Raw genomic sequence first — 288,358 nt, forward strand, 5'->3', positions numbered from 1 at the left:
GCATAAACTCCTATTAAAAGTATCTTTCTCCCCTCCAATAAAAATTCAATGGCAATATATCTTCCTTGATTATCCACCTCAATTAATGTTGCAGATAAATTACTCTTTATATAAACAACTAGTCCATTCTTCTTTTCTGTAGCAGATGCAACAAAATGTATTCCCAATTTTGAATTTATCAAATATTTCTGGTCTAATGTTCTAATATGTGTTTCTTGTAAACATACAATGTCATTTTTAAATTGCTTAAAATAATGAAATATCTTTCTTCTCTTTTGTGGTGAGTTTAATCCATTAACATTCCAAGATAAAAGTCTAATTGCCATTATCAGCGATCGGAAACTTTTGAAGCACCAGCCGCAAATCATATCTTTCTTTGGGCCTTGCTCCTCCCACTGTTTCCATCTTGGTAGTAGCAGATTGAGCCTGTTGAGCCTTTTCTTCTTGTTCCTTGCGTTTGACAGCTGCTCTTGTCATCCTTGGCCCTTTTGGAATCTCTGATCCCATCTTAGACACATCCAACACTTGTAAAAGGTCTTTTTCCATTACTATCACTTCTTTTTCTTTAATTTCGCCTTCCTTTCTCCTACCATCTGGAGATGGTGGACTTCCAGCTTTGAGCACATAAGCATAAAACTCTTGTGCTTTACTGACTGTATTAAGACGATGTGCTTTCCCTTCATAGTAAACTATTATACCAGTTGGGATGTCCCATCTGTACTCAATCTGACGTTTTTTAAGTTCGTTCACCAAAAAAGCAAATTCCTTTCCACCTCTCAACATTTTGGGGGGAATTTCCTTTAGTATTCCCTCCCAGGGGGAGGGCCTTGTCTGTGGCGGCACCAGCCCTATGGAACGAGTTACCTCCGGGGTTACGCCAATTCCCCGACCTCCGGGCCTTCAAGCGTGAACTAAAGACTTTATTATTTCACCGAGCGGGACTAGCCTAAGAATGTATTTTAGCGAAATTTTAATGGGTTTTTAATCGGTCTTCGACCGTTTTAGTGATTCAGCCACTAAATATTTGTTTTTAAATTGTTTTTAAATAGTGTTTATTTATTATATTTATATCATAGTGTTATGTGTATTTTAATATTGGCTGTACACTGCCCTGAGTCCTTCGGGAGATGGTGCAGTATAAAAATGTAATTATAAATAAATAAATAAATAAAAAGTATTAAAATATCTTGGCCAGCTGCTTGAATCTTGTCTCCTTTAAAAGAAGCTTGTAAAATCTCATTTCTCACTGTTCTAGTAGTAAAATAAATGACAATGTCTCTCGGAAGATTTCTTTGTCTTGCTATCCAGGAATTCACACGATAAATTTTGTCAATATAAAAAGCCACCTCTATGGACAAACTACATTTTTGTAGCGGTTTCTGAAGTTGGCTACATAGCCAGTTTTGTTTCTTCGCTAGAGGGATTTTTTTTTTTTGGATTGGAGCTTTTTTATTGATATTTATTGATACCGGGAGGTGCTCCTTCTTCTGCAGTTTGTCTGGGCATGGAGCCAGGACTGGGGCCAGGAGGCATACATTCCTCCGTGTTCGGGAGCAGATAAGAAGGCCCCGGCTGCTCTGAGGGCGGGCAAGACACAACACTATCCCTCACCGCAGGGCCCTTCCCCCGGGGCTGATGATTGGGATGCGGTCGGGCCGGGTTCTGCTCGTGGAAGGCCCGCACCAGGTCCGGGGCGTGGACGTCGGAGGCGTTGACCCAGGTGAACTCGGTCCCGTACCCTTACCACGCAACCAGGTATTGGAAGCGCCCCTTCAGCCAGCGGGAGTCACGTATGCTGTGCACCTCGTACTCCTCCACCCTGTCCTCGTCAACAGCGACGGGTGGCGCCGGGCGCCGGAGGGGAGACAGCGGGGCCTCAGGGACCAGCAAGGACCGGTGGAAGACAGGATGGATCCGCATGGAACGTGGCAGGGTCAGTCGGTAGGCCACCAGATTGATGACCGCCTCGACGGGGAATGGACCGATGAACCGGTGGTCCAGTTTCTTCGCCGGCCGGTCGGACGGGAGATGCTTTGTGGAGAGCCACACGCGGTCTCCAACCACCAGTGGGGGTGTTGCCCGTCGGGAACGATCGGCGACCCGCTTGTAGTCCTCCTTCGCCCGATTCAGCTGCCGACGCACCATCTGCTGGACCGTGTACAACTCGGAGAGAAAGGACTGTGTCTCGGGAACCGGGGAGTCCGGGGGCGCCAGAGGGAAGAGCCGCGGATGGTACCCTAAGTTGGCCTGGAACGGGGTGGTCTGGGTGGAGGTGTGTTGGGAGTTGTTGAATGCAAACTCCGCCAGGGACAGGTAATCGGCCCAGTTGTCCTGCTGTTGGTTCATGAAGCACCGGAGGTACTGTTCCAGGATGCCGATGACCTTCTCCGTCCCGCCGTCGGTCTCCGGATGGTGCGCCGACGACAGGCACACCTGCACCTCCAATGCGGCCATCAGGCTCTTCCAAAAGCGAGCCATGAACTGCACCCCACGGTCCGACACCACCCTGTCCGGCAGACCGTGGAGGTGGAAGACGTGCTGCAAGAAGAGACGGGCCGTCTTGGTGGCGGTGGGCAGCCCGCGGCACGGGATGAAGTGTGCCATCTTGGTGAGCATGTCCACCACCACCAGCACCGTGGTGAACCCCGAGGACGGCGGCAGGTCCGTCAGGAAGTCCATGGAAATCGCCCCCCAGGGTCTGTCAGGAGTCGGCAAGGGCTGGAGGAGACCGGGAGGGGCCCCCGTGGCGGCCTTGGCTTGCCGGCACGGCACGCAGGACGTCACATAGGCATGGACATCATGCCGCACCCGGGGCCACCAGAAGGTCCGTGTTACCAGGTTGAGAGTCTTGAAAAACCCGAAATGGCCCGCGGCAGGGTTGTCGTGGCACTGGGTCAGGACGAGGGACCGGAGCGGCCCCGTGGGCACATACAACCGCCCCCGGAACTTGAGTACGTCGTCTTCCAATGTCCACAGAGACGTGGGGCCCGCCTCTGCTCGCCGCTGCTGAGACCAGGCATCTTGACGCTGCGCCTCTCGCACCCGGGCCCGTAAGTCTACCGGTTCCCGGGCGGCGGCCAAGGCTTCCGCCGGCAGTACGGTTCGTGGAGGAAGACCAGGATGTCGTTCCGGTAGATCACCACGAACCAATCCAACATGTCCCGGAACACATCGTTCATAAAATGTTGGAAGATGGCGGGGGTGTTGGTCAGCCCGAACGGCATGACCGTGTACTCATAGTGTCCGTACCGGGTGCCGAACGCCGTCTTCCACTCGTCCCCTTCACGCATCCGCACCAGGTTGTAGGCCCCCCAGAGGTCGAGCTTGGTAAAGATGGAGGCCTCCCGCAGCCGGTCCATCAGCTCCGGGATGAGTGGCAGGGGGTAGCGATTCCGCACCGTGATGGCGTTCAGCCGGCGGTAGTCGCAACACAGGCGCAAATCCCCCGTCTTCTTTTTTACGAAGAGGACCGGGGCCGACAGAGGGGACTTGGAAGGCCGGATGAACCCTCGGGCCAGATTTTTGTCCAGAAAGTCCCTGAGGGCAGCCAACTCGGGCTCGGACATGGAATACAGGCGTCCCGTTGGCAGCGGGGCGCCGGGTTGCAGGTCCACGGGTCAGTCGTAGGACCGGTGCGGGGGTAAGCGGTCCGCCTCCTTTTTGCTGAAGACGTCAGCGAAGTCCTGCAGCTCAGGGGGCACGGTGACGGCCGGGGTGAAGACGTCCTGGCCGGCGCAGGTGTGATGGAAGTGGTCGACACACTGCAGGCTGGGGAACGAGATGGTGTTCTGCGACCAGGCCACCTGAGGGTCGTGCGTCCGCAGCCAGGCCAGTCCGAGGATCACTGGGAATGGAGGTCCGCCGTCACGTAGAAGCGAATCGCCTCCTCGTGGTCCCCGATGGCGAGGCGCAAGGGCTGCGTGGCGAAGTTAATGGGTCCGGCCACCAGCTCCCTCCCGTCGATGGTCTCGACGCTCATCGGAGGGTCTACCGGAACCAAGGGGACACCAAAATTGTCCACGAAGGCCCGGTCCATAAAGTTCGTGGTGGCCCCCGAATCCACCAGCGCGTGCGCCGGGATCTCTTCCGGCTGGTCACCTACCCACACCCGGGTGTCCAAAATCAGGTGCCGAGGGGGCCCGGGGTCCACGTCGGCCATGTCTGGCGGGGGCTTGGTCCGTGCCCGGCCTAGGGTTTCCCCTGGGCCGGGCCTGCCCCGTTTCCCGACTGGCCAGGCCGGGATTCTGGGACGGGCATACGTGCTCCGCCGCGCTTCCTGGGGCATGCGGCGGCGAAATGGCCGGGCTCCCCACAGTACAAGCACAGCCCCCCTTGGCGCCTCCGGCTCTGCTCCTGGGCCGTCAGGCGAGGCCTGGCCGCTCCTAACTCCATGGGCTCCTCGGCGGCGGCCACGAAGCGCGGGGTGGCCCGGGACGGGGTCGGCACGGGTCGAGGGAGGGCGACGGTCTTTGACGGTTGCTGGCGGCGACAGGACGGGCGTTGCTGGAGACGGGTGTCGAGGCGCAGGCAGAGGGGCACCAGGTCAACGAGGGTCCGCGGCGCCTCCACCCGAGCCAGCTCGTCCTGGAGCTCTTCCGAAAGGCCCCTCTTGAACGCGTCCGCTAGTGCCGTGTCGTTCCAGTCCGAATCATGGCACAGGAACCGGAATTCCGCGATGTACTCCCGGAGGGGGCGGGGCCCTTGTTGGATCTCTCCGAGGCGCCAGGCAGCCGTCTGGGCCCGCACAAGGTCTTCATACATCAGGCGCAGTTGCCCCCAGAACCCCTGGTAGTCCGCCAGCAAGGGGCTGTCCCTGAGCACCAAGGGCGTGGCCCACTGCGCAGCCTGGCCAGACAACAGGTTCATCACGAAGGCCACCCTGGCCCGGTCATCTGGAAAGTCCCCCGGCTGCATTGCCATGTAGGTCTGGCACTGGGCCATGAAGGCCGGGAACATCTCCATCCGTCCTGAGAACTTCTCCGGCACCGGTACCGGGCTGTGGCGCTGAGGAGGAGGAGGAGGAGGAGGTTGGACTGCTGGGCCAGTTGAGCAGTCAGCTGGGCGACTTGCTGTTGCAGTTGCTGGTTATCTGCTTGTAGCTGCTGCACAATCAGTGCCAGCTGTTGCTGATCCATCTTGTAGATGTGTGAGGAGTCAGGCAAGATGTTGTGTCCCACTCCTCCACTGACCGCCGGGTCAGGGAAATGCGAATCAGGCTTGCCTCTGCAGCTCTGCCCAAAGTCCTAGCAAAGTCCTCAGAGCAGGCAGGAGACCAGTAAGTGACTTCAGCAAGATAAGTTCGACTTTTGCCTGACTCAGAGACTGCCAGAAAGCAGATCCTTTATATAGGCCATGGGGTGTGGCTCCATGACTCAGCACTCATTAAGGCCTGCCCCTCCCTTCCTTCTGTTGCCTCCGCCTATCCAATCTTCTGATGCGAGGGTCACTCCAATCAGCTGTTGGTAATAAACCCTCCTCAGGCTCACATGCTGTGGAGGAGGGGGAGGGGTCTAGCTGCTCCGTTTGTCTGGGCATGGAGTCAGGGCTGGGGCCGGGAGGTGCTCCTTCTTCTGCAGTTTGTCTGGGCATGGAGCCAGGACTGGGGCCGGGAGGCATACATTCCTCCGTGTTCGGGAGCAGATAAGAAGGCCCCGGCTGCTCTGAGGGCGGGCAAGACACAACAGATATGGGTAATTTGTTTTTTCTGATTTTGGTGGTGGTTTGTGGTACGTATAGTTTAATCACTCTATTGATTTCAAGTAAGAAAACTCTATAGTGGTCTTCAGCAGTGATATAGGTTGAGAATAGGTTTGGCAAGTCAAGAGATGGGAGGTCAGTGTTTATAAGGTCATAGTTGGCTTTTTTGAAATTGTAGTTAGAAATACATTATGAAGATTTTTGTAAGGGCGTATATTGAGACAAAAGTCTATCATGCTGTGGTCACTGTTGGAAAAGGGTTCTTTTATTTGTAGTCCATAAATTGAGTTTGTGTTGTTGCAGAAGATGAGGTCAAGGCAGTTGTTTAGTCTTGTATTGTTAGTTACTAGTTGATCAAGACCTAGATTTGTAACAGCATTGTACGGGGTAGTATGGATGGGTTCAGTTGTACATTCGTTTGTTATCCAGTTAATAAGAGGTAGACTGAGGTCGCCCAGGAAGATGGAAGGATTTGGGCAAGAGGTAGCTTAGAAAGCAAGTGTTAGTAAGATTATTACAGCTATTGTACCAATTCCAACTTTACTTATTACAAACTGGCTGTTGAAAAAAGGAGTGGGAAATTGCTGCTCACAGTTCTTTTTACTTTCAACAATCACACTGTATTTCAAATGGCAACTCATGCTTTCCAGAAATACAAAACTCTTGAACCTTTGACAAATGGCTATTCAACACAGCTGCTAACATTTTATTGCAATAAAATGCCTCAATTGCAGCTGGTGTTGATGAGCCATCTGGAAGTACCATTGACAGCACAAATAAATAAAATGTAGTTGTTCAGAAGTTTTATTTTATGTTTCCCCAAAGAGATTTAAGTAAACTCTACTTTTAATTTAAAAGCATCTGGAGCTATTTCTCACAAACAATTTAACAAAGCTGCTAGCTGCTGTGGGAAAATACAAATTAAAATAAACCACAAATTGGTTGTAGAACCCAGTCTGTAGAAAGTTGAGCCAAGGTATATGGCTGTATCTTTGTAAAGCTTTTCTTCTTTTCTGATCTGTGGAGGTCAAGAAGTGTAAGTAGAACAGTCTGATCACCAAATAGAACAACAATAAATGAAGCTTAAGGGGTCACTGGATATCAGCAAAGGATCAAATTTTTCTATCTCTACTGCTATTTCTTGGTGACTAACAAATATAAGTAAGGCTGTCTGGCATTCCCATTGATCATGCAAACTAGAATGCTTAAATTCCTCTAGGAATCTACACATAGGTCTTGGAGCAGAGTTTGGGGTTTCTGAATATTCCTCCCTCCCGCCAAGGCTGCAGCTTTGTTTCCAGGGCAGATGCCATTTCTGTATTTATGACCCTATTAGAACTGCTTGCCATCTATATCATATTAAGAAATATTTCATTTTTATAAGAGATTCCATAGTTTTTGTCACATTATTTGCCACAATATTCTCAAAGCCTTTACAAAACTGTTTATCAAAAATTCCCTTTTAACTCAGTTTTTACTGTTTATTTATTTTTTTAATAAAGCAAAAGGATGCCTAGCCAAAGCAGTAACACCAGGAAATTAGAAACCTTCTGTTTGTGCAAGTCATCACCAGAACATATGAAAGTGTTCTGACCCAGCTCACCAAATATGACCAACCCTCTGTAGTTGAAGCAATGATTCCTTTATTAGCGCCAGCAGCCCCCCGGCAAAAAATTTCTCTCTCACAGCAGACTAACAAGTCTGTCCTGCAGGGAGATGAATAGTTGTCTACCATATCTATTCATCTCCGCCCCCTTCCTTTTATCCCCAGAGGGGCTTCGCTAGCAGCCGTGGCTCTTCCATCCCAAGGATTGGCCCACAGATTTCCACTGCTCTCCTCTGCCTTCTGCGCATCCACGCATCAGGCATTGGACCCAGCTGTTCCTTTTCTTCCTCATCAGCCACCTCCAGACCCGGGGGCTGTTGACTCTCCATCTGAGGACTGACGGATGGTCCAGGCTCCACCTCTGTCACTCTCTCTGACAGCTCCATTCCTTCTTCCCCCTTGGAGCTCTCAGGTTGCCTTGATGCTGACCCTGAATTCCATGCCACCTTCTTATCTGATTCAGCTGCTGGAGGGGCCGGTGGCCAATGGGCCACAACAGAAAGAGAAAATGCATAATTGTATACTCTGCAAAATTATGAAACTACTGTATTTTTCACCATTTCAAATCAAGTTGGATGAGGGGTGTCAAACCTGATTTCATTGAGGGTCATATCAGGGTTGTGGTTGACCTTGGGGGGGACTAGGGGGGGTGGCAGGCATGACCGGGTGGTTGCAGCGGATTGGGTGGGCATGGCTAGAGTGGGCATGGCCAGCTCAAAGTCACTCACATCAGGGGCACCTGTGGTGGTGGGGCTGTGGGGGAGGGAAATCCAGCTGAGGAAGGCGAGATCAGGGCAAGTGCCAAACCCTTGTCCCCCAGAGGAGCCTTGCTGTCCATGTCAAGTCACGTGAAGCTCTCCCAGAACGTGATGCAGGGTGCCTGGAGTCCTGGACAGCGGAGGGCAAGTGCCCAGCTTGATCCTCGAGCTCCCAGGGCACCAGCAACCCACAGTTCCATCCACAGCCCAGCCCCGCTTCCCTGAGGGGGTGCCCAGCTGCACTTACCTCCTTGACACTGCTGCTACTGGCCAGGTTGCTCATGGTGTGTGCAGGAGTGCAAGGTGTGTGGGTCAGAGGGAGGCCCACACCTTCTCCTTGTGAAGAGACCTGGCTCTGTAACCAAAGCATCCTCAGCTATAGAATGGGAGACCACCAGGAGAGAAGGGGAGAAGGGGATGGTGAAAGGGCAGCAGGGCTGCTAGTGGCCAAGTGCTAAGGGAGGACTTCCCTCAGACCCTCCCTTACTCTCATAATCTTCCTTTCCTTTTTCCCTTTTCTTCTTTTTCCTTCCTTCATTCTCATGTCTTCTTCCTTCCCCTTTCCTTCTTTTTCCTTCTTTGCTCCCTTCCCCTTTTTCCTTCTTTGCCTCACTCACTGATTTGGCTTCGCAGCCTGCAAGGCTTCCCTTTCACCGGGACCTTCCCTGCCCCAATGTGGGAAAGCCATGGCCACTGGTGGCATGGCCATCGGTGCTGCACTGTCTCCACTTGGCCTGCAGGACTGTCCTGGAAACAGCAATAGACTGGCTTTGGTGCCTTGGCCCGGAACAGGGTGGCCAGGCACTATCTGATGGTGGCTATCCGGGATCAAACACATCAGTCTTAGACCTGCAGGGCTGCCCTGGAGCCAGCAAGGGGCCACTCCAGCCCTGTCCCCTGGGTGCGTGCACAGAAGGTGGCGAGCACTGGCTCCTGCATGAAAGGGAAGTGCTCAAATCATAGTCACCCTGGTGGGCAAGACGATCCCCAAGACGGTCCTACAGGAGGAAGCGAGTGCATGTGTGCATGCACCCTGGGAGGGGGTGGGGGTGGCCTCTTGCTGGCTCCTGGCAGCCCCGCAGATCTAAGGTGATCGTGTTCCAGCCCAGATGGCCACCAAATTGTAGAACAGCACCCAACCAGTCTGGACCAGGCTGAGGTGCTGCAGGCTGGTCTTTTGCTGTTTCCAGGGTGATCCTGCAGGCCACATCTAACCACATCGCAGGCTGGATCTGGCCCATGGGACTTTTAATCCGAGTTAGACTATAGCAATGACTTTTAAACTACTTCAAACTATCTTGTGAATTACATTTGAAAAACTAAATATATTGTACAATATATTTGAAAAAGAACACAGAAGTAGCAGTGTACGAGGTATAGGTAGGACACAGAATGGCTCATGATGGTCCAACTGTATGGTATAGATGACCTCTACTCTTACAGCTTTTAGAAAACTGGCTTAATTGCAGCTGTTCCAGCAATGTTTGGCCTTTTGGAGTTACAGAATTTCCTTCCCCTCAACATTTTTTTAAAGCACCTCCAGCTTGTAAATCATTTGTTCCTAAGAATCATGATGTGCTCTTCTAGTAGTTCAAGGTGAATTACTGGGGAAAGATTTATTAATATGATTAAAGCAATATATTAAAAATGAACTGCAAAGGTGATGGTAATGGAGATATGACTGAGAAGGTTAGCATTAAGAAAGGTACAAGACAAGGATGCCCCTTGTCTCCTCTATTATTTGTATTCACATTGGAAGTATTAAATAGAAATATCAGACAAGACACAGAGATAAAAGGCATGGAAATAAAAAAGGAAAAGTATAAACTACAGGCATTTGCACACAATTTAGTTTTTATCTTGGAAGATCCACAAGAAACAGGGCCTAAACTAATAAAAAAATAGAAGAATATGGTGAAGTGGCAGGTCTGAAAATATATAAAGAGAAAACTAAGATTTTAATGAAAAATCTTATAGATAAACAGAAAAAAAGAGTTAATGAAGAGAATAGATATTTAGATTACTAAGAAAGTAAAATACTTAGGGATACAGCTGACAGCAAGATGTATAACGATTAAGGCAGATAATTATTATAAACTGTTGCAACAAATTAAAACAGATATGGAAAACTCTGCAACTATCGTTGATAGGAAGAATAGCTACAATCAAAATGAATATATTGTCGAGATTATTGTACTTATTTCAAACAATTCTGATAAAATTGAAAAAAAATACTTTGAGGAACTTAACAAAACAATATTAAAATATATCTGGCAAGGGAAAAAAAGCAAGAATTAGCTTGAAAATGTTGCAGGATTCAAGAAGTAGAGGAGGTTTTGGATTACTAAATCAGGAATTGTATTACCAGGCCACAGTATGAATGGTAGAATGGATTGTATTGAGGCATACAGGATTATTGACTTTGGAAGGACATGACTTGCAATTGGGTTGGCATGCTTTATTGTGGTATGGGAAAAATAAGATACATGGTTACTTTCAAAGACATTATATAAGAAATGCATTAATGTTAGTATGGGAGAAAATTAAAGAGCAACATTATTTGAGGATATCAGTTTGGCTCTCAACAATCGAAGTATTGATTCACCCAAATGTTATTAACATGGGAAATATCATTAGATATAAAGATATTTTGAATGAAAAGGGGAAACTCAAAGCTAAACATGAACTGAGTGATCAAGGGATCAATATGGCATGGTATTCACAAGTGCAGATACATTCTAGGTATGAGAAAGATGCTAAATTATATGGTTTCTATAAAGAATTAACAGAATTAGATAAGATATTAACAGGAACAAAATATATATTGATAAAGAAAGTGTACAGTTACATATTTGGCATAAAACTGGAAGATAAACAAGTGAAGGAGACAATGATAGCATGGGCAAAAATTTTTGATCATACAATAGAATTAGATAAATGGCAGAATCTGTGGGACAGGAATTACAAATTAACAATGTCAACTGCATATAAAGAAAATCTGTATAAGATGTTTTATAGATGGCTCTTTACACTGGCAAGGTTGGCAAAAATGTTTAAAGATAAGTCAGCCAAATGTTGGAAGTGCCACCAGATACCTGGGTCTTATTATCATATGCGGTGGACATGTGTAGAAGCAAAAAAATACTGGACAAAAATACATACATGGCTGGAAAAGATGATAAAACAGCACATTGATTTAAAACCAGAAATATTTTTGTTGGGGATTTTACCTGAAACTTATAGTAAAGAGAACACATATTTAATTATCCATGTATTAACTGCAACTAGAATCGTATTTGCACAAAATTGGAAAAGTGAAGAGATCCTGTCAGGTATGCCTCCTTTCAAAACTCAAGAAAGAAAAAACCCCAACTCCATTGTTTGCAGAGAAAGGTATTGTTTACTGAGAATGAACTGATTGCAACGAAAGTAAACCAAGCTCTGAACAATAGGTGTGGTTTACACATACAAGTTCCCACATTAATCCCTCCTCCCCCCAAAGGTCAGGCAGTCTTGTCCAATCCACTGTTTCCTCAGGTGCCACGTGAGGATCATCTCCAAATGGTTTCATCTCTCTGGTATGCACGGACCATTAGCTGTGAGTGTTATCAGCTTGCTTTCTAGACTTTGAATACATTATATTAATCTCTAGCAAATTAAGTTTCGTTTCTGCCTAAACTCCCCCACTCTCCCTCCATTTCATGACAGCTGAAGCAGCTAGCCCTTAATCAAGGATACATTACCCCTTCCCAATGCCTAGCACTAAAAGACAGCAATAAAACAATTAACTAACAGTAGTAAAACAATAAAGGTAGCATGTGGAGGCTGACATTCAGCCCTCCTGTAGAAAGGACATTAGTCCTAGAAAAGAAAACATAGATTAATCAAGGTTTATCAGGATATTTGTCATAGAACAGTGCCAGTTGTTTAGGGGCCCTCACATCCTCCTTATTCACCCATTCAGCTTGGGACAATGGAAAATGTTTCCAAGCTACCAGGTATTGCACTTTACCCCTGTGCTTTCTAGAATCTAGAATCTCTTTAACTTCGAAATGTTGTTCCCTTTCAATGAGAATTGGCACGGGAGGACTAGTAACTATCGATCGGAGAAGGGATGTATGTTCAGGTTTCAATAAGCTAACATGGAATACAGGGTGAATCCTTTGCAAGGCTTTTGGTAATTCTAATTGTATGGTGACTGGATTTATCACCCGCACAATGGGGAAAGGGCCAACATATTTAGGACCAAGTTTCTTCGATTTTTGAGTCGTTTGCAAGTATTTGGTAGACAGAAAGACTTTATCTCCCACTTGGAAATTCTTTGCCGGAACTCTTTTCTTATCTGCCTGCTTCCTATATGCTTCATCTAAAGCCTTGTGAGTTACCACCCAGGTGCTTTGTACCTGTTGAATCCAATCAACCAGTAATGGAATAGATGGTTTCTCTCCAGGCAGCTCCGGGATTGGTACAAAGTCTTGCCCGGAAGCCACTTTGAAAGGAGTGACTCTAGTTCTGTTATGAATAGAATTATTATAGGCTACCTCTGCAAAAAGTAGCAGGTCCACCCAGTTATCTTGCTGATAATTTATGTAACACCTCAGATATTATTCCAGAACCAAATTGGATCTCTCACAAACCCCATTAGTTTGAGGATGATGGACTGATCTTAATCCCTGGGCAGAGCCTAATAATTGCAGAAACTCCTTCCAGAATTGGGAAGTGAACTGGATCCCTTGGTCCGAGAGTATATGTTCAGGGACCCCATGTAGTCTATAGATGTGTTGGACAAACAGTTTAGCTAATGTTTTAGCCAAAGGAATTTTAGAACATGGAATGAAATGCACTTGTTTGGAGAATAAATCAGTAAACACCCAAGTAACTACTCTCGGGTAATTCCACTATGAAGTCCATAGGTATTTCTCTCCATGGGGCTCCAGGGTGGGTGATAGTTTGCAACAGTTCCGGGGGTTTTCCTGGTGGACTCTGAGCTGCTGCACATACGGGACAACTCGCTATGTAAGACTCAATGTCCTTCTTCAGGCCTGGCCACCGGAACTGTCATTTCAATAGATGTAGGGTTTTCACAAATCCAAAATGTCCAGCCACTTTGGCATCATGGCAACGCTGCAATATGGTTCCCCTTAAACTAGCAGGGACATATAGTTTAGCCCCCACCCAGGCCAGACCATTGCGAACAGTACATTCATTTGAATGGGCTAGAAACTAGGCATCCCTTTTTAGTGCCTCCTTCAACAGCTCAGTCAGGTCATCCCGCAAGGATGCATCAGTCTTTACCTGGCCTCAGATAACCGCTGGGGCTGCAAGCTGTTGCGCCGGGACAATAGGACGAATCACATCCATGCAGGCACTATTATATTGGGGTAAGCGTGAAAGAGCATCCGCCAAGAAATTCTTTCCTCCCAGAATATAATGCACGGAGAAGTTAAATCGGTTAAAGTTTTGGGCCCACTGGGCTTGTTTTGGTGACAGCTTCCTGGGCGTTTTCAAGGCTTCTAGATTCTTGTGATCAGTCCATACCTCAAACAGGTGTTTAACTCCTTCCAGAAACTGTCTCCATGTTAGAAGAGCCCAGCAAACAGCAAACGCCTCCTTCTCCCATATAGCCCACTGTTCTGTTTCCCTCTCCCAATACTCCCAACAAAGAGTCAGTCAAAGGCCTCCTTTTCAAATTTATTTACATAACTGGCTGGATTAGGCTGGATTCCTCTGGCACAGAGGTGTTCTGGCCACGTCTACCCACGCGCCTGCCAAGTCTCTGGAGATAACTAGGAAATTATAGATAAGGCCAGAGTTACTTACGAAAATATTCTTTCCTCCATAGAAACAGTTTGTCTGTGCAAATTCACTGCTTTGTCCAAGACAAAAAGCCAGGAAGTTCCGCCTCCTGCTTTATAGCCCCTATGACTCATCATTTTTTGACTTTGTCCCAACGCCTCCTCTGCTGTGTGCACCGGTCACGTCTGCACAGTCTTGCATCAAGCCAAGATTGTTCTTGGGGCATTGCCAAATCAGAAGAAGGCCCGGGGGAATCAGGCCTTACCGGCCCTTCCTCCTCCTCCTGGGTGGGTGCCAGGGAGGGAGAGGGCCAAGGGGAAGCAGGCCTTACCAGTTCCTCCTCACTTTCTGAATCATCGTCCTCCAGGAGTCCAAGTCCGAAAACCTGGGTCACAACACTATCTCTCAACGCAGGGCTCTTCCCCTGGGGCTGACGGTCAGGATGCAGTCAGGCTGGGTTCTGCTCATGGAAGGCCTGCACCAGGTCAGGGCATGAACGTCGGAGGCATCTACCCAGGAGAAATCAGTCCCGTATCCCTTCCACGCAATCAAATATTGGAAGCAACCCTTCAGCCAGTGGGAGTCTCATACGCTGTGGACCTCGTATTCCTCCGATCCATCCTCGGCGACAGTGATGGGCGCCGTTGGGCACCGAAGGTGACTCAGTGTGGCCTCAGGGACCAGAAGGGACTGGTGAAAGACGGGGTGGATCCGCATGGATCATGGCAGGGTCAGTCGGTAGGCTACCGGGTTGATGACTGCCTCGACGTGGAACGGGCCGATGAATTGGTAGTCCAACTTCTTTACCGGGCGGTCAGATGGGAGGTGTTTGGTGGAGAGCCACACCCGGTCTCCGACTGCCAGCGGGGGCATCACCTGTCGGGAGCAGTCGGTGGACTGTTTGTAGTCCTCCTTCACCCAATCCAGCTGCCGACGTACCAACTGTTGGACTGCATGCAATTCCGTCAGGAAGGTCTGCGTTTCAGGAACAGGAGAGTCCGGTGGTGCCAGAGGGAAGAGCCATGGATGGTACCCCACATTGGCAAAGAACGGGGTCATCTGAGTAGAGGTGTGCTGAGAGTTGTTAAAAGCAAACTCCGCCAGGGACAGGTAATCGGCCCAGTTGTCCTGCTGCTGGTTGACGACGCAATGGAGATACTGTTCCAGGATACCAATGAACTTCTCTGTACCCCCGTCGGTCTCCGGATGGTGCGATGATGACAGACACACCTGCACCTCCAATGCGGCCATCAGGCTCTTCCAGAAGCGAGCTGTGAACTGAACTCCGCGGTCCAAAACCACCCTGTCCGGTAGACCGTGGAGGCGGAAGATGTGCTGCAGGAAGAGACGGGCCGTTTTGGCGGCTGTGGGTTGTGGGCTTGGATGAAGTGTGCCATCTTGGTGAGCATGTCCACCACCACCAGCACCGTGGTGAACCCAGAGGACGGCGGCAAGTCTGTCAGGAAGTCCATGGAGATCGCCCCCCAGGGTCTGTCGGGTGTCGGCAAGGGCTGGAGGAGCCCGGGAGGGGCCCCTGTGGTGGCCTTGGCTTGCCAGCACGGTACGCAGGATGTCACGTACACATGTACATCATGCCGCACTCGGGGCCACCAAAAAGTCCGTGTCACCAGGTGGAGGTCTTGAAGAACCCAAAATGTCCTGCTGCAGGGTTGTCGTGGCACTGGATCATGACGAGGGCTCGGGGTGGTCCTGTGGGCATGTATAATCGCCCCCAAAACTTGAGTAAGTCCTTCTCCAAGGTCCAAGGAGACGCGGGGCCCACCTCCACTCTCCTTTGCTGCGACCAGGCGTCCTGGCGCTGCGCCTCTCGCACCTGGGCCCGCAAGTCCACTGGTTCCCGTACTGCGGCCAAGGCTTCTGCCGGCAGCACCGTCTGTGGAAGAAGGGGGTCCTTGGTGCAGAGGTACTCTGGCTTGCGGGACAGGGCGTCCGCCCTCCTGTTGTGACCGCTGGGAATGTAGGTCACGCGGAAGTTGAACCGGGCAAAAAACAATGACCACCGGATCTGCCACTGGTTCAACTTCCGAGCTGTGGTGAGGTGCTCGAGATTCCGATGGTCCGTTCGGACCTCCACCTGATGTCGGGCCCCCTCCAGATGGTGTCGCCAAGCCTCGAATGCAGCCTTGATAGCCAGTAACTCTTTTTCCCAGATGGTGTAGTTGCGCTCGGAAGGATTGAGTTTCCGGGAGTAATAAGCGCAGGGAAAAAGTGTGCCGCCATTCGTGGGAGCCTGTAGCAGCACTGCTCCCAGAGCCACATTGGACGTGTCCGTCTCCACCACAAAAGGCTGGAGCGGGTTGGGATGCCTCAGGATGGGTTCCGTGACGAAGGCTTTCTTGAGGGCTGTGAATGCTTCTTGCTGCGGGGGACCCCACCGGAACGCGACCTTCTTCCTGAGGAGCTGGGTAAGTGGAGCCATCAGTGTGGCGAAGCCCGGGATGAAGGTCCAGTAGTAGTTGGTGAAGCCCAGCAGGCGCTGAACATCCTTCACCCGACGAGGGGCTTCCCAGCTACACAAAGCCTCTACTTTGCATGGGTCCATGGCTATGCCCTCGGGCGAGATGATATGCCCGAGGAATTCTATGGAAGTCCGGAAGAAGACGCATTTCTCCAGCTTTGCATTGAGTTGTTGCTCCCGCAAGCATTGCAGAACCAGACCGACCAGTTCCTCCTCACTTTCTGAATCATCGTCCTCCAGGAGTCCGAGTCTGGGAACCTGGGTCACAACACCCACCTTCTTTCAGTATCCGTTAGTTTCCGAGAGGTATACGCACAAGGTTGTAGCTTCCCTTCGGCATTTGCTTGGAGCAGGACTGCCCCCACCGCAACATCACTGGCATCTGCCTGAACCACAAACGGGGCATCCATGTCTGGATGCTTAAGGACCGGTTCAGCAGCAAACAGTTGTTTCAGATTCTCAAACGCAGCTTGACATTCCATCAACCATTTTAGCGGCTGGGACGGTCTAAGCTTCATATCCCCTTTTATTTTCAAGAGCTTTGTGATTGGTAGGGCAATCTTTGCAAATGAAGGAATGAACTGGCTATAAAAATTGGCAAACCCAAAAAACTCTGAGGCTGTCTGTGAGTGCGCGGAGGTGCTCATTCCAATACCACCCGGACCTTCCAGGGACCCAGCTCCAGTCCCTCTGGAGAGATACGGTATCCCAAATAGCCAATTTTGGTTTGATGAAATTCGCATTTAAACAATTTTGCATATAGCTCCGCAGCCAATAGTTTTTTGAGAACTGCTCTTACTAGTTTTATGTGTTCATCCATGGTCTCTGTGTAAATGAGAATATCATCGAGATAAACCAGAAGCCCTTTGAACAGGTACTCATGGAGAACTTCATTTATCATCTGCATGAACACTGCAGGCACTTCTTGTAGTCCGAACGGGAGCACTTGGAATTGGAAACACCCTAGGGGCCAGATGAAAGCAGTCTTCCACTCGTCTCTTTCCTTAATGCACACTCTATAGTAAGCCTCTTGCACGTCTAGTTTGGTGAAAAACTTTCCTTTTGACAAACATGTCCTTCATAAGTGGCATAGGGTAAACGTTCTCTAGCGTTGTTCTGTTTCCCTCCCCCAATACTCCCAACAAAGAGTCAGTCAAAGACCTTCTTTTCTAATTTATTTACATAGATAAATGATCTGGCCATGTCTACCCATGGGCCTGCCAAGTCTCTGGAGATAACTAGGAAATTATAGATAAGGCCAGAGTTACTCACGAATATATTCTTCCCTCCATTGATACAGTTTGCCCACGCAAATTCATTGCTTTGTCCAAGACAAAAAGCCAGGAAGTTCTACCTACTGCTTTTATAGCTTCTGCAGATGTCACTGCATGACTCATCATTCATTAGCTTTGTCCCAACGCCTCCTCTGCTGCATGCGCCGGTCACGTCTGCGCAGTTGCATCAACTGCTTGCATCAAGCCAAAAGCCAAGTTTGCATCAAGCCAAAACTGTTCTTGGGGCGTTGCCAAATCAGAAGAAGGCCCGGGAGAATCAGGCCTTGCTGGCCCCTCCTCCCCCCTTTGGGTGGGTGCCAGGGAGGGAGAGAGCCCAGGAGAAGCAGGCCTTGCAGGTCTTCTCCCTCACTTTCTGAATCATCCGAGTCCAGGAGTCTGAGGCCAGGAACCTGGGTTACAACAAGCGTTGAGGTTTCTATAGTCAACCACCAGGTGGAAAGACCCATCTTTCTTCTCTCTGAACATCACCGGAGCAGCTACTTGTTGCCTAGCTGGTTGAATAAACCCTCAATTCAAGTTTTTATCAATAAAGCTCCATAGCTCCTCCAATTATCTAGGCGTCATGGGGTAGGATTTTAGTTTAGGAAGCTTTATTCCCGGAATAATTTCAATGCTACAGTCTGTAGGCCTATGAAGGGGCAACACGTCAGAGGCCTTTTCACTAAATACCTCCCGAAGGTCCCAGTATTCCTTGGGAATTCTTTACTCACCATCCAAGTGTTCTATCACTGTTGCCATTACTTTGTTTGGCGCGATTCCTTCTCTTTTGGAAGCTCCCTTCTCTGCCCTGTGTGGGTTGGAGCAAAACCACAATACACCCATTCTCCAGTTTATTCACAGGTTCCAATTCCAGAGCCAGGGCAATCCCAACAAGACAGGTTGGTCCTGCTTCCAGTGACGTCACTGCTCCTGTTGGGTGCTCTAACAGGGCGCTCCGCGTTAGAAGATCGTAAAAGCCGGCGAAACAGCAGAAATCAGCTGTTCCCCGGCCTCAGCATACCTCCTGGGCGAAAAGGGGTTTGCAAAGCAGCGGGGGAGTGGTAGATCTTCCCAGGGGCTTTGCTCTGAAAAGCGAAATTCCTGGGTTTGAGGTCCCGCCGAGCCCCGCTGTCCTCCGACTTCAAACGCGCTCCTGCTTTCTCAGGAAAAGGGAGTAAGGGATCACTTCTGCTCAAAAGGACTTTTCAAATGGACTGACTTCTTAAGTAGACAGGGAGAATCACAAGCGTTCGATCTTTGAAGTAGAGACAGCACGCAAGTATCTTTACTTTCCCCCCTTTGAAATTGGAAACCCTTCTTTGTCTCTGCTTGACTCTTTAAAATGGCGTCTGAAAGTGAAAGTGTGAAGTTCTTAGGCTAACAAAGTAGCACTATTTGTGGATTGTTACAAACGGAGCTCTCCTATACTGAAGGGGGCAAAGAAAAGCTTTTAAGTTTAAATTCTTGACTTTATTGAAGATTGAAATGGCTGCTAAGCCATCAAAACCCTCTGGAAGGAGGGGATCTGAAGCAAATCTTGAGGATATACTTAAAGAACAATTAAAACTCTTTGCAGAGAGGAAAAAGGAGATGATGGAAAAACTTAATGGAGAAATAAGGGAGAATAATGAAAAAATAAGAGAAGATATTATGCTGGCTTTTCAATGCTTATCTAAAAGAGTTGAGGGAATGGAAGAAGAGATGCAACAGATTTCTCAATCAAATAAGCACTTAGAAGATAAAATGGAAGGTATTCAGACAAAAGTGGATGAAAACAAAGATCAGGTTGTGATATTGCAATATAAGCTTATGGAAGGAGCTCTTAGAATTTGTGGTTTGCAGGAACAGAGAGGAGAGGACCTAAGAAAAATCATATCAGAAGCACTGGCTGAATTTATTGAAGTGGAACCCCAAGAGGTAGTTTATCAAATTGATAACATATATAGAGTTAATTCTTGCATCGCAAGACAGAGAAAGCTACCTCAGGACATTGTGGTTTATTTTGTGAAAAGAACTATGAGAAATCAGATCTTGCAAGTTGCATATCAGAAAACTTTGAAAATTGGAGAACAGGAGTTGAAGGTCCTGAAAGAGATTCCTTCCAAGAAGTTAACAGACAGGAAGGATTTTGGTTTTTTTTACACAAGAACTTAAAAAACACCAGATTCAATTTAGATGGGAGGTGCCAGTTGGTCTGACAGTATTTTATCAAGGAAGGAGATACCGAATTGACACTGTGTTAAAGGCAAAGGATTTTCTCTCTACAGTCTTGAAAGTTGAAATAGAAGTGATAGAAAAACTTCAAGAGATTCAAGAGGGCGTGGTGACCCAAGAGGCCTCATTGCTGCCAGCACCAGAGGAGCCACAAGAGCAAAGGGTGACAAGAGGAGCTCTTAAGTGTAAAGAAGAGCAACAGCTTCAAAGTAAAAGTCAGGACCCCAGAATGGAAGCTGTGGGAGGAGCTAGATGGAAGATACTGGAGGAGGATCTTCTGTTGTCTGCTTCAAAGCTTCAGGAGGCCAGTAATGGCAAATAGAATTTTGTCATGGAATGTTAATGGCTTGAATTCAGCTCTGAAAAGAAGGAAAATATTTCACTATCTGAAACAATTTAAAAATGATGTGATTTGCCTGCAAGAGACACATATCAAATTATCAGATTAAAAATACTTAATAAACTCAAAATTAGGTAAACATTTTGTTGCATCAGCTTTGGATAAAAAGAAAAATGGTATAGTTGTATATATCAGGAAGGATATACCAGCTAAGTTAATTGAGGCAGATACTCAAGGAAGATTTATTGCTATTAAACTGGTGATAGATGCAAAAACAGACATTACTGATAGGAATTTATGCACCTAAACAGCAACAAGAAAATTTTTATAAAATGTTACATGAGAGGTTGACCCTCTGGGATTATAGTTCGTTTATTTTATTAGGAGACTGGAATGGAGTAATTGATACAAGAAATGATAAGAGAACCTCTTCTAAGAAGATACCTATACATGCAAAACTACCAAAATCTTTTTTTGAAATGATGGAAGACTTTGAGTTTAGAGATATATGGAGGTTGCGGAATCCAGATGAGAGAGTTTTACTTTTTTTCCCGATAGGCATCAAACCTTTTCACGTATTGATTTTATCTTAATTTCTAATGACTTGCCTTCTAGGGTGAAGAAAATGAAGATATTTCCGAGGTGTTTAACTGACCATAGCCCAGTTTGGATGGAATTACTACAAGGAAAAAAAGGTGGTAGAACATGGAGGCTAAATGAAAATTTGTTTAGATATGAGGATAATGTAAATCAATGTAAGAAACAGATGAAGGAATTTTTTGATTTTAATATGAACAAGGGGACACCGATAGGAACTGTGTGGGAGGCGAGTAAAGCTTTTATTAGAGGGATATTGATATATTTGGACAATAGGCAGAGGAATAATAAACAAAGGCAGCTTAGGTACTTGGAAGAAGAAATTCAAAAGAAACAACAATTATTAATACAAAACCCACAAGACCAGAAATTCAAAAAGGCTATAAGGATATTACAGAGTCAATTTAATATGTTAATGGCAGACCAGGTGGCAACAAATATACATTATGCTAAACATAATACCTTTTGTAATGCAAATAAACCTGGGAGGTGGCTGGCATATAACTTAAGGAAAAAAATAGAAAGCACGTATCATAGAAAAAATAGAATATAAAGGTAAAGAGATATATCAACAGGACAAAATTAAAAAGGCCTTCTCAGAATTTTATACTACTTTATATGCGAAAGATAAAATACTGAATAGGGACATTTATGATTATTTGAAAGATTACAGGCTTAATACTCTAACATTAGAACAAAGGGAAGAGTTGAATCGGCCAATAGCTACTGGAGAAATAGTGGAGGCAATTAAATAATTAAAAATGGGAAAAAAACCCGGTACAGATGGACTTACAGCAAGTTATTATAAAAAGTTACAGGATGAAATACTAGGCCCACTTAAAGAATTATTTATTCAGATACAATTAGGAGGGGGAATACCCCCATTGTGGAAAACATCCTTTATTTCATTGATACCAAAAGAGGAACAAGATTTCTCTAAACCCGGGAATTGTAGGCCGATCTCACTTTTAAATAATGATTATAAGATTTTTGTTAAAATAATAGCAAACAGATTAATGTTAGTTTTGCAACAAAGAATTCATACTGATCAATCTGGATTTATAAAAGGGAGGCAGATGAGGAATAATGTTAGACAGATTATTAATATATTGGAATATTTGGAAAAGAAGAATACTTCAGCAGCACTTATTTTTTTGGGATGCGGAGAAGGCCTTTGATTGATTGCATTGGGATTTTTTATTTAAATTAATAGAGAAAATGCAATTTGGGGACTGCTTTGTTAGAATAATTAAGACGATTTATGGAGAGCAAACAGCTCAGATTATAATAAATGGTAGTTTGACAGACGTTATTAAGATTGCAAAAGGAACAAGACAGGGATGTCCTTTATCACCACTATTGTTTGTTTTAACTCTGGAACCATTATTGGATAAAATACAAGAGTTAAAGAAGATAGAGGGAATTAAAATTAGACAATATGAGTATAAAGTTAGAGCTTTTGCAGATGACTTAGTGGTTACTTTAACAAATCCTATAAATTCAAGTATATCTTTGTTGGAAACAATTGATAAATACGGAAAGGTATCAGGATTTAAAATAAATCAGAATAAAACAAAAGTGATAATCAAAAATATGTCTAAACAACAGAAACAAAAATTAGAGGAAATAACAGTATTTGAGGTGGTAAAAAAGGTTAAATACTTAGGGGTTTATATTAGCTCATTGAACAGGAAACTGTATAAGAATAATTATGAGTTGCTATGGCAAAAAGTTCAGAAAGACATGAATGCTTGGGAAAAACTGCAACTATTTTATTGGGGAGGATAGCGGCTATTAAAATGAATGTGTTACCTAGATTTTTGTTTCTGTTCCAGATGATACCAATAATCAAGAAAGATAAATTTGGAGGAATGGCAGATTGGGATTAATAAATTTATATGGCAAGGTAAAAAGGCGAGGGTTAAAATGAAAATAATTCAGGACTCACGGGAAAGAGGAGGCCTAAAAATGCCTAATTTTAAACTATATTATGAAGCAGTAGCCCTTTCAGTAATAAGTGACTGGTTTAATTTAATGGAGGAAAGAATTTTGAATATAGAAGGTTATGACATTATATGGATGGCATGCATATTTATTTTATAAAAGTTACAGGATGAAATACTAGGCCCACTTAAAGAATTATTTAATCAGATACAATTAGAGGGGAATACCCCCATTGTGGAAAACATCCTTTATTTCATTGATACCAAAAGAGGAACAAGATTTCTCTAAACCCGGGAATTGTAGGCCGATCTCACTTTTAAATAATGATTATAAGATTTTTGTTAAAATAATAGCAAACAGATTAATGTTAGTTTTGCAACAAAGAATTCATACTGATCAATCTGGATTTATAAAAGGGAGGCAGATGAGGAATAATGTTAGACAGATTATTAATATATTGGAATATTTGGAAAAGAAGAATACTTCAGCAGCACTTATTTTTTTGGGATGCGGAGAAGGCCTTTGATTGATTGCATTGGGATTTTTTATTTAAATTAATAGAGAAAATGCAATTTGGGGACTGCTTTGTTAGAATAATTAAGACGATTTATGGAGAGCAAACAGCTCAGATTATAATAAATGGTAGTTTGACAGACGTTATTAAGATTGCAAAAGGAACAAGACAGGGATGTCCTTTATCACCACTATTGTTTGTTTTAACTCTGGAACCATTATTGGATAAAATACAAGAGTTAAAGAAGATAGAGGGAATTAAAATTAGACAATATGAGTATAAAGTTAGAGCTTTTGCAGACGACTTAGTGGTTACTTTAACAAATCCTATAAATTGAAGTATATCTTTGTTGGAAACAATTGATAAATACGGAAAGGTATCAGGATTTAAAATAAATCAGAATAAAACAAAAGTGATAATCAAAAATATGTCTAAACAACAGAAACAAAAATTAGAGGAAATAACAGTATTTGAGGTGGTAAAAAAGGTTAAATACTTAGGGGTTTATATTAGCTCATTGAACAGGAAACTGTATAAGAATAATTATGAGTTGCTATGGCAAAAAGTTCAGAAAGACATGAATGCTTGGGAAAAACTGCAACTATTTTATTGGGGAGGATAGCGGCTATTAAAATGAATGTGTTACCTAGATTTTTGTTTCTGTTCCAGATGATACCAATAATCAAGAAAGATAAATTTGGAGGAATGGCAGATTGGGATTAATAAATTTATATGGCAAGGTAAAAAGGCGAGGGTTAAAATGAAAATAATTCAGGACTCACGGGAAAGAGGAGGCCTAAAAATGCCTAATTTTAAACTATATTATGAAGCAGTAGCCCTTTCAGTAATAAGTGACTGGTTTAATTTAATGGAGGAAAGAATTTTGAATATAGAAGGTTATGACATTATATGGATGGCATGCATATTTATTTTATAAAAAGTTACAGGATGAAATACTAGGCCCACTTAAAGAATTATTTAATCAGATACAATTAGGAGGGGGAATACCCCGTCGTGGAAAACATCCTTTATTTCATTGATACCAAAAGAGGAACAAGATTTCTCTAAACCCGGGAATTGTAGGCCGATCTCACTTTTAAATAATGATTATAAGATTTTTGTTAAAATAATAGCAAACAGATTAATGTTAGTTTTGCAACAAAGAATTCATACTGATCAATCTGGATTTATAAAAGGGAGGCAGATGAGGAATAATGTTAGACAGATTATTAATATATTGGAATATTTGGAAAGAAGAATACTTCAGCAGCACTTATTTTTTTGGGATGCGGAGAAGGCCTTTGATTGATTGCATTGGGATTTTTTATTTAAATTAATAGAGAAAATGCAATTTGGGGACTGCTTTGTTAGAATAATTAAGACGATTTATGGAGAGCAAACAGCTCAGATTATAATAAATGGTAGTTTGACAGACGTTATTAAGATTGCAAAAGGAACAAGACAGGGATGTCCTTTATCACCACTATTGTTTGTTTTAACTCTGGAACCATTATTGGATAAAATACAATAGTTAAAGAAGATAGAGGGAATTAAAATTAGACAATATGAGTATAAAGTTAGAGCTTTTGCAGACGACTTAGTGGTTACTTTAACAAATCCTATAAATTGAAGTATATCTTTGTTGGAAACAATTGATAAATACGGAAAGGTATCAGGATTTAAAATAAATCAGAATAAAACAAAAGTGATAATCAAAAATATGTCTAAACAACAGAAACAAAAATTAGAGGAAATAACAGTATTTGAGGTGGTAAAAAAGGTTAAATACTTAGGGGTTTATATTAGCTCATTGAACAGGAAACTGTATAAGAATAATTATGAGTTGCTATGGCAAAAAGTTCAGAAAGACATGAATGCTTGGGAAAAACTGCAACTATTTTATTGGGGAGGATAGCGGCTATTAAAATGAATGTGTTACCTAGATTTTTGTTTCTGTTCCAGATGATACCAATAATCAAGAAAGATAAATTTGGAGGAATGGCAGATTGGGATTAATAAATTTATATGGCAAGGTAAAAAGGCGAGGGTTAAAATGAAAATAATTCAGGACTCACGGGAAAGAGGAGGCCTAAAAATGCCTAATTTTAAACTATATTATGAAGCAGTAGCCCTTTCAGTAATAAGTGACTGGTTTAATTTAATGGAGGAAAGAATTTTGAATATAGAAGGTTATGACATTATATGGATGGCATGCATATTTATTTTATAAAAAAAAGTGGATAGGGCTTTTAAGAATCATGTGTTCAGAAGTGCTCTTTGCGTGTCTGGAAAGAATATTCCTACAAACTAACTATAAGATTCCTATATGGGCAAGCCCCAGACATGCAATAGAGAATATAAATATAGAACAGAAATAGGAAATGATTACTTATAAAGAACTTTTGTATGCTGAAAGAGGTAGCTTGAAATTAAAATCTTTACAGGTATTAAATGAAGAAGGGAGGAAATATACTTGGTTTCAATATGGGCAACTAAGTGCCAGATGGAAAGAAGATCAAAATATTGGTATAATGCAAAGGGAGGAAAATTTAATAAAGCAAATTAGAAATCAGACCCAGGAGCATACCTTGATGAACGTATCTTTTCTTTTATGTACACTGAGAGCATATGCACCAAGACAAATTCCTTGTGTGTCCAATCACACTTGGCCAATAAAAAATTCTATTCTATTCTATTCTATTCTATAAATACAAATATAAAAAGTGGAAAGAGGGGCAAATAACTAAGGCAGAATATCAGCAAATAGCCCGAGCCTGTAAAGATGAAGTGAGGAAAGCTAAGGCTCACAATGAACAAAGGCTAGCGACAAAAGTAAAAAATAACAAAAAAAGCTTCTTCCAACATGTTAAAAACAAGAAAAAAGTCAAGGAAACAATTGGCCCATTGCTGGGAGAAAGTGGCAAGAAGATGACAAACAACAGGGAGAAAGCAGATCTACTTAACTCATATTTTGCATCTGTCTTTACACAAAAGGAAAAAACAATCCAACCTATCAAAAACAGCACTACAAAAAACAGATTAGAAACGCAAGTTAAAATAGGGAAGAAAATGGTAAGTGAACACCTGTCTACCCTAGACGAGTTCAAATCACCAGGACCGGAGGGATTACACCCCAAGGTTCTGAAGGAACTGGCAGACGTGATCTCAGAACCACTGAACTATATCTTTCAAAGATCCTGGAGCACAGGGGAGCTGCCAGAGGACTGGAAAAGAGCTGATGTAGTTCCCATCTTCAAAAAAGGAAAAAAAACAGATCCAGGAAACTACAGACCTATCAGTCTGACCTCAATACCGGGGAAGATTCTGGAAAAGATAATCAAGCAACGAATCACCGAACACCTAGAAGCAAACAAAGTAATAACCAAAAGCCAACACGGGTTTGTCAAAACAGATCATGCCAGACTAATCTTATCGCATTCTTTGACAAAATGACAAAATTAGTAGACCAGAGGAATGCTGTTGATATAATTTACTTGGACTTCAGTAAAGCATTTGATAAAGTAGACCATAACCTACTACTAGATAAAGTAGAAAATGTGGGTTAGACAGCACCACCACCAGATGGATTCGTAACTGGCTGACCAACCGACTCAACGTGTAGTCCTCAATGGAACTACATCCACATGGAGGAAGTATGCAGTGGAGTACCCCAAGGCTCTGTTTTAGGCCCAGTACTCTTCAACATCTTCATCAATGACTTGGACGAGGGATAGATGGGGAACTCATCAAATTTGCAGATGACACCAAGCTGGCAGGAATAGCTAACACTCCAGAAGATAGGCTCAAGTTACAGAAAGATCTTGACAGACTTGAACATTGGGCGCTATCTAACAAAATGAAATTCAACAGTGAAAAAAGTAAGGTTCTACATTTAGGCCAAAAACAAAATGCACCAGTACCGTATATGTGGTACCTTGCTCAATAGTAGTACCTGTGAGAGGGATCTTGGAGTCCTAGTGGATAACCATCTAGATATGAGCCAGCAGTGCAGCAGCTGTTAAAAAGCCAACACAGTTCTGGGCTGCATAAACAGAGGATAGAATCAAGATCACGTGAAGTGCTAGTACCACTTTATAATGCCTTGGTAAGGCCACACTTGGAATATTGCATCCAGTTTTGGTCGCCACGATGTAAAAAAGATGTTGAGACTCTAGAAAGAGTGCAGAGAAGAGCAACAAAGATGATTAGGGGACTGGAGGATAAAACATATGAAGAACGGTTGCAGGAACTGGGCATGTCTAGTTTAACAAAAGAAGGACTAGGGAGACATGATAGCTGTGTTCCAATATCTCAGGGGCTGCCACAAAGAAGAGGGAGTCGGGCTGTTCTCCAAAGCACCTGAGGGTAGAACAAGAAGCAATGGGTGGAAACTGATCAAAGAAAGAAGCAACTTAGAACTAAGGAGAAATTTCCTGACAGTTAGAACAATTAATAAGTGGAACGACTTGCCTTCAGAAGTTGTGAATGCTCCAACACTGGAAATTTTTAAGAAAATGTTGGATAACCATCTGACTGAGATGGTGTAGGGTTTCCTGCCTGGGCAGGGGGTTGGACTAGAAGGCCTCCAAGGTCCCTTCCAACTCTGATGTTATATGTTATATGTTATATGTTATATATGTTATATATAAAGAGATTGTACAATGTGTTGCTTGAAATAGATTCGGAAAAGGATTTGGTAAAGGACTGTATGATAAAATGGGCACAGAATATTCAGGAACCAATAATGTTGGCAACATGGGAGAAAATCTGGGTTAGAAATGTTAAGTTTACACAAGCACAGAATCTAAGGGAAAAGTTTTATAAGATGTTTTATAGATGGCATTTAGATCCCAAAAAATTATCATGTATATATCCTGATATCCAAGCGAAATGTTAGAGATGTGAGTGTGATGATGCTACATATTGTCATATTTGGTGGACTTGCAAGAAAATTAAGGCCTTTTGGATAAGAATTTGGTGGATTATTCAAAATGTCTTGAAGAAGAAGATAAAGTTCCTGCCGCAATTTTTCCTTTTGGGAATTATAATGGATTGTACAGTGACTGAGACTAGATTGATCTGGAACTTAATAACAGCAGCAAGGCTGCTGATTGGACAATATTGGAAGAAAAAAGAATTACCTACAATAGAAGAATGGATATTGAAAGTTACTAACTTGGCATCTAACTGAGATGGCAAAAATCTCAGCCTTTTTGAAAGATAATACGCTGGAAAGATATTTAATTGAATGGAAAAAATGGATTATTTACAAAACAGATATCAGATTAAGAGATATCAGATTGACTTTGAATAATTAGGATGTATTATTTTAGAATGTAATGGGGGAGGTTAGGAAATGAAAAGACTCGGATGAGGCTAATTGGATTAGAAGGGAAAATCTTACTCTGTATTTGGTCTATGTATACCTTGTGATTGACCCGGGAAGCCGGGGTAGTGGTGGTGGTGAAGGGAGGGGGGAAGGGGGTTGTGGGGGGGGGGGGAAGGGGGAAAATGTTTTTGTTTTTTAAAAACTTTTTCAATAAAAAGAAAAAAGAAAAACAGGTTGGTCCATCCCCGGTGTCATGATGAAATTCAAGGTCTCTCGGTGATCTCCCATAATCATCTCTATTGATTCAGTTACAAAACGGGCTGGGCCTCCCCCTGCTACCGACCCTTCTAACTGGGAAAAGGCTATGGGCCTACTTAGAATTTTTAGTCTGAGTCCCATTTTCTCCAAGACCTCGGGGCTGATGACACACCTGGTACACCCTGAGTCCAAAAAAGCTAGCATCTCCCCATGGGCCCCGGTAGAAGGGACATGTAATTTCACTGGGATGGTCAGGGGTCCCCCTTTCCAACTCACCAAGAGGTCTTCATCAGAATCGGTCCTGGATTTGCTATCATCGGAGCCAGTCGGAACTCCCAACTCCCCCTGGGCAGGAGCGACTTCGACAATGTCAGCTCCCTTCTTAGCGACCTCATGAGCCTTTGCGGGCGGCTTCACAACTCCTTTTCCACCACCAGGACTCACCTTTGATGCCAGCTTGGACACACAATTGGTTGCCTGATGGCCTTCTTTTCCACATCTGAAACATGCCGTGGACCTTTGCTTCAAGCTGGTGGTAACCCCAGTACCTATCGGAGCTCCCTTGTGGGGCAGGAGAGGGGTCTGCCTCCAAGTGCGACTGCCCGGGATGCGATCTCTGGCCAGGTTGATCTCCACCTCCACCGCCAGGACATACCAGCCTTGCAGGGTGTGGGAGGACTCACGCGCCTGGCAATTTGTATAAATCTCTTCATTCAAGTCATCTTGTAATTCTCCAACAAAGCAACTTCCGACCACCCTCTCATGTGAGGCACCAACAAAATCCTATTCTGCTACTGGCCTCCTCCCCTGCTGGATGGATTTCATCTGGATTCTCGCCAAAGGATCCTCAAATCTTGCTCTTAGGGCTGCCATAAACTGGTCATAATTTCTTAGCAATGGGGAGTCCTCATTGTGAAGGGTCACAAACTAATCTGATGCCACCCCTCTCAAAGCTCTGGTTACGCACCTCACATGAGCCACATCAGATAGAAAGTCCTCTCCCCAATCTTGCATGTGATTCCACACTTGAGCTAGGAAACATCCAAGTCCCTTTGAATCCCTACTATATTTTCCAGGAAGAGGGGGAATCTTGCCCTTTTTCTGTCTGTGTGGCAACGTCTGCCCAGAAGGGGGAGCATGGCCTCTACTGGATGCTAAGATCCCCGCGGTCTGGACTGCTTCTTCTCGGCCTCTAGCAGCTTCTTCAGTGTAAACAGCCTCTTCAGCAACCCCCAGGTCTCGCTCTTCTCCTCCCTTCCCAGAGAAACCCTGAGCAGATAATTCATACCTCTCACAAGCTCTTCGACTCTCAATGGCATCTTTTTTTTTAATTTGAATTTATATCCCGCCCTTCTCCGAAGACTCAGGGCGGCTTACATTGTGTTAAGCAATAGTCTTCATCCATTTGTATATTATATACAAAGTCAACTTTTATTGCCCCCAACAATCTGGGTACTCATTTTACCTACCTTATAAAGGATGGAAGGCTGAGTCAACCTTGGGCCTGGTGGGACTTGAACTTGCAGTAATTGCAAGCAGCTGTGTTAATAACAGACTGCTTAGTCTGTTGAGCCACCAGAGGCCCTTTATACAACCACACTATCTGTGCAATTTGAAGGTCTTCTTTCCTTTGTTCTTCCTGCCAGGCAAGGTGCCCTCCTTTACACCTGGTCATTGTAACTCCTAGAAGGGCCTCTCCTGGCTCTGGCAACCTTCCAACCCCCACGGACCACTTGGGTTTCTCCCTTTTTTCTTCAAGCTGCAATTTAATCAACCAATCTGAGGTCTCCCAGCTGGTCTGTTGGTCGTGAGATGAGGCTGCAGCCCCCATTTCTTCCAGGTCGCTTCCTGGGTCCGACATTCCTTTTTCTCAGCCCCCACAGTGTGTTTCCTGGATGGCTGATTGATGAACGAGAGCTTGCTTAATGTCAGGCGTGCCTCCTTTCAAAACTCAAGAAAGAAAAAACCCCCAACTCCATTGTTTGTAGAGAAAGGTATTGTTTACTGAGAATGAACTGATTGCAACGAAAGTAAAGCAAGCTCTGGACAATAGGTGTGGTTTACGCATACAAGTTCCCACATTAATCCCTCCTCCCCCCAAAGGACAGGCAGTCTTGTCCAATCCACTTTTTCTTCAGTTGCCACATGAGGATCATCTCCAGATGGTTTCATCTCTCTGGTATGCACGGACCATTAGCTGTGAGTGTTATCAGCCCTCTTTCTAGACTTTGAATACATTCTATTGATCTCTAGCAAATTAAGTTTCGTTTCTGCCTAAACTCCCTCCCTCCCTCCATTTCATGACAACCAAAGCAGCTAGCCCTTAATCAAGGATACAATACCCCTTCCCAATGCCTAGCACTAAAAGACAGCAATAAAACTATTAACTAACAGTAGTAAAACAATAAAGGTAGCATGTGGAGGTTGACAGATCCCTATTGATGAGAATGTGATTAGGAAAATATTAGAATGTGCAGAAATGAACAGATTAATGCTTGCAATTAAGGAGAAAGAACAAACTTTATGATATGGGAATCATTTTATCAATGGTTAGAGAATAAAAATGGAAGTTCAAAATAAAAGGAGATTAAAGAAAATAATAATAATAATATTATTTTAATTTGTATACCGCCCTTCTCCCGAAGGACTCAGAGATAGATAGATATGTTAAGATAGAGATGTAAACAATATAATAATTGTTATGATTATAAGGATTTTTATGCGTAGTATTATTATATTATTAGGAGATACATTAAGAGAGGGGAAATGAATAAGTTTACTATGTTGAATTGTTCAATATACTACAATTGTAAGATCAGAGAATTAATATCAATGTAATCAATGATATTGTAAATTTTGATGGTTATTGCACAGATATTTGTACCCAGACAACACACTGTTTAAGGGAAGATGGAATGTTTATATTTAAAAAAAATAAAAACTTTATTTAAAATAAGGTGGATTATTGTAATTGATAAAGACTCCAAATCTTTGGTATATGCAAATAATATTACAAAGATACAACATTCTGAGATATTTCTGGACTTGATTACATCCATAAATCATTTCATACTCCTGAAAACTACCAGACTATTTTCAGAATGTCTGAGCAGCATGGAGTAGATGAAGAATGGAACATTACAGAATCTTGAAATATATTCTGCCTCCAAAGAATGGGTTGCACATACCTACTAAAAGTTATTTAAGGCTGCAAGCTGAGTATCTTTTCCTTTTTGGATATTACAATTGAAATATTAATACTTCTTAGCATTATAAACAGGAACTGAGTTGAAGTAAGTGGAATACTAAAAGCAACATTATCCAAAACTTTGTGAATTATGCTTTTTCCAACTTTCCAAGATGATGTGAATTAATATTGACAGACTCCTTTAACTGCTCTGGCATTTGAGAAACTGTCGAAAGAAGAGTTCCCAATACCAGGAACCACAAATGCAAAAAATATATAATTTTTAAAAAATGACAGTATAAAAAAAGCCAATATGGTTCCACAATAAAGCATTGTGAATTTTGGAAACCACACACACATATATGAATTGAAAAGAGGGCATATCATCAAGAAAGGAATGAATAAGCAGCCTGGAATTGTAGAGAGGGTATTAGAAAATCAGTCTTCCCTGCAGAACATCCTCCAAGGAAATATGATTGGCCCCAAATATGTTTTCCAAGGCTCAGAAGACATCCTTGTGTTGATTGCCTTATGAGTTGTATTGTCTGTTGGAGCTTGTGAATTAGTTCCATTGAAATATATTGAATTGTATTTGTACTGATGATTTTTTGTTTTATTGTGGCTGCTAACTGTCTATTTTGTATTTTTGTTGAGTTATTGGTTAACTGCCCAGGGCCACTAGTTGGAGTTGGCCAGCCATATAAATTGAATGAATGAAACAAGTAAATAATAAATAAATTGGCCTTTTTGTTATAATCACATCATAATTTAATTACACTTTTAAAATATTTTAAACTAAAAAAGCATATTTTATACCATTATATTCTTTTAATTTTCTTAACTGAGCTAGTTTTTAATTAAAATGTTAGAAGTTTCACCTCAATCGCCTTAAGATTTATTTGATAATCTGATGAAGTTATGCACCATGACACGCTTTTAAGTGCTGGGATTCATAAATTATTGACATATACTTTGGGCAGATGCTCTCATACTCTCTGAAAATATTGTAAAAAAGCAAAGGTAGAATATCCTGCATAGGACTGAAATTGACAAGAGTAGCGAATGAATGCTTAACTAGATTGTTACCTAGTGTATAAATACAGATATTACTTTGATCTATGGTACTTGCTTGATTCCCAAGTAATATATTAACGATGCATTCAAAAAGTACAGTAGGTACAGTGTAGGTCCTGGATGAAACAGCAAATAGGAATAGAATTTATTCATGTATGTAAATACTACAATTTGGTATAAACATGTGGCGTAATAAGCCTGGATTCTGATATTGGGTATCCATGGTCTAACCTTACAGTTTGGTTTACTTAAAAATGACTTTAGTCTTTCCATTCTTCAACTAGAAAAAATGTGCATTGGAGTGTACTTCTGTAGATGTACACACAAACTTGTTTCAAAAATGTTATCCATTAAATAATCTAATGCATGCCTATTGTTAATTCCAGTGGAGTTCAGTTTCAGTGATCTACCAAAGAAAATATTAAGTTTGACTTTCAAATGTAAACTTTTTATTTTAAGGCCCAAAAAATATATTCAAGATTGTAATTCTTAAAGTTGATATTACATTATTTATCACAAGCTTCAGTAAAAAATTTCCAGAAGTGATGATTTTATTAGTATTTTATTTATGGGTTCCATCACAAGCATAATTGAGAACAAGACTAAAGACATTTTAAATCACATATATTTCTACAAGTGCAATATTGACAATTTTTCTATTTCACATTTTTAGTGTATCCATTTAATAATTCAAATTATATAGAAAAAAATCCATTCACAAAAAGTGAGCAGTTCCAACAATTAATTTAATTTTGTTTAATAGAAAAAGTGGTAGTATATTGTGCAAAATTCCAACTATAATTATAATCTTATCAACTGAATTTAATATCCTATATACTTTCATGAATCATATCTGAAGCTGCCAATCCCAATACACTATACAAAGCAAGAAACCTAAGCAGGGAGCATAATAAAACAAGCCAATTTTAAGTTTAACTTCAAGGTCTATAAAATAGAACTTTAAAAAATTATGTTTTCAGCCACAGTATAATGGTATAATTCTTATATAAGATATTGTGAACTAGTATGGCTATAAACCCAGCTTGCCAAAGTAATATCCGGAAAAGTATTCTTTCCTCTGAACTCTAAACTTATGGGGGTGGGGGGAGAGGAAACTCATTTACATTGTCAGAAGCAGGGAAAATGTTGGCTTGCCAAATATGGCCTTAAAATACATAAAGCCTTTCTAGAAGTACAGTTAGAGAACTGACATTTGGAAGCTTACATTCATTTATGGTGACATATACCAATAAATTGTGATACAAAAGAAAGAACAAGTAGTCTTAGATTCAGCTTATAAAAAAGCTGAAATACTGATTATCAAGACTAGTTTTAAGTTAAAATGTTCAACAATTGCATTTCAAATCAAGGCAAAAATCATTTTTACAATTATGAAAATCATTAATTTAACATTATTTGAATTTTCAATTCTTATTTCTTACTGATGACATATACATTCTATAAAAATGTAGGAAATGCGAGACCCAGAAACCATTTCACCATGCACATATTCTTTAGCTGCCAGTGTGTTTACATTACAATATTGCTACTTTCAATATGGTTACACACTGTATTTTGAATCAGGTGAGTTTGTTTTTAAAAAGATCAGATCAATTTTCTATTAACTTTTAATTATATATATTTTTATGAAGAAGCTATGTTAATCTCCACAGGCACTTTATCATTATACTAGAATAGTCTTGAACCATCTCCAAATAGTAGCAGCCTAGATTCACGGTATTTTCAACTCCATCTCATTCCAGTAGTGGGCAAAGCAAATCCTGAGCCCTATCATAGAGAAGTCTTAACTATGAAAAGAAGGATAGGTGGATGAAGATAAATTTCAAGGAACATGGAACTTTCTATGGGCTGTTTGACAAAATTTTACCAAATATTTCCTCAGTTTGAAAGAAAAGAGGGGATCAATCTGGGAGCCACAAATGTTTGATTTTGTTTTAATTCTTAATGAAAGTATGAATATTATAAAGTATTGTTTTGACATACATTAATATTAAATTTTGGGACTTATATAAGTTATTTTATTTTTTTAGATATCTAAAATATTATACCCAGAAATCATGATTGCCACTGCTTATAATGTATCCCACTGAGAAGCAAATTTTGGTCCAGACTTTTAAGTAAAATGAAAGATTGCAAATGTTCGTGGTTTTCAACTACAGCCCATAAATATTATAATTATTTACTAAAATAAGTGTTATCTGAACTTTTTAAGCTCATATTTAATCTTTATATCCATATACTTGGCAATTTGATTTATAGTACAGTATTTCAAATACGTAGCTTTCTTGCTATACATATGCAGTATTAGTTTAAATACTAATTTAAATTTTAAATAAGTTTTCTGAAGTCTAACAGTTTTACTTAGTAGCTTAGAATCCCTAATATAACCAATGATAAGTAATGCATATGAAAAGGAAGAATAAATAACTGTTCTTTCCTTGTTACAAAATGTATTATTGAATCTTCAATTCTCAGTGAGGTTATCTAATCAGTGGATAAGAAAGATGATTTTGGGAAGTATTGCTATAAGCAATTTCTAAAAAGAAATCACCACAACTTTATGTAAGTGTATAAAATGAAGTTCTTGAAGTGCACCTTTTGGTTTTTTTTAAAAAAAACGTTAACTTTTTTAATTTCATGTTTCATTTAAAAGTGGACAAAACAAGTGATGGCAGTTACAGAAGTTAACCAAGAGTTTTTTCCACTTTACTTTTAAAACAGATAAGTAGTAGCAACTATAATTTGCTCATTCCTGATTAAATCTTTTTCCTAAATAGTTATTTTGACAATGAAATGTGTCAAAATAATGTCATTAAAATTGTTAAGAAAGCACCACATTCTTTTGAGATGTTAAAGTCTCCTGAAATCCATTAAAATGCCTCATTTGAATTTACCTGAAAGGGAAAAAAAGAATCAGTAATCAAATAATTTTTGTTAAGAGGATGAATATAACACAATGCTTATAATATCTTCTGGGAAAATCATTAACTGAAACTAAATCACCTATCAAATTCTAACAGTACCAACCTGAGGCATAGATTATATTATCTAACCTATAAAAGCATGAAATTATATTGTAGAAAGCATATGCAATGGCAATTGCTTTATTGAGTGAGAACAGCATTAGAGGATTTTAAAGTGCTTCTCTAATTGCCTTTTTCCCCATTTCAGTTTAACAAGTTCTCTGTCTACTGGAATATGAACAGAAGAGGAAAAACTTTATAGATATATAAAGTTAAGTGCTGAAATGATTTTTTTTACTAAACAGAACAGCTTGCATCTCAACTCTATAAAGCAGCATTCATTCAAAAATGGTTTACAGCTTCACAAAACACCATTGCATGTGACTTAAAAGCAAAAAATTAAAAAAAAACTAGTTTTCTATCCAGAGACTATATCTATCCAGAAAATATATGTCTAAATATATCTGTCCAGAGAACGTATGTTCATTAAAGAACATTATGCCTGCTCTAAATATACAGTGCTTAAATGTTTGTGAATTCTTTTGAATTTTCAACATTTCTGCAGAAATACGACTTAAAATATGAACTTTATTCACAGAATTCTAAAAGTTGATAAAAAGAACCCAATGAAAACAAATGAATCAAATACACTGTACTTGATCGTTGTTTTATTGGGGAAAATTATCCAGAACTTAGGTCATATTTATATAAAAATACTGAAATTCAAAAGGTTTCACAAACTTTTGAGCACCACTGTATTTTCATATATGAACTGCGAAGGAGCATATGTAGTAGCAGTACTCAAGAAAGCTGCATACAAAACTGCTTTCAAAATTTAAGCAAGAGACATCAAGTCAGAAATTGCTTTTTTACAATAGTTTTTTAAAAAGAATATTAAAATTGAGTTATTTCAACGTCAAAATGTTATTTATGCATTCAGTCCAAAATAACATGGAATTATATTGCTTGCCTTGTGTAAGGAAGCTGGCCTTTGATAAGAATAAAATACTCTGAATTTCCTACTTTATAGTAGAAAGACTTCTATATTCAGCAGACCATCTCTGTGGCTCATAAAACATTTCTTTTTCTACATTCAAATGTTCTATTCAAAATGTAACTCAGTTGCACTCAGTCTTACTTTACTAAATCATGGTATGGTCTCATCAGAATTTTCCTGAAACCAAGAAGTCTAGTTCTGAATAAGAGTTTTCAGAAAACTCTGTCTTGAATATTATGCCACCTTGAATATTATGATGAAAAAGTGTAAAATAATAATGTAATTATATGCAAAAAGTGACTCCTGCTGTAAGTTACTGTAGAATCATATAGAGGCTTCCAGAGAAGCAGCTTGTAAAAGATTCTTATTGTGAGATTTTGGGGATGCAACATTTGAGGAGGAAGAGCATGACAGCAAGCTCAAACTAAGGAAGTATCTTACTGGTAAATTTTTATATAGAGACCTGCTTTGGAGCATATATAGTGTTTCACCCATTCCTTCCTTTTGTATACAGGTAATCCTGACTTTCAACAGTTCATTTAGTGACCATTCAAAGTTACATCATCACTGAAAAATGTGACTTATGACCGTTTTTCAGTTATGACCTATGCAGCATTCCCATGATCATGTGATCAAAACTCAGATCCTTGGCAACTGGTTCATACTTATGACCATTGCTTTGTCCCAAGGTCATGTAATCTCCTTTTGTGACCTTCTGACAAACAAAGTCAATGGGGAAGCCAGATTCACTTAACAACCATGTTGTCACTTATTAACTGCAGTGATTCACTTAACAACTGTAGCAAGAAAGGTTGTAAAATGAGACACAAGTTAATAACAATGTCTCAATAGAAATTTTGGGCTCAATTGTGGTCGTAAGTTGAGGACTACCTATATTCATTAAATAAGTACTATACTTTAGAAAATGAAAGGCGAAAAAAGATGTAATTTGATAAAATAAGCAAAGAAATATTAGGAAAGGAATAAAAAGTTAGGGGAAAAATATATTTTGGCAAAAACTGTAATTAAGAAAAATATATTTGAATAGTTTGAACTGTATAAGATAAGGTCACTACATTGTTATGAATTGTGTTTGTGTGGAGGGGGGGAAAACAAAAAATCAATAAAAACTTATACAAAAAATAATAATAAGCACTATACCCAGTGGTGGAATTCAAGTAATTTAACAAACGGTTCTCTGTCCTAATGATTTCTTTCAACAACCAGTTTGCCAAATTCCTCAGAAAGTTAACAACCGGTTCTTCCGAAGTGATGTGAACTGGCTGAATCCCACCACTGACTATACCTTACATGATAAGTATCTAGTATTTTTGGAGTTTAAACAAGTTTTTAAAATTCAGATTTAAATCTGAATTGTGCTAATTAATAAATATAGCATTTTATAATCCAGTTAAATTCTATTATATGCAAACATCTCATTATTTAAGTCTTTTACATAACTCTTTCTCCATCTTTGATTTGTCCTTCATATATGTGCATTTTACATGAATGATTTCTGCTTAAAAAGAAGAATCTGTAGATGACTGATCACATGAGCGAATCAATGTAATCAGACAAGTAACTATTTGTAAATTGTAAATAATTAAAAAGAACAAATTACCTATTGTTTAAGTTTATTAAAGAATGAAAATAAAATTCTCTTTTATATCTAACAATCCATTTGTATAGAGCTGGAGGAAAAAGTTCATTACTTCTGGTAAATATCACCTGAATAAATGCTTCTTGAAATTCCTCTGCCAATAGTATCTGTATTATCTGTCCATGTACAAGATTAATTTATATTTTCTGTATATGTTTTAAGCTATGAAGAGTTCTTTCATTTTGCTAAGCATAGTTTTCAATTGTGACCAAGTCAATTTAACTATTCACATTTCTCAACAGTTGAATAGGAAAAGGAACTCTGATGAAATATTAACATTTTTTAAAATAGAAAAATTATGAAACTTATTATTTTAAAATCCAAAATAAGCAATGTTTTAGAGAGGCTAATTTTGCTTTGCATTATGAGTTTTGTGATATTAAAGGAAACTAATTTGAAGGGATAACAATCAATTCAGATGTAAGATCTTACAATATATTTTTCTAATTTAGAAAATTTTAAAATTTATAGCTAAAATTTATAGATAAATTTTAAAATTTAGCTATAAAATCATAAATTCTGATTATTTTTTGCAAATATGTGGTTTTTTTCAGTAGTTTAAAATCTCAAAAAAGAAATAACTAGGATATATAGTTCAAGATTTATTCAGGCACTCTTCCCCACTTTTTAAAATTGTTTTGAAATAGTAGAAAAAAATAATGGCAGATTTTAAAATATTTTCTTGATTTCCTATATGAACTTTCAAATTAAAATGGTTAAGACCCAGTATCATTAAATATTCTTCATTTACAACAATACTAAACACTTTTTTCAAACAGAAAGTATTTAAATCATCTAGCAGTGATTATCTTGTAAAAACAAGACATTTCAAAATACAAACTAACCTGCGGTATACTTTGCTCCGATTAATATTAACAGGCTACTCATTATAAAAAAGCCCAAAGGCAGACTACAGAAGATACTAGTTTCACCTGATGTCATCCAGAAGAGAGGTTCCAGTCAAACAAATCAAGAGAGAGATACGTGTAAATTGCACTATTTAAGAATTACATGAAGAAAATTAGAAGAGAGAGAAATTCTGCAAAATGCTACAGATAGTTCAGCATGTAATAATTAGCAATAGGACAAACACTGATGCTTAGATATATTTCAGTCTTGCGTCCTATGTCAATACTTAAGATTATTTAGACAGAAACAATTCGCCACTAATAAAGTGGATAGTACAGAATTTCAAATAAAGCTGGTATTAAGCATTACAAATATTGCAAGGAGAAAGAATGCACCATCGAAGGTAGAAGAGTGAATTCATGTGTGTCCAATTATACACATACAAACTATCTCAAACTAGCTTTGTTTTTCAAAAACATTGGCTGTGTATGAAGTATCATGTAATATGGGCATTGCATATCTCTTAAGTCCAATCATGCATTGTGCCTGCTCCATCATACACTTTATACTATCAGCAAGTGAAATATACATGTACCAACTGTCTCCAGACTTGAATTGAAAGCATAAAATTGCTATTGTTAATTATTAATGAGCAAGTAGAGTACTAAAGCCATTTATGACAGTCATATCTAGAAAGCTCTATAGATTGCAAAGCTGCAATGTTATATCTTTTACCAAGGACCAAGGTTCACTGAATTTATTACCAGTCATTTCTGAGCAACTGTGTTTAGTGTTCTGCAGCAAGCAGCACAATACTTTTAAGTAGCAACAAGCATTTAAACTCCCCTCAGGAAAAAGTACTGCATCTAATTAAAAGGTTATCAAGTTTTTATATTTTAATTCTCTTTATAGTAATTTTGCAGAAATAGTAAATAAGGCTTCTGTCCTTTACATCTTTCTCATCCGACTTATAGTCATACTTGCTGAATTAAAAAAACTTATTTTTTCATAAACAGAACATTTTTAAGTTAAACATAAATTTTGTTTGAAATATAAAAATATAATTGCATTTCTTGTGCTCTTCATACAGAATATGTGATATTATTCACAAATTTGTTCCTGTCTGGATTGCATTTCTAGTTTTTGACCAAGTACAATGTTATTAAAGCTCTGATAAACCATTGCTAAGATAAGTATTAATTGTATTGTACTTTACTGATTATCATGTAATGTCTATGTAAAACTGATAAGACAATTATTATTGGCTGCTTTTTTATAATGGTGATACTCCATTATAAAAAATGGTGTTTTTACTTGACATTATATCATTACATGCAAAGGAGGAATTCCATTAGTTTCTTGAAACCAGTGAAGCTGTAATTTTGGTTCAGTCAACAACTCAACAAAATAATAATCAGGACTTATAAAACTAAACATTGTATATCATTGTCCTTTACTAACCTGCCCATATCTTTCCAACAACACAGAAACTACTGCTTTGTATAAGGAAAAATATTATTATGGACTTTTTGTTCTATTATTGGACTTTCTAACTTATATTGCTCAACCTACTGTTAAAAAACAAGAAATCCCCCCCCCTTTTTTTCCTTTCTGCAGTTATTAGAATTTTGTTTAAAAGCCATAACTGTCTAATAAGGTCTTGATTTGTTCTTCTATCCGAAACCAGAATCTATTGCCACATCCAAGAACCTTTGGTCTAATTGATGCATCCTCATCCGCCTGGCTGGAAGTGTTAATATTTTACAGTTATTTTCATTTTGTTTAATTACAGTGAATTTACATTTTAAATTTTCTGACTGTACTTAATTATACTGAAAAATAATCTTAATAAAATCAAATCTACAGAGCTACAGTTTAAGCATGCTTAGAAGGACAATAGTCTAACTGAATTTATTAGAATATATTTCTAAATAGAAATACTTAGGTTCTCACTGAAAGTCATAAAATAGCATTAATGAATTAAAATAAATATACTTGATATGAGTTCAGATATAGTCTTAATTGCACTTTAATAAAATGTAGCTACTGTGTTTCCCTGAAAATAAGACAGGGTCTTATTTTCTTTTGACCCCCCCAAATAAGGGCGTGGCCTTATTATCTGGGGGGTGGGGGTGTTTGTCTTATTATTTTGGGGTTGCAGGATGCAGTGAGCATGGGACTGGATGTCCTGTCGCTGACGTTGCCTCCCCTCCCTATTCTTCCTGCCGAGCGGCCCAACACATCTCACCCCACCCCAATGGCAACAGTTGCTTCCCTTCCCTGCCATCTCTTTATTGAGAGGGGTGGCAGGTGGGGTGGGGGAGAAGAGAGATGTGTGGAGCGAGATGTGGCTCCCTTTGCCATCTCTTCTCCCCCCTTTGCTGGGCATGACAGGGCTCCTGCCCCTCGCTTAGCCACCCACCCCCTTTAGGGATGCAATTTGGGGGTGGCAGGTAGGGCGGGTGAGAAGCGAAACGCGCATCTTACCTTTCCAGCGCCTTTGTGTTCACCGTTGTGTCCAGGGAAACACATTGTAAAAGAAAACCTCACGAGTTTGAGATGTTTGATTGAACTCGCGAGAAAGTTTTCTTTTACAGTGTGTTTCCCTGGACACAATGGTGTGGAAAGCGACGAAGCTTTAAAGGTAAGACCTACGTTCCACTTCTCGCCCACCCCACCTGCCAAATTGCATCCCTAAAGGAGCTGGGTGGCTAAGCAAAAGGCAGGAGCCCTGCCAAGCCCAGTGAGGTGGGGGGCAGAAGAGACGGCAAGGGAAACACCATCTCGCTCCACACGTCATGCTTCTCCCCGGCCCTATCTGCCATCCTTCTCAATAAAGAGACAGCAGGGAAGGGAAGCAGCCAGGCTGCTGTTGCCATTGGGGTGGGGTGGATGCGTTGGGCCACTTGGCCGGCACGAAGAACAGGGAGGGCAGGGCATGTTCCTCCCATCCCCACCTCTGGCCTCACCTCAACTCATTTTGGTTGCACGGCAAGCAACCAGAGGAAATGGTGGGACCGGCTGTGCATGCGTGTAAGTAGTTGGTGGGCAGGCTTATTTTGCAGGGGTGGCTTATATTATCACATGTGCTGAAAAGCCCGATTGGGCTTATTATCCGAACATGTCTTATTTTCGGGAAAACATGGTATCAAGGCAAATAAATTTTGTTACCTCGTTTTTTTCTATTTTTAGTATGTCAGCTGTTAATAATGAGGGATTGAATATTTATTTAGCTAGTTCATGTAGTACATAAAAAAATTTACATTCAGAATTAATTTTGATGGATAATAGCTTCCATGGATTAATGTAAAAATAAATAAATAAATGCTTCATTTTCATGTGAAAATGAAGCTTTATACAAACTGTATTTCAGTCGTTTGAAACAAAATGGAAATAGCTTTTTACTACAACTTTTGTCTGGAGGCACTTTCAAAATTTCAAAAATTCCTTAAGAATGCAAATTTTAAATGGACAGGATGCTGGGAAAGCTGAATGCGACCACATGTTTATTGAACCCGTGTCCCTCCTGGTTGGTGCTGGCCACACAGGAGGTTACACGAGGCTGACTCCAGGGAATTATCAACGCCTCTTTGATGGAGGGTGTCGTTCCTACCGCCCTGAAAGAGGCGGTGGTGAGACCCCTCCTCAAGAAGCCCTCCCTGGACCCAGCTGTTTTGGAGAACTACTGACCTGTCTCCAACCTTCGCTTTGTGGCGAAGGTTGTTGAGAGTGTGGTGGCACGACAGTTACCCCAGTACCTGGATAAAACTGTCTATCTAGACCCGTTCCAGTCCGGCTTCCAGCCTGGGTACAGCATGGAGACGGCTTTGGTCGCCTTGGTTGATGATCTCTGGAGGGCTCGGGACAGGGGTTATTCCTCTGTCCTGGTCCTTTTGGATCTCTCAGCGGCTTTTGATACCATCGACCATGGTATCCTGCTGCGATGGTTGGGGAGTTTAGGAGTGGGGGGCACCGTTTTTCGGTGGTTCTCCTCCTATCTCTCTGGCCGATCGCAGACGGTGTTGGCAGGGGGGCAGAGATCGACCGCAAGGCGCCTCATGTGTGGGGTGCCACAGGGTTCAGTTCTCTTGCCTCTCCTGTTCAACATCTATATGAAGCCGCTGGGTGAGATCATCCGTGGTTTTGGGGTGAGGTCCCAGCTGTACGCTGATGATACTCAGCTGTATATTTCCACCCCTAACCACCCCAACGAAGCTGTCGAAGTGTTGTCTCAGTGACTGGAGGCCGTGCGGTCTGGATGGGGAAGAACAGGCTTAAACTCAACCCCTCTAAGACTGAGTGGCTGTGGATGCCGGTATCCCGGTACAGTCAGCTGCAGCCGCTGCTGACTGTTGGGGGCGAGTCATTGGCCCCAGTGGAGAGGGTCCACAACTTAGGCATTCTCCTGGATGGACAGTTGTCCTTTGAAGAACATCTGACGACCATCTCCAGGAGAGCTTTTTATCAGGTACGCCTGATCTGCCAGTTGCGCTCCTTTCTAGACCGGGATTCCTTATGCACGGTCACTCATGCCCTCGTCACTTCTTGCCTGGACTACTGCAATGCTCTCTACATGGGGCTCCCCTTGAAGAGCACCCAGAATGCGGCTGCGCGGGTGATAGAGGGAGCTACTCGTGGCTCCCATATAACACCCCTCCTGCGCAAGCTGCACTGGCTGCCTGTGGTCTTCCAGGTGCAATTCAAGCTGTTGGTTACCACCTTTAAAGCACTCCATGGCTCAGGACCGAGTTATTTACGGGACCGCCTGCTGCCACCGTTTGCCTCCCATCGACCTGTGCGCTCCCATAGGGAGGGCCTCCTCAGGGTGCCGTCAGCCAAACAATGTCGGCTGGCGACCCCCTGGGGGAGAGCCTTCTCTGTGGGGGCACCTACCCTCTGGAATGAGCTTCCCCCAGGACTTCGACAGCTCCCTGACCTCCGGACCTTTCGCCGCGAGCTGAAGACATACTTATTCTTCCGTGCAGGACTGGCATAAAACTATTAGTAATTTTAATTGGGTTTTTATGGTTTTAATGTGTATTTTAATTAATGGGCCAAATTGAATAGGTTTTTTAAACGGGTTTTTTAACTGTATATTGTATGTTTTATTGTGTTTTACCTGGCTGGAAACCGCCCCGAGTCCTTCGGGAGAAGGGCAGTATAGAAATTAAATTATTCTATTCTATTCTATTCTATTCTATTCTATTCTATTCTATTCTATTCTATTCTATTCAGCATTCTTAAGCAAGACTGACATGTAATTGTTTTAAGCGCTTGATGTAATTTATAAAGCCTTTCAACTGTTTCTGTTTACTGGTTAGATCTATATTTTGTTTTCAGGCCAATCATTGTGATTGGCTTTGAAAAGGAGACTAAGGCCAGGATAAATCAAATCCATGTGACTATATGAATTTATATGTTTAGTATGATTAATTTATGTATTTACAAACTGTTTTGTAACTTTAAAATTAAATTAAATCTTAATTTAAAATTAAATTAAATCCTAGTTGCAGGATTTGAGTATATTACTAGCTGTACTCAAGACTTTAGAAATTTTCATACAACTCAGTAACAAGTTGTAAATGCCAGCAGAAATGCATTCCTCAAATAATTTGAGAGTATATTTCTATCTGGCTACTTATCTGCTTGTGCATCTCAACATAAATTATTCAAAAGTAAGTCTACACATTGTTCCATATTTTCAATTTCTAGGCACTTACTAAAACATGGTTGGATTATAACTAGTACCGCTATCAATACAAAATTCATTTTTTTCTATTTGCTACAATCTGTTTTGTATGGAAAAGCAATTTGACTTTTACAAGTAATGCATGAATGATAACTCACTGTTTCCTTGAGGTTCTGACATTTCCCACCCCATTGATTTCTTAACAGCTTTCTTCCATCTGGTATAACGATATTCACTTTCTGAAATCATAAGCAACATTTTTATCCAAAATTCAAACAATTATCTTTATTTAATGTACAAGCACTTTGTAATATATAGAAAAGTCTTCTAAAATGCATAGGAATTTCATTAACTGTCTGAAAACTTCAAAATTTAAATAAAAATAAGGAAAGTTTTAATCTCCCCCCCCCAATATAATTTTCCTAAGATAATTCACCATTCACAGAGGTAGCACAACTATCCTGACAGAACAAACTATGCTAATCTTATAACAATATGAATTAACTAGATTTTCATAGGCTGAGCAAGCTTAGATAGCAGAGATCAGATCTTAAAACCCTTCTTACCCTCTGGATTGATCTGTGGCTCAAAACGTTCACATGTTACTGCTGTGAAGTCATCAGGATGTAGGCTCCACACTCCCACCCCTTCTGCAGCTCCAGCTGCCATTGCTGCTCCAAGTGCTGTTGTTTCAGGCATGGATGGCTTTACTAAAAAAGACAGAAAAAAAGGTAGCATTTTTACTCAGTCCTCGATAGAACAAAATGTATATAGAGAAAATGTGAACATTTTAAGTATTAAAACAAGTATTGATTTTTTTCCACTTTCATACCCTTCTTTATTTTACTTTTCATTCAACTGACTGAAAAGTATTAATAGCTAATGAATTAAGGACAAATATGCTTTTACGAAGGATTATGTAATGAAAAACAGTTCGCTAACCAGCTTGAATATAGGGAACTACTGTAATAACCAATGCAAACTTATCTTAATTGCTATCACAAAGAAACATCACCCTATATATTCAAAATGAGCTGTAGATTATTCCTTTAAAGAAGTAATTTAAAAAAGACAGTATTCTTTGACAAAAAAAACCAAAATTAAAAACCTGACTATTTACATAGTCTGAGGCAATATTTTTCAAATTTTAATTGCCAAATGTTACATCCACCATTTATTTTATCCATTAAATACTGCTTTTGTTTTGTGAATCCATATATAGAAGACACCAAACCAAAACTGCATTACAGTGAAACTGCATCTGACATATTGACAGGTGTTCTTGCAGGTATATCTGTGTTTATATAGGAATCATTAAAAGTTTCGTATAATAATAATAATAATAATAATAATAATAATAATAATAATAATAATAATAATAATAATAATAATAATAATAATAATAATAATAATAATATTTTAATTGTATACCGCCCTTCTCCCGAAGGACTCAGGGCGGTTTACAGCCACAATAAAATACAAAAACAACACATACAATGCTAAAAACAACCATTAAAAAACTTATTCAATTGGCCCTATTTAAAATACAATATCAACCCTGTAAAATTTATAAAAATTTAAAACCCATAAAATCAATTAAAAATATTAAAAATTCAAGCCAGTCCAGCAAGACGAAATAAATAAGTTTTAAGTTCGCGGCGAAAGGTCCGGAGGTCAGGTAATTGTCGAAGTCCAGGGGGAAGTTCATTCCACAGGGTAGGAGCCCCCACAGAGAAGGCCCTCCCCCTGGGGGGCCGCCAGTCGACATTGCTTGGCTGATGGCACCCTAAGGAGTCCCTCTCTGTGAGAACGCACCAGTCGCTGGGATATAGAGGATGGCAGTAGACGGTCCCGTAAATATCCCGGTCCTAAGCCATGGAGCGCTTTGAATGTAGTCACCAATACCTTGAAGCGCACCCGGAAGACAACAGGCAGCCAGTACAGTCTGCGCAGGATGGGTGTTACATGGGAGCTCCAAACCGCTCCCTCAATCACCCGCGGAGCCGCATTCTGGACTAACTGGAGTCTCCGGGTGCTCTTCAAGGGGAGCCCCATGTAGAGAGCATTGCAATAGTCCAAGCGAGAGGTAACGACAGCATGAGTGACCGTGCATAGAGCATCCCGATCCAGGAAGGGACGCAACTTGCGGATCAGGCGAACCTGATAAAAAGCTCTCCTGGAGACAGTCATCAAATGGTCTTCAAAGGACAACCGCCCATCCAGGAGAACGCCCAAGTTGCGCACCCTTTCCATCGGGGCCAATGATTCGCCCCCAACAGACAGCCGCAACTGCAGCTGACTGTACCGGGGTGCCGGCATCCACAGCCACTCCGTCTTGGAGGGATTAAGCTTGAGCCTGTTTCTCCCCATCCAGACCCGTACGGCTTCCGGACACCGGGACAGTACTTCAATAGCTTCGTTGGGGTGGCCTGAGGTGGAAATGTACAGCTGCGTATCATCAGCGTACAGTTGTTACCTCACCCCAAAACCACTGATGATCTCGCCCAGCGGCTTCATATAGATGTTGAACATGAGAGGCGAGAGAATCGATCCCTGCGGCACCCCACACATGAGGCGCCTCGGGGTCGATCTCTGCCCCCCTGTCAACACCGTCTGTGTCCGGTCAGAGAGGTAGGAGGAGAACCACCGATAAACAGTGCCTCCCACTCCCAAACCCTCCAACCGGCACAGCAGGATACCATGGTCGATGGTATTGAAAGCCGCTGAGAGGTCTAATAGGACCAGGGCAGAGGAGTAACCCTTATCCCTGGCCCTCCAGAGATCATCCACCAACGCGACCAAAGCCGTCTCCATACTGTATCCGGGCCGAAAGCTGGACTGGAACGGGTCTAGATAGACAGTTTCATCCAGGTACTGGGGTAGTTGACGTGCCACTGCACTTTCTACAACCTTCACCGTAAAGCGAAGATTGGAGACTGGACAGTAATTTCCTAAAACAGCTGGGTCCAGGGAAGGCTTCTTGAGGAGAGGTCTCACCACTGCCTCTTTCAAGGCAGCAGGAAAGACCCCCTCCCGCAAAGAAGCATTTGTAATCCCCCGGAGCCAGCCTCGTGTCACCTCCTGCGTGGCCAGCACCAACCAGGAGGGGCACGGGTCCAGTAAACATGTGGTGGCATTCAACCTTCCCAGCAACCAGTCCATGTCCTCGGGAGTCACAGGGTCAAAACTATCCCAAACAGTCTCAACAAGACGAGTCTCGAAACTCTCGCCTGGATCTACCCAATTTTGATCCAATCCGTCCCGAAACTGAACGATTTTATCGTATAGATAACTGTTAAACTACTCGGCACGCCCTTGTAATGGGTCCTCCCGCCACTCCTGTTGAAGGAGAGAGCGGGTCACCCGAAACAGGGCGGCCGGGCGGTTATCTGCCGACGCAATGAGGGAGGAAACGTAAGAACGCTTCGCATCCCTCAATGCCACTAGGTAGGTCCTACTATAGGACCTAACTAGTGTCTGGTCAGCCTCAGAATGGCTGGATCTCCAGGCACTCTCTAGGTGTCTTCTCCGGCGTTTCATCTCCCACAGCTCCTCGGAGAACCAAGGAGCTGGTTGAGACCTGCGCCAGGTCAGAGGCTGCAAAGGCACGACACGGTCCAAAGCTCCAGCTGCGGCCTGTTCCCAGGCCGCGACTAGTTCTTCAGTCGTGCCACAGGCCAGATTTTCGGGAAACGGCCCAAGCTCCGTCAGAAACCTCTCTGGGTCCATCAGGTGCCTGGGACGGAACCAACGCATTGGTTCCGTCTCCCTGCGGTGGTGGGTAGCGGTCCGAAAGTATTTAGTTAACATTAAGTGCATATCTGGTCTTTCCTCGAAAGAATAAAGTGACGCAAAAGAGGTTTCCCTACTATTTTATTTTCATAACCCAAACTATCTTAATGGAATGGTAAGGATACGTGCTGCCCATTTACTTGTGCAATTCAGCAGATACTAGAACTTGGGTTTCTTAAATCATATTTCAAACTAATATAAACCCTACTCCATAAATAAGCCCTAGTGAATAAACCCTTCATATCGTCATCAGCCCAGGGGGGAGGCATGGCCAGCATTGGAGACAATAAGGGCGTGGGGTCCAACAGTGTCTGGCAGCAGCCACAGCCTGCATAGCGCAGTTGAGTTGATTACCTGTCCAAGCAGCAGGTGGAGGCAGAAGTGGGGAGGAAGGATGCACCATGTGGGCTGCAGGAAAGCTGAGAGTCGGTGGGCCGGAGCAAGCAGCTAGCCGTGGGAAACTTGTCTTCATATGGTGGCATCAGTAGCAGATGGAGACAAAGGGGCAGGGGGGAAGGCAGCCGATCCTGCTGCTCTCTGTGGGCCGCAGGCAAGCCAAGAGATGCAAAGACGAGCCATCCATGGTTGGCCCACTATCTCTCAGTTTGTCTTGGCCCATGCGGCATGTCCGGATTGCGTGCCTCCATATCTGTGCCTCTGCCTGTGTCTAATGCCAGTGTTGCCGTGGGAAGATGAGACTCCCATGGCCGGCCGTCTGCTGCTTGGACAGGTAATCAACTCACCTCTGCTGCACAGGCTGCGCAGCCCCAGAGTGTGCTGACCAAGAGCCCAGCGGGCTGCAGCTGCTGCCAGATGTCGGCTCCTGCACGTTCACCAACTTTTGTGCATGTGCTGGGGGAGGTGGGGCACCCAGTAGGGCTGATCATCCTGAAATCATGTTTCCCAAAAATAAATCCTAGTGCTTATTTTGAACCCAAAAGAATATAAGACTGGGTCTTATTTTCAGGGAAACATGGTATATGACATCCCTATATCTTTCCTTTCCTCCTATGACAGTATTGCTCAAATGCTGTTTCTTAAATTTTTAGGTTTTCTAGAACTCAGTCAGCAGTAAACTTCCTTACCCTTTAATCCCATTGCAGCATTTTTTAAAATATAAATTTTATTAAATTTTAACAATTAAACAATTTTCATTCAACTCTTGTGCATGACTGCAACCATTTACATATCATCCCATTGGTGTTCTCCTATACTCTATATAATTTTATTAAATTATATTACTAATTCTAATTTGAATTTCTAGTTCTTACTAATTCTACTATCTGTTATTTCTCAATTTTTGCTATTTTCGACCCAATTATACCACTTCTCCCATATTACATAAAAATCTGAATCCATCCGTCCTTTCAGTTCGTCGTTTTGTCCATCTCAGCGCAATCCAATATTTTTCTAATTATTAAATCTTCAGAGGGTGTATTTGAGCTTCTACAACATTGCGCAAATGCCAATCTTGCCGCTGTTGTCATACGTCAATTAATATATGGGTTTTTTTTTCATATTTTGTTTTCATCATTCCTAGAAGAAACAGCTCTGGTGTGTATTCTATCTGGAAGTCTGTTACTTCCTGTATCCAACTATGTATTTTCATCCAGTATTTTTTTGTTTCGGAGCATGACCACCATGTATGAAAGAAGGTACCTTGCTTTTGTCCACATTTCCAACAATTGGGGTTTAAATTTGGATATATTTTTGCCAATCTAGAAGGTGCCAAATACCAACGGTAAAACATTTTATATTGATTTTCTTTGTATTTTCCCGATCTGGTTAGTTTGTAATTTTTCTTCCAAATTGTTTCCCAATCCTCTAATTCAATATTGTGCCCAATATTTCTAGCCCAGGCTATCATAGCTCCTTTTACTATATCTTCTGCTCTGTCAAATTCTAATACATAATTATAAATTTTGGTTATTAATTTTTCATTCGGACCAGTCAATATTTTGTCTAATTGTTTGGTAGAATTTCAATACCGTATTCATCTTTATCTTTTATATATCTTGATTTTAATTGTAAGTAAGGCCACCAATCTATATTTATTCCCTGTTCTTCAAATTTTTGCCTATTTTTTAGATTCCCTTGGTTATCTAGAATTTCACTGTATTTTGCCATTTTACTTAGGTTCAGAGTATTGGGATGGATCATTGCTTCCATTGTCAAAACCCAATTAGGGATTTTCATATAATGTTTTTTCTTAATTTCTTGCCATGTTTGCTTTAGGGCTTCTCGTATTTTATGTTGTAAGAAATATGAATGAGATTTGTTCTCTCTGTCCATAGGAAGGCATGCCATCCTTTTTTTAAATCATGTCCTTCCAATATGAGTAATCTTTTATTTCTCAAATTGATCCATTCTTTAATCCAAACTAAGGTTGCTGTCTGATAATAAAGTCGCCAATCTGGGAGCCCTAAGCCCCCTCTGCTTCTACTGTCCTGAAGGTCTGCTACTTTTATTCTTGCTTTTTTCTTTGCCCATATAAATTTAGTTGTAATTTGGTTCAGTTCTGTGAAAAATGTCTTATCTAACTTTATGGGAATGGTTTGAAAAAAATGTAACAGTTACGGAAGAATATTCATTTTAATCATTGCAATCTGAACCAGTATGGATAGATTTAATGCTCCCCATCTTTCCAAATCAATTTTAATTTGTTGCATAAGCTTTATGTAATTGTCTTCTTTAATTGAAGAAGATCTCGTTGTTAGCCAAATTCCTAGATATTTAATTTTTCTCACATTCTATAATCCCAATTTTTCTTCTAACTCCCTTTCCTGTTGTGTTGTTACATTTTTAACTATCATTTTTGTTTTTGTCTTATTAATTTTAAGACCTGCTACCTCCCCACATTTTTCTATTTCCTGTATTTATATGGGTCCTGTTTCCTTTGGGTCTTCCAAAAAGGATACCACATCATCTGCAAACGCCATTAATTTATATTCTTCCATTCTAATTTTAGTTCCCCTAATCTCTGAATTTGCTTTAATCTTCATCAATTGCGACTCTAGCGTCAAAATGAAAAGCAGAGGTGACAGTGGGCATCCCTGGCAGCCTTCTTTCTTTATTTTGAATGTTTTTGTGATTTCTCCATTTATTATTATGCTTGCTTTTTGAGACGAACAAATTGCTTCAATCATTTGTTCAAATTTGCCGCCGAATTTCATTTCTCTAATTTGTCTAATCATATATTTCCAATTTAAATTGTCAAATGCTTTCTTCTCCCTTAGAAGGAGAAAGCCATTTTGGTCAGAGTGAATAATCTCATTCAGTATTCCTTTCATCCTCCCTGCTATGATAGCCATAAAGATCTTGTAATCTGCGTTTAAGAGTGAAATTGGCCTGTAATTTTGGATTTGATTTGGATCGGTACCTTCTTTCATAATCACTGTGATATATGCTTCTCTCCATGAAACAGGCATTTTTGCTTTCAGTAGAACCTCATTGTTGTTGTTAGTTGCAAAGTCGTGTCCGACCCATTGCGACCCCATGGATAATGTTGTACAGTTGTACCTCATTGTACAGTTCTAAAAAAATAGGTTCTAATAGTTCCCCATGTTTTTGTAAAATTTTCCTGGTAAACCATCTGATCCCGGGGTCTTATTATTATTTTGTCTTTGAATTGCTTCTTTTAACTCTGCCAATGGCGGCGGTGGCGGAGGCGGCGGAGGCGCCACCGCCACGGAGCGAGCCCGACTCCTCCTGCCCGAATCGCGCCGTGCGAGTGCTGATGGGGAGCTGCCGAGTCCGGCCTGAGCTTGGCAGCTGCTAGAGCACGAGCCCCGGGAGGCTGAGGAAGGAGCGGCGGCGGCGGGGTTGCAGCCCAGCCGGGCTCGCACAGCATGGGTAAGGCGGGAGAGGAAGGAGCCTTCGCTCCATTACTCCGATGGAATGACCTTTTCTTCTGGCCTTTGGGGTGGCTCTCGCGGCGGCGAGCTCGCGCGGTCGGGGAAACCCTCCCTCCCTCAGCCGAGAAGGACTGCACCGCCAGGGCTTCCCCGCGCCAATGCATAGCCTGGTGGGAGTTACTGCGGCTCACCCGGCTCCCGTCCCAACTGGTGGTGTCGGGGCAGCCGCTGCCGCTTTCTAGCAAAAAGGTCGCTCGCCCAAAACTCCTCGCCTTCTCCTGGGAAGGGCTGGATGGCTAGCCGGGAAGGGTTGAATAAGCCAACCTACCTCCCTCCCTCCCTCCTCTCCCCCGCAAGCGAAAGAGCGTTTTCCCGTTGGAAGAGAGAGAGAGAGAAAGGAGGGGCCGTTCCTCCTTCTTTCATTCTTTCTTCTCCTCCGTGCTTCAGAAGCTGGGCGTGTGTGCGCACCTGTGTGCCCTAGTCCCTTCTCTTGGCGGCGCTGGAAGAGAGAGAGAGAGAGAAAGGAGGGCCGTTCCTCCCTTCTTTCATTCTTTCTTCTCCTCCGTGCTTCAGAAGCTGGGCGTGTGTGTGCGCCTGTGTGCCCTAGTCCCTTCTCTTGGCGGCGCTGCCCCAAATGGTCGCCAAACGGCCACTCAACCGGCCGGGAAGGGGCCCGACGGAGGAGAAGGCTTTCCTGAAGGTCGATCCCGAGCTAGTAGTCACCGTGCTGGGCGACCTGGAGCAGCTGCTCTTCAGCCAGATGCTCGTGAGTCAGCCTGCCCTTCCTTCCCGTGGGGGTCTGCCTTGCTGGTGAAGGTTATTGGGGCTTTTGAGCAAGGGAGGAGGAACGCGAGCACCGCCTTTCGCTGGCATTCCGGGATTTCCTTTGTTTAGAGCTGGGAATCCTCCTTCCCCTTTGCACTCCCTCCTCCTCAGCCGAGAAGGACTGCACCGCCAGGGCTTCCCGCGCCAATGCATAGCCTGGTGGGAGTTACTGCGGCTCACCCGGCCCCGTCCCAACTGGTGGTGTCGGGCAGCCGCTGCCGCTTAGCAAAAAGGTCGCCGCCCAAAACTCCTCGCCTTCTCCTGGGAAGGGCTGGATGGCTAGCCGGGAAGGGTTGAATAAGCCAACCTACCTCCTCCCTCCTCCTCTCCCCGTTGGAAGAGAGAGAGAGAGAAAGGAGGGGCCGTTCCTTCCCTTCTTTCATTCTTTCTTCTCCCTCCGTGCTTCAGAAGCTGGGCGTGTGTGTGCGCACCTGTGTGCCCTAGTCCCCTTCTCTTCGGCGGCGCTGGGAGAGAGAGAGAGGGAGAAAGGAGGGGCCGTTCCCCCCCTTCTCTCATTCTTTCTTCTCCCTCCGTGCTTCAGGAGCCGGGCGTGTGTGTGCGCGCCTGTGTGCCCTAGTCCCCTCCCCTGCGCGGCCGCTGCCCCAAATGGCCGCCCCAAACCGCCCCTCAACCGGCCGGGAAGGGGGCCCCGACGGAGGAGAAGGCTTTCCTGAAGGTCGATCCCGAGCTAGTAGTCACCGTGCTGGGCGACCTGGAGCAGCTGCTCTTCAGCCAGATGCTCGTGAGTCAGCCTGCCCTTCCTTCCCGTGGGGGTCTGCCTTGCTGGTGAAGGTTATTGGGGCTTTTGAGCAAGGGAGGAGGAACGCGAGCACCGCCTTTCGCTGGCATTCCGGGATTTCCTTTGTTTAGAGCTGGGAATCCTCCTTCCCCTTTGCACTCCCTCCCTCCCTCTCTCTCTCTCTCTCTCACACACACACACACACAGACTTCTAAAGTCGATTGGCACAATGCTTAGCAAACACAGCAGTGGGTCAAGGGTGAAGGGCTAGGAACCTGGCAGGTGAAAGGTTGAGCGACAAGAAAGGCAAAGACCACAATTGTTTTAAGAAAGAAGCTTTAGCAGGAGGGGGATGGAGGGTGTTTTAAGTTTTGGCAAACAGCCAGGCCAACTGTATTGGAGAAGCTCCCACAACTGGCCTTAACATTTTAGCTGCTGTCTTTTTCCTCACACTTGGGTTTAATGATATTAGAGACCCTTATTGCCCTGCCAAAAAAAAACAAAAAAGAGCCACCCCAACGCCTATGAAAATTAACCTTCTCTGCCAAGAGACACTGTGCAGGGTATTTTCACTATTGGTGTGCATACAGGCTTAGATTTGTGCTGGGTTCTTAGTGCTTAGAGCACTGACCTTCAGAGGCACCCTGGTCCCTTGGAAGCTAAAGGAGGACTCATTTTCATGCTTGCAGTTGTATTGTCAATTTCTGTGAGACAATGTTGTTGAAGTAACTCACTCACTCATTCATTCATTCATTCATTCCTTGTGTGTCCAATCACACTTAGCCAATAAAAATTCTATTCTATTCTATTCTATTCATTCATTCATTCATTTTATTTTGTCAAATACATATTAAATAATTATATAAATATAAGCATGAATTGAATACATAAAAGGAATACAACTAAAGGGAACATTAGGACAGGGACGGTAGGCACGCTGGTGCTCTTATGCACGCCATACAGACCTCTTACGAATGGGGTGAGGTCTATACTAGATAGTTTTTGGTTAAGGCTTTGGGGATTTTAGGAAGAGACCAGAGTCAGGTAGCATATTCCAGGCATTAACTACTCTGTTACTGAAGTCACATTTTCTGCAATCTAGATTGGAGAGGTTCACTTTAAGTTTGAATCTATTGTGTTCTCGTGTATTGTTGTGGTTGAAGCTGAAGTAGTCATTGATAGGAAGTACATTGTAGCAGATAATTTTATGAGCTATGCTCAGGTCATACCAAAGGCGGCGTAGTTCTAAATTTTCTAAAGCTGGGAATCCTCCTTCCCCCTTTTGCACTTTTATTGTTTTTCGTTCAAATAAATATTCATGTTATTTTACTTGGCTCTATCTTTATTTTTTACATTGACCAGTAGCTGCCTCATTTCCCACCCTCGGCTTATACTCGAGTCAATAGTTTTTCCCAGTTTTTTGTGGTAAAATTAGGTGCCTCGGCTTATATTCGGATCGGCTTATACTCGAGTATATACGGTATGTTGTTTATTATTTATCTCAAGAAATAGGGTCAATTCCTGGTTAATCTTTTTTTTTCAATATACTTTATTGAACTTTTATTACCTTAAAAACATAAAAAACATAAACAATTATATCACTTAAAAGCTATTTGTAGTGTTTTTCTTATAACCATACTCCGTGCATTATTTACAAAAATTAAATTGTGTGTATTTACATTCTTGTTTTATCTTTTGCTTATACTTAATAATTAACTATTTTTAATCTGTCTCCGTTCTATCCATTTATACCACTTTTCCCATATATTATAGAATATCGATGCCTCTTTATCTTTTAAACTCAGTGTTAATTTACCCATTTCTGCACAGTTCATGACCTTTTGTATAACTAGTTTCTCTGTAGGTATACATGGCTGTTTCCAACACTGAGCGAAGGCCAACCTGGCGGCAGTTAATATGTGTAGTACTAGGTATTTTGTGCTCTTCACATTTTTTTTTTTGAAAATCCCCAATAGAAAGAGTTCTGGTTTTAATTCTATTTGTTCACTAGTAATTTCCTGTAGCCAATCTTTAATTTTAAGCCAATATTTATGAGACTCGGGACAAGACCACCACATATGGTAATATGTTCCCTCTTTATTTTTACATTTCCAGCATATGGGGCTCATTTTGGGATACATTTTCGCTAATCTTGAAGAGGGTAGGTGCCATCTGTAGAACATTTTATATGCATTTTCTTTGTATGCTGCTGATTTTGTAAGTTTGTGGTTTCTGTTCCATATGCTCTCCCTGTCTGATAGATTTATATTATGTCTAATATTTTGACCCCATGCAATCATGCATCCTTTCACTACTTCTTCCAGTTCTACTTCCAGCAGATATTTATAAATTTGGGTAATATTTTTTTTGTCTGGCCCTAGTAGAATTTTATCCAATTGTTGTGGTTTGGGATATATTCCATAATCTTTTATATCTTGTTTGTATCGGGTTTGTAACTGAAGATAAGCCCACCAGTCAACTCGTAGTCCTTGTTCTTGAAGGTCCTTTATTGTTTTTAATTTTTCATGCGTATCTAATAGGTCTTTGTATTTTAACATTTTGTTCAGATCTAAATTATTTGGGTGACTCATCGCTTCCATTGTGGATAGCCAAATTGGGATTTTTATATAATGTTTATTTTTAATTTTAATCCAATTATTTATTAGCGAATCTCTAATCAGGGGTCTATGGAAGTATTGTTGTTTCATGGGTCCTGTTTGCCACAGAAAAGCATGCCATCCTCTCTGTAGGTCATGACCTTCTATGGCTAATATTCTTCTATTCTTTAGATCAGGGGTGTCCAAACTACGGCCCGCGGGCCAACTGCGGCCCGCGGGTCAGTTTTTATTGGCCCGCAGCAAATTCTCGGTGGACAGTGGGGTGCGGCCCCCGTCCTGGCCCCCAAGGAAGCCGCCGCTCGCCCGGTTGCAGATGCGGGGAGGCTCCGCTGAGGCTACCCCTGCCCACCCGGGGCTGCGGGCCGGCCATTCAGCCACTGGGCTGTAGGGGGCGCCCGGGACGCCCACGGCTCCAGCCCGGCCCGCCAGACAGAGGAGGAGGCGGGCGGGCGGCAGAGCTTCCGGCGCTGCTCCAGGCGCCCTCGGCTCGCGGCGCCGCACAGGTAGGCTCTCCGGGCGGGTCGGCAGAGCAGGGCTGGACAGGCAGGGGAGCGGAGCGGAGGAGGATGGGAGGTTGAGCTGCTGAGTGGGCCCGCTGCCGGGGTTGCCGAGGTCCCGCGGAACGGGACGCTTCTGCTCCCGGAGAACCTCTGGGTGGGGCATACCAGGCATTCCCACCAACTGAGCTGCATCGCTGGGGAGGGGAGGCGGTGGCTGGAGAGGACAACCCGCCCGCCGCCCCACCCAGAGGTTCTCCGGGAGCAGAAGCGTCCCGTTCCGCGGGACCCTCGGCAGCCCGGCAGCGGGCCCACTCAGCAGCTCAACCTCCCATCCTCCTCCGCTCCGCTCCCCGCCCGTCCAGCCCTGCTCTGCCGACCCGCTCGAGAGCCTACCTGCGCGCCGTGAGCCGAGGCACCCGAGCAGCGCCGAAGCTCTGCCGCCCGCCCGCCTCCTCTGTCTGGTGGGCGGCGAAGTTGTCCCTCTCCAGCCACCGCCTCCCCTCCCCAGCGATGCAGCTCAGTTGGTGGGAATGCCTGGTAAGGCGCAGCTCAGTTGGGGCCTTGTCCGGGAAGCTGAGTGACCAAGGAGGCTCTGGGAGAGAGCCGAAGAGACCTACCCACCCACCCGCCCCAGCTGGGAAGATGGCAACGCCGCCGCCGCCCGGTTGCAGATGCGGGAGGCTCCGCTGAGGCTACCCCTGCCCACCCGGGCTGCGGGCGGCCATTCCGCCACTGGGCTGTAGGGGCGCCGGGGCGCCCGGCTCCAGCCCGGCCCACCAGACAGAGGAGGAGGCGGGCGGGCGGCAGAGCTCGGCGCTGCTCCAGGCGCCTCGGCTCGCGGCGCCGCACAGGTAGGCTCTCCGGGCGGGTCGGCAGAGCAGGGCTGGACAGGCAGGGAGGCGGGCGGAGGAGGATGGGAGGTTGAGCTGCTGAGTGGGCCCGCTGCGGGGCTGCCGAGGTCAGCGGGAGCAGCGCTTCTGCTCCCGGAGAACCTCTGGGTGGGGCATACCAGGCATTCCCACCAACTGAGCTGCATCGCTGGGGAGGGGAGGCGGTGGCTGGAGAGGACAACCCGCCCGCCGCCCCACCCAGAGGTTCTCCGGGAGCAGAAGCGTCCCGTTCCGCGGGACCCTCGGCAGCCCGGCAGCGGGCCCACTCAGCAGCTCAACCTCCCATCCTCCTCCGCTCCGCTCCCCGCCCGTCCAGCCCTGCTCTGCCGACCCGCCGGAGAGCCTACCTGCGGGCGCCAGCGCCTGAGCAGTGCCGAAGCTCTGCCGCCCGCCCGCCTCCTCCTCTGTCTGGTGTTGTCCCTCTCCAGCCACCGCCTCCCCTCCCCAGCGATGCAGCTCAGTTGGTGGGAATGCCTGGTAAGGCGCAGCTCAGTTGGGGCCTTGTCCGGGAAGCTGAGTGACCAAGGAGGCTCTGGGAGAGAGCCGAAGAGACCTACCCACCCACCCGCCCCAGCTGGGAAGATGGCAACGCCGCCGCCGCCCGGTTGCAGATGCGGGAGGCTCCGCTGGCGACCCCGCCCACCGGGGCTGCGGGCGGCCATTCCGCCACTGGGCTGTAGGGGCGCCGGGGCACGGCTCCAGCCCGGCCCACCAGACAGAGGAGGCGGGCGGGCGGCAGAGCTTCGGCGCTGCTCCGGGCGCCTCGGCTCGCGGCGCCGCGCAGGTAGGCTCTCCGGGCGGGTCGGCAGAGCAGGGCTGGACGGGCGGGGAGGCGGAGGCGGAGGAGGATGGGAGGGTGAGCTGCTGAGTGGGCCCGCTGCGGGGCTGCCGAGGTCCCGCGGAACGGGACGCTTCTGCTCCCCGGAGAACCTCTGGGTGGGGGGCGGCGAAGGCGGGTTGTCCCTCTCCAGCCACCGCCTCCCCCCCTCCCCCGGCGATGCAGCTCAGTTGGTGGGAATCCCTCGGCGCCTGGTGAGGGGGGGCGCAGCTCAGTTGGGGCCTTGTCCGGGAAGCTGAGTGACCAAGGAGGCTCTGGGAGAGAGCCGAAGAGACCTACCCACCCACCCCACCCCAGCGGTGTTGCCACATCTGGGAAGATGGCAACATCCTGGGATGCCGGGATGCCCAAGGGGATGAAGCCCTTCCTCATAAAGTCTTTTGGGCCCAAGGCAGCTTGGCGGCTGGTGGCCCTGTGCCCCATGGGGCATTGCCAGGGTCGTTCCTCCAATGGGCCAAAGCCTCCTGGCTGACCCACAAGGCCCTCGGAGGGGAGAACAGCCGGCCTTCCTAGCATAGCGCTGCCTCTTCCCAAAGGAAGTTTGTTTGTTTGTTTGCCTTTGAAGGTGTCTCTCACCCGCTTGGCTTGTTTCTGTTTCATTTTGTCTGCCTCTGAGAAGGACTGGCTGGCTGCAAAACTCTTGTGGCTTGAGGCTATTGTGCGCACTCTGTACATGGGCCCCAGCTGCCCTCGGAGCAGCTTCAAAGCCCTTTGGGGCTCTGCTCCCAAACCTGTGCCCAAACCGAGGGACCCTTGGGGCTTCTTTGCATGCTGCAGGATCTCCCAGTGTGACAGTTTTGCACCCTGCAGACTGATAGAAAGCAGCTGGGACTCCTGGCGGAAAAGAAGAAGACCGGCATCGAGAAACAGGTGAGGCGGCGAGGGCGAACAGCGTTGGTGGGGAAGTGTGCAGAATGTCTCAGACAAAACTATATCGCACTTTTGACCAGTCCTCACACTTATGACCGGTCATCATTTATGCCTGTTGCAGCATTTTGTGCATAGGGACTACTCAGAGGGCTGAAAAAGTTATTTTTGACCTGTCCTCACACTTTTGACTGGTCCTCACACCTACAACTATCTTTACATTTTGCACCCTATCTTGTAACCGTGGTGAAGAGAAGCAGTTGTGAAATGAGTGATATGGTTGTTAAAAATGCTGCAATGGGCATAAATGTGAGGATGGTCATAAGTGTGAGGACTGGTCAAAAATTACTTTTTTTAGCCCTCTGAGTAGTTTCTATGCCCATAGCCACATCCACTCAGTCACATGAGCAGTTAGCCACACCCACCAGTCACATGACCACCAAGCCACACCCCAAAATAAGCCACGCCCATCTCTCCCCCCCCCCGTGGCCCGGGCCTTTGCTTATTTTTCTGTATTTGGCCCTCACTCAAAAAAGTTTGGACACCCCTTCTTTAGATTGATCCAATCTTTTAACCAGATTAGTATTGCTGCACTATAATATAATTCCCAATTTGGCAATCCAAATCCTCCTCTGCTCTTCATATCTTGTAGAGATTTTATTTTTATTCTGGGTTTTTTCCCCTGCCAGATAAATTTGGTTATTATTTTATTAAGGTCATTAAAGAAGATCTTATCTAATTTAACTGGAATAGTCTGGAATAGATATAGGAATTTTGGTAGTATAGACATTTTTATGGCTGCTATTCTTCCTAATAGTGACAGCTGCATCTTCATCCATAGTTCTAAATCCTTTTTTGTTTGTTGTAATAATTTATTGTAGTTATTCTCCTTTATTGCTTTGGAATGCACTGTCAACCATATCCCTAAATATTTTATTTTTCTTGTTGTTTGGAGTCCAAGTGTTCTTTCCAATTCTATCATTTGTAATTCTGTTAAATTTTTCGGTGACAGTTTCGTTTTCTGTCTATTGATTTTCAGTCCTGCAACAGTTCCATATCTTTCTAATTCCTTAATTAGTGCTTGATCTCTCTCTAATGGTTCTTCAATAATAAATGCCAAATCGTCTGCAAATGCTTGCAGTTTATATTCTTCGTTTCTGGTTTTCAATCCTTTTATTTTTGGATTTTGTCTAATTCGTTCTAATAATACTTCTAGTGACAGTATAAAGAGCAGAGGAGATAAAGGACAACCTTGTCGAACTCCTTTCTCTATATTTAAAGTTTGGGTATTTTCTCCATTAATTATAATTTTTGCTTTTTGTATTGAATATATTGTCGTTATAATATTCTCAAATTTAGTTCCCAAATTCATACCATAAACTTGTTGAATCATAAATTACCAATTGAGATTGTCAAATTATTATTCTTAAATTATTTCTAATTTGTCTATTTGGGAGGAATCCATTTTGATCTGAGTGTATATAATTGTTCAACATTTTCTTTAGTCTATTGGCAATGATCGTGGCAAACATTTTATAATCTACGTTTAACAAAAAAATTGGTCTATAACAGGGGTGTCCAAACTTTTTTGAGTGAGGGCCAAATACAGAAAAATAAGGGGGGGGGGGGAAATGGGCGTGGCTTATTTTGGGGTGTGGCTTGGTGGTCATGTGACTGGTGGGTGTGGCTAACTGCTCATGTGACTGAGTGGATGTGGCTATGGGCATAGAAACTACTCAGAGGGCTAAAAAAAGTAATTTTGACCAGTCCTCACACTTATGACCATCCTCACATTTATGCCCATTGCAGCATTTTTAACAACCATATCACTCATTTCACAACTGCTTCTCTTCACCACGGTTACAAGATAGGGTGCAAAATGTAAAGATAGTTGTAGGTGTGAGGACCAGTCAAAAGTGTGAGGACAGGTCAAAAATAACTTTTTCAGCCCTCTGAGTAGTCCCTATGCACAAAATGCTGCAACAGGCATAAATGATGACCGGTCATAAGTGTGAGGACTGGTCAAAAGTGCGATATAGTTTTGTCTGAGACATTCTGCACACTTCCCCCACCAACGCTTGTTCGCCCCTCGCCTCACCTGTTTCTCGATGCGGTCTTCTTTTCCGCCAGAGAGTCCCAGCTGCTTTCTATCAGTCTGCAGGGTGCAAAACTGTCACACTGGGAGATCCTGCAGCATGCAAAGAAGCCCCAAGGGTCCCTCGGTTTGGGCACAGGTTTGGGAGCAGAGCCCCCAAAGGGCTTTGAAGCTGCTCGAGGCAGCTGGGGCCCATGTACAGAGTCGCAATAGCCTCAAGCCACAAGAGTTTTGCAGCCAGCCAGTCCTTCTCAGAGGCAGACAAAATGAAACAGAAACAAGCCAAGAGGGTGAGAGACACCTTCAAAGGCAACCAAACAAACAAACTTCCCTTTTGGGAAGAGGCAGCGCTGTGCTAGGAAGGCCGGCTGTTCTCCCCCTCCGAGGGGCTGGTGGGTCAGCCAGGAGGTTTTGCGCCATTGGAGGAACGACCTGGCAATGCCCCATGGGGCACAGGGGCCACCATTGAAAATGCCAGCCTTTTGATTGTTGGGCTCAACAGGTTCTCCATCGCGTTGGCAATCGCTTATCGCCAAACTGCTCCTCAAGTACCCCACACCAACACGCTTCCCTTCAGGCTTCGTGTATCCTTTTAGGATTGCTCCAGCACCAGAAAAGAGAGACAAAGAGCAGAGCTAGCTCCTCGAGCCTTTCTTTGCTCAAACCTCACCAGCCGGAAATCTGGTTAATCTTTTGTATGTATTCCTTCTCTTGTAATATCTGTGGGTTTAAAGTCAACCTTCTAATTTTCTTTTTTTGACCTTTCCATATTATTCTTAAGGGGTTATGAACTGCCCAAATGTTTGGGAGAATCTCTACATTTTCTACTTCTTTACTTAATTCTCTGTTTGTCCATATCATGTCTATTCTTGAGAAGGACTTATGCGGGTTGGAATAAAAAGTAATTTTTTTCTCTTTGGGATTTAACGTTCGCCACGCATCAATCAAGTTTAGTTCTTCCACCATATCAAAAAAGGTTTTCAGTAATACATTCCTTTTTCCCTTTTTCTTCTCACTAATATAATCCTTTTTGTATCTATTATCCTGTTATAATCCCCACTATGCATATATTTTTATAACCTGTTTCAATAATTTTTCCATGTGGTTTTTTGTAGAATTCCCTCTGGTTTATATTGGGAACATATATATTAACTAATAACATTTTAAATTCTCCTATTATTAATCCCAATAATAATACTCTTCCTTGGATCTTCATATATTCCACTTGTTTTTATTTCTTTTCTAACATATACCACAGCCCCTCTTTTTTTCTCTCTGCCAGTGTTGCATATAAATTCCCCAATTTATTATATTCCAAATATTTCTGGTCCTGTTTTTTAATATGCGCCTCTTGGAGGCATATGATATCTACATTCTGTTTCATTAATCTCTTAAGTATTTTTTCTTTTCACCTGGTCATTCAATCTGTTACGTTTATTGACAGTAATTTAGTTTCTTTCTCTATTGTCTGAATTGTCTGCTGGTCTCTGGTTTTGGTTTGCTCTTATAATTTTTTGTGATTTGGTAATGGCACCCTTTTTTCATTTTGATTTCCTTTCTTTATCTTAGCTCCTTTCTCCACATCTTCCCCCAGTTCTTGTCTCTGTTCTTCTAAGCTAGGCGTTTTCAATCTCTCTTTGCTGCTTGAATCTTCCTCCATCCCCATTAGTTGGTCGTATAGTTCTTGGGCTTTATCTAGATCATCGATTTTAATTTGTTTGTCCATCCATGTTACCGACATTCCCTCCAGAATGATCCATCAAAATAATATTTTCCTTCTGTTCAGTAAAGATGCTTAGAAGCAGTAATCCTTCCTTTGTTCTCGAATCCGCCTGGGGACTTGCTTCAATGTTATAATTTCTCTTTCATGGTACATCAAGTACAACAAGTTAATTTTCCAATAGTTATGTTCTTTTTTTTTCTTATATCTAAAGTTAGTTTGACCACTTTTATATTATTTTTAACTTTCTCAATATCTTTTCTCTTTACCTATCAATATTGTAGTGTTTGCTTCTTTCACATTTTGCTGATTCTAGGTTCTAAGTTTCAGTTCTTATTATTGTTATTATTGTTAGCTACCTACCCAAAAGCTTATAAACGTTTATAACTATAAGTCAATTATAAGAGAGTATAATACAATACAGTATAATTATTAATTACTTTAAACACATCTTCTATGGTCACCTGTCGAATTAATTTAGTTGGTTAAATTAACTTAAATATCCTATTTTCTAATAAATATTAATTATAAATAACTCTATGTTAAATATAATACCTTCAAAACAATCTAACTATCCTTAAATTACTATCTATATCAATATAGTATGCTTATAAATACGACTTTACCACAAAAATTACAATTACAATATTAGAACATCACTATCAGAAAATATCCTATTACTAGACTCTTGATCACAGACTATAGTGTAAAAATATAACAGTTTATTTGCTATTTCACTCAAAAGTCGCCCTCTATTTTAACTTTTAAAGTTTCCCAATGCTCTGTTATATCTGGATTTCTCAGTGTTAACAGTTTTTTTGCCATTCTTCTCTTTATTCTTTCACCGTCTTCTCATTAACCCTTTCAAACATCTCTAACTTTGTATCAGCTATTTGAGTCCGGGTCATTTCTGCTGTTCCACTTCTACTTTTTCGTTATATATTCCAGTTTCCCTCCACCAGACACTGTTCTCAGTTTGTTTATTCACAACTCCGTCAAATCTTCTACTCCTCCAGATTCTTTTCTCTCGTATTTTCCCTGGTCATTCGATCTCCTTCCGCCTTTGATCGTCTTTCACCAACCCTTTTTTTCCTTGTCAATTTTCAAAGTTGTGGTGCAACCAAAACAATCTGGAACTGAACACACTCAAAACCGTAGAAATGGTGGTATACTTTAGGAGAAACCCTTCCATACTTCCACCTCTCACAATATTAGACAACACAGTATCAACAGTAGAAACCTTTAAATTTCTAGGTTCTATCATATCACAAGATCTAAAATGGACAGCCAACATCAAAAACATCATTAAAAAAGGACAACAAAGAATGTTCTTTCTGCGCCAACTCAGTAAGCTCAAACTGCCCAAGGAGCTGCTGATTCAGTTCTAGAGGAATTATTGAGTCTGTCACTTGCACCTCTATAACTGTCTGGTTCGGTTCTGCAACCCAACAAGAAAAACACAGACTTCAGAGGATAATTAGAACTGCAGAAAAAATAATCGCTACCAACCTGCCTTCCATTGAGGACCTGTATAATGCACGAATCAAGAAGAGGGCCGTGAAAATATTTACAGACCCCTCGCATCCTGGATATAAACTGTTTCAACTCCTACCCTCAAAACGACGCTATAGAGCACTGCACACCAGAACAACTAGACACAAGAACAGTTTTTTCCCCGAAGGCCATCACTCTGCTAAACAAATAATTCCATCAACACTGTCAAACTATTTACTGAATCTGCACTACTATTAATCTTCTCATAGTTCCCATCACCAAGCTCTTTCCACTTATGACTGTATGACTGTAACTTGTTGCTGGCAATCCTTATGATTTATATTGATATACTGACCATCAATTGTGTTGTAAATGTTGTACCTTGATGAACGTATCTTTTCTTTTACGTACACTGAGAGCATATGCACCAAGACAAATTCCTTGTGTGTCCAATCACACTTGGCCAATAAAATTCTATTCTATTCTATTCTATTCTATTCTATTCTACCTCCGTTATCTTACATTAGCTCACTCTCACTCCCCCCGTTATGGTCAGCTTTCGGTCTTCCTTTCTATTTCACCTGATTCCTCTCTTAGCAATTACTTTCACTTAGTCATGGCTCGTCTCTTTAAGTCACCACTCGTTTCCTGCTGGAGCTCTCTTGTATTTTGCCAAATACTCTGTTTTTAGTCACTTTGACTAAACTGCTATGCATCTGGGAGTCTCTTGCCAGTAAAAATGGACACAATCTGCTGATTAAGTTTTCTCTTCCAATTCTATTGTGTGCTGTCACGGCCTCAGGTCAGCCATGTCAGAATGAGATGACAGACATATTTGTGTTGGGTTAAAGAGGGTTTCCCTCATTCCAGTGGGCGGTTGCACACCACCACTGACCCCGGGTTTCGTGTAGCTCCCCAAGCCTTCCACATGCCTTTGAGGGGTCCTCAAGCATGAAATAAACAGAGTCAAAGAACAGAGCTCATTCTTTTCCCTCTGTGTCACCCTGACAGCATCACCAGAAGTCCATTGCAGCATTTTTAAAGGAAGGTGCTAGCAGAGAATTGTCTTTCCATGACTACACTCTTAGTGACAGGAAGAGCAATATAAATCTTCCTTAAATAAACAAAACAAGGTGATGTTTTAATTTTTTTTATCCAAATAGAAATTATGAAATAATTATTCCTAAAAGAGGGTTCCTTTTATATGTAGTTACTGAATAAATATTTAACTAAATAACAATTACTCAAAATAAAGCAAGAAGACTAAATTGGCAAAAAGAAAACAAAAAATATGAACTGCAGTTTTCTTAGATCCTTTACAAAGAAGAATCTAAAAAGTCTACACTGGCAAGGTTGAAAATCTTGGTATATATGTAATTCCAGAAATATATTTTAATGTAAATAAATTGAAATAATTTTCTGAAAAGTCATAGTGGGCCTTATACATAGCAATCCAAAATAAAATGCAAGGAGACTTTTATCTTACCTACTGGAATACAAAGAATATCAGCTTGGAGTTGCATAAGGATCTTGTTGTTGGTCATTCCTCCATCAACTTGTAACTGACTAAGCGGTATCCCACAGTCTTTATTCATTGCATCCAATATCTAAAACAAACAATTTCTATTAATTTTTCCAATAAAAATGGAAATATTTTGTAAATTACATAGCAAAAAATAATTAGTTGAAATATTTGGCTTTGTGGCATTAAAAAAAATAAGTAAGAGCAAACAAAACATAAAGTAGGAGAAAAATTTAGTTGAAAGTTTTATTTTAGATTTTGAACAAATTTATCATAAGGTGAAATTAGCTACAATTTAAACACATTTAGACATGGCTGCCTATAGAAATAAAAACTACAGTAACTTAAAAAAACTAACTCAAAAATCCTAATAATACAGTATAATCTATACCTCCCGTGTTTGAAAGCATGACTTCTAGTGCAGCAAAGGCAATATGGTTTTTATTTGTAAACTGAGTAAGGCCACAGATAATTCTACAAAAGAAGACAAACAATACTATAATTAGGAATAAAAGTAGTGTTAAAATAAAATATACTGTCTCACTGTGATCATGCAAGTACCTGCCTAGTATATTGTATATTGGCAATATCTATAGCAGAGGTGTGTCGAAGATGACATATGTGTAGCCATTTTTTATTTTCTATTCTTTTCTTAGTTTTTAGTTTGCTAGTAAAGGCATTCAGACTCGCCACTCTAACTGTTGAAAGGGGGTAACAGAGATAAATGTTATGTCTAGATGGCATTCTTTCCTGTAGGCACAGAGAAGATGCCTGCAGCTGGAGGAAGGTGGAGTTTGGAGACAATGGCCTGATGGCCTGAGAATTGATTGGAGACTGTGACTCGGGGGAAAGCTTGACAGGGTGTCAAACTCGTGTCGTCACAGCAGCATCAAATGACGTATTGGGACTTTTTCCCCCTTCACTAAAGCGGGCGTGGCCAGCGCATGACGCATCTGGCCCAGGGGGCCGTGAGTTTGACAGCCCTGATCTATAGAATCCAAATAAGGATCAATAGTATGGCATTACATATGCCTAAGGATGGAGCTAAACCAAGCACACCAATGGAATGAGATGTTAAAATTGGATATAACCCGTCCCCCAGGTTTGGGCATTTAATTCTTGTTCATAACTGCTGCTGCTTCTGAGATAATTTGTACTGTGGCCTTGCCAAGGAAAGACAATTCTTTTGGGGAAAGAATCAGGGGTGAAATCTAAAAATTTTCCCTACCGGTTCTGTGGGCATGGCTTAATTGGTGGGCGTGGCTTGGTGGTCAGATGACTGGGTGGGCGTGGCCAATAACAATAAATAATAAAAATAATAAATAAGGTATACAAAACAATAAGAGGTACCAAAAACCATCTTTCACACTTTACACACACACACACACAATACAACACAACTGACTCACACACAATGTAAAAGCAGCTGCACTTCACCCAAAATGGCCCCTGCAACAAGCAGGAACCTCACACTTTCACACTTTACACACACACAACTCTCACACACACATACACACACACACACACAATGCCACATACAGCTTTGTGAGATTTTGTCTGTTTGTGTAGTTAAAGTGAAACACTACAGAAACACACCAAATCTCAGAAAGCTGCACAAATATTTTATTTTATTATTTATTATTATTTTTATTTATTTTTTTAGAACAGGGGTCTCCAACCTTAGTAACTTAGTTTGTGGACTTCAACTCCCAGAGTTCCTCATTCAGCAAAGCAGGAAGTCAAAGCAAGCTTTTTTTTTTCTTCAGTAGCTGAAGAAAGCATGGCGTTGCCAGCCCGAAAGAGCAGTAATTATAGGTAAGTGAGGAGGGGGAATTGGCTGGGCATGGGTGGGGGCTCTTGTAAGTGAGTTTAAAAGCCTGTGAGGATCAGGAAACTCCTCTGGGATCGTTTTAAACCTCGGGTTTTTTTCTTTTTTCTTTTTCCCTTCGGCTGAAGAGGGTTTTTTTAAAAAAAACTTTTAAAGGGTTTTGATGATCTCTGCTCAGTCCTGCGATCATCAGAGGGTTTTTTTTTTACTTTTAAAGGCATGTTTCGGCTGAAGAAAAACTTTTAAAAGTAAAAAAAAACAACCCTCTGCTGATGGTGCAGCTCAGCAGAGGCAGGGGGGGGGCGGGGCCAGAGATTTTCATAGTCAGGTTAGCACCCTTAATTCAAAAAAAAATAAAAATTCACTTTTTAACATTATTTTTGCCCTACTGTTTGTATTGTTTTGATAGATTTGCATTTGAACAATATATTGTAATCTGTAGTTTGGAACAAAGGTCAGCAGATGCATTCAAGAAAATAACTGCCATAAGGAGTTTTGCCATTCCTCAAATAAATGTGGACAAGAAGGTATTTTCGGAAATAAAAATGCCTTTGAAGCATCTTTATTTATGTCAGTTATGTCAGTTAAATAAATATTTTTTAAAGGAAAACTGGGCACAGGGCTGGGGAATATCAAATGAAGTGAATATAGATGTCAGCAATGATACTTTCCTTTGGCATAAAGCAGAATATACACTCAATCTTTCATAAGGATCTTCTTGTTGGTCATTCATAAGCACTGTTTTATTAGCAGAATACCAGAAAAATACTATTTAACATCAATCAGATAATATTTACCCTCTTGCACTGGGTTCCCAATATGGTGCGTATAATCCTGAAAATGCAGGAACAAAGTAGCAGCCATAAGATGTGCCTACTTCAGCAGCAAGTTTCTCTAAGATCAATACAAAATAGAAAACTTATCTTGGCAAAGAAATAGTCATTTGAAAGCTAAGAATTGCAAAACAAAATATAAGTAATTTCTAGAATAAATAAGACAGTTGAGTGCATTAATCTATATAACAAACACAGAGCCAGGAAGCAGAAGTATAAATTTTATATATGCTATAATCTTCAAATTGGTACTTTTTGGATATGCTGAACTACAATATATCTCCCAGAGATCATTTATATCCATAAATAAAAGCTTATAGTATGATTTGAATAGAAATAAATCCTACTGAGCTTTCTTTCTTTTTTTTTTGGAAAATGGGGTAGAATTGCAGTTTTAATTAATTATAATATTTGAAACTCTGTATGATTATTATTCCTACTCCTACTAGCAATATTCACCATTTAAATATTTCACTATTACATTTTCAGAAAAAATACAGAGTCCCTAAGCCTAAAAATTAGGTATCTAGGGTTAAAAGTGGCATAGACCTTGAGTACCCAAATAAAATTCTTATCTAAGTGAACATGTTTAAATGAAACACAGAACCCCTCTGAGTCCTTGTATTCTTACAGATTTAGAATAAATTAGAAAGTTATACTCACCTACTTCTTCTGAAGATTTTGCAATACCAAGATTGTCCCTCAACCAACGAACAACAGCTCCTGCAATAGCAACAGAGCCCTAAAACAAAAAGGCAGAGTAAAAATGTTTCATTTATTACTTCATGATTGTTCTTACTATATAGCATCCAAATATGTATAAAAATTGATGCATGCCTATTTATTTATTTTATTAAATGTATATGCTGCCCATGTCCTAGTCCAGGGGTCGGCAATCTTAAAACATTCAAAGAGCCACTTGGACCCATTTCCTACAGGAAAAAACCACACACACACACTGGGAGCCACAAAACCTGGGTGGGCGTGGCCAGCTCAATGTCACTCACTCCCACCCAGTCACATGACCACCTAGCCACGCCTACCCAGCCACAAAGCTATGTCTCTCTCCCCCCTCTCCCTATCTACCCTCTCTCTCCTCTGTGTCTCCCCTCTCTTTCCCTCCCTCACCCCCTCTCTGTGTATCACTCTGTGTTTCTCTATGTCTCTCTCTCTCTGTATGTGTGTGTGTGTGTGTGTGTGTCTCCCCCCTCCCTTCGGGCGACCGTCCTCTTCCTCCCTCCTGGCTGAGCTGAGAGGTGCACGCGAGGGAGATTCCAGCCTGAAGTAGCACGAAGCGAAGGCTGCCTTAGTGCACATGTGGCATGAAGGCAGGTACAGGGCAGCTTCGCTCCTGCACTCTCCGGCGACCTCCTTCCCCCTCCTCCTCTCAGGACGCCTGGGCCAGCTGTGGCTGAGCCAGGAGCATGCGTACGCATGGGGAGACCCTCCTTAAGCGAGGACCAAAGCTCAGAAAAGGTACCCATGGGTGGGCAGTGGCTCACTTAAGGAGGGTCTCTCTGTGTATGCGCACACCCCAGCTCACCCACAGCCAGCCAAGGGTTTACGAGGGGAGGAGGGGGGGGAGAGAAGTTGCCCTGTATCTACACATTTGTGCATAAGGCAGCCTTCGCTTCCTGCCGCTTTGAGCTGGAGTCCAAAAAAGAAATAAGAGGGGCGGGGTGAACCAGTGATGGGACAGGGAACCACAGAAGGGGGCCCAAAGAGCCACTTGTGGCTCCAGAGCTGCAGATTGCCAACCCCTGTCCTAGTCATATATTTTTTTGCAGTTCTTACAACTATTTTTAAAGCAGTCTTAAATACCTTTTAATTCACAATTAAAATTTCATGGAAACAATGGAAAGTCAGTCTAGTTCATATCCCTGTTTGACTTGCACACATGAAATGATCCTGAAATTACATGAAAGATTTGTACCCCTTCAAATACTGTATCTTCTCACTTAGTCCATATTTACTTTAGAGTCACATAAAATGATGCTGACATCAAAGATACTATAGCAACGTGAGTTATAGTGTTTACCTATAAATAAGTAGTGGCTGCTTGGCACCCAATGAAACTGAAATACCAAAATGCCTGCAATGAACAATTTGACTTACTTCTAAAGCATAACATACAGCCTTGTCTCTGCCCAACTTGTAAGCCACAGTGGTTAAGAGGCCATGCTCCGAGAGTGCAGGCTGAGAAAAACAGAAAAAGAAAATATTACTTATTACTTATTCTTGCTTTATAGGAAGAGTCACTGTATAATAGTCATATACAATTTTAAAACTGAAGTGGAAAGTTTAAAGTATTAATTACTTACCAATAAATATTTCATGGGGGAATTATGATAGCTAAATACATTTTTGACATCTTAATAAACAATAATTTTTCTGGTTATATTAATTACTTATCTCGAAATATAATTGGCTATTTCATCTGTTAAAGATAGCTATTGCCAAAATACTAAAATAATTATTTTTCAGTTGTCTTAAACACTGGCTAATGTATTAGATTTCTAATATGGGTATCACTTTAATGGTTTCATACTAATCCATTTCTCAAAAATATTATGAAGCTAAGCCTGAACCAGGAGTCCTATTGCAATATGATTCCAACTTACCTTTTGTGAGATGAATGGCTACATAAATTTGAAATAATTTAAAAATTATATAGAAGACATTAAAGACAAAGGAAACATACCTGAACTATGTTTTTTTTTTAAAATATACAATTAAGTCTATTGTGCACTAAGGTCTATTTATTTGAAAAACAGCAAATTGCTTCACTCATAGCACCAACCTTATGGCCTGTATTGCAGAGTAAGAAGCAGCCTGTTCCATACCTACAGTGGGGAAAAAAACAACAACAAGTTACTAAAGTACATCTGAAAAACAGAATGTAATTCTTCAGCTAAATTGCTGAAGAAGAACCTGCAGCAGATACATATAAAAAAAACTTGGAATAAAAAAATCACTCTAAAGCTATTCATGAATAGCAACAATCTAAATGTCCACATTTCCTATTCCTATACTCCCTATACAGGAGGGATTGTGCACAATTATTAGGCAAGTGAGTATTTTGACCATATCATTTTTATGCATTTTTATGTGGCCTAAGGAGATCAAAACCCTATATCAAGGTGTGCATAATTATCAGGCAGGTTTTTTTCCTCAAGCAAAATGGAGATTTAACAGATAAAAAAGAGATTTAACTGAACTCTGAAAAGTCAAAAAGTATAAAAAGTCTTTTAAAGGGATGTAGCACTCTTAAAATTGCTAAGATATTGGGGCATGATCACAGAACCATCAAACATTTTGTTGCAAATAGTCAACAGGGTCGCAAAAAATGTGTTGAGCAAAAAAAGATGCATATTAACTGGCAAAGTTTTGAGAAGAATCAAATATGAGACTACCAAGAACTCATTATCCTCCAGTGCTATCACATTCTAAAACTGCAACCTACCCGGAGTGCCCAGAAGTACAAGGTGTTCAGTGCTCAGAGACATGGCCAAAGTAAGGAAGATCACCACTGAACAAGACACATAACTTGAAATGGCAAGACTGGACCAACAGTGTAGTTTTAGTTGTTAAAAGACAGATGTCCAAATTTTACATGCCCAATAAATGGATCAGCATTTTTATTCCTATGGATATTTTATTAAAAATCCAAAATTTTGTTCCCCTGAAATTAACCCAACAGACAGGAAAAAAAAATAGCTTTATCACATATCTAAGAAGTACTGGATTGTTTTAAGTCAGCTAAAATTGTATTGAATTTCCTTTCTGTAATAAGTCTATAATATAATATTTTATATTAATCTTACGTATTCTTTGCTTGGCCATCCTTGAAGCACTTTTGTCCTACTAATGCAGCAGACTGATCTTTATTTTTATTTTATTATTTTATTAATTGAAATAAAAATAAGTCAAAAAAAGATTTTATTGGCAGCTATCTATGCACCGAATATCAAACAAGGGGAATTTTATGATAATGTACATAAAAAATTAATAAAATTGGAGAGCGAAAATCTGTGTCTATTGGGAGATTTTAATGCGGTCATAGATTCAAAACAAGATTCTCTTTTGGGGGGGAAAAATAAGAAAAAGAGGAAGATACTACCAGCTACTTTTTTTGACATCATGCAAGAGTTGAATATAAATAACATCTGGATAGAACGAAATCCACATAACAAACAGTATGCTTTTTATTCTAACCACATGTCCAGGATAAATATGATTTGGATGGATTCGGAATTAAGCAAAAATATAGAGGAGATAGAAATAGCATCTAATTCATGGGAAGATTGATTGATATCAAAGTGGAAACCAAAAACAAGGAGAAGATGGACAATGAATCAAAGGGTGATAAAAGAGAAAAAGTATACACAATAGATGGAAAAAGAACTTCTTTTTGAAGGAAAACTCAAATGAAGATACGACTTTGCAGAATCTTTGGGACACAACTAAGGCCTATATTAGAGGTCTAACAATAGCGTATGGGGTGAGTAGAAACAAAGAAAAAAGGAAACAGAAATTAGAATTACAAGAGAAATTGGAAGAATTAGAGTGTAAGATGCAAGATTCCCTAGATATGAAAATTAGAGAGGAAAAAGATTTGGTCAAACATAAAATAAATTTGCTTGCCCAGGAAGAAATGGCCCAAAAGCTGAAAGCAGCGAAACAGGTACATTTTGAACATGCCAATAAGCCAGAAAGATGGCTGGTGTATAAATTAAAAAAGGACAAAGAAAAAAGATTAATAACACATCTGCAGGACGAAGAGGGGAATATCCACCATTGAATGGACGAAAAAAAGAGAATAGCCCAAAATTATTTTGGAAAACTATATAGTCAGGAGAAAATAGAAGGGGAAGAAATAAAGAACTATTTAAGGGATAGAAATCTCTTGATAATAACAGAAGACATGAATGAGATGTTAAATAACAAAATTACGATGATGGAGATGAAGGTGGCTATTCAGAAGCAAAAAAATAACAAAACTCCAGGACCTGATGGTATCCTCTGAGTTCTACAAGAGATACAGGGACCTGTAGAAATGTTACTTTTGAACATATACAATGAAGCTTTAGGGCAATCCAAACTACAAAGACATGGATGGAGATGCTAATATCACTCATTTCACAACTGCTTCTCTTCACCACGGTTACAAGATAGGGTGCAAAATGTAAAGATAGTTGTAGGTGTGAGGACCAGTCAAAAGTGTGAGGACAGGTCAAAAATAACTTTTTCAGCCCTCTGAGTAGTCCCTATGCACAAAATGCTGCAACAGGCATAAATGATGACCGGTCATAAGTGTGAGGACTGGTCAAAAGTGCGATATAGTTTTTGTCTGGAGACATTCTGCACACTTCCCCCCACCAACGCTGTTCGGCCCCTCGCCGCCCTCACCTGTTTCTCGATGCCGGTCTTCTTTTCCGCCAGGGGAGTCCCAGCTGCTTTCTATCAGTCTGCAGGGTGCAAAACTGTCACACTGGGAGATCCTGCAGCATGCAAAGAAGCCCCCAAGGGTCCCTCGGTTTGGGCACAGGTTTGGGAGCAGAGCCCCCAAAGGGCTTTGAAGCTGCTCCGGGGCAGCTGGGGCCCATGTACAGAGTCGCAATAGCCTCAAGCCACAAGAGTTTTGCAGCCAGCCAGTCCTTCTCAGAGGCAGACAAAATGAAACAGAAACAAGCCAAGCGGGTGAGAGACACCTTCAAAGGCAAACAAACAAACAAACTTCCCTTTTGGGAAGAGGCAGCGCTGTGCTAGGAAGGCCGGCTGTTCTCCCCCTCCGAGGGCCTTGTGGGTCAGCCAGGAGGCTTTGGCCCATTGGAGGAACGACCCTGGCAATGCCCCATGGGGCACAGGGGCCACCAGCCGGCCAAGCTGCCTTGGGCCCAAAAGACTCTTTTGCAGGAAGGCTTCATCCCCTTGGGCATCCCGGCATCCCAGGATGTTGCCATCTTCCCCAGCTGTGGCAACACCGCGGGGTGGGTGGGGTGGTCTCTTCGGCTCTCTCCCAGAGCCTCCTTGGTCACTCAGCTTCCCGGCCAAGCCCCCAACTGAGCTGCCCCCCCCCTCACCAGGCGCCGAGGGATTCCCACCAACTGACCTGCATCGCCGGGGGAGGGGGGGAGGCGGTGGCTGGAGAGGGACAACCCACCTTCGCCGCCCCCCACCCAGAGGTTCTCCGGGGAGCAGAAGCGTCCGTTCCGCGGGATCTCGGCAGCCCCGGCAGCGGGCCCACTCAGCAGCTCACCCTCCCATCCTCCTCCGCTCCGCTCCCCGCCCGTCCAGCCCTGCTCTGCCGACCCGCCGGAGAGCCTACCTGCGCGTGCCGCGAGCCGAGGGCGCCGAGCAGCGCCGAAGCTCTGCCGCCCGCCCGCCTCCTCCTCTGTCTGGTGGGCGGGCTGGAGCCGTGGGCGTCCCTGGCGTCCCTACAGCCCAGTGGCGGAATGGCGGCCCGCAGCCCCGGGTGGGCGGGGTCGCCTCAGCGAGCCTCCCGCATCTGCAACCGGGCGGCGGCAGCGTTGCCATCTTCCCCAGCTGGGGCGGGTGGGTGGGTAGGTCTCTTCGGCTCTCTCCCAGAGCCTCCTTGGTCACTCAGCTTCCCGGACAAGGCCCCAACTGAGCTGCGCCTCACCAGGCATTCCCACCAACTGAGCTGCATCGCTGGGAGGCGGTGGCTGGAGAGGACAACCCACCGCCGCCCACCAGACAGAGGAGGAGGCGGGCGGGCGGCAGAGCTTCGCGCTGCTCGGGTGCCCTCGGCTCATGGCGCCGCAGCAGGTAGCTCTCCGAGCGGGTCGGCAGAGCAGGGCTGGACGGGCGGGGAGCGGAGCGGAGGAGGATGGGAGGTTGAGCTGCTGAGTGGGGCTGCGGGCTGCCGAGGTCCCGGCGGAACGGGACGCCTGCTCCCCGGAGAACCTCTGGGTGGGGCGGCGGCGTTGTCCTCTCCAGCCACCGCCCTCCCCAGCGATGCAGCTCAGTTGGTGGGAATGCCTGGTATGCCCCACCCAGAGGTTCTCCGGGAGCAGAAGCGTCCCTGCCGCGGGACCTCGGCAGCCCCGGCAGCGGGGCCCACTCAGCAGCTCAACCTCCCATCCTCCTCTGCTCGCTCCCTGCCCGTCCAGCCCTGCTCTGCCGACCCGCCCGGAGAGCCTACCTGTGCGGCGCCGCGAGCCGAGGGCGCCTGGAGCAGTGCCGGAAGCTCTGCCGCCCGCCCGCCTCCTCCTCTGTCTGGTGGGCCGGGCTGGAGCCGTGGGCGTCCCGGGCGCCCCCTACAGCCCAGTGGCTGAATGGCCGGCCCGCAGCCCCAGGTGGGCAGGGGTAGCCTCAGCGGAGCCTCCCCGCATCTGCAACTGGGCGAGCGGCGGCTTCCTTGGGGGCCAGGACGGGGGCCGCACCCCACTGTCCACCGAGAATTTGCTGCGGGCCAATAAAAACTGACCCGCGGGCCGCAGTTGGCCCGCGGGCCGTAGTTTGGACACCCCTGGTCTATAATTTTGTATCAGTCTGGCATCCGTATCCCACTTCAGGATTAGCGAAATTAATGCTTCTCTCCACGTATCCAGCGTTTTAGCTGATGTTAATACCTTGTTAAATAGATCAACCATTATTGGTCCTACTTGTTCTTCTATTGCCTTATAGAATTCTGATGGAAAGCCATCAGAGCCCGGTGTTTTATTATTTTTCTGGGATCTTGCTTGGTTTAATTCCATCATAGTTATGTCCTTAGCATTTCTTTCAGTTCGTCTTTTATTTCTCAGGTTCTTTTTTCTCTTAGATAGTCCCTAATCTGATCCTCATTTATTCTTTCTTTTTTATAGAGATCTTCAAAATATTTATGTGCAATCTCTTTTTTCTTTTCTATTGTATGTTGGTTTTCTCCATTTTCATCTTGTAATTGGTAAATGGTTCTTTCCTCTCTCTCTTTTTTGAGTTTATAAGATAGCCATCTTCCTGGTTTATTTGCTTGTTCAAAGTATACTTGTTTGGTTGCTTTCAAGTTTCTGACCAGTTCTTCCTGCTCAATTAAATTGAGTTTGTGTTTATGGAGAATTAATTGTTCTTGTAGTTCGGAGTTTTGTGGATTATTCCGTAAATTAGTCTCTAATTTTTTGTTCGTTTGGAATAGATCATTTTGTTGGGCATATTTTTCTTTATTCTTTTTTGCAACAAAAAATATTATAACTCCCCGTATCACAGCTTTCATAGTGTCCCATAGATTTTGAGTTGTTGTATATTATTATTTTCTTTAAAATAAAAATTTAATTCTTCCTTAATTTTCTTAATCAATTCCTCATCTTTCAATAATTGGGTATTTAGTATCCATCTTCTCCTTGTTTTTCCCCCTTCCAATTAATTCTGAGTGGGTTATGGTCTGCCCACAAATTTGATATTATTTCTGCTTCTATCACTTCTTCTGCTAGTTCTCCACTCATCCAGGCCATGTCAATGCGTGACCATGACTTATAGGGGTTCGTGAAAAACATGAATTGTCTCTTTTCTGGGTTTGGTGTTCTCCATATATTTATTAAATTTAATTCCTTAGTCATTTCTACAAATCTTTTGGGTAGTTCTCTTCCCCCCCCCACTTTCTTATTTCTTCCATTGTAGTCTTTTTGATAGTCTGGTATCACATTATAATCTCCTATGATGCAAATATTTTTCTTTTCTATTTCAATAATTTTTTCATATAGGGCTTTATAAAATTCATTTTGATTATCGTTGGGGGCATAAATTATCACTAATAGGATTTTTTAAAAATTTATCTGTATTTCTATTGCCAGAATTCTTCCTTTGGGGTCTTCAAATAATAACTTTGCCTCTATCTCTTCCTTAATGTAAACCACTATTCCTTTCTTTTTCTCCTGATCTGCAGAAGCTGTAAACAGCATCCCTAATTTGGGGCAATTTAAATATTTTTCATCAGTTTTTAGAATATGTGTTTCCTGTAGATGTATGATATCTACATTTTGTTTTATTAAGTTTGCCAAAATCCTTTTTCCTTTTATTGTTGAATTTAGTCCATCTATGTTGATAGATAAGAGTTTCACCTCTTTTTCCATAGCCCTAGTTATCTTTCGCTTTTTGTCTTCTAACTGCTCTTATTTCCCTTTCTGTTTGTTGTTGGTTGGTATTTATTACTTCTTGTTCTTTGTCTTTATTTTTTAGTTAGTCTTGTCTTTTTTGGCTGTTTAGATCTAGATCTTCTCTAATACTTTGGTCTTCTGACCCTGCCAGTTGTTCATAAAGTTCCTGTGCTTTTTCCAACGTATCTATTTTAATTGTCCTTTCCTCCCAAGTAACCAATATCCCTTCTGGGATCAGCCATCGGAACAAGATATCTCGTTTGTTCAACTGTTTGCCAAAAATTTATAATCTCTTCTCTGCTCTCTTACCCTTTTCATGATTTGTTTAAGAATCTGGATCTCTTTAACTTTGTATGTTATTACTTCTTTGGATATTCTGTATATTATATCTCAAACTTTCCTTCTTGTAAATCAAACGTGGAGTTCGATTGGGAGTTTGTGTCTTCTTGCTTAGTTCGTACTGACCCTGTAGACATTGTCCATTTCCTTTAACATTTCTTCCTTGTCTCTATCTAGCGCTTCGGCTAGGATTTCTACCATCACTATCTCCAAATCTTCTTCTTTTTCTTGTACTATATTTTGAAATCTTAGGGATGATGCAGCTTTCTCCATCTCAGTAAAGGTCAGGGAGTCTCCCATTTCTTTGCTCACTGTTTTTATTTGTTGGTCCATCTTTTCTAGTTCCTTCTCTGTTTGTTCGGTTCTTTTCTCTACTTCCTTTATTGTGTGCTCATTCTTCTCTAGTGCTTGTTGGATTGATCCTATTTTTTCATCAAGTTTTGATACATCTGATCTCATTTCCAATTTTAATTTCCCCATTTCCTCTTTCAATTCATTAATATCAGCTCTTGTTTCTAAATGGTTCTGTACCATTATTTCCTGGAGTTTTACCATAGATTCTTGTAATGTAAGTAGGGAAGTTTGGATACTGGAAGCAGTATTTTGTTCCTCAGCTTTCATCATTTTCTCTATTGTTTTTTGTGTTGTTGCAAAAGGTGTTGTTGCTGAGGGTGTTAGAGGTAGTGTGGTTTTCTTTCCTGCCTTAGTTAATGTGATGTTTGTAATAGTCATTTCTTCTAGTATCTCTTTCTGCTTTTTAAGAATATTGTGCACCTTGTCCCAAATTGGCATTAAACAACTTCAACTTCTTTACCTTAAAAATTAGCTATTAGTATAATCTGGCACTTGCTATAAATTTTTATGCTGTTATATTATTTATATAGATCTCAATGTTGACCACAATATTCAGAAATTCCAAGCTAGATATAGCAGTAGTTTACGGTTTAAGTTATGACTGTAAATCTTAATGAGTATTATATATAAATAATAATGTAATAATCAGAAAATCTGAGTTATATATAGATATATATACAGAGTATCTATAAAGTAAAAAAAGTAAAGAAAAAAAATAGATTTTTGGGTATCAATAAATAAGAATAAATTACCTAAAACTTTCAATCAATAAATATATAGCAATAGATATAATCATTTCCTTAATTAGGTTAATTAGCCTTATGGTGCATAAATTAATGAGTTAAGTAAATTAAATACTGATAGTTCAAAATTGCTTACACCAAACTCTATTGAAATTAATTGTACTTTAAATCTATAGTATATATAATGAAGTAATGATTTCCAACAAGCGTTCAAGTTGTTACATCCAGTAGAAAAAGAGAGAAAAAAATCAATTAGCAGATTCAGCAAACAAGAGTAAACAAAAATAAGTCACCAATTTCATCAATTTCTTATTAATGTATCAGTCTCTCAAAGGTTCCCATCAACTCAGTCTTCTTTATTATGCAGATAAGTTGCTGAGTAATGCTCTTAGCTGTGGACGCTCTTCACTTCCGTTACTCCAGCTGCTTATTAATAACTATCAATCTCTAGTAAAAAACAAAGTTCGCAGCCTCATAACTAGTGTTTAATTCTCAGCTTTTCAAAGTTCAGAGTTTAAAGTCTGGAATCTCATAGCCAGAAGATATCCCGGATCGCTATCTTCTCTTATTTTGTTCGTTAAAGTATCAAGCTATCAATCGTTCCCCAGTCACTTTCCGCTCGTTTTCACCTCTGCTTCTCGGGTTACAATCAATCAATCTTCCTAATGTGGTGCGAACTTTCTTTCTTTTAATCTTCTGTTACACAAATTCTTTTGCACTGATCTCTCCTTACTCCCCACCATGAGCTGTCATTCAATCTTGCTTCCCACTTTGCTGGCTATCAGGACTTCAGGGCCACCATTGAAAAATGCCAGCCTTTTGATTGTTGGGCTCAACAGGTTCTCTCCATCGCGTTGGCAATCGCTTATCGCCAAACTGCTCCTCAAGTACCCCACACCAACACGCTTCCCTTCAGGCTTCGTGTATCCTTTTAGGATTGCTCCAGCACCAGAAAAGAGAGACAAAGAGCAGAGCTAGCTCCTCGAGCCTTTCTTTGCTCAAACCTCACCAGCCGGAAATCTGGTTAATCTTTTGTATGTATTCCTTCTCTTGTAATATCTGTGGGTTTAAAGTCAACCTTCTAATTTTCTTTTTTTGACCTTTCCATATTATTCTTAAGGGGTTATGAACTGCCCAAATGTTTGGGAGAATCTCTACATTTTCTACTTCTTTACTTAATTCTCTGTTTGTCCATATCATGTCTATTCTTGAGAAGGACTTATGCGGGTTGGAATAAAAAGTAATTTTTTTCTCTTTGGGATTTAACGTTCGCCACGCATCAATCAAGTTTAGTTCTTCCACCATATCAAAAAAGGTTTTCAGTAATACATTCCTTTTTTCCCCTTTTTTCTTCTCATAATATAATCCTTTTTTGTATCTATTATCCTGTTATAATCCCCCACTATGCATATATTTTTATAACCTGTTTCAATAATTTTTCCCATGTGGTTTTTTTGTAGAATTCCCTCTGGTTTATATTGGGAACATATATATTAACTAATAACATTTTAAATTCTCCTATTATTAATCCCAATAATAATACTCTTCCCTTCGGATCTTCATATATTCCACTTGTTTTTATTTCTTTTCTAACATATACCACAGCCCCTCTTTTTTTCTCTCTGCCAGTGTTGCATATAAATTCCCCAATTTATTATATTCCAAATATTTCTGGTCCTGTTTTTTAATATGCGCCTCTTGGAGGCATATGATATCTACATTCTGTTTCATTAATCTCTTAAGTATTTTTTTTCTTTTCACCTGGTCATTCAATCTGTTTACGTTTATTGACAGTAATTTAGTTTCTTTCTCTATTGTCTGAATTGTCTGCTGGTCTCTGGTTTTGGTTTGCTCTTATAATTTTTTGTGATTTGGTAATGGCACCCTTTTTTCATTTTGATTTCCTTTCTTTATCTTAGCTCCTTTCTCCACATCTTCGTCCCCGGATTCTTGTCTCTGTTCTTCTAAGCTAGGCGTTTTCAATCTCTCTTTGCTGCTTGAATCTTCCTCCATCCCCATTAGTTGGTCGTATAGTTCTTGGGCTTTATCTAGATCATCGATTTTAATTTGTTTGTCCATCCATGTTACCGACATTCCCTCCAGAATGATCCATCAAAATAATATTTTCCTTCTGTTCAGTAAAGATGCTTAGAAGCGGTAATCCTTCCTTTGTTCTCGAATCCGCCTGGGGACTTGCTTCAATGTTATAATTTCTCTTTCATGGTACATCAAGTACAACAAGTTAATTTTCCAATAGTTATGTTCTTTTTTTTTCTTATATCTAAAGTTAGTTTGACCACTTTTATATTATTTTTAACTTTCTCAATATCTTTTCTCTTTACCTATCAATATTGTAGTGTTTGCTTCTTTCACATTTTGCTGATTCTAGGTTCTAAGTTTCAGTTCTTATTATTGTTATTATTGTTAGCTACCTACCCAAAAGCTTATAAACGTTTATAACTATAAGTCAATTATAAGAGAGTATAATACAATACAGTATAATTATTAATTACTTTAAACACATCTTCTATGGTCACCTGTCGAATTAATTTAGTTGGTTAAATTAACTTAAATATCCTATTTTCTAATAAATATTAATTATAAATAACTCTATGTTAAATATAATACCTTCAAAACAATCTAACTATCCTTAAATTACTATCTATATCAATATAGTATGCTTATAAATACGACTTTACCACAAAAATTACAATTACAATATTAGAACATCACTATCAGAAAATATCCTATTACTAGACTCTTGATCACAGACTATAGTGTAAAAATATAACAGTTTATTTGCTATTTCACTCAAAAGTCGCCCTCTATTTTAACTTTTAAAGTTTCCCAATGCTCTGTTATATCTGGATTTCTCAGTTTTTACAGTTTTTTTCCCATTCTTCTCTTTATTCTTTCACCGTCTTCTCATTAACCCTTTCAAACATCTCTAACTTTGTATCAGCTATTTGAGTCCAGGTCATTTCTGCTGTTCCACTTCTACTTTTTCGTTATATATTCCAGTTTCCCTCCACCAGACACTGTTCTCAGTTTGTTTATTCACAACTCCGTCAAATCTTCTACTCCTCCAGATTCTTTTCTCTCGTATTTTCCCTGGTCATTCGATCTCCTTCCGCCTTTGATCGTCTTTCACCAACCCTTTTTTTCCTTGTCAATTTTCAAAGTTGTGGTGCAACCAAAACAATCTGGAACTGAACACACTCAAAACCGTAGAAATGGTGGTATACTTTAGGAGAAACCCTTCCATACTTCCACCTCTCACAATATTAGACAACACAGTATCAACAGTAGAAACCTTTAAATTTCTAGGTTCTATCATATCACAAGATCTAAAATGGACAGCCAACATCAAAAACATCATTAAAAAAGGACAACAAAGAATGTTCTTTCTGCGCCAACTCAGTAAGCTCAAACTGCCCAAGGAGCTGCTGATTCAGTTCTAGAGGAATTATTGAGTCTGTCATTTGCACCTCTATAACTGTCTGGTTCGGTTCTGCAACCGAACAAGAAAAACACAGACTTCAGAGGATAATTAGAACTGCAGAAAAAATAATTGCTACCAACCTGCCTTCCATTGAGGACCTGTATACTGCACGAATCAAGAAGAGGGCCGTGAAAATATTTACAGACCCCTCGCATCCTGGATATAAACTGTTTCAACTCCTACCCTCAAAGCGCTATAGAGCACTGCACACCAGAACAACTAGACACAAGAACAGTTTTTCCCGAAGGCCATCACTCTGCTAAACAAATAATTCCATCAACACTGTCAAACTATTTACTGAATCTGCACTACTATTAATCTTCTCATAGTTCCCATCACCAAGCTCTTTCCACTTATGACTGTATGACTATAACTTGTTGCTGGCAATCCTTATGATTTATATTGATATATTGACCATCAATTGTGTTGTAAATGTTGTACCTTGATGAACGTATCTTTTCTTTTACGTACACTGAGAGCATATGCACCAAGACAAATTCCTTGTGTGTCCAATCACACTTGGCCAATAAAATTCTATTCTATTCTATTCTATTCTATTCTATTCTACCTCCGTTATCTTACATTAGCTCACTCTCACTCCCCCCGTTATGGTCAGCTTTCGGTCTTCCTTTCTATTTCACCTGATTCCTCTCTTAGCAATTACTTTCACTTAGTCATGGCTCGTCTCTTTAAGTCACCACTCGTTTCCTGCTGGAGCTCTCTTGTATTTTGCCAAATACTCTGTTTTTAGTCACTTTGACTAAACTGCTATGCATCTGGGAGTCTCTTGCCAGTAAAAATGGACACAATCTGCTGATTAAGTTTTCTCTTCCAATTCTATTGTGTGCTGTCACGGCCTCAGGTCAGCCATGTCAGAATGAGATGACAGACATATTTGTGTTGGGTTAAAGAGGGTTTCCCTCATTCCAGTGGGCGGTTGCACACCACTCACTGACCCCCGGGTTTCGTGTAGCTCTCCAAGCCTTCCACATGCCTTTGAGGGGTCCTCAAGCATGAAATAAACAGAGTCAAAGAACAGAGCTCATTCTTTTCCCTCTGTGTCACCCTGACAGCATCACCAGAAGTCCATTGCAGCATTTTTAAAGGAAGGTGCTAGCAGAGAATTGTCTTTCCATGCCCACACTCTTAGTGACAGGAAGAGCAATATAAATCTTCCTTAAATAAACAAAACAAGGTGATGTTTTAATTTTTTTTATCCAAATAGAAATTATGAAATAATTATTCCTAAAAGAGGGTTCCTTTTATATGTAGTTACTGAATAAATATTTAACTAAATAACAATTACTCAAAATAAAGCAAGAAGACTAAATTGGCAAAAAGAAAACAAAAAATATGAACTGCAGTTTTCTTAGATTCTTTACAAAGAAGAATCTAAAAAGTCTACACTGGCAAGGTTGAAAATCTTGGTATATATGTAATTCCAGAAATATATTTTAATGTAAATAAATTGAAATAATTTTCTGAAAAGTCATAGTGGGCCTTATACATAGCAATCCAAAATAAAATGCAAGGAGACTTTTATCTTACCTACTGGAATACAAAGAATATCAGCTTGGAGTTGCATAAGGATCTTGTTGTTGGTCATTCCTCCATCAACTTGTAACTGACTAAGCGGTATCCCACAGTCTTTATTCATTGCATCCAATATCTAAAACAAACAATTTCTATTAATTTTTCCAATAAAAATGGAAATATTTTGTAAATTACATAGCAAAAAATAATTAGTTGAAATATTTGGCTTTGTGGCATTAAAAAAAATAAGTAAGAGCAAACAAAACATAAAGTAGGAGAAAAATTTAGTTGAAAGTTTTATTTTAGATTTTGAACAAATTTATCATAAGGTGAAATTAGCTACAATTTAAACACATTTAGACATGGCTGCCTATAGAAATAAAAACTACAGTAACTTAAAAAAACTAACTCAAAAATCCTAATAATACAGTATAATCTATACCTCCCGTGTTTGAAAGCAGACGGCTTCTAGTGCAGCAAAGGCAATATGGTTTTTATTTGTAAACTGAGTAAGGCCACAGATAATTCTACAAAAGAAGACAAACAATACTATAATTAGGAATAAAAGTAGTGTTAAAATAAAATATACTGTCTCACTGTGATCATGCAAGTACCTGCCTAGTATATTGTATATTGGCAATATCTATAGCAGAGGTGTGTCGAAGATGACATATGTGTAGCCATTTTTTATTTTCTATTCTTTTCTTAGTTTTTAGTTTGCTAGTAAAGGCATTCAGACTCGCCACTCTAACTGTTGAAAGGGGGTAACAGAGATAAATGTTATGTCTAGATGGCATTCTTTCCTGTAGGCACAGAGAAGATGCCTGCAGCTGGAGGAAGGTGGAGTTTGGAGACAATGGCCTGATGGCCTGAGAATTGATTGGAGACTGTGACTCGGGGGAAAGCTTGACAGGGTGTCAAACTCGTGTCGTCACAGCAGCATCAAATGACGTATTGGGACTTTTTCCCCCTTCACTAAAGCGGGCGTGGCCAGCGCATGACGCATCTGGCCCAGGGGGCCGTGAGTTTGACAGCCCTGATCTATAGAATCCAAATAAGGATCAATAGTATGGCATTACATATGCCTAAGGATGGAGCTAAACCAAGCACACCAATGGAATGAGATGTTAAAATTGGATATAACCCGTCCCCCAGGTTTGGGCATTTAATTCTTGTTCATAACTGCTGCTGCTTCTGAGATAATTTGTACTGTGGCCTTGCCAAGGAAAGACAATTCTTTTGGGGAAAGAATCAGGGGTGAAATCTAAAAATTTTCCCTACCGGTTCTGTGGGCATGGCTTAATTGGTGGGCGTGGCTTGGTGGTCAGATGACTGGGTGGGCGTGGCCAATAACAATAAATAATAAAAATAATAAATAAGGTATACAAAACAATAAGAGGTACCAAAAACCAACTTTCACACTTTACACACACACACACAATACAACACAACTGACTCACACACAATGTAAAAATAGCTGCACTTCACCCAAAATGGCCCCTGCAACAAGCAGGAACCTCACTCTTTCACACTTTACACACACAACTCTCACACACACATACACACACACACACAATGCCACATACAGCTTTGTGAGATTTTGTCTGTTTGTGTAGTTAAAGTGAAACACTACAGAAACACACCAAATCTCAGAAAGCTGCACAAATATTTTATTTTATTATTTATTATTATTTTTATTTATTTTTTTAGAACAGGGGTCTCCAACCTTAGTAACTTAGTTTGTGGACTTCAACTCCCAGAGTTCCTCATTCAGCAAAGCAGGAAGTCAAAGCAAGCTTTTTTTTTTCTTCAGTAGCTGAAGAAAGCATGGCGTTTGCCAGCCCGAAAGGAGCAGTAATTATAGGTAAGTGACGAGGTGGAATTGGCTGGGCATGGGTGGGGGCTCTTGTAAGTGAGTTTAAAAGCCTGTGAGGATCAGGAAACTCCTCTGGGATCGTTTTAAACCTCGGGTTTTTTTCTTTTTTCTTTTTCCCTTCGGCTGAAGAGGGTTTTTTTAAAAAAAACTTTTAAAGGGTTTTGATGATCTCTGCTCAGTCCTGCGATCATCAGAGGGTTTTTTTTTTACTTTTAAAGGCATGTTTCGGCTGAAGAAAAACTTTTAAAAGTAAAAAAAACCAACCCTCTGCTGATGGTGCAGCTCAGCAGAGGCAGGGGGGGGGGCGGGGCCAGAGATTTTCATAGTCAGGTTAGCACCCTTAATTCAAAAAAAAATAAAAATTCACTTTTTAACATTATTTTTGCCCTACTGTTTGTATTGTTTTGATAGATTTGCATTTGAACAATATATTGTAATCTGTAGTTTGGAACAAAGGTCAGCAGATGCATTCAAGAAAATAACTGCCATAAGGAGTTTTGCCATTCCTCAAATAAATGTGGACAAGAAGGTATTTTCGGAAATAAAAATGCCTTTGAAGCATCTTTATTTATGTCAGTTATGTCAGTTAAATAAATATTTTTTAAAGGAAAACTGGGCACAGGGCTGGGGAATATCAAATGAAGTGAATATAGATGTCAGCAATGATACTTTCCTTTGGCATAAAGCAGAATATACACTCAATCTTTCATAAGGATCTTCTTGTTGGTCATTCATAAGCACTGTTTTATTAGCAGAATACCAGAAAAATACTATTTAACATCAATCAGATAATATTTACCCTCTTGCACTGGGTTCCCAATATGGTGCGTATAATCCTGAAAATGCAGGAACAAAGTAGCAGCCATAAGATGTGCCTACTTCAGCAGCAAGTTTCTCTAAGATCAATACAAAATAGAAAACTTATCTTGGCAAAGAAATAGTCATTTGAAAGCTAAGAATTGCAAAACAAAATATAAGTAATTTCTAGAATAAATAAGACAGTTGAGTGCATTAATCTATATAACAAACACAGAGCCAGGAAGCAGAAGTATAAATTTTATATATGCTATAATCTTCAAATTGGTACTTTTTGGATATGCTGAACTACAATATATCTCCCAGAGATCATTTATATCCATAAATAAAAGCTTATAGTATGATTTGAATAGAAATAAATCCTACTGAGCTTTCTTTCTTTTTTTTTTGGAAAATGGGGTAGAATTGCAGTTTTAATTAATTATAATATTTGAAACTCTGTATGATTATTATTCCTACTCCTACTAGCAATATTCACCATTTAAATATTTCACTATTACATTTTCAGAAAAAATACAGAGTCCCTAAGCCTAAAAATTAGGTATCTAGGGTTAAAAGTGGCATAGACCTTGAGTACCCAAATAAAATTCTTATCTAAGTGAACATGTTTAAATGAAACACAGAACCCCTCTGAGTCCTTGTATTCTTACAGATTTAGAATAAATTAGAAAGTTATACTCACCTACTTCTTCTGAAGATTTTGCAATACCAAGATTGTCCCTCAACCAACGAACAACAGCTCCTGCAATAGCAACAGAGCCCTAAAACAAAAAGGCAGAGTAAAAATGTTTCATTTATTACTTCATGATTGTTCTTACTATATAGCATCCAAATATGTATAAAAATTGATGCATGCCTATTTATTTATTTTATTAAATGTATATGCTGCCCATGTCCTAGTCCAGGGGTCGGCAATCTTAAAACATTCAAAGAGCCACTTGGACCCATTTCCTACAGGAAAAAACCACACACACACACTGGGAGCCACAAAACCTGGGTGGGCGTGGCCAGCTCAATGTCACTCACTCCCACCCAGTCACATGACCACCTAGCCACGCCTACCCAGCCACAAAGCTATGTCTCTCTCCCCCCTCTCCCTATCTACCCTCTCCTCTCCCTCTGTGTCTGTCCCCCTCTCTTTCCCTCTCTCACCCCCTCTCTGTGTATCACTCTGTATGTGTCTCTCTATGTCTCTCTCTCCCTGTGTGTGTGTGTGTGTGTGTGTGTGTCTCCCCCCTCCCTTCGGGCGACCGTCCTCTTCCTCCCCTCCCTGGCTGAGCTGAGAGAATTCGCACGCGCAGGGAGATTCCAGCCTGAAGTAGCACGAAGCGAAGGCTGCCTTAGTGCACATGTGGCATGAAGGCAGGTACAGGGCAGCTTCGCTCCTGCACTCTCCGGCGACCTCCTTCCCCCTCCTCCTCTCAGGACGCCTGGGCCAGCTGTGGCTGAGCCAGGAGCATGCGTACGCATGGGGAGACCCTCCTTAAGCGAGGACCAAAGCTCAGAAAAGGTACCCATGGAGTGGGCAGTGGCTCACTTAAGGAGGGTCTCTCTGTGTATGCGCACACTCCCAGCTCACCCACAGCCAGCCAAGGGATTACGAGAGGAGGAGGGGGGGGAGAGAAGTTGCCCTGTATCTACACATTTGTGCATAAGGCAGCCTTCGCTTCCTGCCGCTTTGAGCTGGAGTCCAAAAAAGAAATAAGAGGGGCGGGGTGAACCAGTGATGGGACAGGGAACCACAGAAGGGGGCCCAAAGAGCCACTTGTGGCTCCAGAGCTGCAGATTGCCAACCCCTGTCCTAGTCATATATTTTTTTGCAGTTCTTACAACTATTTTTAAAGCAGTCTTAAATACCTTTTAATTCACAATTAAAATTTCATGGAAACAATGGAAAGTCAGTCTAGTTCATATCCCTGTTTGACTTGCACACATGAAATGATCCTGAAATTACATGAAAGATTTGTACCCCTTCAAATACTGTATCTTCTCACTTAGTCCATATTTACTTTAGAGTCACATAAAATGATGCTGACATCAAAGATACTATAGCAACGTGAGTTATAGTGTTTACCTATAAATAAGTAGTGGCTGCTTGGCACCCAATGAAACTGAAATACCAAAATGCCTGCAATGAACAATTTGACTTACTTCTAAAGCATAACATACAGCCTTGTCTCTGCCCAACTTGTAAGCCACAGTGGTTAAGAGGCCATGCTCCGAGAGTGCAGGCTGAGAAAAACAGAAAAAGAAAATATTACTTATTACTTATTCTTGCTTTATAGGAAGAGTCACTGTATAATAGTCATATACAATTTTAAAACTGAAGTGGAAAGTTTAAAGTATTAATTACTTACCAATAAATATTTCATGGGGGAATTATGATAGCTAAATACATTTTTGACATCTTAATAAACAATAATTTTTCTGGTTATATTAATTACTTATCTCGAAATATAATTGGCTATTTCATCTGTTAAAGATAGCTATTGCCAAAATACTAAAATAATTATTTTTCAGTTGTCTTAAACACTGGCTAATGTATTAGATTTCTAATATGGGTATCACTTTAATGGTTTCATACTAATCCATTTCTCAAAAATATTATGAAGCTAAGCCTGAACCAGGAGTCCTATTGCAATATGATTCCAACTTACCTTTTGTGAGATGAATGGCTACATAAATTTGAAATAATTTAAAAATTATATAGAAGACATTAAAGACAAAGGAAACATACCTGAACTATGTTTTTTTTTTAAAATATACAATTAAGTCTATTGTGCACTAAGGTCTATTTATTTGAAAAACAGCAAATTGCTTCACTCATAGCACCAACCTTATGGCCTGTATTGCAGAGTAAGAAGCAGCCTGTTCCATACCTACAGTGGGGAAAAAAACAACAACAAGTTACTAAAGTACATCTGAAAAACAGAATGTAATTCTTCAGCTAAATTGCTGAAGAAGAACCTGCAGCAGATACATATAAAAAAAACTTGGAATAAAAAAATCACTCTAAAGCTATTCATGAATAGCAACAATCTAAATGTCCACATTTCCTATTCCTATACTCCCTATACAGGAGGGATTGTGCACAATTATTAGGCAAGTGAGTATTTTGACCATATCATTTTTATGCATTTTTATGTGGCCTAAGGAGATCAAAACCCTATATCAAGGTGTGCATAATTATCAGGCAGGTTTTTTTCCTCAAGCAAAATGGAGATTTAACAGATAAAAAAGAGATTTAACTGAACTCTGAAAAGTCAAAAAGTATAAAAAGTCTTTTAAAGGGATGTAGCACTCTTAAAATTGCTAAGATATTGGGGCATGATCACAGAACCATCAAACATTTTGTTGCAAATAGTCAACAGGGTCGCAAAAAATGTGTTGAGCAAAAAAAGATGCATATTAACTGGCAAAGTTTTGAGAAGAATCAAATATGAGACTACCAAGAACTCATTATCCTCCAGTGCTATCACATTCTAAAACTGCAACCTACCCGGAGTGCCCAGAAGTACAAGGTGTTCAGTGCTCAGAGACATGGCCAAAGTAAGGAAGATCACCACTGAACAAGACACATAACTTGAAATGGCAAGACTGGACCAACAGTGTAGTTTTAGTTGTTAAAAGACAGATGTCCAAATTTTACATGCCCAATAAATGGATCAGCATTTTTATTCCTATGGATATTTTATTAAAAATCCAAAATTTTGTTCCCCTGAAATTAACCCAACAGACAGGAAAAAAAAATAGCTTTATCACATATCTAAGAAGTACTGGATTGTTTTAAGTCAGCTAAAATTGTATTGAATTTCCTTTCTGTAATAAGTCTATAATATAATATTTTATATTAATCTTACGTATTCTTTGCTTGGCCATCCTTGAAGCACTTTTGTCCTACTAATGCAGCAGACTGATCTTTATTTTTATTTTATTATTTTATTAATTGAAATAAAAATAAGTCAAAAAAAGATTTTATTGGCAGCTATCTATGCACCGAATATCAAACAAGGGGAATTTTATGATAATGTACATAAAAAATTAATAAAATTGGAGAGCGAAAATCTGTGTCTATTGGGAGATTTTAATGCGGTCATAGATTCAAAACAAGATTCTCTTTTGGGGGGGAAAAATAAGAAAAAGAGGAAGATACTACCAGCTACTTTTTTTGACATCATGCAAGAGTTGAATATAAATAACATCTGGATAGAACGAAATCCACATAACAAACAGTATGCTTTTTATTCTAACCACATGTCCAGGATAAATATGATTTGGATGGATTCGGAATTAAGCAAAAATATAGAGGAGATAGAAATAGCATCTAATTCATGGGAAGATTGATTGATATCAAAGTGGAAACCAAAAACAAGGAGAAGATGGACAATGAATCAAAGGGTGATAAAAGAGAAAAGTATACACAATAGATGGAAAAAGAACTTCTTTTGAAGGAAAACTCAAATGAAGATACGACTTTGCAGAATCTTTGGGACACAACTAAGGCCTATATTAGAGGTCTAACAATAGCGTATGGGGTGAGTAGAAACAAAGAAAAAAGGAAACAGAAATTAGAATTACAAGAGAAATTGGAAGAATTAGAGTGTAAGATGCAAGATTCCCTAGATATGAAAATTAGAGAGGAAAAAGATTTGGTCAAACATAAAATAAATTTGCTTGCCCAGGAAGAAATGGCCCAAAAGCTGAAAGCAGCGAAACAGGTACATTTTGAACATGCCAATAAGCCAGAAAGATGGCTGGTGTATAAATTAAAAAAGGACAAAGAAAAAAGATTAATAACACATCTGCAGGACGAAGAGGGGAATATCCACCATTGAATGGACGAAAAAAAGAGAATAGCCCAAAATTATTTTGGAAAACTATATAGTCAGGAGAAAATAGAAGGGGAAGAAATAAAGAACTATTTAAGGGATAGAAATCTCTTGATAATAACAGAAGACATGAATGAGATGTTAAATAACAAAATTACGATGATGGAGATGAAGGTGGCTATTCAGAAGCAAAAAATATAGAGGAGATAGAAATAGCATCTAATTCATGGGAAGATTGATTGATATCAAAGTGGAAACCAAAAACAAGGAGAAGATGGACAATGAATCAAAGGGTGATAAAAGTGAAAAAGTATACACAATAGATGGAAAAAGAACTTCTTTTTGAAGGAAAACTCAAATGAAGATACGACTTTGCAGAATCTTTGGGACACAACTAAGGCCTATATTAGAGGTCTAACAATAGCGTATGGGGTGAGTAGAAACAAAGAAAAAAGGAAACAGAAATTAGAATTACAAGAGAAATTGGAAGAATTAGAGTGTAAGATGCAAGATTCCCTAGATATGAAAATTAGAGAGGAAAAAGATTTGGTCAAACATAAAATAAATTTGCTTGCCCAGGAAGAAATGGCCCAAAAGCTGAAAGCAGCGAAACAGGTACATTTTGAACATGCCAATAAGCCAGAAAGATGGCTGGTGTATAAATTAAAAAAGGACAAAGAAAAAAGATTAATAACACATCTGCAGGACGAAGAGGGGAATATCCACCATTGAATGGACGAAAAAAAGAGAATAGCCCAAAATTATTTTGGAAAACTATATAGTCAGGAGAAAATAGAAGGGGAAGAAATAAAGAACTATTTAAGGGATAGAAATCTCTTGATAATAACAGAAGACATGAATGAGATGTTAAATAACAAAATTACGATGATGGAGATGAAGGTGGCTATTCAGAAGCAAAAAAATAACAAAACTCCAGGACCTGATGATATCCCCTCTGAGTTCTACAAGGAGATACAGGGACCTGTAGAAATGTTACTTTTGAACATATACAATGAAGCTTTAGGGCAATCCAAACTACAAAGACATGGATGGAGATGCTAATATCACTCATCCCAAAAGATCCCACAAATACACAGCAAATCAAGAACTATAGGCCAATCTCGCTACTTAATGTGAACTATAAAATACTCATAACTATAATTGCTGAAAGAACAAAAAAATATTAAATGAAATTATTGATTCGGACCAGAATGGATTTTTGCCAAACAGACATATAAGAAACAATACAAGAACGATTATGAATTCATTAGAATACAATGAGGCTCACCCAGATAAGCAGCTGGCATTAATGTTTGTGGGTGCTCAAAAAGCATTTGATAATCTAAACTGGAATTTTCTTATTAATCAATTGGAAATTATGAATTTTGGAGAGAGATTTAAAAACATGATTAGAGCAATTTATTCAAAACAATTGGCTACAATAATAAAAAATGGGGAAACAATGGAGAGGATAAGTATAATTAAGGGAGTAACACAGGGATGTCCTTTGTCACCCCCTTATATATACTATCATTGGAAATATTATTAATATAAATTAGACAAAACCAAATGATAAAAGGGTTGAAAATTAAACAGGAAGAATATAAAGTTCAAGCTTTCGCAGACAATCTGGTTTTTTTTATAGAAGATCCTTTGGAGATGGGAACCATCTTGATTCATGAACTGGAAGAATTTTGTAAAGTGGCTGGATTTAAAATAAACAAGGAAAAAACTAAGATACTGACAGAAAATTGTACCAAAAGGCAAGATAAGGAATTGGAAGAGAAATTGGAGATTCAAATTGTTAAAAAGGTAAAATATCTGGGAATTTGGCTAACAGCGAAATGTTCTACACCAGGGGTGTCCAAACTACGGCCTGCGGGCCAACTGCGGCCCGCGGGTCAGTTTTTATTGGCCCGCAGCAAATTCTCGGTGGACAGTGGGGTGCGGCCCCCGTCCTGGCCCCCAAGGAAGCCGCCGCTCGCCCGGTTGCAGATGCGGGGAGGCTCCGCTGAGGCTACCCCTGCCCACCCGGGGCTGCGGGCCGGCCATTCAGCCACTGGGCTGTAGGCGCCAGGGCGCCACGGCTCCAGCCCGCCCACCAGACAGAGGAGGAGGCGGGCGGGCGGCAGAGCTTCCGGCGCTGCTCCAGGCGCCCCCGGCTCGCGGCGCCGCACAGGTAGGCTCTCCGGGTGGGTGGGCAGAGCAGGGCTGGACGGGCAGGGGAGCGGAGCGGAGGAGGATGGGAGGGTTGAGCTGCTGAGTGGGCCCCGCTGCCGGGCTGCCGAGGTCAGCGGGAGCAGGGCGCTTCTGCTCCCGGAGAACCTCTGGGTGGGGCATACCAGGCATTCCCACCAACTGAGCTGCATCGCTGGGGAGGGAGGCGGTGGCTGGAGAGGACAACCCGCCGCCGCCCGGTTGCAGATGCGGGAGGCTCCGCTGAGGCTACCCCTGCCCACCCGGGGCTGCGGGCCGCCATTCAGCCACTGGGCTGTAGGCGCCAGGGCGCCACGGCTCCAGCCCGCCCACCAGACAGAGGAGGAGGCGGGCGGGCGGCAGAGCTTCGGCGCTGCTCCAGGCGCCTCGGCTCGCGGCGCCGCACAGGTAGGCTCTCCGGGCGGGTCGGCAGAGCAGGGCTGGACGGGCGGGGAGCGGAGCGGAGGAGGATGGGAGGTTGAGCTGCTGAGTGGGCCCGCTGCCGGGCTGCCGAGGTCAGCGGGAGCAGGGCGCTTCTGCTCCCGGAGAACCTCTGGGTGGGGCATACCAGGCATTCCCACCAACTGAGCTGCATCGCTGGGGAGGAGGCGGTGGCTGGAGAGGACAACCCGCCGCGCCCCCACCCAGAGGTTCTCCGGGGCAAGCGTCCCGTTCCGCGGGATCTCGGCAGCCCGGCAGCGGGCCCACTCAGCAGCTCAACCTCCCATCCTCCTCCGCTCCGCTCCCCGCCCGTCCAGCCCTGCTCTGCCGACCCGCTGGAGAGTTTACCTGCGGGCGCCCGAGCCGAGGCGCCGAGCAGCGCCGAAGCTCTGCCGCCGCCCGCCTCCTCCTCTGTCTGGTGGGCGGCGGCGGGTTGTCCTCTCCAGCCACCGCCTCCCCTCCCCAGCGATGCAGCTCAGTTGGTGGGAATGCCTGGTAAGGCGCAGCTCAGTTGGGGCCTTGTCCGGGAAGCTGAGTGACCAAGGAGGCTCTGGGAGAGAGCCGAAGAGACCTACCCACCCACCCCGCCCCAGCTGGGAAGATGGCAACGCCGCCGCTCGCCCGGTTGCAGATGCGGGAGGCTCCGCTGGCGACCCCGCCCACCCGGGGCTGCGGGCGGCCATTCCGCCACTGGGCTGTAGGCGCCAGGGCGCCACGGCTCCAGCCCGCCCACCAGACAGAGGAGGAGGCGGGCGGCAGAGCTTCGGCGCTGCTCCGGGCGCCCTCGGCTCACGGCGCGCGCAGGTAGGCTCTCCGGGCGGGTCGGCAGAGCAGGGCTGGACGGGCGGGGAGCGGAGCGGAGGAGGATGGGAGGTGAGCTGCTGAGTGGGCCCGCTGCCGGGCTGCCGAGGTCAGCGGGAGCAGGGCGCTTCTGCTCCCGGAGAACCTCTGGGTGGGGGCGGCGGCGGGTTGTCCCTCTCCAGCCACCGCCTCCCCTCCCCAGCGATGCAGCTCAGTTGGTGGGAATCCTCGGCGCCTGGTGAGGCGCAGCTCAGTTGGGGCCTTGTCCGGGAAGCTGAGTGACCAAGGAGGCTCTGGGAGAGAGCCGAAGAGACCCACCCACCCACCCCAGCGGTGTTGCCACAGCTGGGAAGATGGCAACATCCTGGGATGCCGGGATGCCCAAGGGGATGAAGCCCTTCCTCAAAGAGTCTTTTGGGCCCAAGGCAGCTTGGCGGCTGGTGGCCCCTGTGCCCCATGGGGCATTGCCAGGTCGTTCCTCCAATGGGCCAAAGCCTCCTGGCTGACCCACAAGGCCCTCGGAGGGAGAACAGCCGGCCTTCCTAGCACAGCGCTGCCTCTTCCCAAAAGGGAAGTTTGTTTGTTTGTTTGCCTTTGAAGGTGTCTCTCACCCGCTTGGCTTGTTTCTGTTTCATTTTGTCTGCCTCTGAGAAGGACTGGCTGGCTGCAAAACTCTTGTGGCTTGAGGCTATTGTGCGCACTCTGTACATGGGCCCCAGCTGCCCCTCCGAGCAGCTTCAAAGCCCTTTGGGGGCTCTGCTCCCAAACCTGTGCCCAAACCGAGGGACCCTTGGGGGCTTCTTTGCATGCTGCAGGATCTCCCAGTGTGACAGTTTTGCACCCTGCAGACTGATAGAAAGCAGCTGGGACTCCCCTGGCGGAAAAGAAGAAGACCGGCATCGAGAAACAGGTGAGGGCGGCGAGGGGCCGAACAGCGTTGGTGGGGGGAAGTGTGCAGAATGTCTCCAGACAAAACTATATCGCACTTTTGACCAGTCCTCACACTTATGACCGGTCATCATTTATGCCTGTTGCAGCATTTTGTGCATAGGGACTACTCAGAGGGCTGAAAAAGTTATTTTTGACCTGTCCTCACACTTTTGACTGGTCCTCACACCTACAACTATCTTTACATTTTGCACCCTATCTTGTAACCGTGGTGAAGAGAAGCAGTTGTGAAATGAGTGATATGGTTGTTAAAAATGCTGCAATGGGCATAAATGTGAGGATGGTCATAAGTGTGAGGACTGGTCAAAAATTACTTTTTTTAGCCCTCTGAGTAGTTTCTATGCCCATAGCCACATCCACTCAGTCACATGAGCAGTTAGCCACACCCACCAGTCACATGACCACCAAGCCACACCCCAAAATAAGCCACGCCCATTCCCCCCCCCTCCGTGGCCCGGGCCTTTGCTTATTTTTCTGTATTTGGCCCTCACTCAAAAAAGTTTGGACACCCCTGTTCTACACTAAAAGAGAATAATTATGATAAGTTGGTACAACAAATACAAAAGATTTAGACCAGGGGTCTTCAACCTTGGTCCCTTTAAGACTTGTGGACTTCGATGACTTCCGGCTGGCTCTGCTGCATCGAAGACAGTCCCATGGATTGTCTGCCTCGGGATCTTGTTTAGAACCATTTGGACAGCGCAAATCAGCTGTCCGATGGTTTGAATTCCTTCCCCTCGGGAGGAGAGCAGCCAGGCGTGGGTAGAGATCCCTTAGAACCCCAGGAATAAAGCCTGAGGCTCGAAAGGTGACAGCTCCCCAGAAGCTTGACAAGCTCCGGACCCGAAGCGCTTCTGCTTAAGCAGAACAAGATGCCGCATCCACCTCTGTGCTTAATATTTGTTTCAAGATGATTCCAATGCAGACGGAGCGAAAACAGGAGTTCTGGCAACTGTAACTGCAAGTATCAAATTGTAATTTTGTTTCTACAAAGTTTTCTTCAGTATCAACGTAAGAAGAATAAAGATGGCGCTTTCACTGTAACAGGGCATGAAAGTGAAAGTTAACTGCTCGTTAAAGCTGTCATCGCTCTCAGGGTTTCTGCGCTGCTGGTGTTGTGTCCTCCCTTGCCTCCGTCCGAATTATGGCTTAATTAGCCAGCACTATCAGCTCTGGCAGCAGAATAGCCAGCATCTGCCAAGAGCCTCCATTATCTTCCACGACGCTGGTGAGTCACTCAGAAACAAACTTCAGCTCTTAATCAGTGGATTTGCCTGTTACAAAGAGACACAGCAGCTCTCGCTGTCTTTTATATCCTGTGGGGTGTGGCTCCATGACTCAGCACTTCCTGGGCCTGCCCCACCCTTATTTCTGTGGTTCCCTCCTCCACCTGGCCTGCTTCTGGCTTCTGGAGCTGAGCCAGGGAAGTCGGTGCTCCTGAGGTAAGTCCTGACGGCCCTTCCCCCTCACTGTCCAAGTCACTTTCTGGCAGCAGGCCCAGCTCAGGGGGCGCAGACACAACAGCTGGATTTATACTGACCTGGAACTTTAAAATTGCAAAGACATGCTAAATCCACCTACCGTGTGGTTAACTTTGGAATATATAAGTATCTTTAAAGAGATGGCTTCTAAGCAGTTAAAGCCTGGAGTTACTAAAAGTGGAGGAGGCTCTCCAGCTCATACACCTACCCCACAAGTAATAAATGTGGAAGCTCTACAGGAATCTCGCAAAGAATTTTTAAAAGATTCTGTAAGTCAAGCTTTTAAATTGCAAACTGCTGTTATAGAAGAAAAATTTAAAGAAATATCAGAGGAGATGATAATTCGTAATAAAGAAATAAGAGAAGACACAGTATCAGCATTCCAAGGTATGATAAATAAAATAACCCAGTTGGATGAAAGGGTGGAAGAAATTAATCAATCCAATTTACATTTGGAAAATAAAATGGAAGAGGTTCAAAATAAGGCGAAGAGGGCAGATGAAGAAGTGACTGTGTTACAATACAAGTTAATGGAATTTGCCCTGGGATCGAAAGAAGATAAACAACAGAATTTGGAAGAAATTTTTTCAGTGTTTTGCCACAATTGATTGGGGTGCAACCAGCAGAGATTTTATATCAAATTGACAAAATTTACCGTGTTAATTCGAGAGTTGCTAGACATAGGCAATTACCAAGAGACATTGTGATTTACTTTACAAACAGGAGGGTTAGGAACGAGATCCTACAAGCAGTTTACAAAGAAAAAATTCAAATAGCAGGACAAGAGTTACTAGTTCTATAAGAAATTCCTCCTAAAATGTTAAGAAACAGAAAAGAGTTTGCTTTCCTGGTGAATGAGCTTAGAAACCGACAGCTGCAATATAGATGGGAGGTTCCAACCGGAATATCATTGATTTATGCAGGAGTAAGATATTGCCTTAATACAGTCTGGAAGGCAAGAGATTTTTACACTAATGTTTTAAAGGCAGGAAGTCCACTGTCCCCAGATGCCAGGAGGAGAAGAGAAACAGAGATGGGAAAAAAGCCTAAGACTGAAGGACAGCAGTTACAATCACAAGTTGAAGTTGTAATTACCGAAGATTTACTGCAATCACTGGTTGTCTCTCAAATTACAGAATTAGAAAAAAAACAGGAGATGCAAAAGAGCAAAGATTGACCAGAGCAGCTACTAAATGTAAGGAACAAGAAAAAAAATGCAACAATCTCAAATAAAATCTCAAGAAACTACTAAAACAGAAGCTGTGGGAGGGGCTAGACTGAAGAGGAAGGATGATGAAGATTTTCAGTTGATGCTCCAAAAGCTTCAAGGTTGAACAGGAGGGCGAGAGGATCGACCCCTGCGGCACCCCACAAGTGAGGCGCCTCGGGGCCGACCTCTGCCCCGTCAACACCGACTGCGACGGTCGGAGAGATAGGAGGAGAACCACCGATAAACGGTGCCTCCCACTCCCAATCCCTCCAACCGGCGCAGCAGGATACCATGGTCGATGGTATCGAAAGCCGCTGAGAGGTCTACTAGGACCAGGGCATAGGAGCACCCCCTATCCCTGGCCTCCAGAGATCATCCACCAACGCGACCAAAGCCGTCTCCGTGCTGTAACCGGGCGAAAACCGGACTGGAACGGGTCTAGATAGACAGTTTCATCCAGGTGCAAGGAAATTGATATGCCACCATACTCTCTACAACCTTCGCCGGAAGGTTGAGACCGACGATAATTACCTAAAACTGCCGGGTCCAGGGAGGGCTTCTTAAGGAGGGCCTCACCACCGCCTCTTTCAAGGCAGGCGGGAAGACACCCTCCACCAAAGAAGCGGTCGTAATCGCCTGGAGCCAGCCTCGTGTCACCTCTCGAGTGGCCAGCACCAGCCAAGAGGGGCACGGGTCCAGTAAACACGTGGTGGCATTCAACCTACCCAACAACCTGTCCATGTCCTCGGGAGCCACAGGGTCAAACTCATCCCAAACAATGTCACCAAGACCGCCCTCGAGCATCTCACCCGCATCACCGCAATCTTGGTCCAGACCATCCCGAAGCTGAACGATTTTATCGTATAGATAACCGTTAAACTCCTCAGCACGTCCCTGCAACGGGTCGTCCCGCTCCCCCTGGTGTAGGAGGGAGCGAGTCACCCGAAACAGGGCGGCTGGGCGGTTATCTGCCGATGCAATGAGGAGGCGTAGCTCGCCTCGCTTCCCTCAATGCCACTAGGTAAGTCCTAGTATAGGACTTCACTAGTGTCCGATCAGCTTCCGAACGGCTAGACCTCCAGGAACTCTCTAGGCGTCTTCTCCGGCGTTTCATCCCTCTCAGCTCCTCGGAGAACCAAGGAGCCGGTTGGGACCTGCGCCGGGTCAGAGGCCGCAAAGGCACGACACGGTCTAAGGCCCCCGCCGCGGCCCGTTCCCAGGCCGCAACAAGTTCCTCAGCCGAGCCGTGAGCCAGACCCTCAGGAAATGGCCCAAGCTCCGTCCGGAACCCATCCGGGTCCATTAGGCGCCTGGGGCGGAACCAACGTATCGGCTCCGCCTCCCTGCGGTGGTGAATGGCGGTCAGAAAGTCCAGGCGAAGAGAGTGATCTGACCATGACAAAGGTTCAATGACTATTTCCTTTAAGTCCAGATCTCTCAACCACTGACTAGAGAAAAATCAAATCCAGAGTGCCACCCCAATGTGAGTAGGGCCATCAACTACTTGAGTCAGGTCCAAGGCCGTCATGGAAGCCATGAACTCCCGAGCTGCCGTCGATGACGAGCCGGAAGATGGCAGTTAAAGTCCCCATGACTAAAAGTCTGGGGTCTCAACTGCCACCCAGCCAGCATCTCCAGAAGCTCGGGCAGGGCGGCTGTCACGCAGCAAGGAGCCAGGTACGTGATCAGCAAACCCATCTGACACCTCGACCCCATCTCACAAGAGGATTCGCACCCGGCAATCTGAGGTACAGTGGTCTCCTCGGCTCTAGACTCTCTCTAATCACAACCGCCACCCCCCCACCCCTACCCTGGGCCCTCGGCTGATGGAACACACGGAAACCCGGTGGGCACATCTCAATAAGGGGCACGCCCCCTTCAGTGCCCAACCAGGTCTCCGTGATGCCCATAAGGTCCGCGGAACCCCCCTGTATAAGATCACAGACAAGGGGGGCTTTGTTCACCACGGACCGGGCATTGCACAACATCAACCGAAGGCCCGAGCTCTGAGGATCCTGACCATCCGGGGAACGGGAAAGTCCAAGGGGTCGGAGCGTGATCGCTTTCAGACATCGAGCACGCTCCCGGAACTTGATATGACCCCTCGCTTCCGCCATACCTGCCTCTCCCACTTACCGTGTCAATAGAACCACCCTCACAGATAGGAACACACCTCCCCTAACCTCCGAACCTGGTAGAGAAAACCGCGAGCATGTGCAGGAACTGGCCCCTACCCGACGGGTTACCCCATTACCCGCCCTTACCCTCCCACCCCTTAAAATTCCTCTCTAAAAACCCCACAGGCTCTTCTTTTCGCATGCCACCTCTGTGGGTCCCAAGACCCGTCATGAGGCCGGCCCTTGATAACGAGGAGGGCCATTCCTGCGAGGCGGGGGCACCTCGCAGGCGCAAGAGTTCACAAGCTGAGTAGCGCATAACAACTGAAGATAGACAGATAAAATATAAAATCGGCAATACAAAGGGTCCATCTCCGAGTGGCAAAAGTGTCATGATATGATGGTAATCCAAAATGAGGATGGGCTTCAGATGGAAAAACAAAGCAAAGAGGACAGTCTAGATGGCAGTCTGCCCAAGCCTCATCCAAACATCCTGGAACGGGGGTGGGGGTACATCGGTCGTGGCACATGTCCTCCTCTGTCCCCAAGCAAGTCTCACGCCTCCCCCCAATAGCCCAAATAGGGCCAGTCCCAGCCATAAAGATCTCAAATGGCAAGGGGGGAGGCATAGCTGGAATTACAGCAGTCACAAGATGGTTTCGCAGGGACAAATCAAAGATCAAAGATACCTCCGTCGCCTCCCCCAAAGTCCTCCAACATCTGCTTCCAAAAATGGCCAGAAAACTACCGTCCAGGGGGTTACCTCCATCTCCATCTCTAACACCCCCCTAGTAGATCCAACCATCCCGGAAGCCAGATCTCTCCGAAACTTCTCCTTCCAGGAGGCCAAGCCTGTCCAAATGGCTGAGCCTCCCCAGGAGGCCGGAGGATGTGAAGGGGCCAAGTTCGCAAACTGGCAACAGGGGAAAGGCCGGGAAAACTGGAAAAGCCGGAAAAACTCCAACATCGTGGAGGATGGAAAATCCAGGTCGTCCCAGATCGTGACCAAACCTCCCTGCTTGAGAGGAAGCCAACGGCCCGGCTAAAAATCCGGCAGAACTGGAACTCCAGGCTGAAACTCCAGGCCGAAAAGCCGACAGACTGACAAGCTGACTCATCGCCCCACCTCCTTAAGCCTGGAAAACATGGCCGCCGCAGTCCACCGCTCCGCCGTCCCAGCCTCGTTCTCGGCAACCGCGGGTATAAAAAGATCCGAAGACCTCTCCCGCGGCTGCCAGAGAGATGATGCACCGGGCTGGGAAAGGCAGGCAGCTAAGCAGGCGGTCCAGGCGTCGCCATCCTCGGAGAACCGCCCGATCGCCGAAGGTAAATCTTCAGCGCCGCGCCATCTTGCGCATGCGCAGAGCCCTTTATCACCATTATTGTTTATTTTAACATTAGAACCATTATTAAACAAAATACGAGGCTCAGATTATTTATTTATTTATTTAATCAAATTTTTATACCACCCTATTTCCCGAAGGACTCAGGGCGGTTTACAGCCCGATAAAATACAAATATCATACAAGGTAAAAACATTGATTAAAAAACTTATTTAAATAGGCCAAAATTTAAAATTACAATTAAAATATTAAAACCCCATTACCTAAAAATTAATAACTAACCCCAGTTAAAATTAAATAAAACTTTTAATCCAGTCCCGCTTGGATAAATAAATGCGTTTTCAGCTCACGGCGAAGATCAGGCACTTGGCGTAAACCAGGGGGAAGTTCATTCCAAAGCGTAGGAGCTCCAACAGAGAAGGCCCTACCCCTGGGGGCTGCCAGCCGACATTGTTTGGTGGACGGCACTCTGAGAAGACCTTCTCTGTGTGAGCGTACGGGTCGGTGGGAGGCATGAGGTAACAGCAGGCGGTCCCGTAAGTACCCGGGCCCTAAGCCATGGAGTGCTTTAAAGGTGATAACCAGAATCTTAAAGCGCACCCGAAAGACCACAGGAAGCCAGTGCAGACTGCGTAGTAGTGGTGTTATATAGGAGCAACGAGTGGCTCCCGTTACTACTCGCGCAGCTGCATTCTGGACTAGCTGCAGCCTCCGGGTGCACCTCAAGGGCAGCCCCATGTAGAGAGCATTGCAATAATCCAAACGATATGTGACCAGAGCGTGAGTGACCGTGCATAAGGCATCCCGGTCAAGGAAGGGGCGCAACTGGCGGACCAAGCGTACTTGGTAAAAGGCCCTCCTGGAGACGGCCGCCAGATGATCATCGAACGACAGCCGCCCATCCAGGAGGACACCCAAGTTGCGCACCCTTTCCATTGGGGCCAATAACTCGCCCCCAACAGTCAGCTGCGGTTGCAGCTGACTGTACCGGGGTGCCGGCATCCACAGCCACTCCGTCTTGGAGGGATTGAGCTTGAGTCTGTTTCTCCCCATCCAGACCCGTACGGCTTCCAAGCACCGGGACAGCACTTCGACAGCTTTGTTGGGGTGGTCCGGGGTGGAAAAGTACAGCTGAGTGTCATCAGCGTACAGATGGTAACTTACCCCGAAACCACTGATGACCTCACCCAGCGGCTTCATATAGATGTTGAACAGGAGAGGTGAGAGAATCGACACCTGAGGCACCCCACAAGTAAGGCGCCTCGCGGACGATCTCTGCCCCCCTGTCAACACCGTCTGCGACCGGTCGGAGAGATAGGAGGAGAACCACCGATAAACGGTGCCTCCCACTCCCAAACTCTCCAACCGGTGCAGCAAGATACCATGGTCGATGGTATCAAAAGCTGCTGAGAGATCTAATAGGACCAGGGCAGAGGAACAACCCCTATCCCTGGTCCTCCAGAGGTCATCCACCAACGCGACCAAAGCTGTCTCCGTACTATGACCGGGCCGGAAGCCGAACTGGAACGGGTCTAGATAGGTAGCTTTATCCAGGTACTGGGGAAGCTGCCATGCAATTACACTCTCTACAACCTTCGCAATAAAGCGAAGGTTGGAGACTGGACGGTAATTCCCCAAAATAGCTGGATCCAGGGAAGGCTTCTTGAGGAGGGGTCTCACCACCTCCTCTTTCAAGGCAGTGGGAAAAACCCCTTCCAGCAATGAAGCATTTATAATTCCCCGGAGCCAGCCTCGTGTCACTTCCTGAGTAGCCAGTACTAACCAGGAGGGACACGGGTCCAGTAAACATGTAGTTGCATGTAACCTCCCCAGCAACCTGTCCACATCCTCGAGAGCCACAGAGTCAAACTCATCCAAACCACCTCAACAAGACGCGACTCCGTCATCTCGCTTGGAACATCGCAATTTTGGTCTTGACTATCCCAAAGCTGAACGATTTTATCGTATAGATAACCGTTAAACTCCTCAGCACGTCCCTGTAAGGGGTCATCCCGCACCTCCTGATGAAGGAGAGAGCGGGTCACCCGAAACAAGGCAGCCGGGCGGTTATCTGCCGATGCAATGAGGGCGGAAACGTAAGAATGTTTCGCCTCCCTCATTGCCACTAGATAGGTCTTAGTAAAAGACCTCACTAGTGTCCGATCAGCCTCGGAACGGCTAGACCTCCAGGTGCTCTCTAGGCGTCTTCTCCGGCGTTTCATCTCCCTCAGCTCCTCGGAAAACCAAGGAGCCAGTTGAGATCTACGCCGGGTCAGAGGCCGCAAAGGCACGACACGGTCCAAAGCCCCAGCCGCGGCCCGTTCCCAGGCCGCAACTAGTTCTAGATTAAATAAAAGGAATCAAAATTAGACATCAGGATTATAGATTAAGGGCATTTGCAGACAACCTGGTTGTTACTCTGTCTCAGCCAGCACAATCGGTTACATATTTGATAGATATAATTAATCAATATGGTAAGGTATCTGGATTTAAAGTAAATCAACAAAAGACAAAGATAATAACTAAAAATATGACTAATCATCAAAAAGAAGAATTAGAGAGAATAACGGGATTTGAAATACTCAAAAAGGTTAAATATTTAGGAGTGTATATTGCAGCTTCAAATGTGAAATTATATAAAAATAATTATGAAGTATTATGGCAAAAAGTTTATAAGGAAATTGAGAATTGGAAAAAGTTACAGCTATCCTTACTGGGAAAAATAGCAGTGATAAAAATGAATGTTTTGCCTAGGTTTTTATTTCTGTTTCAAACGATACCAATACTTAAAAAAGATGCAAATTTGAAGGATGGCAGAATGGAATTAATAAATTTATATGGATGGGTAAAAGATCTAGAGTAAAACTGAAAATAATACAAGATACACATGAAAGAGGGGGTCTAAAAATGCCTAACTTAAGGTTATATTATGAAGCAGCTGCCTTATCATTAATTAGCGATTGGTTTAATTTAACAGAAGAAAGAATACTGAACATAGAGGGTTATGATTTGTTATATGGATGGCATGCTTATTTATTTTATGACAAAAAAGTGGATAGAGCTTTTAAAGCACATATACTCAGAAATTCTTTGCTGTGGGTGTGGAAAAAATATCAACATAAATTAAATTACAAAATACCTATATGGGCTAGTCCCAGGCATACAATAGAAAATATAACTATAGAACAAAAGCAGGAGGTGATTACTTATAAAGAGCTTTTATTTATGGAAAAGGGTAAATTGCAATTGAAATCTTTAAATACAATGAAAGAGGAAAGGATAATTCATACTTGGACAGCTCCAAGCTAGATGGAAAGAAGACCAGAAAATTGGTATTATGCAAAGTGAAGAAAATTTGGTAAAACAGATTAGAGATCAAGGCCAATCGCATATTAAAAGGTTGTATAATGCATTGTTAGAAATAGATTCAGAAACAGAATTAGTCAAGGATTATATGATAAAATGGGCACAAAATATACAGGAACCAATAATGATGGAAACTTGGGGAAAAAATTGGGTTAGAAATGTTAAATTTACGCAAGCTCAAAATTTAAGAGAAAATTTTTATAAAACGTTTTACAGATGGCATTTAGACCCTAAGAAATCAGCATGTATGTACCTGAACTTGTAAGCTAAATGTTGGAGATGTGACTGTGAAGATGTTACTTATTACCATATATGGTGGACTTGTAAAAAATCAAATCATTTTGGATAAGGAAATGGTGGGTTATGCAAAATGTTTTGAAAAAGAAGATAAAGTTTACTCTGCAATTGTTTTTATTGGGTATAACTATGGATTGTAGAGCAATAGAGACTAAACTGATTTTAAATTTAATATCAGCAGCCAGACTATTGGTAGCGCAGTACTGGAAGAAGGAACATTTGCCTACGATTGATGAATGGATAATAAAAGTTGCTAACCTGACGGAAATGGCAAAAATCTCAGCATATTTATTTATTTATTTATTTATTTATTTAATTAAACTTTTATACCGCCCTTCTCCTGAAGGACTCATGTACAGCCTGCATTAAAACAATTTATATACACACTAAAATAACAATTAAAAAACTTATTCCATAAAGGCCGAAATTAAAACCGTCCAAATTGACGATATAAAATACCCAATAAAATACAATTAAAATTTAAAATTTAAGAATTTAAAAATTTAGCAATTAAAAAATCAGGCCAGTCCCGCTTGAATGAATAAATAAGTTTTCAGTTCCCGGCGAAAGGTCCGAAGGTCAGGTAATTGGCATAAACTGGGGGGAAGTTCGTTCCAGAAAGTAGGTGCTCCCACAGAGAAGGCCCTTCCCCTGGGGGCCGCCAGCCGACACTGCCTGGCAGACGGCACCCTGAGAAGACCCTCTCTGTGAGAGCGCACGGGTCGGTGGGAGGCATGTGGTAACAGCAGGCGGTCCCGTAAGTACCCGGGCCCTAAGCCATGGAGCGCTTTGAAGGTGGTAACCAAAACCTTGAAGCGCACCCGGAAGACCACAGGTAGCCAGTGCAGACTGCGCAGGAGTGGTGTTACCCGGGAGCAACGTGGTGTTCACGTTTGAAAGACTGTTCACAAGAGAAATAAACAGTGGAATGGAGAAGATGGATTGACTATATTCAAAATCAATATCAGACTAAGAAATATCAAATAGTTTTTGAATGAACAAAGTGTAATGGAAATTAAGGCTCTATGGAGGGATGAGAGTTTATGGACAGTTAGCATAAGTTTAGTTTATGATTGTTAGAAGTTTATTACACCCTGTATTTTGCTCTGCGAAGTCTTGGGGGTGGGGGAGGGTTGAGGGGAGAGGGGTGGGGGAGGTAGGGGAGGGGGAAGGAGGGGATATTTGTTAAAACCTTGTAAAACTTTTTCAATTAAAAAAAAAAAAGACTTGTGGACTTCAACTCCCAGAGTTCCTCAGCCTGCTTTGCTGGCTGAGGGACTCTGGGAGTCGAAGTCCACAAGTCTTAAAGGGACCAAGGTTGGAGACCCCTGATTTAGACATTTGGGCAAAATTACAGATATCTTTAGTTGGTAGAAATGCCGTAATAAAAATGAATATATTACCAAAATTGCTATATTTATTTCAAACAATCCCAATAAGATTAGGGAAAGCATTTTTCAATCAACTGAATAGAATAATAGGTAAATTTATTTGGTTGGGAAAAACAGCCCAAATAAAACGTAAACTTCTTCAGGACTCCAGAACCAAATAAGGCTTCAGCCTACCCGATTGGGAAATATATTATCAAGCAGCGGCAATAACGTGGCTAAAAGATTGGGTTCAATTAAGAAATAAGAGAGTATTAGCACTGGAAGGCCACGATCTTCATACATACATACATATCTCCATACATACTTCCAGAGACATCCAGTACAAAATGCTTTGTTAAATATTTGGGACAATATAACGAAAAATCACTACATGAAAGTTCCAGTTTGGATTTCAACAATGGAAGCCATAATCTATCCCAATGTGTTGGACATAACCAAAGTAATAAGATACTCAGAACTTTTAGAGGAATTTGGAAACTTAAAATCAGAGCAGGACTTAAGAAATCAGGGGATAAAAACTGATCGGTGGCCATACCTGCAAATTAAAACAAAATACAAAAAGACCGGGAACAATATGGTATATATACAGAACAAATGGAAATTGACAAGATATTATTAGGAAAGAGGCGGGGGGGGGGAAATAATTACAAAAATGTATAATTTTTTGTTAAAATTCAAAATGGAAGAAGAAATGGTGAAAGAGACAATGATTAGTTGGGTAAGAAATTTTGGTCATAATATACAATTAGAGCAATGGGATAGATTGTGGGAGAGAAACTACAAACTAACGATGTCAGCTGCTTACAAGGAGAACCTCTATAAAATGTTTTATCGGTGGCATCTGCCACCAGCGAGATTGGCCAAGATGTTCTTGAACAGGTCCCTGGAATGCTGGCGGTGTGGTCATAAACAAGGAACATGTGGTGGACCTGCCCTAAAAATCCGAAAATACTGGTGTAAGATAAGAAAGTGGCAGGAACAGAAAATAGAGTTGAAGCCGGAACTTTTTCTCTTGGGCATTCTTAAAGGGAAAATGTAGAAAAAAATTACAGTATATAATAATACACATATTAATTGCAAGTAGAATTTTCCTAGCACAGAATTGGAAACAATCAGATATTCCTTCAGACCAAATTATAATTAAAAAAACCTATGACTATGCAGAAATGGACAGATTGTCCATGGAAATGAAGGAGAGGGAGGAAACAGAATACTATCAAATTTGGAAAAAATGGTATTTCTGGCCTGAGAGGAGATGGAAAAAATAACAGATAACTTGTTAAATATAATGAAATATAAGATATGAAATTGAACTACAAATATAAGTAACTGTAAATATAAATAAGGATGTAATTTAAGGTAGATATATAGAATTAGAAATTTTGTAAATATGTATGTTATGATAGAGAGACTGATATAGAAAAGCTGTTATTAGTGGAAAATTTTTGTTATGTTGTTTTTCTATGTTTTTTTTCTTTTTTTCTTTTTGTATTGTGTTTTTAAATGTTGGAATTTCAATAAATATTATTTTTTTTAAAAAATAAAATAAAATTGTATTGATTTTCCTTTCTGTAATGTCTATAATATAATATTTCATATTAATCTTACGTATTTTTCGCTTGGCCATCCTTGAAGCACATTTGTCCTACTAATGCAGCAGACTGATCACCTAAACACTGGAAAAACAAAAATTCCATAAAAATTAACCAAAAATGTTTATGCATTTATTTATTTAAGTAATCAAATTAGATTCTTTTTAGAGGAATAATTTTGACTGATTTTCTTTACATATACAGTCAAGAAACACTTAGAACTTTTTCAAAAGGCAACTGGACTTTGTTTTTTCTTTGAAGACATTTTGCTTCTCATCCAAGAAGCTTCTTCAGCTCTGACTAGAAGGTGGGGAATGGAAGGATTTATATTCCTTGCAGACAGATGGTCATTTGCATTCTTTTAACAACTCGTTAAGGCCACCTGGAGGTTTATCTGTGTCATCAGCGTCACCTGAGTGGTGCAAATGGGTGTGGAGCCTTCTTGGAACTTTGTTGTAGAGTGGACATAGATTATATCATATCCCTCCCCCTCTGTTGAGAGAGGCCTGTTCAATTTTGACCCCTCTTTTCAGACCAGTGGGCCAGGGGGAGGTGAAACGTCTTCAAAGAAAAACCAGAAAGTCCAGTTGCCTCTTGAAAAAGCACCTTTGGGACAACCATTACCTGGATAACTAGAATCTCAATAAACAAACGTTTAGAACAGGGTTCCCCAACCGTTTGGACCTCAGGGATCACTAAATTCATAATTTTATATCCCTCGGACCACTAATATGATCTGCCTAATGACTGACTGAGTGGGCATGGCTAGGTGGTCATGTGACTGGGTGGGTGTGGCCAACTCAATGTCACTCACGTTGAGGGGTGTCTCGTCAGCCTCTACTCACCTCTCCCCTCCCAGCTATTCTTCACCTGCCCACTCAGGCTCCTTAGGGCCCCAACAGGAAGCAGTTGGAGTTACGCACCACCATAAGAAAGAGTTGGCAAAACAGCTGTTGGTTCTGTTCAAGAAGGAGGCTCAGCAGAAGCACCTCACTGGGGACTACGGGCATAGGCTTTCCAAGCAGAGGGAAGACCTGAGGGAGTGCAAGGCCAGGTACTGGTGCCTGAAGGCTCAGCAGGCTGAGGTGCTCAGCCAGTTCCAGGGCATGATGCAGTCCCACTGAAACAAGGTCCTCTGGCTTTCTGCACCAGCAGCGCTTCCCTCCAGCCGTCGCCCAAAGCCCTGCACCAGGAGGCTGAAGCAGACCCCAAGTCAGAATTTATGCTCCACTCCGACGCTCACAAAAAGACCCCAAAGTGGGAGACTCTCTGCAGCAACACAAACGTTCATTGCACGTATCTGCCCCAGGGCCTGTAGTTTGAGTTTATATTACATTGAATCAAAGGTTTCCATCCCCTGATTCAGTGCAATATAAAAAATGCAAATAATTTTTCTGCAGACCACCAAAATTTTCACATGGACCACCAGTGATCCAGAGACCACCAGTTGGTGACTGCTGGTTTAGAACATTATATTTTATCACCTTGCAAACATAATTGTTTGTGGACATCCAATTTATATGACAAGATTTTGCATCATGTTCATAAGAAGTTTAATTCCTTCAATTAGCTTTATAAATTTGTGATTATTTCTTATAATAATTAGTATGCATTTTAATATATATATATAAAATGTTCATTTTTTAATGAATTCATCTGTTCACACCTATACCAGGAAATGTAACAAAAATAATTAATATACCCGTATATACTCGAGTATAAGGCGACCCGAATATAAGCCGAGGTACCTAATTTTACCACAAAAAAAACTGGGAAAAACTATTGACTCGAGTATAAGCCTAGGGTGGGAAATGAGGCAGCTACTGGTCAATGTAAAAAATAAAGATAGAGCCAAGTAAAATAACATGAATATTTATTTGAACGAAAAACAATAAAAGTGCAAAAGTGCAAAATGTTCGGCGCTCATTTTTATTATGCAGCGCCCCCTGCTGGACATCTATCAAAAATACAGTATCTTTTAAAAGTACATCGAGACGTAGACTCGAGTATAAGCCGAGGGGGCCGCTTTTCAGCACAAAAAACGTGCTGAAAAACTCGGCTTATACTCGAGTATATACGGTACTTTTTTGTGATACTCTAAGGATGCACATGCTACTTTTTTATTTTCTTATTAAATTAACTTTTAATAAGGCAAGTTATATCAAACACCCCGTTTCCCCCAAAATAAGACATCCGCTGATAATAAGTCCAATCAGGCTTTTGAGCGCATAACAATAAGGCCAAGCGCTTATTTCAGGGTTCAAAAAAAATAAGACAGGATCTTATTTTTGGGGAAACACGGTAGATATGGTTGAAGATTCTAATATTTGGCAAAAATTATATTAAAATATCATAGCTTTATTTAGGAAACTCACCCCAGAAATTGGCACACCAGTCAAAGCTCCAGAACTCTGCCAAAAAAGCCATTTAAAAAAATATATATTATGCAACTAGTTTACAAATAAGGAAAATAATGTATAATTAGAATATGATTGCTTATAACTCATAAGCAAATTAAAATAAAAAATGTAAAATTGTTAGCAGAAATGCAAATAAAAATAATAGGGGGAACAGAGAAAACTGTCATCTGGCAAGCTAACAAAATAAAAGTCATATTAGGTTCTCCACTGCATTGGAGATGTCCTGCAAATCCCACATATGTGGCACAATGATGAGGAACACATCTCTCTTCTTTCAAATGTTGCTGAAGTATAGTTCCCTGTAGCTTCATTAAGCATGATAAACTTATGCTTAAAGAATAGTGGGAAAAAACTGAATCCTGGACTTAGCCCTTGCTTAATGATTGGTCACTTAATGATCATTCAAATTGACAGCTTGGGAAAGAATGCTTTTGCACACCCATGGGTGTTTGGCAAATTGTTAGCACTTGCAACCAGTTGCCAAGCACCCCACGATCATGTGATCACCAACTATAATATTCTCTGCTACCTGTCCTAGAAAGTCAATGGAGAAACCAACAGGGAATGTTGCAAGTTAAGGTATCTTCAGATTTCAGCTCTCTTCCTCAGCCTGCCAAAAGATTACCCCTGTATGCAGGGAGGAAAGAGAAAACCCTTTGGGGATGCAGAAATGGAGCTAAAATCCTGAACATCACCAGTAAAAACAAAGGCAAAGTTTGGGTTTTGGGGGGCAAACTTGCAGCTATTCTCATGAATGAAGACAACTTCAAATTACATCATGATAAAAGATTTTTGCCATTAAATCTTAGTGGCATTTCTCAAGATACTGGAAATCCACAAATGGCATCTAGGAAGCAGCCTGGAGCCTATCCAACTCAAAAGCAGACATCATTTGAGTTCAAGTAATCTTTGAGGCTACAGTAAAAAAAGGTAAATACCAAGCTTCACAAATAGGGATCAGTGCCTATTATTATATAGAAGTGGAAGAATAGGAGGTCTTATATTCAACGGTCATGCTCTGAAACTATTATCCAAGAGCTTGGAGAGTAATACTATTGTGTTCTTGAACATAGGCAAAAGTATGGACATTTAGCAAATAGCTACATCACTGAGACAAAAATAGCTTTTCTTTTCAAATATTATATGTGCACATACACTCTCAACAGCAGTAATCAGCTTAGTGAGCCATGCATAAAATGTAGCCAGTGCATTTCCATTCAGGGATATCTTTATTTTTTAAGCTACCACTGATTTTTTTTTAAAAAAACTTTCTCTGCTCTAAATACATTTTTAGTCAGAAACTATATAATTGTTACTCTAATTTTTCTAATCTTTTAAATTGGCGCAAAGTGATCAACTGAAGTTCAATTGTAATTAAACTTTGAGAAGGAGATTTCATTATGACAAAGAGGAACTTTCCCTGAAGAAATGCACCGTATCTAAGCAAGATGAATGAAGATGTAAACTGGCTGTATCCTAACAAAATCCTACTCACCAGGGTAGGAGAGATTTTCTATTGCCAGCAAAATAGTTAATGAGAAAGAGGAAGAGACATAATTTCAATAATTTCATAATTTTAAAGCCTGCTAGTTTAATTACCATTAACTGTACAATGGTGCTGAACAAAATATAGTATAGCCTTGTCATTGTACATCACATATACAACGAAACTGGTTTTAGTCTCACTGGTGCAATCCATGACAAAAAAATATAAATGTTTCCATGTGTGCATGGAATGATTGTGGTTGTGTTTAAGAGTCTGACAGGATAGAAACTATTTTTAAATCTATTTGTTCGGCTGGGTATGCTTCGATGTCTTTTACCCAACAGTAGAAGTGCGAAGAGACACTGACCAGGGTGTGAATCATCTCTGAGTATCTTCCTTAGTCTACTATAGCAGTGAGACCTGGTGATGTAATCCAGTGGTGTTAGAGGCAACCAATGGTTTCTTGTGCCAAATTGATCACTTTCTGTAGTGCCTTCCTGTCTGCAGTGTACCATAATGTAATGCAGTATGAGACGACACTTTCTATCGTGGACCGATAGAAAGAGGTCATCAGTCGTTGTTCCTCCTGATTTTTTCGCAGGACTCTAAGGAAATGAAGTCTGTTGGGCCTTGCCAATCACCAGGGATGTGTTGTTTTTCCAGGTACAATCTTTGAGTTTGGCTTTTTGCACTCTGCCACTGCTGTTTACCCCTACTGTACCCAGCTGAACTTCACTGTTTGTTCCTCTGACTGCTGATAAGGCATACCTGCAGTGGTGGCAGCAGGGGTAGGTAGCAGCAGTAGATATGTGATAGACAGATGGGGGAGATGAGTGGGACACTTATTTGCTGAAAGACAGCTGACAGTTTTTGCCAACCAGAAGAGTGAGGTTCCAAAGATGCTTTTTCAAAAGGAAACTGGGCTTTGTTTTTCCTTGAAGACATTTTGCTTCTCATCTCGCTTCCTCATCAAGGAAAAAACAAAGTTCAGTTGCCTTTTGAAAAAGCACCTTTGGGACAACCATGACCTAGATGACTGAGAATCTCCATAGACAGAAGAGTGAGGTTTTCACTTAATGTCCACAACTGGGACTACTATAATTGCTGTCACTAAGTGGTACAGTCACATGTTATTTCGCCTAACAACTGTTTTGTTTAGTTATGGAAATTCCTTTTGTCACGTAGGATTGTTAAGCAAAGACTCCTGTACTATTTAAAAAATACATTTAAATAAGATATCATCAGATATTTTTCAATGTTAGGGATCCTATTTGATTATAGTGGATATATATGTGTTGTGTGTGTATGCGTAACATTTTAAATATTAAGAACGCCATTTGATATTTTTAAAGGCACTAAAGACAGAATAGATGGACCTATGTGTGGCTGGGGTAAGGTTTTAGAGGGAGTTATTTTACTTTTTGAAAAAACTATTACAAATATATTTTATTGTTTACACTATAATATTCACGTATCTCTCTATAAAATACTGAAAACTTGACTTTCTGTTTTCAGCAGTTATGATCAAAAGAGGATGGTCATAGCAGAGACTGTGTTTTTCGAATTCCTATAACTCTATGAATAAGACATGCATTCAATAATTCCTCCTGTAGCCAAATATTAAGTTTTGGAAGTTTTAGTATGAAAGTTTTAGCTACTTTGTACAACAATCTGTATTAAAGGGATTTTTAAAAATATATCTTCTGTTCCTTTAAAAGCTGAAAACATTATCAAGCAATCACTTCTTTTGCTCAGCATTTCAGTTTTGCAAAATTATTTTTGCCATCTTCCCCCAAACACCTTGCAATGAAATATATGAGATAAACATTACTTAAGTCACTGATATATACACAAACTCTTTACACATAGCAATTTGAATGCTTTAAATAGTTAAAAATAACTGTCAAAGAAATAGGCAAATGTCCAACATTTGCATATTAATAGAGCCAAGAAGCTGTACTCAACAAAAATAAAAGTTAAAATTCATCTTTCAGTAAAGCAAACATTGCTTAATCAAGTAAATGTTATTAGTTTATTGTTATTGGGTTACTCCATGTCAAGTGGTCTGATTTCAGGAAAGTGCCCAGATCGACCATCACGGATTTTGATGAAATTTGGTGTGAACAGGCACACACATCCCCGATGAACATTGGTAAAGTGTTATGTTTGCTGATGCAATACTTGCGGAGATAAAGTCATTTGTATGACTCCATACCGCAGCCTTCGACAGTATGACTCTGAGATTTCAGCAACTTTGAGACATAGTTTCTCTGGCAGTATTTTGTTGAGAGAAACAAAACTTGCCCATCTTGTACAACTTGTTGTGCTCTATTAAACAAAATAATAAAAACATTCTCATGAGTGATCTCCATCTAGTAAATTGGGTGCAAAGTTGGCCAAAAATGACTGTGGCGCAAAAAAAGGGTAAAGTTCGGCTTCTTATATCTCTGGAAGGAAAGTTATGAGAAACGTGAAACTTTGGATATAATAACCTAGCAACAAAAGGTTGTTGAATGTAAAATTTCATTCTCCTACTGCTTTACACTCAATTTTCACAAATTGAGTATAAAGTTGACAGTTTTTGTAAAAAGGCCAAAAATAGGGTATTTTCAGCCCGCTTTTACAAAAAAAGACCTGGAAACTCTGTTAAATCATTCTTATTAGAAAGAGCATGTTTCAAACCTCCTAAAAAAGTAGAGTTGGTGTTTCATCGCTGATGTATAAAGCCCTAAAAATAGTGGAGGACGTTGCTATGGCAGCGTCACATGCATTCTATTATTGTTTTGTCTTGTTTTATATAGACACCATTACTACTATTATATTGCGTTGGTCCATGGTGACACTGTCACTACCAGTTCAGGCACTTGACTTAGCAACCCCATTGCCATAGGGGGCACATCTGCTAGCCATGTAATACCAGCCATGGGTGGATTTCTTGGTTCAGGATCCTAAGCCTGTAGTTTGGTTTCCTCCTTGACTAAATTTTGTTATGAGCTTCCCAAACTCATTTGACAAAAGAGATTTTCATTGTGTCATATACTTTTCTGGATTTAACTAGTGACACACTATTAATTCATATAATATGAGATCTCACATTTACACTGAGATATTAGAGGTGATATAGCAAACATTGGAACTGAAAACTATACCTAGGCAACTCACACAATCCTTACAGTGTTTACAGTATATATATAGGTCTTTTGGAATTGATTTAAGTAAACAACAATAGCAAACCTAAATCTTTATGATCTTTTTTTTTTAAAAAAAGAATACATATATACAATTCACAGAAAGCAGTAACTTCATAAGACAAAAAAAAAACCTTTCATAAGACTTTCATAAGTAGAAACCATAAATGCAATATCAATTAAGTAAAACTATTTGCTTAACATTTACATACATACCAGTAATCCATAGATTTCTGAGGAACTTCGCACTTTGGGAAGCATTTTCATGGGAATTTCAAAAAAACTAGAAGTATTTTTAAAACATTAGTGTGAATTCTTCCTTGCTGGTAAAAATTAAAAGTTTTCACTTCTTTTCATTTTTTGTAACATTTCTGATACATTTGGAAACATTTCAGATTAAATCAAATCATTTATTATTTGAAATTCTATACTTACAAACAGCAATATAAAATTTACCTTGGTATACATATATATATATGTATATATGTATATGTATGTATGTATGTATGTATGTGTGTGTGTGTGTGTGTGTGTGTGTGTATATATATATATATATATATATATATATATATATATATATATATATATATATATATATATATATATATATGTAGATCTTTGGTTATTCGGGTTTCCTCCCGCATAAAATTGGAAGTGTCTTGGCGACGTTTCGATGAAGTCTCATTCGTCATCTTCAGGCTTCAGCTTCGTGCTTCTGGGAGCAATGTGTGACTGCAGCTGTTTCTTCCTTTTTAACTGCTAGTGGGGGTTTGAACTGATTGGGTGGGAGCTTGGCTGTGCTCTGATTGGATGGGGGTTTCTTGGTGCTCTGATTGGATGGGGGTGTGTCCTCTTTGGGTGGGGGCTTGGTTGTGCTCAGATTAGTCTGAGTTCCAGGGGTATTTGAGCTGGTGAGCTGCACAGCTGTTGTCCGGCTTCGTGTTCGCGGTCGTGCCACATCTTCACAGTGGGTGTCAGTCTGCTGCATGTATGGATTGGAGGGGTTTGAAATGGCCAATGTTGCAGCTGCGGTCTGGCTTCTGGTCCTTAATCGTGCTTCATGATCAGTGTGGGTTTGGGTCTGCTTTCTGGGTGGATGTGTGGTGGTGACATCCTGTGTGGACCTCGTGAGTGTGGGTCTGGTGTCATTCCTCGTGTTAGGGACACGTTTGTCAATAAGGGCAGGTTTCCAAATGGCTGGTAGGCGGGAGGTATCATCTCGTTTGTTCATGCTGTGTGGGCGTTTTTCTATCTCGATGGCTTCTCTGATTATTCTGTTGTTAAAGTGTTCAGTTTTGGCGATAGTTCTGGTCTTTTTAAAGTCAATATCATGTCCTGTGGCTTTAAGGTGTTGGACCAGGGAAGAAGTTGGTTCCTCTTTTTTGACTGAGTTCTTGTGTTCTTCAATGCGTGCACTTATTCTTCTGTTGGTTTGTCCAATGTATGTGGTGGGGCAGGCGGTGCATGGGATTTCATATACTCCTTGATTTTCTAACTCAATTTTGTCTTTGGGGTTTCTTAAGATGGTGGATATTTTTTGGTTTGTGCAGAATGTTGTCTTGATGTTGTGTTTGTGGAGGATCTTGCTGATTCTGTCTGTGGTGCCTTTTATATATGGGAGGAGGGCTGTGCCGTTTTCTTGTTCTCTGTCTTGGATTTTAGTGGGGGGTTCTTTTTGGATTAGTTTGGTAATCTTATTTCTCTGGAATCCATTGGATGTTAGTACGTTAGTGAGAGTGTGTAGTTCGGTTTTTAGGTGTTGTTCGTCAGCTAAGCGTTTTGTTCTGGAGATGACAGAGAACAAGAAAACGGCACAGCCCTCCTCCCATATATAAAAGGCACCACAGACAGAAAAGGAAGAAACAGCTGCAGTCACACATTGCTCCCAGAAGCACGAAGCTGAAGCCTGAAGATGACGAATGAGACTTCGTCGAAACGTCGCCAAGACACTTCCAATTTTACGCGGGAGAAAACCCGAATAACCAAAGATCTACATACAAACACCCGCGAAAACCTCAGAAAACATATATATATATATATATATATATATATATATATATATATATATATATATATCCGTATAAAATATAAAAATGTACAAGAAATCTTTATTTGGTCATAGACCAGCAATAAAACAGAAGAGTCAATTAAGATAAAAGGAAAAATATAGTTATAAAATATAAAAAAATGGCTAGAGTTAATACTATGATGAATTATGCAGACCATAACACAGTACTTGGCTGTGGTCAAGGAAATAAAATCAGATTTATCTTGAAAAAAAAAAAAGTATTGGAATGGGCATATGTTTTGTAAAGAGTGGAAATAATAATTCCTGGCGAGCATCTGCATAGAGAGGCAATACAAGATTTCACTGATTCAATTATTCCTCCACCATATGGACATAGCCTCTGCTTCAAGGGGATATTTTGCCATCTTCCTTCAGTAATGGCTGTTGAGAGGACATTGAATTTGGCTAAGGAAAAGGTCCTCTTGAATTTTGGCATTGTAATGCCACTGAGAGATCCGTCTGGCTATATATGCAAAAAAGCTAAACAAGTCTTTCTGGATAAAGCTGGAAAGTCTGCATGCAGCTACAAATCAATCGTCTGCTGTTTGAGATCAGCTCATTCATAGCCCATCAAGGTGTTGGGTAGCTATGAAAAGATATAAAGTTGCAATTTAGCATGTATTGCCTGGCTCCAGGAACATTGGAAACTTTAATAATAATCGAAGGGGCCAGAATCAAGACCTTTAGCTAGAAGGCAAATAGAACAAAGAAAGGGATAGAACTAGGCAAACTGAAAGAATATAACGGATAGCAGTGTAGAAATTGTGCTCTACCTTTTTTCCGGGTGATGCTAATAAACATAATCTGACTGTCTTTCTAAAGCATGGGTGTCAAACTCGTGGCGTCACGCTGCCATTACATGACGTTTTCACAATGTTCTTCCCCTTTGCAGAGCTGGAGTAGGCGTGACCTATGCATGACACACCCGGCCCGAAGGCCTCCAGTTTTACACCCCTATTCTAAAGGCAACAATAAAAGAGTAGATGGCTCTAGTGAGCCATCTTTGCAAGGGTGTCCTTATGGTTCTCTCCACAGAAAGTTCTGAGGGCAATAAGATGTTAATTTTAACAGCTGTTAGAATTAATTATTCTGCTCTAAAAATTCTTATTTCCAAGAAAACCAGATTAAGTTTTTAATCTGATATGTTAAACATTTGTCAAATTTATATGGCCGCCCATTTCATACGAAGTGACTCTGGGAGGCATACAATAAAACCTGTTATTTCAAATATGTAGAAGTAAGTTACTTACTTGCAGAGCTCATCATCCCACTCTAATGAATGAATGTTAAACAACATTGTCCTACTGGCATTGGTTACATCAGTGCAATGAATACCTCCATTTTTTCCACCAGTCAAACACTTAAATGAATGAATAAACAATTTTGATCATTACTGCATAACTGGAAAATTAATAGAAGAAATATGCAAACTCTACATTTGCTATTATTTACAAAAATTAACTATAAGAAAATAATCTATCAGGTACAATTTTAACCTAGTATGTTCAGTGTATGTGTGTGAGAGAGGGGGTGGGGGCAACAAGACAGATGCCATATAGGTTATGATTACTTTTATTGTAATAGATATAGTAATAGAACCTTGCAAGTCTGAATGTACTTCCCATTTTATTTTATCTTTATGTGACACTAAGGAGGGGCTTGTCTTAGATGTTTTCTCAAAAAAATTTTTTGGCACAAGTTCCACTTTTCCGACTCTAACTGTATGTGAAAATGACCTTGGGAGTTGGGAGAGAAAAATATGCTGGAGAGGAAATAGGAAATGATCAGGTAAGAGAGGGCATAGCCTTCAGAATGCATAATGGGCAGAGAAAGAAACTCAGAAAGGAACCGCCATCTCCTCAGGCTGTATCTTGAAAGTCTGTATTATCAGACTTTCAAGATCCTGTTAACGTATCCTTATGATTAAATAGAATTAGCTCATCTGGTTGTGTTTCCTATCTGATCTACCTGGAGTGCTGATAGACTGGTGCCTTAGTAACAGCTATTCCCTTGTCCTTTAAGGCGATTACCTATGCTTGCTATAGTGTGTGTATGAGAGAGAAAAAAAGAAAGAGATAGAGACACAGAGACAAAATTACTCTGTCAATCTGTAATTATGTAGCTGACTTCAGTTCTTAAAACATCAATTCTTAAAGACCTTAACATTTTAAAGTTCCACTGGATTTGCTATGAAATTCTATTATTAAACACAGATTATATTAGTGATATAAATGCCTAAAAGAAGACAAACATGCCAGAGCATAAGAGAGCATTTTGCAAGCATAACCTGCCAGAATCTTTAGCTGTATAAGAGAAACTATTTTTCTCATTCTTTCACCATATATTTACTCAATATATAGGATAAATGGATATCTATATCTAAATCAGAATTCCCCAAATCTAGGTAAATTACCTAAAATTTGTAAAAATTGTTTTTTGGGGAGATGAAACATGAACATATTACACAATAACAACAGGGACATTTAAATTAACTGAAAGTGTTTTACCTATATTGAGTAAAAAGGACTTTTAATAAGCAGTTTTGGGTAAAGAAGGAAAAAGAACTAATTTAGAATATTACTAAACCCAACTTTAGTGCTTTATGATCAATACCGAATGAATGTGAGAACATATTTCTCCATCAAGGATAATTTGCATTCATTACCAATTTATTCTGCTAATAATGTTCTAAACAGTCAATAAATGAATACTAATGTTCCTGAGAATATGACAAAGGAAATTTAAATTTAATATGACAAAGGAAATCTAAGGGGTCAAAAGGAGATGGAAACCTGTCACTCATAAAAAACAACAACACAAACCTAGTATAAAACCCCTATCCAACCCAACCCATTTTGATGCAGTCCCCTGATGCTAAGCAATCGATTTCATGGACTCTCCCTGGAAGAAAACATGCAGACATATAGAAAAGAAGTATCATTAAAGATCTCTAAAAAGGTAGCACCATCAAATGCTTCTGTGATAAAAAAAAATACCCCAAACCTCCCTAAGAAAAAAAAGGTGAGTGTTGGTGATAGGAAATTCAATTCTCAAGGGAACAGAACCAGCCGTCTGTACACCAAACAGTCAATCCAGAGAGGTATGTTGTCTCCCTGGAGCTAAAATCAAAGATGTGGCTTAGAACCTAACCAAATAATAAAACTCACATATTACTACCCTTTTCTACTACTATGTGTAGGAACGAATGACACAAAAAAGGACTTGAAAACAACATTGAGTGATTATGAGCAGCTAGGCAAGAAAGTCAAGGACTTAGGTGAACAACTGGTTTTTTTCATCTGTACTGCCAACAAAAGGACAACATTCAGTAAGAGAACAAAGAATTCTAGAAGTGAACCACTGGCTAAAGGGTTGGTGTCGCAAAAAAAATTGGATTCCTGGGCCATGGTCTGTACTATTGCCATGATGGGCTGCACCTCACAAAGACTGGGGAGAAGTTTTTGGAAAATGACTGGCTCAATTTATCAGGAGCGCTTTAAACTAAAATTGAGGGGGCAGAGTGACCAATCTTTAGGATCTCTAGGACCTAATTCCAGGCAAAAAACCCTTAGAAAGCAAGTCAAATAATGAAGTAAGGAGGGATGGGAAGGAAGACAAACAATACCAAATAGGCAACATAAGAGGCGTACCCAGAGTAAGACATAAAGATCTCAAATGCCTATATACAAATGCACAAAGTCTGGAGAACAAACAGGGTGAACTTGAACTATTAACGCATGAAGGTAGCTAAGATATAGTTGGAATAACAGAAGCCTCGTGGGATGAAACCCATGACTGGAACATACTGATAGAAGGATACAAACTGTTCAAAAGAACCAGACCCCATAAAAGAAGAGATGGAGTTGCACTGTATGTAAAGGATCACTATATTGCTACAGAAATGCATGAAACCAAAGATGTAAACCTCCTAGAATGCATATGGGTCAATATAAAAGAAAAAAAGAATGACATGGCCACAGGTGCATATTATAGGCCACCCAATCAAGAAAAAAAAAGATGTCCTTTTTGCTAACCAACTAACAAATATATGTAGGAAACACACTAACATAGCAATGGGGGATTTCAATTACCCTGGCATCAGTTGGAAAACTAATTTTGCACCAAGTAAGAAATCAAATAGGTTCCTAACCAACCCACCTGACAACTTTGTTGTCCAAAAGGTAGAGGACGGAACTAGAGGGACAGCCATACTGGACTTAATTCTTACACACAGAGAAGTGATAGAGGGAGTTAAAACTAAAGGATCCTTGGGTGAGAGTGATCATGTCATACTAGAATTCAACATAACACAAACACAAGCAATAGAACATAATGATACCAGAGTCTTAGATTTTAAAAGAGCTGATTTTAATAAATTCAGAGAGAACTTGGGAAAGATTCCTTGGATGAAAATCCTAAAGGGGAAAACAACTGAAGAAGCTTGGGAAAATATGATCATAAAAGCCCATACCAGCACAACCCCACTGAACAAGAGAAACAAGAAATCCAAAAAGAAACCAGCATGGCTGCACAAAGATCACTCTGACAAATTGAAAGACAAAAAGGACAAGTGCAAAAAATGGAAAAAGGGAGACACAACTAAGGCAGAGTATCAGCAGATAGCCAGAATCTGCAGAGACAAAGTCAGGAAAGCAAAGGCTCAGAATGAACAAGAACTTGCAACAAAAGTCAAAGATAATAAAAAATGTTTCTTCCAACATATAAATAACAAGAAAAAAAATCAAGGAAACAGTTGGTCCACTAAAGAGAGAAGACGGCAAGGAAGTAACAGGCAGCAGAGAGAAAGCAGAGCTGCTTAACTCATTCTTTGCATCTGTCTTCACACAAAAAGAAACTATAGCCCAACCTACCAAAAACATAACTGTAAAAGACAGACTAGAAATAAAAGTTAAAATAAGAAAAAAAATAGTAAGAGAACACCTGTCTGATCTTGACAAATACAAATCACCGGGATCTGACGGACTACATCCCAGATTTCTACAGGAGCTGGCAGATATCATCTCAGAACCACTGTACCTCATCGTTCAAAAATCCTGGAGTACCAGGGAACTATCAGAGGACTGGAAAAGAGCTGATGAGGTTCCCATCTTCAAAAAGGGAAAAACAGACCCAGGAAACTACAGACCAATCAGCCTAACATCAATACCTGGGAAGATATTGAAAATGATAATTAAAAAACAGATCTAGCAACATCTAGAAATGGGTAAAGCAATCAGCTCAGGTTTGTTAAAAACAGATCATGCCAAACCAATCTTATTTCATTCTTCAACATAGTGACTAAATTAGTAGACCAGCAAAATACTGTGGATATAATATAGACTTCATCAAGGCATTCAACAAAGTAGACCACAACCTACTTCTTGGTAAACTAGAAAAAAGTGGGATAGATAACATCATCACCAGATTTGGTAACTGTACAAACTGTACTCACGAGTAGTCCTTAATGGGTCTACTTCTACATGGAGGGAAGTAAGCAGTGGGGTACAACAAGGTTCCGTCTTAGGCCCAATGCTCTTCAATATGTTCATAAACGACTTAGATGAGGAAATGGAAAAGGAACTTACCAAATTTGCAGATGATACTAAACTGGCAGGAATAGCTAACACCCTAGAAGATAGGCTCAAGATTCAGATGGATTTTGACAGACTTGAACACTGGGCGCTATCTAACAAAATAAAATTCAATATAGAGAAAAGTAAAGTCTTATACTTGGGCAAGAAAAACCAAAAGTACACAAATAGTCTGGGTGAAACTAGGCTTAATAGCAGTAACTGTGAGACAGATCTTGGTGCCTTAGTGGAAAACCAGCTAAATATGAGCCAGCAGTATGCAGCAGCAGCCAAAAAAGCCAACACAATCCTAAATTGCATTAACAGAGGGATACAATCAAGATCAAGTGAGGCATTAACACCACTCTATAAAGCCTTAGTAAGACCACACCTAGAATACTGCATCCAGTTTTGGTCACCACGCTAATAAAAAAGATGTTGAGACTCCAGAAAAAGTGCAGAGAAGAGCAACCAGGATGATTAGGGGACTGGAGACTAAAACATATGAAGAACGATTACAGGAACTGGATATGGCTAGTCTAGTGAAGAGAAGGACCAGGGGAGACATGATAGCAGCGATGCAGTGTTTGCAGGGCTGCCAGAGAGGAATTGGTCAAGCTGTTTTCCAAGGCACCTGAAGGCCAGACAAGGAATAATGGATGGAAGCTGATCAAGAAGAGATTCAACCTAGAAATAAGGAGAAATTTTCTGACATTGAGAACAATCAACCAATGGAACAGCTTGCTTTTGGAAGATGTGGTAACTTCATCACTGGATGCTTTCAAGAAGAGATTGGACTGCCATTTGTCAGAAATGGTGTAGTGTCTCCTGCTTGGGCAGGGGGTTGGACTAGATGACCTACAAGGTCCCTTCTAACTCTGTTAATTTGTAATCTGTAAAACTGACTTTTTCTTAAATAGTTTTTAAGGATGTTAAAAACAAGCTGAAGTATAGAAACCAAAAAAATTGTTTTAATTATTGTATATTGATACATACCCATATTAACCATGAATCAACAGTACCAAAAAGAGCTCTCCCTTCAAGAACTGCTTGCCTGATCTCTTTCACATTGTCCAAAAGCCAGCGTAGCTTCACAGCACTGAAATATGTGCTAAGAGGGAGACCAGTCCTACTCTGCAAGGTTGAAAGTTAATCAATCATAATGTATAAACATCTACAGTATAGCAAATCTACTAATCTACTTCATTTTTTTCTTTTATTATTATTTTGGTAGCTTTGATTCAGCTTGTATTCTTGTCCAAGTCAGTCTTGGGAATGTTTTTGGAAGTGGTTTGACATTCCTTCTTTCTGCAGCTGAAAGAAGATGACTGACTCAAAGAAACCCAGTCAGCTTCACACAGATTTTACAATCTCCTAGTTTCTTTGGTACCTTTATTTGTTTGTTTGTTTGTTTATTTATTAATCATATTTTTATACCGCCCTTCTCCCGAAGGACTTAGGGCGGTTTACAGCCATATTAAAACCATTTCTACAAACGTTAAAATAAGATAAAATAAAATATTTAAATTTGGCTGACACTATAAAACCCATCTAAAACTCCCAATTAAAACTCCCAATTAAAACTATCAGGCCAGTCCTGCTCGATGAAACAGCCATGTTTTCAGCTCGCGTCGAAAAGTCCGGAGATCAGGGAGTTGGCGCATGCCTGATGGTAGTTCGTTCCAGAGGGTTGGAGCTCCCACAGAGAAGGCCCACCCTCTGGGGGTCACCAGCCGGCACTGTCTAGCCGACGGCACCCGGAGGAGGCCCACTCTATGGGAGCGCACTGGCTGGGAGGCCGTCAGTTGCAGTAGGCGGTCCCGTAAGTAACAGGTCCCATGCCATGAAGCACTTTAAAGATGGTGACCAGTACCTTGATTTGCACCCGGAAGACCACTAGAAGCCAGCGCAGCCTACGCAGGAGTGGTGTTATATGGGAGCCTCGATCTGCTTCCTCTATCACCCGCATGGCCGCATTCTGGACCAGTTGAAGCCTCCGGGTGCTCTTCAAGGGAAGCCCCATGTAGAGAGTGTTACAGTAGTCCAGACGGGAGGTGACAAGGGCATGGGTGACCGTGCATAGGGCATCTCGGTCTAAGAAGGGACGCAACTGGCGTATCAGGTGAACCTGATAGAAAGCTCCTCTGGCGACGGCCGTCGTTTCTTCTTCACAGCCGTGTATCCAGAAGAACGCCCAGATTGAGGACCTTCGCCGTTGGGGCCAGTGACTCGCCTCCCACAGTCAGCGATGGAATCAGCTGATTATACCGGGATGCCGGCATCCAGAGCCACTCGGTCTTGGACGGGTTGAGCCGGAGCCTGTTTCTCCCCATCCAGACCCGCACGGCCTCCAGACACCGGGACATCACTTCGACGGCTTTGTTGGGGTGATTTGGGGTGGAAATGTACAACTGCGTATCATCAGCGTACAGATGACACTGCATCCCAAAACCACGGATGATCTCGCCCAGAGGCTTCATATAGATGTTGAACAAGAGGGGCGAGAGGACCGACCCCTGCGGCACCCCACATAGGAGGTGCCTCGCGGTCGACCTCTGCCCCCCCGCCAACACCGTCTGTGACTGGCCCGAGAGGAAGGAGAACCATTGAAAAATGGTGCCTCCCATCCCTAACCCCTCTAGCTGCCGCAGCAGGATACCATGGTCGATGGTATCGAAAGCCGCCGAGAGGTCTAATAGGACCAGGGCAGAGGAGCAACCCCTGTCCCATGCCCTCCAGAGATCATCAACCAACGCGACCAAAGCCGTCTCTGTGCTGTACCCAGGTCGGAAACCGCACTGGAACGGGTCCAGATAGATGGTTTCATCCAGGTACAGAGGGAGCTGGTAAGCAACCACACTCTCAACAACCTTCACCACAAAGCGAAGGTTGGAGACCGGACGGTAGTTCGCTAAAACAGCCGGATCCAGGGAAGGCTTCTTGAGGAGGGGTCTCACCACTGCCTCTTTCAAGGCAGCTAGAAACACACCCTCTCTCAAAGAAGCGTTAATAATTCCCTGAAGCCAGCCTCGTGTAATCTCCTGTGTGGCCATTACCATCCAGGAGGGACACGGGTCCAGTAAACATGTGGTTGCCCTCAACCTCCTCAGTATCCTGTCCATGTCCTCAGGAGCCACAGGATCAAACTCCTCCCAGCTGGCAACCTCAAGACCTGCCCCCGTCGACCCATCTGAATCTACCCAGTCTGTGTCCAGCCCCTCTCGAATCTGAGCGATTTTATCATGCAGATACTGTCCAAAGTCCTCAGCACGACCTTGCAAGGGGTCCTCCCTAGCCCTCTGGGCGAGAAGGGAGTGGGTCACCCTAAACAAGGCGGCTGGGCGATTATCTGCCGATGCAATGAGAGCGGTGAAATACTCCTGTTTCGCTGCCCTTATCACCACTAGATAGGTCTGAATATGAGCCCTTACTAGTGTTTGATCCGAGTCAGAAAGGCTGGCTCTCCAGGCACTCTCTAGGCGTCTCTTCCGGCACTTCATCTCTCTCAGCTCCTCGGAGAACCAAGGAGCCGGTCGAGAACAGCGCCGGGTCAGAGGCCGCAAAGCACGACACGGTCTAAGCCCCCGCCGCCGCCTTTTCCCAGGCAGCGACGAGTTCCTCAGCCGAGTCGTGGGCCAGGGCCTCAGGAATAGGCCCAAACTCCATCAGGAACCTCTCCGGGTCCATCAGGCGCCTGGGATGGAACCAACGTATTAATTCCGACTCCCTGCGATGGGGGTAGGCGGTTCGAAGGTCCAATCGAAGAAGAGAGTGATCCGACCATGACAAGGATTGGACGACTAAATCACTTTCAACTAAATCACTCAGCCACTGTCCAGAGACAAAAATTAAGTCCAGTGTGTTTCCTCCGATGTGAGTGGGGCCCTCAACTAATTGGATCAGGTCCAAGGCCGTCATGGAGGCCCTGAACTCCTGAGCCGCTGCTGATGCCTCGCCGAGCGAAGGCAGGTTGAAATCCCCCATAACAATAAGTTTTGGGGTATCAACCGCCAGCCCGGCTATCACCTCCAGCAGCTCAGGAAGGCCACTGTCACGCCGCAAGGAGCCAGGTACATGATCAGCAGGCCCACCTGTATCCCCCGACCCCACTTCACAAAGAGGGATTCACAGCCGGCTATCTGTGGTACAGTGGCCTCCCTCGGCTGCAGACCTTCGTTTATAACAACCGCCACCCCCCACCCCCCACCCCTACCCTGGGTCCTCGGCTGATGGAACACACAGAAATCTGGTGGGCACATTTCTATAATTATTTAATTGTGCAGGACTGAGCTAGATTTTAAATTTATGGTTTTAATTGGGTTTTAGTTTTATTTTTATATTTTAATTAACGGGCTTTTAGAATAAGTTTTTTAACTGCTTTTATATTGTATTTATGTGTTTTTTAAGTGCCTGTGAACCGCCCTGAGTCCTTCGGGAGATAGGGCGGTATATAAATATGATTAAATAAATAAATAAATAAATAAATATAAGGGGTATCCCCCCTTCCGGGCACAACCAGGTTTCTGAAATGCCAATCAGGTCCGTACCCCCCTCCTGTATGAGATCGTAAATAAGGGGGGCTTTATTTACAACGGACCTGGCATTGCATAGCATCAGCCGGAGATCCAGGCTCTGAGGTTCATGGCCACCCGGGATGTGGGAAAAGTCAGAGGGACCGGAGTGCGAGATCATTTGCAAATAACGATCCCACACTCCCCAAACTTGATACGGTCCCCTGCTTCCGCCATATCTGCCTTTAACCATTACACTAAATTAGTTTTCCTTTTTCCATTAGCATGAGCATAAAAAAAATAATTTGCACTGTGTAATCACCAAACATACTCTAATTATTCTAAGGTCAGCTTTTACCTTAAAAAAGGATTTATTCTTTCCTGGAATCCTTTTAAGAAGTCTTTCAACAGTAGATTGAGTCCGTAGGTCAAGCCATACTAGAATCCAAAGACAAGCATTAACATTAGTAAAAGTAAATATTTAAGGAATGCATTGATTGAATAGAATCACGTTCTGAATCTCTGAATAGGTCTCTATTGACAAACTCAAAACCATCTAATATAGTTTATATAATTTGTATGTCTTCCTGAACGATAGGAACCTTATTCAAGAATGGAGAATTAAGATTAGATTTTTAAATTGTGGATTTTTAAATATTATTGTAAACCATGCTTCTTCTGATTAAGCTAATGTAATTTCAGTTCCAAATAACAAATTATTTACCTAACAAAATGTTTAAAGCATAATGAGTAACCCTACATCACTTAGTAATTTATCTAACCAAATGCTTTTTAAATAAAAACTAAGATTCACAAACTAAATAAAAAATTGAGAGTAGACATTGCAAAAACAGAAAAGAATAAAACCACAAGTTAAGTTTAGATATGAACAATTCAGACTTCTAAATTTAAATTACAAGGTCATACCAGAATAGATTTCTTCATTTCATAGGTCTATTCTTAGCCCATATTCTTTTAGAGGGGCTTTATTCATCCGGAGAGCATCTCCTGGAATCTAACCCATAAAAATTGGATGTGCCCACAGCAATTCTATTATAGCAAATGCTTAATGAATGTATTTTCCATGCATATTAGCATTTAGAAAAGTTCTGTCAATGTTTGCAGCTTGTTCAAAATGTGCAATTTAGTGGTTTACTCATATATAATGTAAAATTTATTTTGTATTATTATGAACATTTTGTACAGGCAACTGAATGAAAGAACATCAAATTGAAGAATTATGCTGGAATGAAACAATAAAATGGTTTTTTTTTTCTGTCCTTATGATTGCTTCTTATGTCTTGATTCAACAATTCATTAAGAAATCTTGACATGATGAATTAATAATTTATGATTCAACTAAGTCCGTTCAATGTAGAACTTGATTAGTTTGTTAATAGAACAAAAACAGTAGGAACAAACTCTTTTAAAGAAGAGAGCAAAAGTGAGAATTTTTAGAGCTGCTTTGAAATGCAAAGAATTCTTTGGGCATCTTTAAACATAAAGATTAAAAAACAAGGACTAATATCTAGTGCAACATATTGTTATTGATGTTCATAGAACATATAAAATATATGTGGATACGAGAAGAATTATATTAATTAAAGTATTTGCAATTGTTCAGTAGACTTACCAATAGCATTATATAGAGGTTCTCCAGTTTCTTTGTCCCAAACTACAGTTGTCTCTCTCTGATTGCTAACTCCAACAGCTTTTAAGAACAAAACAAACATTCTATCATTTTCTAGATTATTACAGATTTTGGATCACCAAAACCTGAGCAAAACTCTGCTTTTGAATAAAATCCTTTCTGATTGCTCTTCTACTATAAGCTCTCTGTACTTATCACAAGCCACTTCTGAGAGTAAAGAGATCATCAAGTACAATGTGGCAGAGAGGACAACATTGAGAAATAGGTATTTATAATATATTTATATTATATTTATAATAATAATATTTTATTATAAAATTTATATATTTATAAAATATATTAAATTATATAATATTTATAAAAATAAAAGTATTTATAATATATCAGCACACGTATTTGCCAAGCAAGTGCCTTCTGGCTCACTTAAAAGAGTTTTCGATTGGTTATAATTCTAAAATATTTTCTTTTCCTTTAAATTTCCTTTAAAGGTATTTCAGTAACATCACATTTATTCTCGACGCATCTCTAAGTTATTTATGTATATCACTTTATCCTCTTGATTTGGAAGGATATTCATGATTATTATAGAATTAAAAATACCTTTTATGTTGGAAATGTCTATATTCAGCTGGTTCAATTTCTCACATGTTCTTTCAACACATTCATAGACAGACTGCAGTATTTCCTTTGGGTCTTGTTCTACCCACCTTGAAAACATCAAGGCCCACATTAGAAGTCTGGCAATTGATATGATAGAGTCAACAAACTTCAATGGCTCGTTTGCTTAATTGCCTTAAAACAGGGGTGTCAAACTTGATTTCATTGAGGGTTGTGTTTCACCTCGGAGGGTGGGTGTGACCAGGAATGGCCGTGGGCATGACATGGGATGTGTTGGGGGGGACGGGGATGGGACGACACTTGTGGTGGCCAAGTGCTAAGGCAGGACTTCTCTCAGACTCTCCCTCCCTCTCTTCCTTCCTTCCTTCCTTCCTTCCTTCCTTCCTTCCTTCAGACTCTCCCTCCCTCTCATTCTTCCTTCCTTCCTTCCTTCCCTCCCTCCCTCCCTCCCTCCTTCTTCATTCTAATTTCTTCTTCCTTTCCCTCTTTCTTTATTTTACCTTCCTTGCTCTTTTCCCATCTTTTCTTCTTTTTCTTTGCTATTCTTCTTTCCCTTTCTCCTTTCCTGCCCCCCTTCTTGCATGCTCAAATGCAAAAGGAGAAACATTTCTTTTTTTGTTTTGTTTTTAGTTTGCCCTCTGCCAACCAAAACGGGGTGTGTGGGGGGTCAATGCTAGTCAATTTGAAATAAGAATGAAACCATCAAGAAAAGTCAGCTTGCTCACCGTTTGGCTTTTTCCTCAAGAAAAGAGTTAGTAGAAGTCAACTTCTTCTAGCAGGGAAACAGAAAGCAAGTATGGCAATTTGACTTTAATTTAATTATGTGCGTAAAAGCTGGGGATACAAAGCAATGAGCTCAGTAATACGATAAACAGCTTCAAGGATGAGGGTGCAAGTTCGGAAAGTAGTCAAAAAGACCTCAAGGGGAAAAAATTCAAGGCCTGCTTGGGTTGACATTAGTTGAAAAAGCAGATTTGGACCACCAAATGCAGAGAGAAAGAGAAAGAGAGAGAGAGAGAGAGAGAGAGAGAGAGAGAGGCAGAATCCAAGTCAACATAGGACTCCAGAAACCTCAGCCAAGCCAACAGTCCCTTTTCTGTGACAAGTAGAATCTGTTAAAAAGAAGGATATGCTTAATTACCTCTCTGCAGAATATAAACCAGAAAGGGGGTGGTGGTGGGGATATGATTTTCTGAATAGTCTCAGAAAGAAGAGAAAAAGTGAGTCGAGAAGCAAGTCAAGAAAAGCTGATTGTGGAACAACAAAGCAAATTGCAAATTGCAAGGGCTTCTTGAACAAAAGTCACAGCAGGAGGATGCAGAGGAAACCCCAGAGGAAGAAAGAAAAGGAGACTCAGCCCACAAAAGGCAGTCAAGGGAACTGCCCAAGCAAGGAAAGAAACCCTTCTGGCTATAGGAAAAAATGACAGGTGCAAACTAGAAAGTACAATGAAAAGTTGGAGTTAGAAAAAGGCTGAATGAGAGAAAAGAAAGAAATGCTGCTAAGGAGATCATCTTGCCTTGACTAGTTGTAGGCAAAATTCTGATAGACTAAAGCTGCCTAAAGTTGAGTCTGTGTAGCCTCAAGGATCTCTTCTGTTGTCCTCTCAGACACCAAATCAGAAGTCTTGCAGTCCTCTCAACGAATGTCAGTGAAGCAAAATTAGGGATCAAAATTTCCCAATTCAGAAACCTCTTGAACCTGTCAGTGCAAAGAATTATATCATATGCCCAATTTCACTGCCTTAAGAAATTGACCCTGGATTCGACTGGAAGTGTCGCAGCGAGACAGTCAGGGAAGAGCGAGCTCCGCCGAGCTTCGCGAATTCCCAGGCTGACAAACCGCCATCAAGGGGTCTTAGGACCAGATCTGTCCTGTAGGGATGGTGAAGAAGGAGAGGCACCTCGGATGACCAAGAGGAACCGGCAAGTTCCTCGGAGGTCAGAGGGAAAGCTCTTCAACTCGGTGGTGGGGTCAGTGGCTATAGCAGCCATCATTAAGCTGGGGCAACCGGACCAAGATTTTGAGCAGGAGTGGTGATTTGGGCAGAAAGCTGAAGCTGGGTGAGTGAACACCAACTCACAAGAAAATACTTTAATTTGAAATTGGCAAAGAAAAGTTTTTTGGTGGTGGAATAGCGGCTAAATTGAGAGAGGAATGGAAATGCAGTAAGAAATAGGAGAAATGGAATTATTTACCCTAAGACACGAAAGGAATTTGGCTTTTTAAACTGAATTGGAGATCCCCCAAGCAGAAGGGGAAAAAAAGGAAAAAAAACCCTCAAATAAAGCTGGAGAGGTTTGGAGATTTTTAAACTTATTTCTGGAATAGAAAGCTGGGGGCTACAACGCAGTGAAAGTTCTCTGACTTCCTTTTTTCCCCGGTGAGTTGTATTTAATATAACTGGGACATAGACTTTAAATTGAACTGTTGAGAGAAGTTAAAAAGTAAAAGCAAAACAAAGCGCGGCTTTAAGAAAAAGAAACAAAATGGATACCTTTGCTAATTGTTGATTGGAACTGTGGATTGAAAAGAGACACCCTCAGGCGGAAGGGAAAACTACACGGACTAACATCTGTTGTGGAAAATTTTCTTGTTGAAGCGATAAGGCTGGTGGGAAATTTAAGGAAAAAATATTGATTGTAAAATATTAAATGATTGTGAAACATCAAATGATTGTATGGGGAGAGATGAAGGGACAACTAAGGAGGGGGGAAATAGAAAGGGAAAAAGCACAAAGAATTTAGAAGATTACACTGGGATTGACAGCGGCAAAAGAGAAATCTTTAAAAGGGGAATAAGGAGAGTAAATGGAAAAGTAAACAAGAAGGGCAAACAAAAATAAGGAGAGAATGAAGAGACAAGGAGAGAAAGAAGGCAAGAAATAAAATACAAAGTTAAAGGATCATTTTGGGATTAATAGAGAAAAGATAAAAATGGGGGAAGAGGGGAGAAGGAGAGTTAATGGAAATACAGGACAAGCAAAGAGAGTAGAGAATTTTAAGAGAAAAAAAGAAAAAAGAAGAGGAAGAAAAAAAGGAGGAAAATAAAAAAGGATTGAAATGTATACTGGTTGAAGTATTAATGGAATTTGAAGCACAAAAAAGAGTTGGCAATATACTAAATGATTTAAATATTGAGAATGGAATTTAGAATGATAAAAAATGTTTGGAGGTTATTATGGATTTATAAATATTTTAGAAATGATATTATGAAGAAAAACTGAGTTTTTTCTTGTTTTTTCTTTTCTTTTTTTGATTATGAATGTATGAATTGTCATTGAAATGTAAATATATGATTGATGTTGATGTTGGATAAGGAGAAGATATAAAATACAACTACTAAATGGGAATATAAAGGTTTAATATAAATGGGAGTAAAAAAGGGGGGAAAGGAAGGAAAAATTGATAAAAGATTAAAATTGGGGGTGAAGGGTAGATTAAATTTACAAAGAGAAATGTAAGAAGGAAATTAAAAATGAGAGAAAATGTATTGATGAAAGGATGTAAGATGTGTTGGAGAAGAACTAAATTTGGTATGAACATGTACCTGACAGTTATTCTGTTCAGAAAAGATGTATTGTATGTTGTTGTTTGTGTGTAAAAAAATAAAAAAACTTAAAAAAAAAGAAATTGACCCTGGAAGAGGGATTCCCTTGCAACTGGAGTTTGTTATACAGTCCACAGTTTGTTTGTTTTTAAACTGCTTTTCTCATTCCTATGACTTTCATATTTCTTCTGTGACAGTGTATCTCCCTGCACCTTATATATGGACTCTGCTCTCTTTGGCCACATCCTTATTTGAATAAACGCTTTCCTGACCAATTCTTTTTCTTCTGATTGCTGCCTGTGTTCCCAACTATTTTCTTTCCCAACTATTTTCCTGCACCACCCTGGCAGCCAAAACAGGGCACATGGACATCACCCATGCCCATGCCCCATTTTTGGCTTGAACGGCCTCCTGCACCACTCTGGCAGCCAAAGCGGGGCATGGGGACCCACTTTGGTTAGCAGAGGCACCATGGACTGGTCCTTTGCTATTTTCAGGTTGGCCCCATGGGCCAGACCTAAGCACCCCGCGGGCTCCGCGGGCCTTGAGTTTGACACCCCTGCCTTAGAAGGAGATGACCATTTACCAACAATAGTTTCATTGACTATTAACCTCTGTTTCCTAAAAGCAGAATGACTATATTTTTCCAATAAATTCTTCCTACAAAAACCTGCAAGAATGTTTTATTCATTCTTAAATAAAAATCAAACAGTATCTTTCATTGTTGGTTTTAGAACAAGAAAGACATATCAGAAAATAAAATCCAGTTAAAGACATCCAAAATATAAAAAGTGTGTTGTAAAGTCAAAAGGTGTGTCTCTTATATATCGTGTTTCCCTAAAAATAAATCTTGGTCTTATTTTCTTTTGGGCCCCAAAATAAGCACTAGGGCTTATTTTCGGGGGTGTCTCATTTTTTTTTAACACAGGCAGCTGTGCAGCATGTCCAGCAGGCTTGAGCCGCCACCACTAGCCAAAGCATAAGGTGGGGCTGGGCTACCTGCCTCATGTGTGAAAAAGTAAGACAAACTGAAAGAAAAAGTGGGCAGGTTGTAGGAAAAGGTCCGTCTAGGAAAAAGAAAACGGAATGGCAGAAAGAGCCAGGCGAAAAGTCACACATTTCTGCCCGCTGGGTCATTTCAACGGAGTTTGATCCCACTTCTGGGGTGGAGCGCAGAGCGAGAGACACAGGCAACCTGCTCTGCGGAGCACCCGCCGGCTTTTCCTGGCCTTCCCCACCAGGAAGGAGGTCGCTGTCTCCTGCGGAGCCCTTTCTATTCTTCCTGCAGCTGCAGCCCCCTCTGGCCCTGCAATGCCATCCATCTCTGCACAGGCCCTGTCCGGATGGGTGGTGAAGAATACTGTTGGGGCAGCGGGGCCTGCAGAGCCCTGATGCTAATGGGGTGAGGAGGCGGCAGCACAGGTCCCGGCCAGGGCAACTGGTGGTGGAATGGGAGTGGCGGCAGGAGGCGCCCCACTGGCTGCTGCAGTGTGAGACAGGGAAGGTGCTACAGGCTGGCTGATGAATGGACCAGGCAAGGCAGAAGGTGGGGCAGGGGTTGCACCATGCCATGGCCCCTGCGCACTCCACCCCAGTTGCCCTATGTTGTCCTCCAGCTCTATCCCTGCCTCATGCCTTGCCTAGTCATTTGGTGGCAGTGCTGAACAACCTCATCAGCAGCCAGGTGAAATGGAGAAAGGACTGCTCTGGCTGCTGCCGCCTCCTCACCCTGCCAGCATCAGGGCTCTGCAGGTCAGATGATGAACAGACCAGGCGAGGCAGGAGGTGGGGTGGGCACCATGCTGCAGACCTGCGCGCTCCGTCGCTGCCATTCTGTCCTTCTCCAGATCCTCCCTACCCCATCAACAGCCGAGATGGGGAAGATCCATCTGTTCAAGATCCAGGCGCTTGCCCGCCTCTTCCCTTTCACTCCTCTCTTGAACTGGACTGCCATGCTATGGAGGATGAGTGGGTGAGGTTCAGCCCCTTTATCCTGTCCCTCTTCGCTGTTTCATAGACGGGGGAGGGGGAGTGAAGGCTGCGGTGTGGCTCAGGCTGTAAGAAGCCTGTTATTAAACACAGCTGCCTGCAATTACTGCAGGTTCAAGTCCCACCAGGCCCAACGTTGACTCAGCCTTCCATCCTTTATAAGGTAGGTAAAATGAGGACCCAGATTGTTGTGGGGGCAATAAGTTGACTTTGTATATAAATTCATTTCATTTCATTTATTCATTTATTGAATTTTTATACCGCCCTTCTCCCGAAGGACTCAGGGCGGTGTACAGCCAAAGTAAAATACAAAATATATACAATTAAAACATATTTAAAATGGACCAAATTAGTAGACGGCTGACAAATTAAAATAAATTTAAAATTTCAAATTTCAAATTTCAAATATAGATTAAAACCCCCAATAAAATCAACCAATTCATGCCAGTCCCGCTTGAGTAAATAGATATGTTTTTAGTTCACGACGGAAGGTCCGAAGATCAGGCACCTGACGTATGCCAGGGGGAAGTTCATTCCAGAGCGTCGGAGCTCCCACAGAGAAGGCCCTACTCCTGGGGGTCGCCAGCCGACATTGTTTGGCGGACGGCACCCTGAGGAGACCCTCTCTGTGAGAGCGTACGGGTCGGTGGGAGGCATAAGGTAACAGCAGGCGGTCTCGTAAGTACCCGGGTCCTAAGCCATGAAGCGCTTTAAAGGTGGTAACCAAAATCTTGAAGCGCACCCGAAAGACCACAGGAAGCCAGTGCAGACTGCGGAGCAGAGGTGTTACGCGGGAGCCTCGGGTGGCTCCCATTACTACTCACGCAGCTGCATTCTGGACCAACTGCAGCCTCCGGGTGCACCTCAAGGGCAGCCCCATGTAGAGAGCATTGCAATAATCCAGCCGAGACGTAACCAGAGCATGAGTGACTGTGCATAGGGCATCCCGGTCAAGGAAGGGACGCAACTGGTGCACCAAGCGAACCTGGTGGAAGGCCCTCCTGGAGACGGCCGCTAGATGTTCATCAAAAGACAGCCGTCCATCCAGGAGGACACCCAAGTTGCGAACCACCTCCTTTGGGGCCACTAACTCGCCCCCAACAGTCAGCTGCGGTTGCAGCTGGCTGTACCGGGATGCCGGCATCCACAGCCACTCCGTCTTGGAGGGATTGAGCTTGAGTCTGTTTCTCCCCATCCAGACCCGTACAGCTTCCAAACACCGGGACAGCACTTCGACCGCTTCGTTGGGGTGGCCCGGGGTGGAAAAGTACAGCTGAGTATCATCAGCGTACAGATGGTAACTCACCCCGAAACCACTGATGACCTCACCCAGCGGCTTCATATAGATGTTGAACAGGGTAGGCGAGAGAATCGACCCCTGAGGCACCCCACAAGTGAGGCACCTCGAGGACGACCTCTGCCCCCCCGTCAACACCGACTGCGACCGATCGGAGAGATAGGAGGAGAACCATCGATAAACGGTGCCTCCCACTCCCAATCCCTCCAACCGGTGCAGCAGGATACCATGGTCGATGGTATCGAAAGCCGCTGAGAGATCTAGTAGGACCAAGGCAGAGGAACAACCCCTGTCCCTGGCCCTCCAGAGGTCATCCACCAACGCGACCAAAGCCGTCTCCGTGCTGTAACCGGGTCGGAAGCCGGACTGGAACGGGTCTAGATAGACAGTTTCATCCAGGTGCCGGGGGAGCTGCCATGCAACCACACTCTCTACAACCTTCGCCAGGAAGCGAAGGTTGGAGACTGGATGGTAGTTTCCCAAAATAGCCGGGTCCAGGGAAGGCTTCTTCAGGAGGGGTCTCACCACCGCCTCTTTCAAGGCGGCGGGGAAAACCCCTTCAACCAAAGAAGCATTTATAATCCCCTGGAGCCAGCCTCGTGTCACATCTTGGGCAGCCAGCACTAACCAAGAAGGACACGGGTCCAATAAACACGTAGTTGCATGCACCCTCCCCAACAACCTGTCCACGTCCTCGAGAGCCACAGACTCAAATTCATCCCAAATAACCTCAACAAGACGAGTCTCTGTCATCTCGGCCGAATCGTCGCAATCATGGTCCAAGCCGTCACGAAGCTGAACGATTTTATCGTATAGATAACCGTTAAACTCCTCAGCTCGTCCCTGCAGGGGGTCATCCTGCCCCTCCTGTTGAAGGAGGGAACGGGTCACCCGAAACAGGGCGGCCGGGCGGTTATCTGCCGATGCAACGAGGGTGGAAACGTAGGAACGCTTCGCATCCCTCATTGCCACTAGGTAGGTCTTCGTAAAAGACCTCACTAGTGTCCGATCAGCCTCGGCACGGCTGGACCTCCAAATACTCTCTAGGCGTCTTCGCCGGCGCTTCATCTCTCTCAGCTCCTCAGAAAACCAGGGAGCTAATTGAGATCGGCGCCGGGTCAGAGGCCGCAAAGGCACGACATGGTCCAGAGCCCCAGCCGCGGCCCGTTTTATTTATTTATTTATTTATTTATTATTTAAATTTTTATACTGCCCTTCTCCCGAAGGACTCAGGGCGGTTCACAGCCAGATAAAAAATACACAATAATACAAAATAATACAATAATACAAGCCGCGACCAGTTCTTCAGTCGTGCCGTGGGTAAGATCCTCAGGAAGCGGCCCAAGCTCCGTCAGGAACCTCTCCGGGTCCATCAGGCGCCTGGGACGGAACCAACGCACTGGCTCCGTCTCCCTGCAGCGGGGAGCGGCGGTCCGAAAGTCAATATACAAATAGAATGAGACTATTGCCTTACACAATGTAAGCTGCCCTGAGTCTTCGGAGAAGGGCGGGATATAAATGTAAATAAAAAAAAAAGGCGAAAGGCCTCCACTCCTGCTGCACATCATCCATGTCTGCTGCTGGAGGGGCTGTCTTCTATCCGTCCCACCCCGCCCCACCGATCACCTTCCCAGCAGCGGCTACTGCCTCCTCCTCCACCTTCCGCTTTGGTCCTATGGCACTGCCTCACTGCCTGGTCCCTGTTTGCGGTTTTGATGGCAGCAGCTCTGCCACCGCATTTCAGTACATGCTTTGCCTTGAGATGGGCGTGTTTCAGCACCTGGAGCTTTTGCGGGGTTTGCCTTGCCACCTCATAGCTGGAGAGCTTGGAGCACCACCGCCCAGCTCCCCTCACTTCCCCAAAGTATTCCTTCGTTAACCTGCTTTCTACCTCCATTGTGTTTCTTGACCTCCACGTGCAGGGCAAGAAAAGAAGTTTGTGGGTCTAAAAGAAAGTTCAGCCAGACCTTCCAACTTCTCAAGATCTTTTTGCAATTGAACTTTTTATCTTTAAGGATCCTCTTGTTTAATGTCCACCTCCTTTTCTTTCTTTGTCCCTTCCATTTCACTTTTAAGGGATTATGGTCTGCCCAAGTATTTGTCATTATCTCTCTCTCTTCTCTCTCTTTTCAGTTAAGAATTCACCCAGACCATATCAATTCTTGACCAGAAATTATGGGGATTCGAGGAAAAGGTATATTGACTCTTCTTCAAATTTAAATCCCTCCATATGTCTTGTAAGTTTAGCTCTTGTACCATTTCAAAGAATGTATTTGGAAGTGTTCTTTTCTTCCTCTTGATTTTTTTATTGCTTGTAGGGTGTTTCTTAGGGTCTACCACTGCATTGAAGTTTTCTATTAGGCAAATATTTTCCTGTTCTGACTCTATTATTTTCCTATGTACTTTATGGTAAAATTCTTTCTGATTAGTATTTGGTGCGTAAATTACTGCAAGCAACATTTATTTTTGACTTCTTGTTATTTCTATTAAGATTCTTCCTTCTTCATCAGCATAGATCTGTTTCGATTTTAGCCATTCTTCTATATATACTGCTATACCCTTCTTCTTTTTCTGTGCCAGGGCCAGGTGGATTTTCCCTATTTTAGGAAATTCTAAAGACTACCATGTTGTTTCTTTTTTTTTTTAATTCAAAAAGTTTTACAAAAATTTTTTTCCCCTTTCCCCCCAGCCCCCCTCCCCCCTCCCTTCACAAATTCCCCTCACTCCTCACCCCCCTGACTTCCTGGAACAAACACAAGGTATAATTAAAAATAAAACAAACATATGCTAAAAAAAATTTCCCCCAAAGCTATTATACCAATTTTCCCTCTCTAGTTCTGACTTCCTCCTTACATAACAAAAACCCTTCAAAAAAATTAACAATTAACAGTAATAAAATATATAACTCAATAGAACAGATTAATCCTAAAGTATTTAAAACCAGCTAATGCATAAAAATCCAATCCAATTCAGAGAATATCTCCCTTATAGCTTCTATAAACCATATAATCACCCCATTTTCCCCCAAGTCTTTCTTACGTAAGATCTTTCGAGAATATTCTATTTACAATTCAGTACAACACATTATATAATTTCAATACAGGAAATTACAATATCTATTCAACTTTAGTCCTTCCTCATCAAAATCCAATATAAATCCAAATATCTAGTCTTTTATGATAGATGTGAAACATAATCTCTTTATATCATTTTGTTTATTCATGATCATATCTTCATTTTTATCCACTTTTGCTTGCATCTCCTCCATTCCATTTTCCAAGTACTGATTACACTGGTTAATTTCCTCCAATCTCTCATCCAAAACGTCCCCATTTTTTATCAGTTCATATTTTTGAATAATTAAATACATTCTTTCTGTATAATCCTGTATAGTCATGAAGCCATTCTTCTGAAACAACCTTCATGGCAAAATTCTTGCTGAGAGTCCCCTTATGAAATACTTAAACAAACTAAAATAATCCAACAGTCCACCTAAATCCAGGTGAGAAAAAAAATTAAAAATTAAAAATAAGTAAAAATCCAACCTAAAAAAGCCTCTGTTCTATTTACAGCCCAGCACAATAAGATTAAAGTCTCCATTCACTTTCACTTTCTCATCAAGTAAATGCCATTTTGTTTCATTATGTTGATTGTAGATGAAAGAAAAAAAAGTTTTAAAAAAATAGAAGTCAGATTTAATACTTGCAATTTAAATGACTGATCTCCTGTGTTTGTTCCGTCTGCTTATAAAAATCCATAACAATCACTTGAAGCAGAGGTGGTCGCTCTCTTCTCTTTCTGCCAAAGCAGAGACACGCTGGGTCTGGAGCTGCTGCAGAGGGATTTCCAGGGAACTTTCCCCTTCGAGTTCCCCACTTTCAAATCGAGAAAGTGGGGCCTCTAGAGAGTTCTACCTATCCCTCCTCTGCTCTTTCCTTTCCCCTTTCAGTACTTTCAGCCAGCGAACAGCTGATATTCGCTGTTTTCGCCGGCTTTTTACAAAATCCCAGCGCGGGCGCCCTTAGGGCGTCCGTCGGAGAGAGCGGAGCCTCCGGAAGTCCACTACCATGTTGTTTCTTGATGTGGACCTCTTGTAGGCAGATAATGTCCATGTTTTGTTTTTGAAGTTTTGTCAGTGTTTGTTTTCTTTCAGCTGAAGAGTTCATTCCATTGATGTTGATTGATAACATCTTAATTTCTTCTTCCATGTTATTATGTTTAAGTCTCACTCCTCTCTTTGCTTGTCTCTTTGTGCTCGTCCTCGCACCTTCTTTTTCATGGCGTTCCATTCTCTTATGTCTTGATCTGATTATTTTTCTTCTGATTGCTGTTCTTTTTCACTTTTGCTTTTTATATCTTCTCTACTATCTTGTTCTTCCTCTACCGCTAAGTAATATTAATAAAATTCTTGCGCATTATCCAATGTATCAATTCTAAATTTCTTTTCTTGCCATGAGATCAGCATACCTTCAGGAATGAGCCATCTGAACGTTACCTTATATTTAACCAGTTGCAAGGATAAGAAATGGTAGTTTCTTCTTTGTTCTCTAACCCTTCTTGGGAGACTTGTTTCAGAGTTAAGATTTTTTTCCCTTTGAAGATCAGTGGCTCATCTCTTGTCCTTCTATAAATTTCATTTCTTAGTTGTTTTCCTTGCAAACCTCACATGAACTTCTCTTGGCAGTTTATGTCAACGCACATAGTTAGTATGAATGCTATAGATCTCATTTATGTCATTTTGAGTCTCTTGTTTACTTTTCTGCAGAATGTCGGCTAACAGTTTTACCATGAGGTTTAGTAAATCTTCCTCGTTTTCTACTATTTTGGAATATCAGAAAAAAAGCTGATTTCTCCATTTCCAAATGGACTATTGACTCCTCCAAGTCTCTATTTGCTGCCCTCCATTTTTGTTCCATTGTTTCTAATTTCTTTTCTGTTTGTTTTGTTCTGGCTTCCACTGTCTTTATTTCCTGTTCATTTCTGGCTATCACTTCCTGTATTGTTCCTATTCTATTGTCCAGTTTACGGATGTCTCCTTTCACCTCTCCCATCTCACTCTTTATTTCTTTATGATTGTTCGTTATTGATTTCTGTGTTTTCATCATTTCTTGGATCATGATGAGGGTCAACTGCACGTTCTGCAGACTCAATGTAGAGCCTGATATTTTCTATTGAGTGTTGTCCCGATGGGGAAGCCATCGTAGGTATTATTTTTCCCCAATTTTCATAGTCGTCGTCGTACTTGTCATTTTCAGAATCCTAAAGTTCTTCCACAATGCCATAAATCAACTATTTGCCTATCAGATTTCCCCTTCTCTTATGTGTAATTTACCTAGCCTAGATACTCGGCCTATACCCGTTGTTTGAAATTTAGATAATATATAATATCATACATTGTTATACCCACAACGACCACAGTATCAAAGATATAACAAAGTCTATAATATATTATAGTTTAGAATTAATAATATAGTCTAAAGATTTTGCGCACTGATATAAATAGCAATTTAAATCTAATTACACCTTACAGATATAAAGTTATAGAGATTATAAAGGTTATAAAAGTTGTATCTTAAATATGTATAAAATGATCAAGTTAAGTATAGATTGTTAATCTTTTATAAGTTCAGTCAGTGTCTCTTCACCACCTTGCAGTCACAATCAAAACAAGCTTCTTTTAGAGTTTCTCTTTCCAAACCACAAAGCTTCATCACAATCCCAGTCCAAATCCAAATACTTGGTCTATCTTTAAGATTTTCAAAAAACACCCACTCAAACCTTTTGTCACCCCTTCCTCTCGATCTGACAGTAACAGTATCTGTCTTCCAAGGCCTCTGCTCCCACCAATAAGTCACTGCTTTTCCCGCCTTAGAGACACACTTGTCAGAAAATGAAGTACGTAGGTCTCAAATCACAAAGAATCCATCTAATATCCAACTCAGTTTCTTCAATCTCCACCGATACTTCTCACTGCTTCCCTCTCTTCTCTTCCTATTCTATTCAATCAGGCCGTCAGGCCTCCAGATCTGCCATAAAGGCCGATCTCTATTGCACCAAATTCAAGGGGTTCCTTTTGCTGTAACAGGAGATCACGCTTCTCCCCTGTTCTGTCCCCCCACTTCAGTCCGGGAGGCACATGAAATGACTCAATTAGCCAGCAATTTAGTCCATGGCAGCTATCAGTTCTGGCAGCAAACCAGCGATCGTCTGCCAAGATTTTCTTTTATCTTTCTTGATGCCGGCGTGTCAACCAGGAAGTCAGGAACAAACAGCACTCCAAGCCAAATGCTCAGTCAAATAGTTCAGCTCAAGTTTTCTCCAGTCAGTTGATTTGTTCGTCACGAAATAGTATAGCAGCCCCTCCTGCTTTTATACCCTGTGGGGTGTGGCTCCGTGACTCAGCACTTTCTAGGCCTGCCCCACCCCTGCTTCTGTTGTTCCCGCCTCTTTTGTCTACGAAACCTGGGATCTAACCAGGACTGATTGTCCACAGCTGGGTCTGGGAGCATTGCCTGAGCGGGGGAAGATACAGGAGACAGAGGCCTCGTTACTTCTGCCACCAGGCCTGCCTCTGGCCCCTGGAGCTGAGCCAGAGAGGCCGGCCCTGTGGAGGGGAGCCCTGACAGCCCTTCCCCCTCACTCTCGGAGTCACTCTCTGGCAGGGGGCCAGGCCTGGGGGGGGCTGGAGCCACAACATCCCCATTACCCCCGGAGCTTCCCTTCTGAATCGCTGGTCCCTCCAGGATCCAACTTCGTCTCTACGGGCCTCCAAACGCGAAAAATTGGGCAAATGAAATGGAACCCCATTTCTCTGCACTGCACTACAGTGACATCACCACCAGAAGTCCTGATTGAATTTTTTAAAAAGCGAATGGGGACCAGGCAGTGCAAGAAAGTGCTGCAGGACCGAAGCAGCAGTTGAAGAGGTGGGCAGGCAGCCAGGTCATTGAAAAGGTGGGAGGAGGTCACCGTTAAGGGAGTGGCCTGGCTGTGGGAACCCTGAGGTGCGCAGGTATGAGGTGTGTGGCAGCTCCTACCACCTGTCTCGCCTCACTTCATGGCAGTGTCGTGCACCTTCCTGCTCTGTTGCAGCCGCAAGCAACCAGATGGCGGGACTGAGTGGGAGGGGCTTAACTAGGATTTATTTTGGGATAGGGCTTATTATTAGATGCAGGCATGAAAATCTGGCTGGGGCTTATTTTCGGGGTAGGTCATATTTCAGGGAAAAATGGTATTTCTGTGGAATGTAAGAACAAAAAGGATGGGATTTAATCACAATGCATGTTTTGTCATTTGTTACCATTCTATGATACCTATAAAATCATATTTAAAATATGTAACCTTTCTGTCACAATGCTCTTATTAAGAATCCAGTTTAAAATGCAAAGTTCAAATTTCTGGAATTTAAAGATAAACGCAAGCATCAAAACTTACGTAATTTTACTTCTTATGCATTGAGGAATGTATCAGAATTATTACTCAGTTTTTAAAAAAATAGTTTTTACCTTTAAAAACATTTTTACCTTTAAAAATGGGGGGAAAGGACAAAAAACACAGTAAAAAACAAGACAAACATAACAGTATGTACTATTTTTACAGCCTTCTGCATCAGCATGTATCAGCATGCTTTTATATTCAATTCTTCTACTTTATCTTTCTATCCTTTATAATAACTTTGATAACTCTTATAACCACACTTGGTACATATATTTACATTATACTTATTTACATAGTCAATGATTTAACATTAACAATAATTAATAGCTTTTGGTTTTTATTCAATCGATATTAGATTAAATTACTTATTTTGGTTTCTGTTTTCTAGCCACTCATACATTTTATTCCACACTTTATAGTAATTCATCCCAGTGCCGAAGAAGCCCACCATCAAGGAACTGAATGACTACAGACCAGTTGCTTTAACATCTGTAGTCATGAAAACCTTTGAAAGGCTAGTGCTTTCCTACTTGAAAACCATCATGGATCTGCTCTTAGACCCCTTGCAATTTGCATACCGAGCAAATAGATCAACAGATGATGCTGTTAATATGGCTCTGCACTACATACTACAACATCTTGAGTCTCCAAAGACCTATGCAAGGGTCCTTTTTGTAGACTTTAGTTCAGCATTCAATACCTTCAATCCAGACATTCTTCTAACTAAGCTAAACCAGCTACAGGTACCGGAACAGACTTGTAAGTGGATCACAAGCTTCCTAACAAACAGGAAGCAGCAGGTGAAGCTAAGCAAGATCACATCAAATACCTGTACAATTAGCACAGGGCTCCCCCCCAAGGCTGTGTGCTCTCCCCACTTCTCTTCTCTCTGTATACCAATGACTGCATCTCCAACGATCCATCTGTTAAGCTACTGAAGTTCGCAGATGACACAACAGTGATTGGTCTCATTCGAGACAATGATGAATCCGCTTATAGACAAGAGGTCGAACGACTAGCCTTGTGGTGCAACCAAAACAATCTGGAACTGAACACACTCAAAACCGTAGAAATGGTGGTAGACTTTAGGAGAAACCCTTCCATACTTCCACCTCTCACAATACTAGACAACACAGAATCAACAGTAGAAACGTTTAAATTTCTAGGTTCTATCATATTGCAAGATCTAAAATGGACAGCTAACATCAAAAACATCATCAAAAAAGGACAACAAAGACTGTTTTTTCTGCGCCAACTCAGTAAGCTCAAACTGCCCAAGGAGCTGCTGATTCAGTTCTACAGCGGAATTACTGAGTCTGTCATTTGCACCTCTATAACTGTCTGGTTCGGTTCTGCAACCCAGCAAGAAAAACACAGACTTCAGAGGATAATTAGAACTGCAGAAAAAATAATTGCTACCAATCTGCCTTCCATTGAGGACCTGTATACTGCACGAATCAAGAAGAGGGCCGTGAAAATATTTACAGACCCCTCACATCCTGGACATAAACTGTTTCAACTCCTACCCTCAAAACAACGCTATAGAGCACACCAGAACAATTAGACACAAGTACCGTTTTTTCCCAAAGGCCATCACTCTGCTAAACAAATAATTCCTTCAACACTGTCAAACTATTTACTAAATCTGCACTACTATTAATCGTCTCATCGTTCCCATCACCAATCTTATGACTGTATGACTGTATGACTTATGACTGTAACTTTGTTTACTGTATGACTGTATGACTGTAACTTTGTTACACCACTTATGACTGTATGACTGTAATTTTGTTGCTGGCAATCCTTATGATTTATATTGATATATTGACCATCAATTGTGTTGTAAATGTTGTACCTTGATGAATGTATCTTTTCTTTTATGTACACTGAGAGCATATGCACCAAGACAAATTCCTTGTTTGTCCAATCACACTTGGCCAATAAAGAATTCTATTCTATTCTATTCTATTCTATTCTATTCTATTCTATTCTATTCTATTCTATTCTATAATCCGAATCTTCTCTTTCCTTTATTTCCATAGTCATTTTATCCATTTCTGCACATTCAAGTATTTTTCTAATCACTATTTCCTCTGATGGTATGTTAATCTGTTTCCACTTTTGTGCAAGGGTAATCCTAGCCGCCATTAATATGTGTAGTATTATATATTGCAAATTTTTCTCTATTTTTGGGTCTATTATTCCCAATAAGAACAGCTCCAGTTTAAGTTCTATCTTTGTAGTGTAATTTCTTCCAGCCATCTCTTAATTTTACACCAGAATTTTTTTACATTGGGGCACATCCACCACATGTGGTAGTATGGTCCTAATTTATGGCCACATCTCCAACATTTGGGTGATAAATTTGGAAACATTTTGGCCAATCTCGCTGGAGCCAAATGCCATCAATAAAACATTTTGTAAAGATTTTCTTTGTATGCTACTGCCATTGTAAATTTGTAATTCCTTTTCCATAATTTATCCCATTTTTCTAATTCTATATTGTGTCCGAAATTTCTAGCCCAACTAATCATCGTTTCTTTTCCTGTTTCCTCTTCCATTCTATATCTTAAAAGAAAATTGTAATCATCCCCCCCCCCCACCGATAATTGTTCCTTAGATATACCATAACATTCCTGGTCTTTTTTAAATCTAGTTTTAATTTGTAGATAAGACCACCACTCCAAATTTAGTCCTTGCATTTTCAAATCTTGAACTGATTTTAATTCTCCTTTTTCATCAGGTGATTCTGCATAATTCACCATTTTGCTCAAATCTGTGGTGTTTGGGTGAATCATTGCTTCCATCGTTGATAACCAAATTGAGACTTTCCTGTAATGATTCTTTTTGATTTTTCCCCAGACTTTTAGCAGAGCATCTCTTAATATGTGTCTCTGGAAATGTGAGTGGAATTTATTCTTTCCCTCCCAAAGGAAGCTGTGCCAGCCAATTTGGAGATCATGGCCTTCTATCATTAATAATCATTTTTTTAATAGAATCCAATCTTTGAGCCATGTCAAAGCTGCCACCTGATAATAGAGCTCTATTTTTCTATTATTCTCATCCCTATCTTCAAAAAAGGAGACCCCAGCTTAGTCAAAAATTACAGACCAATCTCTCTATGCTGCGTCACCTGCAAAGTCATGGAATCAATCATCAACCAATCCATTACCTCACACTTAGAAGCAAACAATTTGGTTTCAGGAAAAAATTATCATGCAACTTACAACTTCTCCACTGTAAAAACATATGGACTACAAATCTTGATCAAGGCAAAACAATAGATGCAATCTACATAGACTTCTGCAAAGCTTTTGACTCAGTAGTACACGATAAACTTCTCCTAAAACTAAAATCCTATGGCATCTCAGGACCCCTTCACAAATGGATATCTGCTTTTCTGTCTAACAGACAACAAGTGGTCAAAATTGGCAATGCTCTATCAAATCCTGTTCCTGTCAAGAGTGGCGTTCCTCAAGGTAACGTCCTTGGACCAACACTCTTCATACTATACATTAATGATCTTTGTGACCATATCTCAAGTAATTGTGTTCTCTTTGCTGACAATGTCAAACTATTTAACACCACTGATAATACATCTATCATTCAAAAAGACCTTGATCATCTAACTGCTCGGTCTAAAACTTGGCAACTCCAAATCTCAACCAGCAAATGCTCAGTCTTACATATAGGAAAAAAGAACCCAATCACTAAGTACATACTTGATGGACATTACCTTACAGATGACCCCCATCCCGTTAAAGACCTTGGAGTTTTGGAGTTTGGACCTTGGAGTTGTCAAATGATCTAAGTGCCAAAGCCCACTGCAAATACATAGCAAAAAAGGCTCTAAGAGTTGTAAACCTAATCTTGCGTAGCTTCTTTTCCAAAAACATCATACTACTAACCAGAGCATATAAAACATTTGCTAGACCAATTCTAGAATACAGCTCACCTGTTTGGAACCCTCACCATATCTCTGACATCAATACAATTGAACATATCCAGAAATATTTTACAAGAAGAGTTCTCCATTCCTCTGAAAACAACAAAATACCTTATCCCACTAGCCTTGAAATCCTAGGCTTAGAAAACTTGGAACTCCGTCGCCTTCGACAAGACCTAAGTTTAACTCATGGAATTATCTATTGTAATGTCCTTCCTGTTAAAGACTACTTCAGCTTTAATTGCAATAATACAAGAGCAACCAATAGATTTAAACTTAATGTCAACCGCTTTAATCTAGATTGCAGAAAATATGACTTCTTTAACAGAATCATCAGTGCTTGGAATACTTTACCTGACTCTGTGGTCTCTTCCCATAATCCTAAAAGCTTTAACCAAAAACTCTCTACTATTGATCTCACCCCATTCCTAAGAGGACCATAAGGGGTGTGCATAAGCGCACAAATGTGCCTACCGTTCCTGTCCTATTGTTTTTCTTTTCTTCTTCCTATATATATATATGCTTATACCTCCTTATATTTACTCATATATGTGTTTATATACTATATAACCTTTCTGTATGATACTTACATATATTGTTGTGACAAAAAAAATAAAAATAAATATACTGAGAGACCAAAACCATCCTTATTTCTGCTATCTTGTAATAGTTTAAATTTAATATGTAGTTTCTTCCCTGACCAAATGAATTTTGATGTCACTTTATTTAATTGTTCAAAAAAGTTTTTTTCTAGTTTTATTGGTACTGTTTGAAAACGATAGAATAATTTGGGTAATAATGTTCATTTTAATTGTTGAAATTCTGCCAATTAACGATATTTGTAGTTTAGTCCAATTTTCCAAATCTTTTTGTATTTGTAGAAGTGTATTATAATTGTCTTTTTTTATCATGATGCACTTTGCCGATAGCCATATTCCTAAGTATTTTAATTTTTTAACTCTTGAGATTCCCAATTTTTTCTCTACTTCTTCATTCTATTCGTTAGATTTTTAGCCAATATTTTAGTTTTTTTTTTTATTTATTTTGAGCCCTGCCACTTTGTCAAATTGGTTTATATCTTGTAGTAATAATTGTCCATATTCTGAAGATTCCTCTATAATAAATGCCAAATCGTCCGCGAATTGCCTGGACTTTATAGTCCTGTGATTTAATTTTTAATCCCTTTATTTCTGAATTATCTCTAATTTGTGACATTGTTTCCATTGAGAGAATGAATAACAGAGGAGATAAAGGGCATCCCTGTCTTACTCCTTTAGCTATGTTAAAACTTTCTGTTTGTTCACCATTTAATATTATTTTTGCTCTTTTATATACCTGATATAGGTTCATCATAGTAGCATTTCTATGATGGGTGAAATATACATATTATTGAATAGCATGTTCAAGGTTAACTGCTTACTGTTTTCCTAGTAAACCAAACAAGAGTTAACTTGGTGATATAAACTAAATACCACCAAACTACTAAAATTACTGTGCAAGTCTAGGGGATATTAGGAAGTATCCTACTGCAAGAATATCCAATTTATGATGTTAATCTTAAAAACCATTTATTACAATGTAAACTTTTAGATCTGAATTGAAATAATTAAAAAAAAACCTAACTCTATACAATGAAACTATATAAAAAGTACATTATATATAACATGGCTATAACACAAAGCCCGAAAAAGAGGCAAATTTGAACACATTGAACTGCCTTTCTATTCATGTTGGACATATTTAAATTCTAAGAGCCGAGAAAAACAATTCTCTGTGTTGAATTTTCTCAGTTGTCCACAATGCAACTTCTACTCTAAAAATATGAATTTGGGTGTTTGCTAACAGAGCATATTTCAATAACATAATAAAGGAAGGAAATAAGAAAGCCATACCATTTGTCATATGGTATGAAAACAATTCCATCAGTTAAAAAAACTTAATTAGTTTTTTTACACAGAATTTAATAACATAATATCAAATATCAAATATTCAAATATAAAGGAGAAGCAATACCCTTCTTTGGGGAATTTCTGCTGGATTTCCACTTGGTGATGACTCAATAATTCAGCTGTGTTTGCATTGAAAACCTGTAAGCAGTAAATATATAGTTACCAAATCAGTTTGTATATCCATAGTCAAAAGGGTAGAGTACACAAGGAAGCTCATCACCAACATTTTATCAGGAAATAATATATTAATTTCTTCATATATAACAGGAAATGGTCAAATAACAGAATTGTAGCATAATGCTTGTTTAACCCTAGAAACAAATAACATGCTATTTTAAAATAATTTATTTAAAAGAAAGTACAAGCCCTTCTGGATCCCAAGCTTTTCAACTATAATTTTGCAGTGATATGAAAACTCAATATATGAAATTAGATGATATATGAAGAATATGTTTTGGAAAACTTAGGTTTAGGAGGCTTATATAGAAAAATAAAGGCAAAGAATATTTGTTACACAATATGGGCCACTATCAAAAGGGAAAATAGAGAACAAATGGATCATTGAAATGAAAAGCAATTTCCTATAGTTTTACATCCAAAGGTCAATATGCATAATAAATTATTTTCAAACTTCATAACTAAATAAATCAAGTCTTATTTCTTAATCCGCTTTTACAATAATTAAAAAAAATTAATTAAAAAGACTAAAATTTAACTTAATGTTCCTGAATATTTTTTTATAAACACTAAGAAATATTCTAATATTCATAGAAATATAATCAGAGTTCTAAATTCTGAACATCTAAACTTTGAATAGATAACAGCAACTATGAACTTATCTTGTCTGGCTATGAAAATGAGGCTAAATATGAACGTTCCTTGCTTATCAGAATGATAACCTAGGTTATATCTACCTTTTTCTAGAAATTAGTACTCGGAATCAGCAATCATTCTATCAAATTGATGTATAAAAGTAACATTTTATTTAAAAAACTCTCACTCATTATAGTATTCTTCTGATTGCAGTAGTGAGTAAATCCAGATTTCAATATTTACATTGTCCAGACTAATTTATATAATGCACATAAACTCTCTTATTGTGTTGCATATTAGAAACATGATAATTAAGTAGAACAGGAACATGGTGTCCTTCAGATATTGTGAAGCAACTCCTATTAGCTTTAGCAATGGTTATACAGAATAATACTGCAAAACTGAGAGCTCCTGATTGAACACCTGTTTATTAGTAATGGATAGCAACAAGAAATAAGAAATAATATATCCTTGCCCTTTTAAAATGAAGCAATGTGTAACAAAAACTGCATGCAGTGATGCTTTTGTCCATGCAACTTATTTATTTTATTGGAAGGGGAATTAGTTTTAGAACGTGACCAGAAAATATATTCCGTACAAATTAAGATAGCCAGTTTGGTCTAGTAATTAAGGTAAAAGGCTAGAAAGTAGAAGATCATGAGTTCTAGTCCCATCTTAGTCAGGAAAGCTAGACTGGTGGACCAGTTACTCTCTCTCAACCCAACTCACCTCATAGAGTTACTGTTGTAGGGGAAATGGGAGGAGGAAGTTGTGCTGGATAAATTCACTGCCTTGAGTGACTTGTAAAAATAATAAAGGCAGGATACAAATAAATAAATAAAACTTTATGAAAGTAAAAATGTACTATTGAAACAAATTACATTTGTGTGAGAATAATCAATAGAACTAATTTTCAATTATATGACATAAATAACCAAGCAATTCTCACATAAATCTAAGAAAGAATTAATTTTGTAAAATAATTGGACAAGGCATGTTATTTAAGATATATTCAGTGTATCTATATAAATCTGCACAACTCTTAAAACATGTTTGCATAATTATGTCATATGAAATATTTGGGAAACATTTCCTGTGTTTTATGTGCCTGCATCAAGCAGATTGCTTTTTTATTTCTAAATTGTATTTACTGTTTTTCAGTTAATATGTCTTAAGTGTATTTAATTCCAAAGTTCAAATATAACAGATAGAACAAAATAATACTGATGAAAGGTAGATGATTGTAAGAAAGAGTAACAATTGTTAATCATTACCTACAGTTATTCAACTTATCTAACTTGTTTATCTTTAACTCAGATGAGCAAGTATCTACTGAACTGAATACACTCAAAACTGTAGAAATGGTGGTAGACTTTAGGAGAAACCCTTCCATACTTCGACCTTTTACAATACTAGACAACACAGTATCAACAGTAGAAACCTTCAAATTTCTAGGTTCTACCATATCGCAAGATCTAAAATGGACAGCTAAAAACATCATCAAAAAAGCACAACAAAGAATGTTCTTTCTGCACCAACTCAGAAAGCTCAAACTGCCCAAGGAGCTGCTGATCCAGTTCTACAGAGGAATTATTGAGTCTGTCATCTGCACCTCTATAAGTGTCTGGTTTGGTTCTGCAACCCAACAAGCCAGACACAGACTTCAGAGGATAATTAGAACTGCAGAAAAAACAATTGCTACCAACCTGCTTTCCATTGATGACCTGTATCCTGCTCAAAAAGAGGGCTGTGAAAATATTTACAGACCCCTCACATCCTGGACATAAACTGTTTCAACTTCTATCCTCAAAACAACGCTATCGAGCACTGCACACCAGAACAACTAGACACAAGAACAGTTTTTCCCCGAATGCCATCACTTAGCTAAACAAATAATTCCCTCAACACTGTCAAACTATTTACTAAATCTGCACTACTATTAATCTTCTCATTGTACCCGTCACCCATCTCCTTCCACTTACGAATGTATGACTGTAACCTTTGTTGCTTGTATCAATTTATATTAATATTGTTTCCTGATTATTTGTACCCTATGACTATCATTAAGTGTTGTACCTTAGAATTCTTGATGAACGTATCTTTTCTTTTATGTGCACTGAGAGCATATGCACCAAGACAAATTCTTTGTGTGTCCAATCATACTTGGCCAATAAAAAATTCTATTCGATTCGATTCTATTCGATTCGATTCGATTCGATTCTAAAGTCAAGACCATCAATTAGTTTTATTTATTTGATCCCAGCTCCTGAGTAGTCATTGTTTACTTTGATCAATAGTACAAGACTCTTTCCCCCCCCCCCAAATTTTCTGGAAGAAAATTATTCAAATGAGACATTTCTTTATTAAGCTGATATTTTGTACTGTATATTTGAACATAGACTTTATTTTTCCTCTTTCTGGAGACAACTTGCTGACAATGTTTGCACCACAGAGCAAATATAAAGGAAAGACAATCTGAAGAAAAATGTGGTACCTAAATAGAAAACCAATAAAAATGTTAAGCATAAACCCACTATTTTTCTTTATTCCATTTGACAAATATAAATAATCTATTATTATCTATGTCACCAAGATCAAGCACTAAAGCTAGCCACTGTATACTTCAGAAATTTTTAAAAATTTTAGTGGTCAACTTACAGCTTCATTTCAGTAAGATGAAAGACCTTAAATATCAGTACAATAAAAATCTATGGGTTTCCAGGCTATTAGCAATTTGCAAACAGATCACACTGTTTTCTATGAGACGAGGACTATTTGACAGACTGCCTGCCTTCCGTAGTATCTCCTAGCCAATCTGATTTTGCAAGGTTGATGCTGTCTAGGTTCCTTTGATTAAACGACGTTATCTAAAGAAACCAGGAAGCATGTCTTCTCTCTAGCACTGCATGCATGGAATAAGATTACCCACAGATCAGGCTGGCCCCGAGTCACCCGGAAGTATCGCGGGGAGACTGTCGGGGAAGAGCGAGCTCTGCGAATTCCCAGGCTGACAAACTGCTGTCAAGGGGTCTTCAGACCAGATCTGTTCTGTAGGGACAGAGAAGAAGGAGAGGCGCCTCAGATGACCAAGAGGAACCAGCAAGTTCCCAGAGGTCAGAGGAAAGCTCTTCAACTCAGTGGCAGGGGTGGGGGCATAGCGGCCATCATTAAGCTGGGGCAACCAGACCAAGATTTTGAGCAGGAGCGGTGATTTCGATGGAATGTTGAAGCTGGTGAGTGAACACCAACTCACAAGAAAAGACTTTAATTTGAAATTGGCAAAAAAAAATTTGGAGGTGGAATAGTGGCTAAATTGAGAGAGGAATGTAAATACATTAAGAAATAAGAGAAATGGAACTATCTACCCTAAGACCCGAAAGGAATTTGGTTTTTAAATTGAACTGGAGATTCCCCAAGCAGAAGAGGAAAAAAGACCCTCAAATAAAGCTGGAGAGGTTTGGAGACTTTTAGAACATTTTTCCAGAATATAAAACTACAGCTTAGTGAAATTTCTCTGACTTTCTTTTCCCCCGGTTAACTGGATTTAATACAATTAGGACACAGACTTTAAATTGAATTGTTGGGAGAAGTAAAAAGTAAAAGCAAAACAAAGTGCAGCTTTAAGAAAAAGAAACAAAATGGATACCTTCGCTAATTGTTGATTGGAACTGTGGATTGGAAACAGACACCCTCAGGCGGAAGGGAAAACTACACTGACTAACATGTGCTGTGGAAAATTTTCTTGTTGAAGCGATAAGGCTGGTGGAAAATTTAAGGGAGGATTTTGTGCCTGCAAGCTGACTTTGGTAACAAAAAACTAAATACAACCCTAAAAATAGAGAATGGAACAGGAAATAATCAAAATGATGAAAAAGATGCATATGACTTTAAAGTGAGAAATAAAAGAAATAATTACAGAAAATAAAGAAACCATAAAGCAAGAGAGGGCTTTGGAAGACAAAGGAAAAAAACATTGATTGTGAAACATTAAATGATTGTATGGGGAGAGATGAAGGGACAAATAAGGAGGGGGGAAATAGAAAGGGAAAAAGCACAAAACATTTAGAAGAGGGCTGTGAAAATATTTACAGATCCCTCACATCCTGGACATAAACTGTTTCAACTCCTACCCTCAAAAAGACGCTATAGAGCACTGCACACCAGAACAACTAGACACAAGAACAGTTTTTTCCCCGAAGGCCATCACTCTGCTAAACAAATAATTCCTTCAACACTGTCAAACTATTTACTAAATCTGCACTACTATTAATCTTCTCATTGTTCCCATCACCAGTCTCCTTCCACTTATGACTGTAATTTTGTTGCTGGCAATCCTTATGATTTATATTGATATATTGACCATCAATTGTGTTGTAAATTTTGTACCTTGATGAACGTATCTTTTCTTTTATGCACACTGAGAGCATATGCACCACGACAAATTCCTTGTGTGTCCAATCACACTTGGCCAATAAAAAATTCTATTCTATTCTATTCTATTGGGATTGACAGTGACAAAAGAGAAATCTTTAAAAGGGGAATAAGGAGAGTAAATGGAAAAATATTGCAAACAAGGAGGGCAAATAAGAATAAGAAGGGAAGGAAGAGACAAGGAGAGAAAGAAGGGAAGAAAAAAAATACAAAGTTAAAGAATCATTATGGGATTAACAGAGAAAAGATAAAAATGGGGGAAGAGGGGAGAAGGAGAGTTGATGGAAATATAGAACAAGCAAAGAGAGTAGAGAATTTTAAGAGAAAAAAAGGAAAAAAAGGAGGAAGAGAAAAAGGAAGAAAATAAAAAAGGATTGAAATATATATTGGTTGAAGTACTAATGAAATTGAAAGCATGAAAAAGAGTTGGCAATATATTAAATGATCTAAATATTGATAATAAAATATAAAATTATAAAAAATGTTTGAAGGTTATGGATTTTACTAAAAATTTTAGAAATGGTATTATGAAGAAAAACTTCATAATTGTTTTCTTTTTTTTGATTATGGTTTTTTGATTATATGAATTATCACTGAATTGCAAATATGTGATTGATTTTGAAGTTTGATAAGTAGAAAATATAAATAAGTATAAATATTAAATGGGAATAAAAGGGTTTAATATAAATGGGAGTAGAAAGGGCGGGAAAGAGGGAAAATTTGATAAAAGACTATGAAGGGTAAGATTAGATTTGTAAAGAGAAATAAAAAAAGGAAAATAAAAATGAGAGATAATATATTAATGAAAGCATGTAAAATGTGATGGAGGAGAATTAAATTTTGTATGAACATGTAACCTGACCGATATTCTGTTCCGAAAAAAATGCATTGTATGTTGTTGTTTGTATGTTAAAAAATAAAAAACTTTACTAAAAAAAAATCAAGCTGGCCCCCACTCTGGTTGTTTAGAAGAGCCATGACAGTCTTTGGTGAAGGAAAGCCAGGCCTCTTCCTTCATTCCCATCCAGTTTGCTGTTCCTGTCATAGGGGTTTTTTTTCTTCCTTTTGTTTTATTGCAATTCTGTTTTGATTGTTGTGAGCTGGCCATTGTTGTTAGGTTTGAGGGGAATCTGTTTAATAAATAAATTAATATGTTCAATTACAGCTTGGACACTGTTTATTTGGAAATTCAAGTAATTGTAATAATAATCAATATTATCATAATTCAAATATTGGAATACTTGAATCATTTTCATCAAGGTGGCTAAAGGAAGGAATAACAGATAATAGAATATTTTTTTAAAAATATTAAAATAATAATTGCTATTATTCTGGAACTTCTTTAGGGTGGTCAGGGTCAAGATCTACAGCTGGAATATGACAGCCAATTTTCTTGTCTACTAATGCAAGTCAGCTAAAATCATGTGAAAAGAAAGTACGCTCTCTTTCAGTTCTATGGTTTTACGTATCAGGACATAGTAAAAATTATCTGGTCCTTAGCAGTTCTTAAAACTGTCAACAACAGATAACATATTACATCATGTTATCATTTATTTTATAAAAAGAAAGCCAAAATGCAGAAGCCGTGTATAAAAATACACCTTACTTCTTCCATCGGGATGAAGAGGCTAAGTAGCAGCCAGATGCTGCTAATCAAGTGATCAATTGATTATCAGTGTGACTACCTCTATAAAAGCCAAAGTTTTAAGAATTTTCTGGTTTCCAGGATTAAGCTATGTGTTAACACAATGCCAAAGAATAAAGATATCAGCAATGATTTTAGAGAAACAATTCCCATCAATTTGGGAAGGGTTATAAGGTCATTTCCAAACAATTTATAAAGTCCATCATTCTACAATAAGGAAGATTATTCACAAGTGGAAAACTTCAACACTTCCCAGGAGTGGACATCCCATCAAATTCACCCCAAGGTCAAACCATGCAATGCTCAGAAAAATTGAAAAATTGAAAAAAAAATCCAAGAGTTACATCTCTTGGATTACAGAGAGGCTTCAGTATCTTAAATGTTTAATTTCATGACAGTACAATTAGAAAAAAGACTGAAAAAGTATGGTTTGTTTAGAAGAGAGAAGCAAGCCTTTTTTTCTCTAAAAAGAATATGGCAGAACGGCTTACGTTTGCAAAGTTGCATCTGAAAAAATCACAAGACTTCTGGAAGTCTTGTCCTTTGTCCTTTGAACAGACAAGACTAAAGTGAAGATGTCTGGCAATAACGCACAGTGCCATGTTTGGCAAAAACCAAATAAAGCATATCAGACAAACACCTCATACCAACTATCAAGCATGGTAATAGAGGGTGATGATTTGGGCTTGTTTTGCACAACTGGACTCCAGCTTGATGCTTAACAGGTAGTTCGGCTGTCCTCCCATTGAGTGGCACACCATTTGACCCTCCTCAAACACAACAGTAGCAGCCGTGCTCACCGTTGATTCCCTGATACCACCCCAGCCGCCCTCAGAAGCTGCATGCAGGCAGCGTTTGCCTGATATACCACAAGGAGCTGGACACAAGCAGTGTTTGCCTGATAACGGCCCCCCAGCCCCACCAGGAGCTGCATGCAGATCTTGCTCTTCTATAAACTGTCACCAATCACATCCCCCTCCCAGCCCCCTCAGTCACCCTTCCCAGCACAATCATTGCTGCCTGTCACCTGATTCACCTGCGACTTCTTGTCCCATGGAGTGAAACACCCAAGATAAACTGTGTCTAGGTGAATGGGCCAGGGTGAGGGGTGAGGAGCAAAAGGCCAGAGGCTCATCAGCCAGGGAGAATGGCCGGGAGAGGGCCAGCAGAGGAGAAAAGCTGGCTGTGGATGGGCTGAGGTGAGTGGCTGGAGGCAAAGGTGGCGTGGCCAAGGGCCTAAAGGTCCCATTCCAACTTTCTTTTTCACAACTTTATGTACTTAATGTATTAATGAAGTCTCTTGAACTTTTTAAATGAGCTCATTTGTCAAATCATCATCTCCTCTGCAAACAGATACTTAGAAAAGACCACACTAAATGCCCTCTATGCCATTAACAGGCCATTTTTTGAGATAAAAAGTATCAAATGGAGTTGGATGGTATCCAAATTGAATGAAATAAACATTTCTTTTGTCCTAAAAGAAATTTATCCTCTGTTTTATCTAAGCTCCTAGCAACTCTTTCAGTTAGGAAGTTCCATCTGTTTAGGCCAGGAGTCGGCAATCTGCGGCTCCAGAGCCATAAGCAGCTCTTTGGGCCCTCTGCCGCAGCTCCCTGTCCCAACACTGTTGGCCTCACCCCTCATTTCTTTTTTGGACTCCAAAAAATGTGGCATGAAGACAGGTACAGGGCAGCTTTGCTCCTGAATTTTCCTCCTCCCACCTCCTCTTGTAACCCCCTGGCCGGCTGTGGCTGAACCAGGAGCATGCGCACGTGCAGGAAGACCCTCCTCAAGCGAGTGCCAAAGCTTAGGAAAGGCGCACGTGGGTCAGGCAGTGGATCGCTTAAGGAGGGTCTCCCCACACATGCGCACGCTCCTGGCTCAGCCACAGCCAGCCCTGAGAGGAGGATGGAGAAGAGGGTCACCGGAGAGTACAGGAGCGAAGCTGCCCTGTACCTGCCTTTGTGCCACATTTGCACGTAAGGCAGCCTTCACTTCCTGCAGCTTTGGGCTGGAGTCCAAAAAAGAAATAAGGGGGCGCGGCCAACCAGTGATGGGACAGGAATGGAAACTTTGAAGTGGCAATAGAAAGGTAATTATTATTTATGTTGTATATAACATACTGCTTTGGCAATTCATATGACTTCCTAATATGCAACTATTACACATCCACATGAACTTTTCAATTGCCTCAAAAGAGCTAAAGTTACTCTCTCAGGAAAGACACATGCATGTTCTCTCTCTCCCCTTCTGCGCTCGGCCGAAGAGCTGCTGGGGGTGGGCGATAACACGGCAAGGCGATGGCTGGAACATTAGTGCATGAGAGAAGCTACGTCCTGTTAAGACCCTCCTTAAGTGAGCAGCCGCCCACCTTGCATGCGCCTTTGCTGCACTTTGCTCCAGGGAGTTACGAGAGGGAGTTACGAGAGCAGGGGGGAGAAGGAAGACGGTCGCCTGAATGGAGGGGGAGACACACACACACACACACAGAGAGACATAGAGACACACACAGAGTGATACACAGAGAGGGAGTGAGAGAGAGAGACATAGAGACACACATACAGTGATACACAGAGACATAGAGAGACACATACAGAGTCATACATAGAGGAGGGGGAAGAGAGGGAGAGAAAGAGATACGGAGGGAGAGAAAGACATGGGGGGAGAGAGGGGGGGAGAGAGACATAGTTTTGTGGCTGGGTAGGCGTGGCGGGGGGGTCATATGACTGGATGGGAGTGACATCGAGTTGGCAACGCCCACCCAGGTTTTGTGGCTCCCGGAGTGTTTTTTTTCTGTAGGAAGAGTCCAAAGTGGCTCTTTGAGTGTTTAAGATTGCCGACCCCTGGTTTAGGCTGTACCTGTCTACCTGTAGACATTCTGTCTGCATCAACACTTGAAGAGTTCAACAAAACATCCCTTTCATTCTAAGCTACACAGGATCAAAATTCATTAACAAGAAAACAGTTTTGATAATATAGTTACTAATTTCCTACTCCATTCTTCAAAGATTTTGTGTAATGTTTTGGTTGTTTTAATGTTTTTTGTCATTTTATAAATTCTAGTATTAACTGAACAAAAAAAATATTTTTTTCCTTCTGCTTAGAAATTTTTAACCCTTCTAGTTCTAGTTTATAAAATCATCACTTATCTTCTGTTATGATTTGCAAGAGCCAGGATAGCCAAAATAAGTTTGATTCTCACAAGGAGCTGATTATTTTTTAAACTTAATTCCAAAGTCATATAGTAAAAATATTCCAAATTTATCTGGATCATTAATACATTTATAACTTTCTTAGTTCAAAATTTTATTTAGCTATTTGCTGTTTATTTCAAATTCTTTAAGTTCTTAAGCTCATATACTTGTCATACTTGTTATTTAAAGGTTTCTAATAATTTAAGATGGTTAATAGTCAATTTTCAAAAGTAATTTGAAAATGAGGTTTGTGAACTTAGTAACTTTGAAGGAGATGGGCAGTTTAAAAACATGAAATATAAATAAATCAAATCTTTTTAAAAGGCTTGCAAGTAAGATGGCTGATTCCATTGTCTCCTGGAGCTCAAACATGGAGAAGTGCTGCCCTACAGTCTCCTCATGGGGGGGATACACATGGACTCCTTATGGGGGGGATGCACATGGACCACATATGAGTGATCTCCCTCTCCTTATCCAGCGAGGTTTACCAGTCCACTTGAATGAATGAATGAATGAATATTTTAATTTGTATACCGCCCTTCTCCCGAAGGACTCAGGGCGGTGAACAGGCAGATAAAATACAGATACACACAATAGTTAAAAACATCCCTTAAAAAACTAATTTAAATTTGCCCAAATGTTAAAATAACATACTCCCGCATAAAATTATAAAACTTTAAAAACCCATAAATTCAATTAAAATTTAGAGATAAAAATCAGGCTAGTCCAGCCATACGAAATAAATAAGTTTTAAGTTCACGGCGAAAGGTCCTAAGGTCAGGTAATTGTCGAAGTCCGAGGGGAAGTTCGTTCCACAGGGTCGGAGCCCCCACAGAGAAGGCCCTCCCCCTGGGGGCCGCCAGTCGACACTGTTTGGCTGACGGCACCCTGAGGAGTCCCTCTCTGTGGGAACGTACCGGACGATGGGAGATAGAGGCCGGCAGTAGACGGTCCCGTAGATAGCCCGGTCCTAAGCCATGGAGCGCTTTAAAGGTGGTAACCAATACCTTGAAGCGCACCCGGAAAACAACAGGTAGCCAGTGCACTTACTGGTTCCTTAGTCTTTGTGGCAGTCTTTGGCACCACTTTTATAATCATTGTCAGTTCACAATTCCTTCTGAGCGACTCTAATTCCATTTGTAACTTTTAATACATATAGTACACAAAACTGGATTTAGTATCTTTATTAATAAAAATGTTTCTTGCTTAGGTTCTTCTGAAAATTGAAGTTGAAAGCAGGCTGCAAGAGCCTACCAAAACATTTAAACTTTCTGTACAGTTAATATATTTTTTCTTGGTACATTCCCAGACTAAAATTGTTTTAATCTAAATATTCCTATTTCTGTGATGGCATTTTACTTCAATAAAGGCAGGTACTTTAGCCTGTCAACAGACAGAACTACTAGACACAAGAACAATTTTTTCCCAAATGCCATCACTCTGCTAAACAAATAATTCCCTCAACACTGTCAAACTACTAAGTCTGCACTATTAATCTTCTCATTGTTCCCACCACCCATCTCCTTCCACTTATGACTGTAACTTTCTTGCTTGTATCCTTACAATTTATACTGATATTGTTCCCTAACTGCTTATTTGTAGCCTATGATTATCATTAAGTGTTGTATCATTAAATGTTAAATTTGTACCCTATGACTATCATTAAGTGTTGTAAGTGTTGTACCTTGATGAAAGTATCTTTTCTTTTATGTACACTGAGAGCATATGCACCAAGACAAATTCCTTGTGTGTCCAATCACGCTTGGCCAATAAAAAATTCTATTCTATTCTATTCTATTCTATTCTATTCTATTCTATTCTATTCTATTCTATGAATTTCATCTACCACACTTATAACTCGAGAACAAGTTCATGAATTCTAGTCAGTTCTCCAAGTAACTTTTGTCTTTTAAAAAGAAGTGACTCATATTTAGAGTGAAAAAAATATTAAGAAATGTCATTAGTGAAATTCACAGGATTTTTTTTACCAAACTCTTTTAACACCACTTAGATTACAGAAACTCTTTCTTTTCTGATACTAGTCACTAAAACTTCCACCTGTAATGAGCAGAAGTCAATCTGACAAAAATGAAAACAAAACTTCACTTTATATATTTTATAGATGATTCAAATAAACATGCCCAAGATAATTACATAACTTGCACTAAAAATACCTAAATGCCATTAAAAAAAATTCACTGCCCTCATCCAATACCTCTGGATTTAAAGATTATGTAATGAACTGAATAAGTCCAGCCTTAGAGGGTGATACCAGAACCATTCAATACACAGGATGCATGAGGATTTCAAATGGAAGAGGCCGAAAAGGATGAAAGTCCTCATCTGAAAGCATCCTCAATTTAAGACAATTGGGCCCCAAATTTCCATTGCTCAGTAAGGCAGTTGTTAAGTGAGTTTTATCCCATTTTATGACCTTTTTGCCACAATTGTTAAGCAAATCACTGCAACTGTTAATTAAATCATGAATGACTACAGACCAGTTGCTCTAACATCTGTAGTCATGAAAACCTTTGAAAGACTAGTGCTTTCCTACCTGAAAACCATCACGAATCCGCTCTTAGACCCCTTGCAATTTGCATACCGAGCAAATAGATCAACAGATGATGCTGTTAATATGGCTCTGCACTACATCCTACAACATCTTGAGTCTCCAAAGACCTATGCAAGGGTCCTTTTTGTAGACTTTAGTTCAGCATTCAATACCATCATTCCAGACATTCTTCTAACTAAGCTAAACCAGCTACAGGTACCGGAACAGACTTGTAAGTGGATCACAAGCTTCCTAACAAACAGGAAGCAGCAGGTGAAGCTAAGCAAGATCACATCAAATACCTGTACAATTAGCACAGGGGCCCCACAAGGCTGTGTGCTCTCCCCACTTCTCTTCTCTCTGTATACCAATGACTGCATCTCCAATGATCCATTTGTTAAGCTACTGAAGTTCGCAGATGACACAACAGTGATTGGTCTCATTCGAGACAATGACGAATCCGCATATAGACGAGAGGTCGAACGACTAGCCTTGTGGTGCAACCAAAACAATCTGGAACTGAACACACTCAAAACCGTAGAAATGGTGGTAGACTTTAGGAAAAACCCTTCCATACTTCCACCTCTCACAATACTTGACAACACAGTATCAACAGTAGAAACCTTCAAATTTCTGGGTTCTATCATATCGCAAGATCTCAAATGGACAGCTAACATCAAAAACATAATTAAAAAAGGACAACAAAGAATGTTCTTTCTGCGCCAACTCAGTAAGCTCAAACTGCCCAAGGAGCTGCTGATCCAATTCTACAGAGGAATTATTGAGTCTGTCATTTGCACCTCTATAACTGTCTGGTTCGGTTCTGCAACCCAACAAGAAAAACACAGACTTCAGAGGATAATTAGAACTGCAGAAAAAATAATTGCTACCAACTTGCCTTCCATTGAGGACCTGTATACTGCACGAATCAAGAAGAGGGCCGTGAAAATATTTGCAGATCCCTCGCATCCTGGACATAAACTGTTTCAACTCCTACCCTCAAAACGACGCTATAGAGCACTGCACACCAGAACAACTAGACACAAGAACAGTTTTTTCCCAAAGGCCATCACTCTGCTAAACAAATAATTCCCTCAACACTGTCAGACTATTTACTGAATCTGCACTACTATTAATCGTTTCATAGTTCCCATCACCAATCTCTTTCCACTTATGACTGTATGACTATAACTTGTTGCTGGCAATCCTTATGATTTATATTGATATATTGATCATCAATTGTGTTGTAAATGTTGTACCTTGATGAACGTATCTTTTCTTTTATGTACACTGAGAGCATATGCACCAAGACAAATTCCTTGTGTGTCCAATCACACTTGGCCAATAAAATTCTATTCTATTCTATTCTATTCATTTATTAAGTGAATATGGCTTCCCCCATTGACTTCGCTTGTTGGAAGCTGGCTAGGAAGAATGACAAGAAGATACTTATGGATACTAATGGATGCCAAACCAATTGAAACTACCTTTCCCTCCAGCAGAGGAAAGGATAAAATTGCAGTTACATTTAGGAGCAATTAAAAATATCCCATTTAGAAACAGTATAAATCTGTTCTATTTTCCTGTCAAAAAGGAAGACAAAGGAGCAGGATAATTATGTTAATGACGGCAGCAAAAATAATATCACTATTTATTTTGGCAGTGCTTAACTTGCTAAATGAACCAAATGTAGTGAAGGCTTGTATCACATCCAAAAGATATCCTCTACTCCAGAATCCTTTCATTTTATCTCGCAGTGGGCCAAAATAACTTCACACTATCGCTATTCAACTGTCCATTCATCTATCCTTCCTCTTGCTTCTATAGATGAATCTGAACACCTGTTAAGGGATGTCCGGCCGCCTATCTCGCCCAGTCTACCGGGTAAGTGGCTCCCCTTGCAGTCACATGCCCGCCGCCTCTCCCAGCTGGCGTCCTCCACATTCCCAAGGGCAATCGCCTTTCCTTTGTGACTCTCTCGCCTTGCTCTCGAAAGGAGACCGCTCCTCCTGTTTATTTGCGCTTACCAAGAACCTTGTGGAGCTGGTCCCTTGGTCGATGGCTCCCACTAGGGGACCTATCGCTTCCCCCTGGGCCACAACAGCGGCCATAGGGAGGCTCGGTCGGTGCGCCCCTGGCCCGTTTCCTAGGCGACCCTGCCGGAGCAAGAAGCAGCAGCGAATCCAGAGGCTCTCACGCCGGCGCCCTCCAAGCCAAACGCGCGTGGCTTCTCAAAGGAGAGACTGAAGGCGGAGAAGAGGGCGCTGGCCAACATGCTGCCGCTCGACCGCCAATCAGCAGGAGAACTGGAGCAGAAGGGGGCGGGGTTTTCCACCAAGCGCAGGAAATAGGCTAAAGGTTCTGGAGTGGGCAATTGCCTCTGAGACGACTGATCACATGCCTCTGACGTATCTAATGGGCTTTAGATTTCAGGTTAATTCGACTTTTGGTGGCTGTCGCTGTCTCGGATTGCAAAACGTTGGGGAGAGAATCGTTGCCTCCTTGTCAGGAATTTAGAACGATTTCCGCGTTCCTCTGTCTATTATGAAATAATGCGTCATTCCAGTCCGTCAAGAGGCAACGCGATCTCCCTTTCTCTCATGCTGAAAGTTTCAAATCTTTGCACGTTTACCTGGCAGTAACCGTTGCCATTAAAAATCTTTACGACTTTTTCTGGTGAGCAGGAGGGGAGCTCTACTTTAATTCCTGAAATGTCATCAAAAGTTGGGTAAAAGGTTTGAGTTTATCCCATATCTATATTCTTGGATATAAGCATTTCTACAGCATGCGATCAAGAATCGTTAAAGGGATCAGAATTTGGTGTTTAAAAACGAAACATTTGACAGCATGCAGCGTTACTGAGGATAGTATTCTTAAACAGAACGCAATTCCGTAACACCTGTCCCCATTCAGCCACCTCTAAACCCTGAAGAAGATTTTGGCAAAGCTTTAGTATAAACCATTTCCCAACTAAAAGACATATTTTAGCAATGAAAGATGAGTTTAATTGGCTTTATTCCTAAAAAGGTGAGTTTAGGAGCTGTAAATTCAGGATGTGATCTTATAATTGCCCTAAAAATTACACACATTTATAGGTTTGTACTGTTTTATATATTAAGAAAACAGACTGGTAGAATTGTTAAGGAATAATTTGAGTCACTATGTGAAAAAGCATAGGCTATTCAACCAACTGATGTGATTAATGCTAAAAAAGGAACAAGGTAACTAAACATGCAGATACTTCAAAACTATTACAATATTCTATTGCACCAGTAGAAGCTAAATCAATTTCATTGTATACATGATGTATAATGACAATAAAGGCTGTTGTTGTTGTTGTTGTTATATGTTGAGACTACCAGGTACCCTAGGGTTAATTTTGACTGATGTATACTGAAAATCACAAAACCATAGCTTTGTACCTTTGTTTAAACAAATGAGGACACATGCTTATTTAACCCAAACAATAAGGCTTTTTATTTCATTTTGAGATCAAGTGCAGTCAAAACTAGGCATGTTCAAACAAAATGCTGTTCAAAATTGCTTGTTTCTTGCTCCTATTTAGAAATGTTTCAGTGCCTAAGAAGAAGGCATTTGATAAATCAAGAGCAATATGATGGCACTATAGGTAACTATTTCTGTTATGTATCTTTAAATATTTAGGCGGGAAACAAGCACGTTGCTGATTGGTTGAAGCCGCCGGTTAAACAGTATATAAAGGGTTGATTTTCCCCAGCCAGGTTGCTGGGTTCACCATATATTAAAGAGCTGTTGTCACTACCCTGGTCTCCAGCCTCGTTACTTCCCGAACCTAACACTGGCGACGAAGGTGGGATCTCGAGGCTAAAGAGCACCAGAACCGAGCTGAAGCACGAAAGAACCAAACCCAGCAAACACAGGGCAGAAAAGCGGAGATGGCCAGTTACACTCCGCCCGCACCGTTTGACCCGGCTAAAGAGAAATGGGGAACGTATATGACCCGTTTCGAAAGCTTTCTAGAAGCCAACGAACTGCAAGGAGTTCCAGACAACCGCAAAAGGGCATACTTCTTGAGCCACTGCGGTCCCGAGGTCATCGACATCGCGGAAGCCCTGGCAGAGCCAACGCCGATACAATCGGTATCGTGGCAAACTCTGCAAACCCTTCTAAAAAACCATTTCGCACCAACGCCGTCCAAATACGTGCGGCGTTTTGAATTTGGAGAGCGCCGACAGTTAGAGGGCGAATCCATCGGCGACTACATGGCCGCCCTACAGAAAGCCTCCAAAGACTGTGGCTACCGAGACCTGGACGAGGTGCTGCTGGAGCAACTCATCAGGGGGGTCCGAGACATGCGTTTGCGGAGGCGGCTGCTATCGAAAAGCAATCTGACGCTGGCAAACGCCCTGGACGAAGCCCGAGCGCATGAAATGTCCACCCAAGCGGCGGAGACACTACAAAAGCCTCTCACACCAAAGGCGAGCACAAAGTCAACCCCGGTGCACCAAGAAGAGATCCAGACCGAATCCGACGGTGAGGATGAGGAAGGGGTCTGCAGAACCGAGAAACGCGGCAAAGAGGACCGGGACGAATGCGGAAGTTGCGGAGGTCAACACCAGCGCCAACGCTGCAAGTTTAAGGACGCAACATGTCGGCGGTGCGAGAAGAAAGGGCACCTAGCTCAAGTCTGTCGAGCTCCCCAACCTTCCCGCCGAAAATTCAAATCGGCCAATCAGAGCGCGGGATCGGCAAGGCGACCCGCGATTGGCTCAAACAAAAAAGGCGCGGATTCGAACCAAACGACTGTGGTCATAGGCCGCGCCTCAACCCGAGTGGAGAAGAAGATCTTCACCAAACCCAAAATAGAAGGAGTACGGTGCCGACTCGAAGTGGACACCGGGTCAGCGATCACCATCATGTCATGGGACACTTTGGCGAAGTCACTGCCATCAGTCGCGAAGCGCCACCTGCAAACACAACGGCTACGAGTCCACGACTACCAGGGGAATCGAATCCCTGTTCGAGGGACCACCTCCGTCCGAGTCGAATACGGACCACACAAGAAGACCCTGCCCATCACGATCGTCGAAGGGACCCTGCCTAGTTTGTTGGGACTAGACTGGTTTCGTGCACTGGGCATGGGGGTGACTGGCATCTACAGAAGTGACTGTAACCTGAAAGACATACTCATGAACGAGTTCGAAGATGTCTTCAAGGACTGCCTGGGCAAGTACAAAGGGACCCCTATTTCCTTCAACTTAGACCCCCAGGTAGCTCCCATTAGGTTAAAGGCAAGGAGAGTCCCTTTTGCCCTTAAGCCTAAAATTGACAAGGAGCTAGATAAGCTCATAAATCAGGGGATTTTGGTGCCAGTCAATCACGCAAAGTGGGAGACGCCAATTGTCACCCCAGTAAAACCAGATGGGTCAATTAGAATCTGCGCTGACTACAAGGCGACGCTAAACAAAGCCTTACAGAAAAGCGCTTACCCAGTTCCCGTGGTGCAACACTTGCTGCACTCTTTGGGGCAAGGGCAAGTCTTTGCAAAGTTAGACTTGGCTCAAGCCTACCAACAACTGCCCGTAGACGCCAACACAGCCGAAGCCCAAACGATTGTAACTCACAGGGGGGCCTTCAAGTGTACCCGATTACAATTTGGGGTGAGTGTGGCACCGGGGCTGTTCCAAAATTTGATGGAACGACTTCTGCAAGGGCTCCCAGGGGTAGTTCCCTACTTCGATGATGTATTGATATCAGCCGAAAACGTAGAGGAATTGGGGGAGCGTTTGAGAAAAGTTCTGGGCATTTTCCGGTCAGCCGGACTAAAGGTTAAAGTGAACAAATGCCAGATAGGGGTAGAATCCGTCGAATTCTTGGGCTACCGAATAGACAAGAAAGGAATTCACCCCACTGAGAGCAAGGTCAAGGCAATCAGAAAGGCTCCAGCGCCCAAAAACAAAACAGAGCTACAGGCATTCCTAGGGCTAGTGAATTTTTACGCGGTCTTTTTAAAAAACAAAGCGACCGTTGCTGAACCGCTGCATAAGCTTCTAGGGAAAAATAATGCTTGGTCTTGGGGGAAGTCGGAAAGTAGGGCTTTCGAAGCAGTAAAAAACCTGCTCTCGAGCGACAGCCTGCTCATCCAGTACCATAGCTCATTGCCACTAGTGCTGGTTTGCGATGCCTCCCCTTACGGGGTGGGAGCTGTACTCAGCCACAGACTGCCAAACGGCACAGAAGCCCCTATAGCCTTCTACTCCAGAACGATGTCCTCCCCAGAGAGGAACTATAGCCAGTTAGATAAGGAAGCGCTAGCAATTGTGTCAGGGGTGAAAAAATTTCACGAATATGTTTTCGGGCGGGATTTTGAAATTGTGACTGACCACAGACCGCTGTTAGGAATACTGGCTGGCGACCGCCCAACGCCTGTGGCACTTTCGCCACGATTGACTCGATGGACTATTTTCTTAGCCGCTTATTCTTACAAGCTGCAACATCGACCAGGAAAAGAAGTGGGGCATGCGGACGCGTTAAGCAGATGCCCACTACCAGGGGCGATCGAAGATCCCACTCCGGGGACGCCCATCCTACTGATTGACTCTTTGGACTCTGGCCCAGTCACATCTAAGGAAGTGGCTCGGGCATCATACCGGGACATTGTGTTAAGGACTGTACTCGGTTGGGTACAAAGAGGGTGGCCCGCTGCGCCGGGCGAACGGTTTAAGGAATTTGTCAAAAAACGTGATGAGCTCTCGGCTCAAGGGGGGTGCCTGTTATGGGGTGATCGTGTGGTAATCCCGGATAAATTAAGGGGAAAGGTATTGGACCTCCTCCACGAGGGTCACCCAGGGATCGTAAGGATGAAGGGGTTAGCAAGAAGCTATGTGTGGTGGCCACTCATGGACTCAGAGATTGCTGAGAGGGTAGGGAAATGCCAGGCTTGCCAAGAGTCCAGACCTCTACCCCCAACGGCCCCAGTCAGGGAATGGGAAAAACCCCAAGGGCCCTGGTCAAGAATCCACATTGATTTTGCTGGCCCTTTCCACGGCCAAACCTTCCTCGTGGTTGTCGATGCATTCTCTAAATGGTTGGAGATCATACTCATGAAATCCACCACGGCCGAGGCAGTAATCGCAGCCCTGCGCCACCTATTCGCAACCCACGGGTTGCCTGACACTCTGGTGTCCGACAACGGCCCGCAATTCACGGCAGCCCAGTTTGAGGAATACTTGGCAGAGGAGGGCATCCGACATGCCCTCTCTGCGCCTTTCCACCCTGCGTCGAATGGCCTTGCAGAGCGTTCCGTCCGGAGCGCTAAGGAGGCATTGTCCAGGCTCAAGCCAGGTGACTGGCAAACAAAGATAGATTTCTTTCTGGCCGTTCAGCACAGAACCCCAAGCACTGCTACCGGCAGAAGCCCAGCTGAATTATTAATGGGACGGAAACTCCGGTGCCCACTTGACCGTTTGAATCCCCATTACACACCAGAGGGTTACAAGGGGGAACTAGAAAAAACGAGAGGAATGGGCATAGGCGACCGAGTGTGGGCCCGCAACTATGGGGACGGCCCAAGTTGGCTCGCAGGGCAAATCATAAAGGCAACCGGTCCAAAGTCATATTTAGTCGAGTTACAAGACAACCGAGTATGGAGGCGCCACATAGACCAGATAAGGAAACGAATAGCTGAGACAGACAATGACCCCTCCTTATTTGACTCCACAGCTGACCATAACCCGGGGGAGGCGCAAGACTTAGCTGAGGTCCCGGAGGTCCAGCGACGCCATCAGGTTCCCGATGGAAACAGCAGGGAAAACTCAAAAAGTAATCCAAGGCCGGAGGGCCAAGAAAAAGAGACTGCCAGTAATCCAGGGCCCGATGGCCTAGAGAAAGAGCTGGGAGGAGAAAAAAGCCCCTCCGACCAGCTCAAAACACCACCCAGGACTGAACCGCGCAGGTCCGAAAGAATTAGGAGACGCCCAGGTTATTTGCGTGACTACGTCGAAAAATAACATGTAAATAATATGTAAATAGAGGTAAAGTGTTTTCTGGGAGGGGAGGAGTGTTATGTATCTTTAAATATTTAGGCGGGAAACAAGCACGTTGCTGATTGGTTGAAGCCGCCGGTTAAACAGTATATAAAGGGTTGATTTTCCCCAGCCAGGTTGCTGGGTTCACCATATATTAAAGAGCTGTTGTCACTACCCTGGTCTCCAGCCTCGTTACTTCCCGAACCTAACAATTTCCCTAAACTTGAATGACTTCTCAGGGTGCCGTCCGCCAAGCAATGTCGGCTGGCGGCACCCAGGAAAAGATCATTCTCTGTGGGGGCTCCCACACTCTGGAACGAGCTTCCCCCGGGTTTACGCCAAATACCTGACCTTCGGACCTTCCGTCGCGAACTGAAGACACATCTTTTCATTCGCGCGGGGCTGGCTTAAATTTTATCGATTTTAAATTTTTTATTAATAATTTTAAATGGGGTTTTAGTTTATTATATATTTTAAACTTTTTAGGCTAATTATAAAATAAGTTTTTTAATTTGCATTTTAAATTGTACATCGTATTGCCTGTTTTATTTTTTGCCTGTACACCGCCCTGAATAAATTAGTCCCACATTTTACTGTTTTAGCAATAGCATTTATTGCCCTCACAGAACATAGAATTTTAGCATTTGTTTAAATTCCATCACTATGATTACATCTTTAAATCCCACGATAGCCAAATTACTATATGGCATTTTGCCAGTATTCAAAGCTTTCTATTTTATGTTTCGAAGAAAATAGTGCAATTGTATTTAGATTTAGTATTTAGTATTTATTGGATTTTTATACCGCCCTTCTCCCGAAGGACTCAGGGCGGTTCACAGCCACAATAAAAACAATGACAATATACAGATAAAAACAAAGATTAAAAAACTTATTATATGTTTGGCAAACATTTAAAACATTATACCGTTAAAACCCCCATAAAATTTGTATCAGATATAAATATTAAAATTAAAACTCTTTAAAATTTTAAAATTTAAAATTTCTAAGCACGTCCCGCGCAAATAAACAAATACGTCTTCAGCTCGTGGCGAAAGGTCCGAAGGTCAGGCAGTTGACGCAGTCCAGGGGGAAGTTTGTTCCAGAGGGTGGGAGCCCCCACAGAGAAGGACCTTCCCCTGGGGGCCGCCAGCCGACATTGCTTGGCGGACGGCACCCTGAGAAGTCCCTCTCTGTGTGAGCGTATGGGTTGGTGGGAGGCGTTCGGTAGCAGTAGGCGGTCCTGTAAGTACCCTGGCCCTAAGCCATGGAGCGCTTTAAAGGTAGTAACCAAAACCTTAAAGTGCACCCGAGAGACCACAGGCAGCCAGTGCAGCCTGCGCAGGAGTGGTGTTACATGGGAGCCACGTGCGGCTCCCTCTATCACCCGCGCAGCTGCATTCTGAACTAACTGGAGCCTCTGGGTGCTCTTCAAGGGGAGCCCCATGTAGAGAGCATTGCAATAATCCAAGCGAAAGGTAACAAGAACGTGAGTGGCCGTGCATAGGGCATCCCAGTCAAGGAAGGGGCGCAACTGGCGGATCAGGCGGACCTGATAAAAAGCTCTCCTGGAGACGGCCTTCAAGTGATCTTCAAACGACAACCGTCCATCCAGGAGAACGCCCAAGTTGCGCACCCTTTCCATTGGGGCCAATGATTTGCCCCCAACAGTCAGCTGCAGCTGCAGCTGACTTTACCGGGGTCCCGGCATCCACAGCCACTCCATCTTGGAGGGATTGAGCTTGAGCCTGTTTCTCCCCATCCAGACTCGTACGATTTCCAGGCACCAGGACAGTACTTTGATAGCTTTGTTGGGGTTGCCTGGGGTGGAAAAGTACAGCTGCGTATCGTCAGCGTACAGTTGGTACCTCACCCCAAAGCCACTGATGATCTCACCCAGCGGCTTCATATAGATGTTGAACAGGAGAGGCGAGAGAATCGACCCCTGCGGCATCCCACAAGTGAGGCGCCCCGCAGTCGATCTCTGCCCCGCTGTCAACACCGTCTGTGACCGGTCAGAGAGATAGGAGGAGAACCACCGGTAAACGGTGCCTCCCACTCCCAAACTCCCCAACCGGTGCAGCAGGATACCGTGATCAACTGTATCAAAAGCCGCTGAGAGGTCTAATAGGACCAGGGCAGAGGAACAACCCCTGTCCCTGGCCCTCCAGAGATCATCCACCAACGTGACCAAAGCCGTCTCCGTACTATATCCGGGCCGGAAGCTGGACTGGAACGGGTCTAGACAGATAGCTTCATCCAGGTATTGGGGTAGCTGACATGCCACCACACTCTCTACAACCTTCGCCACAAAGCGAAAGTTGGAGACCGGATGATAATTTCCCAAAACAGCTGGGTCCAGGGAAGGCTTCTTGAGGAGGGGTCTCACCACCGCCTCTTTCAAGGCGGCAGGGAAAACCCCTTCTAACAAGGAAGCATTAATAATCTCCCGGAGCCAGCCTCGTGTCACCTCCTGTGTGGCCAGCACCAGCCAGGAGGGGTACGGGTCCAGTAAACATGTGGTAGCATGCAACCTCCCCAACAACCTGTCCACGTCCTCGACAGCCACAGGGTCAAACTCATCCCAAACAATCTCAACAAGACGAGTCTCCGCCTCTCACCTGGATCATCCCAATTTTGATCCAGACCATCCCAGAGCTGAACGATTTTATCGTATAGATAACCACTAAACTCCTCGGCACGTCCCTGTAAGGGGTCATCCCGCACCTCCTGATGAAGGAGAGAGTGGGTCACCCGAAACAGGGCTGCCAGGCGGTTATCTGCCGACGCAATGAGGGAGGAAACGTAGGAACGCTTCGCTTCCCTCAATGCCACTAGGTAGGTCTTAGTATAAGACCTAACTAGTGTCCGGTCAGCTTCGGAACAGCTGGATCTCCAGGTACTCTCTAGGCGTCTTCTCCGGCGTTTCAGCTCCCTCAGCTCCTCGGAGAACCAAGGGGCTCGTTGAGATCTATGCCGGGTCAGAGGCCGCAAAGGCACGACATGGTCTAGAGCCCCAGCTGCGGCCTGTTCCCAGGCCTCAACTAGTTCTTCAGCCGTTCCGTGGGCCAGATCCTCAGGGTACAGCCCAAGCTCCGTCAGGAACCTCTCCCGGTCCATCAGGCGCCTGGGACGGAACCACCATATTGGTCCCGTCTCCCTGCGGTGGTGGGTAGTGGTCCGAAAGTCCAAGCGGAGAAAATGATCTGACCATGACAAAGGCTCTGTTGCTGAATCTCCTAAATCCAGATCATTTAACCACTGTCCAGAGATATAAATCAGGTCCAGTGTGCTTCCCCCAATGTGAGTAGGGCCATCAACTACTTGTATCAGGTCCAAGGCCGTCATGGAGGCCTTGAACTCCCGAGCCGCCGTCGATGACAAGCCGGTCGATGGCAAGTTGAAATCCCCCATGACCATAAGTCTGGGGGTCTCAACCGCCACCCCGGCAAGCACCTCCAACAGCTGGGGCAGGGCTGTAGTCACGCAGCAAGGAGCCAGGTACGTGATCAACAAGCCCATCTGACCCCTATGACCCCACCTCACAAAGAGGGATTCACAACCAGCTATCTGAGGCACAGTGGACTCCCTCGGCTGTAGATTTTCCCTAATAACAACCGCCACCCCGCCACCCCTACCTTGGGCCCTCGGTTGATGGAATGCTCAGAAACCCGGAGGGCACAGCTCGACAAGGGGAACACTCCCTTCTGTGCCCAACCAGGTCTCCGTAATGCCCAAAAGGTCCGCGGACCCCCCCCCTGAATAAGATCACTAATCAGGGAGGCTTTGTTAACCACGGACCATGCATTGCACAGCATCAACCGAAGGCCCAAGCTCTGAGGATCCTGGCCACCCGGGGAACGGGTGAAGTCTGAGGAGCTTCAATAAATAAAATAAATAAATAAAACTTTATATCAGGGTTTTTCACATAATTCATTACTCACTGTTATGTTATGTTGTTACACATATTTATTACAGAAGTAGAGGATACGTGTTACATGTTCTAATCTAGACTATAAACAATTAAATGGAGTAGCCAGAGCTTTAAAATGCTTTATTTTTCTTGTATCAGTATTTATATGTCGCCAATAAAAATATAAAGTGGAATTGTCCTCTGGACAAACAACATCAATCATTCTTTATGACAGTTTGAGGAATAATTTTCACATGGTCATGACTCATGAGGATTATTTCAATTTGTACATGATATTCTGCATACTCTACATAAGACATGCTGCTTAACATTGCAAAATTATTTAGAGGAAACACAGATACAATCGTTGCCAAAATCCAGTACAGAAAAATTTCAAAACAGGTTATTTCATACATATGCAAATAGTTTGTGCAGAGTGTGTTGTAACAAAGCTGCATTAGAAAGATTTGACTGTATAGATTACTAGCATTTCTGTGTGATCAGTAAGTCTGATATTCTGTTTCTCTTACCTTTCTATCTTTCTCAAGAAAACAAATTAAGCCTACAGTATATGAAAAAGTCAAAATAACACAATGGAAATAAGCTGATTCCCCCAATTTTCTCAAAACATTTTAAATTACATTACTGTTACTGTGTTTTTTACTTCCATTTTTAATCTTGGCAGAAAACAAAACATGTTTGCAAGTGCATGATAGGAACCAATCAGATGTTATCCTGCCAGATGTTATCCTGTTACATGACTTTAAAATCTTAAGCGTGTGTCAATTCATTTTATGTACCTCCAGATTCCTGGAATCGAGCAACAGTCTTGCAAGCAGATTTGGGAATAAAAGCAGATTTTGTTGTATTTGAAGCTATCTAGACAATGTCTACAGAGATTCTCAGTCATCCATGTCATGGTTGTCCCAAAAGTGCTTTTTTCCCAAGAGGCAACTAGACTTTCTAGTTTTTCTTTGAAGATGTTTCGCTTCTCATCCAAGAAGCTTTTTCAACTCTGACTGACTTTCTCACCATCCAGTCAGAGTTGAAGTGTCTGTGCCCTATTCAGCATTAGTAGAGAATGCTGAATGGGGCACAGATATAAGTGAGACTGACAACTTAGACTACACCATCTTTCTATTATTAAAAGATATTCCATAATATGAAACCTGAATTGACCAAATTTGTGAAGGCACACAGATATTTGAAGAAACTATCTGGTGACACTCATGGCATATGGGAAGATTGGGACTTGAAGTATAAAGAGAAGTAATAATAAAGAGCATGAATTAACAAATTTTTATTTTTTATTTTTTATTTATTTAATTTTGTCATAACAATATATGTAGGTATTGTACAAAAGGATTATATAATATAAAAACACATATATGAGTAAATATAAGGAGGTATAAGCATATATATATATATAGGAAGAAGAAAAGAAAAACAATAGGACAGGAACGGTAGGCACATTTGTGCACTTATGCACGCCCCTTATGGTCCTCTTAGGAATGGGGTGAGATCAATAGTAGAGAGTTTTTGGTTAAAGCTTTTAGGATTATGGGAAGAGACCACAGAGTCAGGTAAAGTATTCCAAGCACTGATGATTCTGTTACAGAAGTCATATTTTCTGCAATCTAGATTAAAGCGGTTGACATTCAGTTTAAATCTATTGGTTGCTCTAGTATTATTGCAATTGAAGCTGAAGTAGTCTTTAACAGGAAGGACATTACAATAGATGATTCTGTGAGTTAAACTTAGGTGTTGTCGAAGGCGACGGAATTCCAAGTTTTCTAAGCCTAGGATTTCAAGTCTGGTGGGGTAAGGTATTTTGTTGTTTTCAGAGGAATGGAGAACTCTTCTTGTAAAATATTTCTGGACATGTTCAATTGTATTGATGTCAGAAATGTGGTGAGGGTTCCAAACAGGCGAGCTGTATTCTAGAATTGGTCTAGCAAATGTTTTGTATGCTCTGGTTAGTAGTGTGGTGTTTTTGGAAAAGAAGCTACGCAAGATTAGGTTTACAACTCTTAGAGCTTTTTTTGCTATGTAGTTGCAGTGGGCTTTGGCACTTAGATCATTTGACATGAAAACTCCAAGGTCTTTAACGGGAATGGGGTCATCTGTAAGGTAATGTCCATCTAGTACGTACTTAGTGTTTGGGTTCTTTTTTCCTATATGTAAGACTGAGCATTTGCTGGTTGAGATTTGGAGTTGCCAAGTTTTAGACCAAGCGGTTAGATGATCAAGGTTGTTTTGAATGATAGATGTATTGTCTGTGGTGTTAAATAGTTTGACATTGTCAGCAAAGAGAACACAATTACTTGAGATATGGTCACAAAGATCATTAATGTATAGTATGAAGAGTGTTGGTCCAAGGACGCTGCCTTGAGGGACGCCACTCTTGACAGGAACAGGATTTGATAGAGCATTGCCAATTTTGACCACTTGTTGTCTGTTAGACAGAAAAGCAGATATCCATTTGTGAAGGGGTCCTGAGATGCCATAGGATTTTAGTTTTAGGAGAAGTTTATCGTGTACTACTGAGTCAAAAGCTTTGCAGAAGTCTATGTAGATTGCATCTATTGTTTTGCCTTGATCAAGATTTGTAGTCCATATGTTTTTACAGTGGAGAAGTTGTAAGTTACATGATAATTTTTTCCGGAAACCAATTGTTTATTGGAGAGTAGGTTGTTAGTTTCTAAGTGTGAGGTAATGGATTGGTTGATGATTGATTCCATGACTTTGCAGGTGACGCCGCACAAAGAGATCGGTCTGTAATTTCCAACTAAGCTAGGGTCTCCTTTTTTGAAGATAGGGATGACTGTGGCTAGTGACCAAAGTTTGGGAAGGGAACCGGTAGTGAAGGCTTTATCAAAGATAACGCTTAGGGGTTCTGCTATATTAATGGAAAGTTTTTTTAAGAAGTATGCATATAGTCCATCGAGTCCAATAGATAGTGATGGTTTTAAGTTATGAAGAGCTTTTCCAACGTTATCTTCTGTGAAATCTATATGAGTTAAGTCATCATAATCATTGCTGGTACGTTTGTGGAATGTCGGATGTGTATTATCGGAGTTAACAAAAACTGAGCCAAAGAAAATGTTGAAGAGGTTTGCTTTAACTGTTTCATCATTGCATTCTTTGTTGTTAGAAACTTTTAGTGGTGGGATGGATCTTGATTCTTTAAGTTTATTGTTAACAAAATTATAAAAGACACGATTGGAATTTGTGCGCAGAAGGTTCTCTTCTTGCTTGGTGTGGTAATTTGTGCATTCAGTTTTTATTTGGTTGCATATATTTCTGTAGCGGATTTTGAAATTTGCAACATAGCCTTTTTTGTTTCTTTTCCAGAGGGATGTTTTTTTGATTGAAGCTTTTTTATTGATACGGGTAGTTTGCTTTTCCTGATCATGGTAGTCATTTGTGGTACATACAGTTTAATGACTCTATTGATTTCAAGTAGAAAGACTCTATAGTGGTCATCAGCGGTTATCAGGTTGCAAACAGATTTTGCCAGTCCAGAAATGAAAGATAGTTGTTTATAAGGTCGTTGTTAAGACGATTTAAGTATGGACGTATATTGAGACGAAAATCAATCATGCAGTGGTCACTGTTGGAAAAAGGTTCTTTAATTTGTAGTCCGTAGATTGAATTTGGGTTGTTGCAGAAGATGAGATCAAGGCAGTTGTTGAGTCTTGTATTGTTGGTTACAAGTTGTTCGAGACCTAGGTTTGTAACAGCGTTGTATAGTGTAGTTTGGATTGGGTCAGTTGAACATTCATTAGTTATCCAGTTAATGAGAGGTAGATTTAGGTCACCCAGGAAGATGAGAGGATATGGGCAAGAGGTAGCCCATGTTAGCATTGAGGTTAGCATATTTACATGGGTAATGTCATAGTCAGGGGCTCTGTAGCAATCGAAGAGTAGTGTTAAGGGATAGGTCGCATACAATGGTTTCAGGAAGAGAAAGTTTATGTGCTACTTGGATATTTTTTAGATTCAGTGACTTTTTGTAAAAGATAGCCACTCCACCACCTCTTCGGTTTTCACGATCTAATCGATAGACTTGATATTCTTTGTTTGAGATAATGGAGTCAAAAAGGGATGAGTTCAGCCATGTTTCACAAACAAAAATGATATCGAATGTGCCACTGTTTAACAAGAGGATAAATTTAGATAATTTGTTAACAATGCTTCTTGCATTTATCAATTTGCAATTGAGATCTGTAGTGATAGAATAGAATAGAATAGAATAGAATAGAATAGAATAGAATAGAATAGAATAGAATAGAATAGAATAGAATAGAATAGAATTTTTATTGGCCAAGTGTGATTGGACACACAAGGAATTTGTCTTGGTGCATATGCTCTCAGTGTACATAAAAGAAAAGATACGTTCATCAAGGTACAACATTTACAACACAATTGATGGTCAATATATCAATATAAATCATGAGGATTGCCAGCAACAAGTTATAGTCATACAGTCATAAATGGAAAGAGATTGGTGATGGGAACTATGAGAGGATTAATAGTAGTGCAGATTCAGTAAATAGTTTGACAGTGTTGATGGAATTATTTGTTTAGCAGAGTGATGGCCTTCGGGAAAAAACTGTTCTTGTGTCTAGTTGTTCTGGTGTGCAATGCCCTATTATTATTATTATTATTATTATTTATTTGATTTTTATACCGCCCTTCTCCCGAAGGACTCAGGGCGGTGTACAGCCAAAAGTAAAAAACAGGCAATACAATGTACAATTTAAAATGCAGATTAAAAAAACTTAATTTTATAATTGGCCTAAAAAGTTTAAAATATATAATAAACTAAAATCCCATTTAAAATTATTAATAGAAAATTTAAAATCAATAAAATTTAAGCCAGCCCCGCACGAATGAAAATATGTGTCTTCAGTTTGCGACGGAAGGTCCGAAGGTCAGGTATTTGGCGTAAACCCGGGGGAAGCTCGTTCCAGAGTGTGGGAGCCCCCACAGAGAAAGACCTTCCCCTGGGGGCCGCCAGCCGACATTGCTTGGCGGACGGCACCCTGAGAAGTCCCTCTCTGTGAGAGCGTACGGGTCGGTGGGAGGCATGCGGTAACAGCAGGCGGTCCCGTAAGTACCCAGGCCCTAAGCCATGGAGCGCTTTAAAGGTCGTAACCAAAACCTTAAAGTGCACTCGAAAGGCCACAGGTAGCCAGTGCAGTCTGCGCAGGAGCGGTGTTACGTGGGAGCTACGCATAGCTCCCTCTATCACCCGCGCAGCTGCATTCTGGATTAACTGAAGCCTCCGAGTGCACCTCAAGGGGAGCCCCATGTAGAGAGCATTACAAGAATCCAAGCGAGAGGTAACGAGCGCATGAGTGACTGTGCACAAGGCATCCCAATCAAGGAAGGGGCGCAACTGCCGAACTAGGCGAACCTGGTGGAAGGCCCTCCTGGAGACGGCCGTCAAATGATCTTCAAACGACAGCCGTTCATCCAGGAGGATACCTAAGTTGCGCACCCTATCCTTTGGGGCCAGTAACTCGCCTCCAACAGTCAGCTGCGGCTGCAGCTGACTGAATCGGGATGCCAGCATCCACAGCCACTCCATCTTGGAGGGATTATGCTTGAGCCTGTTTCTCCCCATCCAGACCCGTACGGCTTCCAAACACCGGGACAGCACTTCAACAACTTCATTGGGGTGGCCCGGGGTGGAAAAGTACAGCTGGGTGTCATCAGCGTACAGCTGGTATCTCACCCCGAAGCCACTGATGATCTCACCCAACGGCTTCATATAGATGTTGAACAGAAGGGGCGAGAGAATCGACCCCTGCGGCACCCCACAAATGAGGCACCTCGCGGTCGACCTCTGACCCCCTGTCAACACCGTCTGCGACCGGTCGGAGAGATAGGAGGAGAACCACCGATACACGGTGCCTCCCACTCCCAATCCCTCCAACCGGCGCAGCAAGATACCATGGTCGATGGTATCAAAAGCCGCTGAGAGGTCTAATAGGACCAGGGCAGAGGAGTAACCCCTGTCCCTGTCCCTCCAGAGATCATCCACCAATGCGACCAAAGCTGTCTCCGTGCTGTATCCGGGTCGGAAGCCGGACTGGAACGGGTCTAGATAGACGGCTTCATCCAGGTATTGGGGTAGCTGTCGCGCCACCGCACTCTCTACAACCTTCGCAACGAAGTGAAGGTTGGAGACTGGACGATAATTACCCAAAATAGCTGGGTCCAGGGAGAGCTTCTTGAGGAGGTGTCTCACCACCGCCTCTTTCAAGGCGGCAGGGAAAACCCCTTCCAACAGAGAAGCGTTGATAATCCTCTGGAGCCAGCCTTGTGTCACCTCCTGAGTGGCCAGTAACAGCCAGGAAGGACACGGGTCCAGTAAACATGTTGTGGCATGAAGCCTCCCCAACAACCTGTCCACGTCCTTGGGAGCCACAGGGTCAAACTCATCCCAAACAGACTCGACAAGACGTGCCTCCTCTCCCTCGCTTGGATCATCCCAATTTCGGTCCAGACCGTCCCGGAGCTGAACGATTTTATCGTATAGATAACCACTAAACTCCTCGGCTCATCCCTGCAAAGGGTCACCCCGCACCTCCTGATGAAGGAGGGAGCGGGTCACCCGAAACAGGGCGGGTGGGCGGTTATCTGCCGACGCAATGAGGGTGGAGGCGTAAAAATGCCTCGTCTCCCTCATTGCCACTAGGTAGGTCCTAGAATAGGACCTAACTAGTGTCCGATCAGCTTCGGAACGACTGGACCTCCAGGTGCTCTCTAGGCGTCTTCTCCGGCGTTTCATCTCCCTCAGCCCCTCGGAGAACCAAGGGGCCGGACGAGATCTGCGCCGGGTCAGAGGCCGCAAAGGCGCGACCCGGTCCAAGGCCCCAGCCGTGGCCTGTTCCCAGGCCACGATTAGTTCCTCAGTCGTGCCGTGGGCCAGATCCTCAGGGAATGGCCCAAGCTCCGTCAGGAACCTCTCCCGGTCCATCAGGCGCCTGGGATGGAACCAACGTATAGGTTCCGTCTCCCTGCGATGGTGAGTGGCGGTTCGGAAGTCTACGGGAAGGAGAAAATGATCGGGCCATGACATTGGTTCTGTTACTAAATCATCTAATTCCAGATCATTTAACCACTGTCCAGAGATATAAATCAGATCCAGCGTGCCTCCCCCCATGTGCATAGGGCCATCATTTACTCGAATCAAGTCCAAGGCCGTCATGGAAGCCTGGAACTCCCGAGCTGCAGTCGATAACAAGCCAGCTGATGGTAGGTTGAAATCCCCCATGACTATAAGTCTGGGGGTCTCAACCGCCACAGCGGCAAGTACCTCCAACAGCTCAGGCAGGGCTGTGGTCACGCAGCAAGGAGCCAGGTACGCGATCAACAAGCCCAACTGATTCCTATGGCCCCACCGCCCATAGAGGGATTCACAGCCAGCAATCTGAGGAACAGTGGCTCTATAGCGTCGTTTTGAGGGTAGGAGTTGAAACAGTTTATGTCCAGGATGCGAGGGGTCTGTAAATATTTTCACAGCCCTCTTCTTGATTCGTGCAGTATACAGGTCCTCAATGGAAGGCAGGTTGGTAGCAATTATTTTTTCTGCAGTTCTAATTATCCTCTGAAGTCTGTGTTTTTCTTGTTGGGTTGCAGAACCGAACCAGACAGTTATAGAGGTGCAAATGACAGAGTCAATAATTCCGCTGTAGAACTGAATCAGCAGCTCCTTGGGCAGTTTGAGCTTACTGAGTTGGCGCAGAAAGAACATTCTTTGTTGTCCTTTTTTAATGATCTTTTTGATGTTAGCTGTCCATTTTAGATCTTGCGATATGATAGAACCTAAAAATTTGAAGGTTTCTACTGTTGATACTGTGTTGTCTAGTATTGTGAGAGGTGGAAGTATGGAAGGGTTTCTCCTAAAGTCTACCACCATTTCTACAGTTTTGAGTGTGTTCAGTTCCAGATTGTTTTGGTTGCACCACAAGGGTAGTTGTTCGACCTCTCGTCTATATGCGGATTCGTCATTGTCTCGAATGAGACCAATCACTGTTGTGTCATCTGCGAACTTCAGTAGCTTAACAGATGGATCGTTGGAGATGCAGTCATTTGTGTACAGAGAGAAGTGGGGAGAGCACACAGCCTTGGGGGGCCCCTGTGCTAATTGTACAGGTATTTGATGTGATCTTGCTTAGCTTCACCTGCTGCTTCCTGTTTGTTAGGAAGCTTGTGATCCACTTACAAGTCTGTTCCGGTACCTGTAGCTGGTTTAGCTTAGTTAGAAGAATGTCTGGAATGATGGTATTGAATGCTGAGCTAAAGTCTACAAAAAGGACCCTTGCATAGGTCTTTGGAGACTCAAGAAGCTGTAGGATGTAGTACAGATCCATATTAACAGCATCATCTGTTGATCAGTTTGCTCGGTATGCAAATTGCAAGGGGTCTAACAGCGGATCCGTGATGGTTTTCAAGTAGGAAAGCACTAGCCTTTCAAAGGTTTTCATGACTACAGATGTTAGAGCAACTGGTCTGTAGTCATTCAGTTCCTTGATGGTGGGCTTCTTCGGCACTGGGATGATGATGGTAGAGCGTTTGCAGCAAGAAGGAACATAACACATCTCTAGTGATTTATTGAAAATATGGGTGAAGACGGGGGCCAATTGGTCAGCACAGACTTTTAAGCAAGAAGGAGTTATCTTGTCTGGGCCTGGAGCTTTTCCTGGCTTTTGTCTGTGAAATAGGTCCTGCACTTCTTTTTCTGTGATCACTAGGGGTTGTGAACCCAATGAAATGGGGTCAGTTGTAGGAGGCTTGGCTGTTGTTGGTGTGTCTGAGATGGGGGTTGTGGAGATAGGTGGCTGTAGTTTCCTTTCAAACCTGCAGTAAAACTCATTCAGGTCATCTGCCAGTTGTTGATTACCTTCAGCCTGGGAAGGAGGTTTGCCATAGCCGGTGATATTTTTAAGAGTTTTCCACATGTTTGCTGGTTCATTTGCTGAAAACTGATTCTTTAGCTTTTCAGAGTAGCTTCTTTTGCTGCTCTGATCTCCTTATTAGTGCATTTCTGGCCTGATTGTACAGCATTTTATCACCTTTTCTGTAGGCTTCCTCTTTGGAATGTCGTAGCTGCTTAAGTTTAGGTGTGAACCAAGGTTTGTTGTTACTGTATATTCGCAAGTTCCTTGTAGGTACACATAGGTCTTCACAGAAGCTGACATATGATGTTACAGTATCTGTGAGTTCATCCAGGTCTGCAGAGGTATCTTTAAAAATATTCCAATCAGTGCAGTCAAAACATGCCTGTAGCTTTAATTTTGATTCCTCCGTCCAGGTCTTCACTGATTTAATTATTGGTTTTGTGGCTTTAAGTCTTTGCCTGTAAGCAGGTACAAGGTGAATCATGCAATGATCAGAGTGTCCTACAGCTGCATGTGGTAAAGACCGATAAGCATCTTTTAGTGTTGTGTAGCAATGGTCTAGAGTATTCTTGCCTCTGGTGGGACAATTGACATGTTGAAAGTATTTTGGTAGCTCTTTCCTTAAGTTTGCCTTGTTTAGATCTCCCAAAACAATGGCCAGTGAATCAGGGTGTTTGGCTTCAGCCTCCATGATTGGTGTTGAAGAGGTAAGGGGCGTGCATACCTAGTTTTGGATGTTAGTAGGTTGGGGGTTGTGTACAACAGATGGTTGAATAGATGGTTGGATGGTAGTTTGGCTGGTTGGATGGATGGTTGTTTGGATGGCTGGTTGGGTGGCTGTTTGGATGGCTGGTTGGATGGTTGTTTGGATGGCTGTTTGGATGGCTGGTAAGATGGTTGGTTGAATGGATGGTAGGGTGATGGGTACTTGATTGAGTGTTGGGATGGCTGGTTGATTGTTATGGATGATGGGGGGTTTGGAGGTGATTTTTTGATTGTAGGCTTTATTTTTTATGCAATCAGCACGGTAGTCGATATATAGGTTGGATTCACCATTGTCTTGTCTTCTTTTAAGTTCTGTGCGAAGTTCACGAGAACGTATCCGTTGTAGAAAAGATAGATCAGGACGTGATCTAAGTTTACTGTAGGCAGGGTTGGTTTTAGCAATTGAGTTTATGGTATAAATGAATTTATGTTTACTGTCCTCGTTTATGCATGTGACTCTGCAAAATCTTGGTGCTGTTGACCCAGCGCTGTTTTTATATTCTGGTCTATCTCTGGAGACAGCAATTATTTCATTTGGGAAGATGGTTGATGTGTTATATTTTCCAATTATGTTGTGAATCTTATTGATATCTGGTTCGTTAGTGTTTTCTAGTCCAAATAATATTGCATTATTTATTTTTTGTCCTCTCTCCATTGCATCTCTGATTAGTTGGTTGGTAGTTATTTGTTGTTTAGGTTGTGTTATATTAATTAGTTGTCTAGGTTGAGTTGTAGGTTGTGTATTAGGTTGTGTATTATGTGATGATACATGAGTTGGGAAGAGATTTAGATCATTTGAGTTTTCATTTTTTAGTGTTGAAATTTGTTTTATCAAGTTTGTGAAACTTTGTTCAATAACTGTTAAAAATTTTTTTTTAAGTTTTGTTCAATATTTTGTATTCTTTTTTCTAGGTTTTGTTCAATAGCTAGTAATCTTTTATCTAAGTTTTGTTCAATAGTTATTAATCTTGTTTCTAAGATTTTTTCAGGGTTGGATTTTCTGGCTGGCATAATGATATTTTGAGTTTTTATGTAATTGGTATTGAAGTAGTATCTTTCTTATTTCTTTGTTTTATTTCACACTCTTTCCAATTTTAGTATTTCTTTGTTTTATTTTACACTCTTTCCAATTTTAGTAATGATTAGGTATCTGTTACTTAATCAATTTTCCTTAATTTTATATCTCTCTCTTTAACTTTCAATGGCAGTCAATTTGGCAATTGCTATGCTAATGAGGAATCACAATGGTAATGGTGAAATTTGGCGGGAAATTTAAAATGATGAGATTGGGTGATTGAAGAAGCTTCTTTAAGGGTGGCCGTAATGGCGGGAGTTTCAAAAAAAGTTAATAGAAGCTGGGAGACTGGAGTCTCCTTGGAACTCACCAGCGGTCCTGTAGGGTCCTGTTGATTGGGGGCTTGGTGGTTTTAAGTCCTTTTAAATCCTGGTTGTTTCGTGGCTTTAAGTCCTTTTAAATCCTGCTGCTGCGTGGCTTTAAATCTTTTTAAAATCGTGATTTTTTAAATCCTGGTTGTTGTGTAGTGGGGAGTTGATTGCCGGCTGTGGCGTTGAATCGGTGGTGGTGGGGAGCGGCGTGGGTCAGCGTCCGGATCTCAGCGGCTGTAGTGGGTGGTGGACGCGGTGGATCGTAGCAGTGGCAGCCTCCTGGGTCTCCTGGGCAGCGGCGGTAGTGGGTGGTAAATTGGGCGGCGGCAGCCTCCTGGGTCTCCTGGGTCTCCTGGGCAGGGGCGGTAGTGGGTGGTGAATGGGGCGGCTGTCCGGATCGCAGCAGCGGCAGCCTCCTGGGTCTCCTGGGCAGCGGCGGCAGTGGGTGATGAATGGGGCGGCTGTCCGGATCGCAGCGGCGGCAGCCTCCAACCGGACAGCAGCGGCGGTAGCCTCCTGGGTCTCCTGGGTCTCCTGGGCAGCGGCGGCAGTGGGTGATGAATGGGGCAGCTGTCCGGATCGCAGCGGCGGCAGCCTCCTGGGTCTCCTGGGTCCTCGCCGTGGCAAACCCAATTGCAGCGGCGGCAGCCTCCGGCCGGACAGCAGCAACGGTAGCCTCCTGGGTCTCCTGGGTCCTCGCCGCGGTAGACCTGCTCGCAGCGGCGGCGGTCTCTTGGATCCCGGCGGCGGTGGCGGCAACAGCTCCAGTGGTGGGTATTAAATTTGAATTTTGGGCCAATTTGTAGCTTCGGGGATTGCCCTCCTAAAGAGCTTTCGCTCTTCTACAGAGAGCGTTCCTCCGAGGCAACCTTGCTGGTTGCCATCTCTCTTCTATTTGTACAGTTCTCCCTTATTTGCCCAAACTTTTCCTTGCCGCTTTGTAACACGAAGGGGGCTTTTCTATCCTCCTTCTGCATGGAGCTCCCTCTCTTTTATTTCACCACCCAGACTCTTCTTAGTGAGGATCTTCTCCCACAGACACTTACTTAAGAATACGGAGGAAATGAAATGAAAGAACAAGAAACACTTATACTGCATATTTGAGAAAGTAAGAAAGGATTAAGATGTCATAAATCTAGATGAAGATCTTCCTGAGTAAATGAAGACATGAATGGAACAGAAGGCATAGGCTTAATTATGAATGAAAGTAACTACAATGCCAAGCTAGTTCCTCACTTATTGTCCTTTAGAAGTTAATCAAATCAGCTTTTTAAAAAAATAGAATTTGGAGGATGATAAAATGGGAACAAACTTTCTTTCCACTTTATTGTACCGCTGTTTTGGGGTTTTATACTTTTCGTTTGCTTTTATAAGCATCAGTTTTTATACAAGTGAAAGTTAGACATTAAAGAACAGGTTAGGAAGCATATTGATGCCTTTGAATTTTGGTCCATGTTGGAGAAGATTCCTCAAAATACCATGGATAGACAGAAAACAAAACCAAACAAATAGATTATTGAACAAAGTGTTCATTTGAGGCAGAAGTGATCAGGTTCAAATTATCCTATTTTTCATTAGGAAGAAGATCCATTTTTCAGAAAAAATGTTGGGAAAGGTGGAAGGAAATAGAAGAGTATGACCAGCAGTAAGATGCACGAACTCAGGTATAAAGAGGATGAGTGTACTGTTGGGAGATACGAAAGAACAGATTAGTAACAGATCATCTTGGAGAAAATCTTTTACTAAGAGTAAAAAATAACGATGGCACATAATTACAATGGAATAAAATCCCATCAGTTTATATGTAACTTATGGCAGGGGTGAAATTTAAAATTTGTTACTACCGGTTCTGTGGGCGAGGCTTGGTTTGGGGGTAATGTGACTGGGTGGGCATGGCCACATTTTTTTTTATACTTTTAAAAGCATTTTTTAAAGGGTTCTGACGGTCCCAGCTGAGTTGCCTGATCACCAGAACCTTTTAAAAGCATTCTTTTACAAATAGAAAAAAATGCTTTTAAAAGGTTCTGACAATCTCAGATGAGCCAAGCGATCATCAGAGGCTTTTTTTTACTTTTAAAAGCATCTTTTCGGCTGAAGAAAAAATGCTTTTAAAAGTAAAAAAAATCAAAATCCTCTGATGATATGTGGCTCAGCTGGGCATGGGGGGGGGGTTGCAGGGATTTTTGCTTCCGAAAAATCTTCGAACCATCCGCTGCCATCACTACTGGATCGGGCGATCCGGTCCAAACCGGGAGCATTTCACCCCTGGCTTATGGCTGTAACTAACTAACACTAACATTTTACAAAGTGTGATTTTTTTTTTAAATTTCCATTCAATTATTAGTTTTAGATTAAGATATCAACTGATAACTTTCAATGCTTAGTTTCTTATTTAATCAAAAGAAGTAAAAGAATTTAACTTGTTTTAATTTTTAGAATGTATGCCTATGATTTACCAAAATGAATAAACAGAGAATAAGGCTATGTTTTGCATATTTGCAGCATGATTATGTTTGAGAGAATGAAACCAAAAATGCTTAACAAAGACCAAAATTTTGATAAATAGAAAAAAATGCAGAATATCCAGATAGAGATACTCTTGGAATTGAGGACTGGTAAATTCAGCTGTTAAATATGGATAGCTGAATGCTGATTTCAGTGTATAACTACTGTCAAGTTAAAGGAATTATGTTAGAAGACATTACAAGAATTGACCCTGCTAATGGGTTAAGATGGTAAAATGTGGAAAGATGTTCTCAGAATGAATGATTAACTGACAGTGTAGAATACCAAATTATGATTGATGATTGCACAGTGTGTGTGTGTGAGAGAGTGTGAGTAAGAAAGTGTGATTGTGCAGAAACCCACACCCAACCACAAGCTGAGCATTACAGTGTATGTGGAGGATTAATTCATCTGCTTCACCTAGCATGTAGAAAAGATGTAGCCAATTCAGAATCTAATGAAATTCTTGTACTATAGAACAGGGGTGTCAAACTCGATTTCATTGAGGGCCACATCAGGATTGTATTTGACCTTGGGGGGCCAGAGTGGGCATGGCCAGGGTGGTGCCATCTCCACATCACTCATGTTGGGGGGTGCCTATGGTGACCAGGGCACTCTGGCAGAGAAAACAGTCTCCTAAGCTCCGTTTTTGGCTGCAACAGCCTCCTGCAACCCTCTGCTAGTGAAAACGGAGTTTAGGAGGGCTGCCTGGACCTCTGAAGCTCCATTTTCTCTGGCAGAGGCACCATGGGCCAGTCATTTGCTGTTTTTAGAGAACCCCGTGGGCCAGATCTAAGCACCCTGCAGGCTGGATCTAGGCCCCGGGCCTTGAGTTTGTCACCCCTGCTATTGAGGATGAACCCAGTTCCTGCCTTTCTTTGCACCACCATATGGGGATCCTGCTGACCCTGTGGCTACTTTCACACAATCCAAGGGGGATAACTGTTGCATTCAGCTTTCCTGGCTATTGTATTCAACAGTTATCTTGTGCAAACTAGGTTTGAACAAATTGTGGAGGGTTACGTAGGGGTGCTGTTCTTGGATTCTTTCATTTCCCTGAACCATAACTTGGACTAAAAACTTTGGTTGACATAACCTGCTCAGGCTAACCAAAGTTAGCCCTAACCAGGTTTAGTGTCCCATAGAAATTAAGCCAATCAAGTATATCTTTTTCTGTCTGGATTCATCCCAAAGTCACTCATGATTATCTCCATGCCATTTGGGGCTCAACCTAGAATGACTTCTTTAACAAACCATGGTTAAGCCAGGGCTGCTCCTCAGTAAATTCTCCTCACCTACAATCTCAATCCTATCCCCAATAGGATAGCCCTGGGTGATGGGCTTTTTCATCCCCAAAGGTAATTTCAATGGCTGACTTAGAATAAGAACAAATAATGGGTGTTTGGACATCTCCTTGAGCAGATATTTCCCACATTATAGGTCTTGTCTTTAGAGTTAGTCTTTTAAAGTCATTTTTACAAACCTACTAACCAGGTATAGAGTTTCATTCTATATTTCAAGAATTCTTTTGTTAGTATCATAAAATGAAATGTTCATATAAAGTAGAAAGCAATTACAGTTATGCTCTCATTTTTCTATTGTCATTAAAAATAATCCCTCAATGTTACTTATATGACATTTCAGAAAATGAACTCTCTTCCTTTATCTGTGATAAAAAATTGTGATAAAATATTCCATTGTGAAGAAGATTCAAGTTACAGCTCATTTTTTTACTTTCTTCCCCTGAAAATAGTAAAAACACTGTATTATCTTATATCTTATGTGCCAGGGTTCGGACGGATGCCCTAATTAAATCATGAATCTTGAACCAAGCTTCAAAAGAAATCCAGTTATTTATTAGGAGCTTCATGTTGGCACGTTCCCAAGTGAAGCCAGCTCTGACCCTATGTAATTTATGACCTTGTTTCCCCCCTCTCCCAGGGTGTGCCATCAATCACATTCACCAACAGAGCAATTTTGTGGGTTGTAGAGGCCACTCCCCTCAGCTACTGGAAGTAACCTTGGGATACAGCCTTGAGAGAGATAAGCATGGAATGTGCATCTGTCTTTGGCTGCCGTGCCATTTCACTGGTTTCTCATCCCCCCATTGCCTATGGCAACTCAAGAGTAGGCCAGGGATACTTTGCGAGTTGATATTTGGCTCCCTTCACTTCCTGAAGGCAACCTGTGCAAAGCAAGAACAATTTAAGTACAGATATAGTTTTTAGGGTTGCGACCCCTCCCCCAGGCTTGTTTGGGTTGTCTGTGTGGAATTTCACTATGAGGCGGTCAACCTGGATATTCCTACTCTTTACCCAGGATGCCTCTGATAGAATAGAATAGAATAGAATAGAATTTTTTATTGGCCAAGTGTGATTGGACACACAAGGAATTTGTCTTGGTGCATATGCTCTCAGTATACATAAAAGAAAAGATACGTTCATCAAGGTACAACATTTACAACACAATTGATGGTCAATATATCAATATAAATCATAAGGATTGCTAGCAACAAAGTTACAGTCATACAGTCATAAGTGAAAAGAGATTGGTGATGGGAACTATGAGAAGATTAATAGTAGTGCAGATTCAGTAAATAGTTTGACAGTGTTGATGGAATTATTTGTTTAGCAGAGTGATGGCCTTCGGGAAAAAACTGTTCTTGTGTCTAGTTGTTCTGGTGTGCAGTGCTCTATAGCATATAGTGACCAGACGTCCCGCTTTTGGCGGGACAGTTCCGCTTTTTAGAAATTTATCCCGCGTCCCGCAGCGTTCTAAAAAAGTCCTGATTGAGTGAGGGTGCATTTAAGGGTGCTTTGTCTTTAGGCTGGGAAGGGAAAGTCTTGACTGTGATCAAATGGAACTTCTCTCTTCGAGAGAGCAAATCTCGTTAAAGCAAAGAGAAGAGAGGCAAAGCAAAACAGGGGAGGGCAAAAAGTTTCTTCAAGGACATTCTAGGAAACGCCTGTTGTTTTATCTCTGCCCACCCAGTCATCTTTGAGCACCCGCCCCTCCCGCCCCATCGGCAGCCTGTATTCTCCGCTCGGTGTTAACTTCATCTCTGGGAGCAGCGAGCCGAGTGATGGGGCATGGAAAGGAGCACTCCGTTGCTGGGGCAATAGCCAGTCTCGGCTGAGCGCGCGCTCTCCACCCTTTGCCCATCAGCTTCACCTCGGTTGCGCGGGAATTCCCTAGCGCTTGAACCTCTGCAGGTTGGTGCTGCAGCAAAATCCAGCAAGGTAGGTTTTGGAAGAAGAGCCGCTGGGGTTTGTGCCAGCAAAAAAAAAAAAAAAGGTCTGGTTTGGATTTCCTCCCCTCGTGGCAGGCGATGTTTGTCATAAGTGCCCCGTTACACCGAATAGAAGAAAGCAGAGAAAAGAATGCCCGTTTTGCTTGCAAAATTCAGTTCCTGTCGTGTCCCACTCCTCCGCTGACGGCCGGGTCAGGGAAATCTGAATCAGGCTTGCCTCTGCAGCTCTGCCCAAAGTCCTAGCAAAGTCCTCAGAGCAGGCAGGAGACCAGAAAGTGACTTCAGCAAGATAAGTTCGACTTTGCCTGACTCAGAGATTGCCAGAAAGCAGATCCTTTATATAGGCCATGGGGTGTGGCTCCATGACTCAGCACTCATTAAGGCCTGCCCCTCCCTTCCTTCTGTTGCCTCCGCCTATCCAGTCTTCTGATGCGAGGGTCACTCCAATCAGCAGCTGTTGGAAATAAACTTTCCTCAGGCTCACATGCTGTGGAGGAGGGGAGGGTCTAGCTGTCTGCTTGCCTGGGTATGGAGCCAGGGCTGGGGCCGGGCGGTGCTCCCTCCTCTGCAGCCTGCTTGGGCATGGAGCCAGGGCTGGGGCCGGGAGATGCCCCCTCCTCAGCCTGTCTGGGCATGGAGCCAGGGCTGGGGCCGGGAGGACATTCTTCAGCGTTCGGAAGCAGATAAGCAGACCCCGGCTGCGGTGAGAGCGGGCAAGACACAACACTTCCCTTTCTTTTCCTGGCTGCTGGGGGAGTGGGGATGGGTGGGGGAGAAGGGGGCCCATTAAATGCAAAATGTATTTCTGTACACGAAAAACCCTACCTTCACTACGGCAACTTGTAATGCCCCTTTTCGGGAATTCAGCCCAAGTTTGAACTTAAAAGTAGAACTTGGCTTGGGAATTACTTGGTCAGTTTTGGAATGATTAAACAGCAGCCGCAGCCGCAGCACAGCAGCACTACACTCGTTCCAGTTGCTGAGATGAAGTAAAGATGGAGTAATTAGGTTTGGATTTTTGTGGAAGGACTGGCGCAGGAAACTCCTGGTTTCATTCATTTAAGCATTGGCTTTTTGCATCAATTCCAGTTTAGTAAATCTCGGAGTTTTTCTAAATTTAGCAGATACAATAATCCCACAGACCTCCATTTTATACACTTTTGCCAAATACTCCATATGACAGTATTTCCACCTTGCCCCACACCTTTATGCTATCTGTATAAATTCATCCTAATGTTTCTACCCCCCCCTTTAATATAGTGTATTGTAATTACTCCTGATAGTAACTGCAATACACCATATGAGATAGGTAGGATCACTGTATTGTAATTAATTGAAAATGCAGTGTAAGAGATTTGATATGATCTCTGAAGATATTTTGATGGAAGGTATTCAAGAAGGAGGATATGCAGCTCCTGAACATGCACAGATCACCTTTGCTTCACATCAAGGAAGGTCACTGTTTTTTTTTAATAGTCCTCCAGTTTAAAGTTGTGTGCCCATACACACTCTGCACCCTAACCTTTGACGTGAGAGACATCAAGTTGGCCACACCCACCCAGTCACATGACCACCAAGCCACACCCATAGAACTGGTATTAAAAATTAGAACCCCCCTGCCCCCCCCCCAGACAATGGTGTCCCACTTTACCAATGTTAAAATCTGGTCACTATACTATAGCGTCGTTTTGAGGGTAGGAGTTGAAACAGTTTATGTCCAGGATGCGAGGGGTCTGTAAATATTTTCACAGCCCTCTTCTTGATTCGTGCAGTATACAGGTCCTCAGTGGAAGGCAGGTTGGTAGCAATTATTTTTTCTGCAGTTCTAATTATCCTCTGAAGTCTGTGTTTTTCTTGTTGGGTTGCAGAACCGAACCAGACAGTTATAGAGGTGCAAATGACAGAGTCAATAATTCCTCTGTAGAACTGAATCAGCAGCTCCTTGGGCAGTTTGAGCTTACTGAGTTGGCGCAGAAAGAACATTCTTTGTTGTCCTTTTTTAATGATGTTTTTGATGTTAGCTGTCCATTTTAGATCTTGCGATATGATAGAACCTAGAAATTTGAAGGTTTCTACTGTTGATACTGTGTTGTCTAGTATTGTGAGAGGTGGAAGTATGGAAGGGTTTCTCCTAAAGTCTACCACCATTTCTACGGTTTTGAGTGTGTTCAGTTCCAGATTGTTTTGGTTGCACCACAAGGGTAGTCGTTCGACCTCTCGTCTATATGCGGATTCGTCATTGTCTCGAATGAGACCAATCACTGTTATGTCATCTGCGAACTTCAGTAGCTCAACAGATGGATCGTTGGAGATGCAGTCATTTGTGTACAGAGAGAAGAGAAGTGGGGAGAGCACACAGCCTTGGAAGGCCCCTGTGCTAATTGTACAGGTATTTGATGTGATCTTGCTTAGCTTCACCTGCTGCTTCCTGTTTGTTAGGAAGCTTGTGATCCACTTACAAGTCTGTTCCGGTACCTGTAGCTGGTTTAGCTTAGTTAGAAGAATGTCTGGAATGATGGTATTGAATGCTGAACTAAAGTCTACAAAAAGGACCCTTGCATAGGTCTTTGGAGACTCAAGATGTTGTAGTATGTAGTGCAGAGCCATATTAACAGCATCATCTGTTGATCTATTTGCTCGGTATGCAAATTGCAAGGGGTCTAACAGCGGATCCATGATGGTTTTCAAGTAGGAAAGCACTAGCCTTTCAAAGGTTTTCATGACTACAGATGTTAGAGCAACTGGTCTGTAGTCATTCAGTTCCTTGATGGTAGGCTTCTTTGGCACTGGGATGATGGTACAGCGTTTGAAGCAAGAAGGAACATAGCACATCTCTACTGATTTATTGAAAATATGGGTGAAGATGGGGTCCAATTGGTCAGCACAGACTTTTAAGCAAGAAGGAGTTATCTTGTCTGGGCCTGGAGCTTTTCCTGGCTTTTGTCTGAGAAATAGGTCCTGCACTTCCTTTTCTGTGATCACTAGGGGTTGTGAACCCAATGAAATGGGGTCAGTTGTAGGAGGCTTGGCTGTTGTTGGTGTGTCTGATAAAGGGTAGCCCTTCCACTTGATTAAGTATTCGAGTTGTCTCCTGTGCCACCTCAAGTCAAGGATTTGCTGTACCTCATAATGGGTTTGGCCCAGGGGTGAAATGTAAAATTTGTTACTACCAGTTCTGTGGGCATGGCTTGGTGGGGGGGGGGGGTAATGTGACTGGGTGGGCGTGGTGAACTTTTTTTTTTTTTTACTTTTAAAAGCTTTTTTCTACAACCTCTTCGGCCAAAGAGGTTGTTAAAAAATGCTTTTAAAAGCTTCTGATGATCAGGCAACTCAGCTGGGCTTGCCAGAGGAGCCTTTTAAAAGCTTTTAAAGGGTTCTGACGATCCCAGCTGAGTTGCCTGATCACCTTTTAAAAGCAATTTTTTACAACCTCTTTGGCTGAAGAGGTTGCAGAAAAAATGCTTTTAAAAGGTTCTGACGATCCCAGCTGAACCGCGCAATCATCAGAGGCCTTTTTTTTACTTTTAAAAGCATTTTTCGGCCGAAGAAAAAATGCTTTTAAGAGTAAAAAAAAAGCCTCTAATGATCATGTGGCTCAGCTGGGGGGGGAGGGATTTTTGCTACTGGTTCTCTGAACCACCCACCACCATCACTACCGGATTGGGTGATCTGGTCCAAACTGGGAGCATTTCACCCCTGGTTTGGCCCCTTATGACCAGAGGGTCTGGAGGCTTATGGGGTAGTGGCCTCAGAGTTGATCTGACCATGGATTTTAGGAGGCTACTATGGAATACCAGGTTTATCTTCCCTAGCAATCGGAGTAATTTTAATTGCACAATGACTGGGTTGATGATCTTTACTATGGGGAATGGTCCCATAAACTTGGGTCACAGTTTCTTGCCTCAGGTATTTTGTGCAGAGGTAGACCTTCTCCCCCACCTGGAATGGCCATTGCGGGGCTTGGTGTTTGTCTGCCTGTTTCTTGTAAGTTTGTGCCGCTTTAGCTAGTGCTTTCTTGACATTCTCCCAGGTTACTGTCAGCATTGACATCCAGTTGGTCAAGCTGACTGAGGAGTGGGGGTCCCTTGGATATGCAGGCATTGGGATGAAATCCATGCCACTCACTACTTTGAACAGGGTTAGTCCCGTGCTACTGTGAACAGCATAATTGTATGCAACCTCAGCAAAAGACAGGAGGTCTGTCCTATTGGACTCCTGATAGTTCATGTAACATCTCAGGTACAAGTTTTATTTTCTTTTACACTTGAGTTTTATTTTCTTTTACACTTGAAAATAAGCACTTGGGCTTATTTTTGAGGTGGTTTACTTTGAGGTGCAGCAGACCAGATTTGGGGAGCTGGACGGCCGTGGACGCACCGTTGCCTCCATTCTGAACTTTCAGTGTTTGGAATGGAGGCTTTTTGGCGAATGGGAGGAAAATGGGGAGGGGTGTTTTCCTGCCTGTCGTCCTTCCCTCAGTCTGTGCTTGAGGAATGGATGACAGGAAGGAAAATTCCCCTCCCCATTTTCCTCCCGTTTGCCAAAAAGCCTCTATTCTGAACCTTCTTCTTCCCTTCAATAGTGTTCGATTCTTAGAGACTTTTTGGATAAGTTCCTGCAGTTTTTTCTTGGCCAAGTTTTTCAGAAGTGGCTTGCCATTGCCTCCTTCTTAGGGCTGGGAGAAAGTAACTTGCTCAATGTCACCTAGCTGACTTTTGCATAAGATGAGATTTGAACTCACAGTCTTCCAGTTTCTAGCCTGATGCTTTAACCACTACACCAAAGTGTAGTGTATGTTGATAGTATTTATTCTTATTTGCTATATTTCATAATTCTGATTTTTAAACAAATATTGTAATGTAGTGCACATATTGTGAACAAGTGTGGTGTAGTGGTTATGATGCTTGGTTAAAAAGGTGAGACCCTGGTCCTAGTCCTCCCATAGGCCCAGGAACTGATGGTTGATTTTGGCAAGATAAACCAGTGTGATATACCAGTGGTCACCAACCAGTGGTCTGTGGACCACTGGTCGTCCACGAGAAAATGTTGGTGGTCCATGGCGCACCCAGGTGAAGGAGCTACTCAGGGATGAGTAATGGTCAGTCCTGTGACTAGAGCTCTGGAATATGGGACTGGTCAGGCAGTTCATGGTGGGGCTGTAAATCTCCACCATTGAGGGAGGTTCTTGAACCTCCCTCAACTTGCAACTTTGCAGTGTAGCCCTCACCGGCCAGAATGAGGTAATGGTGCAAGGGGTGGTGGTGGTGCAGGTGGGCTGAAGCAACAGGTGGTGGCAATGCTGGGCTGTTTCTTCCCCCTGCTGTAGTTTCCTGTCAGTTGAACCCACCAGTGGCTCTCCCTGCCACTCACCCTCCCTTCGCATTCACTCCTTGCCTGGATGGAGATTCTCTCCATATTCCAGAGCAGGAACGAAGCTTTGTCTCTTGCTAAATCTCACGGCCGTTTCTTCTGGCCCTTGTTGGTGCTCCGCGCACTTAGGTCTCTCGGGGAGACGCTTGACTTCCTGTCACCCCAAGACACTGGCTGGCACATGAGATGACAGAGAGAAAGAGAATGAGAGAGAGAGAAAGAAAGAGACAGAGAGAGAATGAAAGAGAGAGAGAGAATGAGAAAGAGTGGGGGAGAGAGAAAGAGAGAGAGAATGAGAGAGAGAGAAAGAGAGGTGGGAGAGAGAATGAAAGAGAGAGAAAGAGACAGAATCAAAAAGAATGAGAGAGAGAGAGAGAGAGAAAGAAACAGACAAAGAGAACGAGAGAGAATCAGAATGAGAGAATGAGAGAGAAAGAGTGGGAGAGAGAGGGGAGAGAGAGAGAGAGACAGAACGAGAGAGGGGGAGAGATTAAAAGAATGAGAGAAAAAGAGTGGGAGGGGGGGGGAGAGAGAGAGAGAGAGAGAAAGAGAGAGGAGGGAGAGTGTTCTCTTTCCCTCCCCCAATACTCCCAACAAAGAGTCAGTCAAAGGCCTTCTTTTCTAATTTATTTACATAGATAAATGTTCTGGCCACGTCTACCCACGGGCCTGCCAAGTCTCTGGAGATAACGAGGAAATTATAGATAAGGCCAGAATTACTCACGAATATATTCTTCCCTCCATTGATACAGTTTGCCCGCGCAAATTCACTGCTTTGTCCAAGACAAAAAACCAGGAAGTTCTGCCTCCTTTTTATAGTCTCTGCAGATGTCACTGCATGACCATCATTCTTTGGCTTTGTCCTAACGCTTCCTCTGCTGCGCGCACCGGTCACGTCTGCACAGTCTTGCATCACTCCAAAACTGTTTGTCAAGGTTCCAGAAATACCTGACTGAGTTTCCAGGCCTGACACTGTTCTTGGGGCGTTGCCAAATCAGAAGAAGGCCTGGGAGAATCAGGCCTTGCCGGCCCCTCCTTCTCCCTTTGGGTGGGTGCCAGGGAGGGAGAGGGCCCAAGAGAAGCAGGCCTTGCCAGATCTTCTCCCTCACTTTCTGAATCATCCGAGTCAAGGAGTCCAGGTCCAGGAACCTGGGTCACAACACTATCCCTCACCGCAGGGCCCTTCCCCCGGGGCTGACGATCAGGATGCGGTTGGGCTGGGTTCTGCTCATGGAAGGCCTGCACCAGGTCAGGGGCATGAACGTCGGAGGCATCTACCCAGGAGAAATCAGTCCCGTATCCCTTCCACGCGATCAAATATTGGAAATGACCCTTCAGCCAGCGGGAGTCTCATACGCTGTGGACTTCGTATTCCTCCGACCCGTCCTCGGCGACAGTGACGGGTGCTGTTGGGCACCGAAGGGGACTCAGTGTGGCCTCAGGAACCAGAAGGGACCGGTGAAAGACGGGGTGGATCCGCATGGGTCGTGCCAGGGTCAGTCGGTAGGCTACCGGGTTGATGACTGCCTCGACAGGGAACGGGCCGATGAATCGGTGGTCCAACTTCTTTACCGAGCGGTCAAACGGGAGGAGTTTGGTGGAGAGCCACACCCGGTCTCCGACCGCCAGCGGGGGCGTTGCCCGTCGGGAGCTGTCGGCGGACCGTTTGTAGTCCTCCTTTGCCCGATCCAGCTGCTGACGTACCAACTGTTGGACCGCATGCAATTCCATCAGGAAGGTCTGCGTTTCGGGAACAGAAGAGTTCGGTGGTGCCAGAGGGAAGAGCTGCGGATGGTACCCCACATTGGCAAAGAACGGGGTCATCTGAGTAGAGGTGTGCTGAGAGTTGTTAAAAGCAAACTCCGCCAGGGACAGGTAATCGGCCCAGTTGTCCTGCTGCTGGTTGACGACGCAATGGAGATACTGTTCCAGGATACCGATGACTTTCTCTGTACCCCCGTCGGTCTCCGGATGGTGCGATGACGATAGACACACCTGCACCTCCAATGCGGCCATCAGGCTCTTCCAGAAGCGAGCTGTGAACTGAACTCCGCAGTCCGAAACCACCCTGTCCGGTAGACCGTGGAGGCGGATGATGTGCTGCAGGGAGAGATGGGCCATTTTTGCAGCTGTGGGCAGTCCGCGGCATGGGATGAAGTGTGCCATCTTGGTGAGCATGTCCACCACCACCAGCACTGTGGTGAACCCAGAGGACAGCGGCAGGTCCGTCAGGAAGTCAATGGAGATCATCCCCCAGGGTCTGTCGGGTGTCGGCAAGGGCTGGAGAACCCGGGAGAGGCCCCCGTGGCGGCCTTGGCTTGCCGGCACGGTACACAGGATGTCACGTAGGCATGTACATCATGCCGCACTCGGGGCCACCAAAAGGTCCGTGTCACCAGGTGGAGGGTCTTGAAGAACCCAAAATGTCCTGCTGCAGGGTTGTTGTGGCACTGGGTCATGACGAGGGCTCGGAGTGGTCCTGTGGGCACGTATAATCGCCCTCGAAACTTGAGTAAGTCCTCCTCCAAGGTCCAAGGAGACGCGGGGCCCACCTACGCTCTCCTTTGCTGTGACCAGGCATCCTGGCGCTGCACCTCTCACACCTGGGCCTGCAAGTCCACTGGTTCCCGTGCTGCGGCCAAGGCTTCTGCCGGCAGCACCATCCGTGGAAGAAGGGGGTCCTTGGCGCAGAGCTACTCTGGCTTGCGGGACAGGGCATCCGCCCTCCAGTTTTGACCGCTGGGAATGTAGGTCACGCGGAAGTTGAACCGGGCAAAAAACAACGACCACCGGATCTGCTGCTGGTTCAACTTCCGAGCTGTGGTGAGGTGCTCGAGATTCCGATGGTCTGTTCGGACCTCCACCTGATGTCGGGCCCCCTCCAGATGGTGTTGCCAAGCCTCGAATGCAGCCTTGATAGCCAGCAACTCTTTTTCCCAGATGGTGTAGTTGCGCTCAGAAGGATTGAGTTTCCGGGAGTAGTAAGCACAGGGAAAAAGTTTGCCACCATTCGTTGGAGCCTGTAGCAGCACCGCTCCAAGAGCCACATTGGACGCGTCCGTCTCCACCACAAAAGGCTGGAGCGGGTTGGGATGCCTCAGGACGGGTTCTGTGATGAAGGCTTTCTTGAGGGCTGTGAATGCTTCTTGCTGCGGGGGACCCCACCAGAACGCGACCTTCTTCCTGAGGAGCTGGGTCAGTGGAGCCTTCAGTGTGGCGAAGCCCAGGATGAAGGTCCGGTAGTAGTTGGCGAAGCCCAGCAGGCGCTGAACATCCTTCACCTGACGAGGGGCTTCCCAGCTACACAAAGCTTCTACTTTGCATGGGTCCATGGCTATGCCCTCGGGCGAGATGATATGCCTGAGGAATTCTATGGAAGTCTGGAAGAAGACGCATTTCTCCAACTTCGCATTGAGTTGTTGCAAGCATTGCAGAACCAGACCGACGTGTCGAAGGTGGCTTTCCCTGGACCGGGAGTAAATCAGGATGTCGTTCAGGTAGATCACAACGAACAGATCCAACATGTCTCGGAACACGTCGTTCATGAAGTGCTGGAAAACGGCGGGAGCGTTGGTCAACCCAAATGGCATGACAGTGTATTCGTAGTGTCCGTATCGGATGCTGAATGCCGTCTTCCATTTGTCTCCTTCTCGCATCCACACCAGGTTGTAGGCCCCCCGGAGATCGAGCTTGGTGAGGATCGTGGCCTCCTGCAACCTCTCCAGCAGCTCCGGGATGAGCGGCAGGGGGTAGCAATTCCACACCGTAATGGCGTTTAGCCGGCGGTAATCACAGCACAGGCGGAAGTCCCCTGTCTTCTTCTTCACGAAGAGGACCGGGGCCGAGAGAGAGGACTTTGAAGGCCAGATGAACCCTCAGGCCAGATTTTTGTCCAGGAAGTCCCTGAGGGCGGCCAACTCATGCTCCGACATGGAATACAGGCGTCCCACAGGCAGTGGTGCATTGGGCAGAAGGTCCACGGGGCAATCGTAGGGCCGATGCGAGGGTAGTCGGTCCGCCTCCTTCTCGCTGAACACGTCGGCGAAGTCCGTCAGCTCAGGAAGCAAGGAGATGGCAGCGGTGGGGACGTTCAGGTGTGGCAGATGTGGTCGACGCACTGCAGACTCGGGAAAGAGATGGCGTTCTGCGACCAGGCCACCTGAGGATCGTGGGTCCGAAGCCAGGCCAACCCAAGGACCAAGGGAAAATGAAGGTCCGCCGTGACATAAAACTGGATCGCCTCCTCATGGTCCCCAATAGCCAGGCGCAAAGGCTGGGTAGCGAATTTAATGGGGCCAGACACCAGTTCTCATCCATCAATTGTCTCTACCTGCATCGGAGGGTCCACCGGAACCACGGGGATCGCAAACTGGGTCACAAAGGCCTGGTCCATAAAATTTGTTGTGGCCCCTGAGTCCACCAGCGCATGCACCTGGAGCCCGTCCGACTGGTTCCCCAACCATACCCATGTGTCCAGAATCAGATGCCGAGGGGGCCCAGAGTCTACTTCCGCAACGTCCAGTGGGGGCTTAGTACGTGCCTGACCTAGGGTTTCCCTGAGGTCGGGCCTGCTCCATTTCCCGATTGGTCACGCTGTGATTCGGGGACCGGCGTGCATGCCCCACTTCGCTTTCTGGGGCAAGAAGTGGCGAAGTGGCCGGGCTCCCCACAGTACAGGCACAATCCCCCTTGGCGCCTCCGGTTCCACTCCTGGGCTGTCAGGCGAGGTCTGGCCGCTCCCAACTCCATGGACTCTTCTGCAGCGGTTACAAAAGGCGGGGCGACCCGGGGTGCTGGTGGCGCAGGAAGCAGGGGTGCAGATGTCAACAGCGGGTCCTGGGGGCGCGACGGGACGGTCGCCATTGCAGACGGGCATCGAGGCAGAGACAAAGGGGCACCAAGTTGTCGAGGGTCCGCGGCGCCTCCACCCGGGCCAGCTCGTCTTGCAGTTCCTCTGAGAGTCCCTCCTGGAACGCGTCCACCAGCGCTGCATCATTCCAGTCAGAGTCCTGGCACAAAAGACAAAATTCGGCGATGTACTCCTGCAGGGGGCATTTCCCTTGACAGAGTTCCTTAAGGTGCCTGGTTGCCGTCATCATCCGAACGGGGTCCTCATACATGATGCGCAGGTGCTGCCAAAAACGCTGTTGGTCCACCAGCAGGAGGCTGTCCTGGAGCAAGAGGGGCATGGTCCATCGTGCAGCCAAGCTGGGAAGAAGGTTAATCACGAAGGCCATCTTAGCCCGGTCGTCTGCGAAATCCTCTGGCCGCATAGCCATGTAGAGCTGGCACTGTCCCAAGAAGGTCGGGAATATCTCAGGCTGCCCAGAAAACTTATCCAGCATGGTTATCGGGCACTTGCGACGAGGAGGAGGAGTGGGAGGACGGGGGGTGGTGCTGCAGGCACATTCCCAGCAGCAAGTCGGTCTGCCAAGTGAGCGACTTGCTGCTGGAGCTGTTGATTAGATGCTTGTAGCTGCTGTAACTGCTAGTGTACCTGCTGCTGGTCCATCTTTGGTGGAAGATGGTTTAGTTGGGGTCTTGGACAAAATGTTCTGTTTCCCTCCCCCAATACTCCCAACAAAGAGTCAGTCAAAGGCCTTCTTTTCTAATTTATTTACATAGATAAATGTTCTGGCCACGTCTATCCACGGGCCTGCCAAGTCTCTGGAGATAATGAGGAAATTATAGATAAGGCCAGAATTACTCACAAATATATTCTTCCCTCCATTGATACAGTTTGCCCGCGCAAATTCACTGCTTTGTCCAAGACAAAAAACCAGGAAGTTCCGCCTCCTTTTTATAGTCTCTGCAGATGTCACTGCATGACCATCATTCTTTGGCTTTGTCCCAATGCTTCCTCTGCTGCGCGCACCGGTCACGTCTGCGCAGTCTTGCATCACTCCAAAACTGTTCTTGGGGTGTTGCCAAATCAGAAGAAGGTCCGGGAGAATCAGGCCTTGCCGGCCCCTCCTCCTCCCTTTGGGTGGGTGCCAGGGAGGGAGAGGGCCCAAGAGAAGCAGGCCTTGCCAGGTCTTCTCCCTCACTTTCTGAATCATCCGAGTCCAGGAGTCTGGGTCCAGGAACCTGGGTCACAACAGAGAGAGAGAGAGAGAGAGAGAGAGAGAGAGAGAGAGAGAGAGAAAGAGAATGAGAGAGGAGGGACAGTGCCTGAAGGACTCCATCCCATCACTGGGTGTCCAGGCGCTTCAGAAAGTGGCACGCTGGATTCGTATTAGTGGTCCGCGGGATTTAAAATTATGAACTTGGTGGTCCTTAAGGTCCAAAAGGTTGGGGACCCCTGTGATATACTACACTTTAAACATTTACTGAAGAGGCTTTTATCCTGCAGTAGATTGGTACAGGATAATAAGAATAAGAATAAAAATTTTAATATATCCATTTTAGACTTGCACAAGAGAATTAGTTGCAGAAAACAAACAAACAATACCTATATAAAATCTTAAGAAAAAAATAAACAAAGAAAACAAACAAAAGGAGATGGCTTTTTTTGCTGGCAATTTGTTGTCTGATTAGGGATGGGAGAACATGAGGATTTTAAGGAAATAAATTTAAAATAAACCAGACTTAAATTTTTTGGGGGGAAAATAGCTGCCAATCCATGACTGACAGATCCCTGACTTGTTTCTTCTCAAAATTCTCTTTGGTTTAATTTGCTCTCATTCATTCATTCATTCATTCATTCATTCATTCATTCATTCATTCATTTATTTAATTTATATACCGCCCTTCTCCCAAAGGACTCAGGGCAGTTTACAGCCAGATAAAAACAGATTACATAAACAATTAAGAACATTTTAAAAATCTAATTCAATTCGGCCGAAACAAAATTTAAAACTATATAGAACCATGATAAAACCCATGTTAAAATTAAGTTAAGCCAGCCCTGTGCGATAAAACAAAAAGGTTTTTAGCTCGCGTCTGAAGGTCCGGAGGTCAGGGAGTTGACGAATCCCTGGAGGTTGCTCATTCCAGAGGGCAGGCGCCCTCACAGAGAAGACCCTTCCCCTGGGGGTTGCCAGTCGACATTGTTTGACTGACAGCACCCTGAGGAGACCCTCCCTATGGGAGCGCACAGGTCGATGGGAGGCTGTTGGTGGCAGCAGGTGGTCTCATAAATAACCCAGTCCTATGCCATGGAGCGCTTTAAAGGTGGTAATCAGCACCTTGAATTGCACCCAGAAGACCACCGGAAGCCAGTGCAGCCTGCGCAGGAGAGGTGTTACATGGGAGCCTTGAGTTGCTCCCTCTATTACCCGTGCAGCCGCATTCTGGACCAATTGGAGCCTCCGGGTGCCCTTCAAGGGGAGCCCCATGTAGAGAGCGTTACAGTAGTCCAGGCGGGAAGTGACGAGGGCGTGAGTGACCGTGCATAGGGAATCCCGGTCAAGGAAGGGCATATCAGGCGAACCTGATAAAAAGCTCCCCTGGTGACAGCCGTCATATGCTCTTCTAAAGACAGCCATACATCCAGGAGAACACCTAAGTTGCGGACCCTCTCCATAGGGGCCAATGACTCACCCCCAACAGTCAGCGATGGAGTCAGCTGGCTGTACCGGGATGCCGGCATCCACAGCCACTCAGTCTTGGAAGGGTTTAGTCGAAGCCTGTTCTTCCCCATCCATTGACAATTTGCTATCTAGTTTTCATTGTGAATGATGGATTTCAAATATTTAATTCACAAAAAATTATCCTTGTTCATCTTAGATGTTTTTTCCTTTTTGCAGAAATCAAGAACAATTACATTATAGACATTATTTAATATTAGTAACAAAACTCTTATTTAATATATTTGAACTTTATCAGTTATTACTCATTTCATTCTCACAAGCTATTCATATAGAAACTATTCCTATGCCTTTATCTTACAGAATCTCAACAAAGTAAATCATTGCTAAAATACTTGATAATCTTTGAACTTTGCTTAGGTTAAGATATAAATGGGTTACTTTAATGTTAAGAAACATATCCCTTATGGGTCAAATGTTAGAACTTGCTATTTATTGTCTTGCTCTAATGAAGTCTCTTTGATTAAACTTGCAAAACATACATCATTATATCACATAAATTATATAAAATATAAATTTACTTGACTCTATGGTACTTTTATTGACCCAGAATAGCATATTGTTAAGAACAGAATTCAAAAAGGGGAGTTGAATGGATGATAGGATACTGCATGTACCATCATTTTAGTGTTATTTACTTCAGCTTTCAAGGTCATCTATAGATTAGGGCTCCTAGCTTGCATAAGATAGCACAACAAATCATAAAACAAAATTAGATTTTGGCTAAACTGTGTCATATTGGTAAAAATGTTCCAAAACTGATCAATGCAATCTGTAATATAAGCAAGGAATGTTGCATGTAGCTTTGATATTTCTATGGCTTTTGCACACGTTCTTTATTTTACTAAACAATTTGATGTGAAATCTTGATTTACCAAGCTCAAGTAGAAGTCAAGAGAAGTCATATTCAAACCAAAATTTTAAATTTTAGTGATGTACCATGCTGAATTTTTTTTTACCAATGCAAATTAAAGTCAACATAGCAGATGAGTATGGCAGTGAAAGTGTTAAGGATGTGATAGCTAAGGGTTAAACTCTGGAGTGCCCCTCTTCCCTTGGCCCCCTAAAGCATGTGATTATTTTGCTGTATTTATCAAATTTATAAATTTACTTTTATTTCATACCTTTAATTTACTCAGCTTCTTATTCTTATTCTTACTTTTATTCCTAGTATTATTCTTATTCTCTTTTTTTTAACCTGAAAAAGAATAGTTGATGGATATGTATGTATGTATTATGTATGAAAATAAATCAATACAATAGTAAATGTAAATGAGACGCTAAGAGCACACATTTTGTTTATCACTAGGTGGCTCCAGTCATCTAGTTATCTTCTTATAATACATTCTTGTAATCTGTTATCATGCTAGACCAATACATTTATTTATAACAAATTTAATACATACTATTAAAAAACTAATCTTGTTTATATACTGAATATATTTCTGTATGTTTCTTATGCTTAACAATATATTCTGAAGAAAAACATATTCTTCATTTAAATCTGTCTTCCCTAGTTACAAAGTCAGAAGTAGCTAAGGAATTCATGGTCACTATGGAAACCATTGACCTGCCCAGATTACTGAGGGTGCAACACATTGCAGAAGATACATTTGATCCGGTGTGATCTTGAGACAGTGACAATGTGATTTAGAGGTGGAAGTGTTACCATTACTTTCCATAATCATATGCAACAGGATTAGTATATGAAGCTACAGGACAAAGTCATATACTAGGATGGAATTAATATCAATATTCTGTTGATATTCATTTCTATGTTTCTATCCTTGGCCTATTAAGTAATACTACCAATTTTTTTTTCCAGTGCTGGTGGCTGCCTGGATTTGTATGGAGAATATCAAGCTTTGGTTTAATCCAAGCAACAACAATTCTACTCAAGGTGTGAATTTTAAAAGCCACCAGAAGTGAGAATTTTCATCATTATATACTGATGGGATAGTACTTTATGAGACAAAACTGGTGTATAGCTTGGAGGTTCTTCTGGACTCTTGGCTCTTACTCAAAGAGCCAGGAGAACCTTTGCACAAATCTGTCTAGTGCACCAATTGTGCATATACTCTCACTACTTTTGCCTTGATTTTATCCCATCTGTTTTATTGTATTGTATTCATGGGGTTACCTTAGAAGACCACTTAGAAGTTATAATTGGTCCACAATTCAACAGTGCAGGTAGTTACAGGCATGCCATAGTATGTGCATTAGAACCAGTACTTCACAAGCTGCACTGTCCTCTCAATTGGCTCCTGTGTGCAATTAAAATGCTATCATCTGAAAAGCAGTTCACAATGTAGTGCTGGGTTATTTGTTGGACCATTGAAATCTGATAATTTCTACTTTCCCATAAGATTCAACCACAGGATGGGCATAGTCATGTCTCCTAAGTAACAGTATCATCTGATGGGACTCAAGAAAATTTCACTCTCTGTCACAGAACCTGGCCTGTAAGACAACCTACCCCTAAGATGGGGATGGCCCTAATTTTGGTGGCCTTTTGTAACATGTTGAAAACCTGTCTCTGTCCTCAGCCTTGAGCTAGGCAGTAAATGAACCTGTAGTATAAAAGCCTTGATGGCACAGTGGTTAAAATGCAGTATTGCAGGCTATCTCTGCTGACTGCCAGCAGTTTGATCCTGACCAGCTCAGAATTGATCAGCCTTCCATCCTTCCAAGGTCGGTAAAATGAGGACTCAGATTGTTGGGGGACAATATGATGACTCTGTATAAGCAATTTACAGACTCTGTAAATTGCTTAGAGAGGGCTGTAAAGCAATGTGAAGTGGTATAAATGGACTCCAGAGGATGGTAGAGGCTATTTGTTGTTGTTGTTAGTTGCGAAGTCGTGTCCGACACATCACAACCCCATGGACAATGTTCCTCCAAGTCTTCCTGTCCTCTACCATCCTCTGGAGTCCATTTAAGCTCACACCTACTTCAGTGATTCCATCCAGACACCTAGTTCTCTGTCATTGCCTTCTTCTTTTGCTCTCAATCTTTCCCAGCATTAGGCTCTTCTCCAGTGAGTCCTTCCTTCTCATTAGGTGGCAAAGTATTTGAGTTTCATCTTCAGGACCTGGCCTTCTAAAGAGCAGTCAGGGTTGATTTCCCCAAAATGACAGAATGATCTCAGTTCAAATCGAAGTGAATATCACAGTAATATCAATATCACAGTAATCCAAGTCTATGCCCCAACCACTGGTGCTGAAGAGGTTGAAATTGACCAGTTCTATGAAGCCCTACGGCACCTTATAGAATTAACACCAAAAATGAAGTCCTTATCATCATGAAGGATGGGAATGCTAAAGTAGGAAGCCAAAAGATAACCAGAATAACAGGCAACTTTGGCCTTGGAGTACAAAATGAAGCAAAGCACAGGCTGATAGAATTTTGTCAAGAGAATACGATGGTCATAGAAAACCCTCTTTTCCAATAACCCAAGAGACAACTCTACACATGGACATCACCATACGATCAATAGAAAAATCAGATTGACTATATGCGCTGTAGCCAAAGATGGAGAAGCTCTATACAGTCAGTAAAAATAAGACTAGGAGCTGATCATGAGCTTCTCATTGCAAAATTTAGGCTTAAATTGAAGAAAGTAGGGAAAAGCACTAGGCCACTCAGATATGAACTAAATTATATCCCTGATGAATATACAGTAGAGGTGACAAATAGATTTAAGGAATTAGATCTGATAGACAGAGTGCCTGAAGAACTATGGACAGAGGTTCACAATATTGTACAAGAGATGTATAAGAACACTGTACAAGAAAAAACATCCCAAAGAAAAAGAAATGTAAGAAAGCAAAATGGCTGTCTGAGGAAGCTTTGCAAATAGCTGAGGAAAAAAGGGAAGTGAAAGGCAAGGGAGAAAGAGAAAGATACACCCAATTGAATGCAGAATTCCAGAGAATAGCTAGAAGAGATAAGAATGCCTTATTAAATGAACAGTGCAAAGAAATAGAAGAAAACAATAGAATAGGAAGGATCAGAGATCTCTTCAAGAAAACTGGAGATATAAAGAGAACGTTTCATGCAAAGATGGGCAAGATAAAGGACCAAAATGGCAGGACCTAACAGAAGCAGAAGAGATTAAAAAGAGGTAGCAAAATGACACAGAAGAACTATACAAGAATGAGCTTAACATCCCTGATAACCATGATGCTTAACATCCCTGATAACCACGATGTGGTCACTGACCTCGAGCCAGACATCCTAGAATGTGAAATCAAATGGGCCTTAGGAAATCTGAGCAACAACAAAGCCAGTGGAGGTGACAATATTCCAGCTGAGCTGTTCAAAATCTTAAAAAACAATGTAGTAAAAGTGCTATACTCAATTTGCCAGCAAATTTGGAAAACTCAACAGTGGCCACAGGATTGGAAAAGGTCAGTTTACATTCCGATTCCAAAGAAAGGCAATGCCAAAGAATGTTCAAACTATAACACCATTGCACTCATTTCACATACTAGGTTCCAGCAGTATGTGGATCAAGAACTACCAGAAGTACAGACAGGATTTTGAAGAGGCAGAGGAACAAGAGGTCAAATTGCCAACATACACTGGATCATGGAGAAAGCTAGGGAATTCCAGAAAAACATCTACTTCTGCTTCATTGACTATGCTAAAGTCTTTGATTGTGTGAATCACAACAAATTGTAGGGGGGAGGGGGGTTGTGAAGGGAGGGGGGAGGGGAGGTGGGGGGAAAGGGGGAAAAAATTTTCTGTAAAACTTTTTGAATAAAAAAAAAACAAAAAAAAACATATTGTGGCAAATTCTTAAAGTGATGGGAGTACCAGACCATCTTATTTGTCTCTTGAGAAACCTATATGTGGGTCAAGAAACAACAGTGAGAACTGGACACGGAACCACTGATTGGTTCAAAATTGGGAAAGGAGTCTGGCAAGGCTGTATATTGTCGTCCTGCCTATTTAACTTATAGGTAGAGCGTATCATGAAAAAGGCGGGGCTAGATGAATCAAAAGTTGGAATTAAGATTGCCGGGAGAAATTGTCGTGTCCCACTCTTCCGCTGATGGCCGGCTCAGGGAAATCCGAATCAGGCGTGCCTCTGCAGCTCTGCCAAAGTCCTAGCAAAGTCCTCAAGGCAGGCAGGAGACCAGAAAGTGACTTCAGCAAGATATGTTCGACTTTGCCTGACTCAGAGACTGCCAGAAAGCAGATCCTTTATATAGGCCATGGGTTGTGGCTCCATGACTCAGTACTTATCCAGGCCTGCCCCTCCCTTCCTTCTGACGCCGCCGCCTATCAATTCTTCTGAAGCGAGGGTCACTCCAGTCGGCAGCTGTTGGTAATAAACCTCCCTCAGGCTCACATGCTGTGGGGGAGGGGGAGGGGTCCAGTTGCTCCGTTTGCCTGGGCATGGAGCCAGGGCTGGGGCCGGGAGGTGCTCCCTCCTCCGCAGCCTGTCTGGGCATGGAGCCAGGGCTGGGGCCGGGAGGTGCCCCCTCCTCCTCAGCCTGTCTGGGCATGGAGCCAGGGCTGGGGCCGGGAGGCATACTAGGACATTCTTCATCGTTCGGAAGCAGATAAGAAGACCCCGGCTGCGATGAGAGCGGGCAAGTCACAACAGAAATATCAACAACCTCAGATATGCAGATGATACCATTTTAATGGCAGAAAGTGAAAAGGAACTAAAGAGCATCTTGATGCGGGTGAAGAAGGAGAGTGCAAAAGTTGGCTTGAAACTCAACATTAAGAAAACTAAGATCATGGCATCTGGCCCTCTCAATTCCTGCCAAATAAATGGGGAAGAAATGGAGATAGTGACAGATTTTATTTTCCTGGGCTCCAAGATCACCGCAGATGGGGACTGCAGCCAAGAAATTAAAAGATGCTTGCTCCTGGGGAGGAAAGCTATGGCAAATCTAGACAGCATACTAAAAAGCAGTGACATCACCCTGCCAACAAAAGTGTGCATAGTCAAGGCTTTGGTTTTCCCAGTTGCAATGTATCGCTGTGAAAGTTGGACCATAAGGGGCCGGATAGCTCAGGCTGGTACAGCCTGTTATTAAGAACACAAAGCCTGCAATTACTGCAGGTTCAAGCCCGGCCCAAGGTTGACTCAGCCTTCCATCCTTTATAAGGTAGGTAAAATGAGGACCCAGATTGTTGGGGGGGGAATAAGTTGACTTTGTAAAAATATACAAATAGAATGAGACTATTGCCTTATACACTGTAAGCCGCCCTGAGTCTTCGGAGAAGGGCGGGGTATAAATGTAAACAAAAAAAAAAATAAGAAAGGCTGAATGCTGAAGAATTGAGGCCTTTGAATTATGGTACTGGAGAAGACTCCTGCAAGTCCCTTGGACTGCAAGGCGATCAAACCGGTCAGTCCTAGTGGAGATCAACCCTGACGTCTCTTTAGAAGGCCAGGTCCTGAAGATGAAACTCAAATACTTTGGCCACCTAATGAGAAGGAAGGACTCACTGGAGAAGAGCCTAATGCTGGGAAAGATTGAGGGCAAAAGAAGAATGGGACAGCAGAGAACAAGGTGGCTGGATGGAGTCACTGAAGCAGTAGGTGTGAGCTTAAATGGACTCCAGAGGATGGTAGAGGACAGGAAGGCCTGGAGGAACGTTGTCCATGTGGTTGCGATGGGTCAGAAAAAAATGGGAACAATGTCCATGCAGTTTAATTCAGTCCAGTTTCACTGGAGCTAAAGAATCAATTTCACTGGAAGAAAGTGTGCAAACATCTGGGGAAGGGACATCATCAAGTGTACCAGTTATAGGAACAAAAGTAGACCAGACTTCCCCAAGGAAAAAAAAAGCCTGTGTGGTTGATAGGAGACTCACTACTCACAGCAATGGAATCAGTAATTTGAAGCCAGACAATGTATCAAGGAAGGTATGTTGTCTCCCAAATATGTGACTGAGAGACTTACTAAAATAATTAAGACTATTATCTTTTTCTCTTCTTTCATTGGGGCATGAATAATACAATGAAGACCCTGAAAACAATATAAAGAGACTATGAATAGGAAGGTATGAAAGCCAAAGAGGTGGCAGCACAGGTGGTGTTTCATTTGTACTTCCAATGGAACGACAAAATTTAATGAGGGAGCAGAGATTTTTAGAAGTAAATAACTTATTTAAAGAATGGTACCATTGAGAGAACTTTAGATTCCCAGACCACAGTCTAAATTACCTACATGAAGGGCTTCTGGTAGAGGAGGGACTACACCTCATAAGAACTGGGAAGAATGTTTTTGGAAAATAACTGGTTCGGCTTAACCAAAGGGCTTTAAACTAAATCTGGAAGGGGAAGGAGACCAATCTTTAGGACCTTACCCCAAGCATAAACTCAAGACAACTAATTAAGTAGTGTGAAAGAAGAGGAACTCAGATATTAAACAGGAGATGTAGGAAACGAATGCAGGGTTGGTCAAAAATGACCCAGATGTTTACACGCTAATGTTCAAAGTATGAGAAAAAACAGCACACTTGAAATCCTAGTACATGAGGGGCAGGTATGACATTGTTGCCATTACCAAAACTGGGTGGGATGGAACTCATGACTGGAATGTACTGTTGGAGGATTAAAATTTTTCAAAGGAAACAGACCTAACAAAAGATGTGGAGTTGCCTAATAACCACATCTCTATAGAAATACAAAAAACAAACAAACAAACAAAAAACACAAAAAACAACCCCCCCCAAAAAAACCAACACTAAGGAAGAAAACTTTCTTGAATGCATTTGGAAAAAGGAATGACATTGCTATAGGCATATACTACAGACCACCCAATCAAGAGGAAAAAAAGATATTGCTAATCAGTTAGCTAATATGTGTAGTAGTAATGTGGGACTTTACGCTGACATTAACTGGAAGACAAACCAAGTGAGAGATCGAACCAATTTCTGATGAACCAGACAACTTTTTCATCCAAAAGGGAGAGGGGGAAACCAGAGTGTCAGCTATATTGGATTTATTTTTTACTAACAGGGATTAAATATTAGAAGTTGAAATTATGGGAACTTTGGGGAAAAGTGACCATGTCACTTTTAATGCATGTACAAGTAATGGAATAAAGTGAAACTACTCTCTTAGACTGTAAGAGAGCTGACTCCAACAAACTAAGAATTTAGGAAGTATTCCATTGATGAAAATCTTAAAGGGAAAAAAAAACTTCAAGATACTTGAGAAACTCTGAAAATGAGATTATAAAAGCCCAGTCTAACATAATACTACTGAGAAAAAAATCAAAAACTTCAGATGAAGCCAGCATCGTTGCAGAAAAAGCTCTCTAATAAACTGAAAAACAAAAGGACAAGTATAAAAATAGAAAGAGGGACACATAACTAAAACAGAATATCACAAATAGCTTGAATTTGCAAGGATGAATTCAGGAAAGCTAAGGCTCAGAATGAACTAAGACTTGCAACAAATATCAAAAATAGTTTTAAAAGTTTATTCCAATATGTAAAAAACAAGAAAAAATCAAGGAAACAACTGGTCCACTGGTGGGAGAAGATGGTAGAAGGAGGAGAAGTCAAAAAGCAGAACTGCTTAACTCAGTCTTTATATCACCAGGACCAGATGGATTCATCCTAAAGTTCTGAAGAAGCTATGATCTTGGAACCACTGAATCAAATATTTCAAAGCTCCTGGAGCACTGAGGAACTACCAGAGAGCAGGAAAAGAACTGATGTTTTATCAGTCTTCAAAAAGACATACAAAATAAACCTTAATTAACCTTAATTAATAACATAGTACAATTCTTGATCCAATTAAATTATTTAATTTTATTCAGGGAGAGTCCTCTACAAGTTTTTCATTTTAAGGGTCATGGGATTGGAATGTTTATAAATTCCTCACAAATAACCTGGCTGACAGCTAAGTTTAAAAATACCCTCATGAGGACAACTTAAGTTAATAAACCTGTTCTGTCAGCAGAAGCTTATATCTAAATAAACAGAACCTCAAATGTCCTCTTCTTCACTGGCAACAAAATGTTTGAAAGAATTATAATTATACATAGAATAGAATAGAATAGAATAGAATAGAATAGAATAGAATAGAATAGAATAGAATAGAATAGAATAGAATTTTTTATTGGCCAAGTGTGATTGGACACACAAGGAATTTGTCTTGGTGCATATGCTCTCAGTGTACATAAAAGAAAAGATTGCAGTTCATTAGTGATAATGAAAAAACATACTTTGATCAACTGATGTGTGTAGCTCTTACATAAGAGTTCAGTTCGGAACATTTCTCCCTGAGGGAAAATGGAATGAATTGTCATTGGCCAGTGTCTTAGTCTGGAAGAAAATGGATAGTTACAGATTCTAACAGAATTTAAGGCAAAAATCTACATTCAGTTGAACATACATGCTAGTTGCCATTCAAGAATGGAACCAATTCCCTTCACTATATTTTAAATAACAAAGAAAGTCATGCCAATATGATAGCGTATCACAAATATTTTAAGTTGGAAAAACAAGGTAAGTAGCTTTATTTATTTATTCAGTCAGTCATCTTACAAGGTACCATAATAATCTAAGCAACTGGGTTAATGTGCAACATGCTAAATGATCAAATAGCAGCAAACAACAAAACTCTGTGTTACTCTATTGGAGAAAGAAAGATTGAGACTGAAGCAATAATATCCCAATATTATTGCATATGTTGAAACATCTATGTTGAGCAACAGTAGAGTTGGGGCTATACAGACTTCAGCTGGGATGATACTATCCCACAGTAACTATTTTGTTTTTTTTACTTACATGCAGATGCATTGACCAATTCAAATAACTGAGATTCAATATAATGATTATATGACCTAGATCCAATTCTGGAAAAACTGAAAAGAAGCAGATGTGCAGTTATTTTTTCTAAGCTTATCTGAATATGCTATAAAATTGGGATCTTTTGTATGGGCACCAGACAACCAGAAAGCTGTTGCTGGTAAATTATTTTTTGCCTATGTATTTATCAAGCACATTGGTTCTGCATAAATTTAATCATGAATTGGATATTTGACATGACATTTATAAATAATGTTATTCAAAGTCTGAAATAGAAAAAAAATATAATAGCCATTTCATCTAGTCATACCTGACATTTTTTTTAAAAAAGCCAACATCCTTTCAATGCTGCTTTCTATTGTGCTGTCCTACAGAGTTTCTTGTTCTTAACCACCAGGGGTTAAAAATTTTGATCCTTACCTATAAATTATTTTAATACATACAGTTCTACAAAAAGGTTTCACACGGAAATAAAAAGAGGAAGAAAGAATTATATAGACTGTGACACAAGAGGGGGACTTGTTCATTTCCTTCTTTAATACATTCGGGGGATTTCCATTTCACAAGCAATGCAGTCAGGAATTGGATAGAGGAGGGGGACAGGCATGGCAAAGAAATCTTTGCTCACATTAACGGAAACAAAAGTATTGTATGTCATCCAAAGTGTTATGCCACATTTCTCTTCATCATTACACAACTGGGCACTGATCTTACCTTAAAGGAAAAGTTCAATTCTTGAAGGTAAGTGAAGATTGATTGATTGATTGATTTATATTTATTCCCATTTTTATTTTTTTTATAAATAAGGCAGTGAACATATCAAACACACACCTTCCTTTTCCTATTTTCCCCACTACAACAAACCTGTGAGGTGAGTTGGGCTGACGGGGACTGACCCAAGATCACCCAACTGGCTTTCATGGCTAAAGCAGGACTTGCACTCAGGGTCTCTCTCTTTCTAGCCTGGTGCCTTAACAACTCCACAGCAAGTATTGATTCCTGACATTGTCTGCATAATTTAAATAAACAAATCCTAAATTTGTAAGGATTTTAAATACAGTCTAAAATAAAATAGTTCAAGGAATTTAGTGGCACATTCATGCATTGTAGTGAGAAATGGGTGCCAAAATGAAAAAAATCACATAGTGATGGCATGACTATGCCAAAAATATGTTAACTGAACAAGTATGTAGAAAGACAAAACCAGTACAATGTGCCACATTTATATATAGTATAATAGGTCAAACATTTATTATCTACTATTAAAATATGCAGCAGATTATAGGAAAATAATGTACGTTCACTGTCTTTAGCTGAGTAATTCTAAAGTGAAACAGTTGGAGTCATTTTTATTGGACAGCTCAGACCTTCGTAGTAGCCTAGATAGATGACCTAAATTAGAAATTAGATGCGGGCAATGCAGCCCCACTAATTTTCCAGAGACACTTGATAACTTTCAGTGCCATTGTTTCAGCATCTTTTTGGCACTGTATTCTTGTCAGACCATGTTCTAAAAATGTGCAGTTATATTTGTTTTGTAGGCTGTTGATCTATGGCCTACTATAATTCATCTTGTCACCATATTGTTCAATATGTATGTGAAACTTTTTTGGAAATATCAAGTGAGATATTGGCATTACATGTCATCAGTATGTTTATTACACCTAATATTTTCCGAAAGACTCTCAAGACTTGGTTATACTGCCAGGTCTCCCAGGAAGCCAGAGATTTGTTTCAGTGGCTCCTTTACTGAGGAAGCCATTTTTACCTTCCCTTTGTCTACTGTTAGTATTTTTATTTTTATTATATTTATTATTGTGGCTCTTTAGATTTTAATCTGTTTTTATATTGTCTGTTTTATCTATTATTGCTTGCTGCCCAGGGTTGCCTTTAGGCTATATAAATTTGATAATGCATAAATAAAAGCCTTATTATCCAAATCAACATCTTGAACATTACTTAAACTCACTAATCAGTAGATATGAACAAGCTATAATTAAATTCAGACAAGATTGAGGTGGCATTGACGAGTAAAAAACCAGGCTGGAATACTGAAGTTTAGCCTGTTTTGAATGGGTTTGCATCTGAATGAAAGAGTGGATCCATATTAGATGGTTTTCTTTAAGGCTCAGTTGTTAAGGAACTTACAGATCACATTTGTATGAACTGTGATAATTCCACAGCAAGTTGTCCATGCCTTGGTCACATTCTGTCTCTAGATTATTGCAATATGCTTGAGTAATAAGATAACTTGGTTTTTTAAAGTTAATTTCAGACAAACTTTATTGGAAATGGGCTGTTTCTTTATGTATCATCTTTTCCCTATTCAGTCATCTTTGATTATTGAACAAAGTACAGTTGAAGTATATCATGGCTGGTAGCTATGTATTCATTATAACCATTCATTTAATGGTTATTTAATAAAAGCCAGAAATGTTTTTCAGTTTTATTTACTACAATAAATAGTAAATAAAATGTAAAATAAAGTGAATGATCTTTGTCATTTTTTCTGAAACCAATTGTGTTTTCTTCTCCAGTATAATATATTATAATTATTTAAGCTGTCTTTTAGAACAGGCACATACCGGTATATAGTGATAAATAGTTGAAGGATAAAATTCAGTTGCCAACAGGAGGTCTGCTGAGATTTGTCTTCAGGGTCATCAGAAATCTGTAAGCTAAAAGAGGTACATTCTTGGACAAAGGACACACTATATTAAAAGTCTTTGCTGCTGAACTCGATGGCCCTTCTGATTTGTTGCCCTTTGCTTATAAACAGGCAGTATGATATGATTGTGAAAGATATAACAGGATTCAGTTTTGCCATCTCTCTTGTAACTTACTTGCATGTTCTTTTTTATTGCTCTCTTCTCTTTCTCTTTACATTTAAACTCTTTACCACCTTCTATTGAAGCATTTCAAATTTCCAAATTGGGCTTAAAAGATTATTTCTAGAATTTTGGAGAGCTGCTTTCAGAAAGGATACAAGCCTGCTTAAAATAACTCACTTTTCTGTTACTCACCTGCTTTTAATGCTTCTTGTTCCCCTGCTTCAGATAATAATTATTCTTACTCCAGCTACTTCAGTTTAGCCCTGATAGCCATTTTGCAAAGGCTTGTAAAGAATAATGCTTGTTTTCTTGTTGTTGTTTTTTTAAAGCATCATCCTCTGGATTACTAGGCAGTAGGTCACATATATTATCTGTCAAGTGGATGTGCCATTTCTTTTTGTTTACATTACATTTTGTTTACATTACATTTTTTGGTACTACATCCTTAATGGCAGGGGTGAAATCTAAAAATTTTCCCTACCGGTTCTGTGGGTGTGGCTTAATTGGTGGACGTAGCTTGGTGGTCAGATGACTGGGTGGGCAAGGCCAATAACAATAAATAATAAAAATAATAAACAAAGTAAACAAAACAATAAGAGGTACCAAAAACCAACTTTCACACTTTACACACACACACCACAACACAACTGACTCACACACAATGTAAAAGCAGCTGCACTTAACCCAAAATGGCCCATGCAACATGCAGGAACCTCACACAGCCACAAAAAGCTCAAAAACCAACTTTCACACTTTACACACACACAACACAACACAACTGACTCTCTCTCTCTCTCTCACACACACACAAAATGCCACATACAGCTTTGTGAGATTTTGTATGTTTTTGTAGTTAGAATGAAACACTACAGAAACACACCAAATCTCAGAAAGCTGCACAAATATTTTATTTTATTATTTTATTTTATTTATATTTTTTAGATCAGGGGTCTCCAACCTTAGTAACTTTAAGGTTTGTGGACGTCAATTCCAGAGTTCCTCAGCCAGCAAAGTAGGCAGATTCAGTTGCTGACAAGGAGATGGATTTCAGGTAGGCAGAATCAGTTGAAAGGAGCAGTTAATTAGGTAAGTGACTTATGGCAGCCCAGAACCTCTTAAAAGGAGGTTTTCTACAAGCTCTTCGACTGAAGAGCTTGTAGAAAACGTTTTTTAAGGTTCTGGTGATGAGGAACTCAGCTGGGATCGCCAGAGGAGCCTTTTAAAACTTTTTTTTACAACCTCTTCGGCTGAAGAGGTTGTTAAAAAAAAAAGTTTAAAGGGTTCTGACAATCTCAGCTGAGCCGCGGGATCATCAAAGGCTTTTTTTTTTACTTTTAAAGGCATGTTTTCGGCTGAAGAAAAACTGCTTTTAAAAGTAAAAAAACCAAAAACCTCTGATGAAGGTGCGGCTCAGCAGAGGTAGGGGGCGGGGCCAGGGATTTTTGCTACCGGTTCTCTGAACCACCCACCGCCATTGCTACTGGATCGGGTGAGCCGGTCCGAACAGGGAGCATTTCACCCCTGCTTAATGGTACTACATCCACATGGAGAGAAGTAAGAAGTGGGATACCACAAGGTCTTTGGCCCAGTACTCTTCAATATCTTTAAAATGACTTAGATGTGGTAGTAGAAGGGGAACTCATCAAATGGCACTGCCACTAAGCTGGCAGGAATAGCCAAAACTTCTGAAGACAAGCTCAGGATCCAAAAAGATCTTGACAAACTTGAACAATGAGCCTTATCCAATAAAACAAATTTTAACATGGAGAAAATCAAAGATTTACATTTAGGCAGTAAAAATTAAAGTTTATAGATTAGGTGAGACATGGCTCAAAAACAGTAACAGAAATGGACCTTGGAGTCCTAGTAGATGATCACTTGAATATTAGCCAGCAGTGTGCAGCAGCAGCCCAAAAAGCTAATAGAATCCTGGGTTGTATAAACAGAGGCATAGAATTAAGATCACATGAAGTGCTAGTACTGCTTTATAAAACCCTAGTAAGACCACACCTGGAATAATGTAACAAATTTTGATCACCATACTACAGATTTTTTTTTTGAGACTTTGGAAAAAGTTCAGAGAAGAGCAGCTAAGATGATCAAAGGCCTGGAGACTAAAACATGACATGATAGTAGTATTCCAGGAGCTGCCACAAAGAAGAGGGGGTCAAATTATTCTACAAAGCACAAGAGGGCAGGACAAGAAACAATAGTTAGAAACTAACTAAAGAGAGAAGCAACCTGGAATTAAGGAGAAACTTCTTAACAGTGAGGACAATTAACCAGTGGAACAGCTTGCCTTCAGAAATCGTGGGTGCTCCATCACTGGAGGTTTTTAAGAGATTAGATACTTATCTGAAATAATATAGATTCTCCTGCTTGAGCAGGGAGCTGGACTAGAAGTCCCTTCCAGCTCTATTTATTCTTTTTTTTAAACCAGATGAATAAAAAAATAGTTTCATTCCCTTTCCTCATCACCTAATGAGTGGTAAAATAAGTGACAATGTTTTACTTAAAAGCGGTACCATACCAGCTGTGAATACAGAATTATTTTTTAAAAATTTATTTATTTATTTATTTATTTATTTGATTTTTATACCGCCCTTCTCCCGAAGGACTCAGGGCGGTGTACAGGCAAAATAAAACAATACAATATACAGATTAAAATACCATTTAAAAAACTTATTTAAATTAGCCTGAGATTAAAAATTTCCATACTAAAAAACCCCGTTTAAAAATTAATAAAATTTCCCATTAAAACTAATTTAAGCCAGCCCCGCGCGGATAAAAAGATGTGTTTTTAGTTCGCGACGAAATGTCCGAAGGTCAGGTATTTGACGTAGACCCGGGGGAAGCTCGTTCCAGAGTGTGGGCGCTCCCACAGAGAAGGCCCTTCCCCTGGGGGCCGCCAGCCGGCATTGTTTGGCGGACAGCACCCTGAGAAAATTAAATATGTATTACTACCTTAAGGTATCAATACGTAGTGTGTAAAAGTTATTTAGACACCTTCAATAATACATATCGATGCAATAAGGATCAACAGTTCTTCTGTTGTCTCTGCTTTTGTCTTCTATTAATTGATACAGCCATTCAAGTAGCAATAATATCCCATCAGACATTAATGTGTCTAAGTCCTTTTTAAACTGTCATCTGTATGGCCATCTTCTGATAGCACATTTTGTAGTTTAATTAAGCTTTCCCTTGGGCTTTACATATTACCAGATCAGCTCCTGACCACAATGTTGGTTTCTTTCAAGGCTGATTTTTTTCTGGCTTTGTGCCAGTTTACATGAACCTAGAGCAAAGCTGAAATTTTCCTTTCATTCATGCTATGGCTCCAGGACAAGTGTGTTTTAGTGTTTGCTTTTTTCTGTTGCTTCACTGTGTCTTTCAACTTTGAGCACAACCAAGACCTGCACAACTTCCACTGAGTGTGAGAGTTAATTCTCATGCAATTATGATAGCAAATCAGATGACTGCAAAAACAAATGAAATAAGAAAACTGGATTACTCCTGTAAAAGAAGAGGCCCATTAGCTATTGCATAAGCATCAATGAGAAAAGGGTGCTAAAGAGTTTGATCCTACATATAACATTTGCTCTTGAAACATAACAGTCACTAGAATAATTTTGTTATGTTTTCTGAACTCTTCATTAAATAAAGATAGCTGGAAATCTTATGAGCTAGGGTATTATTTTATGAGCTTGCCTATTTGTTTCCAATCCTGCCTATTAGATGAAACCTGACACTGTGCCAGGAAAGTACCCAACTTCCTCAGTAAATTCAATGCCAATCCTTCTATCCTTTTGTAGCCAGGTTTGTAAAACCATCAAGGAGAAAACTAGACCTCTGCCCAAATTTTCAGGGCAAACTATTACTTATAAACTGGCAGTAAACTGTATACTATTAACTCTAATAATGTTACCTAGTTGGGTATGAAACAAATGCAAGCAAACAAACAAGCTTAGACAACATTTAAAGAAATGTTTATATATATATATATATATATATATTATATATATATATATATATATATATATATATGTAGGTCTTTGGTTATTCGGGTTTTCTCCCGTGTAAAATTGGAAGTGTCTTGGCGACGTTTCGACGAAGTCTCATTCGTCATCTTCAGGCTTCAGCTTCGTGCTTCTGGGAGCAATGTGGGATTGCAGCTGTTTCTTCCTTTTTAACTGCTAGTGGGGGTTTGAACTGATTGGGTGGGAGCTTGGCTGTGCTCTGATTGGATGGGGGTTTTTTTGTGCTCTGATTGGCTGGGGGTGTGTCCTGTGTTGGTGGGGGCTTGGTTGTGCTCAGATTAGTCTGATTTGCAGGGGGATTTGAGCTGGTGAGCTGCATTGCTGTTGTTTGGTTTCGTGTTTGTGGTCGTGCTACATCTTCATAGTGGGTGTCTGTCTGCTGTATGTATGGATTGGAGGGGTTTGAAATGGCTAATGTTGCAGCTGCGGTCTGGCTTCTGGTCCTTGGTCGTGCTTCATGATCAGTGTGGGTTTGGGTCTGCTTTCTGGGTGGATGTGCGGTGGTGACATCCTGTGTGGACCTCGTGAGTGTGGGTCTGGTGTCATTCCTCATGTTAGGGACTCGTTTGTCAATAAGGGCGGGTTTCCAAATGGCTGGTAGGCGAGAGGTATCATCTCGTTTGTTCATGCTGTGTGGGCGTTTTTCTATCTCAATGGCTTCTCTGATTATTCTGTTTTTAAAGTGTTCGGTTTTGGCGATAGTTCTGGTCTTTTTAAAGTCAATATCATGTCCTGTGGCTTTAAGGTGTTGGACCAGGGAAGAAGTTGGTTCCTCTTTTTTGACTGAGTTCTTGTGTTCTTCAATGCGTGCACTTATTCTTCTGTTGGTTTGTCCGATGTATGTGGTGGGGCAGGCGGTGCATGGGATTTCATATACTCCTTGATTTTCTAACTCAATTTTGTCTTTGGGGTTTCTTAGGATGGTGGATATTTTTGGTTTGTGCAGAATGCTGTCTTGATGTCCCTATGTGCATAGGGACTACCCAGATGGCTGAAAAAAGTGATTTCTGACAGGTTCTCACACTTTTGACCAGTCCTCACACTTATGACAGGTCATCATTTATGCCTGTTGCAGCATTTTGTGCATAGAGACTACTCAGAGGGCTGAAAAAGTTACTTTTGATCTGTCCTCACACTTTTGACCGGTCCTCACACCTACAACTGTCCTCACATTTTACATTTTGCACCCTATCTTGTAACCGTGATGAAGAAAAGCAGTTGTGAAATGAGTGACATGGTTGTTAAAAATGCTGCAATGGGCATAAATGTGAGGATGGTCATAAGTGCGAGGACCGGTCAGAAATGACTTTTTTTAGCCCTCTGAGTAGTTTCTATGCCCATAGCCAGGGCCACCCGGTCACATGAGCAGTTAGGCTCACCCATCCAGTCACATGAGCAGCTAGCCACGCCCATCCAGTCACATGACCACCAAGCCACACCCCAAAATAAGCCACGCCCACAGAACCAGTGGTTTAAAAATTTGAATCCCACCACTGCTGATATGTCACCTAGTTGGGTAATGAAATCTATACAAGCAAACAACCAAAATCAGAGAGTACAAAGATCTCCAGAGTTCAAATTTCAGCTACAGATATTCTTTTCTTTTAGAACTTATTTTAAGTGCATAAATACCATTAAAGAAACACTTGATGATTAATTTGTTTTCTATATTTGGGTCAAATTATTGTAAAGTATTTATTATTTTTCAAATAATTTTGAGAACCTTTACAAATATTTTAAGCTTAACCAATATTACCAAACTGTTCAGATATATTAAAAATTATATATTCCTTAAAAAACACAACTTTCCTCCAGAAACTATTGTCTTCCACAGCAGCCTATATTTGAATATAAGCAATTCAAAATAGAAGGAAAGCCCTTTTTTTGCAGGTTCACAATTAAAAAAACAGGATGTGGAATGGGAAAAAAGGAAAATGAAAACATTTTCTTGGTAAAAAAAATGTGATTTGTAGCATATCATTCTTAGGTATTTTATCTTCTTTTGCTGGGAGTTTTCTAAAGTGCTGTTTTTGGCATTTGTCTCTTTTGATTGGAATTCCCAAGGCCAAAGACTGTTATTAAAATTACTGTAGCTGACAAATGTAGCACAGTAATGCTGCCCTTGTATTTTCCAAATTAGCAAAAGCAGAATTCTTTTATCTCGTAGTGAGTGGCTCAGCAAATTCCCAACAGCTGTTTGTTTTCTCATTAATGGAAAGGACCAGATTGGTCTTCCATTGTTATGGTCTTCATATTGAGAAACAAAGAGTGTGGCTACCCTAGTAGAATTTGGGTCCAATTTATCAACAAACCCTTACATGTATACAATATGGCTGGTTTGTCTTGTTTTAACTTTCATGAGCTTTGAAATAATGATTATGATTAATTAAGAATGACTTTAGATATACTCATTATATTTGATCAAATATCATGCCAGGTATTTCAGCCAGTAAACTCACAGTCAGCTCTGTTTTATTAGTAATATTTAGCATGTTCTGATAATCTTTCTTTCTTCTCCTCCCTCCGCAAAGAATGTTGTCTGAAGGATATCTCTGTAAAATCCCTTATCGTGAGCTCTTGAATTACACGTTCTATGGAGCAGAAACAGAAGAGGCAATACATGAATTGAAGTCATTAAATGGCACCACTTATGAATCAACAGACAACATACAAAGTAGAAGCTTATTTTGGAATTATAGGTCCATGGACACATTTATGATTTCTGTTTCTTCCAAAAAACCCAAAAATAATAAACAAAAGAAAGACACATTGACACAAATTATTCAATATCCAGTATTTGAAAGGCAAGCATCTGAACCTGTGGAAATCTATGTGGGATCATCCATAAACAAGGACACTTACCTTGTTCCTTCTTCTTGTAAAAGCATTTGTATGAATTACAGTGACCTGCATATTGCTGGTGATCAGGTGCTACCAATGAATTCAATTAAAAGAGATGCTATTTTTGACAGTGGGATATGCCCATTCTTGGAATCATCAGAGATTCCATTGCCAATAGATTCAATCCCAATGCTACCTGTTGAGGTCCCACGGAAACCATCCCAAAGGAATTCATCATGCTGGCGAGTGACAAGCATCATGCAACAGCAGCCTCTCTCAAACTCAATTCTGAATAATTACTTGGAGGAGAAAGTGGTAGAGCTTTATAAACAATATATCATGGATGTGACAGGCAGCAGCATATCTCCCACTCAAATCTTGACTTCAGAGTTCATAATGACAAATGTAGATCAAATCAGCATGAAGTTATCACAAGAGATGAACATGAAGACCACAAAAGCCAAAGATATGGTTATTAACTGCCTACTGCAATTAGCTAGTGGAAAGGTGTCAAGTGAAATAAGCACTCCCAGCCTTCACATTTCCCAGTTCAGCACTAAATAAAGATCACTATATCTTGAAATGTAGAAATCAGTTTAATTTCTGAGTTACAAAACTATCAGGATACAGTTGAAGTGCCAAATCTTAATTATTTTACAGGTAAATTCTTCTAGGATTGTTCATTTCCCCTTCTTCTTTTGTGTTTGTATTTTTCTTTCTCCTCCTTCCCTTTGTGTATCTGCAAAAAGTTCAGCTAATGGACTTTTGAAAGTTCTCCTGAAGTAGTTGTTGTTATTATTATTATTATTTTGTGTATCTGCAAAAAGTTCAGCTAATGAACTTTTTAAAGTTCTCTTGAAGTAGTTGTAATTATTATCATCATCATCATCATCATTATTATTATTCTTTTGTAATTTATTAAAATATTGGTTGCTCCCAAACCTTGTGAAAGTTTCATTTTGTGTATAGGGGCATCATTTGGATGTATAGATTTATATAATGTAAAATTCGTTATGTATAGTAACAATAACTTATTATAAAAAATAAATACATTGTTTTTTTCCTCTTTGGGTCAGAATACTATATTTTAGTTTTCAGCATACTTGAAAATATATTTTCATACTTCTTACCTCTGACTTGCCATATTAATTTATCCTAGAAGCTATTTATAGGTTGAAAAAATGATCCACAATTCTAACATGTCAGCTTATAGAACAGTTTAAGAATGTATAGGTAGATAGATAGACCTTGATAATTCACCCAGTGACCATTGAAAGTTATGACAGTGCTAAATGAAGAAATTTAGGATTCATGCCCAAAGTTACAATTGTTACAGTGGCCTTATGGTCACGCGATCAAAATTTGGGAGCCTAGAAGACTACCTGCACTTACGACTGCAGGAATACTACCTACCTATGTTTTCCCCATGCCCTTTTGGTTCCTGACCTTTGCCATCTTCTTGCTCTTCTTGCTTCTGCTGACAAGAAATGGCTGGCCTTATTGTTGGCCTAGTCCTGGGGTTCATGCTGTGAAAAAAAAAAAGCCAAAAATATCCCCAGAGCCATGGCATACCAAAAGCCCCTTTGCAAAGAGCTTCTGGATGAGGCAGGCTTTGGATTCCTGAAATTGAAAAAATAAATAAAAAGCCCAAAGCAGCAAAGGCAAAAAGACTTTTTGGCATGCTATGATTCTGGGGCTGTTTTTGTTTTTTTCCTTTTTCTTTTTTCTTTGCTAGCCTGGCTCAGGAACATTTTCTGCAAAGGGGCATTTTTGCATGCTGTGTCCAGGAGCTTTTTATAAAAGGGTATTTGGATTGCTATGACTGTGGGGCTTCTTTTAACTTTTCTTTTTTCCACAGCTGAAGTCTGGTCTAGCAGCTGGCTGATCATTCATCAGCAATTGGACAGGAAAACAGCAAAGTTTAACTGTGGCTACAAAGCGCAGGGTGGCAGGGGTTTTGGAGTGTATAGGATGGTGAGGGGGAATTGCAGCTGGCACTGGACTGGAGTATTTGTGGCTTCCCAGAGGGTGATAAGCAGTTATGGGACAGCTTGTTGCCATGCAATGCAGAGCAGCAAAATGCCAGAGCTAGGGTAGATAGTCCCTAACCTTATGAGGTTTGGGTGGTGAGATGCCAGAATGGCTTTGATTCTGGTGGGTACTTGCTTAATGACTCACAGTTCTCAGTTGATTTCTTTGGCATGTATCCAGATGGGAAAAGGGTGCTGAATAAAAGAGGAACCAAAGCTTTGGGAGACTAATGCTTTTTTTCACACTATGTTATTACTTCTTCAATACACTTCTCCATATATAGACTATTCTGATGTTCATGCTTTCTACTCTTTTTCTATTTTTTCCATGTAAAGTAAAAGGGGGGAAGTTTAAAGAGCAAACAGGTAGGTATGCTACGTATGGATATAGGATAAAGAAGAATGGGTTGCAATTATAGTACTGGAGATGTGTAAGGAATGAATCTATATTTTATTTTATTTTTCTTATCTCATACTTTTATTTGGATTACTATATCTTTTATGTATATAGTGAAGGAGCATAGTGATTAAATCAATATTTGCTGTTTGCTTCTGATATGATATACTGCTAGAAATCATTTGTTATGAATTGAGCTTCGTTATTGGCTCCTGTTTATATTATTGTATACTGTCAGAAATTAATTGTTAGGAACTAATTCTGGCTTAGTAAATTGTAACCGTGATACTTTATTTATTTTATTTAGTTATTTATTTATTTTGTCATAACAGTATATATAAGCATTAACATGAAATAACTATATAATATATAAGCATATATATGAGCATAGAATATAATAACTATATTAATTGGATATAATAAAGAGGAACAATAGGACAGGGAACGGTAGGCACGTTTGTGCTCTTATCCACGCCCCTTATAGACCTCTTAGGAATGGGGTGAGGTCAATAGTAGATAGTTTTTGTTTAAAGATTTTGGGATTTTGAGAAGAGACCACAGAGTCTGGTAACGTGTTCCAAGCATTAATAACTCTGTTACAGAAGTCATATTTGGTTTTGTACTTATGTAACATATACTGGTTGGCATTAGTTACAGTATATATATGTGTATGTGTATATATATGTGTATATATGTGTGTATATATATGTGTATATATATGTTACATATATACAGTATATGTAACGTATACTGGTTGGCATTAGTGCAAATCTTGTTATCTCACTTCTGTTCTTTGCTTTAAAGCTAGGCACATCATTGAAAATATAAAATAAATCATTACCCAGGAATATCTGGCCCCATAGATAAAGGAACCAGAGTAGGGAATTTCCCGCCTCATAAATAGTACCACAGCAGGGAGTTACCAGAAAGCATTCTGCTGAATAAACGACTAAATCTATCTTTTATTAACTGGATAACAAATGAATGTACAACTGAACCAATCCATACTACACTATACAACATTGTTACAGACCTAGGTCTTGAACAACTAGTAACTAACAATACAAGACTCAACAACTGCCTTGACCTCATCTTTTGCAATAACACAAATTCAATTTATGGACTACAAATAAAAGAACCCTTTTCCAACAGTGACCACTGCATGATAGACTTTTGTCTCAATATACGCCCTCACATAAATCGTCATAATAATAGTACTCCTAACTACAATTTCAAAAAAGCCAACTATGACCTTATAAACAATGACTTCTCATATCTTGACTGGCAAAATCTATTCTCAACCTGTATCACTGCTGAAGACCACTACAGAGTTTTCCTACTTGAAATCAATAGAATCATCAAACAATACATACCACAAATCACCACCAAAAAAACAACAACAATTACCCATATCAATAAAGAAGCTTCAATCCAAAAAAAAAATCCCTCTGGAGAAGAAACAAAAAGGGCCATGTAGCAAACTTCAAAAACCGCTACAGAAATATTTGCAACCAAATAAAAACTGAATGCACCATTTACCACACAAAGCAAGAAGAAGATCTTCAGCGCACAAATTCCAATCGTGCTTTTTATAATTTTGTTAACAATAAACTTAAAGAATCAAGATCCATCCCACCACTAAGAGAATCTAACGGCAATGAATATAACGATGAAACAGTTAAAGCAAACCTCTTTAACACATTCTTTGGCTCAGTCTTTGTTAACAGTGATGGCTCATATCCGACATTCCCCAATCGTACTAACAATGATTACAACGACTTAACTCATATAGATTTCACAGAAGATTATGTTGAAAAAGCTCTTCGCAAACTGAAACCATCTTTATCTATTGGGCCTGATGGACTATGTGCATACTTCTTAAAAAAACTTTCCACTAATATAGCAGAACCCCTAAGCATAATCTTTGATAAAGCTTTCACGACTGGTTCCCTTCTCAAACTTTGGTCTCTAGCCACAATCATCCCCATCTTCAAAAAAGGAGATCCCAGCCTAGTTGAAAATTACAGACCAATCTCTCTATGCTGCGTCACCTGCAAAGTAATGGAATCATCAACCAATCCATTACCTAGAAACAAACAACCTACTCTCTAATAAACAATTTGGTTTCAGAAAAAAAATTATCATGTAACTTACAACTTCTCCATTGCAAAAACATATGGACTACTAATCTTAATCAAGGCAAAGCAATAGATGCAATCTACATAGACTTCTGCAAAGCTTTTGACTTAGTAGTACACGATAAACTTCTCCTAAAACTAAAATCCTACGGCATTTCAGGACCTCTTCACAATTGGATAACTGCTTTCCTGTCAAACAGACAACAAGTGGTCAAAATTGGCAATGCTCTATCAAATCCTGTCCCTGTCAAAAGTGGCGTTCCTCAAGGTAGCGTTCTTAGACCAACGCTCTTCATACTATACATAAATGATCTCTGTGACCATATCTCAAGTTATTGTGTTCTCTTTGCTGACAATGTCAAACTATTTAACACCACCAACAATACATCTACCATTCAAAAAGACCTTGATTTTGTATCCGATTGGTCTAAAACTTGGCAACTCCAAATCTCAACCAGCAAATGCTCAGTCTTACATATTGGAAAAAAGAACCCAAACACTAAGTACATGCTTAATGGACATTACTTTACAGATGACCCCCACCCTGTTAAGGACCTTGGAGTTATCATATCAAATGATCTAAGTGCCAAAGCCCACTGCAACTATATAGCAAAAAAGGTTCTAAGAGTTGTAAACCTAATTCTGCATAGCTTCTTTTCCAAAAACTCTACACTACTAACCAGAGCATTCAAAACATTTGCCAGACCCATTCTTGAATAAAGCTCATCTGTCTGGAACCCATACCATATCTCTGACATTAATACAATTGAACGAGTCCAGAAATATTTTACAAGAAGAGTTCTCTGCTCCTCTGTAAACAACAAAATACCTTATTCCACCAGACTTGAAATCCTGGGATTAGAAAACTTAGAACTCTGCCGACTCCGACAAGACCTGTGTTTAACACACAGAATCATCTATTGCAATGTCCTTCCTGTTAAAGACTACTTCAGCTTCAATAGCAATAATATAAGAGCAAACAATAGATTCAAACTTAATGTTAACCGCTTCAATCTTGATTGCAGAAAATATGACTTCAGTAACAGAGTTGCAAATGCTTGGAATACACTACCTGACTCTGTGGTCTCCCCTCCAACTCCCAAAAGCTTTAACCAAAAACTGTCTACCATTGACTTCACCCCATTCCTAAGAGGACATAAGGGGCGTGCCTAAGTGCACAAAAATGCCTACCGTTCCTGTCCTATTGTTTCCTTTCAATATATGTTCCTGTATATAATGTTGTGACAAAATATAATAATAAAAAAAAACTTGGGCAGGGAGGGAAATCTCCCCACACACACACAGGGCTATAAGGATGCACCATAAATAAAGTAGGCAGAGACAGGGTCCTGAACAAAGAAACCTTTGAAGATAAAGACCCACATTGGTAATGAACCTTTATTGGGTAAACTTTGTCTCTAATGGAATAAAATGTATATAATACTCTGAGCCACTCTGACAGAGGTGTGGCTATTTCTTACATGCATTTTGTCTGTATGTTTTGGAAATAGTGTTCACCCAGTTCTTTCAGCTTTGGCCAAAAATAAAAAGCTGTTATATTTTCCAAGCCTCATCTTGAGTCTCACTCTCTTTTGCATCTCAGTGGCTCAGGGAAATTTCTGGGACCTTACATTTTCTGGCACCCAATGCTCAAAGGTGATGTTTCCTTTGAGGTGGCTGCATTCAGCTCCTCATGAGCTGAACTCCTTTGAAGTTCAGTGGCTTTCACTATGGCAAATGGAAGAAACCCAGCTGGGACCAGCAGCGAAGTCAAGGGTGCTCCTTGAAAATTTTATCCAGTGATTTTGACCTGGTCAAAGTCTTGGAGAACTAGAGTTTTTGGCAGAACGTGAATGCCCTAATCAAAGAGGCTTTCACCAAGTGTTGGGAATTGTGCCCCCTAGGTGAGTAGAAATCCCTTATTTTGGGGGATTGAGGGGAGTGTTGTCTTGTGCATGACTGAGATGTGGAAAATTCCTACTAGAGGTTTGCCTGCAACATGAGTGCGGAGATTGGCTCTGCGTTTCCATTTCTCTGAGAAGAGACTGTCCAGAAAAAAAACTGCTTTGAAAGGAGTGTGAATGTTGGAATTATTTGCCAAACCCCGTACCAAAGAAAGGTCCAAGAAATCCCTTAGGAAGAGGGAGGGTTTTGGGATCCCAGATACAAGGGAGAGCTTCTGATCACACCCCGTACAGAGGAAAGGTCTGCGAAATCCCTAGGCAAGGGAGGGTTTGATCAGGCTCCATACCAAAGCCAAGTATGAGAAATCCCTTAGGAATCATGGGCAATGATGATTCAATCTGTTCCAGTCTGTCTGGAACAGATGACTAGCAAAAAGATTAGGTCCGTGTTCTCCATTGGGACATGCTAAAAGCAGTATGTATGAATGAAGGTCTCTATAGATCTTGAGCTTTAAAATAGGCCAGTGTCTCCTGGGAGATTTAAAGTAGATAGAGAAGGGTTTGGATCTTTAAAAACTAAGCCAGCGCTTGCTTGAAGATTTAAGCTAGAAGCAGAAGAGACAGGTGGTAATAATCCAGTACTTAAAGAGAGAACAATGTGGAAAATATTTAAAGGTTGAGAAGCTCCTCCTGTTGTGACCAATGCCCAAGTAGTGATTACTAAACACAATTCGGTCCTCAACAAACTTATTTTATTAAAACAGCTGAGAATTAATTCATTCTCAGCTTAGTCCAAAACAAAATTCTTAATAACCAGTCTGTTGCCCTTATCACCAACCATTGATGTCTTTGGCAACCTGCCAAAGGCTTTTCTTGGCAAAACCCCCACAAAGTTCAAGAGACACTGACAAGAAGCATGGAAATCAATGTTGCTTTTCTACAAAGAACCCAATGGCTCGTTGCTGCTCTTTTAAGCCTTATGGGAGTGACCAATCATCTTCTGGCCTTACCTTTGAGTTGTCCTTTTTTCTTCAGCTGCTCTTGCCTTCTGGCAATTCTTCGCATGCATGCACTAGGAATAGGCTCCTCCTGTTCCTCTGCCTCTCTGCTGTCTGCCTCTGGAGGTTCCGGAGTCCATGCATCACTCCCAGATGGCCTTGGCCCCATCTCTGCCTCCGATGCAGAGCCCTTGTCCGGGCCTCCCCTGACTCCAGGACTGGCCCATTGTCATACCCAGCCTCTTCACTGTCTAACTCCGTTGCCAGGTCCGCGGGCTGCTGGAGGACCACAACATCTCCAAACAATAAAATGATTCAGAAGTTGGGGCTGACTAAAGAAGATATGGTTAATTTATACTGTCATGTATGGGAGGAAGACCTAGCAGTAGAAGAAAAGAAATACTGCAGATTGAATTCTATTAAATAATTCCTGAAGCGAGTCTACCATTTCAGATTGTAGGTTTTTATAATAAACAGCCGTTAATCCATTTGTTCCTGGAGATTTACCCATTTTCAACTGTTTAATTGCTAAAATAATTTCCTCTGAAGTAATGAGTTGATTCAACTCTTCCCTTTGCTCTAATGTAAGTTCAGAAATACCTTCCTCCTTTAAATATCTAGATATTTAGATATAGATATCTAGATATCTATATCTATGTTTGTAATTAGGTCTCTAGCATATAACTTTGTATAAAATTCTAAAAAGGCTTTTTTAATCAAATTCTGTTGATATACTTCTTTTCCTCTATATTCTATCTTGCCAATGGTACGTGATTTCTGTTTTTTCCTTATTACATAGGCTAACCACCTACCAGGTTTATTAGCATTACTAAATGTATTATGCTTAATATATTGCAAATTGGTTGCCACCTGATCTGCCATCAACATATTAAACTGCCCTCGTAATATATTTATTGATTCTTTTGCTTTCTTATCTCCTGGATTAGTTATAAGTAATTGGTCTTTCTTTTTTATTTCCTCCTCTAGTTCCATTCGCTTTTTCTGCATTCTATTTCTATGTTTATTATGCATATGTATTAAAACTCCCCTCATGTAAGCTTTGCTTGCATCGCAAACCATCTCTATTGATGTGCCCTATGCATATTCATAACAAAAAATTCTTTCATTTGTTTTTTACATTCTTTTACATTTTCTTCATATCTAAACAAATTTTCACTCAACCTCCACGATCTCCGATCTCCCTTTTCCTTATCGAATTCTATCCAGACCGGGCTATGGTCAGTCAAGGTTCTTGGGCATATCTTAGTCTTTTTCACCCTAGAAAGAAAATCATTGGTAATTAATATAAAATCAATCCTAGAAAAAGATTGATGTCTATCAGAAAATAAAATAAAATCTTTTTCTTCAGTATTCTGCTCTCGCCAAATGTCTCTTAATTCTAGGTCTTCCATCATATCAAAAAAAGCTTTAGGCAATTTCGCACGACTTGAAATAGTTTGAGATAAGCCTTTTTTATCTTTTCGAGTATCCAATACTCCATTCCAGTCACCCATTAATATAGACGATTTATAATCCCAATGTATTATTTTATTATGCAAAAACTTAAAAAAAAATTCTTGTTGTTGGTTGGGCGCATATACTCCAATTAAAAGTATCTTCTTCCTCTCCATTAACAGTTCAATCGCAATATATCTTCCTTGAGTATCAGTCTCAATTAATTTAGCTATTAGTTCCTTCTTTAAATATATAACTATACAATTCTTCTTCTCTGGAGCCGATGCATCAAAATGTGTCCCAAGTCTTGAGTTTATCAAATATTTTTGATCTGAAGTTCTAATATGCATTTCCTATAAGCAAATTACATCATTTTTAAATTGTTTCAAATAATGAAATTTCTTCCTTCTCTTCTGTGGTGAATTTAAGCCATTAACATTCCAGATTAAAAATCTAGTTGCCATTTTTGGCCTTTGGAAGCTTTTGGAGCATCAGCTGCATCTCCTCCTGCATCTTCATTTTTGGCCTAGTCCCTCCCACTGCTTCCATTTTAGTAGTAATATCTTGAGTTGTCACTTGAAATTGTTGGATCTTTGCTTCTTGTTCCATGCATTTGGTTACTGCTCTAGTCTGTCTTTGCTCTTTTGCACCTTCTATTTTATCCTCTGACCCTGAGACTTTAGCAGTAGCCAAAAGTTGCGACAACCCTTCCTCAGTGGATATGGCTCCAGCTTGACCTTGTACCGGCACCTCCTTCTCCTTCCTTCTTATCTCCTCCACTTCCCTTCTCCTCCTGTCTTCTGGTGATGGTGGACTTCCAGCCTTTAATACATTAACATAAAAATCTCTTGCCTTACAGACTGTGTTGAGACGGTATCTTTGTCCCTCTTGGATCACTATTATTCCAGCTGGAATATCCCATTTATATTCTATCTGTCATTTTTTAAGTTCATCTACCAAGAAAGCAAACTCCTTTCTATTTCTTAACATTTTAGGAGGAATTTCTTTCAGTGTTAATATCTCTTGACCTGCTACTTGAACTTTATTCTTGTAAGATGTTTGTAAAATTTCATTTCTAACTCTCCTAGTCATAAAATAAATCACCACATCTCTTGGCAACTGTCTTTGTCTGGCAATCCCGGAAGTGCCTCCTTTGTGGAGAATGGCTTTTATCTCATTCATACCAAAGGAGGAGCAAGATTGTGGTAAACCAGAAAATTATAGACCAATATTACTCTTAAATACTGATTATAAGATTTTTGCCAAGATATTAGCAAACAGATTAATGCCAGTTATGAGGCAAATGATCCATAGTGATCAATCAGGATTTATAAGAGGGAGACATATGAGAAATAACATGAGACAAATTGTAAATTTATTGGAATATTTGGAAAGAAATAATCAAATCCCGGCAGCAGTCTTCTTTCTAGATGCTGAGAAAGCATTTGACAGATTGAATTGGCAATTTCTATTTAAAATAATAGAACAGATGCAGTTTGGGGATTATTTTATACAAGCAATTAAAGCAATATATCAGATACAAACAGCACAAATAATAGTTAAAGGTAGTCTAACAGAAGCTTTTAGAATTGAAAAAGGGACAAGGCAAGGATGCCTTTTGTCTCCATTATTGTTTATTTTAACTTTAGAAATTTTATTGAATAAAATACATGGTTCAAATCAAATAAAGGGAATAAAAATTAGGTATCAAGATTATAGGTTAAGAGCATTTGCAGATGATTTGGTTGTTATCTTATCTCAACCAATACAATCAGTTATACATTTAAAGAATATAATTGATCAATATGGAAAGGTATCTGGATTTAAAGTGAATCAACAAAAGACAAAGATAATAACTAAAAATATGACTATACATCAAAAAGAAGAATTAGAAAGAGTAACTGGATATGAAATAGTAAAAAAGGTTAAATATTTAGGAGTAAATATTACAGCCTCAAATGTGAAACTATATAAAAATAATTATGAAGTGTTGTGGCACAAAGTACAGAAGGAAATGGAGAATTAGAAGAAGTTACAATTATCTTTGCTGGGAAGAATAGCAGCAATAAAAATGAATGTTTTACCTAGGTTTTTATTTTTGTTTCAAATGATACCAGTACTTAAAAAAGATGCAAATTTGCAGGAGTGGCAGAAAGGGATTAGTAATTTTATTTGGATGGGTAAAAGACCGAGAATAAAGTTAAAAATATTACAGGATACACGTGAAAGAGGGGGTCTAAAAATGTCTAATTTGAAATTATATTACAAAGCAGCTGCTTTGTCATTAATCAGTAATTGGTTTAATTTAACAGAGGAAAGAATATTGAATATAGAAGGTTATGATTTGTTATACAGATGGCATGTCTATTTATTATATGATAAGAAAGTGGATAAGATTTTTAAAAGCCATATACTTAGAAATGCTTTGTTGAGGGTTTGGAAGAAGTACCAAAATAAATTAGATTATAAAATACCTATATGGGCAATTCCTAGACATGCGATAGAGAATATAAATATAGAACAAAAACAGGGGTGGTTACTTATAAAGAGCTTCTTTTTGTAAAAAAGGGTAAATTACAATTGAAATCTTTAAATATAATGAGAGAAGAAGGGATAAATTATACTTGGTTTCAGTATTGGCAGCTGCAAGCCAGATGGAGAGAGGACCAGAAAATTGGTATTATGCAAAATGAGGAAAACTTGGTAAAACAAATTAAAGATCAAGGTCAATTCCATATCAAGAGGTTATATAATGCACTGATAGAAATAGATTCAGAAATGGAATTAGTTAAGGATTGTATGATAAAATGGGCACAAAATATCCAGCAACCTATAATGATGGAAACGTGGGAAAAAATTTGGGTTAGAAATGTTACATTTATACAAGCACAGAGTTTAAGAGAAAATTTTTATAAGATGTTTTATAGATGGCATTAGATCCTAAAAAATTGGCATGTATGTATCTGAATATGCAAGCTAAATGTTGGAGATGTGATTGTGATGATGCTACTTATTATCATATATGGTGGACTTGTAAAAAAATCAAAGCATTTTGGATAAAAATTTGATGGATTATGCAAACTATTTTGAAAAAGAAGATAAAGTTTACCCCACAGTTGTTTCTATTGGGTATAATTACGGAGTGTACAGTAATAGAGACTAAATTGATTTTAAACTTAATATCAGTAGCAAGACTACTGTCGCACAATATTGGAAGAAGGAGTATTTGCCTACAATTGAAGAATGGACATTAAAAGTATCAAAGTTAGCAGAAATGGCAAAAATCTCAGCATATTTGAAAGACTATTCACAAGAAAGATATATATTGGAATGGAGAAGGTGGATTGACTATATTCAAAACAAATATCGGATCGAGAAGTATCAAATAGTTTATGAATGATGGAGGGAATGTATTGTATTAGTTAATTTTGTTTTGTTTTGTTTTTTATGGAAAAGGGGAGTTAAGGTTCCAAAGGGGGATGGGAGTTTATGATTAATTAGTGTATTCTAGCTTATGATTGTTAGATGTAATACCCTGTATTTTGCTCTGGGAAGTTCTGGGGTGGGGGTGGGGGGAAGGGGGAATGGGAGGGGGAAGGGGGAGGATGGAGGGTGGAGGGTGGAGGGAGGAGAGGGTGGGAAAGTTTGTCAAAATTTTTGTAAAACTTTTCTAATAAAAAAAAAGAGAAAAGAAATACTGCAGTGTTAGAAAGATCTCTAGAATTTAGTATTCTCAAAAGAGCCAGAAAACTCTGAAAGAACTAAGAGTAAAGAAGAAAAGGTTTATTGTGCTTTCCACCTGGGGTTTAGCAGGTAATAAAAAAATAAAGCCTGTCTACATGGGAAGACTAAGATAATTTGATTTGACCAATTTGATGTGATTTCTGTTAAAAATTCTTGGATATGCGTCAGTGATGAAATCCTCCACGGGTTGCCACCAGTTCACTGCCTGTGCATGCATGCTGTGCACCAAATGTGTGCTTTGCATGCATGCACATTGTGCATCAAACACACGCTTCTTGCGCGTGCATGCGCAGTGCACACCAAATGTGCACTTTGTGTGGAAAAAGGAGCTGTTTGAATGTAAGTAGAACAGCGAGGGAGGGGAACAGCTGTGCTGTGGGATTTAAATTTGCTAGAAAGCAGAATTTGTCAGAAATACTGGTTCGGACGAACTAGTGGCTTTTTTTTTAAACTACCGGTTCACCCAAACCAGTGTGAACCGGTAGCATTTCACCCCTGACATCCCTCTATAATAATAGCAGGTAGAATTCAATGGGATTTAATTGATTGTGATATGTTTAGACAGCCAGAAAATTAAGTAAACATCTCAGCTTGGGCTTGAAGGTATGGGAAATGGGAAGTGGTTAGGGCCCACAATCACATTTATGATTGAAACTACTCTCTCGGTTTTCCCACTGCTTGAAGAATGAGCTACAGGTTGCCCAAAGAAAGAAAAAGTGGAGATTTAAAGGGACAGAGCCTCCCCAGGTCTGGAAATGGTGTCTAATTGTGTGTGTGTATCTGTATATGTGTAATCGTTTCCAAACCTGGAGGAGGATGAGATCCTCTAATAATAGAAAATTGAGTTCATTGGCTTGTGAAAAAGCTCCCAGAAAAGAATTGTAATGATTGCTTTGCATGGAGAAAGCATGGAATGGGATTTTTACATGTGAAATTGGTTTACAGAAGCAGTCTGATTGCAGTGCAAATGTGAGAATGTTGATGGTAAAAGTTGGTGTGAATGTACTTTTGTATAAAGAAACAGTAAGTTGCAAGGTGTTTGTTGTTGTTGTGAAGTAAAGGGAAAGGCAATAGCAAGTGTTTGCAAGGAAAGGAAATAGAGAAACTTATTTTGTTGAAAGTATGCTGAGTGGAGGAAACGAGTGAGATTTCTGTGTAGTCTTTTAAACATTTTTTTTCCTGTCCTTGCTGGTTGCTAACTTTTCTTTCTCTTACTCAACAACTTTTTGCCTTGGAAGAGTGAGAAAAGTAGGAAAAGAGGGTTTTCTGCTCATTTTAACCATTCCCACCCCCATCTCTGCCAAACCTGTCTGAGAAAGGAGGGGCAAATAGGTGACCTGCTCCTGCAGCCTTGCCTTTTGGGTCTCTTTCATCTGGAGATAAAAGCTATGCAGATATACTTTCTTTTCTGCTCTGAATACAATTTTGATTTTTTTCATCTAGAAATTTTTGAGGTTTAAAATGCTTAATTAAACCTATATAAAAGAAATGATTTTGAAATAGTTTGCTTACATTTGTAAATGTTTTTAACCAACTTAATGAGAATTTGTTTCCATTTGAATGGAATCTGAATCTGACTCACATTTTACTAAAAGCAGAGAATTGACACTAAAGTTTGACCCAAATATATTTCAAAACATTGACTCAAAACATTTATGTTTTATTGTTTTATTTTTGAAGCTATTTTTCTTACCTTTCTCTTTTATGTCTTTATGCCTGTGTGCATTTTGAATGCTTAGGAGTCAAGGTGCTCCATCCCATGCATTGTTTGTTTGTTCGTTAGCAGCACAAGTTGTTGCCATTTTAGGAATTGTTACAGAGATGAGTTAGAATTTACAATATGTAAAAAGAGAGATAAAATACTTAGGATATTTGATTAACGAAAGTACTAAAAATAACACCTGAAGGAGTTGAGGAAATTTCTAGGAATGACTGGATATTGTAGGCTGTGAATAGATAATTATGCTATTTTGAATAAAGTCTTGTGTGTAAAACTATTGGAAAAAGAGCCTAGTGTTACACGGATAAGAGAATGGCTTTGAGGGTTTTAACCCAGAAGTGGGAAGGAAAAAGACAGCCAGTGGCACCAAAATATCTGCTGGGGGGTTGGGGCAGGGAGCTGAGGCTCTGAGTTTATGTCTTTTGAAACATGTTTTTCCTTTACGGAAAATATAATATTCTGCCTTTTTAATATTTCCTAGAATATTTCATTCTTCTAGAAGAGGGTTGGGTGCTAACTCCTTCAATGGGAAGAGAAATTAGTAGAAGGAAGAGAAGGACTTTTGGTAGAAGCTAGAAAGTTACCTTTAAGTTGGTCTGCACAGACTTGTAAATTGTATGCCTTAAATCAAGCTTTGAATTCTTTTGAAGCCTGAGGCAACAATTTAACTGACATGGAAGCCAGGATAGCAGTGATAAAAGGAATTAAATGTTTAATAAAAGTGAGCAGAAGAAGTTAGAGAAAGTGGAAGCAAGCGGAAATGGGTATTGCCTGATGGAAGGCAAATGTTGATTTTGGAAGTACTACATCAGGGTACTCATTGGGGGGCTAAGATATGATGTGATTTGTTTTTGGAAGCTTATGGATGCTGTGGATTGTATACAGTAACTAAACAAATATGTGACCATTGTATACTATGAAAAAGAGTTAATAAACAAGTCCTACACATAAAGAAAAAGGAGGGCAACATTTAGCGTGAGACCATTTCAATACATTCAAATTGATTTTATTAAACTACCTCAAGTGGGGAGACTTAAATATTTATTGGTGATAGTGGATCATTTGACTGGATGGGTTGAGGCTTATCCAGCCATGAGAGCCACTGCTGCAGTTATCATCAAAATTATTTTGGAACAGATAATACCAAGATATGGGATAGTAGAAGCTATAGACTCGTTTTACTGCAGAAGTGCTGCTATGTTCCGTGGAATGCAAATTCATTTATGCCATGGACTGAATGTTTACTCTTGGCCTTGCTCAGAAGTCAACCTGCCCAAAAGGGATATTTTACCTTATGGAATGATATTTGGATTACTACATTTGGAAATTCCACAATATGAAACTAAAGATACATTTGTAAAGAACTGTGTACTTGGGCTCTCCTCTTCTTTATCTTACCTCAGAAACAAATGACTACTACTATCTCAAACCCTACCTCTCAAATGTGCTGTCCATAAGTTCCAGCCTGGTGATTGGGTCCTGATAAAAGCTGATGTGAGGATAAACTTAGCCAAGCCTGGGACAGGTCCTAGAAACTCCTGTTGACCACTGAAACAGCAATCTGGACAAACAACAAAGGGTGGACCCACTACACCTGTGTAAAATGACCAGTTGATGAGCTTAAAGATTGAAAAGTGGTTCCTGGAGAAGACCTGCTGAGAATAAACATTACCAAAAACTGATGTGGTCATTGTGGTATGAATGGGCTTTGTTTGTGATTTTTCTCATTGCAGGAGTACCAACTTTTTGATTTTTTTCTGCCTGAGTGGTGGCCTCTGTTATTCCATCTGAAGATCCCAAAAGAAACTGTGGAACTTTGCATCCTACAGGATGTGTTGGTTCTGTGATTGTCATTGTTTCACTGAATGTTATTGTTACCATTGTTGTGATTGTGGACCAGTATGCACTTGTGAAGAACCTTGTGATATAATAATAGTGGAAGACTGGGTAGATTAGATGTGTAAGAATTGAGACCTTTAGTCTGTTCAACCTGCCTTGAACACAGTAGTCCTAGGTAATATCATAATCCCTGAAGATATAGGATGGATCAATTTAATGCAATGGTTATAATTTTCTTATGGGTAGAATTATAGGAGGAGAATATAATGCAATGATTAATCTGACAAACCATATATTCGAAGCAAGGCTCTTTTCTTTGTTTAATGTAACCTAGATTTAACCTGACACAACCTAGTAACCCATCTGAGTGGGTTATGGACGGATGTGGGTAATGGAATTCTTAACTGCCATGCTACAGATGGCTTTCTATTCAGTGGTGATATTCAATTTTTTCCCCTACCAGTTCTGTGGGCATGGCTTGGTGGAGGTCATGTGACTGCATGGATGTGACCAAATTGACGTCACTCGCTGCAACCCACCAAGCCATGCCCACCAAGCCATGCCCACAGAATGGACAGAAAAGTTTGGCCAGTCAAGTCTTGTAGTGTTCAACCTGGCTTCTTCTTGCCTCCTTCTCATGTTTGCTCTGTGTGTTTAAGCCTGAGAAGGAGGAGAGAAGCAGCCATGTTGAATGCTGCAACAGAGAGAAGCCAAACTTTTCTCCCTCCCTTCACAGCAGAGCTGCTCAGAAGGCAGCCACTGGCCGCAGTCTGTCCCTTTATAGTCCCCCTCTTTCCCAGCATCATACCTTAAAGACCGCGGCCAGCAGCTGCTTTCTGAGCAGCTCCGCTGTGATGCCATCCCTCCGGCTGCTGCTGTTCTCCTGGCTGGGTCCAGCCATGACTGGCACCAGCAGGCAATGGGGTGGTGCACGTGTGCAGCTGGAACAGGGTGACGGCCACATCCCTGGGTCCCTGCCTCCAATCCAAGGCAAAGGACAAGTGGGTGGCATGCATTGCTTACCTTTGATGAGCTGAGCAGAGCTGGTGAGGCGATTAGGTGGGCCACATGGCAAAGGCAACATATATGGGAGGGGGGTGAGCTGTGAGCGGCCAGAAGGGGCAAGCAGCAAGCAGCCGAAAGGGGCGAGCAGCGAGCGGCCGGAAGGGGCGAGCAGCGAGCAGCCAGAAGGGGCGAGCAGCGAGCAGCCGGAAGAGGCAATCAGTGAGCGGCCAGAAGGGGCGAGCAGTGACTGGGTGACTGGGCAGGTGTGGGCAGGGCCAGTCAGAAATAGTGTTTAATGGTTCAGCAAACCAATTCAAATCACTGCTACTGGTTCATCTGAACCAGTCCAAACCTGTCAAATACCCCCCCTGCTTATATTGCATATGTGGAAAGTTTGCCTATGTACAATTGCCTAGCCATTGGTATGGAGCATATTTTTTTTCTCCTCTGCCCATGCAACAAGGTGACACACTGGATATACCTGGGAAGCAGGCCAGAGATCTATAATGAGTGGCCTCCAAAATTCAGATATATGGACCAGGCACCTGGGCAGAAGATGGAATGTGTGGTTATAGAACTTCCATTTATATGTTGAATATACTTATAAGTTTACAGCCTGTGCTTGAAATAATAACTAATAAAGCTGCTATTGCTTTAACTTTAATGGCTAAATAGCCCTTTACCAGAATAGACTTGCCTGACACTTTTGTTAGCAACAAACTCTGTAGCCCTTTATCAGAATAGACTTGCTTGACACTTTTGTTAGCAACAGAAGGAGGTGTGTGTGGAAAATTTAATCTCACAAATTGTTTGCAGATAGATGGTCCAGGAAAAGTTATAGATGAGATTGCTGCCAGGCTGGGAAAAACTGCCCACGTCCCAGTGCAGACTTGGACTGGGGCAGTTGACTTCAACTGGTTTGGAATTATCTTCTCTGAATGGAAAATAATTGGGTTTCTAGTGTTCTTAGCCTTTGGAGGTCTCCTTCTCCTCCTGTTTCATCCCTCTAATCCAGTTTATGGTTACATCTCCCATCACTGGGATGACTGTCATCGCCTCCTCAGTGATCTCTACCACCCCTGGTAGGCCAGCTAATATCATGGTTCTTAATAGCATCCCCAAAGAATATGCTCCCCTATTTCATCGTTGGCAGGAAGTATCTTGTCCAAAAGTAAAAGGGGGGAATGAAGGAGCATAGTGATCAAACCAATATTTGCTGTTTGCTTCTGATACGATATACTGCTAGAAATCATTTGTTATGAACTGAGCTTTGTTATTGGCTCCTGCTTGTATTATTGTATACTGTCAGAAATTAATTGTTAGGAACTAATTCTAGCTTAGTAAATTGTAACCTTGATACTGGTTGGCATTAGTGCGAAGCTTGTTATCTCGCTTCTGTGTCTTGCTTCTGTTCTTTGCTTCAAAGCTAGGCACATCCTTGAAAATATAAAAGAAATTGGAATTTTATAAGGATGATGATGATGATGATGATGATGATGATGATGATGATGATTTCGATTTCTATACCGCCCTTCTCCCAAAGGACTCAGGGCGGTTTACAGTCAAAGTAAAATCAATTAATACAAAATTTAGAGTTGGTTGAAGAACTTAAAACCAATAAAACCCCTTATTAAAACCCCACTAGGCCAGTCCTGAACGGTGAGACAGAAATGTTTTCAGCTCGCGTCGAAAGGTCTGAAGATCAGGGAGTTGACGGATACCTGGTGGTAGTGTGTTCCAGAGGGTTGGTGCCCCCACAGAGAAGGCCCTCCCCCTGGGTGTCACCAGCCGACATTGACTGGCTGACGGCACCCCAAGGAAAACCTCCCTATGGGAGCGCACTGGTCGATGGGAGATCGCCGGTAGCAGCAGGCGGTCCCGTAAGTAACCCGGTCCTATGCCATGGAGCGCTTAAAGGTGGTAACTAACACCTTGAATTGCACCCGAAAGACCACCGGAAGCCAGTGCAGCCTGCGCAGGAGAGGTGTTATATGGGAGCAACGGTCGCTCCCTCTATCACCCGCGCGGCCGCATTCTGAACTAATTGAAGTCTTTGGGTGCTCTTCAAGGGAAGCCCCATGTAGAGAGCATTGTAGTAGTCCAGACGGGAAGTGACGAGGGCGTGAGTGACTGTGCACAAGGAATCCCGGTGTAAGAAGGGACGCAACTGGCGTATCAGGCGGACCTGATAAAAAGCTCCCCTGGCGACGGCCGTCAAATGCTCTTCTAATGACAGTCGTGCATCCAGAAGGATGCCCAGATTGCGGACCTTCTCTGTGGGGGCCAATGACTCGTCCCCCACAGACAGCAATGGCCTCAGCTGATTATTCCGGGATGCCGGCATCCACAGCCACTCAGTCTTGGCGGGGTTGAGTCGGAGCCTGTTTTTCCCCATCCAGGCCCATATTTTCCCATATCAGGCCCTATAGATAAAGGGGCCAAAGTAGGGAGTTTCCTGCCTCACAGATAATACCACAGCTGCGAGTTACCTGAAAGCATTCTGCTGAATAAACAACTTGGCCAGGGCTATAGAGATGCACCATAAATATAGTAGGGGACTAGAGGAGACAGGGGCCTAGCTTTGGCCAAAAATAAAAAACTGTTACTTTTTGCAAGCCTCGTCTCAAGCCTCATTCTCTTTGATATCTCAGTGGTTCAGGGAAATTCCTGGGACCTTACAATAGGATTGTTTACACCATAAAGAAATAGTATGATAGGAATACTTTTTTTCTTTAATACTTAGCAAGTGGCAAGTGATATAAGAACTTTCTTTTTCTCTTTGCAGAGATTGGGACCATATGTAAAATTCAGACCATAATATAGTGCTTATGGAAGCTACTGCACAATTTTTTTACAATGAGTATCCCATACTTTTGATGTTTCGAATGGAAAGTTCACTTCAAGAGTTATTTAGAATGTATTTAAATTTCTTCATAGCTGGAGTCTGCTTCAAGGCTTATGCTCAATCTAAAACAGATACATATTTTTCAGAACATATAAATTTTAAGGCCTTAAATAGTTTTACAAGTATCTACATTATTGAGTTAAGGATGTAAAGAATAGTAACATATCAAAAATAATTATTTTGATAGAAAGATAAGGCTAAAGATCTAATCATGCCTAATTCCAATACAAATGTGACATTAAAGTCCTCTGATGAGCTTTACTCAAGCAAAAGCCAGGTGAAATGTCAGTTATATTGATTTTATACTGAAAAGCTTAATATAGAAATATAATAAAATAACAGACTTGGAAAGGATCTTGGAGGTCTTATAGTCCTCTACACTATTTCAGATAAATGACTGTCCAATTTTTTCTTTAAAATGAGTGAGGAATCACCCACAACTTCTGGAGGCAAGCCATTCCACTGGTTAATTGTTGTCACTATATTTCAAATAATTGAATAAGATTTAAATGTGGAATTATTCATTAAACTGAGTTGATGCTATTAATTATATGCAGAAACCTGTTCTACTTGAAGAGTATATTATGTTAAAAGTAGGAAAAAAATTACCATATGACTTTATTCCGCCCCTCCCCCCAGCCAGTGTTATTTCTGTAAATCACAGTGAATTTCAGCCCAACCTCTATAAATAGATTACAAGAGTCATTACACATTCATTCCTTTAAAGAAACTGTGTTTAAAGACTAATAGCAATTGCAGGAATGTAGGCCATATTTAGATTATTTCCATTTAAATTCTGATTATCCTAAGACATAAATGTAAATGTTTTCTGTGTCCTTGAGACTTTAGTTTGATTACAAGAAAATGATTTATCTATTTCTTCTATAAAGATTCAAATGACCTCTGACCTCAGCTGTTTAGTTCTGATTGTGATGAACCACTAGGGTAGGAGTCTGCAACCTTAAACACTCAAAGAGCCATTTGGACCCCTTTCCCACAGGAAAAAAAAACACTGGGAGCCACATAACCTGGGTGGGTGTGGCCAATTCCACATCACTCACTCCCAACCCAGTCACATGACCCCCCTAGCCATGCCTACCCAGCAGGTCATTAGGTCACAGAATGAGTTGTTAAAAAGAAAAAAACAAAACAAAACCACACCACACTGGGTTAGAGGGTGGAGCTGATGTCACGATGATACGACAGGCAACCTGGAAGCTACGGGATCACCGTTGATAATCCCCTCATCTGGACGGTCCATTTTGGACCTCACTGTCCCGTTGAGACAGTGATCGTTAAGAGCACCTCCTGTCAATCCCAGGGATACTGCAAAGCCCCTGGTCGATCCAGGAAAAGCCCTTTTTTCCAATGAGGAAGATTCGGCCAAGAAGCTGCTGAAGTTGGGACAGCTCCCGAATGGAAGGATTTGAAAGAAACTGTGACAGTGTGGTGAGACTCTTTTGTTAAAACCTTTCTTAGAAATCACCCTGAGACTTAAAGAAGGATAAAACAGAGAATAAAAGAAGTTGAGTGGTGAAATTAAGACTATTTTAGAAGAAATTTTTCCTGTCTTTTTTCTCTTTGTTGGGGAGGACACCCATAATTGATTTGGACATTGAAACTAGATCGGATTGAATTGAAAATTACAGTTTATCTTTTTTTGGAATTAAATTCTTTTAATGCTCTCTTTGGAAAATTTGTATTCTTTTTTTTCTAATATTTTTTGGCTTTTTATTGAACTAAAATCTTTTTTAAGGGAGGGGAATAGGGAAAGATTAACCAACACTGCTACCTACTGGATTGGAAATATTATTTTTCTATTTCTTATTTTACTTTCTCCTGACCTAAGAAAACTGTTATCTTGTACCCTTCAAGAACTCAAACCCCAAAGCTTTAACCAAAGACTATCTACTATTGACCTCATCCCATTCCTAAGAGGTCTGTAAGGGGCATGTATAAGAGCACCAGCGTGCCTACTGTTCCTGTCCTAATGTTCCCTTTGATTGTATCCAATTCGTATGGTTATTTCATGCTTATACTTATATATACTGTTGTGTTTGACAAATAAATAAATAAATAAAAATAAAACTCTATATTTTGTTGCAGTTAGATAGTGGGTGAGAGCATCAAAGAGACATTGCAACATTGTTTACACAGGTGCTCTGCTGGGTACTATCAGCTAAAAGAGTCTGAAAAAGGAGACATTCTTTGAGAAGATTGTAGTGACTCTGGAAAGAAAGCTGTAAACAAATGTTGTTAAATTGATAAAAGAGACCTTTTTCTTCCCCCCTCCCTTTTCTTTTTTCTTTTTGATTGGGGAAAAGAAGAAGAAGAAAAAAGAGTAATCTGGTTAATACTTTCCTTCCTTTTTCCTTTTTCCCCCTTTTTTTTGTCCCTCAACCCCTTCTTTTGGGACTGATTGGATTATTGGATTAAGGCATACAAGAGTCTGAATAACTTATACTAGATTTCCCCCCCTTTTTTTCTTGCTTTTTCTTTTTTTTCTTGCTTTTTCTTTTTCTTTTTTCTTTTTTCTTTTTTTCTAATATTTTTTGGCTTTTTATTGAACTAAAATCTTTTTTAAGGGAGGGGAATAGGGAAAGATTAACCAACACTGCTACCTACTGGATTGGAAATATTATTTTTCTATTTCTTATTTTACTTTCTCCTGACCTAAGAAAACTGTTATCTTGTACCCTTCAAGAACTCAAACCCCAAAGCTTTAACCAAAGACTATCTACTATTGACCTCATCCCATTCCTAAGAGGTCTGTAAGGGGCATGTATAAGAGCACCAGCGTGCCTACTGTTCCTGTCCTAATGTTCCCTTTGATTGTATCCAATTCGTATGGTTATTTCATGCTTATACTTATATATACTGTTGTGTTTGACAAATAAATAAATAAATAAAAATAAAACTCTATATTTTGTTGCAGTTAGATAGTGGGTGAGAGCATCAAAGAGACATTGCAACATTGTTTACACAGGTGCTCTGCTGGGTACTATCAGCTAAAAGAGTCTGAAAAAGGAGACATTCTTTGAGAAGATTGTAGTGACTCTGGAAAGAAAGCTGTAAACAAATGTTGTTAAATTGATAAAAGAGACCTTTTTCTTCCCCCCTCCCTTTTCTTTTTTCTTTTTGATTGGGGAAAAGAAGAAGAAGAAAAAAGAGTAATCTGGTTAATACTTTCCTTCCTTTTTCCTTTTTCCCCCTTTTTTTTGTCCCTCAACCCCTTCTTTTGGGACTGATTGGATTATTGGATTAAGGCATACAAGAGTCTGAATAACTTATACTAGATTTCCCCCCCTTTTTTTCTTGCTTTTTCTTTTTTTTCTCTTGCTGAGACTGCTTCTGTTTTTTGGATTCGTTTTGATCCTTTCTATATTACACTGAGTAGAAAAGGAACAGCATTTGGATCAGCCACCTCAACTCTGCCTCTTCACCATCAGGAGGTAATAGATCGATACAAGCGATGCTTCAACAGGAAAAGGACAAGGATAAGGAAATTACTCTACAGCTGATTTGGCAAGGAATTCAAAAATTGCAAACAGATGTGGAAAGCATTGAATTGCAATCAGAAAAAATTGAACCAAGAACACAAACAATTGAGCAAAGAATGGAAAATACAGATGAAAAGATTGAGAATATACATCAAATGATGAAAAAATATGAAGATAGACTCCAAAAGAGAAGAGCAAAGAAATAAAAAAATCAGAAATATCGATAGCAGATTGGAAGAGGTTGAAAGAGATAAAAGTGGAATACTGGGATGGGAGATAGATAGAGTGGAATTTTATCTCAGATTCCAAAATATAGAAGAGGAGAAGGGTGAAAACCTGGCAGAGAAAATGATAGAAATTTTGGCTGAAGCTCTGGAAATTAATAAAGAAACGATGATGGATGGTATTGAGAAGATCTTTAGAGTACACACAAGATATGCAACAAGAAATAACCTTCCATGGGAAGTTCATATCAGATTCACCAAAAGTCTATTAAAGTGCAAATATTGCAGGACAAAACATTGAAATATAAAGATAAGGAAATTGTGGTTTTAAAACAAGTTCCGAGGAGAGTGAGAGAGAAGAGAAGAGAAGAGAAGACAATACCATTTTCTGACCAAAATTTTATTGCAGAAAGGTGTGAATTATAGATGGTTGGCACCAGAAGGACTGGTGTTCACCTGCAACAACAAAAATGCAGGATTGACTCAATAGATAAAGCTAGAGCATTCCAAGCAGAATATTTTAGAGAAAGAAATGGATACAAGTGGAGAAGTCACACTGATTGAATTACAGGAGACAAAACTGTTAGCGATGATTGAAAAAGAACAAGACACGGTCGGTGGTAAGGTGGAAATTAGACTACAACGTGAACCAAAATCAACTAGAGCCATAAATCCTAACTATAAAGTGTGAATATGGAAGAGAGGAAATGGATAACGATAAATATAAATGGACTCAATTCAGCTATCAAAAGACAAAAAATGTTTCACAAATTAGAGAAATTAAAATTAGACATAATTTGCTTACAAGAAGTACATATAAAAAAACATGAACATTTATTAGCGCACTTAAAATTGGGTAAAATATTTACTTCACTACCACAATGCAAGAAAAGGGGAATAGCTTTATATATAAGAGATACAACTGAGGCAAAGTTAATATATACAGATGAAAATGGTAGAATTTTTATGGTGGAAATAATAGACAATAATATGAAAATACTCATAATAGCAGTATATGCTCCAAGTGATAATCAAGAAGACTTCTATAGAAAATTACATATGAAAATCATTGATTTGGACTCTGAAAATTTCTGCATGATGGGAGATTTTAATGGTGTAGTCAATGAGAAAGTTGATTATAGAACACAAAAGATAATGAAACAAAGTAGAAAAATCCTTCCGAAATCCTTTTTTAAGACGATAGAGGAAATAAATCTAAAAGATGCATGGAGAGAAAGAAATCCAACAAATAGACAATATACTTTTTATTCAAATAGATATCTATCATAGTCTAGAATAGGTATGATATGGATGACAATGGAATTGACTCTTAATATAGAAGAAATTGACATAGAAACCAATACCTGGGTGGATCATAATCCCATAACGATGAAATGGAAAGAACAAAGGAAAAGAACTAGATGGACTTTAAATACTACAGTACTAAAAGATAAGGAATTTGTACAGAAAATGGAGAAGGAACTGGCCTTTTTTTAAAAAGGAAAATAAAAAAGAAGATACAACAATACAAAACTGTTGGGATACAATGAAGGCCTTTTTTTTTACTGGTAGTAAAATTTTTTACATTTCATCCCTGGCAGATGGACATGTCTTTGCTAGTCATTTGACACTGCACCACAGGGATATCTATTCCCTTTAGCAGTTTTCAGTTCCTTTCAATTAATTTTTTTTAGACATGAGAAGGTGCATGAGAAGAACAACAACCTATTTCCTCATATCTATTTAACACCTGCAAAAGCTTCAAGTTCTCTTCCTGTTTTTGTATAAGGAACTGTATGACTACAGCATATTACAGAAGTATAAGAAACACGTTGAATTGTACATTCATTATCCTAAAGAAAATTTTGAATCAGCCCCTCACTGTTCAGAATTTTGCTCTTCTGCATAAATTCTGCTTCTTTTTGACTAGAGATTTAGATATTGTACAGGGATGAAGTCCAATGTTATTCTTAAACATAAACATAATACATTTAGCAACAATTTCCCCTCATTTATCCTTTTCCAGATTTTAGCCCCTAATGAAAGGTAATATTTTTTCCTGTTGGTTTTGTCCCTGTGAAACATACATGACAGTTCTACATAAAAATTTAGAGAAATTTTAACAAAAGCTGTTGCTGAGAAAGAAGTTAAAAAAAAACCACAATTGACCACTGCATTTGAGCAACAACAACTGAAGAATATTTCTTTGCCACAGATCCCCGCTACAGTTTTTAGCTATTCTGTGTTTCATTTTCCTGTATTGCCGGTTGCTAGATATTTATTGTTTTATGCAAGCATATGGCTTTCATTAATATATTCATTGGTGATTAATATCACTGAAAATATAAAATCCACATGGAAAATGTAACTTATAATTTCTTCCTTATCTTTGTTGCCTGATGATGACAGAATATAGGTGGCAAGTAATTTGTTTCTCAAATTACCACATTGCTTCAAATGCTGCTATCATATAGCTCTGCCTCCATATTCTTCAAAGATAGGTAAAATATTATAGTCCCAGTTAGCAGCATGATACTATACTGTTGTGTATACTGGATGCTATGTTCTCTGTTAGTCAACAATTGCTGAGGCCTTTTTTGTAGTTTCTAACAGTGATGGCCTGTTAAGGCAGTGAATTATTCTTAACCCTAGAAGCTCATTTTCCATTACCTTTCCATCTCTCTCCCTCTTTCTCCCTCTCTCCCCCCTCTCATTTTATTTTGTCAAGCGTGTAATAGGTAACAAATATAAGTATAAATGTATTTATGAATACATGAAATGGGTACATATAAAAGGGAACATTAGGACAGGGATGGTAGGCACGCTGGTGAGCTTATGCACTCCCCTTAGAGACCTCTTAGGAATAGGGTGAGGTTGACAGTACACAGACTAAGGTTAAAGTTTTGGGGATTTGGGGAAGAAACGAGTCAGGTAGTGCATTCCAGGCATTGACAACTCTGTTGCTGAAGTTGTATTTTCTGCAATCAAGTTTGGAGCGGTTTACCACTAGTTTATATCTATTGTGTGCACGTGTATTGTTATGGTTGAAGCTGAAGTAGTCATTGACAGGTAGGACATTGTAGTAGACAATTTTATGTACTATGCTAAGGTCAGACAGAAGACAGAAAGTTGTCTAAACCCAAAATTTGAAGTCTGGTGGCATAAGGTATTCTGTTGCAAGCAGAGGAGTGGAGGACTCTTCTCGTGAAATATTTCTGGACTCATTCAATTGTATTAATGTCTGATATGCAGTGAGGGTTCCAGACAGATGAGCTGTATTCAAGAATTGGTCTAGCAAAAGTTTTGTATGCCCTGGTTTGAAGTTAAATATTACTAGAAAAGAAGCTACGCAAGATTAAGTTAACAACTTTTAATGCTTTTTTAGCAATGTTATTACAGTGAGCTTTGGCACTTAGATCAGAGGTGGGTTTCAGCAGGTTCTGACCAGTTCTGGAGAACCGGTAGTGGAAATTTTGAATAGTTTAGAGAACCGGTAGTAAAAATTCTGACTGGCCCCATCTATTTTCTACCTCCTGAGTCCCAGTTTATCGGGAGGAAATGGGGATTTTGCAGTAACCTTCCCCTGGAGTGGGGAGGAAATGGAGATTTTACAGTATCCTTCCCCTGCCATGCCCACCAAGCCACACCCATCAAGCCACACCCACAGAACCAGTAGTAAAATATTTTGAAACCTACCACTGACTTAGATCCAAGATCCTTAACAGAGTGAGGGTCGTCTACAAGGTCGTATCCACCCAGCTTGTATTTAGTGTTTTGCTTTTTTTTGCCAATATGTAGTACAGAACATTTGTTGGTTGAGATTTGGAGTTGCCAATTGTTTGACTATTCTGATAGATAGTTAAGGTCTTTTTGCAGGGTAGCAGCTTTGTCGGTGGCGTTGAATAGTTTTACATCATTAGCGAAGAGAACGCTATATTTGCTTATAATATGAGTGCAAAGGTCGTTTATGTAAAGTATAAAGAGTATGGGTCCTAGAACACTTCCTTAACCGCTGTTAACTGGTGCAGGGTTTGATAGGGCGTTCCCTATTTTGACTACATGTTGTTTTGTTGTCCCAGGAAACAGCCTTTACATTTTATCCTGTGGTGGGTATTTAAGTTGCTCTCCTTGTTTTCTCACTCCTTGCCCATAATCTTGCAAAGTTTCCCTTCTCTTTGATTCCCCTTACTTCCCATTCCTTCCCTAACATCTTTTTAAATTGCAGGGTAGAAATCTTATTTTGTTTCTCTGAAGATGAATAATAAGTTCTTCCTTGCATTCTTATTTGTCAGTGCATATGCAAGAATTCTAAAACAGTGTAAATACTTTAAAGAAGTGTCTCAGAGTTATCAGGTCTATATACTAATCAAATTTCCTGCCTAAATATTAAAGCAGTCAATTCTATTGTCAAGTTTTTGTTGAAAGTAGGAGATTTTTTGGATGCTTTTCTTGGCAATTTCTCATACACAAAATGATTTTGCTTTTTTCCAGAAAATAAAATGAAATGCAGTGGTGATCCTAGCTGAATTGCCTGATTGCCAGAGCCTTTAAAAAGCATTTTTTCTACAATCTCTTTGGCTGAAGAGATTGTAAAAAAAATGCTTTTAAAAGGCTCTGGCGATCCCAGCTGAGTTGCCTGATTGCCAGAGCCTTTTAAAAGCATTTCTTTTCTTTTAAAGGCAAAAAAATGTTTTTAAAAGAAAAGAAAAGCCTCTGATGATCAGGCAACTCAGCTGGGATTGTCAGAGGAGTCTTTTAAAAGCATTTTTTCTACAACCTCTTAGGCCATGCCCACCCATCACATTACCCCCCCAAGCCACGCCCACAGAACTGGTAGTAACAAATTTTACATTTCACCACTGGATTACATCCCATCCATTTGCTGCCAACTAATAGAAAAGCTCCTTTTGGAACAACTACAGTTTCAAGAGTCCTTCTTTCTTGGGAAGATTGGAGAGGCAAGACCTGACATTAGGCAAGAACTGCAAAAAATAGAATAGAATTGAATTTTTTATTGGCCAAGTGTGATTGGACACATAAGGAATTTGTCTTGGTGCATATGCTCTCATTGTACATAAAAGAAAAGATACATTCATCAAGAATTCTAAGGTATAACACTTAATGATAGTAATAGGGTATAAATAAGCAATCAGGAAACAATATCAATATCAATCGTAAGGCTACAAGCAACAAAGTTACAGTCATAGAGTCATAAGTGGAAGGAGATGGGTGGTGGGAACGATGAGAAGATTAATAGTAGTGCAGACTTAGTAAATAGTTTGACAGTGTTGGGGGAATTATTTGTTTAGCAGACTGATGGCATTCGGGAAAAAACTGTTTTTGTGTCTAGTTGTTCTGGTGTGCAGTGCTCTATAGCATCGTTTTGAGGGTAAGAGTTGGAACAGTTTATGTCCAGGATGTGAGGGGTCTGTAAATATTTTCACAGCCCTCTTTTTGATTCGACCAGTATATAGGTCCTCAATGGAAGGCAGGTTGGTAGCAATTGTTTTTTCTGCAGTTCTAATTATCCTCTGAAGTCTGCGTCTGTCTTGTTGGGTTGCAGAACCAAACCAGACACTTATAGAGGTGCAGATGACAGACTCAATAATTCCTCTGTAGAACTGGATCAGTAGCTCCTTGGGCAGTTTGAGCTTTCTGAGTTGGTGCAGAAAGAACATTCTTTGTTGTGCTTTTCTGATGATGTTTTTGATGTTACCTGTCTATTTTATATCTTGCGATATGGTAGAACCTAGAAATTTGAAGGTCTCTACTGTTGATACTGTGTTGTCAAGTATTGTGAGAGGTGGAAGTATGGAAGGGTTTCTCTGAAAGTCTACCACCATTTCTATGATTTTGAGTGTGTTCAGTTCCAGATTGTTCCAGTCGCACCACGAGGCTAGTTGTTCAATCTCCTGTCTGTATGCGGATTCAACATTGTCTCAAATGAGACAAATCACTGTTGTGTCATCTGCTAACTTCAGTAGTTTAACAGATGGATTGTTAGAGATGCAGTCATTGATATACAGGGAGAAGAGAAGTGGAGAGAGCACACAGCCTTGGGGAGGCCCTGTGCTAATTGTACAGGTATCTGATGTGGTTCTGCTTAGCTTCACCTGCTGCTTCCTGTTTGTTAGGAAGCTTATCATTCACTTACAATAGAGATAGAATAGAATAGAGATGTAAGTACCTTGGCAGATCTTTTGTTTTTAAAATTTGGGGTAGGTTCCATCCCCCTTCCTACATGTCTCACTTTTTTCCCCCTTCTCTTGTGTGTGGCTTGCAAATCTCTCTTGGCATTGATGGTTTTCCACTTCTGATGTTTAGGTCATTTCTTGCATATTCAAGCTTTGTCACCGTCAAAACTATCTGGCAGTGGGAGATTTTCAAAGAGAGGATAAAAAGGATGCAAAGTACACTTTTACAATGTATTTAAAGTGCATAATTTTAATTAAATTTCAATAAAGTTTCAATTTCAGGGGACGGTAGATCACTTACCTTCTTGAATGCAGCCACTAAAGAAGGAGAGTTGGGTTATTCTAAAATCAGGAATCTGGTTCAAGCTTTCCTGCTAACAAGTGTAAAAAGGCACCAAGGTTTGTGAGCTCCCACTCATTTCATCTATGCATCTGATGAAATGAAGTGTGTCTCTCCTCCAAAGTGGATGACTTTTAATAAAATTTGTTGCAAAACCAGCTACACTGATGTTTGGCCATTAGATGGCAGCATAGCCCAGCTTGGTTTAGTGTTCACCTGGTTAAGTTATTAACAGAATAAGACAACAACAGAGTTGGAAGTAACCTTTAGAGGTCTTCTAGTCTAACCCCCTGCTCAAGCAGGGGAGACCCTGCTTGATTTGTCTTCCTGTCTGATGACAACTCAAACATTTTAAACTAACACAGGAAGTTTAGACTACAGCTTGAACAATTCTAGTGTCGAGCCCAGCTCCGGCTCGACACATGACGCTACAGGGATACGGATCATGGGAGCAGGCCCTAATCAAAGATCCAAAGGGACAACATATCAAGGACTTGTTTGAGGGCTGCAGGGATCTGCATTTGGCAAGCATGGGGAAAGGAATCAGCACATTGGTGGCCGGGATAGAGGGAGATGAGGGATGGGCGTTAGGAAGAGCTGCTTTAGTTCTGGGATTTAGAAGATGACGTGGCAGCTGAGGCTGTCAGATGAAGAGGGAGAGAGTGGTTGGGCATCCAATCAACGGAGCAGTTCAGCCATGGGGTGGGGCATGAGCAATGCGGGATGTTTAAAAGGGGCTGAGAGGCAGAAGCTCTCAGCGCTGACTTTATACAGGGAGACCTCAACTTTTACTGAGACCCGGTTTGTAGCAGACCCAATAAACAAAGTCACTATCAGAAAGAAAAGCATTTAGACAGCCATTTGTCCAGAATGCTATAGGGTCTCCTGCCTGAGCAGGGGATTGGACTAGAAGACCTCAAAGGTCCCTCTGTTAATCTATTCCGTTGATGTTGGCCTTGGAAAAAGCTAAGCAGGGTCAGATCTACTTGGAAGTGACAGTTGGAGATCCCAGGCTGTAGGTTGAATTGGGAAGTAAAAAGTTAACATGCCCAAAGAAAAGGCAAGAGTAGATCTACCCTACCCTAAGTAAAGTGTACAAGCCTCTCTATTTATTTATTAAATTTAATCGGCACAAGTTGAACGCCGGTCAAAGAATCTTTACAGTAAGACACCTTTGGTTGACAGATGAGAAATATTACAGGAAGGGCTTGAAGAAGAAAAGCAAATTACAGACTAAAATCCCACTACTACTCAGAGTAAACTAGTGGCAAATGTTAATATGTAAGCCATCAATTCCTGCATGCCTGATCTTTACCTTTGATTTTCCAACTGTTGAAAAAACATCTTAGAACAAGGGAGTTGAACACAACTTCAATTTTATTTTGCCCGTGCTATGTAAAGATGTCCATGAAGCTGCTTGCAGCCAAGGTCAGACTGAAGGCTTAAAGACCTATTCAGGGCCACAGGGAGCTGAATACGTTTGGTTCTGTTAGTACATGAATTTGAGACCACCAGACCAAACTAGGACTGCAGAATAGGTGGGCTAGGGTTAGAAAAAAAAATCTCAGAAAACCTCAGTCACAATCCATTTCAGTATCATCAAGTAAAATGGACAGTTATGTCAATGTAAACTCTCAGCTTAGGAATATTGTGGTCTTTGATTAGTTTTTAGTCATCCACCAGGGTGAATATTTCTAGTAATCCTAAAAATCTGTAATCCTGTAATCCTAAAGACAACAATGCTGAAATGATAAAACTGAAGGAAATTTTAATAGCCTTCAATAGAAATAAGGGAAAAATCCAGAAGGTAACACCAAGCTACTTCTATATTGTTGTCACACAAACATGACCATCATCAAACTGCTGTCAGGTGCCTGGACAATGGAAACACTTTCTGAGCAGTAGTCCACTCAAATCTGATCAGAGAATTTCCTCTTTTCTATCTAGCATTTGCAAATCTAGCAAATAAATAATTGTGTCCTCTTTTCTAAAAGAGAGAGAGAGAGTATTAACACATCCTGGAATATGAAAAAAAAATAGCGTTAATTTTCAGCTACAAACAAAGTCAAGTAATCTGACGTGCAGGCCGTGAGTTTCAAATTCAGTTTAACAGGCTGATAATATCTGACTTTATTTTGAATAAAGTCGAACCCAACATCATGTTTTACTTGCCATGGGATAAGAACAGAAGTTCAAGTTTACAAAAATAAGAACAATAAGTTGACAGGCACGAAACAAATAGTTGAAAAATGCAATATTCTACTTAAGGAATATCAAATAGCAGAGGCTGAATTGCATCACAAATTGATCTGATCTCCCTTTCATGTCTCTCTGTTATTAAGTTATTAATATATGTTTGAGAGATCTAGCTGGTAGTTTTTGCATTGATTTGTCTTAGCATGCGCTGCTTACAAAAAATTATATTTAACTAACAAGACCTCTTTGATAAACTCTCATTAAATGGGGCTCAACGCAAAGAAAGAGTATGGTATCAACTTCTGTTTTTTGTTTTAATGACAGACTGTGCTGCCTGACTCATTCACACACACACACCCTCCAGCAGTTTCCTTCACCTGGCCTCAGAACTGTCCCCAAATAAAGCTAGCCACAAGCAGGCCAAGATTAGTTCACAAGGCAATGGCCACTAATCCACAAAACAAATGGAAAGTTGCTCCAACAAATAAGTCCATCAAACAAACTTAAATCCACCAGGCTAAACTGAAATACACCCACATGAGTTCACTTGGCAAGAGAAGTTCAGAATCTCCACAGTAGGAAGTACCAGGAACAAACACACACACACACACACAGCCATAAACCAAACATGTTCCCACCAATGCCTCCCTTTGCCTGCTGTGATAAATAGCTTTCCATTGCAGCCCATCAGCGGGGCCTTCTGAATAATCTGGCAGATCTCTGTTGCCACTGTCTTTTCTCTGCCCTGTGTGCTCTCAGATCTACCATGGAAGGCAGCTCCTCCTCCTCTTCTTCACTGATCTGCAAACTGACCCCAGCTGAAGCCCCCTGTAAATGTCTTCTGGCCAGCTTTTCAGAGTCATTAATTAACCCAGTTCCTGACGTGCCATGAATTAGCTTATCATCCCTCAAGCTGGCCTCTGAGGAAAAGTCAGAGGAGTCGTCCAAGGGAGACATCACACAGATTTGGAGATTGCTTCCTCTTCCTGGTCTTGATTCCTAAGCATCCCAAAGCATCTAAAATCAGTTAGCACTGTGTAAAGAGGAGGTTAGACAGTTCCACCCAAAGAGATCTGTGACAAAGACCTCACCCTCAAGAGAAATACCACAGTGGGAAGGAGAAACATAAGGATGGTCAAGATTAGTACTGCAGCAAGGATCATCAAGTCCAAATTTCTAGGATGGTTTCCATCATGGTTTCCTTTCTCTTTGGGTTCCAGAATCTGTAAGAATGGGGAAAGCTTCACAAAAAGTCCAATGATGTCATCACTCATATTTGACTGGGGAATTGTCAGAAGGTTTTCTTCTTGGTTGAATCACCAAGGGTGCCTTCTCTACAGAGATGATTTTCAAACATGCTGGACTGCAAATCCCATAACCTTCATGGCTAGGAAATTAGACTAGAATCTGAGTCCTATGAAGAAAAATTGGTGGGACTGAGATTAGCCTCAACAAACTAACTGGGGATATGATCACACATTCCAGAGCCAGTGTTGTGGCTCCGACCCCCGAGCCGGCCCCCGAGCCTGCCCTCATGAAGGAGAGTGACTCAGAGAGGGAGGGAGAGGAGCCAGCAGGGCGTCCCTCACCAGGACCCTTCTCTCTGGCACCGCCCAAATTCCAGCTGCAGGCCAGGAGGAGGAGGAGGAGGAGCTGACAAGGCCTCTTTCCCCTGACCCCTCCTCCTCCCTGACAACGCCCCAAGTGCCAGCTGCTGAGGATCAATCTTGGCTCGATCTGACACAGCAACACTGAGATAAGCGCGCGCAGCAGTGGAAGAGGTGTGGCAGGCCCAGGGAGTGCTGAGTCACGGAGCCACACCCCACAGGGGATAAAAGCAGGTGGAATTGCTCCGTAGGCCCTTGTGTCGGACAAAGCTACAAGCTATGAGCTCTTGGACTGCTTCGTGTGAGCTACTGACAGCTCTTGGACTGAAGGTTGGGCTTTCTTCATGAGAATTGTTTGATTATCCTGCAGACTCCTGGTTGCCCTGGCAATGGTCTGTCAGCATGCTGCTACTTGATAGAAACTTGGCAGGCACGTGAAGAAACATTGCCAGAACTTTTCGCTGCCAAAGAAAACCCGGCCAAGTGTAAATAAATTGCTGGCAGACAGCCCTCAGCTGGCATGCTTTCTTAGGGGAGGTGGGGGGGACAGAATAGTCAGGTAATCCTTGATTTACCACCCCAACTGAATCCAACATTTCTGTTCCTAATTGAGACAGTTGTTAAGCGAGTTTTATCCCATTTTACAACCTTTCTTGCCACAACACCGCAGTTGTTAAATAAGTAACACAACTGTTAAGTGAACCTGGCTTATCAGAAGGTTACAAAAAATGATCACATGCCTCAACTTCAGGATGTTGCCACCATCATCAATACAAGCCAGTGGCCAAATGTTCAAAGTTTGATCATGTGACCATGAGGACACAGCAACGGTCATAAGACATTTCCTCCCCGTGCCATTGTAATTTCAAGCAGCCACTGAATAAATAGCTGTAAATTGAAGATTTTCTGTAACTGAAAAGAAGTTATTTAGACCTGTCCTCCATAATTCCAAGAATGCAAGATGACAGATGCCTGGGGTGGCTACAGAAAGGCAGATTCTAATATTGTTGGGATGGTGGGTGTGAAGCTTCCTAAGCAGTGACCCAGAGATCTGCTGATCTCACCTTGAAGGATTCTAATCCAGTTCTAATCCAAGCTCATTTATTGTTTAAAGTTTTCCAGCTGAAGATGTCAACTGAGACTGACTGGAGTGCATGTTTTTCCACTGAAAGCTGCTTCTCCAACATTGTCCATAGAGCAATCTATCTTGGGTGCTTCCATAGAACCACATTGTTGCTCTCATCAACTCCATTGTAGATATTTTATATCTTTATGGGCAGGTCCTCCATAGCTGCCTTCCACTTTTCCACTGAGCTGGCTGCTAATCCTTCTAGTTGGCCAAGAAAAGAGCACAGATATGGTGAGAACCTTTGGAGAAGGTGGAGAAGTAGAAGTAGTAGTAGTAGTAGTAGTAGTAGTAATAATAGTATACTTTTGTTAAGTAGTCTGTCAGCCTTGTTTGTATGTATTTCACATTTCCTGTGACCTGGGACACATAAAGCCCTTGGGATCTTCCCCTTCCTTCCTGTTTGATTTGACATTTTGAGTTATTGTTAAGAACCAGCTGAGCAAGATAGTTCCTGAGAAGATTATCCTTACCTCCTGAAGCATCCATGCAAATACTATGGCAACATGTAGTTTCCAGCATGAGTAGCCTTGGAATGTTGCCAACCAAGCAGAGTTGCCTTTTCATACCACATCTTCAACTATGTCACATCTTTATTTGGGGTCTTCATGTTGTGACAAACTTTTCCAGAAGCTGAATTTTGTGACCCTCATATTCTGCACTCTTCCGTAGTTCTATTGTGAGATTGAAACTGCCAGGTTACATTCTTCAACATGTCTACAATGTCATTGTAGCTATTAATTTATATTTTGGAGGAGGGCAATTGGGTTTTTTTCCCCCAGAAGTCAATTCAGTCAGAAAACATGAGTTTTCACCCAGAGCTCAGATTTGAAAACCAAGCACATATTCATGTTCCCCTGGCTTGGAAAGCAGAAAAACTGCTTCATTTTCAGACCCGAGTTTTCCCTGAGGAGTTAGCCCAAAGCATATCTCAGAATTGGCGGTAGAACTGAATTCAGCCAGAAAATGTGAGTTTTGATGAAGTGCTCAGATTCGAAAAAGAAACACATTTTCTTCTTCTGGCTCTGGAAACGTTATAAACAACTTCATTTTCAAATTCAAGCTTTCCCAGAGGAGTTAGCCCAAAAAATATCTCAGAATTGGTGGTAGGACTGAATTCAGCCAGAAAATGTGAGTTTTACCCCAGAGCTCAGCTTTGAAATATAAACATATATATTCCTGTTCCACTGACTTGAAAAAGTATATATATATACTTTATATATATATATATATAAATATATATATATTCCTGTTCCACTGTTTCTTGAAAAAAGAAAAAACTACTTCATTTTCAGAACCAAGGTTTCACTGAGGAGTTAGCCCAAAGCTTATATCAGAATTGCTGGTAGAACTGAATTCAGCCAGAAAACTTTAATTTTGACCAAGAGGACTCTTCAAGTACATCATGTCTGCAATTTCATTGTGGCATTAATTTATATTTTGGAGGAGGACAATTCCAGAACCTCTTTGGCCCCCCAGAAGCCAAAGAGGTTCTGGAAATGTTTTTTTCTCTCTTTCTCAGGTAAGGAATAGGATGAAAACTTCAAGACAGAATATGAGGAGAATTAGTAGGACATGCATCCAAAGTCCGCAGGGCAAAAATGATCCTGCTGGGGAAATTGGCCATGCCATCCATATCTTCTGCCAGTCCATAACATTTCTCCTTCCTCATTTTTTAAAAATACTTGTTTTTCCTTCCCAACAATGGGAACATTATCTAGGTCAGAGACTCATGCAGTCTTCAGTTGCATTCTTTGACAAAATGACAAAATTAGTAGACCAGAGGAATGCTGTCGATATAATTTACTTGGACTTCAGTAAAGCATTTGATAAAGTAGACCATAACCTACTACTAGATAAAGTAGAAAAATGTGGGTTAGACAGCACCACCACCAGATGGATTCATAACTGGTTGACCAACCACACTCAACGTGTAGTCCTCAACGGAACTACATCCACATGGAGGGAAGTATGCAGTGGAGTACCCCAAGGCTCTGTTTTAGGCCCAGTACTCTTCAACATCTTCATCAATGACTTGGACAAGGGGACAGATGGGGAACTCATCAAATTTGCAGATGACACCAAGGTGGCAGGAATAGCCAACACTCCAGAAGATAGGCTCAAGTTACAGAAAGATCTTGACAGACTTGAACATTGGGCGCTATCTAACAAAATGAAATTCAACAGTGAAAAAAGTAAGGTTCTACATTTAGGCAAAAAACCCAAAATGGACAGGTACCGTATATGTGGTACCTTGCTCAATAGTAGTACCTGTGAGAGGGATCTTGGAGTCCCAGTGGATAACCATTTAGATATGAGCCAGCAGTGTGCAGCAGCTGCTAAAAAAGCCAACACAGTTGTTATTATTATTATTATTATTTATTAGATTTTTATACCGCCCTTCTCCCGAAGGACTCAGGGCGGTTCACAGCCACGATAAAACAGAAACAATGTACAGATAAAAACAGAAAATAAAAAACTTATTATATATTTGGCAAATTTTAAAACAATTATAACAATTAAAACCCCTTAAAATTTGTATCAAAAATTAAAACTCAAACCCTTAAAATATTAAAATATAAAATTCCTACGCCAGTCCTGCGCGAATAAACAAATAAGTCTTCAGCTTGCGGCGAAAGGTCCGAAGGTCAGGCAGTTGATGCAAGCTAGGGGGAAGTTCGTTCCAGAGGGTAGGAGCCCCCACAGAGAAGGACCTTCCCGTGGGGGCCGCCAGCTGACATTGCTTGGCGGATGGCACCCTGAGAAGTCCCTCTCTGTGTGAGCGTACTGGTCGGTGGGAGGCGTGTGGTGGCAGAAGGCGGTCCCGTAAGTACCCTGGCCCTAAGCCATGGAGCGCTTTAAAGGTAATAACCAAAACCTTAAAGTTCTGGGCTGCATAAACAGAGGGATAGAATCAAGATCACGTGAAGTGTTAATGCCACTTTATAATGCCTTGGTAAGGCCACACTTGGAATATTGCATCCAGTTTTGGTCGCCACAATGTAAAAAAGATGTTGAGATTCTAGAAAGAGTGCAGAGAAGAGCAACAAAGATGATTAGGGGACTGGAGGCTAAAACATATGAAGAACGGTTGCAGGAACTCGATATGCCTAGTTTAATGAAAAGAAGGACTAGGGGAGACATGATAGCAGTGTTCCAATATCTCAGGGGTTGCGACAAAGAAGAGGGAGTCAAACTATTCTCCAAAGCACCTGAGGGTAGAACAAGAAGCAATGGGTGGAAACTAATCAAGGAAAGAAGCAACTTAGAATTAAGGAGAAATTTCCTGACAGTTAGAACAATTAATAAGTGGAACGACTTGCCTGCAGAAGTTGTGAATGCTCCAACACTGGAAATTTTTAAGAAAATGTTGGATAACCTTCTGACTGAGATGGTGTAGGGTTTCCTGCCTGGGCAGGGGGTTGGACTAGAAGGCCTCCAAGGTCCCTTCCAACTCTGTTGTTATATTATATTATATATTCATTAGATTTAATTTTTTTCCCTGCCCTGAAAATTTTGCCCCAAACCATTCTGACAATTTTTCTCCATCTGGATGTGGAACTGGGCATGGCTAGTCTAGTGAAGAGAAGGACCAGGGGAGACATGATAACAGTCTTCCAATATTTGAGGGGCTGCACAGAGAGGAGGGGGTCAAGCTATTTTCCAAAGCACCTGAAGGCCAAACAAGGAATAATGGATGGAAGCTGATCAAGGAGAGATTCAACCTAGAAATAAGAAGGAATTTTCTGACAGTGACAGCAATCAACCAATGGAACAGCTTGCCTTCAAAAAGTGTGGGCGCTTAATCACTGGAAGCTTTCAAGAAGAAACTGGACTGCCACCTGTCAGAAATGGGGTAATGTTTCCTGGACTAGACTAGATGACCTCCACAGTCCCTTCCAACTCTGTTAATCTGTTAATCTATGTCTATGGAGATTCTCAGTCAATCCAGGTCATGGTTGTCTCAAAAGTTCTTTTTCAAAAAAGGCAACTGGACTATGTTTTTTCCTTGAAGAAGCTTCTTCAGTTTTGACTGGATGGCGGGCAAGTTTTTGGCTTACCTAAATACCTAGAATCTCTTTGAAAAAGCACCTTTGAGACACATTTTCTTCTAAATATTGGGTGAAAAGAGCAAATACCTCATGTTGCTTAAAATATGTGGGAATACAGGTAGTCCTCGAATTATGACCACAATTGAGCCTAAAATTTCTGTTGCTAAGTGAAGCATTTAAGTGAATTTTGCCCCATTTTGTGACCTTTATTGCTACAGCTGCTAAGCAAATCACTGCAGTTGTTAAGGGTAATCTGGGCTCACAACCAAGGTTGTGGACTATTGAGCAGAGTATCCTCTGAGATTATGCATGAAAGCGACTGAGACTGGTTGTGGACAGTAATAGTTACTACACAGACAAACTGGGGTTTGATATTACTTTGCTTTTAGGGAAAAAGCAAAATCATAGTCCAAAACAATCCAGGTCATACACATATAAAGCCAGTCCAGGGATATTACAAATACCAAGTCTTCTTACCAAACGTAGACTTGCACAACAAACCAGATCTTCTTTAGGAACACAGTTCAATACATAGCAGTCAGTAAATATTGAGGAATCAGTAAATAGCCATGATCAAGCAATGATCATGCATAGAGCTCTAATATACGGTTGCAGCATATCAGCAGGTAACAATGCTGTAGAGTCCCTACAAGCCATCATGTAGCTTTCCTTATGTACATTGGCTACAGAACTCAGCCAATCAGGATGCATGATGATGCAGCACAGCCTTAAAGCAATATAATACCTTTCTTACTGCAAACATACATAGTTTGTTTATATATTGCCTGGCCAACTAGTTAGACAAATAACAATTTCCTAACAGCAGTGATTAGTTAGTAACATGGTTATTAAGTGAATCTGGCTTCCCCATTGATTTTACTTGTTAGAAGGTTCACAAAAGGTGATCTCATGTGATCTGGAACACCCTGGAACACAGCAATTGTCATAAATATGAGTCTGTTGCCAATTTTGATCACGTGACCATGGGGATGCACCCACCAACTTACATTCTGTATTATTTCAATATTTCAACAAAATTGACCTGAGGAACACAAAACACATTTGCAAAACATTCTCTGTGCTATTCAAAAAGGGCACAGTCTGTGTAACTTCTCATGGTTTACCTGCTATGGGGAAAGAGAGGTTTCTCCTCATTACAAGTGTCAAAAGAAAAAAAAAGAAAAAGACATGAAAAATCTAGATTAACTGGTTCTTTAAAAAAAAAAGCCAAGAATGCCCAATCAACCTGTCATTTCAATCATTTTTTAAGCTTTAAAGAATTTGAGCTCTTTCTGGAATTTCTGTCACAATCAGGTGACTCATTTTCCTAGTGGAAGAAGAAGAAAAAAGGAGGGGTGAGAACATTTTTGATGAATGGATGTTTTGGGTGTGAGGATAGATAGTTAGACGATAGATAGATAGATAGATAGATAGATAGATAGATAGATAGATAGATAGATAGATAGATAGATAGATAGATAGATAATAGATAGGTAGGTAGGTAGGTAAGTAGTGGATGATAGGTAGTTAGCTAGAGATAGATGGTAGGTAGGTAGGTAGGTTGCCTCCCTTAGTTTTACAAACCAACATCTCCCACACTAAAAGTATCATTAACAAAGAGTGTTCCACAAGCAGCATTTCAGATGCTCACCAAATTATCAAATGACCTTTTTTGGTCAGTTTGTTTGTTTGTTTGTTTTGTCAAATACATATTAAATAATATATATAAGTATAAGCATGAATTGAATACATAAAATGAATACAACTAAAGGGAACATTAGGATAGGGATGGTAGCTAAAATCTTTTTCTTCGGCATTCCACTCTCTCCAAATGTCTCTCAACTCCAGATCCTCCATCATATCCATGTTAAAAATCTAATTGCTATTCTTGGCACCTTGAAACTTTTGAAGCATCAGCTGGAGTTCTTCCTAAATCTTCCTCTTCAACCTAACCCTCCCCACAACTTCTGTTTTGTTAATTTCTTAAATTGTCGCTTGAGATTGTTGCATCTTTGCTTCTTGTTCTCTATGTTTAGTGGCTACTCGGGTCAATCTTTGCTCTTTTACATCTCCTGTTTTTTCCATTGATTCTAAAACTTGGGGAGTAGCCAAAAATTGGAGTACATTTTCTTCAATTGTTACAGTCCCAGCTTGTGCTTTCTGCTTTCCTTCCTTCTCCCATTTTTTTGCCATCTCCACTTCTTTTCTCCTCCCGGCATCTGGCGATAGTGGGCTTCCAGCCTTTAATATATTGGTATAAAAATCTCTTGCCTTCCAAACTATATTAAGATGATATCGTTCTTCTGTATAGGTTACTATTAGTCCAGTTGGAACATCCCATCTAAACTGTATCTGTCGATTTCTAAATTCATCCACCAAAAAAGCAAACTCCTTTCTGTTTCTTAGCATTTTAGGAGGAATTTCTTTCAAAACTAATACCTCTTGTCCTTCTATTTGAATTTTGTTCTTATAAGATACTTGTAAAATTTCATTTCTGATCCTTCTGGTTGTAAAATAAATCACAATGTCTCTTGGCAGTTTTCTCTGTCTAGCAACCCAAGAGTTAACACGATAGATTTTGTCAATTTGAATTACAAGGTCTGCTGGTTGCTCTCCAGTCATCTGTGTGAAAGCCTCTACAAAAATCTCTTTTAAATTCTCTCGATTATCTTCTTTTAATCCTCTCACTCTCAGGGCAAACTCCATCAATCTATATTGTAACAAAACTACTTCTTCATCTGCTCTCTCCATCTTGGTTTGGACCTCCACCGTTTTATTTTCCAAATTCAAATTAAATTGATTAATTTCTTCCACTCTTTCATCCAGCTGGATCATATTTTTTGCCAAACCTTGAAATACTAACACTTCTCTTCACATATCTTCTCTTATGTCCTTATTCCACACCTCAACAACGTCTCTAATTTCCAACATCTCCTCTGCAATTTCCTTAAATTTTTCCCCCATAACAGCAATTTGGAGCTTTAAAGCTTCCTCTAAAAATTCCTTTAAAGATTCCTCCAAAGATTCTTGTAAAGCTTCCAAATTCAATACTTGTGGATTAGTCATATGAGCTGGCAAACCTCCAGTGCTCTTAGAAACACCAAGCTTTAGTTGCTTAGAGGCCATTTCTTATTTTAAGTTTAATAAATTCAATAAGTCAATTGTTCTTAACTCTTTTCAAAAACACTGTAATTAGATTAATTAAGTCAATTCTATAATCTATAGTCCTTTCACTTTCCACTCTTCCTTAAGCAGCGCTAAGGGTGCTAACGATGTTAACAGAAATTTTCTTAACTTTCGCTTTCACGCCCTCTTAAAACACAGGTGCCATTTTTTTTGTTCTTCTTAAGTTGTTTAAGAAGGAAACAGTATAGATACAGAGTTAAAGTTTAGTACTTGCAGTTACAATTGCCAGCACTCCTGTCTTTGCTCCGTCTGCTTTAGAATCAGGTTAAAATTAACATTGATTGCAGAGGTGGTCACAACGTTTTGTTCTGCTTAAAAGCAGAAGTGTCCTGGATCCGGAGCTCCGTCAGGCTTTCCAGGGAGCTCTCACCCTTCAAGCCCCAAGAGTTACTCCTGGGGCTTTCGGGGAGCTCTACCTAAACCCGACTACTCACCTTTCCCTCTTCTCCCGAGGGAAAGGTTTCCAAGCTGCCAGAAAAGCTGATTTACGCTGTCTGGGCGGCTTTTAATGCGATTGCGAGGCTAACGATCCAAAGGACTGTCTTCAATGCCTACGGCGCCACCGGAAGTCCTGTAGCGGCTTTTAAAATTAGCTACATAGCCAGTTTTGTTTTTTCGCCAGAGGGATTTTTTTTTGATTGGAGCTTTCTTATTGATAGGGGTAATTTGTTTTTCCTGGTTTTGGTGGCGATTTGTGATACATATAGTTTGATAACTCTATTGACTTCAAGCAAGAAAATATTATAGTAGTCTTCGGCAGTGATACAGTTAGAGAGTAGAATTTGCTAGTCAAAAGATGAGAGGTCAGTGTCTATGAGATCATAGTTGGCTTTTTTTTCCCCATTTTTTTTTAATTTTTCCATAATATTTCCAACAATTTAACCAGTGTACAATACATTCAATTATCCATTTATTTAAATTAAATATCCATTTAATTATTCATTTATTCCTCCCCATAAATTATGCTCAGTCGGGCCTGCCCAGTCTCCACTCCCTTCCTTAAATCTTACTACCCTTCTCTACCTTCTTTTACTTTCTCCACCTTCCTCCACCTCACTTTCCTACTTCCTCTCCTCCTTCCCACTTCTCACTTCCATCCTTTTTAACCCTCTCACTTCTCCTCCTTCTTCTCCCCCTACTACCTACCTACCTACCTACCTACTTTCTTCCTTCTCTCTTCTCCTCTCTCCCTACCCTTTCCCTTCTGGAGTGGTTGCTGAGCAGGCCCGACTTTGCACCATTCCAACTTAATTAATTCTTCAATTATTCATGTACATTGGCAATCAATCAATTTATAATCTTCCCCCTTCCCCCCCTTTCTCCGCCCCAAGACTTCCCAGAACAAAATATATCTAACAACCATAATCTAAAATATAACATAAGACATAATCCTCAGTCCTTTCAGATCTTCCCACTATCAATTCCCTTCTTTCTTAAACTTATTAATACAAAACAAATCCTAACTTCACTCAAAAGCTAATTGGTATGTTTTAATCTGATACTTATTTTGAATGTAATCAATACACTTTCTCAATTCAAAAATGTATTTTTCTTGTGTATAGTCTTTCAAGTAGACAGAAATTTTTGCTATTTCTGCTAAATTAGATACTTTACTAGTCCATTCTCCAATTGTAGGTAAGTCTTCTTTCTTCCAATATTGTGCAATCAATAATCTCGCAGCAATTATTAGGTTCAAAATCAATTTAGTCTCTATAGCTGTACAATCCATAATTATTCCTAGTAGAAAGAACTGTGGGGTAAACTTAATCTTCTTTTTCAAGATGTTCTGCATGATCCACCATATTTTAATCCAAAAAGCTTTAACTTTTTTACAGGTCCACCATATATGATAATAAGTAGCATCCTCACAATCACATCTCCAACATTTTGCTTTCACATTTGGATACATACATGACAATTTTTTCGGATCTAAATGCCACCTATAAAACATTTTATAAAAAATTTCTCTTAGATTTTGTGCTTGTGTAAATTTAACATTCCTCACCCAAATTTTTTCCCATGTGTCTAGCATTATTGGTTGTTGGAAATTTTGTGCCCATGTTACCATACAATCTTTAACCAACTCTGTTTCTGAATCAATTTCTACCAATACATTATATAATCTCTTTATATGCTGTTGACCTTGGTCTTTTATCTGTTTTACCAAGTTATCATCACTTTGCCTAATACCAATTTTCTGATCTATTTTCCATCTAGTTTGCAATTGTCCATACTGAAACCATGTATAATTCCTCCCTTCTTCCCTCATTTTTTCCCTAGATTTTAATTGTAATTCCCCCTTCTCCATTATCAAAAGCTCTTTATAAGTAATAAACTCCACTTTTTGAAATATATTTATATTCTTTATCATATGTCTGGGGGTTGCCCATATTGATATCTTACCATCTAACTTATATTGGTATTTTTTCCAAACCCTCAACAAAACACTTCTAACCATATTATTCTTAAATGTCTTATCAATTTTCTTATCATATAATACATATGCATGCCAACCATATAACAAACCATAACCTTCTATATTCAAAACCCTTTCCTCTGTTAAATTAATCCAATCAGAAATTAAAGATAAGGCGACTGCTTCATAATACAATTTCAAATTAGGCATTTTTAAACCCCCTCTTTCCCTAACGTCTTGCATTATTTTTAACTTTATTCTCGGGTTTTTACCCTTCCACACAAATTTACTAATCCCTTTTTGCCATTCCTGTAAGTTTGCTTCTTTCTTCAGTATTGCTATTATTTGAAACAAAAATAAAAATCTAGGCAGAACATTCATTTTTATAGCTGCCACTCTTCCCAACAATGATAATTGTAATTTCTTCCAATTCTCCATTTCTTTAATTACTTTCCACCACAGTACCTCGTAGTTATTTTTATATAATTTCACATTCGATGCTGTAATATATACTCCTAGGTATTTGACCTTTTTTACTACTTCATATCCAGTTATTCTTTCTAATTCTTCTTTTTGATGTATATTCACATTTTTAATTATCATTTTTGTATTCTGTTGGTTCATTTTAAACCCAGATACCTTACTATACTGATCAATTGTCTCCTTTAAATATATAGCTGAATGTATTGGTTGAGATAAAGTAACAACCAGGTCATCTGCAAACGCACTTAACTTATAATCTTGATATTTAATTCTAATTCCTGTTATTCGATCTGAACCACGTATATTACGCAATAATATTTCCAAAGTTAAAATAAATAATAACGGTGACAAAGGACATCCTTGTCTAGTCCCTTTCTCAATCTTAAAAGACTCTGTTAATCTACCATTTACTATTATTTGTGCTGTTTGCTTTCAATGTATAGCCTTAATTGTTTGAATGAAATAGTCCCCAAATTGCATTTTTTCCATTACTTTAAATAAAAACTGCCAATCCAATCTATCGAAAACTTTCTCCTCATCCAAAAAGAAGAATGCTGCTGAGACCTGACTGTTTCTTTCCAAATATTCAAGTAAATTTACAATTTGTCTCATATTATATCTCATCTGCCTTCCCTTGATAAATCCTGTTTGATCATTGTGTATTATTTGAGTCATCAATGGCATCAATCTATTTGCTAATATCTTAGCAAATATCTTATAATCAGTATTTAAGAGCGATATTGGCCTATAATTCTCTGGTTTAGTACCATCTTGATCTTCTTTAGGTATTAATGAAATAAAAGCTGTCCTCCATGAAGGAGGGACTTCTCCTCCCCTTTGTATTCTATTAAATAGCTCCTTAAGTGGTTCAATCATCTTATTTTGTAAATTTTTATAATAAGTAGTTGTTAAACCATCTGTACCTGATGCTTTGTTTGCTTTGAGCTGCTTAATTGCAAACTCTATTTCCTCTGAAGTAATTGGTTGATTCAACTCTTCCCTCTGGTCTACCGTAATTTCAAAAATGCCTTGGTCTTGCAAATATCTATCTATATCTTTATCATTAATCACATCTTTGGCATACAACTTAGAATAAAATTCCAAAAAAGTTTTTTTAATCAAAGTTTGCTGCTATACTTCCTTACCTCTATATTCTATTTTATTAACTATACGTTGTCTCTGTTTCTTCCTTAACAAATATGCTAACCACCTTCCAGGCTTATTAGCATTATTAAAGGAATTATGCTTTGCATATTGTAAATTAGTTGCCACCTGATCTGCCATCATCATATTAAATTGACCTCTTAGTAAATTTATTGACTCTTTTATTTTCCTGTCTCCTGGATTACGTATCAATAACTGCTCCTTCCTTTTAATGTCCTCTTCCAAGTCCTTTCGCTTTTTCTGCAATCTATCTCTGTATTTATTATTCATATCCAATAAAATTCCCCTCATATAGGCCTTACTTGCATCCTAAACCATCTCTATAGATGTCCCCTTAACCATATTCAGAGAATAAAATTCCTTCATTTGTTTTTTACATTCATTTACATTTTGTTCATATTTAAACAAATTCTCATTCATCCTCCATGACCTCCTAGCCTCCTTTTCTCGATCAAGTTCAATCCATACTGGGCTATGATCAGACAAAGTTCTGGAACAAATTTTGTCTTCTTCACTCTGGAAAACAAATCATTAGTAATTAAAATAAAAACAATCCTAGAAAATGATTGGTATCTGTCGGAAAAAAAGGTAAAATCTCGCTCTTCCTCATTACGTTCTTGCCATACATCTCTCAATTCTAAATCTTCCATCATATGAAAGAAGGCCTTTGGCAATTTAACACGACTTGAAATATCTTTAAGACTTCTTTTGTCTTTCTGAATATCCATCACTCCATTCCAATCTCCAATCTCCATCCATCAATTCATTCCAATTTCTTTGGGCCTTGCTCCTCCCACTGTTTCCAACTTGGTAGTAGCAGATTGAGCCTGTTGAGCTTTTTCTTCTTGTTCCTTGCGTTTGACAGCCACTCTTGTCATCCTTGGCTCTTTCGGAATCTCTGATCCTGTCTTAGACACATCCAACACTTGTAAAAAGTCTTCTTCCATTACTATCACTTCTTTTTCTTTAAATTCACCTTCCTTTCTCCTACCATCCAGAGATGGTGGACTTCCAGCTTTAAGCACATAAGCATGAAACTCTCGTGCTTTGCCAACTGTATTAAGACGATCTGCTTTCCCTTCATAATAAACTATTATACCAGTTAGGATTTCTCAATCTGATGTTTTTGTTTTTGTTTTATTTTTATAAAAAAGTTTTATTTTTACAATCATATCCAACAGCTCATCCAATGTACAGTCATATACAATTAGTCGGGCTTGCCCAGTCACCACCCCCTCCTTTTAACTCTCTTCCCTCTTCTACCTTCTTCTACTTTCCAGACCTTCCTCCCCTTCTCTTTTCTACATCCTCTCCTCCCTCCACCCTCCACCTTCCTTCTCCCTCTTCTACCCCTCTTCCTTCCTCATCTCCCTCTTCTACCCCTCTTCTCCTCATTCCTACCTCCTACTCTCTCCTCTTTTCTCCCTCCCCACCGTTCTAAAATGGTAACTGGGCAGACCCGACCCTACATTAATTATATTTATATACATCTTCAATAATCCCTGTACATTAACCATCCTCTACCCTCAACCCCCAATTCCCTCCTCTTACCCCCACCCGACTTCCCAGAACAAAATGCAGGGTATCAAAACTAACAATCATAATCAAAATAAATCCTAAATTATAATCTCTAGTCACTCCACACATAATCACACTCTCAAATCCCCTCTCCTTCAGAAATATATCTAATACAAAATATTTCCTAAATTTACTCATATGCTATTCAATATTTTTTTATCTGATACTTATTTTGAATATAATCAATCCACATTTTCCATTCTAAAATATATTTTTCTTGTGTATAGTCTTTCAAGTAAGCAGAAATTTTTGCCATTTCTGCCAAATTTGATACTTTGAGTGCCCATTCTTCAATTGTAGGTAATTCTTCTTTCTTCCAATATTGAGCAATCAAAAGTCTCGCAGCTGTTATTAAGTTCAAAATCACTTTAGTCTCTATAGCTGTACAATCCATAATTATTCCTAATAGAAAGAACTGTGGGGTAAACTTAATCTTCTTTTTCAAAATGTTCTGCATGATCCACCATACTTTAATCCAGAATGCTTTAACTTTTTTACAAGTCCAAATCTGACGTTTTTTAAGTTCATTCACCAAAAAGGCAAATTCCTTCCTACCTTTCAACATTTTTGGAGGAATTTCCTTTAGTATTAAAATATCTTGACCAGCTGCTTGAATCTTGTCTCCTTTACAAGAAGCTTGTAAAATCTCATTTCTCACTGTTCTAGTAGTAAAATAAATGACAATGTCTCTTGGAAGATTTCTTTGTCTTGCTATCCAGGAATTCACACGATAAATTTTGTCAATATAAAAAGCCACATCTACTGGACAAACTGCCAAAATCTCTGCAAAGGCCTCAGAAAAAAATTGCTTCAAATTTTCTTGTTTATTCTCTTTTAGACCGCATATTCTTAAAGCAAATTCCATGGCTCTTTATTGTACCAAAACAATTTCATCATCTGCTTTATCCATTTTACTTTGAGCTTCCTCAATCTTATTTTCCAATTTTAAATTAACTTTCTTTATTTCTTCTACTTCCTCCTCCAATAAAATCACATTTGATGCCAAACCCTGTACAGCTGTCACCAAACCTTCCTTGACTTCTTTGTTTCCAATTTGAATTTCTAACATCTGTTTTTTCATGTCTGACATTTCTTCTGTAATTAATTTAAACTTATCTTCTATCTGATTCATAGCATCATTAAGGGATTCTCTCATAAAGTCTTTCAAGTTATCCTGTAATGCTTCCAAATTTAGTGATTTTGTATCTGCTGTATGTGCTGGAGAAACTCCCGGTGTAGATATTCCTGGGGTTTTTGTTACAGTTGTCTTTAATTGTTTTGCTTCCATCTCTTATAAAGTTTCTCTTTAACTTAATGTTACTTATAAATCTTCTAAGTCTTTTAAAGAAACAGTTTCAATGTCTCTTCCCCCTTCTCATTACAATGTTTTAAAAAGTCTCCAGCACTTCCTCAGCAATACACAGCAGGCAGTGAGAATTCTAATACTTTTGTTTTCAGCTCATTAACTCGTTAAAGAACAGTCGCCATTTTCTCTTTGAAGTCAACTCCAAAACTTAGAGAAAAATAACAGGGAATTGATTTAATTACTTGCTTTTGTAGTATTTTCTATTCAGTCCGGTATTTTCATCTATAAACTAAAGTTGGTCCCGGCGTTGGTTGCGGCAATTAGGTCTGCCAAAGTAGTAAAAAAGCCTTGGAACTGGAGCGCTTCGGAGTTCTGAGGGGGCTTAACCCTTCGAGCCCCCTGGTGTCTTCCAGGGGTTCTAGGGAAGCTCTAACTCTGCCCCTTTCACTCACCTCCTCTTCTCTGCCCGAAGAGGGGGAATTTCGAACTGCTGGGCAGCTGATTGTCGCTGTCCTAGCGGTTCAACACGATCCAGAGGTTGGTGATCAAAAAGATCACCTCCATTGCCAGCAGAGCCAACCGGAAGTCCCCCCCATAGTTGGCTTTTTTGAAGTTGTAGTTTGGTATACCATTATAATGGAGATTTTTATAAGGGTGTATATTTAGGCAAAAGTCTATCATGCTGTGGTCACTGTTGGAAAAGGGTTCTTTTATTTGTAGTCCATAAATTGAGTTTAAGTTGTTGCAGAAGATGAGGTTGAGGCAGTTGTTGAGTCTAGTCTTGTTAGTTACTAGTTGATCTAGACTTAGATTTGTAACAGCATTGTATAGGGTTGTATGGATGGGTTCAGTTGTACATTCGTTTATTTTCCAATTAATAAGAGGTAGGTTGAGGTCACCCAGAAAGATGAGAAGATAAGGGCAAGAGGCTACCCGTGTTAGTAGTGTGGTTAACTTGCGATATCGTAGTCGGGGGCTCTGTAACATACTAAGAAGCGAAGTATGATGTTAAAGGACAGTTCGCAGACGATAGTTTCTGGAAGAGCGAGTTTATGTGCAACTTAAATATTTTTTAGGTTTAGTGAAATAGCTACTCCACCTCCTCTGCAGGTTTCTCAATCCGACCGGAAAACATGATATTCTCTTACTGAGATGATGGAGTCAGGGAGGGATGAGTTTAACCATGTTTCACATTCATATAATGTCAAATGTACCAGTATTTAATAAGAGAAGAAATTCAGGCATTTTGTTTACAATGCTTCTTGCATTTATTAGTTTGCATTTAAGTTCAGTACTGGTTGCTATTGAGGAAATAAGGGGTGTGAGTACCTAGTTTTGGATGACAGCTGATTGAAAGTTCTGTACGAGGGATGGTTCGATGTTTTGGGTGATGGAGGGTTGGATGTTGGGCAATTGATTGTAGGTTTTACTTTTTATGCAGTCAGTACAGTAGTCGATGTATAGGTTAGATTTGCCTTCGTCTTGGCGTCTTTTTTAATAAAAAGTTTTTTTATTTTGAACACATTAAAACACAAGACAAACATACAACATTTATATACATATCACTGTTTCTTATCAGCTATTCAAAGCGGTCCTTTCTTACTATTTATACATATTTTAATTCTATCTTATTCTAATTTTATATTATCTATCTTCCTTTATTTCATCTACATTTCATCTACATTTTCTTTATTTCATCTTCATACAGATTTTACCCTGTTGTTGAATTTTCATTATCTTTCCTATTTTCCAACCATTCATACCATCTACACCAGACCTTATAATATTCTGTATCCTCTTTTTCTTTGATTTCTTTTGTGAGTTTATCCATTTCTGCACATTCTATGATTTTCTTAATTAAATCTTCTTCTGTTGGTGGGTTCTCCTTCTTCTAATTTTGTGTGTAAGCTATACATGCTGCTGTTAATATGTGTAGTATTACGTATTGTATATCACTTGTATAGTTTTCTGTTGGAATCCCTAATAAGAATTGTTCTGGCTCGCATTCCGGTGGCTTCCGTCTTCCCCGGAGGACATCTGGAATGGCGTCCCAAACCGAGATCCTGTAAAAGCTGTTAGCCAGCTTCAAAGCTTTTCTCTGGGTGAAAGACAATAGCGAAGAGTGGCTGGAGAGCAGAAGATTGCCCCAGGGGCTCTGCTTTGTTATGCAGAGTCTCGGAGGGGTGCCTGCCTAACCCAGCCCTACTCCAGACTCAGCTTGATCCTGCTAATTAGGCAGGACAAGAGGAAGATGCCCACCTCTGCTCAATTGATTCCGTTTTGAATATTAGAAGCAGACGGGGACAAATACTAGTGATCGATTACTGGGGAAGCAAGAAGAGAGCTGACTTCTACTTCTTTTAAAACAGGGAAAAACTTTTTCTCACTTTAAATTAGTGAAGGAAAAAATGGCGTCTGAGAGGAAGTGGATTGGAGGCTGCTTGTGAGAGAAAGTGAAGTTTGTCTTTGTGGATTTTAGCTGAATAGAAGCTCTCCATAGGAAGCAAGGTGAAAGTTTTTATTTTACAACTTTAATTTGAGACTTTTTGAGACTTGAGATTTTACAATTCTAATTAGAGACTTTACTTAAATTAAAATGGCTTTTAAGCCACCAAAAGCTCCCATGACGAGAAGGGGGTCTGAAACTAACTTAGATGATATGTTAAAGAAACAGAACAGAGTTTCTGAAGAGAGATTTAAAGAAATTATGAATAATATTCATGGTGTGAAGGATCAACTTAGGGAAGAAATTAAAGAGACTAATAAAAAAATTAGAAAAGATTTATTGATGGTTTTTCAAAGTTTGGCAAAAAATTTGGAAGTAATGGAGGATAAAGTGGAAGTAATTAGTTAAGCAAATCAGCATTTGGATAATAAAGTTGGAGAGCTCCAAAATAAAGTGGATAAAAATGAGGACCATGTGGTGGTATTGCAATATAGAGCGTTGGAGAAGGCTTTGAGAATTAGGGGTCTTCAAGACCGGAAGGAAGAAGATCTTTAAAAAGTTATATCAGAAGCCTTAGCTGAACTGTTAGGAATGGACCCTCGAGAAGTTGATTTTCAAATTGATAAGGCATATAGGGTTAATTCTTGGGTAGCGAGGCAGAAAAAGCTCCCAAGAGACATTGTAATTTATTTTTTGACTTCTACAATAAGAAATCAGATTTTGTAAGCTACATACCAAAAGAAATTGCAAATAGGAGAACAGGAGGTGTTGGATTTGAAAGAGATCCCTGCTAAAATGTTAAAGGATAGAAGGGACTTTAGGTTTTTTACACAAGAGCTTAAGAAGCATCAGATTCAATATAGATGGGAGGTTCCAATTGGTTTAACAGTATTTTTTCAAGGCAGGAGATATCGAATTGATACTGAGTTGAAAGCAAAAGATTTTCTTTTTAATGTATTGAAAATGGATGTAGAAACAGTGGAAAAAAGTCTTCAAGAGAAACAGAGTGGGGAAGTTGAAACTGCATCTGTGATGTCAGTACCTCAAGAACAACCTCAAGAACAAAGAGTGACAAGGGGAGCTATTAGGCATAAGGAGATAGAGGAATGACTTCAAAGACAGGAACGGGATTCTACTACTGAAGCTGTGGGAGGAGCCAAGCTGAAGAGTGAGAGTCTTCAGCTAATTGCTCAGAAGCTTCAAGAGGCCAGTGATGGCAAATAAATTTTTGACATGGAATGTTAATGGTTTGAATTCAGCACAGAAAAGAAGAAAAATATTCCATTATTTGAAACAATTTAAAAACGATGTGATATGTTTGCAAGAGACACATATAAAATTATCAGTTCAGAAATATTTGATTAATTCGAAATTAGGTAAACATTTTTTTTCTTCTGCTCCGAATAAGAAAAATGGTGTAGTTATATATTTGAAGAAAAATATATCAGCTAAATTAATTGAAACGGACATTCAAGGAAGATATATTGCTATTGAATTGATTTTAGAAGGAAAAAAGACACTTGTGATTGGCATATATGCCAATATATCAACAACAAGAAAATTTTTATAAACTGTTACATGAAAAATTGACTCTTTGGGACTATAACACATTTATTATATTAGGGGATTGGAATGGTGTAATGGATATTAGAAAAGATAAAAGAACTCTTTCTAAGAAAATTCCTATGCATGCAAAACTGCCTAAATCTTTTTTTGATTTGATGGAAGATTTTGAGTTGAAAGATATATGGAGAAGGCAGAATTTTGATGATAGAGACTATACTTATTTTTCGGACAGGCATAAATCTTTTTCACGTATTGATTTTATATTAATTACCAATGACTTGCTTTCTAGGGTTAAGAAAACAAAGATATTTCCAAGGTGTTTAACTGATCACAGTCCGGTATGGATGGAGTTGCAATATGAAGGTGGAAGAAGATCATGGAGAATAAATGAAAATTTGTTTAGATATGAGGATAATGTAAATCAATGTAAAAAACAAATGAAAGAATTTTTTGATTATAATTTGAATAAGGGAACTTCGATAGAAATGGTGTGGGATGCTAGCAAGGCCTTTATGAGAGGAAATTTGATATATATTAATAGTAGACAGAGGAGAAAACTACAAAAACAGCGTAGGGATTTAGAAGAGGAAATTCAGAGGAAACAACAATTACTGGTATATAATCCACATGATTTAAAAATTAATGAGGCGATAAAGATATTACAGAGTCAATTTAATATGTTAATGGCAGATCAGGTGGCAACCAATATACAATATGCTAAACATAATACTTTTTGTAATGCCAATAAATCAGGGAGGTGGTTGGCTTATATGTTAAGGAAAAGACAGAAAGCACGTACTATTGAAAGAATTGAATACAAGGGTAAAGTGAGATTTCAACAGGATAAAATTAAAAAAGCTTTCTTGGAATATTATACAAATTTATATGCCAGAGATACAATATTGAATATGGATATTGATAAATATTTGAAAGAATATAAGGTTAAAGGTTTAACTAATGAACAAAGGGAAGAGTTGAATCGGCCTATAACTTCTGAGGAAATTACTTTGGTAATAAAGCAATTAAAAATAGGGAAATCCCCGGGCACAGATGGACTTACAGCAATATATTATAAAAAGTTACAGGATGAGATAGTTGGTCCACTTATGGAGTTATTTAATCAGATATTGATGGGAGGAGGAGTGCCACCATCATGGAGGACTACTTTTATTTCATTGATACCAAAAGAGGATCAGGATTGTACTAAGCCTGGGAATTATAGACCGATTTCACTCTTGAATAATGATTATAAGATTTTTGCGAAAATAATGGCAAATAGGTTAATGGAAATTGTACAACAAAGGATTCATACTGACCAGTCTGGTTTTATAAAAGGGAGACAAATGAGGAATAATGTTAGGCAGATAGTGAATTTATTGGAATATTTGGAAAAGAAAAATCAGATTCCGGCATTACTTATAAAGATCTTTTATAATGTGTTGATAGAAATAGATTCTGAAAGAGATTTAATAAAGGATTGTATGATAAAATGGGCACAGAACATTCAGGGACCAATAATGTTGGAAACATGGGGGAAAAATTGGGTTAGAAATGTTAAATTTACACAAGCGCAGAATTTAAGGGAAAATTTTTATAAGATGTTTTATAGATGGCATTTAGAGCCTAAGAAATTATCATGTATGTATCCAGATATGCAAGCGAAATGTTGGAGTTGTAATTGTGATGATGCTACATATTTTCATATATGGTGGACTTGTAAGAAAATTAAGTCGTTCTGGATAAGAATTTGGTGGATTATGTAGAATGTTCTGAAGAAGAAGATAAAGTTCCTACCACAATTTTTCCTTTTGGGAATAACAACAGATTGTACAGTGATTGAGACTAAATTGATTTTGAATTTAATAACAGCAGCAAGACTGTTGATTGGACAATATTGGAAGAAAAAAGAATTACCCACAATAGAAGAATGGATATTGAAAGTTTCCAATTTGGCTGAGATGGCTAAAATCTCAGCCTTCTTGAAAGACAGTACTCAAGAAAAATATCTAAACGAATGGAAGAATTGGATTGATTATATTCAAAATAGATATCAGATTAAGATATTTCAGATTGCCTTTGAATGAAGGACGTTGTTTTTGATTTTAATGGAAGAAGTCAGGTTATGTGAGAGAGAAGGATTATAATTGTGTTAGATTTTAAAAATTTAATGTATGACTGTTTGTTTATTGAACTATACCTTGTGTTTGCTCCGGGAAGTCGGGGGGAGGGGGGTTTTGGAGGGAGGGGGGAAGGAGGGGGAGAGGGGAGGGGAGGGGAAAAATTTAATTCTTCTTGTAAAACTTTTTCAATAAAAAAAAAAGAATTGTTTTGTGAAGGGTTTGTGAAAGGCTAACATTTTGTTATTCATCATGTATGCATTTTGGAATGCGGGTAGCGCTCTTATCTTGGATGGCAAACCTCATTTAAGCAGTGTTCCCAGCATATACAAGAATACAGGATGAAACAAAGTTGTAGCCCTGAAACACTGTTGCATTTGCTTTCTAGCTAAAACACGTATTCTCACGAAAAACCAATGATGTAATTACTAACTGATTATTGTGCTTTGGAGACCAATTAACCAATAATGAAGTAACACGTATGTTAGGTGAGACATGAGAAACTGAGAAACTTTATAAACTTTGTCTGATGCTCAATAAAGTGCTGTTGATTCTAATGCTGTTGATTCTAGACTTTCTATGCTGTTGATTCTGGACATTGTTTGCTGTAAAGTCTTTTCAATCATCTTCAGCCTCCTAGCCCATGCAATAGTTCTGGCTCTCCCTTTATTGATTCCTGTATTATGTCTTCTAACCATGTTTTGATTTTGGCCCAGAATTGATTTTGGCCCACCAAACAGGTCCACCAGAGATGATAATATGTCCTATAGTTACTCTTACATTTCCAACACTTTGGTGAGTTACTAGGGAACATCTTCGCTATTCTAGCTGGTGGAAGATGCCATCTGTGAAACATCTTCATCTGGTCTTCCTTATATGCTGTCGATATTGTTAATTTCATGTTTGTTTTCCACATCTTCTCCTACTTCTCTAGTTCTGTTGTATGATTAAAGTTTCTTGCCCATTTAATCATAATATTTTTCACTATTTCCTCTTCCATTTTATACCGTAACAGGAAATTGTATGTTTTACTAATTAATTTTTGGTCCTTCCCATATATTATTTTATCCAATTCATTTTGCTCCAATTGTATCTGATTAGTCTTTGTATCTGCTATATATTTTGATCTAATTTGGAAGTATGTCCACCATTCGACTTTCCTATTCAAATCCTGTTCCAATTCTTGTTTTGTTTTTAATTTTCCCAATTTATTTGATATATCCCTGTACCTAATTATTTTGGTCCAATCTATTAAATTTGGATATGTTAATGTTTCATTGGGGGAAATCCAAGATGGTATATTCATATAGTGTTGTTTTTTAATTTTATTCCAAATTATTAATAATGAATTCCTAATTATGTGTCTCCTAAAATACCCATGGGTTTTGTACTTTTCACCCCACAAGAATGCATGCCATCCTATCTGTAGGTCATGGCCTTCTACTGTTAAAATTCTTTTGTTTTCCAACTCCATCCATTCCTTTATCCATGTCAGGCATGCTGCTTGGTAATAAATTTCCCAATCTGGTAGGGCTACTCCTCCCCTATCTTTGGTATCCTGTAGGATTTTTAATCTGATTCTAGGCTTTCTTCCTTGCCATATAAATTTTGAGGTCAATCTATTTAATAAATCAAAGTAATTTTTCCTATTCTTATCGGTGTAACCTGGAAAAGGAACAAGATTTTGGGCAAGATATACATTTTTATTGCTGCCACTCTTCCCATTCATGAAATTTGTAAATTTTTCCAATTTTCCAAATCTTTCCCAATTTGCTGTATTAATTTATCATAATTATCTTTTTTAATTGAGGAACCTCTTGCTGTTAGCCAAATCCCTAGATATTTTTGTTGTTGTTGTCTGAATGTTCATACTATTTTCTAATTCTGTCTCTTGTTTTTTTGTAAGGTTTTTTGTTAGTAATTTGGATTTTTCCTTATTAATTTTCAAACCTGCCACTATGCCAAATTCTTCTATTTTTTTAATCAGTTTGGGGCCTGATTTTAAGGGTTCCTCAATTATAAAAACCATATCATCTGTGAAGGCTTGCAGTTTATACTCCTCATTTTTTATTTTCAATCCTTTTATCTCCCGATCCTCCCTAATTTTATTTAAGAGTGGCTCCAATGATAGTATAAAGAGAAGTAGGGAAAGTGGGCATCCTTGTCTTACACCTTTTGTTATTTCAAATCTATCTGTCTTGGTTAATAATCACCCTTGCAGTTTGCTTTGAATATATTTTTTCAATCATCTTTTCAAATTTGGATCCAAATTCCATTTTTTTTAATTTGTTGTATTATGAATCTCCAATTCAAATTATCAGAAGCTTTTTGGGCATCAAGGAAAACCAGTGAAGCTTGTTTCTCTGGGTGTACTTCATAATACTCTAATATGTCAATTAAGGTCTGGGTATTATTTTTGATTTGTCGACCAGGCAGAAAACCATTTTGATCTGGATGTATATATTTATCTAAAATATTTTTAACCTTTCCGCAATAATTGACACATATATTTTATAGTCATAATTAATAAAGAGATAGGCCTGTAGTTTTGTACTAATCGCTGGTCTGTGTCTTCCTTAGGTATAAGTGTAATTAATGCTTCTGTCCATGTTTGGGGTATGTTTGTATGTTCTAATGCTTCATTGAATATTTCCAGCATTAATCCTCCTGTTTGTTGGTGTCTTTTGAATTCTGTGTGGGAGTGGATCCGTTGTAAGGATAGGTCAGGTCGTGATCGAAGTTTGCTGTGGTTGGGGTTGGTTCTGGCAATTGAATTTATAGTATAAACGAACTTTCGTTTGATGGTCTCATTTTTGCAAATGACTCTACAAAATCTTGGGGCCACTGAGCCATCACTGTTCTTGTATTCTGGTCCATTTCTGGAGACTTTGATGATTTCTTCAGGGGAGATGGTGGGTGTATTATAGCTTCCAATGATGTTACGAACCTTAGTGATATCTGGTTCACTGGTGTCATCTAATCAAATAAAATAGCATTTTGATGTTTTTGTTTTCTCTCAATGGTATCTTTGATGAATATGGCTAAGTTGTTTGGTTGGTTGACAGATATTTGTGGTTTTAGTTGTGGTTGAGGTAATGTTTGTTGAATTGGGATAAGATTTTGATCTGAGTTTTCATTATTTTGTGCTGTCATTTTTTCCCCCAAGATATGTAAAATGTGGTTCTAAACATGCTAGTATTCGTGTTTCTAAGCTTATTTCCATGGAGTCGATATTGTTTGTTGTGTCTTTATAGTTGTTTCCATTGTGTGGATACTATCAGACATGGCAATTAAGTAGTCGAATTTTGGAAAACAAGATGGATAGATATGGATAAATGTAGGATATGCTTGCAGGAAATTGGCTACCGGTTTGTTTATTTTCAGGCAGGTGTGGTGGGCATAATCGGTACATAATCAACATTTCTTGAATTCATCATATTTGTTAATAGATTCATTACATTTATAGCATATTCTGGAGTCATTTGGTCACTGTTTGTAGTGATAACTTTCATTTGAGGGTGTCTGGTAGATTTGGTGGAGTTTCTGCCTGGCATGGTCAATGTTCCATCAATACTTGACAAAAGTAATTAAATATCAATAATAAATCAATATCTAGCAAGTAATTAATTAGTAAACAAATTAATGTCAATAATAAATCAATTAACATAGATCAGTAAATAATGTCAATCTAATCAACTAATGAATTGTTAATAATTAATTAACTAGACAATTGAATATTCAGCTAAACAGTGCTAATTAATTAATGATCAATAATATTAGAATTTTTATTATATAATAATTATAAAACTTCTATTATTTATCCTTACTTAATGGAATATGGTTATATGACAAAAATAACTAGACAATTAATGATAAAGTAGGAAATAACTATCAATTAATTATACTAAAAGCTAGATCAGTAAGTGAATCAATTTAGATAATCAATATTATTGAAAGATAGTAATGAAAGTGTGGTGTGGTGTTCTTTTTAAAGGTTGTAGAGAGTGTGGTTGCATGGCAGCTTCCCCGGCACCTGGAGGAAGCTGTCTATCTAGACCCGTTCCAGTCCGGCTTCCGGCCCGGTTATAGCACGGAGACGGCTTTGGTCGCGTTGGTGGATGACCTCTGGAGGGCCAGGGACAGGGGCTGTTCCTCTGCCTTGGTCCTATTAGATCTTTCAGCGGCTTTTGATACCATCGACCATGGTATCCTGCTGCGCCGGTTGGAGGGATTGGGAGTGGGAGGCACCGTTTATCGGTGGTTCTCCTCCTATCTCTCTGACCGGCCGCAGTCGGTGTTGACAGGGGGGCAGAGGTCGTCCTCGAGGCCCTCACTTGTGGGGTACCCCAGGGTCGATTCTCGCCTACCCTGTTCAACATCTACATGAAGCCGCTGGCGAGGTCATCAGTGGGTTCGGGGTGAGTTATCATCTGTGCGCTGATGATACTCAGCTGTACTTTTCCACCCGGACCACCCCAACGAAGCGGTCAAGTGCTGTCCCGGTGCCTGGAAGCCGTGCGGGTCTGGATGGGAGAAACAGACTCAGCTCAATCCCTCAAGACGGAGTGGCTGTGGATTCCGGCACCCGGTACAGTCAGCTGCATCCGCAGCTGACTGTTGGGCAGTTAGTGGCCCCAAAGGAGGTGGTTAACGGCGCCCTCCTGGATGGCCGGCTGTCCTTTGAGGAACATCTGGCAGCCGTCACCAGGAGGGCTTTTACCAAGTTCGCTTGGTTCGCCAGTTGCGCCCTTCCTTGACCGGGATGCCTTATGCACGGTCACTCACGCTCTGGTTACGTCTCGGCTGGATTATTGCAATGCTCTCTACATGGGGCTGCCCTTGAGGTGCACCCGGAGGCTGCAGTTAGTCCAGAATGCAGCTGCGCGAGTGGTAATGGGGAGCAGAGGCCCCGTAACATCTCTGCTCCGTAGTTTGCACTGGCTTCCTGTGGTCTTCGGTGCGCTTCAAGATCCTAGTTACCACCTTTAAAGCGCCCATGGCTTAGGACCCGGGTACTTATGAGACCGCCTGCTGTTACATTATGCCTCCCATCGACCCGACGCCTCACAGAGGGCCTTCTCAGGGTGCCGTCGCCAAACAATGTCGGCTGGCGGCTCCCAGGGTAGGGCCTTCTCTGTGGGAGCACCGACGCCTGGAACGAACTCCCCTGGCTTACGTCAAGTTCCTGATCTTGGACCTTCCGTCGTGAGCTAAAACATACTTATTTATTCAAGCAGGACTGGCATAAATAGTGATTTTAAATTGGGTTTTAGAGATTTTAAACATTTGTAAATTTTAAATTTTAAATTATCGGCCATTTATTAATAGTTTCTTTTAATTTCTTTTAATTGTATATACTCTGTATTTTATTTCGGCTGTACACCGCCCTGAGTCCTTCGGGAGAAGGGCGGTATAAAAATCTAATAAAACTAAACTAATAAACTAAACTAATCACAGCATTGGATTAAAAAGTAGCAGCAGCATCAGTTTTAAAAGGCAGCAGCAGTGTTGGTTATAAGGGCAGTAGCATGTCGCTTTAAAAGGTAGCAATTTCCCAATGCTTTTTGCTTATTTATTTATTTATTTATTTATTACATTTGTATACCGCCCTTCTCCCAAAGGACTCAGGGCGGTTCACAGCCAATAAAAACCAAAATACATATAATACAGATTAAAGAACAGTATAAAAACTAATTCGATATATGGCCTAAAAATTTTAAATACGATTAAAAACCCCATTTAAAAACCCCAATTTAAAAACCCCGATTTAAAACTACCTTTAAGCTAGTCCTGCACGTCAAAACAACAACGTCTTCAGCTCGCGACGGAAGGTTCAGAGGTCGGGGAGTTGACGAAGTCCCAGCGGCAGCTTGTTCCAGAGGGCAGGAGCCCCCACAGAGAAGGCCCTCCCCCTGGAGGTCGCCAGCTGACATTGTTTGGCTGACGGTATCCGAAGGAGGCCCTCTCTGTGAGAGCGCACTGGTCGGTGTGAGGCTACTGGTGGCAGCAGGTGGTCCCGTAGACACCCCGGTCCTAAGCCATGGAGCGCTTTAAAGGTGATAACAAGCACCTTGAATTGGACCCGGAAGACCACCGGGAGCCAGTTCAGACTGCACAGGAGAGGTGTCACATGGGAGCCACGAGATGCTCCCTCTATCACCCGCGCAGCCGCATTCTGGACCAGTTGAAGCCTCCGGGTACCCTTCAAAGGGAGCCCCATGTAGACAGTTTTACAGTAGTCCAGGTGGGATGTAACAAGGGCGTGAGTGACTGTGCATAAGGAAGCCCGGTCCAGAAAGGGGCGCAACTGGCATATCAGGCGAACCTGATAAAAAGCTTCCCTGGCGACGGCCGTCATATGTTCTTCTAAAGACAGCTGTACATCCAAGAGGATGCCCAGATTGCAAGCCCTCTCCGTGGGGGCCAACGACTCGCCCCCAACGGTCAGCGATGGAGTTTATCTGACTACCGGGCTGCTGGCATCCACAGCCACTCGGTCTTGGTGGGATTGAGCCTGAGTCTGTTTCTCCCCATCCAGACCCGTACGGCTTCCAGACACTGGGACATCACTTCAACAGCCTCGTTGGGGTGGTTAGGGGTGGAAATTTACAGCTGTGTATCAGCGTATAGATGACAACTCACCCCAAAATCACAGATGATCTCACCCAGCGGCTTCATATAGATGTTGAACAGAAGAGGCAAGAGAACCGACCCTTGCGGCACCCCACATAAGAGGTGCCTCAGGGCCGATTTCTGCCCTCCTGTCAACACCATCTGCGACCGGTTGGAGAGGTAGGAGGAGAACCACCAATGAACGGTGCCCCCCACTCCAAGTCCCCCGAGCCGGCGCAGCAGGATACCATGGTCGATGGTATCAAAAGCCGCTGAGAGATCTAGTAGGACCAGGACAGAGGAACAACCTCTGTCCCGAGCCCTCCAGAGATCATCAACCAACGTGACCAAGGCCGTTTCTGTGCTGTAACCAGGCCGGAAACTGGACTGGAACGGATCTAGATAAACAGTTTCATCCAAGTACTGGGGTAACTGTCGTGCAACCACACTCTCAACAACCTTCGCCACAAAACGAAGGTTGGAGACAGGATGGTAATTTGCTAAAATAGCTGGATCCAGGGAAGGCTTCTTGAGGAGGGGCCTCACCACCACCTCTTTCAAGGCGGTAGGGAAGACACCCTCCATCAAAGAAGCATTAACAATTCCCTGGAGCCAGCCTTGTGTCACCTCCCGGGTGGCCAGTACCAGCCAGGAGGGACACGGGTCCAG

At 41.2% G+C, this 288,358-nt stretch overlaps 2 protein-coding genes across 3 annotated transcripts; one reads left to right on the top strand and one right to left on the bottom strand.

Annotated features, from left to right (window-relative positions):
- Window positions 1–33,613: 33,613 nt before the first annotated feature.
- Window positions 33,614–166,552, bottom strand: GK (glycerol kinase). 2 transcript variants are annotated; one of them, XM_058185927.1, is made up of 21 exons: window positions 166,272–166,552; window positions 151,675–151,748; window positions 131,426–131,532; window positions 130,808–130,885; window positions 129,533–129,612; window positions 125,660–125,797; window positions 120,344–120,453; window positions 117,242–117,308; window positions 113,847–113,864; window positions 112,307–112,342; window positions 109,948–110,015; window positions 90,756–90,798; window positions 90,071–90,151; window positions 88,602–88,680; window positions 87,903–87,999; window positions 85,670–85,754; window positions 85,243–85,363; window positions 45,813–45,956; window positions 45,405–45,485; window positions 39,554–39,640; window positions 33,614–34,875 (listed from the first exon to the last, which is right to left on the bottom strand). In XM_058185927.1, exons 1-21 carry the CDS (start codon window positions 166,353–166,355, stop codon window positions 34,859–34,861), a joined length of 1,695 nt encoding a protein of 564 aa, XP_058041910.1. In that variant the 5' UTR covers window positions 166,356–166,552; the 3' UTR covers window positions 33,614–34,858. The 2 variants fall into 2 exon arrangements, with proteins under 2 accessions (XP_058041910.1, XP_058041911.1); XM_058185928.1 differs by lacking the exon at window positions 113,847–113,864 and having other exon boundaries at window positions 33,614–39,640; window positions 166,272–166,551.
- Window positions 166,553–216,334: 49,782 nt separating this feature from the next.
- TASL (TLR adaptor interacting with endolysosomal SLC15A4) lies at window positions 216,335–226,326 on the top strand. The gene is made up of 2 exons (XM_058184997.1): window positions 216,335–216,473; window positions 225,132–226,326. Exon 2 carries the CDS (start codon window positions 225,133–225,135, stop codon window positions 226,003–226,005), a length of 873 nt encoding a protein of 290 aa, XP_058040980.1. The 5' UTR covers window positions 216,335–216,473; window position 225,132; the 3' UTR covers window positions 226,006–226,326.
- The last annotated feature ends 62,032 nt before the right edge of the window (window positions 226,327–288,358 follow it).

Source organism: Ahaetulla prasina, chromosome 5 (assembly GCF_028640845.1).
Source record: "Ahaetulla prasina isolate Xishuangbanna chromosome 5, ASM2864084v1, whole genome shotgun sequence".
Lineage (NCBI taxonomy): Eukaryota > Metazoa > Chordata > Lepidosauria > Squamata > Colubridae > Ahaetulla > Ahaetulla prasina.

Bases quoted from the DNA above. Each gene is read 5' to 3' on its own strand.
- GK (XM_058185927.1), bottom strand. From the start codon at position 166,355: ATGGCCGCTGTTGTGGCCCAGGGGGAAGCGATAGGTCCCCTAGTGGGA. The intron at 90,799-109,947 runs GTAAGATTAATA...TCCCCACTGTAG, and splicing joins GATGGCCAAGCGAAAAATAC to GTATGGAACAGGCTGCTTCT. The intron at 90,152-90,755 runs GTTGGTGCTATG...TGTTTTTCTCAG, and splicing joins TCTGCAATACAGGCCATAAG to CCTGCACTCTCGGAGCATGG.
- TASL (XM_058184997.1), top strand. From the start codon at position 225,133: ATGTTGTCTGAAGGATATCTCTGTAAAATCCCTTATCGTGAGCTCTTG.